This window comes from Colossoma macropomum, unplaced genomic scaffold (assembly GCF_904425465.1).
Source record: "Colossoma macropomum unplaced genomic scaffold, Colossoma_macropomum, whole genome shotgun sequence".
Taxonomy (NCBI): domain Eukaryota; kingdom Metazoa; phylum Chordata; class Actinopteri; order Characiformes; family Serrasalmidae; genus Colossoma; species Colossoma macropomum.
This window is the reverse complement of record NW_023494810.1, coordinates 11,864,833-12,119,441: the sequence shown is the minus strand read 5'-3', so window position 1 is coordinate 12,119,441 and position 254,609 is coordinate 11,864,833. Positions and strand designations below refer to the sequence as shown.

Sequence of the window (254,609 nt, the reverse complement as noted above, 5' to 3'; positions counted from 1 at the left end):
TAAATAATTATTATTTTTCTTATCTGAATTAATTATTTATTATCTGTAATTTCAAATGATCTCATAATTATTTTAGAATATAACAGTCGGTATATTATGAATCCAGAAACATCATCCTCCACAGAGGAAAAATATTACCTTTTATTCTCTCACATGAAGGCAATCCTGTATGCATGACAGTTTAACTGCAGGATTAAGACTCAGCTGCTATGAGAGTGAGGAGTGTGGCCGCATATTCGACCCTTGCCTTTTAAGGGGTTAAGACAGGGGTGGTGAACTTCAGTGCTGGAGGCCCGGATTCCAGCAGAGTTTGGTTATTTTCCTGCTAAAAACGCTCCTGATCAGCAGTTAGTTAGCAGGCTTTGTGTGTATGTTAGAGCAGGAAGGTGACTAGTCTGTGCTGGACTCTGGCTTCCTCACTCCTGGAGAGCTATTTTGAGTCGAGCGCCCTCTGCTGGTCACCAGACCTGTTAGAAAAATCTTCTTCATGCATCTTGCTGAATGTTTTTGCTGCAGGTACATATAAAACACGTCATTCTGTTAAGATGCCACTACTCTACAGTTTCAGAGTTGTAGATGTTAGATGTGTCCACGATGGTGAACAGAGCTGTAGATGATTGAGAATGAAGTTCTAATAAAAAATAACACCCACACTGTTAGAAATAAAGATTGTGTACAGGTACATTTTTCATTCATCAAGCTACAAACAATTTACGAAACAATAAAATAAAAAGCCTGGAGACGAGACGGGGGGTGTGGAGTCAATACAACTTATGGTACAGTTATTTTCCCTGAATAAAGGTACTGAGATGTACACTTGAGGGTTCCACCCCAGTGACAGTTTACTACCTTTATTTCTGAGAGTGCAGAATGCCTCATATTTGAAATTCAGTGATCAAACCAGGCAGATATCTTATCAAGAAGTTACTATGAATGGATCATTACAGTGTATTTATTTTTATAATTTAATAAATTCTTGGTGTTCCCAAAAAATGTAAATATTGAACAATGTTATATTACTCCCTGATGTCCAGCTTAAAATATTACAATCTCCACTCCACAGTTATTAGCGAATAAAATTAACAACAATTATTAATATGCCAAATTATTCCAAATGTGTGAATTTTTATTTTTCTGCATCATTTGAACACAGAGGCTGTCCTTTACATTGTGTGACAACTTCATGATGATTCAACCAATAGAAATGCTCCAAAACTATATAACTTGAGTTATATTATAAGATAAAAACATTTTTGTCCTCTCCTGTAAAGTTACTATTTTGGAGATACATGTGTGTCTCTGGACAGCGACATTATGGTTCTGACTGAAAAACAATGTATATGGTGCCAGAGAGTGTTGGCAATGTTCATATAATAATAATAATAATAATACCCAACATCCAAGGACGCTGTACAAAGAATATTAAAATAAAGACAAAAACACAAAAAAGACAATGATAAAAGAACATTAAAAACACAGAAATAAATTATTTGGTAGAGCTAACTCACAGTTCACACAAAAGCTTTACATGTGTGCGTCTGGTTATGCCAGGGGTCACATCCCAAATGTTAAGAAGAGCCATTTTGTCCTTTTAACAAAAATCAAACCAAGCTGGGAGCCTCAACATTTTATGTTCATTTTACAGTCTTGGCTGTAAATATGTCTCAGTACGTGCTAATGCTTTTCTCGTATCTCTGGCAGGAAACTTTCCCAAAAGTGGAAGTTCCTTGTAAAATGTCTCTCAATGTTCTATTTTTTACGAGGCTGAAGTCACTTCTCATTCACCAGCTTCTTGTTCAAATTTTCCTATTCCAGCTTAAATGGTGCCTGAGGCGTCAAACATGGAGTATTAGCACTCTGTTTCAAACTAGTTCCTCATTCATTGTTCTGTTTTTGGATATTAGGGAAGGAAGTTTACATCATTCTCTCCAAACCCACTGTTTATGTTGATAATTATGAGCTGTGACCTTTAGTGGTGCTGCGTCAATATTTTTACTAAAGAATAGTGACTGTTGCTGTCAACTATGTAGGTTTGATTTTAATACTGTGGGAGCTACCATTTTTGCCCTGTCCTGAAGTTTGATTACACCTGCTTAACCAACTTTTCTTCTGTCTCCTCTTTGCACTAGATGTTGAACATGGCTGTGAGGATCTAATTGAGCATTTGTGAGGTCAGGTACTGATGTAGGATGGTCAGTTCTGCATCACTGCAGCTCATCCCAACGGTATTAGATGGAGCTCCATCACTCCAGAGAACAAAGTTCCACTGCTCCACAGCCCAATGCCTCTCAAAATAGATGGTTCCTCAAGGGTTTTTTAGTAAAGACAGCAGGAAACTTTTCTAAAGAACCCATGAACCACGAAGTATAGAACCATAAACATTCAAAGGACCATTGCATGCTTAAATGGTTCTTTGCATGGTGAAATCATTCTTCAGTTTGATGGAAACTCTTTTTTAAGAGTGTAGTTATCACTGATGGACAATTGCATGTATATAAGAGAGCACAGTTGTGTGATTTCTCTGCTCTTAGTGACTTGTTCCCACCTCTGATGTTTTATGTGACTAAGTTGCACGAGGATGTTCACCCTGACCTACATTTAATAAATCACTTTTGGCACAGATATTAGGGCAAATTTAGCTTGAACAAATACTGACTCAGCGGAAGTCAGCGCACAGTAAACTAACAGATGACTAACCATAGCATCCTGGTATTCTTCAGCGTAACAGGTCAGCAGTGAGCAAATTGTGGTCATCCTACACTCCCCACCCCATTACTGTCACTCAACATCTTTGTTCAGTAAAAGCATTAATCTTGACCCACTGTAAGCTGAGGTCTCATGTGCATTTATATTGCAAATTATCAACTTTACTATTGTGAACAGTTTGCAGCCATTAGTTCAGCCATTTTCTCAAAACATGATGTTGCAACATGCATATGTCTATTAAAGGATTTTGCTGAGTTTGTACTGTGGGCCAGTTCCACAGACTGGTGGAAAAAACAGCTGTGTGATCTCAGTCTGTCCTTAAGACTTGCCATTGTTTTCACAAGTTACAGACACTTGTTTCTGGTCATCTTCGTCTCTTCCACCTACAGCTGTTCCTGGCATAACTGACGTTTCCAAGGAATTGGTTCTTCTCATAACATGTCCAAAATTAGAGCTTCAGTTTGGATATCTGATCTTCATTTTGTTTGACTTCTCAAAAGTCTTCACCAACACCAAAGTTCAATGGCGTTAATATTTTTGTTGTCACTTTTGTGTTGTCCAGCTTTCGCATCTATAAAGATCTTGTGCAAGCTTTCTAAGTTTGTATTAAACATGGCCCTGCACCTGTTAAAACCACACACTGTTATAAGGTCTATTAGCACGACTTCAATACAGAGAAATTATAGCATAACATACAAAATGTGCCATAACTTTTGCACAGGATACATTTTTGGTTTTATTTGTCAAATTTAGTAAATAAACAGCAGTTGTGCACTAAATTGTGTTCTCTGTATAGGAGGTGTTCACTTATTTTCACTTAAAAAATCCACAAAACGTTTTTGACTGTGGTCACTAGATACTTTTAGGTGCGCACCAGATACTATGTGGTGAGCACTAGATATTATGTGGTGAGCACTAGATACTTTAGGTGTGCACCAGATACTATGTGGTGAGCACTATTATGTGTGCACCAGATACTATGTGGTGAGCACTACAGACTTTTAGGTGCACACCAGGTACTATGTGGTAAGCACCAGATGCTATCAGGTGAGCACCAGATACTATCAGGTGAGCACCAGATACTATTAGGTGAGCACCAGATACTATTAGGTGTGCACCAATACTAATGTACTGAGCACCTAAACTATTAGATAAACATACAATACACATAGTATCTGGTATTGGGTGCTTACCACATTTGTTTTACAAAAAACTTTTGGCCTACATTAAAAAAAAACACACTGAGAAGACATGTGTAGGTTCACTGGTGGTTTTGGATATTAAATAAAATGGCTATATTTGTGTTTTGTAGACTGGTTCCTATAACATATGAATTTGTTTAACAGACTGACCCAATCATAGCATCATGGTGAAGACCACCTGGAAGACTTGGTAGACACCAAAACTGCCCCATTCAGATAAACAGCACTTAAAGCTTTCATCTTTGAGAGAGAGGAGAAAATCAAGCTGCTTCAGATCTGAAAACATCCACAGGTGTTTCTGTCCATCCTTCCACACAACTCAGCGCTGTGGGTCTGAAAGGATGTGTAGCTGTCAAGAAGCCTCACTGAGAAAAGGAGACAGACACATCAAACAAAGAAGCTGAACAATGGACTGACCACCCCAGAGTCCAGACCTCAACATCACTGAATGTGTTTGGATTACTTCAGGAAATGATCAACCAACTTTTAAGACTGAACTGTGGAGGTGAAAAATAACCCTGCAGACTTCTTTTATGAACGGAAACCTGCCTTCCTGTTACTGTTCTAGCGATACTTTTCATCATTGTGTCAGAGTAGTGAATGATGAATGACCTGTGTATGATCACATGCTCATAAGTACTGATCAGCAAAGTGGTTAAGGGAGAGGATAAATCATGCGTCTGTTTCTGCACAACAGAAATAACTTCCTTTGTGGTTTAAAATGACTGTTTTCCTGTAACAACAAAAGTTAATCCTCCTGGTGTGAGTCAGGAATGTGGACTGGTTTATGGTGTGACTGCATGGTTTATAAGTCTCTCTCACGTTTGCCAGTATATTAATGTCCATCAATCAGGCAAATAAAATCAAACAAACAAACAAAAGTATTAGTATTTCAGTACACAGTCCTCAGAGCCAACCAGACGGTCCATAGTTTTGGTCTATTGCAGCCGACAACTGACTTTTTGCTCAAATGTTCTTTGTATACGTCACTGATTTTACATTTAAAGGGGAATTTTTATTAATTTCTCCCTCTGAAAGTTCTTTTATTACATAAAATGTAAATGAATATACAGAGCCCCTGAAGGGACGTGGTGTATTGTTTTTAGGTAAAAATCAGGTAAGCACCAGATAATATGTGGTGAGCACTAGAGACTATAAGGTGTGCACTAGATACTATGCGGTGAGCACCAGATACTATGTGGTAAGCACTAGATTTAGGCGCACACTAGATACTATCAGGTGAGCACTAGTGACAATTAGGTGCGCACCAGATACTATGTGGTCAGCACTAGAGACTATTAGGTGACACCAGATATTCTGTGGTAAGCATTAGATTTAGGTGCACCATATACTATGTAGTGAGCACCAGCTACTAGGTGGTGAGCACTAGAGACTATAAGGTGCACACTAGATACTATGTGGTGAGCACTAGATACTATGTGGTCAGCACTAGTGACCATTAGGTGCGCACCATATACTATGCGGTAAGCACTAGATTTAGGCGCAAACCAGATACTATCAGGGGTGCACTAGTGACAATTAGGTGCGTGCCAGATACTATGTGGTGAGTACCAGATGCTATGTGGTCAGCACTACAGACTATTAGGTGCACAATAGATATTCTGTGGTAAGCACTAGATTTAAGTGCACCAACTACTATGTGATTAGCACCAGATACTATGCTGTCAGCACTAGTGACAATTAGGTGCGCACCAAATACTGTGTCGTGCGCACCAGATACTATCAGGTGAGCACCAGATACTATAATGTGTGCGCCAATACTATGTAGTGAGCACCCAATTCTATTAGATGCGCACTAGATGCACATAGTATCTGGTTTGCACCACATAGTATCTGGTGCGCACATGATAGTGTTGGGTGCTTACCATACAGCATCTGGTGCTCACCTCACAGTATCTGGTGCGCACCTGGTAGCACTTGATACCTAAAATAAAATACACTACACCCCTTCAGGGGCTCCATATGAATATGATGCCTGATGCATTGTTTTAAATTTGATTTATGAAAAGCTTTTGGCCAAATAGCAAAATAGCCCCCAAAGAAAAACTAATAACTTTGCAGGATATTACCACTATTTTACAATCAACATCAATCCATATACAAACTCAGAAGACATGTAGGTTCACATGGTGGTTTTGGGTAGTAAATAAAATGGCTGTATTTGGTGACCTCTGGTTCCTATCACCACCACTGTCAGCAAGTTTCTGTACAATGAACCATTTCACATCACACCACTTGTAATGACTGTTTACGTCTCAACCACAGCATTATGCAGGAATAATTGAAAAATCATTGGAATTCTCCTTTAGGGACAATACCTCGCAACCCACACACCACTGTATGGGAATATTTTAGTTGATGTATGTGTAATTACATGTATTCATTCCATGTTCCTCTGCTAGTAAGGCACCCAAATTTCCCCTTGGGGATCAACAAAGTAAATCTATATATGTACATATATCTGTCTATGTGGGCCATCTGATGAGGCCCGAGTACTGGGCTGAGAAACACTGGTGCAACAGAAATGTCCTTTGCTTCATCCAGTGGGAAAATCAACACAAAATCAATGATCAAGCAACATAAGTACGAACATTCATCATTCTTTTTCAGTGTATTCATTCAAAGTGGATGAAAATTATATTATATACAGAAAAACATGCAAAAGCTGACCTACTTAGCTTAAATGGAACACCATTCCATATTTGTGAATAGCAGCTTAGCTTTTTTATGGTGGCACATCACTTACCAGGTGGATCCAGTTCTGGCTAGGCCATGGTCGCGCTGCGGGTTCTCTTCATGCCTGTGCGTAGACAGAGGTTTAAAAGAATAGCACAAGTCACATATGGAACCCATTTACCAATGCTGCTTGGGTAATTTAGTTTGTTGAAATATGGGCTTTTTGTTTTAAACAAGTCGTAAGAAGGTGCCCGATTTGCCGTTTCCCTGTCCAAGGCTGAAGGCTGGCTCTGGACTTCATGGAAATTAAAGCTTTGAAGACCAACTCAAACAAGTCCTTTTATACCTGAAGTCTTCCCTGGGCTGAAAGGGGAATTCCACCAATCTTTCAAAATGTCTGCATAACTTTATTGATAAGAGGAAAACAAAGTCTTACAGTGTGGCTCCAGTCTAGATAAGGTTACAGAATCAGAACTGTTCACAGTGGTGGTGATAGGAACCAAACGTCCACCTCTAAAAGCTCCCTCACAGAAAGTTATTACATGAAATGGTTACGACTACACAGCCTCACGACTCTGACAGTGTTTTACGGTAGTTTTGCTGTATTTTCTTTTATAAAACTCATTAATGCATGGCATTCTATGGCAAAGAACTACAGAATCACCACTATATTACTATTATCAATATTACATTTATATAATGGAGAGTTCTGGTCCTAAAATCTGACTGGCCCTGATTGATACACATTCAAAGCAGTTTTAATTCTTTAGTTACATGATCAACTTACAACAATTGATGTTATTCTGCTCACATGGACCACCAGGAGTACTTTTAGATAAAGGAAAGACCCTTGTTTGTTTACACTGAAGGGCTGACCGTTTGTTTTTTTAACAGCTAAGTTAGGCTAAAGTCAGCAGGCTAAACAGGGCTAAAAGATTGCTAACAGGCTAAACTGCTCATACTCAGGCACTGAATTTAAGGATTTACTGAAGGATTTTCTGTAAAACTGAAGAATAAACATGCTTTAAATGTTCATGTTTTAGTTAGATCTGCCTTAAGTTGTATCCCAGAGTGGGAAAACCGATGTGTGGCCTTGTTAGCTTGATGCTAACACAACGCAGGAAATCACTTAGAGTGAAAATTAGCATTATCTTTGAGGTGGTAATTTAATTTAGTGAGCAAAAACTACTTAAAAGGGCAAATGTTTCTGCTATATACACAGCTATATTATAATATTTTCATTATAATGTGATAAAAATGTAAAAGGTTAATGAAATGACTGCCAACTGACATTTCTAGTTAGCTAGTTTCTCCTTTAGCAGTCTATTAATTGGAAACGCTAACATTTTCTAAATGAATGATATCTCATTGTACTCACAATTATTACATATTAAAATAAAATTACATCTCAAATAACTTAAAGGGGAACTCCACCAATTTTTCCAAAATTCTAGCTACATACTTGAAGTTTTGAAATGTAAACAAAGGTTTTGGATAGTAAATAAAATAGCTGTGTTGTAGACATGGTGACCGCTGGTTCCTGTCACCACCGTGTAAAGAAATCTGAACGATTTCACACCAAACCACGCTAAATCACTCTGTTTACACCTCAGAGACTGACGTTTGGTGGAATTACCTTTTAAGACACTTTGAAATTGGTGGAATCTTCCTTTACTGTGTGTGGACATTCGGACCTGGTGAAGGTCTGACCTTTCCACACTTCACCCAGTCATAACACGAGGACTCAAACCCCAATAAATCTTCCTCAGGTTGGTTTGGCCGTGAAACGCTGCCTCGTCAGGGCAGTCAGGACAGTCAGGTCACCGCTCTGCCAGGTAAACATCAGCCTCACTGGGTTTGAGGGCTGCCTGGAAGTCTTTCTGCTGCAGTTTGGGTGCCAAGCTAGGAAAGAAAAACGAGCCATTTGCGTAAAGCAGTGGCGTAATCAGCGCTGAATGGTCGGGGACAGCAGCTATAACTTGGTGAGCAGCGGGATGTGCTGGGTTTTCAGTAATGACAGCAGCCCAGCTTCTGCGAAGCCTTCCAGAAGAGGAGTTCAGAAGGTAAGGCGGAGGCTGTGGGGAGTTTCTTTTAATGCCGAGCAGCTGTTCGAGTCCCGGGCTGGTCTGCTTGCTCATCGGAAATGCATCATTTCGCCTCAGCATGAGCGCAGATGACTCACTCCATTCCTTAACTTATAAAGCTCATGCATGGACAAGCTGAAGTTGGGGCTGCACGGCGTTAGATCTCCAGTGAATCCAAGAGCAGAAACCCCAAACCTTAGAAGTTAATCAACTTTAACGTAAACAGAAAACAAGATGGAAAACCTGTTGCAGCTGTCAGTCTTCCTGGCTGCTGCACTGTTCGCAGCGTCCACCACCGTAATGGACAGAAGAAATCAGTTCACAGAAGCAGTGGTAAGAACCAGGACGCCTTGTGTTTATCCTTATCATGCGTATGCTTTTCTGAGCAGATCTTGGATATCCTCAGTACTTATAATCACTTCTTATTGCATGTTTGATTACAAAGAGCATAATTAGTCCTGTTTAACTGGATTAGATTCATAGTTTTCGATGATATTTCTTAAAAAATTTTGCACTATTTTGTTTGTTCTACTCGTAAAAAAGATGGTTCTTCAAAACAATTGTTCTGTATAGCACCATGAACACTCAGTTAAACATTTGCATGCTTAAATGGTTCTCTGCATGCTGATATGGTTCTTCAGATTGATGGAGAATGTGTTGTATATGATTCTACTTAGCATCAAAAAAAGTGTTTTGTTGTTATGTGAACATATTGTAGCAATAGCAGAACCCTTTTTGTGCTATGTAGAACCATTTTTTTTTTAAAAAAGAACAAAACATGATCAGAAACACCCTAAAGAACCATTTCTCCATGCAGAGAACCATTTAAGCATGCATATGATTCTCTGAGTGTTCATCGTTCTTTTGTAGAACCATTGTCTTTCCTAAAGAATCCTTGAAGAACCATTTTTTTAAGAGTGTAACTTATCAGATGTCAGAAAAAAAATCATAAATAACTTCTTGAAGCATCATGATTACTATTATTATTACATTGTGCCATGTTGCCCACCTCTATTTTGGTGGTCTGTACTGTATGCAAAGTGAATCCCTCTGCTTTGTCCTTACTGAATGCAGACCTACCTGAGGCAGTTTGGATACCTCGACACTCCACTGGATGTAGAGGCCCAAGGACAGTGGAGCGATGAGGAAATACAAGAAGCCATCAGGTAAATAATGCACCTGTCCACAAAGTCAGTGAACGTTACCAAGATTTTTTTTGCTGATTTTTCAAGATTTCTGCATAATTAAATGGTTGAGGTGTAAACAAAGTCAGTGAGAGTGGTTTGATGTGAAATGCCTTAGGTTAGAGCTGGGGTGACCAAATCTCTCCTGGTCCTGGAGATCTACCACCCTGGAGAGTCCAGACCCAACACACCTGGCTGTACTATTTAGATGCCCCTGAAGGCCTTCGTTGTCTGGATCAGGTGTGCTAGATTTGGGTCAGAGCTAAACTCTGCAGGGTGGTGGATCTTCAGGACCAGGACTGAGCACCCCTGGTTTAGAGAAACATCTTCACAGTGGTGGTGATAGGAACCAGACGTCTTCCTACAAAAGCTCCCTCACAGGACGTTATTACATAAAATGGTTATGAATAGTTTTATGACAATAGCGCTAAAATAGTCCAAAGAAAACAAATTGTCCACTATTTTATCATTGTGGTGGGTTTGGATAGTAAGTAAAATGTGTGTTGTTGACATCACAACCCCTGGTTCTTATCTCCACCAGAGTCAGTAAGTTTATCTAGAATGACACATTTCACATTAAATCAGTTCTGAATGGCTGTTTACATCTCAATCACATCTCAGTTTTTCAGTGGAATTCCCCTTTTAGTCTCTTTCACCAAAATCTTCTTTGTTTTTTTCTTAAATGTGTTCTTGAGAAAGGCCCTAGGACCTTTCTTCAGTGCTCTTGAGTGTGTGTAGATTCTGTTCTTACCTAAAAACAAATCCCAAATACACTGGTGAATGTCAGAATCTTCGTAAAACTGCGTAATTGGGTTTTAAGAAGACATTCCTTCTTAAGAACGGTTGGTGAATGAGGCCCAGGAATGGAGGAATGAAGTTTTTTACTATCTGAATCTATACATATCTGAATGTTTGTGTAACTTCTTTCATGTTCCTGTTAGTCTCTTTCAGAAAGTGTCAGGCTTGCCAATCACTGGAAAAATCGATGAAGCCACTATTATGCAAATGAGGCAGCCACGCTGTGGTGTGGAGGACCCTTTCAACCAGAAGACTATGAGATACAGGAGGTTTGGTGGTAAGTAACATATCTCTCATACTTCTCATTTGTCAGCTCATTTTCCTGCTGGGCAGCTGTGGTATTTTTTAACAGAGAGTTTTCTTCATGCTGCAAGTCTGTACATGAGCTAGTGAAGGTCCTCTAATCTTGGCAGTGCATGCAGAACAGCTCTGGAGGGGTGGTTTGTAGCCTGTGTTCTTCATTCCAGGAAAATGACTCATCCTGGACCCTGCGCGTGGGACCGTTTTACTGTTTACTTTTACATTTTCAAGAGGTAGAATTTGTCCTGCAGAAACTGTTGACTGGAAAACTGAAATAATACTTATTATATGTAATAATATGTATGTTTCGGGCTCAAAAGCAGTTGCAACGCAGATTTGTGACTCTGTTCTTCCTTTGTTTTGCAGGAGTTTGGAGAAAGAGAAGCCTCACTTATCGTATCTATAACTACACCCCAGATATGGGGAAGGCTGCTACTCAGAGGGCCATCCGATCTGCCTTCAAGTACTGGAGTGACGTCGCTCCCTTAAGCTTCAAGGAGGTCGACTACGGCCGTCCAGACATTAGAATCTCCTTCCATGATAGGAAGGGATGTCCCTCACCTTTTGATGGGCCAGGTGAGTCAGAGACTATAAAGTTTTATGCAAAATTTGGGGTCAAATTTACACGTTTTGTTGATTTTCTAAGTGAAAATAAATGAACACATCCTTTACAGAGAGCACACTTCTGCACTTTGTAATGCACAGCTCCTTTTGTACAGAATTTTTGCATACTGGGGAAAAAATAAACCAAAAGTTATGGCACATTTTATATTTTAAGTTTTATTTTTTGCAATATGTTAAAATCAGCAAATGAATAGAAACTGTGCGATGAAATTTTTAAGTTTATTTAATAAACAGGATGTGTTCACATAGAAAATCACTGAAACATGTAGTTTGGGTATTCAAATCTTTGCATATGAGTGTATATACTAGGTGTGGGCAAGACTCTTCAAAATATTTTCTCATATGTGTGTATATATATATATACATATATATATATATATATATATATATATATATATATATATATATATATATATATATTTATTCAGTGCTTCACATGCTGTGTGTCACTATTTAATCAGAGACAGTTTTGCTCTCTTAGACTCCGAAAATTGTCAGGATTGAGGTTCATGTATCATCATATTGCACATCCCTCTTAAACGCTACTATTCAAATGATGGGAATCAATGTTTTAAATAATATAAAACCAAACACATTCATAAAATGATTCTAATATCCTCGTCCTGTTCAACTTCACAACTTTAAAATAATTAGAAGGACAGTAAAAGAGAGAGTTAAAGTGAAGAGTGTCCAGACTGAAGCTACGGCTACAGATGATTTTAACAAGACTGAGAAAGCTGTACAGTGATCGAGGAATGATGAGAATTCAGTTTTTAGTAAAATAAATATGCAGAATGCAACGCATTGCTAAAATGGAGATCAAAGATAAGTTAACAAAAATGTATGTGAACAGATTACAGTGGGGTTTTTATTAATTTTATTCACTTCTTGTTCTCAGAATTTTTGAAATATTGAAAAAAAAAGTAAACAAGAAAACCTTTTGGTGAATAGTTTATATATAATACCTAAATCTACATTGTATGAGTTGCAATAAGAATAACAGGTAAAAAACCTGTTTTAGATGTTTAGATGCTTTAGAGATGATGTACAGAGAATATTATTGTATATCTCTATAAAATTAGTTTGTTTTACAGTCACTCACCAGGGCTTTAGAGAAGTTGACCTATATTATTTAAGCGCTGGTCTATATTATTTCAGATGCAGTAGGAAGGTTTTGGAGTTAATTCGAAAGCTTGAAAGTTTTTACTTTAAAACCAATGTTCCTTAAACTATGAGCTCAGATCCTAAGGTACTGCCAGTGGGTAACCTCAGAAGAACCTCTACTGGAACGCCAGGGATAACACAGCAAAGACGTTTTACGGAAGGCTAGTCTTAAATTATCTGTCTTGAATCACTTGTTTTAAAGCCTTTGACCACAACTGTCGCAACTACAGGCCAACGAGGCAGTGGTCACCAACCCTGGACATCTACTGTTGTACTTACAACACTTCATAGCCTTTTTAAATGTGTGAGTTGTTTACAAACCTCAGAAAAAAAAACAAGCATCATAATCCATATTGTGTATCATAAAAATGACTGCAAATATCGTGATGTTATATATTTGCTTTTTCACCCACTCATAATTGGAACTGCACTCTGGTCTCCAAGTGGAGAGTTTTGCTGAGAGATGTGTCTAGAACTCAGCTAGAACGCAGCTGTAGCTAAAGCTTAAAGTAGAGCGAAGTAAATCTGCGCTCTCGTTTATATTGTTTAGCCTATACTAGCACATTATCACAGACTGACACATACTGGACATTAAATGTTGCGGCTCCCAAGGTGGTTTGACTTTGTTGAAAGGCAAAATGGCTCTTCTGAACATTTGGGTTGTGACTCCTGACCTAACCTGGCTTTTAACGCAGAGGGAGCCGGTCGGATTTCTCGCTCATTCAGTAGTGTTTTTGTTATGTGCCGCCACAGACTGTCCGGGCGCTGCACTTACCCTCTTCCAGATCCGCCTTTTGCATTCTGTCAACATTACATTATAAATTAAATATTTAGAAAATCGATTTTTGACATTTATGAATCGATTCAGAATCGCTCACGTCCGCATCGCGATGCATCTAAGAATCGAGTTTTTCCCGCACCCCTATTGTGGATATTGTCTATTGTTAAAGAACACTGGCCAAGTGCTTATTAAAATGAGGGCATTATTAGTGCTACATAATTGGACTAATCCAGTACAGTATGTGAAGCATTGAATAAAACTTATTGGGCCTCATTCACCAACCGATCATTAGAAGAAATGTCTTCTTAAAACCAACTTATGCAGTTTTTACGAAGATTCTGACATTCACCAATATTTTCTTATTAGGGATTTGTTCTTAGGTAAGGACATAATCTACACACACTCAAGAGCACAAAGGTGTGAACAGTTCTGTGGTTTAAAAATGCCATGAATCTGACGTAGACTTTTTCTTAGGATCTTTCTCAAGAACAAATTTAAGAACAAACTTAGGAAAAATATCGGTGAATGAGGCCCAGAGTTTTCATGGCTGTTTTTAAACATGGCATTATGAGTCCTTTGTGTCTATGTGTAAAAATATTGCAATGCGAAGTGTAAACAGTCATTCAGAGTGGTTTGGTGTGATATGGTTGATTGTAGAGACTGATTTCTTTACAGTGGTGGTGATAGGAACCAGGGGTCGCCATGACTACAACACAAATACAGACATTTTATTTACTATCCAAAAATATGGAACTGATGATAGAGAAATAGTTATAAATCTGAAAACAAAAGTTTTCTTTGGGGACTATTTTGCCTTGTAACACCCTTCAAGTACCTCTCCACCGTGAATGGATTAAAATAAATTAATTACATTACATTTTAGACCAAAGTCTTACTAGAAAACTATCATAAAACAATGTCTGAGGCATCAGGCAGTGTATTCATAACCATTTCATGCAATAACTTTCTGTGAGGGAGCTTTTAGAGGTGGACGTCTGGTTCCTATCACCACCACTGTAAACAATTCTGACTCAGTAAGTTTCTCTAGAACGGAGCATTTCACACCAAACCACTCTGAATGGCTCTGTTTACATCTCAAATGTTTAATCATGTAGAATGTCATGTAGAGTTTCCCTTTAAGTTACTGTGATTTTACCACAGCTAAAGTGGGTTTAAGGGGTTCTAAGAACAGCAACAGTATAATATATGATAAATAAATTTATTATATTATATCCGCATAAATAACTTCTATTTTGCAATGTGTAATGTGTGTATATCACCCACCCTTAACTTTGTGCTAAGTGCTTTGAAGTGGAGGCTAACACTGTAACTGAATTATTTCTTTAACAAAAAAATGTTTGATAACTAATTGAGGTTACAAGTGACACATTACACATGCTAGTTTTAGGCTGGAATGCCTCTTTAAGTTATCATGTTTGGCTGCTTTATTAAAACCCCAGCCATGCTAATCTACCAGCCAGTGCAGTTATTAATCCATGTTTCTTAACCTGCTGAATCCCGTCCTGTCCGTAGGTCATGTACTTGCTCATGCTGAAGCACCTCCTTCAGGGATCGTCCACTTCGATGAGGATGAGTTCTGGACGGAGGGCAAGTACTACGGCTCCAACCTGCGCATTGTCGCTGCTCACGAGATAGGCCACGCCCTCGGCCTCGGCCACTCCCAGTACAAAAGCGCTCTTATGGCTGCACACTACACCGGCTATCAAGCCAACTTCAGACTGCACCCTGATGACATCAGAGGCATCCAGGCTTTATATGGTAATTATACAAAATAATCTAGTCTTTAATGGTGAAAAGGGAACCAAGGGCTGGATTCACGAAAGAAAATCTGCTTAAATGTGTTTTTGGTGATACTTTATTTTGATGGTCCTTTTTAGATGAAACAAACACTCAACAGACTCTCAGTAACATGTCAAAAATATGTGAGGGTTAGGATCAGGTTTTGGTTTGAGGTTAAGGTTAGGGTTAGGATTAGGGCCAGCGTTAGGATTAGGTTTTGGGTTGAGGTTAAGGTTAGGATTCGGATTACAATATTAACATTACATCTACTTAATGTAAGTAATGTATCAACAGAACATCTTCAAGATATTTACTTCAATGTATTCAGATGCTTCACTACTGCTACTTCACTGCTATGTTGTTAATGTGTTACTGATAATCTGTTCAGAGTTTATTAATCATCTACAAAGGACCGCTCCAAATAAAGTGTTACCCAGTTTTTTCTTAATCCATTCTTAAGAAAAAAGTTATGAAAAATTGTTATTCTTCAAATAATGTCTCAAGAATTCTTTTTCTTCGTCTTAAGTATTTTCTTAAGAAAATTTCTAAGAATAAGTGAAAACGTGTTCTTAAAAGTTTTCTTAACCTTACAATGGCCTCACACTTGTCTTAGGCTGTAAGAGCTGATGAGGTGAGAATCTAAATTTATCTGCTCCTTCTGCCCATCCTCATCTCTTGCTTTCCACCGTCACTCCACAATTATCGTATTTTTGAAGGAGGTTTTTTTTCTGTTGGCTGTTTTTTCCATCATCACCTCTAGTTCTTGTTTGCTAAAATTTTTAAAGACTTGGTTTGATGTTTTTTCTCCATTTTGCTCCTCTGAGCGGATTAAACTAAATAATGGAAATAACAGTTAAAACAAATCCAAAATATATGAAAGGGTAAAATGCAACAGAGCCTACATGAGAAAATAATAAAGATTTCCTATGAAAATCTGAAGGAAATGATTAAGATTATCTTATAAGAACATTTGAGAACTTCTGAAGTTTTTCTTTCCGAACTGGGCCTCACTCACCAACCGTGCTTAAGAAGAAATTTTTTCTCACTTATGCAGTTTTCACGAAGACTCTAACATTCACCAATGTTTTCTTATTTGGGATTTGTTCTTAGGTAAGAACAGAATCTACACACACTCGAGCACAAAGGTGCGAACAGTTTTATGTGGTTTAAGAACACGTCATGAATCTGACGCAGACTTTTTCTTAGGACCTTTCTCAAGAACACATTTAAGAACAAACTTAGGAAGATATTGGAGAGTGAGGTCCAATGTTCTGAACTTCTTACTGTTTGTCCTAAGAACCTTCACAAGTTTTTTTTTGAGAAAGCTTTTGTGAATCTGGCCCCTGTAGTTTTTTTAATGACATGTCTTTAGTTGACTCATTTGAAGTGATTGAAGCATGTCATTAGCATAAGTTTAGGGGCATAATTGTTTATGATGTGAAACCATTTTTTTATGAAATACTCTAAATGACTAGGCATATCAAATTAGCACGAGATGAACGGAAGTAAAATATATTGTGTGATACTAGAAATTACAGATGTAATTTTCAGATATCATTTTCAGGTACCAGAACAGTGTTTTATGTTGTATACAATATAAAACGAATAGCACTGTAAATACATTGGATCCTTAGATTACATCATAATCCCAACAGTTTGAAGACATTTCTTCTGAAATGAAGGGTATTAATAGTGAGTTTGCCCCTTTTTGCTGCAGTAACAGCCTCTGCTCTTCTGGGAAGGCTTTACACTAGATGTTGGAACATCGCTGTGAGGATTTGATTGAGCATTAGTGAGGTCAGGTACTGATGTTGGTTGGATGGTCAGTTCTGGATCATCCCAAAGGTATTGGATGGAGCTCAATCACTCCAGAGAACGTAGTTCCACTGCTCCACAGCCCAATGCTGGGGGGGTTATACCCCTCTAGCCCACATTAGGCATTGGTCATGGTCACCTTAGGCTCATGTGTGGCTTCTCCAGAGTGTCCCAGACTATTAGCAGTGCTTTTCTATGGCTGTGTGCGCACCTCAAAGTGTCTGAATTGACTAACTAGAACGAGTGTCTGGATACTTTTGGATACATTTTTATTGTGCATACCACTTATTCCACCACTCTTTTCCATTCAGGTAAAAGAATCTCAAGCACAACCACAGATGAAAATATTTATACCACGTACCCCACAACCATATCACCTTTTCCGAGAGGAGAGGTTCTAGATCCATGTGATGCCAAACTTGACGCCATAATGCTGGGTAAGAGAGAGAAAAACCGCAGCTCTCCGAAACAGGATTATGCCATGAGGTTTATTTGTACTAGAATCACCATAAAACATTGTTTTGATTCATAACAGGTCCTTGGCGCAAGACCTTCGCTTTCAGCGGGGACTATGTGTGGACAATAACAGATATGGGCCATAACCCTCCCATGAAGATCAGCCAGCTGTGGAAGGGGCTGCCAGGGAACCTCAATGCAGCTGTGCACTCTCAGAGAACCAACAAGACCTACTTTTTTAAAGGTTTTTTTAAAACCTTTTTCATACAAATAGGATAGAAATTTATCATAATATCATAATAATTATAATGATTAAAGAGCGCATTCTGATTCCTGAGTGAATAAAGAATAAAATTAATAAAGGCTTAATAATTGTTTATTTAGTCATTTTCACGTCTCCACTAAATATAACGTTTGATAGTTTGTTGGACAATTTGTCTGAATTTAATCACAGGGCAGGAAATAGGATGGAGCGTCATAGTTTTAACGAGACAGGATGTGATCTTTGTGCTATGATGCTTTTGGAAAATGTATCAAAGCTGCGTTCAAACGGCTGCATTCTGCATCACATGATTTTATTTGGCTGTTTAATGACTAACAAACGGTTCATTGTGAGTCATTTTGTTTCTGGGTATTCAGCTTAAAACACAGAGTAATGACTCTTAGATTCGTCATCATAGAAGACGTGAATGCGGTAACTCTTACTAGATACACTTTCCAGCTTTGCTTACTATGACCAGTGTACTTAGAGTGACCAAACAGAATGAATGTAAGTCACTGCTGTTACTCTGCAGTCTGACTGCAGTCAAATTTCTTCAGCAGAAATATTTGTGTGACTAGAGGAATAAACACAACTGATAGCAAACAGCAGCACTCGTATACAAACCAAGGCATTCCATCTATGCTAAATGAATATGCCTGGATGCAATGCAGTTTCATATATATATGTACAGTTATATGCAAAACTCTGGGCACCCCAGTGAAAATACATTAGCACATCCTCAAAAATGGCAACTTATTTACACTTAGAAAACAAATTAAAATTTGACTATATATATGTATACATATAAATACGTGTGTGTGTGTATATATATATATATATATATATACGTGTGTGTGTGTATATATATATATATATATATATATACGTGTGTGTGTGTATATTGGGCTAATTCTGCAGTTGGAAAACCGTTAACAGTTTAGAATGTGCTTCTGTCGTTTTTATTGCTGTTTGGATTTTCATAATGCCATTGATTATAAGATAAAATAATTGGTTAAAATTTTCATGATTAATTGTCAATAATTAGTTGGCAATTTGCATGAATTTCTATTGGTTGGCCTTTTTTAAAACCTCAGTTACGTGATTAATCATGAAAGTAGTTTATACAGTTATCAGAATTATGGATAGTGAGGGCCTCTCTGTAACAGTGGATAGTGAGGGCCCCTCTGTAACAGTGGATAGTGAGGGCCCCTCTATATAAACACCTTCAAAAACTTTGTGTTCTTTATCCTTTATGCTTCTCTCCAGGTGACAAAGTATGGCGGTTTACAAATTTCCTGCTCGACTACAGATACCCTAAAGAGCTGAGGAGGATCCCTGCCAACATTGATGCAGCCTTGTATTACGAGAAGAACAAGAAAATCTTCTTTTTTAAGGTACTGCACAGCCACGTGGACAGCTGCCCAAGTTCCACCAGCTTTTTCCATATTTGTACACCGCAGCTGTAACTCAGGACCACAAGGAGGCAGTCACGCTACATCTATACACACACACTGACTTCTAGGCAGCCCCTAATTATGAACTACATCCAGTGTGATTATTTTGAGTCAGAGCGGTTGCTAGTGTGATATTTTATTGCCCTCCTTTTTTCACACATGAACTTTCCATCTTACACAGCACTAGGAGTGTATCAGCATACATTACAGTGACCGTTCAGCAAATTAAATTCTCCCCTTACAAGTAATACAGTCAACCATCCAAGATATGCTTTTTCAGTTTTGCACTGGGGCTGAAGCTAATATGGCTAACAAATAATGGAAGCTTATATACACCAATTAACATTGTGATAACTGTGCAGTGATGTGCAAATCTTTGGGCCCCCCTGGTTAAATTACATGTTTTGTTGAAAAGTGAAAATAAGTCAACACATCCTCTAAAGAGAACACATTTTAATGCAGAATTACTGTTTACTTACTGATTTTAACATACTGCATAACAATAAAACATGCAGAAAATGCCATTTGAGTGTGCTCTCTGCAGAGGATGTATTTATGACTTATTTTCACTTAGGAAATGAACAAAACATGCAGTTTTAGGGGTATTTAAACTTTTGAACATGCCTTAATTATCACATTTGCCTCAAACTGTGCCGAGTTGTTCAGTAGATTAAAAACTAGAGATGTGATGATTCACAAAATTCATAATTTGGCTTGATATTAGAATCAGAATCAGGCTTTATTGGCCAAGTATGTTTGTACATAGAAGGAATTTGTCTTCAGTTACGCAGTAGCTCACGGTAACACAGTAACTAAGGCTGGTACTGTGGTCTCTCAAGTTCATAAATTTTTCAATACAACCAAAAATACAGAGTGCCTGAAAATCTGCCTTAGGTTATTGGCAGTGTTTACATTTTCATTTATTAGAGTATTCAACATTACAAAAACTAGCCACAAGCTAATATACCCAGATAGCAAGCATTTATCGGTCTGCTAGCTTGATAAGGTCGGCACCCCCACTGACTGTTTGCCACTGCTGGTCCACCCTCGGACCACCCAGATTACTGTCCTGCATACAAGCTGTAACTAGGTTTTAATCTCCTTAAACTGATTTTAAATGTACAGAGCCTTTTATTTTGGAAAATAAACTAAGACAAATATTACAAACAACTGAGAGGAAAAAAATAAATTATTAGGTCTAATATGAAATGGTATATAACTAAAGAAATGATGTATAACTAAAGAAAGAAGAAAAGGAAAAATGAGTAAATTGCACTGTGAGTGGAAAATGAGCAATGATAAGTGGAATTTTGTCTAATACTCTGCTTAAACACCGGTGGGCCGCCCAGAAAATGCTGAGCATAATGCCACTGGACCGCCAGCTTTGCCGTCAGCAGGCTGACGGTGGTCCACTATCCTCTTGCTATCACAGGTATTAGCTTTTCCTCCCTGCTCTCGGTTTTAAGGTAAAAAGGAAGCAGTATTTTCAGTGATGCAAGGGTCTGGGCTCATTATGGGCTGTTTTTTTCTTTTTTTATATTTCATTCAGTACAATCAGTATTAAGCCGAGTATTACAAACTACTAGAGGGCAGCAGGCCACTGTTGGCCCACTGACGGCAAATCTGACGACCCACTGGAGTTTTGCTCAGCGTTCTCTGGGCGGCCCACCAGTGGTTAAGAAGAGTATTTGACAAAATGCTGCTTTTCAGCGCTCATTTTTCACTCACTGTCCAGTTTACTTATTTTTCCTTCATTTCTTTTGTTCTCCTTTGTAAGTTAGTTTAGTAAATCATTTTAATCAAGCACAGTGTCAGCAACAACATTTTCAACAAAATCGTTTATATTAGGCCTAGTCTTAGTTTTTTCTCTCAATTGTTTTAATAATTGTCTTAGTTTATTTTCCAAAATAAAAGTCTATGTGCATTTAAAATCTGTTTGAGGAGATTAAAAAGTAGTTAGAGCTTGAACACAAGACAATAATCTGGGTGGTCCGAAAGTAGACCAGCAGTAGCATACAGTCAGCAGGGTGCCAACCTTATCAAGCCAGCGCACCAATATATGGGACTTTTATTAGCTCCAGTAGGCCTATGTGGAATGTGTTATTCAATATCTGTGTGTACTGCATTGAGAGGCTTATATTGAACAAGACAATATCATATGTTGTATTTCTACAGTCCTACTAAAAACCTGTCTGCCATCTTGAATTGTGTCCATTTATATAATTGGTGAGGTTTAAGCTTTCATTGCTTGTTAGCATCAGCCTTGTAGCTCCAGTGCAGAACTAGAGATGCAAACTTCAGACTCCAAACATGCCTTGGCTGATGGACTGCATTGGTTCGATGAGTGAAAACTGTGTACATTTTTGGAGAAGTCTGAGTTTCCTGCCTCTCTTCTTTCTACAGGGTTCAGGTTATTGGCAGTGGGACGAAATAGCTTACAATGACCTCAGCATCTATCCCAAGCCCATTTCCCGCCTTTTCACTGGCATCCCATCCAATCCTGACGCAGCTCTCACGTGGGCCAACGGAAAGATCTACTTCTTCAAGGGTGACAAGTACTGGCGCATGAGTAACCAGCTGATTGCTGAACCCGGATACCCCCTCAGCAAGCGTGAGCGCTGGATGAGATGCAACCAGTGAACCACTAGAGGGCAGCAAAGACCTTGTGAGAACACTATGCTTCAGAATGGGGTGTCCGCAATACTGTCACTGTACAACAAGACTTTTGGGTTTTAGAAACACAAGCTACGTGATTATAGCTGTTTTGGGCTGAGAACGGTTAACACTCGGGTTCCTCTCATGCAGGCCTGAAGGACTCCTTTACTCAGCTCTTGAAGTCTCAGTTCAGTCGTGTTATTACATGGGTGCTCATTTCAGGGAACGGACTTCAAACATACTGTCGGTGCACTGAGAAAGAGTTGAATACACTTGAGTACATTTGCCACGTGTATTATAGTGTTTTTCTGTAGCAAAAAGTGCCTTGAGCTTTTCATGGGTAAACGCTCAGGCCGTTCTCAGGCAAGATGGGGGATTTTTATATATATATTTGTTTTATTTCAGTTCACATCACTCAGGCCTGTTGTTTGATTTAGTTTTGCTCAGAAATTTTCACCAAGTACTTTTACAAAAAGCAAATGAAACAAGTTTTATAAAGAAAAAAGTAATCATGTCATGTTTTTTGGCCCTGAGCCAAAGTACCAAAGACTGTATGCGGGCAAGAGATTTTGTTATTGGAGTGAAACGCTCTGCTTCTTTCAATGTAGCTTCATCGTTTCTGTATGATTCTCTAAGCTTTATAAGGCAAATCTGCATCTTATAATTATTAGCATTCCAGATTAGATTTGATACGTCTGATGTTCAGTTATGTTAACTAATAAATTTTAAACATACAAGCACAAAAGAAACCTTGGCATGTTTTTTTCTAGCATTTTCATCATCATTAAATGACTAATTTGGTGAAAATACTGTATATTGCAAGTATTGCAAATTGCATGTTTTATGCAATGTATTTTCTATGTGAAAATAAGTTAACATCCTCTACAGAGAACACTAAAATACTAAAACTTTTTCTGCAAATTTTAGTGCATAATTTCTATTTATGTGCTGAGTTTAACATATTGATAAAAATAAGACAAAATATAAAACGTGCAGTAACTTTTGCACAAGCTCCTTTTTATGTTTTGTTTTTTCCTCTTACCATGTTTAATTCAGCTAATAAATAGAATTTGTGCTTTAAAATGTGCATAAAAAATGGACAAAACTACAGTTTTTAGCTATCGCTGCTGTCAGAAAAAAACCTTGTATCTCCAAAATGACAAAAACTACTTTAATTTTTGATGCAAGTCAATGGAACCAGACTTTTTTCCCCCCAAGTACAGGGTGATTCAAAAAAGATTCATCTGATTTCAAAGCGGCATATTTTTACAACCGTGAGGCACCTAGGAACCAATCACATACCAACTGAAAGACGGGGTCATCGAGTTTCTGACTGTCACTGGAAGATGGCTCCCTTCAGTCTGAGGGGAGATGGAGACCCCTGAGCAGAAAGCGTTTTCTCCACTTCAAGAAGAGTGAATCAGTCATAACTGTGCAACGTGACTTTTGTTGGCAGTGAACCTCCAACAGCTCAGAGCGTTCGTCGTTGGTTCCACAACACTGGATGATCTCTGAAATCGCATTGAAAGAGCCGTGAGTACAGAGACCCCCGACATGCTCAATCGAGTATGGGACGAATTTGACTATGGTGTTGATGTTGTCCACACAGCTGGAGGAGGTTCATACTGAGCACTTAAAAAATTACATAATAAACTTTATGCTCATTTAAACCATTTACAACTTACTGCATTGTTCTGTAATGATTTACAAGTGAAATAAATAATTTTGAAATGAATCTTTTTGAATCACCCTGTATTTTTGGGCTGTTTCTGTTGGTCTGTTCATTGTGAAATTTACACACAATATAAAGGGCGACAAACATTTTCAAATTATGCAAAAAACTGAAAAACTGATAAAAATGGAGATAGGAGGTTTTATTCTGACTGCAGGGATGTGCAGCATACTAAATCTGCTAAGTCTGTTAGACATTATTGAGCACCTCCACATGCGCTTTAGACTACATTAGCCACGTAGCTTCAGTGCAAAACTAAAGCACATTTCACACAGCAAACACGATCAAAAACGTGGTGTACGAGGATAAAACTGTGCAGATTGGGTTTATTGCCAAACTACTCAACACAAGGAGTTCTTATATATAATGACACTGTATTGATTTAAGCCTTTTCTTCTTCAAGCTAAACACACCCAGCGCCTCACACAGGCTCCAGACAGAGTATGATGTCACTCCAACAGCTAATGAGAAACAGCTATCATAAATAAATGCATGATGTCAAATTAGGTGCAAGCCATGTGTTTAGGGATCATTTCACTCAACTGTGTGAACAGAGTAGCTTCATACTATAAGATGGCTGTGATGTAATACGGCGGGTGTGGTTTTCAGACACAGGCCTTCGAAAAAAAAAACACATTTTAGGAAAGTATGTATTTCTTTGTCAGGGAAAGTGGATAGCTCTTTGTGGGGCCCACAATTAACTCTAAGCTGCAATTTCATGCTTTTGTCCACCCAGTTTATACGCTGGCAGGTTGGAGGGCCAGTCCCACAAAATATAAAAATATAGGGACACTCCAAAGTGAAAAATGTAACCATCACTACTTCTGCTGTAAACATGCGTACTCGCCTCCTAGGTAGACTCAGGAGGTTCTCTGGTTTAAAGATGAGGAAAACCCCCTTTTGATGATGCGTCTTGAAGGTGGGTGGAAATTCTGAAAAACTACACCTGTTTTTTATTGGGTTTTTGGGGGTGGGGTGCTAATGCACAAAGAAGCTTGACAGCTAATGTTCCTGCTAGCAAGCTGGAAATCACAAGTGTAGTTAGGAGCCGCTACATCAATGAATTTCTAATTCTTGGAAATGGTTCACATTATTTGCGCAATGCATGCTGGGTCGTGTAGTGAAAGAACACTGATGGATGAAAAACACAAAAATGATACAAACATTTTAAAACTGATGACAGAATTACATAACATGGCATAACATGAAATGCTACACTCTTAAAATGATGGTCCTTCAAGGCTTTTTTAGAAAAGAAAAGTGGTTCTATATAGAACCATGAACATTTAAAGAACCCTTTGCATGATTAAATGGTTCCTTGCATCCAGAAAGATTGATGGAGAATGTGTTGTAGATGGTACCATAACGAACCTTTTTAAAAAGAATGTAACTGCTGCACCATTTAAGGTGGAACAGGAAAATTCAAACAAGAATCTGGTGAATGCGAAACTGACATCAGCTTCATGACTTTATAGCGTTCAACAGTTTCTTGTTGCAGATTAAACGTATCAGGAAACCAGCTGGAGTGATTATAAACACAAATAAGTCCATTTGTCTCCAAATTATCGATGTTCGTCTTAAATCTTTCTCTTTGCCCTTTTCGCTACTAGCTAGGCAAGACTGTTATCTGTGACACTATGGTGACCAGGAGTCTGTGCACCAACCTTCAGGGTTAAAGGGTGAATTAGCAGTTATACATTAACTTCAGTGTTTAAGACCATTTATTGTTAAAACTGTGTTAAACGATCAGCAGAGCTTCATTTTACTGCAAAGGAGGATTATTTTATTTTTTACCTGAAAATCTAATTCTGCTGTGGAGCCACAACAGAGCTGTAAAAGAGCCACATTTTGCCGACCCCTAATCTAGACTATAGTTTTGTTTTAAAAATTGACAGAGAATCTTATTTTGGCCAAAAAAAAAATAAGTGTATACTTTATAAAATCATATAATATCAGTGCAAGTGAATCAGCACCTTGAGACAAGTTGATGTAGTTGTACCCCCTACTGACTGAATATATTTGCTGTCAGTCAAACAGGATGTGAATACAGCCACGACAGTCTAGTTTGAACAAATGAACCAACACCGCAGTAATACTGGTTTATAGACTTCATAAGTTTTTATAAACATATTTATAGAAACTCAGATTCATGTCATTGTCTTAAGAAAGCAACAATAAGAGCATTGAGTGTGATTTACTTGGTAACAGTGACTGAAATGACAGATGGTAAAAGAAAAGTAATAAGGCACTGAGAGAACACAGTCTTACACAATGAGTTTTTGCGTCTCATGTAGCAGAACCAAAATGGAAACTACAAAATTCTCAATTTCACCACAAGGCACTGATTAATAGAATTTTAAGTGCACTCAAAAGTCTGCTTCAGTCTGTATAGGCTCACTAACTTCCAGCAATCTCAAGGTATTTTAGTTTACAGAACGCTTAGTGTGCAGCTGAGCACTGAAAAGGCACTGCTATAGTGTAGAAGAATGAAAATGAGTATTAGAAAAACATACGAGCAAATAAAATTACACACAACTACACGTAAAAAGACAGTCCTGTATTAGAAAGAGAAAATCTAACTGCTCTCAGTCTCAGCATCCTTATAAAATCATAAAACTATTCACACGGATCCGACTGTAGAAACAACACAGACGCCAGTAACTCAATTATACACAATTATACAATTCATCCTTTAAAAAATGAATTTTTTTGTAAAAAAACAAAAAAAAACAAAAAAAAACTCACTCACACATACACATGCACATCTTCACACTGTTCTGCTGAAGTTTGAAGCTGCAGAGCAGTAACAGCAAATAACCTCATCCCAGATCTACTGCTGAGAACTGAGAAGACACTTCTACTAATCAACACTTCAGATCAGCTGTTCATGCAGAATATGAGAGATGGACACCTCTAGTGTCAACATCGGTCACTTTTCACTTATTCACACATGCCTTCACATCACATTATGCTTAAGACCTTGTAAGCTACATGAAAAAAAAAGTTAAAGGGGAATTCCACTGATTTTCTGCATAATGAAATAGTTAAGATGTAAACCGAGAGTTCAGGGTGGTTTGGTGTGAAACGCTCTGTTCTAGAGAAACTTACTGAGTCAGAATAGTTCACAGTGGTGGTGATAGGAACCAGACGTCCACCTCTAAAAGCTCCCTCACAGAAAGTTACTAAATTAAATGGTTATAAATACAGGTGTCTGATGTCTGAGACACTGTTTTATGAAAGTTTTCATAATTTTGGTCTGAACACATCCATGGTGGAGAGGTACATGCAGGGTGTTGTGAGGCAAAATACTCCCGAAAGAAAACATACATTCCATATAAAAGCTCAGTAGACATGTATTCACACTGATGGTTTTGGATAGTAAATAAAATGTCTATATTTGCACTGTAAACATTCCCATCACCACCACTGTAGAGAAATCTGACTCTACAATCTCACACGAAACCACTCTGAATGACTTTGTTCACTTCTCAAGCATTAAATAACACAGAAATTTCAAAAAGTTCGTTGACTTCCCCTTTCAGAAGTCATAACAGCTATATTAAACCTAAGCAGACAGTATGTACTGGCTGGGTGAAGGTGGCAAACTTAAAATTTGGATTAGATTGATGGTAAAAGTAAGGAAGTTCTAAAATAGGGGCTGAGCAATAGAACAATAAATACTGTTAAATTGGTTTGTTGACAAATGAAGAGCAAAACTAATGTTATAAACAGGCCTAACACATATCTGTGCACAGTTTGATCTGCCGTCAAGTCCTAGTGTTTTCAAATTCCCACAATATAGACTAAACGTGTATCCTGATAAATGTCACTAAGGTCAGAATCTTTTATTGACCCTCAGTGTACCATGCTACTGTGCACTCTCCTCAGGCTGTTAGTGCTGTGGTCTCTTGATGGAACTCAGGAGCGAGCTGGTGGCGTGGTGGCTGTGAGCGGTACTGTGGAGCCAGTCTCATAGTCAAAGTCAACCACGGTGTGGTTGGTGGTGCTCAGGCTGCTCAGAGATGTGCCTGTTCCCATCTGACGGTCCCGAAGACTCTGCAGGTAGCTCTTGTTTTTAGCAGAGAAAGAGGGAGAAAATGAAAGTGAATTAGCCTTGAGACAGTAATGAAAACTGGTTTCTCTCTGAAAGCAGAATTGCAGAGGTGGGAACATGTCACTAAGTTGCAGGTAACAAGGAAGTTTTAAGTCTTCATACTCAAATCCCAAGTCCCAAGTCTCGATTCAAGTCCCGAGTCAGTGAAGACGAGTCTCAAGTCGAGTCCCTAGTCAACAGTCCTAATCTTCGAGTCATAAACAAGTCAGTCTGCATTCTTCAGCTAATTTAAGGCCGTAACTCTGGATAATAGTAACAATACTATAGCCTTCTAATGACAGCACATTAGCAGTGTATGGCTGTATTAACAGAGTACTATTCAACTTAATAAAAAAAAAAAAAAGTTATATTTAAAGATAATTTTTGATGGGCGCGCATGTTTAAAATAAAAACTAGTTCAGCCAACTAAAAAGAACAGCTAGGTCAAATTGAATTTAGACAACAATGGAAACCAAAATGATCGAGCTGAACAAACTTTACAGAGAATACAGCAAAATGATGAAGGTATGAGGCTGAAGTTGACTTTTTATTCACCAGCTTCTTATTTGAATTTCTCGTTCCACCTTAAATGGTGCAGCAGTTATGTTCCAGCACCTCACTGCTGCACCATTTAAGGGGAAATGGCAAATTCCAATGTGAATCTGGTGAATAAAAAGTCAATTTCAGCTCTGTGGTGAATGTTGAGCTTGTTTTATCTGCAGAAGCTGTTAAAATCGTTCAAATAGACAGAGCTGTGTTTCTTTTGTTTTGCTGCCATGAGGAAGCAGTGAGCTGGGCGCATTGATGCTGTTGACACTTCACTTGTTTCCAGCTTATGGAGGCGAACTTGAGCTCTAACGCTTCTCTCATCTTCTGAAATAAAAAACGGCGAGCATAAACACAGTAACAGACATCTGACGACGCTGCTGTTTATTCAATTTACGGCAGGAAACAAATTCATTCACATGAACAGCAACTGACTCTGCAGAGTCTGCAGTCAGACTCTCCATGTTTCTTCCACTTTGAGTCTCTTTCTGAGTCTTAAAGCTGAAGTCCGAGTCAGAGTCACTGGTGTTGAAGTCAAAGTCGAGTCACAGGTCTTTCCTGATTTTCTCGAGTCGAGTCTCAAGTCATCAAATTCGTGACTCGAGTCGGACTCGAGTCAAGTCATGTGACTCGAGTCCACAACTCTGTAGAATTGTTCTAGTGCTTCATATGGCTAATTTAATTTCCATTTCTTCTCCTTCACATCCAACTGGGATCTAACAACATAATCATCACTGCAAAAGTCAGACACCAAATTTATTTACTTGCCAGTCCAAATAGCTGGTAAGAGCACATTCATTCATTTTTCAGTGAGAAAAAACAAACAAACATATATTTAACAGAAAATTACACAAAACTAAACCTCAACAACTAAATTGTTCTGCATTTATTGTCTTGACTCTGCTACCTTTATTCCAGCTTCCATTCTTTTCAGGAGACTCACTTTCAGTTTCTCAAAGAAATCTGCAGACACACCTCCAAAGTTTAGTCTCAGAAGTTGGTTTAGCATTTCCTACTTCTAACCATCCAAGCAATCCCAAACACAAATGTAGACGGCTGAAGCATAAGTGGAGCTTGATTTTCTCCTCTCTCTCAAAGATGAAAGCTTTAAGTGCTGTTTATCTGATGGGGGCAGTTTTGGTGTCTACCAGGTCTTCCAGGTGATTGTTAGGAGTCCAGTTTTCTCTAATTTTTTTGAACTAGAGTTTTGGAAACGTGTTTTTTCACTTATTTTCTTTTGACTTCTTTTGACTCTACCTTGGACAAGTGGATTATCTTACATCTAACCTCCTCAGAAGTATCTCCTGTGAAATGAACAACTTGTTTTGACTGTAAATGTAACAAAAGAAATGTGGTCTCTGGCACAGTACTGTGTAATATATGTGTAAAGCCAGGGTTGGAGTGAAAATTTGGTCTTAAGTTCTGAATGCCTTGTGTGGTCTATGAAGACTTCTCTTCTACCGCTAAACATATACCTGCATGGGAACATCTGAGAAGACAATTCACCATTAGGTTCTTATGAAACTAACTGGTGCTAGAAGATCTCCAGCGTAGCGTTTTACGGGAGTTGGTTTGCGACGATATGTTCCCTCCTGACCGCCAGACAGCTGGAGCTTTTTAGCGTCCTTCTGTCTTATTTTCATGAGTTGGACTCTCTTCTGCCTTCTGCTGATGATAACTAAAACAAAGAGAATGGCAGACAATTAATAATAGTGGAAAAGTAGAGGTAACAGCAAAATAATGTAAGAAATGAAACGATGGATCAGAAACGGGAACGTTAGGTGATTATAATAATACTCAATGAAATAAGCTCATTATTTGGCCAAAATAAAATTCCTGGTGTGTGTAAAGTTAAAAAATGCTTAGTGCATTGTTTTTATTGTTTATATACCACTACTAAATATTTTTCCAGTCACATTTGTGGATTGAGTTTCTTTTCATTACTGAATGGTAAAAAATGGAATCAAACTGAATTGAATTGTGGTGAAATTTGAGAATTTGAGACCAAATCTTATACTAAAGAATCATAATCGAACCAAATCACAGTCAGAAATTTAAACAGCTGGTAGTAATTAAAACAAAATGGTAATAACAAATATGATATCAATCAAATCAAATAATAAAAAAAAATTACTGGTCTTTTATTAGAATGTATAAAGATTATAAAATGAAGTGAGTTTGTTTCGTTTACCTTCTGTGTGTGAGAATCCTTCAGCCGTGAGCTTCCACTGCACTAGCACACCCATGATGCTGAGCGTAGGGCCAGATGCCCAGGATGACCCAGCTGTACCAGCAGAGGGGTTTGGGGGTGGGAACCAGACGCAGGCATTCATACATGTGACTGACCAGGGCCAGCATCTCCACAAAGTAATCGGCACACACTGTCATGATGGCCGCACCAAACACTGCTGTGGAGAGCACGGTGAAGAGCTTCTGCCACTGAAGGGTTAAGACAGCACAGAGCATGCCTGCGCCAAGAAGAGCACCCAGGGGAACCTGTGGCAGATAACACAGGGTAAACACTTAACACCGATTACTTAATTCAAAATAATTACTCAATATAAAAAAAACAAGAACTTAATTTTACACTATCAGTGTAATGGCTTCATGATTGGTTTACAATTTGAATAATAAACAGGGTCATTATAAGGCCAGGTTTATCAGCACACAAGTTGCTTTATGTGTTCATCACTGAAAGGGAGGAAGGTTTGTAATTCCAAATTTTATGTTTAGGAAGTAAAATTAAAAGGTTTTCTGCTACAAATCGCACATATATGAAGGACAACTTTAAAAAGTAGAAGCTTTTGTTGAACTAGGTCTACGCTAAACAGTCCGGCAGACGGCTATAACATTCAGTTGGGCTTTATAAAAGGATTCATTGTAAGTACAACACACACAAAGTAAAGACTGTATGTTACAAGCTTCAAATATTTCACGTCCATGTTTAAGCAGACCTGACTTGAGTAGTATTAAATCTTGTGTGGAAAGTCAGTATAAACCACAGTTAGCTTAGCAATGACATAGAAATTCACATAGAATGGCACATGAGAATTAGCATTATCATACAGGTGGTACTCCAGGTACTTATACAGTGAAGATTTCTGCAGTAAGTTCATAAAATGACAAGCTTGAAGCAGCATTAAAGTTCACTGTGGCATTTATTTGCACTGAATTGTTTTCAAATGTTATCTATTCAACTTTTTCAGTAAATCTGTATTTCGTTTTTTGAAATATTTATAAAGGCAAAGGCTCTGCACGGTATGATACAGTGAGGTTAGGATCATTTTGAGTGTATGGCCTAAAAAACAGATTTCTTGATTAATTATCAAAATAATCCTTAGATTACAAACAAATTACTAACATAACTGATAGTGAAAGCCCAACATATAACCATTCAAATATCTAATTAAACCACAACGACTCCTTTTAAAGAAGCAAGTATATCTCAGCCCTCTGTGAAAGTCGCTGGCGGTCATAAGTCTAGAAAGCTTTACAAAGTAATTTCTAATCTTATAAAGAATGTCTGTTAGGCCATAATCTCTCCAGGCAGGAAATGGTCTGCTAATGTGATCTGACTATGTAACCTGACAGATCTCCCTGATTGGCAGTGAGGACTGAGCCAATCCTGCCCACCCAATAAGAGCTCTGCCTGCTCTTGTGCTGAAGCAGCACTGCAATTCCAACTTAAGCTCTATCAAAAGAACCTGACAGACAGTCAAGCAGTCAAAAATCACTGGTTTTATTTAAGAACAGGGTGCACAGTGATATTGGAACAATAACGGTATGAGCAGACATTTGTTAAAAAATGATCAGCATCAGTTATTGATCCATAGTTCAAACTGATATCTGATGTATTAACTGTACTGTGGAACTGCAGATTGTTTAAGTGACGCTGAGTTACTAAATCTCTTCATTTTTTTCATTTTCCTGCATTTGTGACCCTCTAAAAAAATCAATGTTATATTTCTCTGTAATACTAGATGCAGATATCTACATAAAAATATCAGTCATGAGCATCGCCCCACTGTTCCCATATCAGTGCATCACTAGTTACAGCTGACAAACATTTTTGGCCAAAAATGGTCAAAAAACACTTTCAGTTTTTTTGCCAGAACAATAAAAATGCACAGAAGTTTCGTTTGAAACTGTTACCAACTTTTGAAAAAAGTAAAAATGTCACTTTATAAATAATTAAAATTAACGGCTAACACTGGACCATTTCGTGTACTCTCCAGCACTGGTCATCACTGATGAGGTAGAAATTCATGTAGGCCTTGGTGTAACATCACGCTGGAACGAGTGACTCACTCTTAGGGTGTTTTCACACTTGGGCCGTTTCAGAGTCTGAAGGGGACTCAGACCGCTGAGTCATGGTTTTCTGGGCATATGTGAACACACCAAACGAACTCAGACCCCTCTAAACACCCCCAAAACGAAGCTCTCAAGGTGGTCTCAGTTCGGTTCGCTTGTAGTTCTTTTTGTGGTTCGATTGATTTGTGCGTTGTGAAAACGGTCCCAGTCCGCTTTTGCTTTGCTTTATGGTGAAGACCTCAAGGTTTACTGTACACACAGCCACAGTCTGCAGCACTTCAGCAGATAAAACAGACCACCAAGGGTCATTTATAAGGTTCTACTCAGGATAAAGCCTGTCGGTGATCTGTGACAAGACAGCAGCCCTGACATATTAAAGCGATAAGATGCATAATTTTACTATGTTAAAGCTCATGCAGGGCACACAACTCTTAGCTTTAAGCTGCTTTCACACTGAACACTGAATGAATGAAAATTCACTGCTGCTCTTTCAAATACACTATTTCATTGCAGTCGTAGATTTTTACCGGGTGGACCTCAGTGAGGAGCACAGCTGAAAACAGAACCTAACGGCAGACCCGCAGGGCCATCCAATTTTGTGTGATGTATTCCGGCCAATTGTTTCAGCGTGGCCAATAGGAGAGCAGCAGGCGTGTCTAGAAGCTCCTCTCACCACTTGGAAGGTGAGATTTATCACATAACGCTGCCCACTTCGCGAGCACTGCGTTCACTGTGAGTGGTGTGAAAGGGGTCCGCGTTCTAATGGTGTAGTGGTCTGAGATCTCAAAGGACCAGAAAGAAAAGTCCTCTTTAATTACATTGTGAACGCAAAAAGAACTGAGGTCATTTGCAGTTGGTTCCTTTTCGGGTTCACTTTAACAGAACTCAGTTCAGTTCATTTAAAAAGAACCATCTATTCTGTGCTTCACTAGTTGAGTCATTTTCTGACCTACCTAAACTAAACTCCTATTTACAAACACACCAGAACAACAATAACTAGTCATATGATACTCAGACTATCTCTATTTTTTACTCTACACAGCATATTAAACTTTGTATTAAAATTCTGTAGCATGCTTCAAAAAGTGTACTGCTTACGTACCCAAACAGTGCCAGGCGTGTAAAATTGGTGAGTGACCAACAAGCCAGCGAGAGCGAGCAGGAGGCCCAGAAGGAGGCCAGTCATAAAGAGACCAACGCTGCGGACCAGCATGGTGACAAGGCCACAGAGCAGCCCGATGCCCAGACCAATCCCTGCACTGGCCTCCACGCTCAGCTGCGTGTCCAACACTCGCTCTTTATGACACAGCAAGAAGATAATGACGGAACCGAACATCAGGCCCGAGAGGAACATGACAGCTTTGAAGCAGCGGTATCCTGGAACAGAGATAAAATAAGACACAAACTACAGCAAACCACCACAATTTCACATTTAAAATATAGTTCATAGTGTTCATTTAAAATTGCTATGAATATGGGGTTTTGTTTTCAAAATGCTAACATTAACTTAGCTGGAATGAATGGGAGCGATTTAGGTCAAAGAGCCTTTCCTAAAATAACCACCACTGAAGTCCTTCAGTGAGGCAGGAGGCCCAAAACACAGTGACCACACAATTAAAACAGAGATCCAAGGATGAAATTTCTATGTTAAATATATAAAAGGTACAACAGCATCAGGACAAAACACTGTTTACAAGTTTGACCACTGATCAATACTGTTTAATTAACCAGTGGTGCTGACGCAGGCCCCCAGCATTTGCCTTCCAAAGCATGCCACCGGAGGCGGCTCTGTCACGAGAAGACCACCTGAGAAAAACCCTCCATTCACTTCCATTCAATTAGGGGAGTCTTTAGTTCATAAGTAAATGCACCTCTGAGACGCTTAAGATTACCATATTTTTCCCATGAGGGAACGAAGCTCGCTTTTCTTTGCATTCACCCTTCGCTGCCATTTTCTTATGCGTTTCACTCTGACGTCATTTGTAAACTAATAAAACCATTTTTTTTTTGCATGAATGTTTCAGATCATTTTCTGCATGGCAAGGGTTTAAATATTCAAGTGAACTGAGTTTGGCGTAAGTTACATTCTCTCTACACACCACGCCCCCCACCACCAACATGAACTCGCCCAATGTCGTCCCAATGTCGCAATGTACTTGCCCTGGACATCCGGGCAATAGTTATTGTTGAACCCTGCTCTGAGATCAGCAAAACAGTGATGTGTGCATTTTTTCTTGAAAACGAAAGTTTTATTGAGTATATAATACGTATATTAAAGAATATATCACTGCCGTCTTAATTTTTTTTTCCATGACTTCACAATGAACACCTCATGATGAATAGACCACCAGAAAGGGACTAAAATTATTTAAAATCTCACAACATTAGTGCACATCCTCCTATAAAGATACCATTTTGCATAATATTCTAAACGTGTGAACAAAAATAATACTTAAGTTCATTAAACTCCACTGCAAAAAAGGAGAGATTTTCAATGAATGTTGCATAAAGTGCTCAGTCAGCAGAGCTAACTAAGCAGTTTACTTTATTATTAGAAAATCTCTCCTGTTAATCTCTACTTACCAAAAAAGCAGTAGATAATTCCAAAGAGGCAGCACATGGAGCAGATGACAGCAGGGATGACCTCATACTTCCTCTCAATCTCCAACTGACAGTCCACCTCCCCCAAGGCCTGTCGCTCCCTCGTCTGAGCCCAGCCCAGCCATCTCCGCCATTCGGACAGGGAAGTGGACGTTCCGTGATGAAGGTGGAGTATTATCCTGACTTCATTGGGGCTGAACAATCACCTAAAGGCAAAGAAGAAACTCAATCAGCTTGTGTCAGACTTTCAGAACACTTGAAAAAGCGCTCCACACACATGGTCCCACTATAACGTGCTGTTTCACAATAAAAGCGCTCTTGGAAGCACGCCACGGCCGGGCTTAATTAAAGCCTATAGGGATAAAACAACTAAAAGCAGTATGTGGCCACACCCAGCCCTCCACTGCCGCCTCCTCACCCCGCAAAATAAGGCTTCAAAGAAGACAAGAAATCTGTCAGCCAACTGTTATTTTTTTTTCCTGGTTCCCAGGTGACTGTGGTACAACCTGTAGTCCTGCGCTCCACACACTGTACGTAAGTGCAGGGATTATGCGCTTAAAGTGATTGGTTTGGTTTAGTAAATATAAAAATTACGCATTTTTCACTGCAGCATTAATGAAGAGAACTACACCGCATGTAATCCATACAGCTAATCTTACAAATATGTGGATTTCTACTACATTCACTACTGTTGCCCTTACAAGGTTTTCTGCTGAGCTTCAGAGTGTGAGGACATTAGCTTAAAGTCCGAGAATTCCCAGCGTTTCTGCCATGTTCAGTGATTCTAAAAACACTTCTCCATAAAAAAATTGTCCTTAAAGGGGCCACATCATGGATAAAACACTAATTTGCCTTATTTTTAAAATAAGGGTTTGTTGTAATATGTAAACACTATTAGATAGATAGATAGATAGATAGATAGATAGATAGATAGACGGAAATCTCAAAACGTTGACTCCTCCCATCCATATTTGGAAACTAAGACGCAAAAACAGCCCATTTTAAATTTATTGTGGTTCTGATGTCACAACCATGAACATATTCACGTACACTATAAGTCAAATGTTTGGACAAACTTTACTGCACTTGTACAGAAAGGAAGAGAGAGACAGAGAGAAGATAGCTAAAACTAAATAAGTAAACTTCACAACCATATGTGTCTTTGCTGATCAGCTATATTTAAACGAATGAATAAATAAACAAACAAACAAATAAATAAATAAATAAGATGAATTTGTCTCACCTTCTTTGTTGTTAAGAAAATGCATGTAATACATATTCTGTTTGTTGGGCTTGTAATAAAATAACTAGAAAATGATCACAGTCAGCGCAAATCATTGTTGTTAGCTTATATAATCACGATCAGGCGGTTATGTAATGATCGAGACAGGTCTTATTGTAGTGGATAAAAGGTTGGAAAATGATCATGTAAAAATGCACGACGACTGTTTTTGGTACATGAAACCAAACAAATGAGGACTTCAGAGGAAAAACAAAACACAAGAAAATGTAGACTACATGCCGTTTAATGGCATAATGTGCTTACTGAACGAAATCGTGCCATCAGATAAGACAGCTCTTCCCAGTGAAACTCCAGCAGATCTTAAACTGGCCAAACAAGATCAAGTTGCAAGTAAACATTGCTAGGCAGTGGATTACAGGAGTGTATGTGTGTGTGTGTGGCGGGGTGTTAAAGAATAGGCCCAGCTTGTCTGTTTGGAAGGGGTGGTGCAGCGTTAGAGACTGGGATGGCCTTTCTCTCTCCATAGAGTCCGATGATCTCACCCCCGTCACGATCCGATTACACTAAACTCACGTTTTCAGCACAGAAGAAAAACAGCCGACGGCTGGCCTTAATCCACCTTTTCTTCTCCTGTTCCCTCTTTCATTGGCTCTTCTTTTCCTTTTGCTCTGTCTCAATTTGTGTTCCGTATAGGTTTGAGGACCAGAGTGGAAAGACAATTATTCTTCTTTTTTCCACAGACGAAGGGAAGTTCTTGCATGCCTGAGTCACTTTCTCTGGGCAATGGTCAAACCTCTTCTGACTCCTTCACTACCAAAGACACGAGCAAGCTCGTAGTGAGTGACCAAGGCCGTCTCAAAGTTCTTGAGGCTCTACACTCTTGAAATAAAGGTGTCAAAAAGGGTTATTTAGCGAAAAGAACCACTTTGAGTTCCATAAATAACCTTTAAATGAATGGATCTTTGAAGAACCAGGTGTGTAAAAGAGATTTTAAGTTTAGAAAGTTTAAAGAACCATATAACATAAAAGGCTCTACATTAATTTAAGTTTTTTTCCCCCTAGAACCGTTTATTCAGTCCTAGAACCCATCCAGGAACTAGTGGAGTAACGGTTCTGAACCAAAACTGAAATCCACGGTTTGACAGCCTGTGGTTCTGCTGAAGCTTTCCCCTACCTCTGACTGCTCTAGCAATAACAAAGAGAATCGGGTGATTCACTGTGTTAAATGTGCACCCATTTCAACCTGCAGAGAATGAGGGATTCCAATTAAATGTGCATGAGCTACAGTTTTAATTTCCAAGCACATCTTCATTTCAGAGCACAAATGGAGCCAAAGTTGCACAAAGAAACAAAGGCAGAATTTGTGAAGAGCTGGACATCTCAAGAGAGCTGATATTTATAAAGGAAAACTTAAAAAACAAGTGGCTGTTACGATTTATTTCACTCGATTTTTACATTTAATTTGCTTGCTGTTCACGTTACACTCACTGACGGATACATTTGCTCTACATTTTAGTGTTTACCTTGTTTATTCCAGTTGTTGTTTTGTTCTTCTTGCTGATGTTTACATTATTTTACTTATTTAGTTTTTACACTTTGTTGTGCAACCACTCTGTGAAAGAACTTTAAAAAGTTACTTATTTATTTTACATTAAACTAAACTTATGTGTAATAAAAAAATGCTGAAAAGTGACACGAACTACCCTTTTCCCAGAAACTGCGGACCGTACCAAACCATGAAGGGTGAATGGGTGCCTCTACCAGAAACTTTTATTTTTAAAGAATGCATGCTGGGCAGGGGCAGATCCAAGGGGTGGCAATTTATAATGTTTGGATCTCCAGATCAAACCACATTAGATGCCCAAGTAAACCTATTCCTGAAAGTTATCAGTGGATTATGCTTCCGGGACGTCCCTTCATTGTTAATTAGGTGATACTTAACACGTAAATCCCACCGCTTAAACTCTCAGTCTTATTACATACTAAGGCTTATTATTGAGTAAGTACAGGATGTTGTTTCATGCGTGCGTCCCGTTCACTCATGCTCACATTTGTGACCGCCAGACTCTGCTGGAGTAAATATGGCATTGTACCCTCTGGGCTATGGCTTGCTACGGGACCAGTCCTCGAGACTGCGGCGTCATTCGATGCAGCTGGCTGAGAGAGGTGGCACTGCAGGCAGTGTGAGAGGAAACAGAGGTGTGGCATGCAGGCTGCTGTCCAAACGCTGCTCTCTAAATATTACTTATAACGCATAAACCAGCATATCGACCACTACTACCATCCAGTGCTAACAGTATGCATCCACCTTTCAACGTCACCTTTCTGCATCTTATTCATTTCAGTGGAGACTGTATTATGATTTGCGATGTGGTGAAATCTGATTTGCCACACGATAAAGGTATGTAGGTTACTTGCTAGTGAGAGCGAGTGAGCCAACTTTCCAACTTGTGTGGATGACTGATGCATTCTGAAAAGTATAAAAGCATAACAAGCATAGGCCTAAATATAGTGCAATGCAATGCACATGCACTCATGTCCAAGTTTGCTCTCTCCCTCTTTCCCTGCCTTTTAAACAGGCTCAGTGTGGCAGGCGAGCGTGTGAGTGTGTGTGAGTGGAGGAGAATGAAGCTATTATGAGCTGATACAAAAGCTTCCATCTCTGGCTGTGACCGTGTCTGCTTGGTAAGCGCGAGGCATACCGAGAGAGTGAGAGAGAGGAGAACGAGTCTGATTGGCTGCATGCGCAGAGCCCGAAAAGCAGTCCCGCCGCCTCACATCTCTCCCATTCCCTGATTCGCTAAAATAAATGACTGACTTGTATTTGAAAGACGTACGTTTCTCCAAACAGGCTGATTCTGCCGCAGTGACAGCAACTCTGCTGTCTGGAAACCGAGGCTTGTTCACTGCAAGAACAGAGAATATTTTCTTAGCTGGATGACACTGGATTTTCTTCTTGCGTGAATTTGTAGCCATAAAATGTACATTACACACTACTATTTAAAAGTTTGTCAATATTAATAATGTTTTTTTTATACATGGTAATAACATATGTATAAAATGTAGTAGTGGATGGCATGGCCAAAAATTAATATCACAGTATAATTAAAATTTTTGACAGTTTCAGATGCTTAAGTAAACCTATTTTTGCAGTTTAACACTGGCTTATTATACTGGAACGTCCCTTAATTTTCTAACGAAAACAATTTTAACGACTGAGTAAACCTGAAATATTTGTATTTTGCAAAACAGTAAAAAACTTAATAGTGTTGCACCGATACTGATACAGTATTGGTGCCGATACTGGCACTTGAACGCAGTATCGGTGATGGGGATACCGATATCTGTGACTGACACCACAAAGCAATTTCTGACGATAGTTTTTGGTGTTAAGAACTAATGGAGCTGCTTACCTGAATGGCTAAACTGCTGAGTGCTCACTTACAAGCCGTGTTCCAGAGCCTAGGCTGCAGTTGAGGTAGGCTGCATTTCTCAGTTTTCTCTTGCAACTGCAAGAGGCGCAACCTTTCTGGTGACATCACCATGTAGCCTCATTAGGACTGTTTTTATTTGTGTGACCAATAGGCTACTAAGGAGTCTTCATAGGACAGTCCTACCGAGGACCCACACTACCTTGACTGCAGCCTAGACTTTGGAACACAGCTACAGCCTGAGTTATGGTTATTGACAGAGTGGAAGGAACCCCCAGACTCTCAGCGTAATGATAGCGTTTTGCCTCGATTCAGCCTTTAGCATAGCAGCCCACTAGCCGCGCCTATGCATCCACTAGCCCCGCCTCTGGTGCGCCTCCATCGGTCAACTGTATCGCTCAGCAGTGGCATCTCGCAGCCTATCACTTGAACCAAGCCAGAAAAAACACTTAGACGCAGAACATACATTTTACCAAAATTAAATATCTTAAAAATGTAATTGTATAAATATCAGGACTTATAGGTGAGTTGGGTTAGTACTGGTACTCTGCATTGGACGATACTAAAGGATCAGGTATTGGTATCGGTGCATCTTTAGAACAATACATTTAAAAACCTATGATGATTGGTTGCTTTCTAACACTCGCTCTATGGGCCACACAAAATGGTACTGTTTCAGGTCTTAATTTCTACAAGGCTGAAATTCCTGTACCACCTTAAATGGAGCAGCAGTTATGTTATGGGACCTCTACAGCTTCCTGAATGTAACTGCTGCAGCATTTTAGGCGGAATGGGAATTTTATATAAGGCAACATCAGCTTTGTCTAATTCCTCATGTGTCTCATACTCTCACCCCGTACACCCACCCCTTCGACCATCAAACCACTGCAGGAATTTGGGAAATATTTCAGTTACACAGCTATCAGCACCAGCTGGTCCACGGCTTGTTTTGTATACAAGGCTCTGATGCCACGGCCTTGTCTGATGCAGGTTCTCAGGCGTTATGAGAAGAGTGGCGATCGCTCTGGTGTCCATGTTAGGTTAAGGCTGAATACTGATTGATTTTATCAGAAATTCATTTTTATGTTATATGGCTTTCTCTGTCATCTTCATCGTTCATCACTCATCATTCTGAGAATTATGCACTTGTTTGCAGCCAAATGGGTTTTATATTAGAAAAAAAAACAAAAACACTGATTCCAAACTGTGGCAAACTGCGATCCAAAATGTGTTATATTTGACAAAATTGGCCAACTGTGATGACTTTCACAGATTGCTGTAGTGCATAAAGAGCAGTAATTGTATTGATCCATAATCAGCTAAATGAAGACACCAGAATTATCACTTTAGGTTAATTAAAATGAGCTTTGCAGTCATACGTCAGACATCTGTGTTGTATTCTTTAAAGGGGAAGATAAGCTGAACTGATAAACTGGACTAATGGGGTGCTAGTCTCAGGTGTCTAATGGGGTCACATTAGGGTCAGTATGTTCAGACTATAGATGAGGTCTTGATTTAAACCTTATGAAGCCCACAGAGACAACAGAAAAGCTCTGTGCCATGACCATCACACAATACTTGATATAATTAAAACTGAACAGAATAAACAATATGAAGAAAGACTTGATGAAATTTCTACCATTTACAACACAAAACCAAAGACTTCTGTTAAACTTTAAAACCTCCTCATTCATTTACATATTGCCTGCTGTTGGAACAAAACCTCATATCTCCATTTTTTGTTGTTTTTCAGTTTTTGACATATTCAAAAATACCTGTTGCCTTTTACATTGTGTGTAAATTTCATGACGAATGGACCAAAAGAAATGGCCCAAAATAACTTGGAGAAACGTCTGGTTCCATTGACTTACACTAAAAGTGAAGTATGTTTTTTCCCTTACCATTTTAGAGATGCGAGGTTGTGATCCGACAACACCGATATAGTCTTCACTTACATTAGAGCGTCACTACAAGCTCTTCCTGCATTACTTTTATTCAAAAACTTATTAATATAGATGATGAAAAATGAGTGAAATTTGAAACAAAATAAAACAGGAATTCTAGGAAGCTCCACCTCAACTACAAAAATTATTAATATTTTTTAATATTATTAATATTCCATTAATATTAACATTCTAATATTCATTTTCCATATATTATATTTTATTAGTTTGTTCTGTTTATTTGGGGATTAAGAAATACAGAAATGATATATGATAGCAATTCACAGTAGAGGAACGACAGTCTTATCGGTCATTAAAGCACTAAAACTACTGGGGTTTAGTTATATTTTGACCATATAAATGATATCGGCTGACATTTTTGGTTATCTGAACTTTTAGGCTCTTTAAAACAGTCACAGAATCACAGCCCGTTATTGATGCCCATGGAACCAACAGAATGATCCACAAGCCCTAAACAGAGCCAGAAGACACACAAGTCAAAACATAATGATTCAGCTGCTCCAAACAGGCCAACCGAGTCCAAAGGATGCCAAAAAAGGAGAACAATAAAACTGACACAGTGCTTTGAAGCACAGACAGAAACAGCCTGGAGCTCTAGAGAGACCAGATTTCAGTAATTGCAGGTTAGTCGTAGTGAGATACAGTACATGTATGTGTTTATATGTGTGTGTGGTTGGAGGGGGTTAGTCTATCAGAGTGAATCATACTGAGCATGAGAATCAAGCGAGAAAGAGAAAAAAGGACAGAGAGGGAGAACAAAAGGGTGTTTGTCACCAAACCATCTTGAGTGGCAAACTAGCCAATGACCCCAACGACCCCTGACCAAAACAGAGATCTGCTGTGGCCCCAAGCGCAAGTTGAAGAGAAATGATTAATAATGATTGACCAGAAATGGCCATTTAATGAAAGGCAAGTCGTTCATTCAGATAAACAAAGTTTAGACTAAGCTGCTATTAAGGGTGGACGATACGGCAAAACATAACATCACAATTAGGGGTGTCACAATTCACAAAATTCATTATTTGATATGATACAGCGGCGTTTTGATTTAATACGTTTTAGTACATTAAAGCATTTGACATTAAAAGTACAATATTTGAAATCAAAGTTGTGCCTCATAATGTCCCAATCTGATCTCGAACCCCTAACCCAATCTCTAGCCACAAGCTAACACAGTCATATGCGAAAGTGTTCCCATCCCTGGTCAAATTACATGCTTTGTTGATTTTTTTAAGTGAAAGGTAAACACATCATCTACAGATAACCCAGATAAATAAGGCATTTTAGCACACAATTTCCATTAATTTGCTGAGCAAATAAAACATAAAATATAAAATGTGTATAAACTTTCGCACAGGCCACATTTTATATTATTATTTTTTTCAGCAAATAATCAGTAATTGTGTATTAAAGTGTGCAGAAGTGTGTTCTCTGTAGAGAATGTGGAATTTGTCCAGGCACAGCAAAACCTTTGCATACAACTGTATGTTAGCTCCAAGCTAACATACAAAACAACACACGATAAAACACACCATACATTGTACGAATACATTTCAAAAGGCTAGATTTGAATGCATTTTCACAATACATAATATATATAGCAGAAACGTTTACAAAAATGTTGCTCTAAAATGTGCCAAAAAAGTAATGCCATATTTGAAACATTCATGAAAAACTACACGCATAGTGTTTTTTCCTTAATTCGATGTTTGAAAAATAAACTGTTTAAGAAACAGTTGTTTGTTGTGTTAATCTCTTTGCACTGTAATGAGCTCACAGAGACAAACTCCTGAGTTGGTATGGCAATAAATACTGAACACATCAAACAACTGTTGAACATAAATTTATAAATTACACTGGTGTCAGAATGGGCTGATATTTAATTTCTACTTCTTATTATGCAGTCTATGCAGTTACCATACAATGGCTATTGTTTACAGGCTCTCTATGATTGGTCTAAATCTTTATGATCCCTGCAGAAAATATACTGTGATGCAAATTATCACTATCACTAGTTATGAAATATTGTCATACTGACCACCCTGAGCGGCAATCCTATGTTCAGAAAGGACTGGACACGGCTGCCGTAATACTGCTTTTGGAAAAACTGACTAGAACAGGAAAATGCTGGGAATTCTGAAAAATTAGGGAACATTTCCTTTAACCTTCGCTGACCCTCAATCAGGAGGGGCAGTGTGATTTCTGACCCCTGATTCCTCTCTCCTTAATGGGATAAGTGAGCTGGGCAGGAAGCAGACCTGCTCTGGCTGACCTGTACGTCAGGGCCAGGAAGCAAAACAGGAAGAAGACGACAGGGGTGGGAATACGTCACACTTACTGAAAGGATTCACACTTTTTCTGACGAGTGCTGACACATCCATGATACTTTTCTGCTGTTCACATATTGCTCAGTAGTTTATAGAAAAACGTTTGATTAAAGGGCCCATTTCCTTCATTTCTCGGGTATTTTATTCTTCAAGACGTTCACTGTATGACTTTTGTATGGTTTTATTTATCAAATCAGTCTCAATTCATTTTCACATGACCATTTCCAGCCTCTCTTTGTCCCTTATGCTGCATTTACATGGTGTCATTGCCACTGTCACTTTAACAACAATATCCGTTTTGCCATTGACCGCCAACATACAAACTGCAATTAGAATTAAACAGTCTGTTTCTGTTACTGAGCTTTTAAGATGAATGTATGAAAATGACCTCTGGTCTGATTGGCTGCAGGCTAGAAGCAGTGTGGGCTGAAATAGTCTTTATAACTGTAGGCCGAACAGAAGAAAATGAAGAGTTTGATTGCAAAATGCTGTTGTACACACACGTGTAACATTTTTAGATATTACAAGAACGAACAAGAATAACAGTTGATGTATAATACATAGTTTTATTTTTCTAATTAAAAGTGATATAATCTAAAATACATTTTGGAACAAAACCCTTCATAATTTAAGTGTGTTTTTTGTTGACACAAAAATGATTCATTCAAAATGAGCAGATTTTGCTGCTTCGTTTTTCACATAAGAACTGCAGTGACTGGTATGTTTTAAAATATTTATTATTTACATACTAAGGGTGTAACAATTTCAATAAAGTATTAAAAAAAAAGAAGTTCCAACTGTTATCACTGTGTCTTTCACTGTCACTGTCAATGATCAAAACTAGGCATCAAGGTCCATCCTATCAGAGTAAAGTGGGTGGTGAGGGGCAGGGCTTATGCTATGGACACACCTACCTTCAAATGACTGGACTGAAAAACTGCAACGCTCAAAAACCGACTCAAATCCTGACCTTAGAAACTTACTTGATACATATTCTATCAAACTCTTTCCACTAAGAAGCAAAGAAATTGTTGATTTCAGTGATATGATGTAGCTGCAGTTGCTTAAATGTTTTAGGCTACCAATAAATCCAAGTTAAACTAGTTTGGAGTGCTCATTCTGCATGTCTGCATCCAAAATCGTTCCCAATCTGCACTGACCACCCATAACCAACCTGTACTCTGACAGTGTGCTGGTTAGTGTAAATCACTACAATACATTTTTATCTAACCACTTGTGCAGCACATCGCCACATAATCAGACTTAACTACATGTTTATAAATGTCCTTGAAGTAATGGCCTTGGTGTCTTAAGAGGTTCCAAGTGAACTAGAGGCATCCATCACAGCGCCCTCTGGAGCACTTCTATTTGTAGCGCTGATTACAGGCTACTGGAAGCGCTGAATCGCCTCCATTGTTCGCGGAGTGAATGGGGGAAAACCTGCCGAGGCCTTGGCAGGAACTCTAACGGCCTCTTTGCCTCTCGTTCACAAACTCGCACAGAGCTCGGGCCATAACTAGAGAGCCTCCCTCCTTTCAAAAACAAGACAGAGCGAGAGAAAGAGAGAAACTGGGGCACTTGGAAACAAGTAAAGAAGAAGGCATTCATGGAGAGCAGTCGCCGAAATAAATCACTGGTGTTCTGCCATCGGCTAATCCACAGATAACCTGCAGTTTGTTCTCAAAATTAAAGGAACAGTTTGGTGAAAAATCAAATTTGCATAGTTTTTTCCACTTGGCTCAAACGCAGCCAGAAGATGCTTGGCGTCTGACGTTTGTGTCTTTAGTTTTTACTAGAGCTACGAGGCTAAAGTCGCTAACATTTAATGGAACATCAATTAGCATCGTGCCAAGTGCAAGGCCGAAAAGCAGCTGCGTTAGCTGGGGGACGCGTGCAGGTACAGTGTGATCAGTTAAACCGCCTGTTAAGATTTAAAAGGGACGTAAAATGTGACAGTTTTACTAATAATTAAGATGCAAGTCAATTAATTTGATTTGCATTTCCTAATATAAAAATGGAATAATATTTGTAAGGAATGAGTTACGGAATTCAAATGAAGTAAAATGTGAAAGCAAGAAAGCAAGAAAGGAATAAAGAAAAAGAAAGGAAGGAAGGACATAAGAAAAGAGACAAAAAAGGAAGGACAGAAGGAATGAAGCAAGAAAGGACAGAAGAAAAAGAATAAAAAAGAATAAAAAAAAGAACAGAAGAAGAAGAAAGGAAAGAAGAAAAAGAAAAAAGTAATGAAAAGAAAAGAAAAAGTAGGAGGAAAAGAATGGAAGAAGGAAAAAGAAAGGAAGGAAGAAAAGAAGGAAAGAATCAAGGAAAAGGCAACAAAAAAGGAAGGACAGATATAAGGAAGAAAGGAACAAAGAAAAGAAAAAGCAAGGAAAGACGGAGAGAAAGAAAGAAAAAAAAACAGTAAACAGGAAGGAAGAAAAAAGAAAAACAAGAAAGAAAAAGATCGGAAGGAAGAAAGGATCCAAGAAAAAGAAACAAAAGAGAGAAAAAAAGAAAATGAGAGAAAGAAAAAAAGGAAGGAAAGACGAAGAAGAGCAGAGTGCAGCAGAAGCACTTTAAACAAGCTCAGCCAATTAGCTTCAAGGGTGTTATGACATCAGCAGCAGCAGCTGGGATTCACACTGTCTCGATTCCACCACACAAGTCTACAGGAAACTAACAGCTTTTAACTAAAATATATAGTTAGTATGAAAGTTATAAAAATGAAGCCTGAGTAGACCGATAAATCAACATGATCAGTTATTAATCTGTGTTACTGTGCTCTGCTAAAGCCTGAGTTAGAGCTGGGCGATATGGCCAAAAACGTTATCACGATAAACAAAATCATATCGTTCGATATCGATACATATCGCGATAAATGTCAAATCATTATTTCTTTCACGTTTTAAGGCTGATTTTACTCCTGGGTGGTTAACTGTGGTTTTAAACTATCACTTATGGTCCGATCATGACAAACACTCGGCAAACAGTGGAACATTTCACTAATCTGTCTTGGCACAGTGGGAGAAAGTTTCTGAGCTGTTTTTATCAGCTGGAAAAGCACAGCTGCAATTTTTGTAATAGTCATGATTTAAGAAAGAAAACAGATTATTTTTAGCTGTCTGGTTTCGAGCGCTCGGCTATCCCGTTACAAATGCTAAACAAGTGGCCAACAACAGCGCTAAACTCTTTAGTTTCTCAACATCGTCGACTCGGTTCGGTAGGTCACTGCTGTCACTCCTACCACATCCATGTCAGAGCAGATCACAGTATTCAGACACCAGCTGGCGACGACTGGGTTTCTCTATGCTACCGTAGTAGTTTAAGGGGTGAACCGCAGTATATCTGACGCTCGCTGTGTAAAAGCATTATCTGCAGTGTGAATCTCTCGCACCAGTCACAGAGTCCTCCTTTTAGGTATGTTTAAACTAAAAGCGGTGATTTTGTGTCTTGTTTGATCTACCGTATCATCAATTCACCGTGTTTTGCCGGAGCGCTGCTTCAAGTTAGCCAGCAGCTAAAAACAGCTAGCCTGGAAAGACAGCGCTCTCCCACTCTCCAATGCCTCACAGCTTCCTCAGTTTACTGTCGAACATGAACCACTTCTTTCTTTCACTTTCGTTGCTCGAGAATGCACTAATACTAAAATATGACGGTTTGGCGCTGTAACACGGCGCTGTAGACGTGATTTAACACTGCTAAAATTGTTAGGATGCATGGAAAGAGGTGAGTTCGCTGTAGGTCAGTACAGTTACACCACTGACCTCGTCACTCACACTCGGTCCCAGGAGAACAGATCGCCGGTCGCTCCGCTCAAACAGGGACTGTATAACTCCGCGTTTCAGCCGTCGCTAAAGTATATTTGGCGACCCTTTTTTACTCGTGGCCCCCTCCCTCTCTAATCAAGTCGAAAAATTCGGAAGTGCGCCCTCTCCTGGCGACAGCAGAGTAGTGTCGCTTTCCTTGCAGTAGAAAGCGCCACCAGGGCTTTCGCTAAAACGTGCAAGTGTGAGAGAGGTGTATTATATCGAACATTTATCGAACCTGTCTTATCGTTCTATCGAGGAAAAGTTATATCGCGATACTTATCGTTATCGTTTTATCGCCCAGCCCTAGCCTGAGTAGACTGATAAATCAATGTGATCAGTTATTGATCTCAGTGTTACTGAGCTCTGCTAAAGACTGAGTAGACTGATAATGTAAGCATCAGTTATTAATCTCAGGGCTCTGAGCTCTTTTGAGGGATGATTAAACTAATAATCTCCTCAGCAGTGGACATGATTGTGAGAGACAAGCTTAGCATCTGTTTTGTAGAGGACTCCTGCTCAGGGGATTGTGGGAGCAGCACTGTACTGAAGAAGGCGGTGAGAGAAAAAAGTTGGGAATTTCCTGAACTTCATTTCAATGATATGCAAATTTGTCATGAAAACATATTAGCAGAAGAATTACATGAAGAAAAGTGACAAGCAGTAACAGCAAGAAACAGCATGAAAAGAATCAAAGTGTCAGAAACCACTTCACTAAGTATCTTTAACATTACTTAACAGCTCCACACAGTTTAAGACAGAGTTTGTGATTTAGGTTAGCAGTTTTCACAAAGCTAATAGGTGAGACATTAGTTTTCATGACTTATCTACTAGCTACATTAGCATCACAGCACCAGTGTAAAACTAGAGAAACAAACCTCAGACACCAAATGTGTCTCGACTAATCGAATGCTTTTGGGATGAGGGGAAATTTGTTTGTTAAACTGTTCCGTTATTATCTTCTGAATCAGTGGTTCTCAAAGGTTTTGATAAAAATAAAAAGGCCTCACCCAACAGCCTCTCTCCTTTGTGAGCAGTAACCTGATCACTATCCACATATCATGAGCATAAATGGCAGGTTTATGGGAGGATGTTCTCATAACAAGGTCAGCAACTTGGGAAACTGTGGAACATTTGGGTGTAATCTTTCAAACCTCACTTAAATTCATTACATAAGCGGAGTCAAAGAGGCCAGCTGGCGCTCCAGGTCTCACTAGAAACCGCCCATCTGGAAGAACTGTGGTTTTAACAACAGATAAGATTGCAAAAAATATAATGGCAAAACAGTGAATGTGTATTATGTATATGGAAAGAAACTTTTACACATTCCTTTAGTCCTAACACTAAAAGATTTCTAACTTGCTGGTGTGAAGGGAAGCACAATGAGATAATATTAGATTTCTATTCTGTAAGTAAGTGCATTATGAAAATTATTTTCAATATTAAGTATCTGATTTTTCAGAGTTTCTGTTGAGTTTTATTACTATAACAATCTAATTTTCCCTTTTAAAGTACAACCATGATCATAACCCAACAATCAAGTCTTTTCATGCAAAACTAAAAACTCTGATAAACAGCTGAAGGCCACATTAGTGCCCACAACAGTGCCACAATAGTTTCTGATATTTCACAGAAATCAAGACTAAACTGCCCATTAACACCATCAATTCATGTCTAAGGGGAAGGCATTGAACCAAAAACCAGTATCAGTACTGGGCTGACATCAGCATAAATACTGGATTGGATATCAGAGGGGAAAGAAGGAACAAATTAGATTCTGTGACAAATCCAGACAGAATTGCTTATAACACAACATAACACAAAGGAAGACAAAGTAGGTCATGTGACAACAGCAGCTGCATATATAATAATGTCAATATAAAACAATCAATACATAAAAATATGCAAGGTTTCAGAGTTGGCAGATGTGAAAAAAATATAAATATAAATGGGTTAGAACTTGACCGATTGACAAGAGAAAGATTTTGGAGTACTACACAGACTGGGCCTAGGCCTGGACTAAGAATTTCCAATGGTGATTTGCCAGTGACAATGTAATACAGTTTAAGACTAGGCTTCATCTGTGTCCAGGAAAACCATCCATGAGGTTCTAAATGAAAATGTAATGTGTAAAAAGTATGTTTTTGTTGGGAATGTGATTGAGTAACAGTAAAAATATTTCAACATTGCTCCAGTTCAGTACAAATCTTTTAAAATAACATATTAACAAAGTTATTACAAACAATTACTCAGAATATAACAATAAAACAATGTATCATGGAATCTCAGCATATCACAGAGTATCGTTGTATCATGATCAGCATATTTGCTTGTAGCTAGAGCGACTGGGACTTTCAAATATTTCAAATATTGTACTTTTAGAAATGCTGAATGGTCTGATAAAATGAAAATGGAAAAAATACATATAAACACTCTCAGCCACTCTTTATGTTTGCTGTATCAAAATTGTTATAGAATCAAATGATGAATTTTGTGAATCGTTACAGCTCTAACAATTACTTAAGTTACTTCCCCTGAGTGCCAGCACACACTCAAAAAAGATGGATCTTCAAGGGTTGTTTAGTAAAGACAATGGGTCTATACAGAACCATGAACACTCAAAGAACCATTTGCATGCCTAAATTGTTCTTTAGATTGAGAGAGAACAGGTTGTGTATTTTTTAAAAATAGTTCTATACAGAACCATACACAACACATACTCTATCAACCTAATGAACCATTTCACCATGTAAAGAACCATTTAAGCATGTAAATGGTTCTTTGAGTGTTCATGGTTCTATATAGAACCACTTTCTAAAGAACCCTTGAAGAACCATCTTTTTTTAAAGAGTGTAGCAGACAAAGTGGAACTGTACTTCTTCACATACTCAGAAAGGCCTCTTGACGGCCCTGAACTATCAGTATTTTCTGTACAACTTGACAAATGCAAAGGATTATTCAAAATTCAGTAAATAAAGGACATCAAATCTCATCCTGACCTTTTAAACAGGCGCATCACACATAGGAATCACTGTCCCCGTTCTCTGTAAAGCTGGAATAGCTCTTCCACGCCTGCCTTTCAGCCAAACAATAGAGGCCTTTCTACTAGGAGATTGTGGAGAGCTCCTTACAGCAAAAAGGGAGGAAAAAACATGTGTGACACAATAAATGGCATTTGTTCTTTAGTCACATGTTCAAGCACACACTCCTCAGCACAGAGTTATGTGCATTTACAATTTATGCACTTTTACCCATAGTCTAAACGCTTCAGGCAGACAGTAACCAGTATTTTATTATGGTGAAAGTTTTCAAATATTTCAATGTGGTGAAAGAAACGAGTTGCTGCATTTACAGACCACTCTTAACGGGTCAGCAGTGTCCAGATACAGCAGTACACTTTCATCCAAGCAATGGCCGTTCACATATGCCAATAATAAATATAAAATCAATGCAGTCGGTCGAAATGGAGAGGAACTGAAGGCTCTGAGGAGAAGAAACCATCCACTACCTTACAGTCATATGCAAAAGTTTGAGCTCCCCTGGTTAAATTACAAGGTTTGTTGATTTACTAAGTGATTATAAGTTAACACGTCCTCTACAGAGAGCACACTTACATCTGAACATTTTCTACACGTTTTATTGCACAATTTCTATTAATATGCACAAAATATAATGTGCTGTAGCTTTTGCACAGGCCACATTTTATGTTTTATTTTTTTCAATATGTTAAATTCAGCAAATAAACAGTATTTGTGTATTAAATGTGCTGTTGTGTGTTCTCTGTAGAGGATGTGTTCACTTAATTTTCACACAGAACATCAACAAAACATTAATTTGACCAGGGGCACCCAAACTTTTGCTTACAGCTGTATATCAGCCTATATATATATTCAGTAGCTCTCAGCAATAAAACAATAGTGTTAATTAAGGATGCACCACTCAAAAAACTTGGCCAAAGGACCATTTTTGACCATTTTCGGACTGCACCTTTCCAGAAAGATAAAAAGACTGAAATTATTGAAAAAAAAAAACAGATTAAATAGGCCTTCAGCAAAGCATCTAAGACTGTATCTGTAATTCTTATGGTTAAAACTTCAGTACAGATGGTGCTGTGCATCCTTTACTCGCTAAATGGAAAGAAGTCTATCCGTTCACTCACTACAGCACAGCACAGTTAGCAGAGTGAGCTAGTGTTAGTGTCAGAACGAGAGGAGCTTCAAATGTACACTCTTAAAAAGGGGGTTCTTCAAGGGTTCTTTAGTAAAGAAAATGGTTCTTTATAGGTCCATGAACACTCAAAGAGTCCTTTTCATGATTAAACAGTTCTTTGCATCCTGAAAGCGTTCTTCAGATTGCTGGAGAATGTGCTATAGATGGTCCTATATAGAACTTTTTTTAAAAAGGGTTCTATATAGCACCCAAAGAGTTCTTGTATTGTTACAAGCTTGACATCGACACAATAGAACAACCTTTTGGGCGCTAGAACCATGTAAAGCACATTCTACATCAATCTAGAGAACACTTCCATGATGCAAAGAACCCTATAATTGTGCAAAGGGTTCTTTGAGTGTTCACGGTTCTATATAGAACCATTTTCTTTACTAAGGAACCCTTAAAGAACCATCTTTTTTAAGAGTGTAGCCTTTTTTCCCCACAATACATGCATTTTGCTTTCTTCAGTGTTCAAAATAATTGTGGGAAATATATCATTTATACAGATATACCAGTTATGGTACATTAACAGGTGTCAATCTAGGTTACTTCCAGGCCACAGCCTTGAGTTTAGCGTTCTGCCTCATGAAACCCACCTGATTCAGCTAATCAGCTAATTAGTAAGGCCTTCATGAGCTGAACTCAGATTTTCAGCTTCAGCGTTTTTGACAGATAGCACCAGCTTGGTTACCTGTGTAATTTGCTTCAGGTTGTTTTAAAAGAACAAATAGTATGTTTCCTTTGTTTTCTGTCTGCTTACCCTCTACAATACTTTCTATGGCTTTCTTTTGTTGTCATTTTAAGAGGCTGTTCCAAAGATGCTATTTCAGGTTTGTAAGATGTTCTTTTACTACAGGATAGCAGCACTCAGCACTTGTACGTTCATTAATATATTAAAATATTATTCTGCAACAGGAAATTCATATCATAATTACTGAGAACTACTTTAGTTATCTGAAAAAATATATCATGATTAGATTTTTGGACAGCCCTACTGAACTTCCAAACACAATATATAAACATATATATGAACAAAATATGAATATTTCATGTTATTCTGTATTTATCAAGCTATAAGTCTATGTATATGCAAAAGGGCACAGAGTCCTCCTCTTCTTCCAAAACCACACGAGACACATGTTGGCAATCACTCATACCCACCCACATACAAACACATACTTTCTATAGTCTCTGATCTATATACAGCAAATACAGAATCAAGTCTGTCATTTGAACTAAATATACAGTAGACTGTGGCATTTCTCCTCGGGAATCCCTCCTAACTCCCAGCAGCAACACCCTGTCTAACTTCTGCATCTCCATAAATAATGAAACTTCTGCTATCACTCCCTTTCAAACCCCTTTAAGCCCTAAAGTGAGGCATTATACACAGTATATACACACTTCAATTAAATTTCTATTAAAATTGTACATAATCCTCAGCTTTATAGGACAAGACTGTCTATAGCTAAGACCGAATTAAACCACTGAAAGCTTTAGACTACGTCACTATAAAATTAAATTTGCAGAACTCACACTGACATCCAACGCATTCATGTTAAAAGGTAAATACACTGAATTATAATAAATAGCAATGAACTAATACAGGAATTCACTGTTGTCGGAACAAAACCTCTCCAAAATGGTAACTTTACAGGAGAAGGAAAAAACTTACATTACTTTTAATGTAAGTCAATGGAACCAGACTCTGAGTTGTTTCTTTTAGGCCATTCTTCATGAAATTTACACACAATGTAAAGGGTAACAGGTATTTTCAAATTGCATCAAAAACTGAAAAACATCAAAAATGGAGATATGAGGTTTTGTTCCGACAACAGCAAATTGTAAGCCGACATCCAATATTTTGTGTGTTGGGGTGGTGGGATTGGAAGGTGGGGGCAATCATTAGGTAGGTGGGTGGGTGGGCTTAGGGTTGGAGAGGTAATTTCAAAATCTCATGTCATCTAATTACTTCTTTGGGTATTCAAATAAGACATCGAATAAGCAATGGAGTAACACTGGAAATCCCATAGAGGTGCTAGTGGAAATTAGCATTATTGTAACAATAGAAATCTGATGAACAAAGGTTTCTTTGAAAATGTTATGGTTTAGGTTGTGGAAATGACCACAGGAAAAAAAGGGCCTTGCTTTGCACCAATGACATCAGTGTGTTTTGTTTATTTATAATTATATAAATTATCTTCTTGTTGTGAACTGTGAACAATGGAAACCATATACTGTTAAAATGGCCATCATTATACTTGGGAGGGGCTACGAATGGGGAAACACTGAATTACAATATAATTGTGCATCCCTGCCAATAATTTCTCAGACGATACTCTGAGGACATCAGCGATGACAGAAGAAATTCTTAAAGTGAGAACTGAGAAATCCCAAAATGTCTAGTGAGGTAGTGGTGGGTGATTTAAAGTGCAGTATAATAGTTGACCACAGCTATAAGCACTAGTAGTATTTAAAAAGCTAGGCTGTAATTTTGTTGCAATATTATATTACAAGTAATGTGATGCACGAAGCAAAACAAAGCAAGTGATTGAGTTGTTTTGAAGTCCTAGACTAAAAAGGATGAACCCCCACTGACACAGTGCTGGCTTCCTGGACATGGATTAAGCCTATTGTTGGACAACTGTAATGTCAGTGGTGACTCACCACTAAAAATCCTTATTAGTAAAGATTTAGGATTAGGTTTTGGTCAGGGAAACTAGCCCATACAGGATAAGTGTAATGTGTAAGCTTAACTGGCACGACATTTCAAAGGTCCAGTTTTTCGGTCAGATTATGACCGCTTGAGAAATGAAGTCATTGTCAACAGGAATCCTGCATTCAAAACCAGAAAAACTAGACCCTAGTAAGCTTTACAAAGTACCTTCACCAAGATTTGCACAATATCAAAGACTGGTGCTACACTGTATGTCCAAAAGTTTGTAGACACCAGTGTTTCTTCTGAAATAAAGGGTATAAACAGTGAATTTGTCCTCCTTTGCTGCAGTAACAGCCTCCACTCTTTTGGGAAGGCTTTACACTAGATGTTGGCACATTGCTGTGAGGATTTGATTGAGCATTAGTGAGGTTAGGTACTGATGTTGGACGATCAGTTCTGAGTCACTCCACAGCCCAGTGCTCAGAGACTTTATAACCCTCTAGCCCACGCTTGGCACTGATCAAGGTGACCTTAGGCACATGTGCAGCTGCTCCAGGGCTCCATTCTATTGGTCAATGCTCTCTTAAAGTGATTATACAAGCTATGTGTGCAACATAACCCTTGTGTCGGCAATGGTCTCTGCTGAATTCACTAATTATATGGGCTGCCTGGATACTTTTGGACATTTTTGTCCTCCTCTGGAAGCTGAAGAGTTCATTATACATGAACATATTAATGATTAATCAAAAGCATTCCACTATGACACAAAACATGCTCTAAACAGGCCTTGATCCCCTGAAATAATATTCAGCAAGCTGGACGTGACAATACTGTACCAAGTGGTAGCCCTTTTGCACAGAGGCTGCCTTGTTTCATTGAGAGGCACCAGCTAGAGGGGGCTTCAAAGATTCCTCTTAACTATAAGACCACTTACCCCAAGAGTTAAGTGTGAGAAAGACAGTAAAATAACTCCTTCTGTGGCGTTTTCAGGGCCCAGGCCCAAGGGTATATATGTGAACACTGTTAACTGTGGAGTAAAGTGCACATTTAGACACTTTTGATCTGAGACAGAACTTTAAGAACTACCATTTACCACCAGTCTGTGCAGCTGCTGACTTCAATCCAAGCAATCCCACCCATCCCAGTACAAAAAATGCCCTGAAACTGCAATTTGAATGTGGTATTAATCTTAAGTTACATGCTTAAGCTGTAAATTTTAATTTTGTAACTGTAAAAAACAGTTCACTTAAGATGTTTTATGCAAATGACTACAGGCCTTGTTTTCATAAGCTCTGTGTTATTAAGGTACATTTACTTAAAACTTAAAAAAAAGTGAATGATAATAATTAATTATTATTTACATTGTAAGTCTTTTCAAATCACGATTTCGATATAAAAGCGATTAATTGTTCAGCACCACCTGCTACACACCAAGGAATGAGAATCATAAAACACATCAGCCATTGAAAATCAACAGAGAACTTTCAAGTGCCAAATGTAAATATGAACTTTGGGATGATATGATTCAGCTAACATGTTCTCTGTGGATGCACAATGATTCACACTGCTTATTGCACTCCAGCGACCAGCTGCACCAGTTCATACGTAGGCCAGCTGTAACGTAAGTGTTCACAAAGTTCAGGTTTATGTGTTACTAAATTAACACAAGTTGCATCATGAACTAGTTTTAACACTGAGCTTAGTGGTTACTAAATATTTAATCCTCCTCCTAGTCAGGTGTAAGTTTTGGGGAAAACATCAGAAACCACACAGAAAACACAAAAAAATAAAAACATGGCTTTTTTGTTTACTAAACTAAAAATTCTAAACATTCTATTATGCTGTGATTTGGCTTACAGCTGTATCACTGAACACAGCCTGCCCCCAAGAATCCACTCCTGTAGCACGTCTAATATTTAAAATTCTTTTTAAAATTTATTACCTCCTAGACTTGGGCAATATGGAAAAAGTATATAACTTTGCGATACTTCAAGAAATTTGTACGATATATGATATGCCAAGATATTTATTTTTTCAGACATCTGATCAGCAGTAGTGCTGCATTATTAAAAATACTATCAAAGACTGAACACAGCAATTTGTATTCAAAAACTGTAATGTATTGCACTAAATCAAGTTAAAAGGGACTAATTTTGCTCTCTTTATAATGAAACAGGCAACTGGACTGTGTTCTACAAGTACTGACGATATGCATGATGTGTTCAGAAAAGCATATCGTATTATATTGTGATAGAATTTCTCACAACAACAATACATAGTATCATATTGCCCAGCCTTACCTCCACCTTCAAGACTCATCATCAGAAGGGTTTCCAAGTCTTTAAACCAGGAAATCTCACTCTACATTCTCAGCAAAAAGATGGTAAACCCTCTAGGGTACATCTCAGTACCTTTAGTCAGTGAACATAACTGTAACATAATGTAATTCATTAAAATTATATTTTCTAAGTTGTACTGACTCCACACTCCGTCTCATCTCCAGGCTTTTTATTTTATTGTTCTGTTTTAAAATATTTGGTTATGAAAAGACACAAATATGTGCTTTTCACCTGTAAAAACCTATTTAAGGTACACAATAGACCTTAAAACCACTGTTGAACCTTTGAGGGAACATCTACCTTGTTTGTACCTTGATGAATGAAAAATGTACCAGTACAGAACCTTCATTTCTAACAGTGTAGAAACTACCTCAGCAGCGCTCTGGGACATGAGTAGGTGAGTTTACAACAGTACAATTTTTCATTTTGGCTGGAGCGAGCCTTTAACTAAGACCACTGGAAAATAAAATTAAAATCCAAAATGTAAATATAAAATCATATTAACCAATACTCTGTATATTATCAGAATTTTAGCCTCTTAAAATTGGTATCAGTCCGGCCCTGGTGAAAATAAATGGTATATTTCTCTGCAGTGCTAACCTACGTGGATCTAGGGCCGGTTTCTAAGTTTTCTAAATGTGCGTATCAGCACACTACCGGCATCAGCAGATCTGTACCTGAAGACAACTGGACGTCGGTGCTTCACTCATGTTTTCATTCTGAGCTCAAAAACCACTGAACCTGTCCATGTAATCTAAACTCTACTGGCCAAGTGTAAACAGCTCAAGCTTGATTCTGCTCTAGTGGAAAGACCAAAAACCATGGCGGAATTCAGATTCAATGCAGGTCAATTTGACTCACGAAGGGTGCAAAGGTTATTACCCATTTGGACACCAGAGTCTGTTACTTTATGATTAATTGGCTCTCGTGAAAAGCTAGTAGACTACATCAACAGCCAAAGGACCACGCAACCAACATCTGCTTCTGACTAAGAGTTCTGGGCTAATTTCCCTGCTCCCTCTCTCTCTCTCTCTCTCTCTCGTGCGCTCTCTCTCTCTGAGGAAAAGGAAGGACTGTGTCTGTATTTTCCTAGGGTACTTCAGTCAGCACCATCTGGTCCAAGCCAACAGGGAGAGATGAAGGTGTCGGTTAAAGGGGGGGTGGATGGAGGGGGGTGGGGGTTGTAACCGGAGATGCAATGTGACTTTACCACAAGACCCCAAATTATCTTTGCACCCATGAAGCAAGACACCCCCCACCACCACCACCACTGAAAACAACCAGAAACAGAACCATGAAGTCATAGAGCTTGAAAGAGCAGAGCTTTAAACAATGTGTGAGGAAAGTCTGGGTGCCATTCTGAGGAAAGGCCTGCATAACTTGCAAGAACTTTAGTTAGTAATCACATTTTAGCTCACTGATAAAGGTAACAGCAATCTGATGAGGAACAACTGAGAAACAATTGCACGAGACAGTACACAATATATGATATGAATCATGATGCTTCCTTTTTGGGGGGGTTAGTAAGTTGCAAAAACTTTGAAAACAATGATTTTTATCCAGTGTTTCACAAACTGCACTGTGCTAAAACCATATATTTATGACGAAACGTGCAGTTGTTCCATCTGCATTCGTTAAAGGGCCCATATATCATGGAAAAACAACGTTTCCTCGCTTTATTTTAAATAAAAAAGTGATGTACTGCATAAACATGGTTTCAAAGTAGTCTATACAGTCCATATATAAAAAAATAAGTAGAAAAAACAACAGTAAGTTAACTGTTTTTGTGATGTCACAACGACCAATACATTATCTGCTTATTCATGCTGAAGTTATAGGTTAAGTTGTGTTTCAGCTCGGACTGCTAAAGGATAAAGAGAGGCTTGTGTGACTTTTACATAAAATGCATACATTTACACAAGTATCATAATCAGTCCTAGGGGTGGGTGATCTGGCAAAAACATAATACATTTTCACAGTACATGATATACATCACTATATTTAGTTTTTCTGAGATTTAATAAGTTAAAACAGAGAGAACCTGTAGTGCCACACATATAAATATTGTAATAATAATAATAAACTTACAGCTACAATGATTTTTATTCATTGTTTTACAAACTGCTGATTTTAATCCACTTAAACAGGCCTAATTATGTTCACTTTGTAATGAAACATGTATTAGTCAGAGCTCTTTATGTACCGATAACCACAATATGCTCAGAAAAACAATCAAATCATGATAATGATAAAATATCATATTGCCCAACAATTATCAATCCTTAGAAGAATAATAAAAACAAAAAATGTAAGATTATAGGCCCTTTACGTACTGACGATATGCTCAGAAAAGGTATCGTGACGGAAATTTATCGCGATAACGACAGAATATCGTCGTATCGCTCACCCCTAGCTTAACGTTCGACCGTTAAATTTGAAATAACGTAACCTTTGGCAGAAAAGTTAGATGTTTTTCGTTGATAACTGAGAAAATGTGTGTTTTGTGGGCAAAATATTCGCCCAAATCATGTCAGACTGTTCGCTAGAGCCTACATTTTGTACATGTAAAGCATTTCAAAGACAAGGCTGAAGTTGGCTTGCTATTCGCCAGCGTCTTGTTCGAATTTTCCCGTTCCACCTTAAATAGGCGCCAAGATGTAACTGCTGCACCATTTAAGGTGGAACGGGAAAATTCGAACAAGAAGCTGGCGAATAAGAAGCTGACAAGATGCTAACGACCCGGTTAGAGCTCAAACTTACCGACCGACTGTCAGTGACGTGGATGTTCCTGATATTCCTGTGTCCCTGCGGTGAGTTAATGGATAAAGCAGAGAGCAAAGCGTCGAAAAACAGAAACAAACGCTTGGAAATCCGTTAGGTGAGTACGAGGCCACGTTGAACGACTTGGAAAGTTAACATCTGCTCGCATTTGTTTGGACTTCTGCTTTTGAAGGAAAACAAGGCGAGCAGAAACCCTGGTAACCCAGCCGCCTCGGCCGTGTTCCAATTCTACAGCTTGAGCGCTCCTCAGCTCTCCGCTGAGGGCTTCCCCGGCCAGCTACTCACGTCTGGAAAAAGTTAGACTGATTGAGAGACCAAAAGGAAACGGCTTTTCTCCCTCCTCACTCCATAACCCCCTCCCCCAAATCTCTCCCTCCCTCCTTCCCTCCCTATTGTCTCAAGTGAATAGCACGGTTAAAGGGGAACTCCACCGGTTTTCCAAACTGTCTCTATAATAGAGTGGTTAAGATGTAAACAAAGTCATTCGCAGTGGTTTGGTGTGAAACACTCTGTACTAGAGAAACTAGTACTAGAGTCAGAATTGTTCACAGTGGTGGTGATAGGAACCAGACGTCCACCTCTAAAAGCTCCCTCACATGAAGTTATTACATGAAATGGTTGTGAATACACTGCCTGATGACTGAGACGCTGTTTTAGGATAGTTTAATGGCACAATCAGGGTGGAGGAGTGCATGCAGGCAAAATAGTTCCCAAAGAAAACTTATTTCTTCAGATTTTCCACTATTTTACAGTCATGGACCGTATATATAAAAGCTTATAAGACACATGTAGGTTCACTGGTGGTTTTGGATAGTAAATAAAATGGCCTAGAAGGCAGCCATGTCCGAATTGAATGCTTGTGTCTGCAGAGGATGTAGATGTATCCTTCGCTGCCTTACATGTTCCACAATCCTTTGTGTCAGCGTTGATGTGCTTTGAAAAAAATAGCAGAAAACACCAGCACTGACACCGTGGAGGAGAGAGAGACGGGTTTGTGTACAAATACAATTTATTTTATTTAGGTTATAAAAAGCTCAGTGTGCTAGCCTTCTTAAAAGACTTTTATTTCTAGGTAGAAGATGCTAACCGCTAACAGCTAGCAGTGGGCTGTCAGTATCAGAGGCGGTTTATGAGGAGTCTGGCCTCTTTCTGTTTCTCTGGGTTATATCAAAAACATGACTGCAAAAACGCCAGAGGGCGCGCACAAGCGAGTCCTCAATGAACGCAGGTGAATGGAGTTGAACAGCTAAAAACGAAAAGTTAAAATAGTTTCTAATCACTAACCCAGAACTTTCCTTCAATTTTAGAAAGTAGAAGAATGTATTTCACTAAAAAAGCAAAGACAACTGATCTGTACGTTTCCTTTTTTCTACAGCGAACGGGTTTTGGGCAGCAGGACGCTAACATGACTGCTACTGATTGCTGATTGGTTAGCGAGCAGAGCAGCTCGTTGGCTGTTTGCGCTCATTGACGTTGTGGATGTAAATGAGGCGCCATTTTAAACTCCTATAACTCGAGTTTAAAAGCTTCCTAAAAATATAACAGTGGTGTTAAAATGTTTTATGCTGTTCAGTGTTCAGGAAATGATTGTATTCTTTTACATTAAAAATGTTTAAGCAGTTATAAACTGTGATTTTGCTCAAATGCTCCATCTTAACCCATTCATTTTGGACTCGCTCAGGAGCGCCCTCTAGTGTTTGAGAAACCCGGAAGACATTACAGAGTGGTAATTCTCTCTACAAGTTCTCTGGTCAGTATCTTGGCAACATCGTGACATGACATATTGCTGCCTTTGAAGTGCGCCTCAAACGCGATTCGGTTGCAGATCCCTTCATCACAATGCTGCCTTCTAAGGTACTGATTTATGAGACAGCCGCCTTCAGTTTCAGACAGTCTATGGCTGTGTCTGAAATAGGGCTAAAAGATTAATTGTTTTCATATTGAAAGAGTGCAGTTTTCAAATCGCAAGAGCTGCAGTTTCTGTTTTGGCAGACATCATCAACAATGCAGTCTTCAGTAAATAGCCTGGCGCACTCAGCGTTCATACCTAAAAGTGGATTATCTGGTCTACTTCTATTTCAGAGAAAATAAGTGTGTTTAAATCTCAATTGCAATATCAGTCAGAAAAATCACAATTAAATATTTTCCCCAAATCGTTCAGCCCTAGTCTGAAATGTCATACAGTATTCTGAGGCAGCCAGTCGTGCCAGAATCCAATGTTTATATAAACGCTGCCTGCAAATGTTTCTCTGTTCAGCTATTTTCCAAAGGCAGCATAGATGTATCCTCTGCCGCCTTACATATCCCATAATCCTCTGTGTCCACACAGATGCGGTTGGGGGAAAAAATGCAGAAAACACCGGCACTGACACAGTGGACAACACTGCCTTCTGAGGCACCAACTTGTGAGACAGCGCAGGCCAGAAGGGATCGAGACAGCCACCCTCAGTTTCTCACACAGCCTATAGGTGCATTCCAATCCCCTTTGTAGTTCCCTGCGAAGTGTACTACACATGTTATTCTGACATTTTAAGGGTGATTCCAAACCACAGATAGTGAAAAACTTCTGTTGGAAGGGAAATTCAAACTGCACAGGGAGTAGTGAGCAACAGTTTATCACTTCACAGGAAGCAGCAGGAAAGTTTACCCATCAGCCTTTGCATGTGTTTGATTATGACGCTTAGGACGATCCAAATGAAGGTATTTATCAACTGCAGTCCCCTTGACAGACATGTTCTATTCCAAGTGTTATGGAACTATAACAGTACTGCTTCGGGACCCTGCGGGATGAAGCGCAGATATACAGTGCACTATACAGTGAATAGGGCAGTTTTGGACACAGCTAAGCTGTAGGTAAATAAATGTGGGCATCATGTTTATAGTGTTTATGCGTCAAAATCTGCTGTCACACAGTATAGAGCAAACCGGTATGATGTAGTGTCTGAAATCGTTTACTACCATCACCAATTCTGTTCCCTATAATAGTGTTCAATACAGTGATCCAGATTTTCACATGTAGGGTAGTTATTAGGGGACCACTTCGGACAGCTCTACTTTCCCCACCATGCTGTCTGTGTACGTTATATGTACAGTTTTTCAATTTGTTTATATCAGGGGTCGGCAACATGTGGCTCTTTTACTACTCTGTTGCGGCTCCACAGCAGAAGATTTTCAGGTAAAAATAAAATAATCCTCCTTTACAGTAAAATAAAGCTCTGCTGATCGTTCAAACATCTTTAACAATAAAGGGTCTTCAACTCTGCAGTTAATGCATATCTGGTAATTCACCATTAAACCTGAAGGTTGGCGCGTAGGCTGCTGGTCACCATAGCAACACAGACAACAATCTCGCCAAGCTAGTAGCTAACAAAAAGGCAAAGAAAGATTTCAGATGATGATCAATAATTTGGAGACGAATGGACTTATTTGCATTTATAATCACTCCAGCTGGTTTCCTGATACGGTTAATCTGCAACAAGAAACTGTCAAACACTAAAAAGTCCCAAGGCTGAAGTCAACTTCTCATTCGCCAGCTTCTTGTTCGAATTTTCAGATAAGGGAGCTGTAGGGTGATGCTGATACATAAACATTTATGAAAAGTAAACTGATCTAAATGCTCTGCTCCTCTAAACACGTAATGAAATGTCAGTCAAATCTAATCATCTGATACTGATCATTTTTTCTAAGCAAATATCTGCTGATACTGATATAATTCTGACATCACTGCATCCCTAAAACTAACTTTTGTAAACTAAAAACATGATAAAGTGATCATATTTGGGAGTGGCAAATTCAGTTAAAAGATGTCTTACTACTCTTAATAAAAATGTTTTTTGAAGCACGCTAGGAGTGTTCTGTAAAAAAAAAAATCCTAAAAACAACAGTGATGTTAGAGGTGCTGAAGCAAAATAAGGGAGAAACATCTGATAAAGATCTGTTAAGAGTCCCAATACAGTTGCAGGATGCAGGATGAGAAGGGGAAACGCTTTAATTTAGCAAAGAGAAATGTCCAAAATGATCTTCCAAACAAAGACAAGCTGTGAACAAGGAGGAACAGTAGTGGGTTGGTAGGTAGGTTTGTTTGTTTATTTGTTTATTTATTTATTAATTTATTGAGAAAGCAAAAAAAAAAGTGGGTTCAAAAAAGTGTCATTTTGACAGGCAGGCCTGCTGATTCACAAAAGCTTCAGAAAGCTGTGTCTTCAAAAAAGACACACAAAAAAAAACCCAGCTGGTTTGAAGTTTCATCTCCACGTAGCAACAGCCTAAACAACCCAGTGACAGTAACCCACACCAGCTCCCTGGCGGAGAATGGCCTCACAGAGCCCCCACAGACAGAGACTTTCCTTCTCCAGAGCTTCACACGGCCACTCTCGGATGCTCAGAGACTGCAGTCGTGGGCTGAATGCTGACCGGATGTATGAGAGCTAGAAAGAAGTGGTTAACAGGCTCCAGATGTGGAAACCCAGCCCAGCCCACCACAGCTGTGGAGACTGTGGGAGACCCCTGGCTTTGATTGTAAAGTGGGTTTTTTTTTTGTCTTCTTCAAATCTTCTCTCTCTCTGCCTACATGGTGCTTTGCCTCTTTGACAGTACACACTTAAAGGGCCCATATCCTACATTTTTCTTGTATTTCATTTTTTCCTTGAGGGCCACGTATAACATCTGTGTACATTTATGTACCATTTCCAGCCTCTTTTCATACCTTTCAATTAAACAGACACTTTGTTACTGTACCTTTAAGACTAATAAATGTAAATGAGCTGTGTTCTGATTGGCTGACCTCTATTGTGCCTCATTCAAAAAGCAGTCCAGGCTGTCCACTACCTATAACTTTATTGTGTGTGGGCATGGCTAAAATGCTGCAAGCTGTACAGGTAGATACACGTATGTGTGTTGATTATCACAAAAACAGTAAATTCTATATATATATATATATATATATATACACACTCTATGGACTGGAGAGTGAATGGTATGTTTGAGACTTTGTGTTTACATAGTTCATCAAATTGTTTTATTCTAAAAAAGTGAAGAAAATTTGATTTTCCATAAAATGGCAAAAAATCAAGGTCCTTAAATGGTTCTATGTCTAGGACAGGGGTCGGCAACACGCGACTCTTTTATTGCCCTGTTGCGGCTCCACAGCAGAATTAGATTTTTAGGTAAAACTAAAATAATCCTCTATTGCAGTAAAATAAAGCTCTGCTGATTGTGCAGACTGCTGGTCATTATAGCAACACAGACAACAGTCTCACCTAGCTAGTACCTAACGAAATGGCAAAGAGAAAGATTTAAGATGAGCATCAATAATTTGGAGATGAATGGATTTCTTTGCATTTATAATCACTCCAGCTGGTTTCCTGATACGTTTAATCTGCAACGAGAAACTGTCAAACACTAAAACGTCACAAAGCTGAAGTCAGCTTCTTGTTCGCCAGCTTCTTGTTCAAATTCTCACGTTCCACCTTAAATGGTGCAGCAGTTACATTCTGGTGCCTGAGCTCCATTTAAGGTGGAACAGGAAAATTCGAACAAGAAGCTGGCGAATGAGAAGCTGACCACAGCCTCGTATCGAATGTTGAAAGACAAGAAACTGTTTCACTTTTGTGGAAAAGTTTCCTGTCGGAGATGCAAGGAAAGCGGCTATAGCTGAGCTAAAGCTTAAAGCAGAGCAAAGTAAGTCTGTGTTTTTGTTTTATTAAATTTGTTAGTCTGTACCAGTATATTAGCACATACTGAGACATATTTACTGCTAAGATGGTAAAATGGATATAAAATGTTGTGGCTCCCAAGGTGGTTTGATTTTTGTTTGAAGGACAAAACGGCTCTTCTTAACATTTGGGTTGCCGACCTCTGGCCTAGAAAAACCTTTATTTGGTATACAACATTTGCATGATGTGGAGATTTTTCACAAAAGCTACTTGACACACACTTCAACAAAACTAGTTCTATAAAAACATCCACTGAAGATTCTTATTTTTTGGCAGCATAAAGTTATTAAACTTTTTAGGAGCTTGAGGAGGAACCAACACTTAAAAACCCATCCAGGGTGCTCTGGATTATAATACAACTTTAACACGTTTACAAATCAGATTAACATTTAGGAGATTACCTAGCTGATGATCTGGATCAGGGTTGTCTCTTTGTAGCTCTGTTTTAAGAACATGCCTGGACTTGTTCTCAACTTTTCCACTAACCATATTTACATAGTGTTTATCCCTCATCCTCTTCATTTGGTTTTAGCTTTAGAGACCTCAGGTCAAACTTATGTTGAACATATGCAAATAACTACACCAAGAAAAACAGGAGAAACCGTTGTTCAAAAGTTCAGAATCATCTGTCATACAGTTGTATGACTGTATGACAGTTTCAATACCCCAGCCAAATAACGTTTTGTAGATTTAAGTAAAAATAAGTGAACACATCCTCTACAGGGAATAAACTGGCATTTTCTGCAAATTTCAGTGAGCAATTTCTTTTTATTTGCATTAGAGAAAAAATATAAAATGTGCCTTATTTTTATCAAGTTAAGTGTCCACTTATTTTCACTGGGCACCCAAACTTTTGCATATGGTTATATTTACAATGTTACTTCATATTCAATAATCATTCATACACTCTGGCTTTAAATATTATATATATTTCTGCAGACAAGATGCTTTTTAAAATGATGAGATATATTATTTAAAATGATGAAATATATCATTAGATTTTTTTCTGCCTTGTTCATAGAATGTAATCCTCAGTGCTGTGCAGCTTGAATGAATGTAATTTCCAAATACTGGTTTTACATCAAACTTTATTTAATGTATGCAGCCTTAAGCACAATCTCTTGCTGCAGTGAGGAAATACAGAATCTAAAAGCTAAACTAAATACAAAACATTTTCCCCATGCAGTAAGAAAAACTGACAGTTACTTGTCATAACAGTGACTGTATGCCTGAGGTAGCACAGGTAGAACATACATGTTGTGCAGCCATGACAAAGAGTAGAAAAAAGAAGCCTGACTTTAGCCAAAAATTTGGAGCGAATTGAGTAAATGCAGTTGTTAAACTTCAGTACACATGAAACATTTAAAGGGCCCATATCCTGAATTTTCATTGTTTTTTCATTTTAACTGGGGTCCACTTACAAACATTTTGCAGTTTTGTACCAAAAATGGTCATAATCCATTTTAACATGACCATTTTCTAACCTCTCATTTTCCCATATATTTGAAAAGGCTGTTTTGTAACTATGCCTTTATGACCGATATATGTAAATGAGCTCCTTCTGATTGGCAGCGGCTCATTAACAATGCAGCCTGAGGCTGAAACACTCCTACACAACTAAAATATGAATGGGCGGGGTAAACTGCTATGGGCTGAACAGGCATATATGTGTAAATGAGTTTGTTCTTGTGACATCACAAAAACAAATTCAAAATGAGCTGTTTTTGTAACACAGTTTCCATATTTAGACTGGGTAGTAAATGGTATGTTATGAATCTTTACCAATGTTTATATATTCCTTCAAACTCCTTTATTTAAAAGAAGAAGAAAAAAAAAAAAAAAAAACAAACAAAAAAAAACCCAAAAAAACCCCCAAAAAAACAAAAAAAAACCAAAAAAAACAAAAAAAACAAAGGTGAGGTGAAATTTAGTTTTCCATGATATGGCCCCTTTGACAAAGCCCAGGATAGCCTTCGAATCAAAAGTTTTTTCAGTATTCATCACAATTTTTACAAATTTTGGAATGGATCATAACCAGAATGTGTAAGTGACCTTAGCATGAGGTAAAACTTTTTTCTTTCTTTCTTCTTTTTTTCCCCTCCAAGCCATAGAAAGGAAACCAATGCTTAACACTAATCTTTCACTCAGTTTTCCTTTAGCCAGAACACCTGAAGGATGGCCGATAGCTTTAAACATTTAAACAGGCACTGAGAGTGATTTTGTTGTTTTCTAGCGAAGCAAGAACAAACTTGTATTTGGTTTCTTTGGACCGCAACACCACTTCTAAGGAGTGCACCTTATCTGTGTGAAGATTACTCAGCTGTTCACAGGTCTCAAGGCCAGGCCAAGCTTTTATTCTATTTCAGCTCACAAAACAACTGACCTACACATTCAGCGTGGCGGTGCTGTATGCGGAGAAGTTTCAAGAGTTGGAATGTGTATATTATATATATATATATATATATATATATATATATATATATATATATATATATATATATATATATATATATATATATATATGACTACCCGAGCTTACGAGACCTGGCCCGAATGGAGTCGCCTGTAGGAACACCCTAATAATTCCTATTTCAGTGCATTAGTCTTCTTCATCCTCGTCGTCACTCAGCACCCGCTGACGTCTGCGCTTAGCAGGGGCTGAACGAGCCTCCTCATCTGAGCCATCGCCGTGCTCTGTGTCCGTATTTATTTTGGAAGGAGAGTCGTCATCTGTGACAGAACAATAAAAACAGCAACAATAACTACATGACAAGAGATGAGTATGAATTCATTTGTCCTAATTACTAGATTCATCAATACATAAAAAATGAGTGTAATACAGAAAGCTGGGAATCAAATCTCAAAAAGAACGGATTTTCTGATTCCAGGCATTTAGGAATCTGAGGTTGACTTCAAAGCTCGAGATGTCACACAGATGTTCACGTTTTCTCACAACCATGCACACACAGTGAGATGGGGCAGCTCCTTTCTTCCTGCTGCTGTTAGACAGTACAACCAGCACTGCTCCCAGTAGAACCCCCCCACCCCCAGAAACTGTGAATTCATCACCATAGCTGTACGCAAATTTAATCAATACTCCATGTGCAATACATGTAAAATATCACAAGTTTAATTTTTTTTTTGCTTTTTCTATTTTCATTTCTATTATAATGTTTATATTGTTAATTCATCACTATTCCCATGTGCCGTATAATTAATACTCCATGTGCAATTCGGGTAAAATATTCCTACAGTGTAAAGGTTTTTTTGCTGTTTTATTTATAATGTTTATATTGTTAATTTTGTGAATAGAGTTTATGTGAAGGATAGAGTTTCTCTTCTCAGATCTTTTTATCTTTAGTATTATATACTGTCTATACAGTAATAAGTAACAAACTGTAACCTTATTAAGTAATTAATAAGGTTAATCACTCTGTTAATTCTATTCTTGTTACTTCTTTTCTTGAGTGCTTTGCGATCCTTTTACTGCTGAAGTACTGTGAATTTCCCCGTTGTGGGACTAATAAAGGATTATCTTATCTTAGATATTCTGAAAAATGCATTCTTCCACAATGCACACACATCAATAGCAGGTTGCTCTGGATGAAGTCAAAAGCGGTGTACCCACACCACCTACCCACCCCAGGGAGTTGACAGAGGAGAATCAGGTACAACATGGCCCTTGTTTGTCAGCCAAGTTAATTTTGGTAACGTTAACTCTCCAAATTTACTTGCTAAGGCCAATTACAATCAATATAGAACTCTATTTCTGCCAAATGTTCTTCTCTGTGTCTATTTTTCGGAACCAAGATTGTTTGGAATCGACTCGCATCATTTCTCATCAACTGGAATTGGAATCAGAGTCGACGCCAAAAAAGCAAAGTTTAACTTCATGCAAATTAGGAGCATTGTGGCGATTACCGAGTGGAATTGAGATCTGCAGACACTTGCCAGTAAAGTACAGCGTACTGCCATGGCATTTGTTTACCAGCAGTGAAACCATGGCAATCAAAGGTCAGTTTGAGTTCAGAAATGCCCACAGGCGATGAGTACCCAGCGAAGAGAGAAGCAAAAAGTTGCTGCTTGCTCAGAGTTGCTGAAGAGCTGTGAGGTGTTTGCAAATATTTCTAAATATTTAAACACTGAATTAAAGCCGGTCAGTAATGGCATGTTCTGTGCTTTTGGTAGTCGCTGTGTCAGACTAACTGGCATGAAAATACTAGGAGTCGCAGCAGAGATAACTGTAAACATGCAAATGGATTTTCCATTCGAAGAGGGAAACTATGCAAGGCTGTTTCTTTGGTAAACTATACTTTCATTCAGGCATTCGTGGCTGTGAAACAAAAAAAGGTCATATGTTGAATCATCAGGATACCATTAGGATAAAACTTTATCCAAGTGCAAATTAAACAAATATATTTAGAGCTATCTGTGCAAAGATCTTGTGATGGTCACTTTTTCATTTTGCCACAATTATTTAACCAAATAAACAAACAAATAAATAAATAAAAAATTAAATAAAAAAAGATTTCACATGGAAAGTTCTCCATTCGTTCCTTAAAGAATCCTGAAGTCTGTTCGTTTGCTTTGCATCCATAAATAACACAAAGAACAGGCAAAATAAAGTAGATTCACAATTTCTAGTTTTGAGAATTTATAACAAGTGAGACGTGTTAAATTTTGAAAATGTTATGCTGTACCTCTCTCATCATCGCTGTCCAACACGCGACTCCTCTTCACTGAGGTCTTACTGCCAACACCAGCACCAGCACTGGAACACAAAGCAGTGTTTAAATAGAACCAATGTACACAAATCACAGCCTGTATTATAGCAGCAATTCATGAAATCTTAAAAAGACATTAAATTAGTTAAAGGGGTATTCCAACCTAAAACTAGCATTTAATGTTGAATTCACAATTTGTTTTTCATCCATCAAAGTTCTCTTACTACAATACCCAGCATGCATTATGCAAATAAGTCATAAAACCATACTGTGGCCCCTGATGCACTCTTAAAAACTTTTTTTTATGGCTTTGCATGATTTAAGGGTTCTTTTTTTATTAAAGGGAACCATCTACAGCACATTCTCCATCTGAAGAACGCCTTCACAATACTTTATAACACTTTAATGATGCAAAGGGTTCTTTGAGTGTACACGGTTCAGTTTAGAACCATTTTCTTTACTAAAGAACCCCATGACCCATCATTTTTAAGGGGGAAGAGGTTTCCTAGCAGCTTTCTGCATTCCTTCTCCATTTGACAGCTACCAGGGAATAAAAATATTCAAACCGCCTGCCCTCAAGCAGTTGTAATTTTCCAAAAAATTAACCAAAACATCTTGCTCTTGAGACTATTGTGGCACATCTATAGGAGGTGAGCAATCAAGTTCACAACAGATGAAGCAATTAAATATTTAATTTTTAAATGGAGCAACTCTAAGAAAGAAGAGCTACTGAAAACCCTGACGTGTTTTTTTTTTCTTCTTTTTTTAAACCTACTGCACTTTTAACCATGGCAGAAACCAGAATGGCAAAGGTTTAATGCACGAGTAAGCTTAATCTGAATGCAGAATGAAACATATTCCTTAATGATTTCAGTCCTGTTGGCCAAAATCAGAAATCCCAGAGAAGTTCAGCAAAATGACCACTCTAGGTATCTATATGAGAGAAGTGCCTACACTTTGCATTAACATGTAAGTGCAGATTAAATCCATAAACCAACTGTACTGTTTAGCGACGAATAAAATAAACAGTAACAAACAATAACAAAACATGAGCAAACTACCTAAAAATAAAAATGTTATGCACAACAGAAAGAACTTCATTGAGGTTTGCTACAAAGAAACATGAGTGCTATTACTCTAATAAAACTTTTGCTTATTGCTGAAGCAATATAATAGATTTTAAGCTAAATATGAGAAGTACTCATTCAAAATCCAAATAACCTTTCAAAAAAGATTTCGAAGTGTGATCATATCCTCTTAGGTTAGAAAAGCTGGACTGTCCTTCACTTCAATATTAGGAAAACATGTCTCATGAACACTAACCTTTGTGCTTCGCTCTCAAAACTTGCCTCCTCAACTGAAGGATCTTCTAAAATCAGAGAGGAATACTCCATAAATGAATGTGTACTATAATTCAAATTACCTAATAAATCATGATTTCATGGTTGTAAATCACACAAATAATAATAAAGGCTCACTTTTTGTATCTGCGGATGAGCGTTTCCTCTGGCGAGCCAGCAGCAGAGCTCTTATGGCCTGGGCTCTGAGCTCCTGGCCATCAGAGCCTTCTTCGTGCTGCTCCGCTTCGAGGTTCACTGGTACCCCTGTTTCACTCTCTCCTTCCCCTCCAACCTCACTCTCTTCTGGTGGGTTCAAAGATGATGCCATGGTCCGTAGCTGATATATGCTCATTGTGGCGGGAATCCTCCAGAAGGACTCCTGTTGAGGACAAAAGCATTAATTATTATTATTTTTAAAAAATTTTTTTACTTGATTTTTCTCCCCAATTTAGTCGTCTCCAATTCCACCCGCTGGTTAGGACTCCCCCAATCACACGATGCTATCAACGCTAGGAGGGTGAAGGCTAACACAGGCTTCCTCCGAGACCTGTGAAGCCAACCACCGCTTCTTTTCGAACTGCCGCTCACGCAACGTCATTGGACAGCCGAACGCGCTCGGAGGAAAGCGCCAACCGCCAGATCTGTTACGTCAGCTAACAGACGCCTGCGCTGACTAGCATCGCGCTGAGTGATGGGGGGGGGGAAAGGAGGGGCCATCCTACCCACCCAGAGAGAGCGAGGTCAGTTGTGCTCTCTTGGACTCCCGGCTATGGATGGCTGTAGCATCACCAGGGATCGAACTCGCGATCTCCTGATGAGAGGGTCAACGCTTAGAAGGTTGCGCCACTCGGAAGCCCCATTAATATTTTAATAATGATATGAAAATGGCTTAAATGTTTATTCAAAAATGGGCTTTTAAACGTTTAAAATCCTAACAGATTTTGAAAATGGGCAGCATCACACACTTGATGTCAGACGTTTACAGAATTTTCTGCAGTGTCAAAGAACAGTTAAAAGTCTGACAGCAAAATTTAAAGAAAATGAGGAAACACCTTTTTACAGCGAGCTCAAACACATTCTAGGTGACGAGCCCAGCTGTCAGTCAATGAAGCTTCATGATAGCTCCTGTGATACTGACGAAGATGATACTAAACCTCCAGGTGTGGACTGGCATTCATTGGCAGTCATGATTGGTTACCTCTGGATGCATAGATTTTTCGCGCATGCAGGTCAGTTTAGAAGTGTGATTTGTTCCGACTGTCATATATAGGTCACATCTGAGGATATTGTGAACAGCCAAACAAAAAGAAATCAGATTTGGGCCACTTTTACCTGCTGTGTGAACACAGCCATAATGTGAACTGAGGACGAATATGAGGTTGAGAAACGCACATAGAGCTGGAAAAATATTTTACTACAAAATGGCAGCTGAACTTAAATTGTAAAGAGGGTAACTCTTTGTCTGTCTCACAACCAGCTCCTCTATCACCACATTCTGCTGTTCATGTGGTGTTCACGCACGTTAAGGCTGTTGTGTCACTGACCGCCTCACACTACAGGAGTCATGAATGTTTTGAGTTGTAAAAATCAAACGTTTGAAAATATCAACAGTTATCAAGGTTAAAATTAGGCAAAAAAAAATTAATAAATAAAAAAAATCATGCATGTTCAGCTTAAGATTTTAAACGTCACAGATACACCCTGTCCAAAAGCGCACACAATTTAGCTACTATAAGGTGCACACATTACTGACACAGGTGTCCAGTTGTGCACACTTTTATAATCTCCACAAAACCCAAACACACCACACTTGACCAACAGAACTTGACGCTCTGGAGCAGTCGTCCATGAGCCCGAGTTCACCAAGTCCAATGCCAAGTGTGAGCTAGAAGAATATAAAGCCCCCCCCAGCACTGGGCTGTTGAGCAGTGGAACTGTGCTTCTCTGGAGTGATGAAGCTCCATCCAATACTGACCATCCAATATCAGCACCCGACCTCACTAATGCTCAATCAAGTCCTCACAGCAATGTTCCAACATCTAGTGTAAAGCCTTCCCAGAAGAGTAAAGGCTGTTACGGCAGCAAAGGGGGACAAACTCACTATTAATAGCCTTTTATTCGGAAGAAGCTCCCAGTCATATAATGCCTTTTATATAATTTTCAGTGGTGGCAAAAATGCTGGTGGACATGCTTGATTACAGAGTACTAGAGATTATTTAATTAAAGGACAATTATGCAAATTATATAAATTATACAGAATTATGTAAATAAAGGACTCAAGAAAAGCCTCCTGAGTAACCTGTTCGTCTGCTGGTGGTCGGATGCCAATTTTGCGGAGAAGCCTTTGGAAGCTTTTGTTCTCCATGGCATCCTCATTGTCCTCCGTCAGAGGAACCAGTGGCAGAGGATGAGAGACACCTAAAAAAATAAAATAAATAAAAATAGTAATAATATAAATAATAATAATAATAATAATAATAGTGATGATACACAATGACATACATATACATATATATATATATATATATATATATATATATATATATATATATATATATATATATATATACACACACACATATACACACACACACACACACACAAAAAGAGCTTTAGGTGTGTGTCTCAAGACACACTTACCATCTTCTTCACGATCATCTGCTGCTCTGTTCAGGCAATTCTGCAGCCACAAGACTGGTCCAGACAAGCCTGTTAACAGACAGTGAGAACCCCTGGAGGGTGAATAAATGCAATAAAAACCAAACCTGATAAACTTCCTTTCTCCCATTACCGACACCTACCTTCTCGCCTCAAGTCCTGAACCACGGCTCCAACACTGACATTCCTTTCTGCAGCGCTTTCTCGTCTTCTGCCTTTCTTGCCCTGAACAGGTCTCACCACCTCTTCCCTCTCTTCTTCATAATCATCTTCCTCTAAGTCATCATCCTCTTCTTCGTCCCTGTCCATGGCATCCTCTTCTGGTGCTTGACTCACATTGGCAAAAAAATCCTCCTCAGACTGTCATAAATCAGTGAATACGAGAGAAAAGAGTGTGAAAAATGAGAAACTAATGATCTGAACAGAGAGTACTCAAATTATTTCGGTTGGATTTTCCATTGTACCATTCCGGTGCTTTTCCCAGGAGCATTGCGCCGTCGTTTCTTGTAGAGCTCCCTGCGCTCAGACACCAGGCCCAAGCTGAGGATCTTGTCTACAACGCGTGCCTTTGAGCGTTTAGCAGTCAACCGCTTTAGAATGTTTCCAAGGACATCTAAGGGGAAAAAGTAGAGGTCAAATACATTGTGTGGTAAACAAGAGCCCCATTTTGTAAGCTGCTGCATCTAATAAACACAATACTAATTTACTCTTCCCTATAGCTTGTGATTTTTCTATTACATGTTTACAACTACTTGTTGATTGATAAAATTAATTAAAATACATTTTAGGCAAAAACAACTAATGTAAAACAATATCTCGGACATCAAGCAGTATATCCATAACCATTTCATGCAACAACCCTTTCAGACGTCTGGTTCCTATCACCACCACTGTGAACAATTCTGACTCTAAGTTTCTCTAGAACAATGCTTTTCACACCAAACCACTCTGAATGACTTTGTTTACATCTCAACCATTAAACTGTAGAAATTTTTAAAAATTGGTGGAGTTCCCCTTTAAGTAAGAGGCTGGGCAGCTTATTGGATACAGGTTGAAATCTCTGCAGGAAAGTAGTTCTATAGGACCAGGGTTGGAGACCACCGCTGTAAAGTGGTCTCCAGTGGTCTGCTTGCTTGTCCATACATTTGAATTATTTGCAATTTTGTTTAAATATTTATTTTATTTCTCTGCCTAGTTGCAATGGACAATTAGTCTGCTAATAAATGTGAGTTAATTCTGCTCTCTCATCATGGGGTGGAAAAACTTGCCATCAGAGTCCTTGTACTCTTCAAAGAGCATCTGTAGCTCCTGTTCCTGATCTTCAGTCCACAGCACAATGCGGGTGCCTTTCCTTTATTAAGGAAGAAAAAGACAAGGATGAATCAATGATAAAATTTTAGTAATAATCCTGAGAAAAACACTAAAAGAAAAAAAAGGGAAAGGGATAACAAACAGTGACCATTAGTACACTTTTTAATGTAAAGGAAAACACCGAACAAATATCAGTGTGTTTACATGCACTCAATAATCCGATCATAATCAGATTTCCGCAGTTATCTGATTATTCAGATGGTCAGGTAAAAAGCATACTCTGATTTTTTAGATCGGAGTAAGGTCTAGAAATCTGACTTAGAAATCTGATAAAGAGAGCTGGATTTTAGCTCAGTAATCAGATTTCTCAGTGCATGTAAACTCTTCCTCTGATTTCTTTCGGATTTCTCAGTCTGCGCATGTGCAGAAACAGACTGCAGTACCAGAAATAGGCAAGCAGTGTAGAACGACGCTGAGACCAACAACATTCTTGATGAAATAAAGGATTTAAATATCCATCTTCTAGATGATGCAAATTCATAGTTTTAGGTAAACTATAGCCATTTTTTTTAAAAAGCCACAGTATTAAGTTTGAGTTGGAGTTTTACGTTACATTTATGTCACATCTTTTCTGTGAGTTTATTGGCTGGCTGTAAAGAAATCTGATTACTGCCTTGCCCATGCAGACCTGGAGCTTCCCATTATCTGATTACTCAAATGCATGTCAACGTTTTGATCACATTATTGACAAAATCTGATTTTCTGCAGTTATTAGACTATTAAGTGCATGTAAACTCACTGAATTGATCTTTTTTTTTTTCATATGTGGCAATAATGGTTATAGACACGGCACCTTTTTTGCTGACTGGTAGAAAAGGCTAACCACTAAACTGTAGCTTGACTTGGCAAACAAACATCCTTTTTCCCTTGTTCAAAACAGGACTACTGTAAACTAAACTATTTTTGGTTGAAGGTACCTCTCACAAGGCAGAGCAATTTCTGTCCTGTTGGGTGACATTTAACTAGCCTAATGCTATTCTATGTGGTATTAACAGGAAGTTATTTTGTTCGTATTCGTTTGATTCTAACCTTAACGCTGATGTTCTGATCCAGGTTATTTGAAGCAATTTGAAGAAATTACACAGACACTTTATCCCATACAAACCAGTCAGGCACATCCCTTACATGTTACAAAAAAAAATCCAGCTCTAATAGGGCTAAGTGTTTAAATCCAAAACAGGACTTGACGTAAACTTACTTCTCTTTCTTTAGGTCCTTCACACTGTCCACCAAACCCATAGACACCATCTGGGTCACGACCTGACGTCTTGTGCGGTTAGTGTTTGTTAGAAGAGGGAGCAGCGTCTCGACAATGTCAGGAACTAAAAGATAAAAGACAGAGACAAAACATTAATGCCTGATCAATCCAATTTCAGTCATAATACTCATGTATAAGTTTAAGAGACTCACCTTCAGAGTCCTTGTGTTCTTCATACAACTGACGAAGCTCCTCTTCCTCCTCAGGAGTCCATGTCACTTTTTTCTTAGCATCCTCACTGATATGAGGTACAATACAGGCAGATATATATCAATATTAAATGAGTGTATGTGTATATATACACACGGGGCATGGTATATATATATATATATGCGCCATGCCCCGTCATTGGAATACATATGACAACCAATCCTGAATCTTTTAAAACGTAAAATACTGAATCAGCATGAAGGTTTCAGAATTGGTCAAATGGATAAAACCACACAACAGATTAACTCTTACACGCACCCTTCTTTTCTGTAGCCCTCCGTCATCTCTCTCACAGCACCGACATTCTTCCAGAAAAGCAGCTCAACAAAGGCTTTGTTGTTCCGGGCAGCAAGGGCAAAGAATCGGTTCAGAACGTACTTGGAAAAGGTAACCAGCTCCTGACAAGAAAACCAAAATGGAGAAGGAAGAGATGGCACTTCATTACCAGGACAAATTTTGAAAGATATCCTAAAAGTACAAAATTTCTTGAAGTGGAAATACATGACATGTCCAAAAGTATCCAGACAGTCCCTCTAATTAGTGAATGTACCCAACGCTGACGACCATTTATTTACACACATGCAGCTTGTATAATCTTCATAGAAAAGCAGTGACCAAAAGAATGGGACTCTAGAGCAGTTACAAATAAGCCCACATTAAGTTAACATGTCGAATGCCAAGAATCCTCCCAGCACTGGGCTGTGGAGCAGTGGAACTACGGAACTACGTTCCTGATCTCACTAACGCTCAATCAAATCCTCACAGCAATGTTCCAACATCTAGTGCAAAGCCTTCCCAGATAGGTAGATGCTCTTACTGCAGCAAAGGGGGACAAACTCACTATTAATACCCTTCATTTCAGAAAGAAACACTGGATGAGCAGGTGTCTACAAACTTTTGGACATACAGTGTAGTGTATGAGTGCATTGTTTGTTAAACCACCTTATAGGCAGCAGCAGCAGGGTCAGTCAGGATCTTATTGAAGAGGTAGAAGACTGAGAGCTGGAAGAGCAGGGCGTCCATCTTCAGGTCCACGGCCACGCGATGGAGCATGCGCACTATACAGTGGTTTGTGTGTGGTGTGTTTGAGGCGTATGAGCGCAGCAGGAGCAAGTACGGACGAATGATGTTCGGGTTTGCAAATCTGGTGACCAAAATGTCAATTACAGCTGCTATAAATAATAAATACTGACTGAAGAGTTTGTAAACACAATGCTTCCTAAAGAAATGGCCTTGAGTGGATATAAGAGTAGGACTGTGTCCTTAGTTGGGATGATCCTGGTTATTCAAATAAAAAGATGTCCAAACACATGTTTACTAATAATAATTTAGTTAAATAAGGCCTGCATAGTTTATACACAAAGGAAAAATCTTTCACATTTATGAGCAACAAGATACAAGCCACTGATAATGTGTCTCATAATGAGAGAAATGTCAATGACTTTTGTGAGCAATCTTTCGCTGGATTTTTTTTTATTTATAACAATGTATAAAATTCTTCATTGGGATATTCAAATACTACTCATTTAAAAATGCAAATACTCAAATAGCAACAGCAGTAGAAATGACCATTCTTTGCCCTTTGTGGGTTTTGTAGTGTGGCTCAAACACAATCTGCCACACTACAAAACCCCAACAATCTCAAAGAAAAGCAAGCACATTTTCTATTAAAACAATTATTTGCTTGAGATTTGCAGGATACAAGCTACAGATTTAAGTACAGTTAGAGGAAAAGGCTGATCAACTTACGTTTTATCAATTCTTTAAGTGGAAAATAAGTTATCAAATCTTCTAAAGGAAACACAAATATAGCAGCATAATTTTTTTACAAGCAACATTGTTTTTTTTCCCCAATATGTTATACAGAACAAGTAAATAGTAATTAAATTGTGCAGAAGTGTGTTCTCTGTAGAGGATGTGTAAACTTATCGTCACTCAGAATATCAACAAACATGGGCCAGGTTGCCCAAACTTTGCATCCAACTGTAAATGTAAATATTTCTTGGCATTTCTGGCTGAATGCTATGCTTAGGTCCTCTATACAAAATACAAGTAGCTTTTAGGATCCTGTTATATTAATGCCTCATGTAGCTCATAGAGAAAACCTTATCTACAAATATAAACATTTATAAATAAATAAAATTTTCTGATCAGCTTATTCCAAAACATTACCATACAACATTATACTTCTCAGAAATTTGTTGGATCATAAAATGTCACTATTGCATGCATGTATGTACCTGAACTGCATTTATATACGGACCTTTTAATGAAGTCCAAGAAGTTGAACTCTGTTTCAGACACGCGCACAGACTCCAACTCTTCCTCCTCTTCTAGGTCTTCTACTTCCTCATCTTCATCCATAGCAGCCTCTGTGTGAGCAGGTCCTGAATAAACAAAGGAAAGGTTTATACAACAGCTACCACGATCGATGTGGTATTTTTTGAAAAATCTGTTTAATCAGCCTTTTAATATACTAATAACAAACGTTAGTTACATTTTTAGTCAGTTCACAGATCATTACATTCAAAATCTGCATACTGTTCTATACAAATTCCCAAGAACTTTATTCAGTCCATTTCCTGCACTTGCTAATTTGAAGTATTTGTAAGTCCTGCTGTGCAGAGATGACACAGTCTTGAATGACTAGCTTACTGGGAAGCTCAGCCAAAAGAATCTGCTTCAGAAGCTCCAGCTCCTCTTCAGGCTGCACCTCAGCAGAACCAAACACATCTCCCTCTGGCCACACCTCGCTGTAAATGACACAGGGAATTAAAAAAAAGTTATTAGAGGGAAAAAGCAAAACAAGAAATAGATAGCATAAGCTTCAGTCATGAAGAAAGAGCTGCCATGCACGCTGCCTGTCAAAATTTGAAGACAACTTGTCTTTAGACATTTAAAGTTTCTGTTACTTTTCAATCAAGTAAAATAAATAAAAAAAAATGAAAATGTTTCATTAACCTAACTAATGCTAATCCTTTAGGTATATTTAGCTTCAACACTTAACACTCAACACTCTTAGCTTCAACAGCTTCATGATCATCAAAATGTCTTCCTTGTTATGAAGAGCAGGTTTTGCCTTATTAAATACTGATTTAATGGTTTTCTTTTTCAAACTTCTCCTAGAAGCACATATTGAAACGATTTTGGTCAAAACACTTGAATGTTTTGGGTGCTGACATCATAACGTGCATAAATATCACATCACTTGTCTTTAAAGTACTTTGAGCTGCCACCAGCATCAAAAGTGCCATATCAGGGGTCGCAACTAAAATGCTATATATGACCCCTGTGCTATATAAATAAAGATTATTATTATTATTATTATTATTATTATTATCAAATAATGTGTGTCCTTTGGATTTACTCCTAAAGGTTAGGCTTTTATAAACTTCAGACACAACTTCAGTTTCTTCAGATTGGACCTAAACAGCTTTATTTACTTTCTTACAAACCAATGTGGAAAACATGCACATTTGAATAAAAAAAGCAGGTTGAAAAGACATTTTTCCACAATTTCTTTGAGAGGCAGTGTACGTAAATGTAGTACTACCATGCTGATATAACGAAAAGTGAAAGCCCTTGAAGAGAAACAGCTGGTTAAATGATGTGCTTTGGATCATAACATACAATTTCAGGCTCCCAAAGAAACTGTTCAAAATACTATTTATCTCCATAGTAAGTGTGCTTTTGCCAGTAAAACACTAACATTAGAATACAAATGAACGTGAATACAGAAATATGTAACAAGATTCCATCAGTAGCACCTGATTTCATTTAATGAGGGACTAATTAAATAAACTAGTTAGACAGTTAACTTCCTCAATAACAGCTTTGGAAACGGTTAAGCAATCAAGTCCTGTTTATTTCTTTATTTATTCTAATGTTACCATTTTTAAACAAATTAACGCTTACTGCACAGATAAACGTCTATACAGATAATTCTTCTGAGACTTTTGCACAGGACTTTTCAAAGACTGGCGGTGTTTTACCGTGCGGCCCGGAGCAAGCCGAGCGCCTCTGGCCCAGTGCGGGCGAACAGAGCGTCCTGAATACGGATCATGGCTTCGGTCCGCTGCTCTGTAACAGGAATTTCAGAAGCTGCATCGAACGGCACAACACCCTCCGTCAGAGCCTTCGATAACTGCAAGCATAAATATGTAGAGTTCACGACAGAACATCTTCCATGTTCTTACATCGAAGCATGATTTTTAATAAAATGTCACTCAAAGTCAGTCACTCAGCCACTCATTAAATAGAGTATAGGCCAAACACAGTTATACACATTTGAAGAAAAGCCACTGAGTCACTCACAATAGAATCTTTAACCGAAAGGACTAACCTCAAATCCAGATGTCCAGAGTTCTTTAGACACGACTGTCCACGTCTCCTCCAGCGCTTCAGGTGTATTCTCTGTCTGAGAACTGGACTTCTTCTTCTGCTTCTTCCGTTTTACTTTCTTTTTCTAAAGGCAGAGGAACACGGAATACACGTTTCAGTAAACGCGATACTAATGACTACATTCTGTGTTTGCTGCAAAAGTATCATGAAGTATTAATAATAATACACTTACATCTATTCTTAACCTACAAACTAATACATTTTCAACTGTTAAATAGTACCACAGTTTTCCAATATTTAGCACAGTGCTGAAACTGTGAACAATCTTTAACTATACATATTTAAACCTGTATATTTCATTGACAATGTACATACCATTTAATGCTCATATATGTTTTAATACAACTGTACATGGTGATATGCATTATGTATTTGTTTTTTTATGCTGACATTAATAACAAAGAAGGCTTATACAGCTTGTACTTGTACTAAAAATTCTCCTGAGTGGGTACATGATTCTTATTCTCATCTTATCGCATAATCATGACCTCTACATAACCGTGACTTTTTGATCTCAAACAAACACATAGATTAAATAAGCAGAATCAATTTTAATAATGTGAATACGACTCTATACAGGCACAGTTTACTGATAATTACTGACTTAAGCATCTGTTGTAGGTCTCCATTTTCATTTGCAAATGCTGCAGATATGGTATATATGCAGTGGTATAGGCACATGTGATAATCCTGGGCATTTAGAAGAAAATGTTTAAGAACTTACTGGAGTTTAAAAAATACTTTTTCAAATTAAAATGGTAAAACTGTCCTGTTTTGGCATTTGTAGTGGGATACAGTAGCAAGTTTCTGAAACAGACAAGGCAAATTTACTATTTGATACAGTTTTATCCAAAATGTTCAGTTGGAGGAAAAACATGGAATTGATATCCAAAATGTTCAGTTAAATGACTGACATGAACAAAAGAAATGTCCAGCTAAACTGTCCACACCCTCACTGCAGAATTTATTATTCTCATTAACGATGCTCGAGTCTTCTCATGAATTTACCACTGAAACCCACCCCTCGCTCACCTGCACCAGGAGGTTGTTGCGGCCCTTGCAGAAGCGCTCAAGCATCCTTAAGAACAGATGGGTGGACTCCACCAGGTCTTGCAGAAACGAGCGGGGTTGCATTTTCTCATCAAACTTCCGCAGGAGAGTGAGGAAAATCTCTCTGTACTCCATCAGGTAGAATATATTACCTACAAACACACAAACAGTGAACAGAAAGAGATATGAGGGAAAAAAAAAGTCTCATTTATCACCAGTAAAAACAAAAGCATGTCATGTTAATTTTATATGTCCGTGTGGGCGCAGTATCAAGTCGTTTCTTGACATCAAATCAAATTGAAAAGACATCAAAAGACTCAAGCTTGTCGATAAAAAACGGAAAGGAAATTTAACTGTAATTCGCTGGGTAAAAGTGTATTTTCAGCTTTGTAACTATGCAATTTCATGATTACATCTAAAGAGTAGGGCAAATATATACTCTACTTGTCGAGTATGTGTAGTAGCAGGATGCATCAAACTTTAAAGCAGGGTGTATGAGCACAAAAAGCTTTCCACCGGTCAATGCAGCTCCTCACTTGAGCATGTAAAAGTAGTTTCTTACTCTTGATAACACTGGCGCTCTGGCGAATGTTCTCATCCTTCGACCGATCCATTTCATTTACAGTCAGCAGAAGCTCCTGATAGGCCTTCAAAGCCAAATGCATCCTAGATGATTCGAAAAGCAGATTTTAATTATTAATTAATTGATTAAGGACTTAATCTGTTCTCCTCTAATCGCACATTAAAAGCACAGAAGACCAGCAGTGCAGTGTTCAGACTGACCTGCGAGACCATGACGTAGCCTCCTTTTTGTCGGTGAGCATCATTTCGTAGTAGTTGGTGATGTTCTTCTCTATGAAATGGAAGGTGCGGACTGACAAGGTTTCTGAGACCAGCTCTGGCTTGCAGCCGTTGCCGCGGTTAAAGGCCATGAAGAAGCTCAGAGCCCACAGGTAGTAGGTCTCATCATGCTGTTGTGCATGCTCACGGATAAGTGACTCCTGAAAAGGGAAAAAAGATGACAAACCAGAAAAAGTTAAAACATCTAAGGTCAGATCTGTACTTTTATTCATGTTTGTAACAGAGGTGGGTGATAACAAAATATAATATCACGATACTTTAAGAAATCTTTGGCATGCATGACATCACATTTAGTTTTTATGGGTTTTTTTGATAAGTTGTAATGGACAAAATACTTTCAAAAACTACTGCACTTTATTCAATCTTTCTCCTTGACTGCAAATTAAGCAGGACTAATTATGCGCTCTTTGTAATCATGCAGTTGGTCAGTGTTTTAGAAGTACTGATGATATCTATACTATGCTCAGAAAATCAGTGACATTTGTGAAGCATCATGCTAATGACAAATATCATCATATTGCCCAATCCTAGTTTACGGTATGTCATATATGTCATACCGTCTCAGATACCACATAAGCAAGTCTGCTTGAGATCAACTCAACAACTTGATATAGTTTAAGGTCCATGCATCAAACACAAGGCCCGCGGACCAGATCAGGCCCACAACGCAATCCTATCCAGCCTCTGTCTCTCCACCCCCAACAACAATCTATGGGAAAGTGGTTACACCTCACTTCTACACACTTCTCACACCAGTTATATCACCAAACACACTAGCTGAAGAAAGGATGCCAGGAATTTAGTTCAAGCAAATAAGCAGGTTTAAAAGACTGAGTTCCTGGGCTCATTTAAATTTTAAATATATTCATGGTTTACTAAAAGAGGAAAACTTCAGACAGCTAACATGTTATTGCAGATGTTATTGCAATATGGCTTTATGAAATATGAAAAGATAGGTATGTTGGTTTCTGCTGCACAACCATTACGCATTGGAGAACAGTACTTTTAGAGCCACAGAGGCATTTATAAAAACAAAGAGTTCTGAAGAGATGCTCTTTTGGTTCCTCTGCGTTTCACTGGCTTCATCTAAGATCAGAAAGTAGTAAAATTAAACAGTTCAGTGCTTAAATTATGGTGCTCCCATCTAGAAATATTGGTTTTGACATTTAATTTGCATGCTTCTAATGATCCAATCTCGAAGGGCCTAACGTTAAATATAAAGTCTATTACAAGATTGCTTACATTTGATTTGTTACACAAACCACAAAAGATGCTTAAGTAACACAAACTTTAGAAAGATATCTAAAATGCATAAAGTATGATATGGGGAAAATATCCAACTGCGAATAATCTAAAGAATTCTGTGACTGCGACTATTTTCCACTAAGATCAAGGCCTGTTATTTCGTCCAAGAGGACCAGCTCTTTTTCTGTCTGAGGGCCTCCAGTTCATCCGTTTAATTTGCCCACTTAGAACTTAACAAATTGCACTTTCCATGGAATGCCCTCACTAATGACTGTTAGTGTGATTTTCATATTCATTCAATTACATGAGTAAAAGCACAAATTGGCTTGAAACAGTGATGTAATGCTGCCCCACCTTTACGAGGTACATGAGTCGATTGTAGCAGTTATCGAGAAAGTCCGCGCAAAACTCTCGCAGGAACAGACGCACGTTTAGGACAGAGCGGCGCTGACTCTTAGCGTCCCGGGCCACCTGCTTCCGTTTGGGCACTCGTCTGGTAGCCTTTCCAGCATCATGAGAATAGTTCTTAAACTGAAAAGAATGAAAACCAACCTATAGTTAATAGTACATAATATTTCTTTACTAACTTACTAAAAGCAGTAATATCCCATTTATAATTAAAACTTGTCATTTGTTTAAATAAAAATAAGTCAATACCCTGCAATACATGCAATATAGACAAGAATGGCTACACCAACTTAGGCTGTATAACTTGATGTTGCTTTGAAACAGTCAAAAACGAGTATTAATTCACTCACATTGTGGAGTCCTTGGTGAAAAATCAAATCTTTCTCGCTGATGGATTTCAATCCCTGGACTACATATGATCCTCTGAACCGAGAGTGCCTGTTCCAGAAAGAGACAAAATGAGTACTAACTCATCTGCAGAGAAGAAAGCTGAGTGCACTCTGCTCCCCCTTGTGGCAAAATAAAATAGCAGAACAATCAAAGATGCTATGAAGTGTAACTTTCCCCTATCATCAGAAAACATTTGATCACTTCAGAGAAAGGCTTTCAGCACTATTTTTTCTGTCCCGATCCCATTCCAAAAATTATAATTTTATAGTGTTTTTAATATGGACTTTGGATGCGATTGCCCTGGACCAGCTGATTGTGTACCTAGTTCCTCTCTGCATGGTGCGGCTATGTTTCTCTGCCAGCTCTTTCTGTCTGAGGGCCTCCAGTTCATTAGTGTCCTTCTGTTTCTCCTGCGCAGAGCGTGCCTGTCCTGCACTCACCAGCAGTTCTGGAGTCTGTAGGAGACAAAGGGACAAAATGTAACTAGTAGAGTACATCTACATATATACATACAAAAAAAACATACATTTTATAAATATAGCAAAAAGAAAAATTACAAGAATTCCCTCTCCCCCCTTCCGTCCAAATGTGTTAGGTGTCTTCCAATAAGCAGCTGCATTTTTAAGCTTAGTACTCAAGTTGCAAAACTTCACGCTTAAACCATTACGTACTTGGCTTAAACTGCAGACAACAGTACAGACAAAATTCAGGGCTTGAGATGGCTGCCACTTGGCTTTTGTAGCTTAGCTTTGTGGTGTACTTTTGTCCTTGTTTAAAGGGCCCATATCACAGAAAACAGCATTTTCCTCAAGTAAAAGTCTGATGCACATAAACAGTTTAAGTTTCAAAATGTTCTGTTCATTCCCCCGTCCATATAGTCCACCCTTGGAAAAGCAAGCTCACTTTGAATTCATTGTTTTTTGACATCTCAAAAAACAACCCATTAACATATATTTAGCCCTGTGTGTTCAGACTGAAGTTACAAGGAAATTTTTACCCTGCACTGCTATTTAAATGAGGCACAATACATGACAGCCAATCAGATCTGAGATCACTTACACACAGTAACAAAAACAGACTGTTTAGTTCTAAGGGATTAAAAGACGTGCTCATGTAAAAATAAATGGCTGTTTTTGGTAAATAAACCTACATAAATATCAGAAGGGGACCTCAGAGGAAAAAAATAAGCAAAGGAGATCTTCAGGAAAAGGGTTGAAGTACACAGACCTGCTCTCTGAACATAAGTGAGATGACCTCCAAAACATGCATGCTCCATTGCTGTTCACTCTGGGCGCTGGCCAGGAATTTCAGCAGGTCGTCCATTCCACTCATGTGGATGGCCCACAACAGCTTGTCGTGCACACTGGCATCATCGTCCACGTTCTTCAGGGGGCATAAAAAAGGTGTGCGGAGAAATAAACAATTTTTTAATTGAATAGCACAGAAAAGCTGTGGCGTTCATATTGTTGCAGCTATTGTGCAGGCTTGTAGTCAATATAACTAGTGAAATCAAGCCAGTTTAGGCAAGACACACAATGCTCACACAGGAACCAGACATCTGAAGAGCTGAATGCCTCTAAAAGCTCCCTCACACAAAGCTATTACATGAAACTGTTATAAATACACTGCCTGATGCCCAAGACATTGTCAGAGCTAATGTAAAAACAAAGGTGTTAAATCCATTTATCGCAGAGAGGTAGAAAAGAAAACACTTATTTTTTTCAAGGTTAACCACAATTTGTTTTTCCACCAGAACATGTAGGTCCACTGGTGGTTTTGGATAGTAAATAAAATGACTATATTTGTGTTGTAAACCTGGTGACCCCTGGTTCCCATCACCACCACTGTAAAGACAAGTCAGTAAGTTTCTCTACAATGAACCACTTCCCATCAAACCACTTTGAATGACTGTATGTCTTAATTACAGCATTATGCAAAAAAAGTCAACTGAATTCTGAAAACTAGATATGGTTGATCAAGTCAATTAACCTTTTCCTCATAGGGGTCAGCAGGGACATGCAACACGTTCCTGACCAGCAGCAGTATCCTCTCAATCAGCAGGTTATCCTCCTCCTGCCTCTGCTCCCAGTCCTGAGAGAAAGAGAAAGAGTGAGGGAGGGAGAGAGAGAGGACGATACATAAACAGGGAATTACACAGAACAAAAGAGAATTACAGTGCATTTGTTAGCTCTACATATCGATGCTGTCGGAACAAAACCTCGTATCTCTCACACTTTTAAATCTGAATGCAAGTTAATGGAACTAGATAGAAGTCATTTTGGAGCTTTTCTACAGCTCCATTTATAATAAATTTTAGCATGTTATAAAGGGCAGCTGGCAGTTTCAAATTCAGTATGAAGTTATAAGGTTTTGTTCTGACAGTAGCGATGTTGCACTTACGGCTTGTATGGGCAGACTGCAGGGGTGCTATTCAGTATCTATTTTATTAATGTGTCTGACACCAAATGTTTAAAATGTCAGCTGCTTTTAATTTAGAAAATGTCATTTCAGACAAATTAAAACTTTTCCATACCCTGCTATACTGCACTAAACCTGCTGAGAACCAGCTTGCAAGTAATCAGGCATGGACTATGTACTTGTTTTGGCTCAGTACTCCTTTGCATCAGATCTGGTATAATGGAGTTAAAACAATAAGCATTTGAGGTAAATGCAGTCATGTTCCTCAGTCTAGTATCAGCAGCAAGGGCTTGATTTTTAAACAGCTGCTACGTCGGTACACTAGTTGGCAACGTGCATCTTTGCTCACTAGGCGGTGAGAAGAAGTCTAGCCATTCACTCACAACAGCTCAAACCAGCAAGACAGTTTTGAAATTAAGAAGAGTGAAAAAGGCAGCGAGTTTGAGAAAAACATCCCAGAACTGGGCGGAGACTGCAGCAAAAAAAAGTCTTCTACAATGTGGAACTGATTCAGCTTTCTTAAATCAGAAATACCGTAAGTATGAAATACTTAAAGCTGAACATTAGGTAATGTATGAAGAGATTATTAACAATTATTGGATTAATTATCCGTATCAAATATTATGATAAAATATGAGAATACGATTTTTGGCCATACTGCTCCACCCTCGGTCAAAGGACACAATGAAGGCATTGTCATGTCTAGTCGCTGAACCACTCATGAAAGCATGTGAGGCAAATTAATCAGCAATAATCAATCTCTGCAGCAGGCATTACATATGCAGTCTAATGAAACAAAAACTCTACTAAAACTCTACCTGTAACTGTGCACATAAGTAATAAAACAAATCTTTTTAAATTCTGCCAAATGCATTTAAACACATTTTCCGGCACTCACCAGTTGCAGAAGGTTGTACAGAGTCTCACTCAACACAGTGAAGACTTTCTCATTGGCAAACGCCTAAAAGAAGAAAAAAATCTGTTATTTCTCTGCTAATTCATCCGATGTATTTCAGATGCTCTTTCCTGAGGCTGCACAGTGCATACCTCTTTATAACCTTGCAGATAGGACACAACTTGAAGAAAATGATGGCGGAAGGCAGGGTCATCTGGGATTTTCCCAAAGCAGAGAAGCGCTGGCTGCGTCAGGTTGACCATAAGCCTGTAAAACATTTGAGTGAAATTTTTAAATACTTTTGGATTAAAAAAGGAACATACTCTTTTTACAAATTTTTAAATAAAATCTTTCTTTAAGGACTGCTTTAGTTTCGAAAAATGGTCCAACAAGCTGCATCAAATGGCCTTACTTGTGTGGCCTTTTATGAACATAAGCCTTTAGAGTATGTAAAATGTGCCAAAATAAAGCTAATAAAGCAGACGGTTCTGTAGTTCTGGTTCTGTTTGGTTGTCCTATGTTCGCAGCAGCTGAAAAATACTTAACTCACATACACAATCACATTTATTAGCTTAATTCTGTATTAATTTGCCAACTTACAGAAAACACTTTTACTGCATGGTAACCATTACCTACTGTTAAAAACACTGCATTGTGAAAGAACTGATTATTGCAATCACTTAATATTACATTAGAATGATTTATTGAACATTGATGCATCACTTTGTATTTTGCTGCCACTTTTAGACCATTCATTTTTCAAAATCTCTAGACAATTCGATCACTGAGCGGTTTGATGAGAAATGGTTCGTTCTAGACAAACATGCGCACAGACCTGATGCAGGCATCAAAAAGTGATTTGTCCTGTCCATGCTGAGTTATGATGGGTAAGAGATCATTCTGAAGAATCTGTGCAGCTCCCAGCTGTTGTCTGATGTCCCTTGAGTCATCTTCATGCCTCAGGTAGCGAATCAAGTCCTTTACACTCTCTAAATGCAAAGAATTAGCAATTAAACACACAAAAGTTTAAATAAGAGAACTTTGACCTGGGCATTAATGCACACCAGGTACGTTTTCCTGGACTGTTTTCGTACCATGTAAACGTAAAGTAAGTTTCATACTTTTGATTCACATTTGTGCCTCTTTCAACAACAGTCTCTGTAGCACAGGGACAGTAGGAGCTCACATTTCGTGTTTATGACTTGTTTGAGTCTTTGTGGCTGAATAAGCTGTAGTTTAAGTCCTCTAAAGCAAAACATTGTGCAGTTTTACAAATATTGTTCTTGATGACTTGAACTGTACATTTGAATAGACCGTTGTGCATGGACAAAGCCTACAGTCTATAGATTTGCACCATACAACAATCCTCGGTCTGACTGACCTGCTACATGGAACGCAGCCTCTACATAGATCTCTGTCTGCTGGACAATTATCAATAAAGCTGTTTTATTCAAAATAACACATTGCACACCTGAGCAAACATTGGCTGTGTTTACATGCAAAGATTCCTGCCAATCTGATTCTGATTTCAGATTAAGACTGAGGTGTTTATTTGCTCACTCTACTCAACAATCTGATGAAAATCTCAGTTTACATGCTCACTACAAGTAACTTGTGTAGACATTAGCATGACAGTGAGCTTCACTTGAGTCCCATCAGAGTGAGATGAGCAGCAGTGAGCAGTGCTTGTGTTTTTAATTACTTTAAAATGATGTCAGACTCAGGAAAACGTACTTCACATGTACTTATTAAAGAGGAAGACGTCATGTTCTGAGACACATAAGCTGGACGCCCGTCCCACCGCCGTCTTCTAAAGCTCAAAGCACAAACTTTGCCTCCTCTGCAGACCAGTTTCTGCTCCCGCCATGTTGGGCATTATAAATTTATAAACATACTTAAACTTTCTGATTGAGAATGTAATCAGATACAGGTGTTTATATGGTTATTATTCTTCTATTTACTGGATCATTTACAGGATTACCCACCTCGTTCAATCGGACAAAAGTTGTATTCCGAATGGCCTCAATCGGACTAGTCTATTCCAGTTGAGTTGTTTACATAGACATGTTTTACTTGAATTGAGTTGTTAGTCAGATTATTAACAGATTATTAGGCTGCATGTAAAAGTGGCTGGTGGGAAACTGAACTACAGCAGCTTTGCTAAAACCAGGCGGTATATACGGTAGGACATTACCGTCTCTCAGCATATATTATAAATACAGTAACAGTGTTTACCTTTAATGTTTATATCTCACAATTCTATTCAGTCAAACAGAGTGAAGTTGACATTTACAAACTTTGGCACCACAAATGTCAACTTTTTTGCCTCCAACTAGAGTGAATGGCACGGCAGTGTACACTTCGCTTACGTCTCGTGGTATCAGCTGGTATCGGTACATTTTTATGAGTACAATGAGTGAGTGAATAATCACAGTATCAACCCGAAACCAGTATCATTATCCATGCGTCCCTAAATAATAATGTCACATCTTGACAAAATATAATCAAAAATCTGACTCACCAAGACAGTCTGGTTCTTTGTGGTATGTTTCACCCTCCAAATAGCCCAGGGCACTGCAAGTGGCCAACAACTCACAGTTCATCATGTATAAGTCCATACAGTGCTGTGCTTCCTCTGGGTACAATATGGTCTCAGTCTGCAAGACAGGGCAAAGGAAGAGATCAAAATACATAACATTTAAATCCAAAAGAAACAACATTTAAGTTGCTCTCATGAGTTGTGGCATTAACTAACATACATACTGATCTACAGAGTGTCTGACCGGAAAATCCTCACCCTGTAACTCTAAAAACCGTAAAAGCAAACCAAGCAGAAGCAGTGAGGAAGGGTTATGCAACTGTGTCACTTACCCATAATGCGTCTAGTTAACCTACTTTCACTGGAGGGAGGGTGAAAGCTAAAGCCTGTCCATACAACACATTAACCATAACATGTAAACATAAGAACAGATGTACGATTACGCCGCAGTGGAGTTCTGTGGGGAGTTTGACATTTTTAACACCGGCAATTTAAGTTATTTCTGTAATTTAGTGACTGTAAACACTGTAAAACTCACAGGAGCTGGAAAATGGAAAAGGGGAAATTCCAATGCTCCAACAAGTCTGCATAATTCAATCTTTAGGATGTAAACAAAGACATTTAAGCCCAATTCCATTTCACCCCTTGCCCCTACCACTGAGCCTTACCCCTCCGTTTTGCGCGATCACATCTAGGGTTAGAGTTTTTGTTGAGGGAGTAGGTGCAAAGTGTTAGGGCTACACGGCTCTCCAAACTGAGGTTTTTCAGAGGCACACTCCAAACAGTGTTATGAAAAGAAAAGGAAAACTGGATGGCTGCACAAGCGACCAAAGAAACCCACAAATCTGAGTTTTTTCCCTGTTAAAACTTACAATAACCATTGTATTACCTTAGCTTTAATGTCGTTTCAATGTATCATGGTCCTTTTCCTCATAACAAACATAAGAAATCCTTAGTAATATGCTGATGTTTCAATAGCTAGCTAGTTAAATTTCCAGCTCCACCTTAAATGGCACAGCAGTTACATTTTTTTTTGAGGTTTACATAAAAGTTAAATAGCAGAAACTGGGGTTGAAAGATTCATCGTTTTTATATCAAAATTTTTGCAATTGTTAAATTGCAAGAGTTGCTTTTATTATTATAGCCTACATTATCAACAATGTTGGCAAGTTTAAAGTGGGAAATTTTAACCTATTAACTAAGTTTGTGAACTACCTGTAGTGTATTCAGACCAATCAGAAGCAACAAAACGTCCATGCGCTGTGACATCACAACCACAGCTAACTGGCAGTCTGATGTACTACACTCAGCACGAAAGCCTCAAGCCTGAAATATTGTCCATACAGGCGTTCTTGGCCAATAAAAACATTCAGGTCTCTATGAGAGGGCAATAGTGCAAAAATATAATATCGAGATACCTCAAGAAATTTTCAGGATATACGATATGTCACGATATTTATTTTTTCAGACATCTGATCAGTTTGAACACAGAAAAAAAGAAGCAGTAGTGCTACATTAAAAAAAAAAAAACTATCAAAAACTGTGAGCACAATGATTTTTATTTAATATTTGGCACACTTTGTTGCACTAAATCCAGATAAACGGGACTAATTTTGCTCTCTTTAAAATGAAATGGAAAATATAACTTACACGACATGCTCAGAAAAGTGTAGCTGCTGTATTGTATACATAATTTACTACAACGAGGATATCTACTGTCATATTGCCCAACTTTAACTTATAGAAAGTACTAGGAAGTTAAATTGCAGAAAAAACATCTGTCAGATGAATCGGAATTAGATAAATTTTACCAAATCGTTCAGCCCCAGCAGGAACCTAGGTTCTCTCACCAGAAGCTAGACTGCTAACTTAACCTAGTCTTGCCAGCAAAGATGCCATTAGCTAACTTACACTGGTCAGCCTTGTGTCAGACATGAAACTATTAATTTCCAGAGTCATCACCTAAAGCACACTAACAAACCTAAAGCTATAAAAACTGTAGCGTTAAGTTATCTAACTAGCTAACTAAGTTACTGTAGCTCCTGACTCACTCAGCTTAACTTAGCTAACGCTAGTTTAGTGTCGTTAAAGTTAGGTTAACTTAGCTGTTAGCTAAACAACGTCAAACTTACCAGAGACGAGAGACAGTAAAGCGAGAAGAAATGTAAGACCAGTAACCTTCTCGACCTGAAACGTGTTACCGAGCCATCACTACAGATCTAAACTGAATTATTAATGGTTTTTAACCACACTGTTCGTCCATTGCTGCAAACAGCTTTGCCCTGCAGGCTCATCTCCCGCGCAAATCATACATTCGCACTGGCGAACGAATCGGCTCTTTTGAAATGATTCTTTTCAACAAATCGGCCGAACCGATTCACAAGTCCAACTGAATCTAACTTGTTTGCAGCATCCAATGCTTATGCCTCTGTTCTACACACTTAAAAGCTTTAAAAATGGCAATAATTAATTCAGTTTAAAACATATTTTATTCACTACATTTTCTCTGCAGAGAGCTTACAGATTCTGAAGTTTTAGCTATATTCTGGGAGAGATGAGAATAAAGTCGATTTCACTTGTTAATCAATGAATCATTGAGTCGAGCGATCAAACCAACAGACAGTCAGGACGAATCGGCTCTGTGAACTGAATCAACCTTCACGTCACTGACGCAAGCGCCGGTTTCCTTAAAGGGACCGATACGCACGTTTTGCTGTAATATGAACGGAAAACGTAGAAAAGAAAAAGTCTTTTCAGCCTACTTCGCTTCTATTCAGCACTGAGGGGTCTAATTTTCGACATTTACTGCTGCAGTTCAACAAAGGGATTTTCAGCGGAGCAGCGCCTTGTTTACTATCAAACATTTTATTTTCGCCCTGATGTGTCTGTGTAACCCGGTATGTCTTAAATTCGCCCGTTTATGAACGAAAAGTACGATGAAAACTCAAACATGTATCGAAGGGAATGTGTTATCTCTATTGTTTCGCAAGAACTCTACTTTTCCGTTCCACCTTAAACAGCGCTCAGTGCGCAGCGCCTGTGCGTGCGCCTGAATGGAACTGCCATAGCATTTAAGGTGGAACTGACAGTTCGAATTAGAAGCCCACTCCAGCGTCCTACTGTACTTTTTTTTTGACATATTACACGTTTCCCACAGTGATGTTATGACTCATCATTAACATCGCAGAATTTTCACTGATAGCAAATAAGACACTAAAAAACCCACAGATGTTCTCATTTACTTTCACAGTGAACTAATAACATGACACCTACCTTTAGAGATGTAGTCGTGCGTTATTTAATACCCTCAGTTTGCTTGAACGTCCCTTTACAGGAGTGATTTATACAGCTGAGTGAATAATACTAAAGAGAGAATAACACTACAGGCACAAAGTCTCGCCGCGATTCACACCATTCCAGCTGGCTGTATGGACTCAGAGTGGAAAAGTAAATTAAGCATGAATATATAGACTATATACAGTCCGTTTGTTTTCAGTTAAGTTTATTAAAATCATACAAATCTCACAAAACACAGTGATATACAATTTGAAAAAGCTAATAGTGTTTTATTAAAGTGGCCACCCCTCTTAAAGTGATAGTGGTTTAATCCAGTCACATTCAAGTCTGCGTGACAGCCGCGGCCTGTTCTGAGCTCAGTTACCTAAACCATAATGTCCTTAACTCTGCCAGCACAATACACTGTGCAGTGCTTCTGTTATTTAAAGTATACCTAAATTAAGATCATTTCTTCAGTAATAAATAAAAAAATAGTTTCTTATGATTTGAATCCACCACACCCTTTGATGCACTTGGGTCAAAAGTGACCTGACTGAGTTTTTATTTCCTATATCTTTGCAATAAATTCATTCTTTCATTCTTCTTTTTTTACTTTATGAAGAAAAATACTTTTTGTATTACTAAAAGTTTACAAACTTGGGTCAAAAATGACCTATATATGCAAGTGTGATGAAAAATAAATAAATAAATAAAGATATGCCATAATAATAATTTTGTTAAAATAATTATTTTAGCAGTGATTTAACCAAACAATAAGACATTCATTTGAAATATGTTTGTTTGTTACTTTGCAATAGGCTCCAGCTCCCCCCCGTGACCCAGAAGGGGAAGCGGCTTAGAAGATGTGTGTGTGTGTGTGTGTTTGTGTTTGTGTGTGTTTGTGTGTGTGTGTGTGTGTGTGTTTGTGTGTGTGTGTGTTACTTTGCCACATATCACTGATAATCTATACCACTGATACTGAACTGTAGTGTAACAGTAGTGAACTGTGTTGAATGTAACCGAATAAAAGAAAATAAAACTGATGAAATAATAAACTCCCATCTCAGTGCTTACATGCCTCACAAATGACAACTACATGTTTCTGCTCCTGCACACAGGCCTGGTGAACTGGGAACACCAGTGCATGACTTTTCTGTCTTTGGCAGCTGCGCAGATCTCACACCTCTTCCTCTTCACTAAGCCTTCCTGTCGGGATCTTTCCTGTGCCTGAGTGGTGGCTGTGTATGGTTTGATTTTTGTTCATAAAGTAAGACATGAAGAATGAAAATAATGACCTGTAGTAGCCAAAACAGGATTAAACAAACACAGGTAATATAAACTGATAAAATAAACTGATAAATATAATATAGTGAAGAAACACTCAGTCATGCATGAAATAACATAAGAAATTAATATGGGTCATTTTTGACTCATGTTGTGCATTAGAAGGGCTTTGCATAGGTTGTGCATCAAAGGGTTAAATCTGTGAATATGAAGTTTATCATCAGCATAGTGAAAAAAAATTACAAGCAAAATGGTACAATATTAGAATCATATCGGTATCGGCAGATAATTTTTTATGCTATATATCAGCATCAGATCGACGTTTGACTGATATTTTAAGCCAATATACTCTTATTGCTCTGGATAAGAGCGTCTGCTAAATGCTGTAAATGTAAATATTTGATCATATAAAATATTTTTTTTCTTTTCAGTTTTGTAACAATAATAGATCAACTTTGTTCCACAGTCATATTGTTACACGACCTCATTTTTTTTCATATTGGAGTTTTTTCTTAAAGACATTCAATGGAAGAAGATCTGGCTAATGTTTAACTGATACCTAATTACTAATAAAGCTATTAAAGTGTCATATAAGCTTATACATACCACTTCTGTCGGAACAAAACCTCATATCTCCATTTATGTTGTTTTTCAGTTTTTGACATACTTTGAAAATGCCTGTTGCCCTTTACATTGTGTGTAAATTTCATGATGAATGGACCAAAAGAAATGACCCAAAATGACTTGGAAAGATGTCGGGTTCCATTGACTTACATAAAAGTAAAGTAGTTTTTTCCTTTTCTTGTTATCAACAAGGTTTTCTTCCAACAACAGCGATATATAATCTACCCAGTTAAAATTACTTAGCATGATACTGAAACACCTTGTTCATTCTGTAGCAGCTGCCCAGAGACATTCACTTGGTCTGGCATTGTCAATACTCACACTCGAAAGGTCAAGTGTTTTTGTTTGTTTGTTTGTTGTTGTTGTTTTTTTTTTTATTTTGTCCAGCATTGATAATTTGCTGTTTTTTCCATCCTTGCAAGCATAACATATAACATGTCCACAGTGTTACACAAAATAGTTTGAGGAAGCAATTTTTTTCTAGATTCATAGAAAAATCTTGTTTTATTGTTGAAAAACTGATATTAGAAGATATAACTTTAAAACAGGCAGCGTGACAGTCAGTTTTTTTCTCCATAGATTTAAGCAATATGCACTTAAAACTATGGAGAAAAATCCTGTGATATCTTAAAATTTCTAACTCTTTTATGTAATATAAAAGCTAAGTATTTTCCTCAGCTGACACTGTATAGCTGTATAGAACCCGGTCCAGTGTCCAGTGTGGGTCACAGTTAAAAGTTCATTTGTAATGCACCATAAAAACGGTGTACAATTACACATGCATTAAATACATCAGACATGCATTAACAGCTCAGCAACCCAAAGTGTGTGTGCTGATGGCTATTTTGGAAGCAATTCAGCTGTTAAGCACATTAAGTATTTCTGTGTGGGTGTATTTAGCCTTCTATTTGTGTACAAGTGCCCCAGCTGCCCTGAGCCAAACCTTTATATAAACCAACTCTACTCGGTCTGAGAAGTTCAACTACATTTTTTAGCAACCCTGACAATTCTTAGACACAAAATACCTTATCAGTGATATATAATCTCACTGATATTTTACATGGTAAGTGTTCAAGTCATCAACACACAATAGCACATAGACAATCAGTCTGAATTCACTGTTTGTACTACTTGAAATATATATTTATCATTTAAAGGGGAATTCCACCATTTTTTTACATTTCTGATTAAGTTAAAGTTGTAGACAGGGTCACTCAGAGTGGTTTGGTGTGAAATGCTCTGTTCTAGAGTCCGAATTTTTCACAGTGGTGGTGATAGGAACCAGACGTTGACCTCTATAAGCATGTAGGGATACATGTAGGGTGCTGTGAGGCAAAATAGTCCCCCAAAAAAACTTTACCATCAGCAGTATTCCATTTAAAACTCAGCAGACACATGTAGGTTCACTGGTGGTTTTGGATAGTGAATAAAATGTCTATATCTGTGTTGTAGTCATGGTGACCCCTGGTTCCTATCACCACCACTGTAAAGAAATCGAGTCTGAATTTTGAAGATGTTTTGAAGAAACAACTGCATTCATGAGTTTAAACAAATAATCGAACATTTCATTTTGTGACTAGCAAAACAATCATAACACTACTGAAACTCAAAATTACCAAATGTTTCAGTAGTGACAGTTTCATTTTAGTTCATTTTGAGCAGAACTAAAAAAAATGCTAGCCAGTATATTACCAGCAAAACAGCTTTGAACATCTGTACATACATACAATCATAATATTTTTATTAAAACACAAAAAAGTTCACTTAATTGCAGAAGAGGTGTTTCAGAAGTGACAATTTGTAATGTTCCACACAGATTGTAAGACTTTGGCACACATTTCTTCAAAACAGTGGGATCTAACTGCTCACCATGTGGTCATGAGGGACAGGGATGCAGCCTCACTTCCTGCTCTAAACTGCAGGGGTGTTTTTTCACAAGTGTGCGGTTAGGGTTTGAGACGGACACCTCCCAATAGAAAGTACCCTAAAAATGATGATTCTTTTTTGGTATTTAGCTTATTACTATCTCTATTAATGCCTTTGATTTAAATAGATCAGAACATAATCATTGTAAACATCTAAAATCTGAATACTTCTTTGTTTGTTTATATATATTTACTTTTTACAGCTCATCTTGAATTAATTGCGTTTGTGATGTCACAAAAAAACACATCATTTACATATATCAGCCTGTTAAGCCTACAGCAGTTTAGCTCCACCCACTCACACTCGCCAATCAGAATAGAGCTCATTTACATATATCAGCCTTAAAGGCCCAGTAACAAAAACAGCCTGGTTAATTCTAAGGGGCCCTTTAATGTTTTACACTCAATACTTTCTCAGTTATTGTGGAATCATCGACCGCTCAGTTCATTATTGCTATTTTTTTAAAGCTTTCCTACTAATTAGTTGAGAACTATGAAGCTGTAGAGGTGTACTATTATATCAGATAATAAACTGGTTTTATATTATCAAAAGCAGTGATTTCAAACCTGTGACCTGCAGAGAATCTTTGTTGTTACATAAAGCAAGTGTTGGTCATCCAAATGTGCAGAGCCTTTTTCTGCCACTTGAGGGCACTAAAGTCTTTTTTCTCCATTAAACACTGTGGCAGCCGTCCAAACACATCATGAAATCACGTTGTGGGTAATTGTTTGAGGGAGGTTGTTTTTGTGGTAGTCATTTTTGCAAATGAGCGTGAGTAATTACAGAAAATGTTTTCATATTGCCAATCTCAGAATTTTAAAGACTCTAACGCCATCTGATTACCACAGCATGATAAAGGGAAACAGTCAGAGTGAAGAAGGTTCTTAGATGCTGTCATTAAATCTGACAATTACAGTGGATGAATTAAAACACGTTTGAATCTGAATCATCAGAATATGTATAAACACGCTAATTTTGTCATTCTGGTAAAAATGTGAGCCTTGTGAGGAAAAGCAGAAACATGAGGAACATTAGCTAGCTGTGTGTTAACACACTGAAGGGGAATTCCATCAATTTTCCAAAATGTCTGCATAATTCAGTGGTTGAGTTGTAAACAAAGTCATTCAGAGTGGTTTGATGTGAAATGGTTCATTGTAGAACCATTTCAAGTGGATTATCTTCTATAATCGCCTCAGAAAGGTGGCCTAATTAGATAACCAACTAGCACATTATGCTAGCACTGTTAGCTGGCTATGCTAGCATAGTATATTCAGTATGTTCAATAATAAAAAGTGAATTTGTGAATATATATGTATAAAATGATACACATTGCAGTGCTCTATACTCTTAAAAAATGATGGTTCCTCAAAGGTTCTACAGTAAAGAATATTTTAAACATTTAAAATAGTGTGTGCTGCATTTTCTAAAGAATGATTTGCATGCTTAAAGAGTTCCTTGTGTGGTGAAAAGGTTCTTCAGATTGATGGAGAATGTGTTGTATATGGTTCTATATAGCAGCAAAAAGGGTGTTACAATTGTTACAATGTCATGCTTGTAACAGTAGCAGAACCCTTCTTGGTGCTACACAAAACGCTTCCATAAGAACCATATACAACACATTCTCCACCAATCTGAAGAACACTTTCATGATGCAAAGAACCATTTAAGCATGCATATGGCTCTTTGGATGTTCATGGTTCTATATAGAACACTGTGTTTATTAAAGAATCCTTGAAGAACCATCTTTTTTAAAAGTGTACAATGCATTAAAGCCTTAAAAATGAAGAAATGGTAGATGTGTCCAGCATGAAGAACAGAGCTGTAAATGCCTTCATAATGACTGAGGAATCTGTGTAACACTGAGAATGAAGTGAGAATAAAATCAATATCCAGTGTCTCTTATCTGAAACGCTGTGATCAAACCTCCAGACAGAAAACGTATCAAGAAATGACTATAAAAATAATTACACTGTATTATTGATCATTTAATAACTTTTTGGTGCTCCAGAGAAACTTTTAAGAAACAAAAATCTTAAAAAATATCCTGGTGTTGAACTAGTACTTCAGTCTGCAGTGTATAAATCATTACTGAATTAGATAATTATTAAACAAGTGATTCCCAAACGTCTGAGCAGTACACGCTCACAAAAGATGGTTCTTCAAGGGTTCTTTAGTAAGGAAAATGGTTCTATATAGCACCATGAACACTCAAAGAACCCTTTGCATGAGGAACATTTTTGAAAAGGATTGTATATAGCATCAAAAAGGGTTCTTCTACTGTTACAAGCTTGACATTGTAACTGCAGCAGAACCCTTATTGGTGCTGTATAGAACCCTTTTCAAAAAGGTGCTATATACACACCTCTTCAAGAGTTCTTTAGTAAAAAAAGGGTTTTATATAGCACCATGAACACTCAAAGAACTCTTTGCATGGTTAATAGGTTCCTTGCGTGGTGAAAGCGTTCTTCGTATTAATGGAGAATGTGCTGTATATAGTTCTTTATAGCACATTTTTGAAAAGGGTTCTATATAGCACCAAAAAGGGTTCTTCTATTGTTATAAGCTTGACATAGTGGCTACAGCAGAACCCTTTTTGGTGCTATATAGAACCCTTTTCAAAAAGATGCTATATGCACACTTAAGAAAGAGTTCTTTGGTAAAGAAAATGATTCTAAACAGAACCATGAATACTCAAAGAACCCTTTCGAATGAGTCAAGGGCTCTTTTAATCATGAAACATTCTTCAGATTAATGGAGAATGTTTTTTATATGGTTCTATAAAAAACCTTTTTGAAAAGGGCTCTATATAGCTCCAAAAAGGGTTCTTCAATTGTTACAAGCTCTTATCGTAACAATGGTAGAACACTTTTCAAAAAGATTCTATTAAGATTCTATCTACAGCACTACCACATCCATCAATCTGAAGAACCATAATCAAGGCGTACATATTTACACTGAGACTCATTTTTAAGAGTGTAACTATCTATAGCGTATTCACCATCAATTTAAAGCACCTTTTCACAATGCAAAGAATCCTTGAATCATGCAAAGGGTTCATTGAGTGTTTATGAGTTTAGAGAGTTTGAACTAATTTCATATTTTGTTTTTTCATATTATTTCATTTGATCTTGTTCCGTTTCTGAGACGCCAAGAGCTGAAATAATAACCACAATGACTTTAATATCCCACTTGACATTTGAAGAAAGATCATTCTGGTCCATAACAAAGCAGGATGATAACACTAATGTGCCTGTGACTGACATGGATCTGCCTAATGGCTGTGATTTCTTATTTTCTCAGATGCCTTGTTGTTCTCTGGGCCGTTGATAGCTCAGCCGTTCGGGTTCGAGAGTAGTGGGGCATGCAGGAGAGCAGAAAAGCTGCGTGATAGTGAGACTCCTACGAGCAGAATCTAAACCCTGGCTGTCTTTATCACCTCCACAACGCGAGTGAGATTCGCTCACACTTTAGAGGCTGTTGCCATGGTGATATAGCCTCTGCTTATTCCAGCTTTATTCCCTGTTTAAAGTATCCTCCGTTAGTGGAGCTTTCAACTGCAGTCACACCTCACATCGCCTGCGGTCAAAAAATGCATTTGAAACTGGCGCTGAAACAGAATCACAGGTTATGTGTCACATATTATGCTACTAAGCAGAAGCCAGATATGTACAAATGCTGTAATTGAATTGCATTATATTACACTAAGTCAATGAATGCACTGGCAGTTTGTTTTGTTTATATCAGCCTCTGGCTTGCATTAATGTTCTCAGGTCGTGGAGAAATGAACCATGTCTTCATGAATCGAGCTCTTATGTAAGATGGATTGGGGAATATGCATTTCACTTGATTAATGAAACATCTTTTTATAATCCTGCAAGCATGCAGCTAGCACTGGACAAGTTCAACTTCATGATATTTTCTGATATTTTCTGAATGTCTCACAGTATCAGATGATATTTCAGTTAGCAATAATAAGGTAAAACAGACATTAGACCACTTTCCATCCTCTCTTTATTCCTTAATAAGTCATTCAATTCATCAGGCTGTATCTGTTACTGCATCTTTAAGACTGATATATGTAAATGAGCCCTGTTCTGATTGGCTGGGCCTCATCCAGACAGCTGCTATGGTGAAACACTCCTTATAATTTCAGTGTGAATTTGAGGAGCTACACTGCTGCAGGAGGAATAGGCTTATGTATGTAGAGATGGTTTTTGTGACATCACAAAAACAGTGAATTCAATATGAGCTGGGTTTGCAGCTTAGCATCCATTTATGGACTGAGGAATTAAACTTTAACAGTGTTTATGTGTTGCATTGAACTCCTATTTAAAAAAAAAATCAGTTTTTCCTGATATTGGCCCTTTAAAGTAACACTCCAGCCAAAATGAAAAATGTAGTCATTACTGCATCTGTTGTAGACATGCTAATTTGCATCCTACAGCTGGGCAACAGTAGCCTCTAGAGAGAGATTTTCAAGTTTAAAGGCTAGGAAATCCCCCCTTCTGATGACACATCTTGAAGGTGGGCAGAACTTTTGCAAAGCTCCTGTGGTTATACTGTACACTACAATACAGAGAATAGATTACAAACAACAAAAATGCCATGTCAGATAAGGTGGACAACCATTTAAAAGCTAAGGTTAATAACCTGTCCAATATCTTAACTCTTTTTTTACAAAGTGTTTAAAAATTTGTCCCTATTTGAGCTGAAACAAGACGGAACCACTGTTTTCCACTTCTGTGTATTCCCCCCCCCATGATGTTTGTGTGGTTTGTGTGGCCCCAAAAACATTGTCATGATTAATTTCTACTATCTTCAAACCTCTCTTTATTTATTATATTCTCTTTTAACTGTTTTTGTTACTGTGCCTTTAAGACTGGCATATGTAAATGAGCTCTGCTCTGATTGGCTGTCCTGCATCGTGCCTCTTTCAAAAAGCAGTCCAGGCTAAAACACTCCTTACAACTTTATGAATCTTCAGCCTAGACAAATGTTGGTTAGTGTTCATACACACGCGCGATCTGAGCCGCTTGTCTTCCTGGTTGCAGGGGTGCTGGAGCCTATCCCAGTGGTCATTGGGCGTTTGGCAGGAAACACTCTGGACAGGTCGCTCGCCCATCACAGGGCAGACACACAGATATATATACATTTACACACACACTCACACACTCAGGGGCAATTTAATCTCCAATTGGCCTGACTGCATATCTTTGGACTGTGGGAGGGAACTTTCAGACTCCACACAAAAAGGACCCTGGTTGCCCAGCTGGGGAATCAAACCCAGGCCTGTCTCGCTGTGAGGCAACAGCGCTACTCGCATATATACGTTGTATATATAGGTTGCTAGCACTGTGAAGACATTCATCTCAAAAAACTAGAAATATTAACACTATCTGGCTAGTTAGCTACCAATTATGCATATCGTCACTGTCATGCAACAACCTTGTCTCTCCATTTTTGTTGTTTTTTAGTGTTTTGAATAACCTGAAAAGTCCAGTTCACCTTTAAAATGTTTTAAAATTTTGTGAATGAGCCAATAGAAATGGTCCAAACTCACAAGAAATTCTTGTTACATTGACTTCCATTACACTCCTTCTCCTGTTAAGTTAAAAAAAGGGTTCTTCAATTGTTAACAGCTTGTTTTGTAACAATTGTAGAACTCTTTCTGGTGCTATATAGAACCGTTTTTACAAAGGTTCTATATAGACCTTTTTTCTCCATCAATCTGAAGAGCCATTTCATGTTGCAAAAAACCCTTTAATCATGCAAAGAGTTCTTTGAGTGTTCATGGTTCTATATAGAACCATTTCCTTTAGTATTTCCATTATATTTAGGCTTTAAGTTTAATTTCATAATAAAGCTTTTAATGAACCACCTGAATCTAAATGCTTTAGTTCTTGGATATATAATATCAACTTAGTATTTACTTTCTTAAAATAATGACATACTTTGTAAAAATGTTGACTTACTTCCTTGAAATACTGACACATCTCATAATAATGCCTTATTTTTTCAAATTATTGAGGTAGTATCAAACTAAAGCCCTATTTACTTGACATATTAACTTAATATTTTGAAACAATGAAAGTTTGTTAAAATTAAAAAAAAATCTTGATATACTACCACCCAGCGGAATGGGCTTTCACAGATTACATTGTCTGTAAATTAGGGGAACAAAACCATCTTCCCTACTTTTGAGATTCTGGATGGGATCCCTGGCAGGAAATCATTTTTAATTCTCTTAAGTGCAGTCTGCTGACCTCTTATTCCTGTCATTGTGCACAGTCCACCAACTTATTCTCAGTGAATGGCTGTCTGCCATGGGCCGGTGTCCTGGAAATGCAGACTGCAGCCAGGTTTAAGTGTGTAATCTTCTGGGCGAAGGCCAGAGCAGATCTGGAGCTTACTTCACATCACTGGCTTAAAAAATTAAGCAGGTGTGAGAATTAGGGGTTTGTGCCCATTAGGATATACCTTACTTCTTAGCTGAGAAGTAGCAGCCAGGCCCAGAAGACCACAAGTGAGTTCTGTCCACCCATTACAACAAAAGGGCACTATTTGTTTAAAGAATATGACATTAGATGACAACATACTTTGGTAACATCTTGTGGTGTCACTTGCACTATGACCTCAAGTGATTGTGGCCCTGTTTCAATGCTTTTTTAAACCCACTGTAACTCAACTGGACATGTGTCCAACCAGAGAAATTATAAAGGGGGGTGACAATAAACAGAAAACTCATAACTCGTTCCCACCATTCAATAAAAGCAGCTAACTGACACTGTAAAAGCCCTCCCTTGTTCTCTTTTTGTCCACTGTTTGAGCCAAATTCTACAATCTCTATGCGATTTTACCAGTGATTTCAAATATATTTTTGAAACATTAATGTTGCTGTTAGTTTCAGCTTTATGTGTCTTTCTTCTCATTTGAAGACATGTTCTTGTATGAGTGGAAATAACTACCCAGGTGCATTGCTAAGATGGCTGGTGAGTGGACAGGCTTTCCTATAAGGTCTTTGGTCACACCACAAGTGGCCACTTGCAGCACAAGAGGAGTAGGGAACAGCAGTGGAGCGGATTTTTTTAAGCAAGATGCACTCACCCTAAGCAGATTAGCCTCAACATGCTATTTGGCTAGCCATGCAAACTTTGCAATGCAACACATTTTTTTTGGACAAGTTTGAACAGAAGATACATCAATTTTGGGAATAACTGCTTTGTCTGGCTATAAACTGATGTAGTGCTCTTCTTTTTTGTAGTTAGCTGTGTAGCCTTTAGCATGCTACCTAGCAAGCTAGCAAAGTGATGACGTTGTAGCAGCAGTCCAGTATAAGCAAAGGAGTAGTTTGTAACCTAAAGGCCAAAAAATTCAAATGTTATGGTTTTCAAATATTAAGTGTTTTAAAGTAGTTTGCTGCTATAGCTTATGAACAGCTTTGTTGGCCATTATTTTGGGTTTGAGAAGGAAATGAAACTGTGATCGGGACGAGTTCTGTTGCTGAAGTCGACATTTGTGTTCACTCAATCCCTCACCCCTCAAACACACTTCACTTTCGCTAATGAAGTAACGGAACGGCCCTTAAGATGGTATTGGGGATTCCTCTGAGGGGAAATGACGAGGTCAAGTGGACGATAAAATGGGGCACTCTGAAGCAGCAGCACATGATCCTAAGGTCACCAAGCCCAATACCAAGCGTGGGCTAGAGGGGTATAAAGCCCCCCAGCATTGGGCTGTGGAGCAGTGGAACTGTGTTATCTGGAGTGATGAAGCTCTATCCAATACCTTTAGGATGAGTTGGAGTGATCCAGAACTGACCATCCAACATCAGTACGTGACCTCACTAATGCTCAATCAAATCCTCACAGCAATGTTCAACATCTAGTGTAAAGCCTTCCCAGAAGAGTAGAGGCTGTTACTGCAGCAAAGGAGACAAACTCTCTATTAATACCCTTTATTTTAGAAGCAACTCTGGTGTCTATGAACTACTAGACGTATATTATGTCATATACTGCAACGAACCCTTCAGTTTAAAACTAAAGAAGATAAAGACCAGATGATCTGCTGGAGTCAGATTAATAACCAGAGCTTGTAGACTTTGCAAAGATGTGAAAAAAATCTATAAGCCTCAGTTAAGCTACTGATACTGCAGAGCTTTTGGTTACAACATGTTTCTGTATGATTATCAGGCAGCATAATCTACAGACAAATCTTGTAGCCCTGCAGCAGCGTTCTTTATAGACTTTTATTATATAAAAGCTTGTAAAATGAGATAAAATGAAAATATGCATCTTTTTTTTAATGAAACCTTCGAGTTAATCAGATGGTAAAATTTGCAAGTGTGCAAAAGTTTCCAAATATAAGTACTGTTAAATTATCTGTTGCATCTACTCTATGTTCAGTCCCATTAGCAGCACACACTGAAATACAATACATACAATATTTACATAATTTGTACATAACTAAAATATATATAAAATATTGACATAGTTATTTGATAGTAAATTCATATGGCTCACATTTATCAACATTTCATTGATTTTCCCCCCAAATTAGTCCTTTATACACAAAATTACAGATTCATCTGAGTGTCCCAAATCATAATGCAACACAAAAACAGATTATAAAGAGCACAGATAAACTTTGAGTCAATTAAAAACTTAAACACTGTTTTCAATTTCAGAGCAAGTAAGTGATGATATCATTTACAACAAAGCAACTGGCAATAAAAATTGAAATTACTCAGTAAAATTAAACTATTTGAAATGCTTAAATTTAAAACTATGAATCAAGTATGTAAAACATTATAAAAGCATTATTACATAGTGTGTCATGCATGGTGCCTTATAATGTATAGGACAAGCCATTATAACTCTAAAGCTGGAAATTCTTTATAAAGACAGGTTTTTATATGTTCATAAGATCATTGTAATACAGCTTTTATAATGCACAATAATCCACTTCTTTGAAAAAATATCTAAAATAAATTAATAAATATGTAAATACATTTTTACTGAACCACCATTGAATTTTGAACACCCAAATTAATTTGTATGTGCTCTACATAATTTTTTTTGCTCTACAGAATTTTGTATCACCACATCAGCATTACACTGATGAAGATATTGAAGTACACTGACGTGGATAATTCACTCACCTCCTCAGAGGACGCGTCCTTTATCAAGTTTTGACTTGAGTTCTCTTCGAATTCAATCATCAGATTCATCTGCTCGGGGAAGGGACCTAAATCACAACCCCGCGCTACAGAATGTTTTTCTGCACGCTGTGTGCAATTACATATTTCCACCAGAGAGGTCTCTAAATCCCAGAAACATACATAGTGTAAGACATACAGTACATCTATGGAAGGGATGTCCAAACTTTTTTCAAAGAGGGCCAGATTGTAACGTCAAAATATCATTCACAAATAATTCAATATATTAAGTTTTCAAAATATCAGTGCATAGAATAAAATCTTTTTCTGTGTTACTGTGTTTCCTATCACTGTAATACTATTTTTGGATTGCACAGAGAGTCATTCTATGGAAACGTCCATTGCGTCCCTAGCGTTTACAGATATATCACGCTTGAAAAACATGTTAGGGTTATAATTTATTTATGTTTTTTGATAAAACATATAAAACGATAAGTTATTTTACCACTTACACCTTTTTGAGCCATCAATTTAGCAATATTGGTTTTTAAATCAATTATCTAGAATTCCAAACACCACAGAAGTGCTTGTCCTCACAGTCATGTGTGAAGGATGAGGCCATATTTTGAAGTTTTTCTGCAATTTTAACTGCAGTAATCTATACATGACTATGAAATATATGAATTAAATGTCATAAAGAAAACAAATGCCAAATAAATATTATAAAGTATATAATGAAAGTTGTTGTCCCCAGGAGTCGTGTCACTGGTGTTGCTGTGTAACAAAAAGTCTCTTATTTTGAAATAAAAATCACACTGATGACATCAATTGACTTCCTTTTACCAATTTTCTGAGGATCTATGAAGAAAAGCACATGGTAGGTCCACTGTGCCTTTCAGTGATCAGAAATTTTTTGTCATTTAGCTCATGATTTCATATGAAGCTTTTAGTTGAAGTCACTGGTGTGACCTACTGTATTCTGAGGTAATTGTGAAAATAAAATACAAATGGATTAAATTACACATTTTAGTGGATATTCCATGACTGACAACATGTGGTTTGATGCTCTGTAGCAGCCATTTTGTAAAATGCATTTCCATTAAAAATGTCTCTGGTGTTACCGTTCTTATGTGCATTTGCTTTGGCTGTTGATGAAAAATATCAAAATTTCCAGCTCCCCAAATTTGGCAGTTCTCTGTGTTAATTGTGTGTGTTATGGCTGTAATCTGGTTAAAAGTCATTCATTAAACGAAGCTGCGGGTCTAGTCAGAGAAAAAAGTCTCTTTAGCTAACTTTAACGCAGTGCTGCGCATTACACTGTAATTTTACAGCACTGCTGCCACCATCAGGTGAAAGGAAAAACTGCCACGTTCTGGCTGGCGGGAAACTTGAGACAGAAAACAGAAGCCACAGGCCTCCCTGGTCTACAGTATCCTTGTAAACATTCTTGTTGTGTGCTATTGCTATTATGCCTTATAACGTGTTACACATGTAACCATAAATGTTCATAAGCAGCTATGAGGTCATGCAGTGCAACATAAGGTGTATATAAGATGTAGTAAATGCAGTGGTGGACAGTAACAAAGAAAATGTAATTCGTTACTGTACTTAAGTAGTTTTTTTGTGTATCTGTACTTTACTGAGGTATTTCCATTTTGGGCGACTTTTTACTTTCACTCCACTACATTTCAAAGTCAAATATCTTACTTTTTACTCCACCACATTATGCAAAATCTGTCATTCCTTTTAGCTTATGTATGCATAAAAACGTAACACGTCAAAACGAAAAAAGCGTAAAGCAAGCACACCAATCAGGGTACAGCGCGCACTTAGTTTTGAGCTTGTTTTGACCCGCTGGACATACTGTCCCAATACAAGCATATGGTCCTACGTCGGCGCAGCAGCGTAAAATTTTGGGAGTGTCTATTCAACATAAACGATGAACTAACCTAACTTTGTGTAAACAGACCACAATACAGAAATATGTACACATATGCAGTTGTGACTGACGTGTCTTTTTTCTGAATTTATACAAACACTTTCATTTTATAGTAAATTTTACTTCAACTTAAACTTGTAACTAAGTTGCAAATAAATATTAAACTGAAACTTTGCTTGTTCACAAAAAGTTATTTCAGAGCCACTTGGTTCTACCTAATGAAAATTGTTTGCCTTCAGTGTTTTTTGCTTATGATCACTTTAACAGACATCAGTGTCAGACTAATTAATGACATTCTATTAAAAGTTTGGTTTACCAAGAGTGACACTGGAGTATTTTCACCTAAAATGAGTTAATGAATCAAAAGTCTTGTTACAAAAATGGTAATAGAATATTAGAGTCATAATTAATCTGTTAGCACTTTAGCTTTCGATACTTAAGTACATTTGAAGGCAAATACTTTTGTACTTTTACCTGAGTGGAGGTCTAAAGGGAGGAACTTCTACTTTTACTGCAGTAATATTTTTTCCTTGGGTATCTCTACTTTAACCCAAGTACATGATTTGTGTACTTCGTCCACCACTGAGTAAATGTGTTTGACGAGTTTGTCTCCAAAATGCATTTGGAAATACAAAAAATTCAATTTAACACAATAAAAAATCTCCAACAATGGCATTTAATACATCTTTGAATCCAATTTTTATACGTATAATGTGATTTGTATGAAGTTTTCTTATTGTGAATCGTTGCACTGGACTAATTTGTCACCAGTTCTGAATTTTTCCAACAAGTTCGCTATGAGTCTTATGATAATATCACATCATATTTCATAGGAATCACAGCTATGCCTTGAATTTCAATTAACTAGTTAACACTGCCCTGTGGGCACTGAAATTGATTAGGAATCCCATCACCATAATTCATTCTGAATTTCTAAATGGAACTATTTGCAGATGTGATGAGGTACAAGATGTACAGCGACTTATCGGTAGACATTCCTTGTCACGTGTCAATATAGTGTCGCCAACTAGAGCAAAGCAGTACTTTAATGTGAAACATTAACACTTAAAAATCCTTTCTGGCCTACAGCTACATGCAATTTCATCATCCACAGCGACGGAAGAAACAGTGATCTCTTCACAGTATATCAAACCAAAACACGGCGATTAGCAGCTGCTGAGACATTGATGAGTGTCTGTGTATATCTCACTATGCTGTTGTGCTATTTTTGCTCTGCTATAAAAAATTTAGAGCAGGATGAGCTTAGCTTGTCAGCATGGCTACAGCTGTGACTCACAACGGGCCTTCCCCCTGACTGAACACACACCTCCAGCGTCACCGCTGATGCAGAGGCATCGTGATGTTATGTTTGGCATGCTTTTTCAAGTCAACAACACGCGTCTTTACCCCCAGACGGTCTGTACAACAACAGCCCTTTGATACAGAACAGCCCGGTCACAGTTCTCCCAGGAAAGCATCTTAAAGTTGTGGTTGGGCAAAAATCTAATTTAGAGCTCCCCCATCTTGATCCTGCTGTTTGCAATTAGCCAAGACATGTTCAGTATCTGAATCGCTTCTTTAGTTTTGTGCTGGAGCTACGAAGCTAATGTAGTTAATGGGCAGTGATGTCTTACAGGCCTTCATAGAAGTCTTCTTTTCTGGGAATGCATGTCTTGATTTTTTTTTATAGAACAGAAATTGAATAGAATCATCAGTCTAGTTGTATTTAAACTTTGCAGGTATTGTAATATTTCATTATTAAGTTTTGGTTGGAAACAAAAGGGTTCAAATCTTGAAACGACTAACATAAAAGATTTCTTTTTCCTCTGTGGTATCCAGGTAGATGCAGCCAAGCGAGCTCTCCAATTAGGTTAGGATATCAGGAGCTGAACTGAAGGCCTTACAATGTTAGATTAACCACTAACAAAAGGAAGTGAAAGAAAACCAATCTTGTTTAGGTGGGACCAGCTTCATGAGATGAAACATTAATCTAGGCCAGGGGTCAGAAACCCAAATGATAAGAAGAGCCATTTTGTCCTTTTAACAAAAATCAAACTACCTTTCGAGCCACAATATTTTATGTCCATTTTATCATCTTGGCTGTAAATATGTCTCAGTATGTGTTGATATACTAGTGTAGGCTACAAATACAATGTAAATGAAAACACAGACTTACTTTGATCTGCTTTAGGCTTTAGCTCAGCTTTAGCTGCTTTTCTTGCATCTCCAGCAGGAAACATTTCCTCAAAAGTAAAATAATTTCTTGTAAAATGTCTCTCAACTTTTGATTTTTTATGAGGCTGAAGTCAGCTGCTCATTCAACTTCTTGTTTGAATTTTTCCGTTCCACCTAAAATGGTGCAGCAGTTACATTCTGGCACCTCAGGCACCATTTAAGGAGGAATGGGAAAATTCAAACAACAAGCTGGCAAATGAGAAGCTGACTTCAGCTTTGTCAAAAATTGCACGTTGAGAAACATTTTACGCTGAACTATTTTACTTTTGAGGAAAAGTTTCCGGCTGGAGATGCGAGAAAGGCAGCTATAGCTGAACTAAAGCTTAAAGCAGAGCAAAGTAAGTCTGCGTATATATATATATATTTTAGCCCATACTAGTAGATTTGCACATATTGAGTCATATTTACAGCCAAGATGGTCAAATGTTACTTCAATAAAATGGACATAAAATGTTGTGGCTCCCAATGTAGTTTGATTTTTGGTGAAAGGACAAAATGACTTTTCTCCACATTTGGGTTGCCGAGCCCTGGCCTAGATTGACATTTTTCCTCACAAGATTAGTCCCATTGTAAATCAAAATGTTATTAGTTGATTCCATTGACAGTTCCTAATTATGCTAGTGGTCAATCTGACAAGTTAGGCCTTCTGTTCAGCTCCTGAAGTCCTAACCAAGGAGAGCTGGCTCTGTTGTATCTACCAAGATACCACAGGAGAAGAAAAATTCTGCATGGATTTATCTTTAAACCTTTCCAACCAAAACTTAACAATGAAATAAGACTGTTAGCACAACACCTGCAGAGTTTAAATACAACAAGCCTGCCATTTCCCTCATATCCTCTCAAATAATATTAATTAGAAACCACATGAGTTATTTCACACTGAATTACTCAACCTTGTTTCTCTTTTCTTTGTTTAGCTTGTGTCGAGTAGAGATGACACAACGTCGGCCTTTCAGAATCACTAATCAGCTGTTACGCTGAGGGAGCCACAGTTATTTCAGCACTCAGAGATCAATGACATGGAGATGAATCAGAGGCAAGGAGCAGCCAGAACGTGGAGAGACCCCGAGAGAACCTGGGCAGACGCATGCCTCCACCATCTGCAGGCCCATTAATCCTGCACTGAGCCGTCCTTGTGTCTCAGCGTGGCCGGACCTGGCTTTGGAGGTCACCCTGAAGACTTAAAGGAGGTGGGGTGGTGGGGAATGCCGCTGTAGATGAGCGTAGCCCCCCACCCCAGACCTTATATGTATGTTCACTGGAAACCCCTATTGCCAACTGCAGTACGACACAGCCACGTAGGTCGTGATGTAGGAGAGCGAGAGCGTGAGGGGGAGGGGTAGAGTGAGTATGTTTGTGCGTGAGTGGGAGAGAGAGGGGGAGAGAGAGAGAGGAGGCTGAGGCAGAGTATGAGCATCTCTGCTTGGCTTTCAAGCTGTCAGAGCACAGGCGGACGGAGAGAGAGAGAGAGAGAGAGAGAGAGAGAGAGAGAGTGAGGAGGAGAGAACGAGAAGCAGCACCAACAGCAGCACACCCAAAGCACAGGTTCTGACGAGCAGGGATTTTAAGGAAAACAAACACTGAGCTGCAAATCTCTTCAACCTGCAAGGTTTAACCTTCACCACCTGCAGCCATGAACTTCCTCCGACGACGCCTCTCCGACAGCAGCTTCATCGCCAACCTCCCCAACGGCTACATGACGGACCTCCAGAGGCCCGACCCACCTCCACCTCCTCCCCCCAGCGCTGCCTCCCAAGCTTCTGCCTCTGGACCAGCTCCGGCCCAAGGTGCTGCCACTGCTGCCAGGTCGCCCACCGCTGCCTCTCCAGCTCCAGAGCGCCGGCCCCAGCCCGCCCAGTCCACCAGCTCAGGCTTCTTCAGCTCCATCACCAACGTGGTCAAGCAGACAGCCGCGTCTGCAGGACTGGTGGAGCAGAGTCCGGCGCCGGTTGCCAAGAAGTTCAAGGTGCTCCTGGTCATCGATGAGCCACAGCATGAATGGTTAGTCAGTTGTGACAATGGTTTTGGAGTTGCTTTGGGCTTGCTTGCAAGATGGTCCTGGCTGATATCAGAGACCACCTTGACCTCTGAGATATTTGGGTATATTAATGCATGTTGGAGCAATCCCTTTGCATGCCTGACCTCAAATACGAGAACATACTTTCCATTTTCATGCCTAATGACAGCGTCAGAGCTGGCTGTGGCACATCTTCAAATAAGACCCTGTGTACTGAGCCTTTTGCGAGCATAAACATGCACGTGATGCGCCGTGTGCATGTGCTTCTCTTACTCATGCATATGCATTTGAGGGAGGGTCACACAAAAAATGAGTGGAGATATTGCATGTACGGTCAGTTACATATTCCGCTCCATTTGCTAATTTTTGAGCAACATACAGCTGGTTTTGTGTTATTTTTCCCACCTTTTAAAACCAGACGTAAATTTGCGCCAGCATCCTAAAATATATGTTGCTGAGGATTTTGCTTCTACATAGCAGCAGATCCAGCAGTTCAGACTGATTTATACTTTTGTGTCTGCACATCTGCGAATGTCATGTGCAGACATTCGCATAGGTGTATGACAGCATCTCCGCATATAACATGAACATGTACAGCAGGGGGCAGTGTCCAAGAGTGTCCAGTGACCAAGAGAGTACACTGTTAGAAATGAAGGTTCTATGCTGGTACATTTTTCATTCATAAAGGTACAAACAATGTAAATGTTCCTTCAGAGGTACAACAGTGGTTTTGAGGTCCAATTTTGCACCTTAAATAAGTTTTTCCCAGTGGCACATATTTCATTACTTTTCATAACCTAATGAAGCATTAAAAGCCTGGAGACGAGACGGGGGGTGTGGAGTCAATATAAGTTAGAAAACATAATTTCAATGGATTATGGTACAGTTATGTTCCCTCACTGAAGGTACTGGGTACCCCCCAGTGACAGTTTCATACATTTTTCTGAGAGTGTACAGAAAATAAAGAGGAAAGCCTGTGAGAATGAACCCTCATTACAATGCTTGTAACATTGCATCTTTTCTGTCAGCCGATCCTCAAACTGCTTCCATTTTGATTTTGCGCTAGTTCTGGTTCATGTCAGGTCTTGTTTGGGTCTTGTTCCTCCACAAACGGTGCTGTAGAGCCAATCAGTGTTCACTTGACACAAAGCTCCACAGATTTGCATGACGCATTGTTAAGATTTTAGAGGCGTGCATGTCATGGCGCCTGTGAGCCGAACCTGTGTTTTATGGAGGCCAGCTCTTGACATCCCATATAAATAAAACATTTTGTGTGGCCACAACTTAGTAATGTGTGGGAACAAAATAATTAAGTCGTGGCCATAATTAAGCTTTGACCACAGCTTAATAAAGCATGATCTCAGTCCCATGCCTTAGTTTGTCATGGCCATGACTTAATTATTTCGTTTCCACACCTTACTAAATCGTGGCCACACCGTATTGACACGTGGGAACGAGATCTTAATGTATGACCACGACTTAGTAAGGTGTGGGAATGAGAAAATTAAGCTTTGACTACAGCTTAATAAAGCATGATCTTGTTCCCACGCTTTAATAAGTCACGACTTAATTATCTCATTCCCATGCCTTACTAAGTCATGGCCACGCCATATTAACACGTGGGAAAGAGATTCGTGGCCATGACTTACTGAGGCTTTTGAATGAGAATAATTAAGACTTGAGCACAGCTTAACAAAGCATGATCTCGTTCCCACGCTTTAATAAGTCGTGGCTACAACTTAATTATCTTGTTCCCACACCTTAATAAGTTGTGGCCACGACTTAATTATCTCATTCCCACGGCTTACTAAGTTGTGGCCATGCCACGACTTAGTAAGGCATGGGAACAAGATAATTAAGTCATGGTGATCACTTAGTAAGGTGTGGAAATGAGATCCTGATGCATCGCCACAAGTTAGTAAGACATGGGTATTAGCAAATTAAGCCTTGACCACAACTAAATAAAGCATGATCTCATTCCTACACCTTACTAAGTCATGGCCATGTCATATTAACAGGTGGGAACAAGGTCCTCATGCATGGCCACGACTTAGTAAGACATGGGAACAAGATAATTAAGTCATGGTGATCACTTAGTAAGGCATGGAAATGAGATCCTGATGCATCGCCACAAGTTAGTAAGACATGGGAATGAGCAAATTAAGCCTTGACCACAACTAAATAAAGCATGATCTCGTTCCTGCACCTTACTAAGTCGTGGGCACAACTCAATTATCTTGTTCCCATGCCTTGGTAAGTCCGGCTAAGACTTAGTAAGGCATCAAAATTAGATAATTAATTTGTGACCATGACTTATTAAGACATGGGAATGAGATAATTAAGTAGTGGCCACCACTTATTAAGGTGTGGGAATGAGATCATGCTTTATTAAGTTGCGCTTAAGGCTTAATTATCTCATTCCAAAGCCTTACAAGTCATGGCCGTGCATAGGGACCTCGTTCCCCTGTGTTTATACGCCGTGGCCATGACTTAGTAATTAAGTCCTGGCATTGTTATTTACTTACAAGCGATGTCACCAGCAGGGCTCTGTAGTGTCACCCACAGTTATGTGCAAATTCCTGAAGATGACTTAACACGAGTCTCGCTCTATACAGTGGAAAGATCTGAACCTTCCTTATCTCGGTAGGGTGGTTTTGACAGCCCTCTGTCAGCTGTACGTGGCTGTAGCCATAACAGTTCAGAGATGCTGGACAGTGGTCAGTTTAATGCAGGCTGAAGTTGCTATCCCCCTTTGCCATCACTCCAACACCTGGGAACGTCACCACAGCAAACGGTTTTGTTAGGACATAAGACCTTGACATGACTTTCATTCCTGCTGCACCATCATGTATTTGAAAAATTATTATCTATTATCATAAAAAGTGTAAAAATGTTTTGTGATATTTAGGCATTTCTTCAAATTTCTGGCCTCATTGTCTAGTATTTTGGGGCATTTTTGAAAATTAGCAAAAAAAGAGGTGGATGGAAAATCCACAGTTGTTTCTAAGGAGTCTGCACAGTGTGCTTTGTGGTTTTAAATGGTGCGTTTAGGGTGAAAAAACGTCAACTTTTCCACTGTCCACAACAACAAAGCACCATACGATATCTAGCTGACCAGTCTGGATTGATTTAGAAATGTTTATTGCTCCTCTTGGTCTTTCGTGGTCTCAGATCTCTCTCTCACATTTACCTGCATGGCAAACAAATGTGTTATCTCGCCCTGTTATGAAGTGCACCTTGCTGCTTTTTAAGCATGAGACTAGACCTTTAAAGAGGCGTCATCTGAGTGCTCCCATACACTAAAAGAACTACATTTCTTGACCGAATACTTGTTTATGTTGATTATTATAAAAAACAACTCTAATTATTTTCTGAAAAAAAATTGTATTTTATCGTATTTCATGTTGGCTGCCGTTTTATAAAAGCAATAAGCCACTTGAGGCTGACCGTTACTGCAATTTTATCACAGGGAAGAGGATTTTAGGCGCTCCCCTTCACGTTGGGCCTAAGAACACCCTTCCCTGTGATAAAATCACAGTAATGCATGGCCTCTCGTGGCTTATTGCTTTAGTGTATTTTGCGCTGGGTCTGCACTCACACCTACCTGTTAATGAGTGCATGCAGGTACCTTTTCCGTTACTTTTTCCTAACTTATGCAGGGTGGTTTTTCCATCTGCTTGAAGGTCCTCGCCTGCAAATTAGCTCTGAGAGGGCTGCAATGAATAGGAAGCCTCACAGCAGGAGTTGCTGAACACAAATGAGATACCATCATTGTCAAATGGATGCTCCAATCTGAATCTCTGACACTATCCCTGAAATGTTGAAAGGTTAAACTGCAGGCTGATAGCTTCTGAAAAGGTCTGAGGAGAGATTCAGACTTATTTCCAGGTCTCCATCAATCTCAGCAGGCCAGGATTGGCCTTAGAAAAGCGGATAATTGATCAGATGGTCCTGGTTACCATGCTGTAATTAAACTACAGCTCTGTGACGACGTTGCCTTGCGACAACAAAGCACCGTTGATGAGGGTCATCTGATGAATGGTCCAGTCTGAAGGCTTGGCATTATAATAATGGGGATGACTCATTAATGCAAAACTTTACATAACAATAAACCAAGAGCCAAGACCGGGCTAGAGACATTACACCTGACTGTGCATCCATGAATATTTTAGTACCGTCCTTCTGAGGGGAGCCAGTCCTCTTTCTATCTAAGGAAACAGAGCCAATTGTGTTTTTCTGTAATGCGATCGATTTTTCCTTTCTTTTTTGGGGGTGGGGGGGTGTGGGGGATGGCAGAGCTTTCAGCGTGATTGATCGAGGTTAGCTGGTGCTTTTTCTTAACGTAATCTCCACTGTAATCATTGGAAGATCCATTTTTATGGCCTGTTATTGTTCCACTCAGGAAATCCAAGCTCACATTAGCATATTTTACGTTCAAGAAGAATTCCAGCAGCTTTATTTAGTTGTTAAGATGTAAACAGTCATTCAGAGAGGTGAATGTTCATTGATAGTTCATTGTAGAGTTCTTTACAGTGGTGGTGATAGGAACCAAGGGAGCAGAAATATAGTCATTTTATTTACAATCCAAAATGACCAATGAACCCACACGTGTCTGCTGAGTTTTAATAAGTAATGTTGATGGAAAAATATTGGTAACTATTTTTCTTTGGGTACTATTTTGCCTTCTAACATCTTGGAACCAGGGGTCACCATGTCACAGCAAGAATATAGCCATTTTATTTACTATCCAAAAACACCAGTGAACCTACATGTGTCTTGTGAGCTCTTATATGTTATGCTGATGATGGTAAAATAGTGGAAAATCTTAAAAATTAAGTTTTCTTCTGAGACTATTTTGCCTTATACCTCCCTGAATGTACCTCTCCACCAGGAATGGATTCTAAAAAATACATTTTGGGTAATAATTTTCTGTGAGGGAGCTTTTAGAAGTGGGCGTCTGGTTCCTATCACCACTATTGTGAACAATTCTGACTCTGTAAGTTTCTTACAACAAAGTACTTCACGTCAAACCTGACTTTTACATCTTAAACATTTAACTATGCAGAAATTTTGGAAAATTTGTGGAGTTCCCCTTCAGCATACAGAAAGAGGATTTGAAGGTTTCTTCAACAGGTGCAGCACGTAATGTATATTCTCAGAGGAGAATGTGTCTGGGGGATGTTACTTGCAAGGGAGCTTGGAGCGTAGAGCTGCCTCATTGTGCCAGGAATCTAGAACGTGTGTCTTCCTGGAAAATGATAGCCACATCAACATTCGTCACTCCTCCCTTTTTACTCAGCTCCCTGGCTGAGCTCCAGGCTTCACTTTCCTCACAGCCCCATAAACATACATTTATGCTCGCGCATCTCATCTTATTGTCCCTGGAGACGGCCGTGTTTAAACCCCTGTCTTGGCGCGGTGGTTACCAGGCGATGCTCTCTGATTAGGCTTTGATTTACTTTGACAGTTTGGAGGCCATGCTCCTCTGAATCATTTGGATAGCGCCAATAGGACAATTACATAACTCTGCCTGTGCAAACTGACATGTCCTCTCCCTGGACGAAGGTGTCTTCAGCTTTGTCTGCCTCAAGACTGCATTTATTCTCCAAGCTAATAATGCTACTTTTTGCCCCCTTATCAGAAGGAAGACATCTCAGCCCTCTGAGGCTCTTACATAATGAATACACAGTGGTTTGAACAGGTCAAGAAAGAAGGCCATGTTTGTCTAAATATTAGCCTTATGCAACCCTCCTGACTGTCAAGGAAGACTGAATTCTTTAGGTGGGCTTTAGGAAGTGTTATAGGTGAGGATCGGAGATGAAGAACCTTGGCTGATTTTTAAGTCGCTGCCCTTGAGAACCTTCTCTACGGACATCGGAACAGAGCTCTAAGTCCCAATCATGTGATCAAGTGATGAAAAGGGATGTGGTGATTCAGCACACTCAGCCTGCAGGCTGCATCTGTGCCGAGCGTGTGCTGCGTGGGTGGGCGAAGTGCACACGCACTCATGCGTGCGCGTGTAAGTGTATGTACTGAGCTTGTGCACGAGTACATATAAATATATATATATATATATATATATATATATATATATTACACTCATTGTCCATTTTATCAGCTCCACTTACCATATAGGAGCACTTTGTAGTTCTACAGTTACAGACTGTAGTCCATCTGTTTCTCTGCATACTTTGTTACCCTGTTCTTCAAAGAGCAGGTTTTTTTGAGTGGTGGTTTATTCTCAGCACTGCAGTGACACTGACATGGTGGTGGTGTGTTAGTGTGTGTTGCGCTGGTGGATCAGACACAGCAGTGCTGCTGGAGTTTTTAAATATTGTGTCCACTCACTGTCCACTCTATTGGACACTCCTACCTCGTCTGTCCACCTTGTAGATGTAAACTCAGAAACAATAGCTCATCTGCTGCTGCACAGTATGTGCTGGTCATCCTCTAGTCCTTCATCAGTGGTCACAGGATGCTGCCCACAGGATGCTGTTGGCTGGATGTTCTTGGTTCTTAGTCCAGCAGCGTCACTGAGGTGTTTAAAAACTCCAGCGGCACTGCGCATACAGGCAAATGCTCTTTTATTTTGAACAGGCACTTCAACAGAGGAAGAAATGCCCAGCCCAGCACTATCCCAACACAAAACATGGGGAAAAGGTAACACGGGAGGACATATATGACATACGAGGAGGACAGACAAACTTGACACCATGCAACCTTTCCTTCCTAAGAGCCACTTTGCTTGGCTGAGGAGCATAGGGGGTGTGGCCATGCAAAGTGGCTCAGATGCCAGATGATACTGGTGATATCGTGTGATTGGGGTAGTCCTAACTAGTGGGTGGAACTGGATGTCTATATTGTGGGGAAAATTGGGGTGGGGGGGGGGTATATTGCAGTGTCAGCATGGAGGGGTTATATCAAACTGGGGACCTTCCCGAGCCAAAGTGCTGCAGAGATTTGCGTTTACCTTGCATTTACCTCGATGTGCTAAATTAAGCTTGTAAACATTAATTGTGGATTAAAATGTGCAGAAGTGTGTCCTCTGTTGAGGATTCGTTTTCACTTCGAAAATGAACAACATGTCATTTACAGTAATAAATACGTTATTATAGTCAAGTCAAGCCAAGTCAAAGTTTATTTATATAGCGCTTTTTACAACAGGTGTTGTCACAAAGCAGCTTTACAGAAAAATCCGGGTCCGAGCCCCCATGAGCGTCGCTAATGGCGACAGTGGCAAGAAAGCACTCCCTAAGAGCAAGAGGAAGAAACCTTGAGAGGACCCTAGACTCAAAAGGGGAACCCATCCTCCTCTGGTCGACACCGGATAGCAAACAGCAGTAGTATAAAATATTATAATACAAAATGGGGAAAAACAGGCGGAACAATGGTTAATTAGATTAGTTTTAGTTTATGCAGCAGCAGCATGTTGCTGCATATTACAGTAATATGCAGCAAAAATATGTTATATATAACCTGCAGATTACTTTATTTCATTTAAAAATTAAATAAACTCACTGTAGAAGACATTCAAGCATAGCTATTAGTCATAAGCTATCTGAAAGAGGTTTTGATTAGCTGATTCCTCATATTCCACCAAACTCTAGAACCTTCTCGAAGTTTGTACTAGTGCAGTGCTGCTGCGACAATTCAAAATATAGCTGTCTGCTGTTTTAATCATGGACACAGATTGCACAGTATAGCAAAATAATAAGTATTGCTCTGTTTCTAACCTGAAACCACTGGCATAGACACAAAATAGACAGAGAGCATATTTGTTGTGCTATTTGTTACAGCGTCTGGTGTTTAATGGGCTTAATGCAGAAGGAAGGCAGTAACTAACATTACTGCTAGAAAGCTGAATGTCGTGTCTGTGTTTATTCAGCTCTACAGTGGCTAAGCTAACAGTTGGGATTTCTTCACTGCAGTGGGGGAATTATCAAGGGTTGGATGACTTTTGTGCAATGCATGCTGGGTATCGTAGTGAAAAAACATTGATGAACGATGAGACTGATGGATGCAATTCTGCGCTACAGATTATTACATAACATGAGAAATATCATATTAAATGCTAGTTTTAGGCTGGAATGCCTCTCTGTGTATTTCGCTTGGCTAGACTGTATATGTTGACACCGTCACAATGGTCTGTCTTTATTTGCATTTCATGCTGTTTAGAAAGGGAGCAGGTGGGGAGTCGGAGCCTGTACCCATCAACACTTCCAATATAATGAGTAACTCTATGATGTCCAACTTCTGGCCTTGTTTTTTTTCCAATAATGCCCGAGCACAATCAGCAGATGCCTCATCTCTCAAGCTTTATTCTGCTAAAGGTCAACCACAAAGAAAAAACTTCCAACAGGCTCACCGCCAAACAGAGCAACTGCATTTCTTGGCCCATCTCTACAGCAGCGTCCATCTTAGCCTCAGTTAAAAAAAGATACCTAATTAGTTTTCACCTGAAATGAGTGTACAGGAATGTAATTTCATTAAATTAGCCTGGTGTGGCATTCCCTCTCAGTCTCGGACAATACAGCTCATTAACATTTTTATCACAACTTTCTTTCATGATTATGATGAATGTGATTCAGCTTGTTATTAAAAAAATCTAATTAAATTGTAAAGTCTCGCTGAAGGCTGAGTTCTGAATTCTGCTGTTACTGAGTGTGCCTGAATCGAATAACTCGGGCCTCATCAAATAGTGAAATTAGTCCCATCAGTAATGACAAAACTTCAAGACAATATTGATTGGTTTTTCCATTAGTAAGATTGTCTTGCTTTGACTGTGGGCCTTTGTAATACTTAAATTAGCGCACTGCTCGTGACTGGAATCCCACTCATCTACGAAGGTTACTTACTGCAACAAAAAGTGCTGAGCACAGCACCATCACTCAACTACATGTACAAAGTGGGGTGTAGCACCTTCACTTAACCTGCGTTATGGTAATATCTGAATCGTAAGAGGGTCTCAGAAACCCCAGTGCTGTGAGTGTGATAATAATAATAATAATAATAATAATAATAATTATAGTTTTCAAATGAATATTTTTTGATTCACATTTTTGTTTACCTTTGTTTGATCTAGTCGAAGCCTAGAAAATGAATGAAGCAGAGTAGGTTTGTGCATTTTAGAACCATGAAATCTATAAATGACCATAAAACATTATATGATTAGACTAAATAGTGAAATAATTAATGATTTACATGTTATATAGGCCATACATATAATATATATATATATATATATATATATATATATATATTTTGCTAAAAGACTGTGTGTATGTGTAGTTCAACCCTATTTTCACAGTAGCCGTAAAATATATAGTCCACCTGTGCTTTCATACACTTTCAACTGCATGTATGTCTTTTCAATAACGCTAATATAACATTACCATGGAACTAGTTTTTCATCTTCATATATGAGCGAGCACGTCAGCGTTTCTAAAAGTGCTGTTATTGTGTTTAAATGTTGTTTCTTTATTGTGTCAGGTGTACAGGATTGATATGAAGAGAGAGGTGTAAATAGTTTTCACAGCAGGGGGTCTCAGCCCTCCCCATTCACCCCTCACTGCTCACTAGCAGCTCAACACATCCTGATAAAATTATGTTCGAAAGGGGATCTACAGGACTCCAAATATAGCAATACAGTTAACCTCTTTATTAGGTCCACTTATACTCTTGTGGAATACTATAAAATTTTAGGCATTAAATGGATCACTTATGCTTTAAGGCTAGATGTTACATGGTTGCAAAGTGTTGAACTGTTTTTTCTGACCTTCTGATCAACATTCTGATAAACTAATGAAGTATGTTACATGAACACATTTGCTGGAAAAACTGTTTGATATAACACATTTCATTCCATCTGATGCATTTGAATCATGCAAATTCAAATCAGTGTATATTTCAAAACATGCTATACGGCTTATTATTTAACACCATTATTAGATTCTGATGTGTAGAATGGTAAACGCTGGCATGAAACACCTATTAGAGGAGGCAAATGAATCAGTTTCCAGATGAGAAACATGGAGAAAATGGATCTGCTGCTTGTAACACAACACAGATATCAACAGATCAGATAACATGCTAATGTTAGCAAACACAATTAGCCTTGTAGTCTGTGAAACTGTATCTGAGAAATCTCTGTGCAGTGAAATTTAATTGCATCTCGTTTTTTCATCTATAACCTTGTCGCAAAGACAGTTGCTAATACTCCAACCAGCTGACACTTTTCCAGCTCTTAGAGGACACAAAATAGAGGAAAAGTTTGATTTATGCATAAACTACACATATTTACCATCTCTGAATATAACATGAGGGCAACATTGACTCAACCTAATGAATTCGCCTCTAAGGGTAACTTTGAAGTGCCGATGTTTGATGTGGCATCGCTTGACGTAGCATGTAAAAAAACTTTAGAGAAAATCCTGAAAGCTGAGCTGGCCTGCGTCTGTTACAGGATTAATGCCTCTATCACTTGCGGTCTGTGTTATACTTTGTCATTGTGTATTCTCATCACTGCAGCCACCGAGGATACCTCTGTGTGTCTGTGTCCACTACTGCAATGACTCTGTCACCTCTGAAGAATGACCTGCCATAAAAGCCGTATTGATTGCTCTGTTTGAGAGTGGAAAGGAAGGACAAGCGCCGCTAATGTATTACTAGTCATGTAAATCTTCCTTAGATCAAATACACACAAACTTTTATAGTCTATATGATTGTGATGCGATTAACCCATAGAGGTCATAATTATGATAGATGAAAACAAAAACCTGCTGTAATTTGAAATGAATTATTTCCCTCATAGCTCATTGAAATGAGCAGAGAAGTTGTGTGGAAAGTGTGGATTCTAAATATTTACATTCAAAGTAACTCTGACCACAAACCCTCACCCAATGAGAGAACAGATTTTTGTACTATATTTAGCTTATTATGTTCTTGTTCTCCTTTTTAACTGCATTTTCAAAGCACTTTCTTACTTAGTATGGCTATAAAATAAACCAAACTAAAGCTTCAGTAAGTACCTAAATTCAAGCCTGTAATATTAATTATGGAGCTGTTTAGGCTGTTGGCTATCTTTTAGCCTGTTAGCTAGCTGACCAGCCTAGTTCTAGTTAAGAACATAAGTCGCCAGTCCCCCTATAAACAAAACATGGGTTCTTACTTCATCAATATACTCGGTGGTCCATAACAGAACAAGGGTTTTTTTGTCGTGCTGTGGTAATAGATGTCATGAGGCGGTCATAGGTGTGGGTATATCATGGATTTTACAACTGCTTCAAATGTGGCTCAGCCAATAAGATTTTAGGACTGGAACTATCTGTTTTATAATTCATAGTAAATCATACTGTTGAGTTCTAGTGTTTGTTAGCCAAGTTAACATTGCCACTCTAGTTCGAAACTAAAGAAGCAAAATCTGGACTCCAGGCATGTCTTGGCCAATTGACTTCATCTAGGGTACAATTAGGTTATTATCTATGAGGGGCTGAATAAAGATTTACGCAATGGTACCCATAGCGATTGCTACACTGTCCCTCCTGTAGTTAGGTCACTGCTTTGGGCAGCCCTGATATAGACTTCTAAATGTCTAACCCAAATGTTAAGAAGAGCCCTTTTGTCCTTTCAACAAAAATCAAACCACCTTGGAAGCCACAACATTTCATGTCCATTTTACCATCTTGGCTGTAAATATGTCTCAGTATGTGCTGATGTACTAGAATAGACTAAAAAATGTAATATAAACAAAAACGCAGACTTACTTTGCTCTGCTTTAAGCTTTAGCTCAGCCACTTTTCGTGCATCTTCAGCAGGAAACTTTTCCTCAAAAGTAGAATAGTTTCTTGTAAAACGTCTCTCAACATTCGACTTTTTCAGAGACTGACGACAGCTTCTCATTCGCCAGCTTCTTATGTGAATATTCTCGTTCCACCTTAAATGGTGCCTGAGGGGCCAGAATGTAACCGCTGCACCATTTAAGGTGGAACGGGAAAATTCAAACAAGAAGCTGGCGAATGAGAAACTGACTTCAGCTTTGTGACTTTTTAATGTTTGAGTTTCTCGTTGCAGATTAAGCTTAAATGTAAAGAGTAAACCAGCTGAGTGTTTATAATTGCAAACAAGTCCATTCCTAAGTCCATCAAATAGGTCTTCAAATTATCAATGTTCATCTTAAATCTTTCTCTTTCCCTTTTCGCTACTAGCTAGGCAAGACTGTTGTCTGTGTTGCTATAGTGAACAGGAGTCTGCACATCAGTCTTCAGGGTTAAGGGGTGATTTAGCAGTTATACATTAACTCCAGCAATTAAGACCATTTACTGTTAAAACTGTGTTAGAACGATCAGCAGAGCTTTATTTTACTGCAAAGGATGATTATTTTATTTTAACCTAGAAATCTAATTCTGCTGTGGAGCCCCAAAAGGGCAGTAAAAGAGCCACATGTGGCTCCGGAGACGCTGAACCCTGGTCTAAGGTGTTGCCAGGTTTTTGCTATGCTATTCCAGGTGGTTGCTAGGGTGTTGCTAGCAATGGCTATACTATCTCAGATGGTTGCTAAGGTGTTGCTAGGCCATTGCTATGGTATTCCAGGTGATTGCTAAGGTGAGAGAAGCGTTGCTAGGCTGTTGCAATTGTAGCCAAGGTGGTTGCTGAGGTGTTGCTAGGCCATTGCTACAGTATGTGATGGTGTTGCTAGGCTGTTGCAATTGTAGCCAAGGTGGTTGCTGAGGTGTTGCTAGGCCATTGCTACAGTATGTGATGGTGTTGCTAAGGTGTTGGTGTTGGTTGGCCATTGGTATGCTATTCCAGATGGTTGCTAAAACATAACTACAGCCCTGTTTGATCAGCCCTGATATAGACTTCTAAATGATTTTTACTGTCTTTCAGAGAAAAGGACCTACTGAGGCTTCTTCGTATGCTGAGCTGAGGATAGATCGATGTTTATTTGAGTTATTGTTTGTTTTGATGCTGATGGAAATACTAGCACTCTATGAAGGTGCCATGTAGAGCACAATCTTAACAAATGAAGGCTAATCTCGTTAGCTTTTTGTCTTTATTTATGAACGTAGTTGTCTAATGAGATTGAAACCCCTATTGACCTCAGTGTAAGGCCGCTGAAGTCAGCTTTTGCCTTATAAAGAGAGTCTCACCCTTCTTAGATGGTCTAATTAGGGCCCAGTTAGGTCTTGTCAATAATACTAAGCTTATTAACTGCACGTTCATTGATTATCATCAGAGGCAGTGGGGCTGTGACATTCTGCAGCCTGTGTTTATACCCATAGAAGCCCTTTGGCTGGTTTAATGAGACGTAATTGCGGCAAACCGAGCCAGTTCAAAGGACATGTTTGACCCCTTGCACCTCTTCGAATTCACTCCTGCTCTGTTTTAATGGGTCCTTGTAGTAGCAGCACAATGACTCAAGCAAACCACATACACTTTCTCTCCACTGCAGGTGTTTTATGAAAAGAAGTGGCCTAATACATTGCAGAAATTTGTCCATACAGCAGGAGGTCTGACTTTTATATTAAAGCACGGTGAGCTGTATTACCGTTAGATTAAATTTCTAACAAAACAGAAAAAGATGCCCAGCCTTGTCATGAAAAATGGGCTGCAGGAGCTATGTTTGACAGAATCTTGAATGTCTGTTGACCAAATCCTCAGTGAAAAATGAAGCTTGTCCCTGCTTCAACAACAACACAAACTCTTGTCATGATGAAGTTTCATGATAACATTTAATTTTTTCCCCCAGAAGTCCACTTATTATGTTTGTTTATGGGTTGAATCGTGAGTTAATATACTTAAAACGGTCATAATTATTTTGTCATCACCATTGTCCTACCACTTTTTATTGTTTACTTTAAAACAGGCTATGCTTTAAACACGATACACCTGATATGTAAATAACCTCTGTTCCAATTGGCTGCCCTCATTTAAAAAGCAGTCATACTTCTTATAACGTCAGTGTGAATAGGTGGGGCTAAACTGCTGTAGGCAAATACATGTAAATATATGTGTTTGTAAGTAAAGGAGGAAATATTTCATAAAGTTGGCTTGAAAAACATGTTCAAACTGGTTTTTTTTTGTGTTTCCTTAGCAACCACTTGGGATACCAGAACAGCATCCTAACAACAGCTTAGCAACCACCTGGGACAACATAAAAATGCCATAGCCACACTTTAACAATCACCTGGGAGAACACAGCAATAGCTTAGCAACACTTTAGCAATCACCTGGGATAACCATAGCAACAGCCTAGCAACACCTTATTAACCACTTGAGATAACCATAGCAACAGCCTAGCAGCACCTTAGCAACAACTTGAGATAACATAGCAATGGCCAACCAGCACCTTAGCAACTGCCTGGGATAACACAACAAGAGCCTAGCCACACCTTAGCATCCACCTGGAATGACATAGCAACAGCCTAGCAACACCTTATCAACAACCTGAGATAACATAGTAATGGCCTAGCAACACCTTATTAACGAACTTTCTCCTTCTAGTTATGATTTATTATTTTTTATGATGGTGCATAGTTTGGTTTGCTGAAAGAAGCATCTCCATTCACATTTTTCATTTCTTGATACTGAAACAAAAGGACAAAACTCTAATCTGTTGATTCAGAATGTGAATTGAATGTAAATGTAACAAATTTCATGATTATGTAATTCATTATGTAATTATATAATCACATCTAAATAATATAGCAAAAGGTAATAACTCTAGACCACAAAGGGTTAAGCCATAATAATTCTATGTACAATGTAATTATGCAGTTTCACATATAGAATAATGCATTGTAAATCCAATGTATCATAAATTGACAACATCTTTTAAGGGTTGACCACATTCCACATCATAACCAGTCTGCTCTCAAGGTACAGTGTCTCTGAATCGAGCTCAGCCTGTGGGCAGCAGCGAGCCTTTAGCGGCCGTTTGGCCACTCCTCCTATGGCCTGCTTTGATGGCACGGCCTGTCATCATCGCTTCACTTCACCACCAGCCCCCACTCGCTCTCGCTGCGACCCTGGGCTCTGTTCCAGCACACTTCTCCATCACCACTCACGATTCAGCTGTGGGTTCACCTCCATGCTGAAAGAGCTGTTATGTTTGTGTGAATGCTGCAGGTTTTCCGCATATGAGATCAGGTTACTCTACTAAAACACGTGCTGCATTTTCAGTTGGTAGTGAAAGGGATCATCAAGGCTGCACTGTTTATGCTTTCAAGGACTCATATTCTACATTTTGCTTGTATTTTTTTTCTTTTAGTCGATTTTGTAGTTTTTGTGTGGTTTTATGCACCAAAAACAGCCCCTTAGAATTAAACAGGCTCATTTTGTTACTGTCCCTTTAAGACTGATACATGTAAATGAGCTACGCTCTGATTGGCTGGCTTGTATATTTGTATTGCTACATTAAAAAGCAGTCCGGCCTGAACTGTGAAAGAAAATTTGGAACTGCGTGGATGGTTTGTAGGAGTGTTCATAGTTGTGACATCACAACCATGATGATTCAAAATAGGCTATTTTTGTGACTTAGTTTCCATATATGGATTGTATGGACTGAGGAGTGAACTATACATTTTGTGACATCAACCATTCTACTTTTTTTAACTCAACCATGTTTACTTTTTATTTATTAAGCAAGAAATATGGTTTTCCACGATATGGGCCCTTCATGGTTATGACACCACAACCATGATGATTCAGAGCTGGCTGTTAATGTGATTTCCTTATTTGGGTTGTATGGACTGAGGAGTGAACTGGACATTTTGGAATTTCAACCACGTTCACTTTTTTATGTTCAACCATGTTTACTTTTCATTAATTAATCAAGAAATATGGTTTTCCACGATATGAGCCCTTTAAGAAAACGGAACTCATGCTCATCGTGTTATTTATCATGACATGTAGATGCAAACTGCAACAAAATATGAATATTATTCCTCAATGTACCATGCTTAACTCATTCCTGAAATGGTTTGTCATTGTAGGTCAGTATCAGCCACATTTCAATAACAATTCTCATTATTCCCTATAAAACACAGTCAGTTGAATGAAGAGTAATGACCTGTTTCAGTCCTTGTGCCCTGGTAGCATTTAGATTTTGAACTCTCAGGTCACACTGTAGTAAATTAGCTTAATAACAAGTAGACTTAAAGCTTATTGATTTTTGGTGACCAGGTCTCCAGAGGGATGAGTTAATCTGAGATATGGTTCGTTGTGCAGATTGTGTTTAGTAATGATTTTCTATTGTGTGCGTAGTGGCCAGACTGGGCCACAGAGCGGTGCTTGCATTTTGGGGAAAACATGCTGATCGTGTTGGTGTGCTGACCGCTGAAGAGAAAAGAACACATGGCATCTCTTTGAAACACAGGTTTTCCTATGAAACTACCGAGCACTGCCAGTTCTCGTTACAGACTCAGCCTGGGGAACGGCCAGGCCAAACAGGCCTCCCAGTGAGAATATAGCAGATATGTTTGCGTTTTGTTGAAGATTTCTAGGTAAAACCCTTAGAAGTCTAGAGGTATTACTGTGGATTTGAATTACACAATCACATAATTAACTAAAAGGGAAAACACTGGCTTACGCTGGGTTGACAAAGCCGGCTAATAACACTTAAAAAAGTAAAAACAGAGACAGACAACTGCTGATCTTTTTAAACTAAACTGGGTTTATTTAGTAATAAAGTTACCCAAGTAGTTGATGATAGCTAGTTGCTGTGTTATCCCAGATTGTTGCTAAGATGTTGCTATGCCACTTCTAGGTTATCACAAGTGAGTTGCTAAGGTGTTGCTAGGTGGTAGCTATGTTATCCCAGGTTGTTGCTAAGGTGTTTCTAATTTATCAGAAATGATTGCTAAGGTGTCGCTAGCTAGTTGCTACGTTATCCCAGGTTGTTGCTGTTGCTATGCCACTTCAAGGTTATTACAAGGGGCTGCTAAGGTGTTGCTAGCTGGTAGCTCTGTTATCCCAGGTTGTTGCTAAGGTGTTGCTAAGCCATTTCTAGGTTATTAGAAATGGTTGCAAAGGTGTTGGTAGCTAGTTGTCTATGTTATCCCAGGTTGCTGCTAAAGTGTTTCTGGGTCATCACAAGTGGTTGCTAAGGTGTTGCTAGCTAATTACTATGTCATCTCAAGTTGTTGCTATGCCACTTTCTAGGTCATCACAAATAATTGCTATGGTGTTGCTAGCTAGATACTATGTTATTCCAGGTTGTTGCTAAGGTGTTGCTATGCCTTTCCAGGTTATCACAAGTGGTTGCTAAGGTGTCGCTAGGTTGTAGCTATGTCATCTCAAGTTGTTACTATGCCATTTCTAGGTCATCACAAGTGGTTGCTAAGGTGTTGCTAGCTAGTTGCTATGTCATCTCTAGTTGTTGCTATGCCATTTCTAGGACATCACAAGTAGCTGCTATGGTGTTGCTAGCCAGATGCTATGTTATTCCAGGTTGTTGCTAAGGTGTTGCTATGCCATTTCTAGGTTATCACAAGTGGTTGCTAAGGTGTTGCTAGATGGTAGCTATGTTATCCCAGGTTGTTGCTAAGGTGTTGCTATACCATTTCTAGGTTATCACAAGTGGTTGCTAAGGTGTTGCTAGGTGGTAGCTATGTTATCCCAGGTTGTTGCTAAGGTGTTGCTATGCCATTTCTAGGTTATCACAAGTGGTTGCTAAGGTGTTGCTAGGCCATTGCTGTTCTATCCCGGGTGGTTGCCACGCTGTTGCTATGTTATCTCTGGTGGTTGCCAGTTGTCTGTGTGTGTGTTCACATCAAAAAACACTGAATGACTCTTAACAATTGAATTTTGCAGAAATTTAGAAGAAGCGGTGGAATTCCCCTTTGAATTAGATCACTACAAATGAATTACATAATTATGTAAATTATATTTACATTCAATTTACATTTTGTAGTGAGAGGTTTAAGTTAAGACTTTTGTTTCACTGTAAAGATGATAAAAATATGGTGAAAATGTAAAGCATTCTTGTCCTTCCTGAAAACAAAACTGTACACAGAACAATAACTTTTCATCAAATTCAAATCATAATAATATGATCTCTTTTCTACTCACTGGCACAAATGTGGAATAGATTGAAAGTGTAGCCTCTGTTTTTTTTACAGAATTTCTCTGCTTGTTTTAATGAGCTACAAAACATAGTGCTGGTGGCTTCTATGGGTTGACCACAGTCCTAGATAAGATCGCTTAAGGGTGATGCTGTATATTCACTGTGGTAGCACGGTGTGGTGCTGTGGCATAGTGTAAAAACAGAAATAGCAATATTAATATCAATCAAAATATACAGAACTTGAGAGAATTCAAGACATTGAGTTAAGGAGATTGCTATGGCAACATTGTCTTCTGATATATCCTTGGGCTAGAAACATTTGTAGCTGGAAACGCAGCAGAAATATGTGTGCATGTGTGCATGAGAGAGGACGTCTTTTCTCCTTTTGAATTTGGTATGTAAGCAATTCACTAGTGAAGTATTCAAATGAGAGTGAAAGCAGCCCACTTATTACTATCAGAGAGAAATGACATCAATTCAGCCCAATTCACCCTCACATTTACTGAAAATGGCTTGTGTGAATATTTACCTTTCACGCCTCGTTTTGTTTTCTTTAATGACAAATTCATGAATCATGTCTTTGAGGTTTTGTACCTGTGTAAAAACAGAGCGGCCCAGAATCACTCCATTTGGACTGTAAATAACATCAGTTTGTGCTGACAGGTAAGAATAGGCGGCATGGATTAGTATGTATTTCAACCAGAGAGAGAAAATCTTCTTTTTCCTTTCAAATTTGGTAAATACTCTTATAAAAAATGTTTTAATTTGATGTAAACAGTCATTGAGAGTGGTTTGGTGTGAAATGGTTCATTAGAGAGAAACTTACAAATGTCTTTACAGTGGCTGTGATGGGAAACAGGAATCACCATGACTACAACACATATATAGCCATTTTATTTACTACCAAAACCACCAGTGAACCTACACGTGTCTTATGAGTTTTTATGTGAAGTTGATAATAGTAAAATAGTGGTAAATAAGAAAAAAATAAAGTTTTATTTGGGAAAGGTATCCCTCCACCATGAATGGTTTGAAAAACTGGTGGAGTTCCCCAACTGAAAACAGTCAACTTAGGTCTCTGTATTTTAATTTTCACCTTAGCATTTATTAAAAATTACTTGTTTGAACCTTTTTTTTGCTTTTTAATTTTTTTGTTGGTGTTGACATATTAATTAGTCACGTCTTTGAAGCCCCTCATGCGTCTTAGTATTTCAGCAGTGAGCTACTTGAATGGGAGCTTCACTTATTGCTGGCTTGATAAATTACAGAAGTTTATGTACTTCAGTTTTCTCCTTATCGTTAATTGAATTGTTGTTTGAATATTTAGCCAGCTTTGTTCAATCCTTGTCCCTTTGTTTGTCTTTTTAATGAGAAATTAATGACTCATGTCTTTGAAGTCATGCCTGTGTCCAGAAACAGAGTGGTCCAGAATCAATACATTTGAATGAACGGTCCTGCGAGTGCCTGCCTGTAAATTACAGGACCTCAAGTGCAGGTAATTGCAAGCTGACAGTGCAGATTAGGAAACATGTATCAATATGTATTTCAACCTGCAGTGGCCTGACTGCTTGCAGTAGATAAGGCGAGCGTAGGTGTGCTGGTGTAGGTGCGCTTTAACCAGCCAGACACTGACGGCTCCCATCAATCTTCCAGCAGCCCCAAGCCTGGGAGGTCTGCTCACGCAAGGTGGATGACACATAAGCCACACACAAGGCATCGTGATGTTTTTCTGGCTGAGATCTGGCCCACTTTTGAGTCGTAAAACTTTTGAAAGTGCTCCTTCCTCCAGACACTTAATGAAACTCTCTGGGAATATACATGTCCAGAGAAACCTGAGGATACGGCCTTGTGATCTAAGCCTCTCTTTGACTGACACTTAAACGGCCCTTCTTTGCCCAAAGCACTTTGATAAGGCTTTGGAGAGTAAACACAAGGTTGTATATAGACTGCTGAGTCTATTGATTGAACTTTTTATGTCTTTCTCCACAAATGTAGAGTTTTCAGGCTGTAACTGGACCCTGGCCTGCAGTACTCGTGATGACAGACTTGGTGTTTGGCACCCTTGAAATTGCTGTTTGATTGAATGTGATTCACAATGAAATGCATTAGTTCAGCTTCATATTTTGATACATTTGTTTTATAGAACATGGTTTTTGTAGCATTACCTATCTAACATAGGAGTGCGATATTCCATATAGTACTTCGTCACTTTTTGCATTTCAGTAGTTATTGCCGAAACACCCAAAGTCATATGGGATATAATGATTGGTTGGACTCAAAATCTGCCTAGCAGTCAAATGCATTTTGATTGGTCATATTTGGGCCAATACTTTTAAAGAAATAAGAAAAAAACACCATCAGTGTCATCAGTTTGTCAGTATTCCATACACCAGCTTCCACGGAAGAAGCAGTTTTCCGTAGTGTTTTCCTGAATTTTATTTTACGTTTTATGAAACATATTTGCATAAAAATGGCCATTAACTGATTATACATTTTTAAAACATGAATTTATGTAAACAATACGTGCAGTAAATGAGGCTACCATGGGAAAAAAGCCTAGTGAAGTGAGGCAGTGGTGTGAAGCTTCGCAGTCTGCTAAGCTAACTTAGCTGACCGTGTATTAAACATACTGTGATTCATGATGATAATCTATCGTTTAATATTCATAAGGGGTGTTAAATATGATGGTTAAACGTGTTAAAATGGATTTTAACTGGCAGTGAAAGTTTTCCCCACCCCATTCACAGTTGCATCCCTGTGTTTCCCCACCTGTCGTTTTTAGGTTGTGCTGGGGGACGGTCACTATTTACAGAGATTTGATGTCCAAACTCAGCTTAGATGGTCCTGCCAACCATTTTGATGGAAACAAGGATATCGTCGCTGTCCAATGAAAAACATGTATCTCCATTTTTTGAGATTTTTACTTTTCTGCATCATTTGAGCTCAGCAGGTGTCCTTTACACTGTGAAAATTTCATGATGATTGGACCAATAGAAATGCTCCAAAATTCCTTAGAATAAAATATTTTTCCATTAACTTACATTGAAAGTAAAGAACGTTTTTACCCTCTCCTGTAAAGTTACTATTTTGGAGATACCTGTTTTTCTTTGGACAGCGACGATATATGACAATGTCTCAGATGTATTACTGATAAAAGACAAGAAAGTGGTTTTTATTATACAAAAAAGGAAAACGTGCAAGTGTGGAGTACTGAAGTGTACAGAATACTGTGCTCTTACGTTAGCTGTCTAGTCCTCTTACCTCAGTTTGGCTTCTTTTCTGTAGCTGAATGGGTAAAAAATTGTCTCTGGTCTCGATTTTGTGCTGAATGATGCAAGGATCGCTGTTTGATGTTTGATGGCTGAGGTAATGCTAGCTCGGTTGATTTTATTAGCTTTGAGATCAAAGGCTAGGCTAACTGATAACTTATGGAAGCCTTATAACTATGGTAACTTTCTTTAAATCACCCTTTCAATGTAGAGAATGGATTACTCAACTGAAAGAAATGATTGGTTAACCCCGCAGGGATTGCCAATAATTGTTTGATGCATTTGTGTAATGCATGTTGCATATTGTAGCAGCAAGACGCTGGTTTGGTTTAAAAATTTCACACTCAGTTTATTCCAATCATAATAAGTCTACTTACCCACCCACATTTTGCCCAAAATCTCTCATGGTTGTCCCTTGACATGAGAACAGAATGATTGTTTAGGGCACCAAAGAACTCTTTGCTCTAAAGAACCCTTTTCGAATAGTTTATTTAAGCCATTTGAATACCCAACCATGGCACATGGGAGAAACAGAATGAGAAAAGTAGGATTGTGCCAGTCTCTCGAGCCGTCAGGCCTAGTAGTTAAAACTGGCAGGAACATGAAATGGAAAAAAAAACCCTCAGATGTTTCTATGAAAAGAAACCCACCCTGAGGAACCAAGCATCAGACAGTGACAGTGCTTCTAAATTTAAACACAGACAACTGTGCCACTCCATGGACAACAAACACAATTAAGACATTTCGGGTTTCGTGCCTCCCAGATTCTGCCGAAGAAATAATTCAGTTGGTGCAGGAGCAGCTGCCGTCTTTGATTCCATATCTATCATGGGAGCTGTGAATCAGCGTAAGTTGACAGTTAGCTGTTAGTAATGCAAAGCATTATGACCGCTCACAAAAGAAGAGAACAACACTGGTTAGTGAATGGTTGGTTCTTGTAGTTAACGTGTTGGATGCAGGAGAAACGGGGAGATGTGAAGACCTGAGTGACTTTGACAAGGGCCACATCGTTATTACCAGAAGACTGGGTCAGAACCAGGGGCATCGCCTTGCCTTGCCTGGGCTTCTGGGGCTACAGCACTGAATATTTTTTAACCATCATAGAACCGTCACACGTTTCAGCTTCCCAGCTTGTGTGCACATCCATCTTATCATTCAAGGTTTCATTCAGGGGCTGTGACGTTACTAGAGAGACAAACAGAGCGAGAGTGAGCAGAGGAGTGCAGGAGTGTGCATGAGAGAGGACAAGTACATGAAAAATCACTCACTGGAAAACAAACCCAACCAGAGCCTGATGATATGAATGAAAAATCAGCCCGAAACACAATATTTTCTCGACCTGATTGGCCTAGGGATGGTAGCTGCTATGTTTATCAGATAACTGAAATAAAATGGTTTGTTTTGGTGTTTCAAAGCATCAGTAAAATATAAAAAATGGATAAATTGTTTCTCTGTTAGTAGACATTAGAAGAAATAGTTGATGTGGAGAGAAAATGTGAAGAGTTCCACAATAATGGCATTATTGAGGAAATGTCGCTGTTTCTTGGGAAGGCTCCCCCAATACTGGGGTAAAACTGGGCCAAACGACTGATCTTTACATGCCCAGCCAACATCCATCTCAGAAACAGTGAGGCTTATGTGGTGCTCCTGGTCAGCAATGGTTAGTATCTATCGACAGTGATCTGAGGAGGGACAGACCCCAAACTCCGGCAACAAAGGCTATCCCATCTGGTCCAAACCAACAGAAGGGCCACTGTGGCACAAGTACATTTTTAACGATGGTTACAAGAGGAATGTGTCACCACACAGTGCATCACTCCCTGCTGCATACGAGGCTGCATAGTAGTGAGGGGTATTTCAGCTCTTTCAGCTCTCATATGGCTCTTCATTCAGAAGCACTTACAGCATTTTTCATTTCATTTTCAGTACAACGTTGGTCTACCTGCTAATAAATCAACAAAGAAGGCTTCATGTTTGGTATAAAAAATCCAGATAACTGTAGATAAGTAGCTTCATCAGATGAATTTCGAGAGGCTGTGATCACAAGATGGCAGAAGAGCAAAGCGCAGGCAAATACATCAACCAGTAACCAACAAAGGCAGGTAAAACTCAAAGATCAGAAGAACTAACAAGACTCTTAGAAAGACGGTTAAGAAGTATCATAGCGCTGACTCATTCATGAATGATACATCACTACTGCATAGCAGCTGGTCAGAACTGTTTTTGTCAACAGCAGGAGGAGGAGGACCAACAGGTGGTCATAATGTTTTCGAAGTAGATAACCGCATAAAATACATACTTAGCTATGTGTGATCATTTTATCATTGGGTGCGTTTACATGCACTTAATAATCTGATCATAATCAGATTTCTGCAGTTATCTGATTATTTAAATGGTCATGTAAACAGCATACTCCAATTTCTTAGATCAGAGTAAGGTCTAGAAATCTGATTTAGAAATCTGATAAAGAGAGCTGGATTTTAGCTCAGTAATCAGTTTTTTCAGTCCATGTAAACTCTTACTCTGATTTCTTTCGCATTACTCAGCCTGCGCATGTGTGGAAATAGACCGCGGTACCAGAAATAAGCTAGCGACGTTGCCGCAAGATGGCAGCAAAACAACTGAACAGCTGAAACCAACTACATGCTTAATGAAATGAAAGATTTAAATTTCTTTATCTTCTAGATGGTGTATGTTCATATTTTCAGGTAAAGTGGTGCGATGTTTTAAAAAAAAAGCTGCAGCATGAAGTTTGAGCTTTACATAACGTTTACGTCACGTCGTCTTCTGTGAGCTTATTGGCTCGCTGCAAAGCAGAAATGCGATTACTTCCTGGTTCATGTAGACCCAGAGTTCATCCATTATTTGATTATTAAGTGCATGTAAACGCACTCATTGTCTTTGCTAACCTTTACAAATTTCAGTAATTTGCAGCCTCTTGAAATTAAAGTAAATAATAGTTAGCCTTAACTACTGCTAGCATAGCTTACCCCAATGACAGAATGGTCTGCTAGCTAGCAACTCCCAGCTTTGCTGTAATAAAGTCTAGTTAGGTTAGCCACCTAGTGCACAAACCACTAGGGCGACATTATGTCCTCTTATGTCTGCATTGAGTTCTATGTCTCCAAGTCTTTAAGGGAGCACTTGACACAGATACAAAATTCAGAAGGATGGAGAGGAAGTCAACCAGAAAAAAAAAGTGAATTCGTAGCTGGATAGTGTTGCAAACTATCTCACAGCAGCCCTTTATTGGGAGCTTTTTACTGCCTCTACATATGCAGCTGCAAATCTGGCATTATTTATTGAATGCACAGACATATCTCTTTGTGGAGGGCTTCTTTATTACAATCTATTTCACTGCTCAATGAATCAGCTAGCTAGTTTAGCTAGGGTACTTTGGTTCTCAAAGCTAAATACCAAGTGAGAGTGGCAGTGATGGTGACATCCAATCAAAGGCGATTACGTATGAGATTTTCTGGTTTGTTTTTCTGTTTACAGTTGTAACCTTATCAAAGAAGAGTCTTAAATCCACATAAAATCTTAAGAATCTAATTTTTTTTATAATTCCTGAAGGCCTTGGCTGATTCCTTTAGTCTCAAGGTCAGTTCTTGAGGGAAGGGCACCCTCGGAGCACAGGCTGGGAGGATGGGCTGCTGTTGCTGAGGGAGGCAGGAGGTCGGCATGCTGATGGGAAATGCAATGATATGGGACACGTGTTTTTCCCAGCCTGACCAAATGTCAGTCCGTGTTGGCTCCAGAGGGCATATGGTGGAGACAGTAGAGAGAGAAAGCATCAGAGTGAAAGAGAGTGCAGCAAGGTGCAGTGAAATGTAGAATGTAGATGAGGTATAAAAGTGTTCTTTTTGGACATAGCTTCTGATGTGCCTCGATGTGGTAAAATCTAGGTAAAATAATACCACTAACAGTGAACTGTGGAGCCCTTACAGTGACAGTTTTTAAAGAAACCCTGAACAGTTTTCAAAAAGAGGTGAAATGTGGGGTTAAAAGTGAACTTGCAAGTACGCAAGCGTGATGTTTATGCATGCATCATAAGCCAGAGGCCAGTTACTGTCGCCAGGCCAGATGTGATCTCATAACAAGAATGTCTGGGGAAAATCATTAGAAATTGTGGGCTAAATGTTGGTGAGAATGTAGATTTATTAGGAAGAGAACAAACGGAGTGTGAAATTTTTAAGCAATACAGTGGCTTGTGAAGGTGAACTCATTAACATTTTCAGATAGATGACAAGCGTATTGTTTGCTAATGCCTATAACAGAAGTTAGCATGGCTGAAAAGTCCCCCAAAAACTCAAATTAAGCATGTATATATGTGTTTGCATGCAGTGAACACATGCAGAAAAATAAACATTATCTATTGCAAGAGAAACAATTCCGTTATGTTAGTGATTTGCTAGCTAGCTAGTTTTGCAGTGCTGGTAAGAGAACTTGTAGAGAGGAGAATTACCACTCTGTAATGTCTTCTGGATTTCTCAAACACTAGAGGGCGCTCCCGAGCAAGTCCAAAATGAACAGGTTAAGATGGAGCATTTGAGCAAAATCATAGTTTATAAATGCTCAAACATTTATAATGTAAATGAATACATTCATTTCCTGAACACTGAATAGCATAAAACATTTTAACACTGCTGTTATGTATGTTGTAAGAGCTTTTAAACTCGAGTTATAGAAGTTTAAAATGGCACCTTATGTACATCCACGACATCTATGAGCGCGAACAGCCAACGAGCTGCTCCGTTCGCCAACCAATCAGCACTCAGTAGCAGTAATGCCAACGTCCCTCTGCCCAAAGCCCATTTGCTGTTGAAAAAAAGGCAACATACAGGTGTTTTCTTTCCTTTTTTAGTGAAATACATCCTTATACTTTCTAAAATTAAAGGAACATTCTTGATACATTAATCCTGCAGCTCATCTGTAATATTCTGATAACTTTAGTTTATTGATGAAAAAATCCTCCCTTTATATTTTACTATTTCTATACTTCCTACAAGTCTTCAATGATGTCATCTTAAGGAAGCCCACATTTAATTAATGCTCCTGACTTTACTAAGTTTAACTTAGCCATTCAACATAGTCTTAGCTAGCTAGTAAACCAACTAATATTAGCATACTGATGTCAAGCTCTGTTTGAATTCACTGCATACCCCTCTATACAGGGCAATACTTAGGTCAAAATGTATGACCTTTACACACACATAATGTGATATATATCTACTTTTTTATTAAATCATTTCGGAGTGTAGAGTACATTCTATAATTTCATTACCTATAAAGCACTACTGCTCCACCAGATGGTAGAAATCTAGCACTGTCCTCCTGTGAACTCCAGCAGCAACAAGCAAGTGAAGAACAGCTTTCAGACATTTTTGAGAGACCATAACGATGGCTTGTGTGAGCGGTACATCATGTAGCTTCCCTGCATCTGATTGTATTCTCTCACTGTCGGCAGCCATTTTGTTTTTTGTTTTTTTTTTCGGATTCTCCCCAGTTTAGTCGTCTCCAATTCCACCCGCTAGTTAGGACTCAATCACCCCAATCACACGATACTATCAACGCTAGGAGGGTGAAGGCTAACACAGGCTTCCTCCGAGACCTGTGAAGCGTCACCGCTTCTTTTCGAACTGCCGCTCACGCAACGTCATTGGACAGCTGAACGCGCGCGGAGGAAAGCGCCAACCGCCAGATCTGTTACGTCAGCTAACAGACGCCTGCACTGACTAGCATCGCGTTAAGTGATGGGGGGAGAAGAGGGGGCCATCATACCCACCCAGGGAGAGCGAGGCCAATTATGCTCAATTATGCGGATGGTTGAACTCGCGATCTCCTGATGACAGGGCCAACGCTTAGACGGTTGCGCCACTCGGGAGCCGTCGGCAGCCATTTTGTCACCTTTCAGCCCCTGACGGGTGATGGAGCTTCAGAGCTGTCTTGTCACGTTTGACGCTACTTTGATGCTACTTGATGCTACTTTGCTGCTCCTTGATGCTGCTCCATCCATACGGATAACAGAAAAATAACGTAGCTTGTTGTTATTACACGAGCCCAGTCACACTTAGCCTAACATCACACATGGCTTATAGGGGTATTCTGTGCTCTGTAGAAATGTATACTGACTTATCTAATAAATCATTTTAACATTTTATGATGTTTTTGCCGTCGGGTACCCTACACAACTTACATAGTCTGCGTATAGGAAGAACTAGAGGAATTTGGAGGTGTGTTTTAGAGGGATGTATGCCTGTTAGCTGCAGAAGGTCACCATGCCCAATGCCAAGCGTGGGCTAGAGCAGGCAGGTCAAACTGGGGACGTTCTGGGCCAAAGTACTGCAGAGATTTTAGTTTTCCCCCTAAGGTAACAATGTGAATTCAGTTTGTGAAGGCTTTGCTGATTAGCCAGTGAGCTGAATGAGGTGTGTTTAATTAGGCAGAGAGCTGAAGTCTGCAGTGTTTTGGCCTGTGAAGACTGGAGCCTGACACATGTTGACTAGAAGGGTATAAAGCCCCCCAGCATTGGGCTGTGGAACAGTGGAAATGTGTTCTCTGGAGTGATGGAGCTCCATCCAGTATTTGGAGCTTCACCTGGGATGAGTTGGAGTGATCCAGAACTGGCCATCCAACATCAGTACCTGACCTCACTAATACTCAACCAAATCCTCACAGCAATGTTCCAACACCTAGCCTTCCTAGAAGAGTAGAGGCTTTTATTGCAGGAAAGGAGGACAAACTCCCTATTAATACCCATCATTTCAGAAGAAACGCTGGTGTCTACAGAGTTTTGGACCTTTGCTGTGCATAATGAGCACTACAGTATATCCTCTCAATGATAGTCCCAATTCGGTCTAATGACATGTTTGTATCATTATGACCACCTCTTGTTTTGATTGCAGGAGAGGGAATTAGAGTAAATGTGAAGGGGGGGGTGAGTTGGGGGTGGTTATTTCTTTTGGCGCAGCTTTTAGTCACGACACAGGCGTAGCCTCCTGCCCCTCTTACTGGCAAATGCAGATTAGCTTGGCTAATGCGCCTTCTTGATTTAAGCGAATGCAGGGACGCTGTGTGAGGAATGAGACGTGTTCCTCTTCTCAGTAGGAATCTCTGTCTCTTTATTTCTTAAGCTAGTCTCTCGCTGATTGTTGTGCTCTGTCGTTGTGATATTCTCTCACGGCCAGCTGCATTTTCAGCCGGCATATTGAATAACAACATAACCTTGGGAGGGTGTAGCGTCTGAATGTGGAGCAGAGTCTGTGCTGCTTAATGAAGATTTGTTTTTGACGGCGTCTCTTTCTTTATGTACACTGTCCTTAGGGGAGTTCTCTCTGTTTGAAGTGTGAGCTATGCCTTTTCTCTGCCGAATAAAGTACGGCTGGCTCTGGGATTATTCTTATTTCTGTGTGTAGCATATTGGATAACTAGTAGCTGCCTTGTACCAACACTTACTGACTTTCTTTTACCATGTACTATATGAAAGGCAAAAGTGAGAGCGTTCTTTATTTAATTTCCAATCAAAATGGCCATTTAGTACAAGTTGGTATTTTTTGAGCCTCAGGAAAAGAGCAGAGGACATGTATTGTACAGAGGTCTCAACAACTTAATATAATATCATATTTTTCAATATTCAGTGTGTCACTCTTTACCTTTATTACAGCTTCCGTTCTTTTCAGAAGACTCACTTTCAGTTTCTCAAAGAAATCTGCAGACACACCTCCAAAGTTCAGTCTTAGAAGCTGGTTGCACTGAGAAATGAAAATTCTTTTGACTCTCATTTACAAAAATGGTTCCCCATTTTTTTTCCCTGATTTTCTCCCCAATTTAGATGTATCCAGTTCCACCCACTAGTTGGGACTCCCCCGATCACGCAATACCACCAGCGCTAGGAGGGCGAAGGCTAGCACAGGCTTCCTCCGAGATCTGTAAAGTGCCACTGCATCTTTTCTAACTGCCGCTAACACAACATCATTGGACAGCCGAACACGCTCGAAGGAGAACGCTAACCGCCAGTTCTGTTATATCAGCTGCTGAGTGATGGGGGAGACGGGGGTCCATCCTACCCACCGAGAGAGAGCGAGGCCAATTGTGCTCTCTTGGACTCCCAGCCACGAATGGCTGTAGCATCACCAGGGAGTCACGATCTCCTGATGATAGGGCCAACGCTAGATGGTTGTTCCCCCCACAAGCCCTTTGAAAATCTTTTTATGGGAAAAAAGTGCTTCTTCTGTGGCAATGCAACCCTTTTTGGTACCTTTATTTTTAGGAGTGTACATTACAGTGCAAAAGTTAGAGATGACTGTCTGTTTATTTAATTTCCAGTCAAATGGACATTAAGTACAATTTACTCATCTTTCAGTATAAGAAAAAAGGACACGCATATTTCACAGAAAATCACTGCATGGAATGTGTTTGGGTTTACTCGGATTGTGAGAAGCAGAAAAAGCGAAACCAACTTCTAAGACTGAACTTTGGAGGTGTGTCTGCAGTTTTCTTGGAGAAACTGAAAGTGAGTCTCCTGAAAAGAATGGAAGCTGATTATTTAGGTGTGATTCAGTAATACACTGAAAAAATACCCAAAAGTCTAACTGAGGTCGTATTTAGGCAGTAATGAAATATATTAACAATAAAACCAAATTATTTTTTTTCTAAACAGAAAGGATTTTGTTTTGGCCATAAAATGGGTGCATAATGATGGGTGAACATCATTAGATTCCAATTCTAACATTCTAAAATCGATGCAGTTGAATCACCGCCTTCAGATCCTGATGCATTAGTGCCTGTATTACACCCATATTAATTATAGTCTTACTAATGTGTTTGTTTTTCCGTTTTGAATCACTTCTTGGATGCATATCTCCATTCTCATTAGAACCTGTTACTACTACTACTCTTTTGTGCTTTCAGCCAAGCATGCACAATTAAGTCCGTCTACATTTTGGGAAGGATGCTATTTTGCCGTGAAGACAGTCACCAAACTTGGCTGATTCTGTGTGTCTAATTAGATGTGCTTTTTTGCTGCTAAAACTGGCCTGCCCTTGTCACGGAGGATTACCCACAGCCATAATGGACACTAACATCCTGCTAGAGGTCCGGTCAGATTAGGAGAGATTGAAATAAGGCAAAGCTGTGTGTTATAGAGATGCATCCCAAGCAAAATCCCTAAGGAAAGATGTGGTTCTGTAAGATGAAGGCTGTTTGGAGGAGTCTAGCCAATATGCCCATGGCACTTTAGCTAGACAAAACAAGGTAGCAGAGAACTAGCAGTGACAAATATGTTCATGAAGGTCTGTTCTGGATTAAGAAATATATGTGGATTTTGGATAAACAGGTAAATGTTCATCTTAGTAAAAAACACGGGATGGACCATAAATTGTGACATTGCTGGTAAGCTAATTAATAAATAGCCAAACCAAAATGGCTAATATATTTAATGAATCATCAACTTGTCTTGGTCAACAGAACTTATGGCTCTAGTTCTCTTTCTTCTCCCACCTGTTGCAGACAGCTGGTGCGTCATAATAACCATAATTCTTGATTTTATTGTCTTTTTTGTCGTGTTAGAAAGGCTGCAACTATTGAATGTTCTTGAACATTTGAATATTCTATAACAATAAGAAAAAAACCTTTATTTTAATAACTATGTAGAATTCTTTTTGTTGGCTTCAGGGCAAATTGCATGAAAATGATGATCCTGCCCAATCTGGCAACCCTGATCTGGCATCTTTTAACCAACATCTTTTTAACCATTGTTTTTTGGGTGAATTCATGTCAGTAAATGCAGGAGTGATGAATGTTTTTAAGACCTTCAAAATTATTCCAGAGCACATGGCAAACTCAGACATATTAGCTAATTCTGAACAGTTCTGGACAGCTAGCTAGCCGGCACGCTCTCATTTACTCTCAGTAATAAACACAACTGAGAGCCTGTTAGCTAGTTAGCCATCAACCCAGAGAATAAGGACATGTTTTTGGACTGTGTTCATAAAAGTGTTCAACATTTCAGTTATTCCAGTGGCTTTTCTGTCGACAAATATTGTAATTATTGAATTTATTGAATTGCAGCCCTGCGTGTTAGTTTAACTAATTTAACTTAGCATGTTTTATGCTAAGTTAGCATGAATAAGCTAGCATAAATTCTTATAGCATTAGCTTCCTAACTGGCTTATGTCACCTTAGCAAACTCTTTACCAAGTAATAATTCTAAAAATAGCAATCAACACATCAACATACAGCATTTCTGAGCACTTATTAATGTTACTAATTGTTGTTGGGCCTTATATGAAAGCATTGTTATTCATTGAACTACTAATTCATCACAACCTCACAGTAGTTAATCTTGCTGTGTTATGGATATAAATTGTGTGCAGCCTTCTTGAGCACTGCATTCAAGATTACTTGCATTTGAGGTTACTTGTATTAGCAATGCTAGCTAGAAAATTATCCATGAGCTGTTCTGCTAATTCCTACATTCATTTGACCTGAACTATTCTTTAATCACCTGCAGACTTCATTCTTGGCTTTTATTGATCCTCCTACACACCATGCATGTTCTCCTCACACTCGACTGAACACCAACCAGGAGGAACCTAATTAAGGATTTCAGTTTACCAGGGAGACCTCAGCAGAGTGTCAAGTGAGACAGCTTGTAATTAAATGCGTGTAGAAAACGATGCAGCGGACAGCATTGTCCAGCTTGGAGATGAGCGGTTGCAACTCCGAAGTGACACGGATGGCAGTGCCTGCCACAAATGTTTTATTCTGGCAGAGAGCATGAAAAAAAAGGAAGAGGCAGCCGGAGAGGAGATCTGAGTCATAAAAAGACGCATTACTAAATTCTCCTTTATGGCAGTACACAGCACCCATCTGTATCTCTGTCTGAGTGACGAATGGTGGAAAGGAGTTGACCTTTATGGATTAACCGCTTAACAGCAGCGTTGATTTCTTAACCCCTCCACCTACCCACCTACCCGCTTTCCTAATACAGAGGCTGTGTCCAAAACTAGATACTACCACACTGAACAGTATGTGAAAAACAGTACACCATCAACAGTAAGGCATTCATCAGTATAGTTAATACAGTATAGTAGAATGCAGTTTGGGACACTGAGACTCTTTTGGCATAAACATTTATTGGGTTTGTAATAAATTGTGGTCTTTGGTATATCAAACTGAGTTTGCACCATAATGCATAACCTTTAATATTGGATTACTGCCTAGTAATCAGGACTGGTTATTGGCAGCAGCTTAACAGTAGAATATGTACCGCAATACAAGTGTCAAAATACTGTGACTAGGGCTGCTTGATTATGGCAAAAAATCAAAATCACGATTATTTTGGTCAACATTAAGATCACTATTATCACATTATTTAACATGATTACTCATTGACTTTGGAAACATCATGCAATTATTAAACTTTTTAGCAATGGATTTCCTTAAACTTTAGATATAATTCAACTGAAAAAACTAGTAAAAATAAAAAAGATAAAATAAAATATAATATAATATATAAATATATACATTTAAACAAATAATCTACATAGAGAGATAGATCACTTTATTAATCCGCTTACAGCAGCACAAAGCACGCTATTATACAGACGCATAAATAGAAGAAATAAAGATATATAATATGCTAAAACAACCATTAAATATATTGTGCAGTATGAAAACAAATATTACGTAGTAAATAAATATTATGCAGGTGACAGTGCAGGTTGGGGTGGGTACGCACATTTAAAGTACACCGCTGTAAAATAAAGGGCTGCGCTGGATTTAAAATCCAAGGCAAAACAAGGCCATTAATACGAAATGGAATGTGGCACCATAATCATGTTATCTTGATTATCATGTTTTCATAATCGTTGGAAGCTAAAATCATAACTGAAAATAACATCTGATTAATCGGCCCAGCCCTAACTGTGTGTAAGATGCTCATTTGTAAAACCGTGAGCCCCTCTACAGCTGCCCATACTTAATGTTTTTTTCACTTAATATTTGCTGTTAGGAATCTGTTGTCTGTTTGTTCGTTCTAGTATGTGTACGGCTCTCTGACTAAAAACAAAGCCAGGCAGAGACAGACCCCTGGGGGAGCTTGAGCACCCTCCTTTTTGCCCTCAGACTAAACTGAAGTGGTTTGATGTGAATTTGAAACTGTTTTACCATCATCAACATTTCATATAAACACTCAGAAGACACGTGTAGGTTCACTGGTGGTTTTGGATAGTAAATAAAATGGCTATATTTGTGTTGTAGTCATGGTGATCCCCTGGTTCCTATCACCACCACTGTAAAGAAATCTGGGTCTGTACATTCCTCTACAGTGAATTGAATTATGCGGTAATTTTGAAATATTGGTGGAATTGCCCTTTAAATAGAGTTATAACTATGTACTATGTTGTGAGTATATATAACATAATATAAACATAACCACATAACTGACACTTTTTGTTATTAGTTATGACTGATGACTACTAACAGTTATGTAAAAGGTGTCTAATCTAATCTAGATTATTTGGTTTCATAATCCGTCAAGTGGTTTATATATGAATCATCTAAACACACAGCCTTAACCCCTTAACCTCCACCCTCCTCTTTCTTTCCCCCAGAACCATTAGTCATTAGTCATTGTGACAGAGCTATTATGCAGTTTATAGGCATGCTTAATAAATTAAAAATGAATAGACTGATTTATTAAGGCTGTCTGATCAAAAACATACTATTTAAAATTAACAATCCACAAAAATCTGCAATTGTAATCTGATTGCAGCTGTTTTCAATAATATCCTTCTCTGATTAAAGCTTTTAATGTTTGTAATCAGATTACATCATCTGGATTACATGTAGTCCAACACAACTCAACACTGTACTGATATTTTGAACACAGCACTACAAGTAACCATAGCTTAAACCTGAAATAATAACACTTTACAGCAAATAGTGTTTTTTTTGATAAATCAGATATCTTAAATTATAGTTCTTTTGGTAATAAACTTACTAAAACCTTTCCAAAGGGTTTTTAGCCCTGAGACACATTTGCATTATGTACAATATCACATAAACGCTCAAAAGCATCAGTTCTTCTGTAATATCCCTCAAAGGAACTGCTTGGGTGGGTGTTGAACAATAACCTCTTATATTGAGGTGAGAAGTTAACCGACGCTGCATAACTAACTAGGCCTCCGGATTTTTTTCCATTGAAACGCCTCTTATTAATACCCACTGCAGCAACAAATGTAAAACTCCTTAGTGTTGAGAAATACCCAGGGGCCGAATTGTTTCTGGCAGAAATGAAGCCTCAACTTCAACTTTGAAAATGTTTTTTTTTTTCTTGGCCGGTGATTTGCAGCTGAAGACAAAGGCTCTAATTGCTGCTTGCAGTGACCTCAGACTGCTTTGGGAGCTGAATGCAGCCTTTGGAACAGAAAAGATGTTCAGGTTGTAAAAGTAATGGAGCTCTTACATGTTTTCAAACGTACTGCAGCTGCTGGAGAAAGTAATGTGTGACTCTTGGTGCTTTTACTGCAGTAGCTGTTTGCTTCTCAGAGGTTGTTAAGAACTTCAACAAAAGTCTGGCTATAACACAGTTGGGGACCTGAGTCAGTGACGCCGACTCCACTCAAGACTCCAAATTTACCTGACGTACATGAACGAAACTAAGTAAATGGTCTTGTTGTGGTCAAACCTTCAGTCTGATGAGCAGAACGAAGTGTTAACAGTGAACATGGTGTTTAAAGGAAAGAGGTAACACAACTTGAAATAGTTGACGAGTAGTTTCAGTAGTAAATTCATTAGCTAGCGAAAGGCTATTGTAGTGACTATTATTGTTCATTTATTTCTGTGAAAAGTGAAGGGTACTTTACCTTAAAATAAAATGATTAAAATAAGCATTTAAACCATCAAAGACACATAAAATGTCTGTGCTCTCCTTTAATATGAGGAATTTGATCTGCCTCACTGACACTGAACCTCTCTATGAAATACAGTCATTAAAATGTTCTAGTAACCCCATGATTACAATGTTATTTGGTTAAGTCCCAAGCAATTTAATGTGAAAATAATTATTTTGCCAAAGTAATTTTTAACATGTGAAAACAGTCTTAAAACATTTAATTTAGTAGGTTGTATTACCAGAAGTGTTTTTTTGTTTACAAAGAAAAAAGTCCAAAGAAGAAATATATATATGCATGTATATACATACATGTTTACATACATACAGACATATATATGATGGAAAATCTCCGTTTACATGCACACTACAAGTAATCAAATCCAAAATTACACACGTGCGTAGAGTAACATTTAGCGTAGACGTTACCATGACAACCAGCATCACATGAGGCCAGTTAGAGTGAGATGAGCAGCAGTGAGCAGTGCTTGTGTTTTTAATTACTTTCAAATGATGTCAGAGTCAGGAAAACATACTTCACCTGTACTTATTAAAGAAGGGCGAGAGGAAGACGTCGTGTTCTGAGACACATAAGCTGGACGTCCGTCCCACCACCGTCTTTTAAAGATCAAAGCATAAACTTTGTCTCCTCTGCAGGCCAGTTTCTGCTCTGCCTTGTTGACGTTATAAACTTTCACTCTGACATGCGCAGAACGTATTTAAACTTTCCGATTGGGAATGTCATCAGATACAGGTGTTTACACGGCTATTATTCTTCTATTTAACGAATTATTTACAGGATTACCCACCCTGAATGGTCTTAATCAGACTAGTCTATTCCGATTGAGGTGTTTACATGGACGTATTTCGGCCCGATTGAGCTATTAGTCAGATTATTAATGGATTATTATGTAAATGTGGCTACTGATTTAAAAGGAATCTGATCTGTAACTCACTAAAACTTATGCCAGATTAGTTCCAAACACCACATTTACTGTGTGTAGCGCTTCAGTTCTGTCCTTCAGACTGAAGGTTTCTCTTTAATGAAAGGCTTGCTGTTTAAAGCCATGTCAAACCTGATTTTTAGTCTGGTTTACTTCAATGAAATGCAGTGTCTGCAGCTAATAACAACTGAAGTTTAGTGTAGCCTCTTTATTAGCTGGCATGAATCTACTGAACGTCTCTGGTCTGTACTCGTCTATATGAGAAGGGAAGTGTTCTAGCCTTGCCATTTCCCCTGATGAATGCAAGCCGTGCTGTCTGTGTGGCCTCTGACCTTGAACAGCACATAGCACAGCTGGAATCTGAATGTCTGCAGCAGGACACGCTTCCATAGTCTCAGGCAGTGCCTCCACCTGTGATGCCTCCAGGGCCAAAAACACAATACTGTGGCAACTAAATGAGTCATTGTTGGTTTTATAACTTTTGTTCGTTATTTATTTTCGTCCTTCTTCGCTGGAAGGCTGTCCATGAATGGCAGCATGGATTTCTGTCTCCCACTCACAACCACCAACTTGAACTTGTGTGAGTTATAAAATTATTTGTCAGTACTTTTCAAAAAAAGTCATTCTCAGTCCTTAATTCCTCAGTTTTATACTAATTTAACTGTTTGGGTGATTTAATGATTGGGGTGCCATTTAGCACTTATAAATTAATAAAATAAACTTTTTTTGTATTTTTCAACATTGAATTGAAAGAGGATTCAGGATTAAAAATTATTTAGCATCATAGCATCATACTGTATTATCTGTAGAGGCCTCTCCAGGTGTGAAACTCTAGATCCATGATTTGTGGGTCTGTTTATATCCAGAAATTTTGTAATGGACTGATTCTAATTCCAAAGTCAATTCCAAGAATCGATTTCACACAATGACCTCAGCTGTGTGAATGAAGAAAACTTACCCAGAAATACATTCCAAATGTATTTGTCAAATATATTTTTGCAATGTATGAAAATGGCCAAACAATGTATTTGTTAAGAATATTTTAAAATGCATTTATTTGTTTTTATATTTTTTTCAATTGTGTGTACCTTTTAACTAAGGATACAGATATAACTAAATATACATGAACTGAATAAACAGTACTGACTTTACTTTAACCATATATGTGCAGCAAGACACTCACACACAATGTATTTCAAATAAACAAGATATCAAATCATAACTGCATTTCACAGTCTATCAATACCAACAACACTTGCTTTTGTCATGTTAAAGGTTCAGTACTTATAATGAAGATACTGGAATACAAATTTGTTTCAAATGGTATCAAACAGTAAAGTACATTAGACAGGATTCTGGCTATTTTCATAGATTTTCAAATGTATTTGATAAATACATACATTTTTTGTGTGGTGCATTTCTATGTGTAATATTTCTCCATATGTTTTAAAATGCATGCATTTTAAAATATATTTGGTTAATACGGCAATACATCCCGAAATACATTTTAGTGTTTAGGATGTATCTTTGGCTGGGATTTCAATGAATTTAAAATGTATCAAATAATAATAAAAATGCATGTCCATATATGTTTTTTTCCATATGGGTAGTAAAAAACAACAAAAAGAATGGCAGAATCTGGAAATTTAGAGCGGTAACGCTAACCACGTTATTTGACTAATTTAGCGAACTCCTAATACCTGATTCTTAAAGGAATGGTTTGGTAAAAATCCAGTGTACACATGTTTCCTCTCATAGAAACTTACACCAGCTCCTAAACCACATCAAGTCTGCGTGACCTTAATGAAGAGCTGGATACGGGTTGAGAAGTCTTTGGGGATATATTTACTGAAAAGATTTGGGTGACTATTGACTTCTAGTGTTTGTTAGCAGCACTAGCCTCAGAGCTCTAGAGCTAAATTGAAGAAGCAAGATTTGGACACCAAACAAGCCTCGGCTGATTGACTAAATCTGGGGTAAGCAGAAAACTGTGTTTATTTGATTTTTTACATAACCATTCTTTTAAGGGTGTATGTTTTCTTGCAACAAAATGAGTGAGATAATAAATTCCAGGAATGTATGTGCAAGATGGATCTTATGCAGTGAGAAGCTAGTGGAAGTTCTTTGTTCCAACAGCTTTGGCCAGCATTCCGCAGTCCATGAGACCACACACTGCTGTTCCAGCCATTTCCCCTTTCGTCTGCTTTGAACTGCCTAATAGGCTGGCTTTTGCTTTCATTATATTAGCATAGGATTACGAAAGCTAGGCTTCAGAGCGGCTAATGCCACCCTATGCTGTTGTCACACTCCATGGATGCGCCACAGGAGGAGTTCTGTTTAAATAGGTCACGTCTTGCTGTTGCCACCCATCCAAGTAGGTTTTCACACTCCCCCTGCCAATTTCCATACACAATCCTGCCCTTCGGAGATGAACAAGGATGCTTCGTGCTGAGTGGGCTCCTAGCGCTGATTAAGGGCCAGGCAGCCCACCTTTAACCGATAGAGCAGAGAATGTCTTTTGCGCTGGAAAAACAGAGCATTACAGCAAGGGCAGAGTGTGTATAGAGGAACATCGTGATTGCCCTAGCACTGTGGGAAAATGTGAGACAGATGCCACTTAAAGCTGACCTAGAATCAGATTTTCCATCAACAGATTCAAATCTATGGTGCAGGTTCTTTGCATCGATGTATAGATGTGGACAATTTGACCAATTTGATCTTTCGTCCTAGCCAGTACTTCCAACTGAAGATAGTACCAGCTCAACGTTACTCACTGCCTCCCCTCTAGGTTATTAACACACATCAAATAAACAAAAGTTACTCACTGCCACCCCCTAAATGTGATATTAACAAACATCAAATAAACAAAAGTGCAGCCCTCTAAAGGCGTCATTAACAAACATCAAATAAACAAACGTCACTCACCACCGCCCTCTAAAGCTGATATTAACACCACTTTCACTGCCAAACCAGCCTTACTGGAAATTGTCCATAGACAGAGCTGACTGTAGGGGGTGTGTTTTATGTGCAGTATGAGCACCCACATCACAGTATGTCAATCGATTGTTTTCGTACAGTGTGAGCAGCTAAATGGTAGACTTTGCCTGTACACGATTGCCGCTTCAAAAAGTGTGAATCAGCAAATAACAAGATTCCTAAAATTGCAGTATATGCCTGGCTATACCAGTGAGTGTTGTTTGAACATATGATACTGCTAACTTTAGCTAGTAAACTTTTCTTGTTAGCTAGCTAGCCACTAGGCTGCACTTTAAAACAGTGCTTTCAATCTGAACAAATAACCCTTTATAAACAAAGTAAACACATCAGACATCAGAGACACACCCCTCGGAGACTTAAGCCACATCTCACTGTGTTTAACAGCTGGAGATTTTGTTCAAATCAAAGCCCAGCAGCTAGTCTAAATGCTAAGGATTTAGCTTTATCCAGCCACCAAAGGCTAAAGAAAGCTTGCCAAATTGCTGGGTTCACATTCTGGATATTAATGCCAAAGGAGCCACAGATGGAGCCTTTCTTTCCTTCATTTATTCTTCAGTGCCACAGGCCCAGTAAGGTGAACAGGTTTGCTAGCGAATATGTTTACAATCTGACAGGCCGCAGATTTCAATATGCTGTAATTCAATTAAACAGCGCACGTGTTTCCGCTCTACCCTCGTAATTGGCCTTTCTTACATGGGCTTTTATAGAGTAATTAAATTCTGCCCAAGTCTTTGCTTGTTGTTAGAGCTAATGCAGCTCTTACAATGACACAGTGGCCTCTGCTAATGCCTCAGGCCCGTCTGCTTCATGACGCATTTCTGCCAGCGCAGCCAGTGTCCTCGAGCTGATGACCAAGATGATTGCTCAGTTGATACATGAGCAAGTAAATCTCATGTTTTCAGCTAATGTAGGAAAGTGCATAGTGATAAAAGACAGACAAAGGTGAGTACAAACGAGCAGGTTCTCTTTGTCAGTTTGCCTTGACTTACAATATTAAAGCCTAAGCAGAGGAAAACAATATTAAACATGTAAATATTTGTGGCAGTATCAGTGACAGTGCTATTTTGGGAATGACGTAATGACCTTGTTATGATATCAGCACTCAAATGTCCCTTTTCACATTTCCGCATTGATGAGTAGAGCATGTATAGCTTACACAAGTGTTCGAGTTTGAAAGAAAATCAAACTTATCACTCAGTTTCAGTAGTTTGTCAGCTGACGATGAGCAGAGAAAAATGAGTTTGTGCAGTTAACAAAGGAATAAACTTTGTTATACGGAGTAAAAGAACTTCTCTGTCAGTGTTTCACCGCTGCTGACTAATGTTAACATGCAGTTTGTGCTTTAAAGTTGCTTCTACAGCCGCTTTCAGAGGAACAGTTTTCATTTTGTCCCTCAAAAGCTGTCGGTATCTGAGAGAGCGAGTGCTTGGTGGAGAGTAGATGTTCGTTCACTGGAGCCGGTGTTTGTGGAAAATGTTTAAAGTGACGCTACAGACCATGACGACCGGGCATGCCCCCTGCCAGCATGTGTCCATGTTTAGATTTTTGCCACCTTTATTGTTAGCAAGCTGTTTCAACATCTCCAGCTAACATGACTTAAATAGCATTTTGGTTATAGTTATTTTCACCTCCATCGATTTATCACTATATAGACATTAGCTGTTACTGTACTCTAATAGCTGTGAAAAAATAAATCATTTTGTTTTTTGAATCATCCATAAATAATTTATAACCTTTATTTAGTTTGGACTCACACATTATTGTTTTTATTATTTATTATTATCTTGGTAACTACGACAAAGATAAAGTGACCTTTCTGTGGTGAGCTGAAGTGATACGAATGCCTGTTAAGAACCGTCCATAAGGCAATAGCGGAACTTGTTTTACCCAGTATTTACTTCCGTTTCTTGTGAAAAGGGCCTGTTACCATGAGCAGTTCATGAACATTATATTTTATAAATCCAAGTCAAATGCTTAAAATTGATCTTAAGAACAAATTTAAATGAAAATCAAGTGTGTTTTATAAATGAGGCCCCTGATTCCCAAACCAGGGGTTGCAATGTCTATAGCATAAATATACATACATTTAATTCACTATCTAAAACCACCAGTGAACCTACACGTGTCTTCTGAGTGTTTATATGTAATGTTGATTATGGGAAAATCAATTAAAAAAATATATTTTTTTTGGGGACTGCTTTTAGAACACCCTGCATGCACCTCCACACCATGAACTATAGTAAAACAATGCCTCAGTTATGAGGAAACATTTGTCAAATATCTATTTGTAAGGGAGATTTTAGAGGTGGACGTCTGGTTCCTATCACCACCACTGTGAACTGTGACTCATTTCACACCAAACCACTCTGAATGACTCTGTTTACATCTCATCCCCTAAATTATGTAGACTTTTTTGTTTAAAAAAACAGCTTTGATTAAACTTTCAAGAGAAGACAGGGTGCCTGCAAGCTTTTGTCGGACAATTTATAGTGATATGTAGAGGATAAAAGACAACCTGTTCTCAGAGTGGAATAATAGAGTAATAAAAAAATGAACACGGTGTCCTAGAGGCCTGTAATCAGAGAGAACTTGAGATTCCATTTCGGAGGGACAAATTGTACATCAGACCGGCTGTTTAAAATCGATGGCTAAGTGCTGCAGGGCCGTCAGCTTATATGTCGAATCATTCCACACATTAGGATTTTACCTGCAAACTGCTGGTAAGATGCGCAAATTGACACGAAGCATAATGGCTAAATTGCCTGATTTGCAGCTTATATTGAGGGAGCTGAAACCTCATGGGTAGAGAATTAGAACCTACATCAGCAGTTTTACATAAATTAATTAATAAATTAATGCACTGACTTCATTTGACTAATCAAATTAGTATTCTTCTTGTTGGAATGTATTTGTAATGAGAGGATTCCCTCTGCCGCATTTGTCAGTCATTTCCAAGGAGCCGTAAAACCCATGTTGAGCAGTCTGCATCCAAATTTCTAATCAAATTAATTACTGCAGTTATGCGTGATTTGAAATAAAAAGGTTAAATTACACTCAGATTTTAAAGAGTCCTCTGCTGGCAGGTGAGAATCCCCATGTTAACCCTGCAGCATAACTGAAAGGCAGGTTTATGAACTGTGATCTGACTGAAATCTGTCAACCCTTAGATGTCACTGTTATTGGTGGCAGTACGAGAAGCATGTTGTAGTTTTATATGAGTGATTTCTCACTCGTAGCTCATTGAAAGACGTGTGTGGAGAGTGCAGATTTAATCCACATCACATGTGTGGTTGTAAGAATTTTATGAGGCTGTATGGCGCATGCTGTTTTGCATAATAACCAATGAAGGAATATCCTTCACATCTGTGCCAATCAGAATGCATAGTCAAACCTGTCGATATGGGACACATATGCATGCAATTTACAATGTCATTTAGCAACTACTTATAATTACAGTTGTATTTTTGATTATATTTGAATAGTTTAGCAAAACAAAAGTGACAATGCTGCATTCAGTGGGCTCAGTTTTTATCTGGAAAAAAAAGTTTCCCACCAGAAGCACTGAAGAACACACTTTGAAGTTGGATGGTAAAGTCAGGTTCTTTGAAATTTTCAAAAAGGCACAAACTGGCTGAGTTCTGATGTCAGTGCTAGTTTTATTGTGATGAAGGAAAGAATTGAACAGCCCAGGAAAGCAAGGCAATCGGTTAATAGATGGTAACGTATTCATGCATTTTCAACATGAGCAATTGATTATTATTTCTGCTATGTAAGGGTTGCATCACAAATTTTTACTGGTTGACAAGTTCAAAAAAAGTAGTCACCTAGTCGTCATTACCATATTAAAATAAATAAATAAATAATGTGAGTGTGCTATACGTCTGTGAAACATAGAATTGTGAGCAATTGCAAGTAATTTGCACTGATGACTGATTTTGCGTCACAGACTTCCGGAGTGAATACATTTTGTGTGCGAGATTTTTCAGCTATGGTGAACTTTGGTCAAATATAGCGTGCACATTCACATCTGTGACTAAATGCACTGCTGCTCTGGCTGTGTTGACCTCTAAAGGCGCTCATCATAAAGCAGGACCGAACCTCCAAAATGAAGGAAACAATGATTTTGGCAGTGTTTAAGCACAAAGTTTTAAAATATTTATTCTCCAGTAAATAAAACATGATAGAGATACTGCATGATACATAGTCAGTTGAGAGACTGTGCTATTCTCTTTACTTTCATGATTTAACTGTTTGTTTTAGACCAGGGGTGTCAAACTCATGCACTAAAAGGGCCATATTAAAAAATCTCAACAAGTCCATGGGCCAGCTGTGTTTTTATTTTTACTTCACATTTTGCCATGACCCCAACTGGCCATAGTTTGTTCAAAGTATGCCGAAACTACAACAGCAAAAACAGGCACTGAATACTTATATGATTCAAAAATAACTGTAAATAAAAACACATTTTTTAAATAAAACAATAGACTACCTAGCTTCAGATAATGGTTAAATGTATTTAAATGTCCCCAGTGTACAGGGAGATTCACTCGAAAGAGGCCCTGAATATTCTGTTGTAACTCCTTATAGGATGAAGCAATCTGAACCAATAAATACACTACATACCGTGACGTATGTGTAATCAATTGCATTACACACAATGCTTAAGTGATCTCCATTTTCTGCCAGACACATCAAGGGGTACAGGGTATGCACCTGGAAGTTGAAAACGGAGGTTAAATGTCGCAACGGCTGTCCGACGCCTACCTCATCGGTCCAACGCAGGGGCATCCTGGCTGGTCAAAGCTCCATGTACTGAGGAGCACATTTCATGTTGTTTGGTTTAGATTGCTTTGTCCTAACCAGAGTTATTACAGAATATTTGGGGCCTCTTTCAAGTGAATCTCCCAGTACAATAGGTTTTTAAAACTGCCCATTCGCATGCACTAGACATTGTCTCATAGATCATGGCACTGTCCCATAGATCGATGTTGAAACAGAAAGTTAACAGAAAATGAAAATAATTTTGCAGGCTGAATAGGATTATGCCATGGGCCTGACTTGGCCCGCGAGTCATGTGTTTCACACATGGGTTTTAGACGAGTCAGCCAGCTTGCTACCTGCTCTGTTACCTCCCTGACTAACAGCAGCAGTACACCCCACCAGTGCTAATCATGTCAGTTATCCACACTTGTTTTGCTTCAACAGTATACAACACTATACTCCTGTGAGCAAATACTTTAGTTCAGTTTTGTGTTGTCACTGTTTATGGCTAGCGAGCTACTGAGGATTTTTATCAAGTCTTTTTTGTGTGACTTCACCTTTAGACACTCCGTCCACAGACGTACGCAAACTGTCTGTAAACTGCACACTAAAATCACCACAGTGATAGAAATCTCATCTGGTACCACTCATACCAGCGAAACACACACCACCATCACATTAGTGTCACTGCAGTGCTGAGAATGACCCACCACCCAAATAATACCTGCTCTGTGGGGGTCCTGTGGGGGTCCTGACCATTGAAAAACAGGGTAACAAAGTATGGAGAGAAACAGATGGACTACAGTCTGTAACTGTAGAAACACAAAGTGCTCCTATATGGTCAGTGGAACTGATAAAATGGACAGTGAGTGTAAAAACAACGAGGTGTATTTAATGAAGCTGCTGGACGGTGTATGTGCATAATGTCTGAACAGCTTGTAAAAAACAACTGCCCAGTTTGCACTTTAAAGCAGCATAACACTTGAATTCTAAGGGTTAAGACATTGACTCTCCAGGACGTGTCACTAGCTTCAATGCAACACTTCTCAGCCTCAGCTGTGCTTCAGAAGCGTTTCCTCTGAGGAGCGTCTCTCCACAGGAGGGAAATGACTTCCCCCCAGCAACCAGAACAGCCTTTGCGCCGATATATCTAAAGTTCTCCTCTACTACCTCTTTTTCACAGGTCCTGAACTGCATAAGAAAGCGAGAAGGGAAAAGTGTAGCTGTTTTTCATCTATCAGGGCCTTATTGCTGCTCTGCTGAAAGGAAGATATTGCATAAAAGTGGTCTGAAATAAAGTTTCTCTGTGAGTTGCCTCAAAAAATGTCTGAAATATCTGACTGTAGACTACTGAAATGAGCACACTGATTTACCTGCTAGGCTTTGATAGTAAGGACATTACACAGAGAATGAGAATTTTGAGAAGAGTATGACTGAAAACCAATTGAAATTGTTCAGCATGAGCAAGTAGAAATAACACGAACAGATAAGAACATGGTGACCTTTGAGAGGAATGTTCTTATTACTGAGCAAAGGTTCATGCAGTAAAGCCTAGAACGTAGCAACTTTAGCACTAGTGATGAATCCAAATGCATGGCCTTCTTCTTATTTCGGCAGTTTGCTGTATAGTAACTGCACTAGTTTGGATGTGGCGCATTTCCGCTCACCATCCACAAACTTTCCTGGAAAACCACATTTTCAATTTATTCCACTGTGAACAGCTAACCTGCAAAATTTTGAACTGCCCATGGCTGTGATGTCATCACTGTTAGCGCATTTATGTATGAAAATAAATCAGCCTACAGCAGCGTAGCCTTACCCAGTTGTGTTGAAGTGACGTGGAGTTTTATTGAATTAGAAAAGTGGAATGATTAAACGTTGTTCTGCTCCTGGCTGTCAGAAAGCAAATGGATCACCGCAACCTTCATATGTTTCTGAGGATTTCAGTCTTAATGGGTTGCTCCATATGTCAGCTCAGACTGCTTTTTGAATGCCTCATGTCACTTCAGCCAGTCAGATCAGAGGTCATTTGCATATACTGGTCTTAAAGGCATAGTAACAAAAGTTTTCTAAGGGAAGTAGGATGAATAAAATCATATCATACCCACAGTTATTTCCGTCACATTAAAGGAGAAAAATGCATACTGATTTCTGATTCATGTTGACTTTAAGCCAATTCCCATTAGAAAGCAAAATGATCAGGTTTCAATCCTAATGTTTTATGATATGTCACAATATTTATTGTTTTTAGACATCTAATCAGTCGGAACTGGGAGAAAAGAACCAACAGTGCCACATTTTAAAAAATACTATCAAAAATAAATACATCGATTTTCATTCAGTACTTGGCAAACCGCACTGCACCAAATCCAGCTAAATGGGACCAATTCTGCCCTCCCCACAAAGAAACATGTAGTCGGTCAGTGTTTCACAAGCACCGATAACATCAACGCTACACCCAGAACATATAGAATATAGAATATTGTATTGTGACATAATTTCTCACGATAATGATATATATTGTCATATTGTCCAGCCCTTTTCTGAGCACATCTCAGACATCGCCAGCACATAAAAAGCACTGACCAACTGCATGCATCACCACAAAGAGAGCATCACCAGTCCCATCCAACCAGATCCAGTGCAGCATTAAGTCCACAGGGGGGTCCAAAGTTTCCAGAATTTGTCTGTTTGGTGATGAAGGTCAATCCTAATGGTCTTTTTTTTTGCAGGGCCTATACATTAAGTTCCTAATATGGCTATGATGCTCTTCCATTAGAGCAGAAGCAGCAACAAACAAAGAGCCTTATATTCTGTTCTACAGCTATGATGGCTCTAAGCGTATTTTTGCATCATAAAGGCTACACTAAAGGTGCTTGGCATCCCTCCAGGAAGCTCAGAACCATTAACTCACATCACTGCGAGTGCCACGCTGCTGCGGTTTGAAAATGATGCTGTCAAAGGAAGCATGACATATAAACTAACACTGTTAGCTTTAAGTCCCTATGGTTCTTCTCACTGTGTTGCCAGATTGAATCCTGTTTTTTTGCCATATTCATGCTACTGAGAAGCTGGAGAATATCTGTTCAGGAATACTAATGTGTCAAAGGCAGAGGCGTCCAAAGTCCAGCCTCGGGGCCAAATGCGGCTCGCGGATTGATTTCCACCTGCCCTCTGGCTGCTATGTTGCAATGGTTCCTTTCACTTGATGGTGGCAGCAGTGCTGTAAACCTACAGTTAATTTACAGTTAACCTGTGAATTAATTTACTGAATGACATTTAGTCATGACTACACACAAGCAGTGCAGCCGACATGTAGAAATAGATTATGAAAACCAGCGTGGACAATAAAAGTTAAGGAAAAAGAAGGCAATAAAAAAGAAGCAGCTTGTAATCATGCTAACAATGTTTTAAACAGAGCTGAAAGCTGCTCAGATAGTCAGGGCTCTTCTAATGCTCTCTGTCAACTGGTTCAATTTAAGAGCTGCATAGTAGCTAAATGCTGCTTTTCCATGTTTAGTCTTCACCTTTAGCAGGACTGATTGACCAGTTCCTAATGATCTGAGAGTTCTGCTCGGCTCATATCGCTGCAGCATATCAGATAAATACGCTGCTCCTGCATTATTAAGACATTTATGGACTTAAAGTCTATTCTATAAGAGACTGCTAAGGATTTAGGAAAGGGGGGGGTGATGTGTTCCCTTCTATTACTTCTAGTGAGACTCTAGCAGCTGCATTCTGAAGCATCTGAAGCTGTTTGATTGTCTTTTTGGGGTGTCCAGTTAGGAGACCATTACAGTAATCAATCCTGCTAGAAAGACAGCAGTGGATAAGTTTGTCCAGGTTTACTTTAGTCAGAAAATCTCTGATCTTGTTGATGTTTTTTAGGTGATAAAAAAGCTGATTTAGAAACTGCTTTGACATGGCTGCTAAATCTAAGATCAGAGTCCATTAGTGCACCAAAGTTACGTACTAGCTCTTTAGATTTTAGGGCTCTTGAGTCCAGATAGGCAGCTAGTCTGTGCCTCTTATTGCTATTCCCAAATAATACCTCTGTTTTATTTTTACTCAACTGCAGAAAGTTTTGTCCCATCCAGTTAGTGATGTGCTTAATGTCATTCAGTGTATAGTTAATATTACTTGTTCTATACCTTTGTGTTTTTCATATTTTGCATACCGTATATTTCAAACCATTTATGAGTAATATTTTGGCAAAGAATGACCAGCCCTTAGATATTTAGATAGGGTCCATGCTGGCCCCTAAAGTTTGGACACCCCTAGTCAAAGAGGAAAATGGAAATGTGAACTGAATGAATGCTTACCATGTTACCGTTTGATTTCATACTCTCTCGCTACTCTGAAAAGTAAGTGAGCTAACAGAGATAAATATAGCTCCTGCTCTCACTCTCTCTATCGGTATCCTTGGAAATGCATTCATAATGCATAAAAAGACCACGATAGTCACTGTGAAACATGACAAGCACCCAGAAAGAAGCCTTCTAAGATATTATGATGCCACGAGTGCTGCCATTTTAAGCTTAAACAGGAATGGAGCCTCAGCCCTGAGGTACAAATGAAGAATATGTTTTTTGGTATTCAGTATACAAGTAGAAATAAACAAACGAGGCACTAGAGAGCTGCTCGATCCATTAATCTGCATCCAGTGCTGCTGAATGACCACATTAGTCTGTATGTTCTCTCAGAATGTCTCCATCAAGAAAACAGCAGCAATGTGAAGCAATTGACATCGTTAAACAAAAACCTGTGTACTGCTTTGAAGGGGAATTCCACGAATCTTTTGAAAAATTCTGCATGTAAGATTGGTTTGATGAGAAATGTACTGTCACAGTGGTGGTGATAGGAACCAGACGTCTGAAGTGTTTTAATGCCTCTAAATGCTCCCTCACAAAAAAGTTACTACATGAAATGGTTATGAATATGATGTATTTGAAGGGGAATTCCACTAATATTTGTAAAAGTCTGCATAATTAAGTGGTTAAGACGTCATGTGAGAATGCTTTCTAGAGAAACTTACTGTATCACAGTAATGGTGATAGGAACCAGACGTCTGAAGTGTTTTAAAGCCTCTAAAAGCTCCCTCACAGAAAGATATCACATAAAATGGTTATGAATGTGCTGCCTGATGTCTGAGGTGTTGTTTTTTCAAGAAAGTTTTGGTCTAAAATGTATTTTTAAATATGGGGGCAGTCATGGGCTGGAAGTTAGGGAACCAGCCTTGTGACTGGAAGTTTGCCGGTTCGATCCCCTGGGCCAACAGATACGTGACTGAAATGCCCTTGAGAAAGGCACCTAATCCCCAACTGCTCCCTGGGCACCATGGATAGGGCTGCACAACGCTCCAGGCAAGTGTGCTCACTGCCCCCTAGTGTCTGTGTTCACTAGTGTGCATGTGGTGGTTCACTGCATGGATGGGTTCAAAATGCAGCAGTAAAATTTCCCCATTGTGGGACTAATATGAGTCACTTAACTTCACTATAAATGGTGTAGTGGTGCATGCAGGTGCAAAATATTCAGCAAAGAAAACCTAATTTTTTAGATTTATGACTATTTTACCATCATCAACAATACATATAAAAGCTCAGAAGACGTGTAGGTTCACTGGTGGTTTTGGATAGTAAATAAAATGGCTATATTTGTGTTGCAATCATGCCGACCCCTGGTTCTCATCACCACCACTGTAAAGAAATCAGCAAGTGTCTGTATAGTGAACCATTTCACATCAAACTACACTAAATGTTTACATTAGAATTACTGAATTATGCAGCAATTTTGAAAAATTGGTAGAATCCCCCCCTTTAACCCTTTAAATGGCCGGGGTTCACTGGCGGGCCCAAAGTTTTGTTACACACTTCTAGAACGTAATAATATCTCAGCCAGTTTGCACTGAATCCCTGAATAATAAGCTTTAGTATGTAATAAGCCTGGGATTTTAAAGGGTTAAAGTGGTCCTACCAGTATTGTACTCTGAAATAATGATTTGCATTGATGAAAAGTTATTGCTGTGCATGCAATGTTGTTTTCCTGATAGAACAAGATCATTTTTTTAATGTTTTGTTATTTTGACATCAAAATAAATGGAAAAAAGTCAAAAGTGAGTCACAGTTGATACAGAATCTAACCCAAATGTAAATGTAATTTGTTACGTAAAGAAAAATGTACTTTATTATATGATCATGTGATTATATTTAACTACTATAGCAAAACAGCCATAACTCTAGGCTTCTAAGAGTTAAGTCAGCTGTGTCCCTGTTGGCCTCTTTCAGCTCAATGCTAGTTTGATCATTTTCTGACAGGACAAACATGCTTTTTTTCTTTACTCCACTCAATGCTGCTCTTTCGCAATGCAGACCCAGTCACATGGCATTTAGGGTTCATTAGCACTCTGGTCACGAGCGCTGGCCGTGTGGTGAGCGGCAATTGAGCACATGCATCAGGTGCTCCAGAGAGAGCTCGACAGATAATTGGACTCAGGCAAACCTCTCTCCTCTCTCATACAGTGCCGTATGCTCGCTCTCAGGCCTTCCGAAGCTTGTGTTTGACAGCCATCAGAACTGTCAAACGGCATATGCTGGAAAATATGTCACACAGTACACACGCCAGCTTTGAATTAAAGGAGTAGTTCAGCAAAAAATCAATTTATGCAATTTTCCCCTAAATGTAGACACTCAGCCAAGACATGTCTGATGCCTGCAGTTTGTTTCTTTAGTTTTACACTGGAGCTATGAGGCTAATAAGGCTAATGGGACCTTACATAAACTAATTAGCATTATGCAAACTGCTTATATCACCCCAGATTTGCCGCGGACTGTGTCAAACTGTTAAGTAATGTCAAAGAGACTTGCTTCTGTGGTTTCTGACACTGTAAGGCACATGCTGTTTTCTTGTTATATTTTCAGATTTGATCTGATTTTGAGAATATGATTTGATTTTTAATTTGATATTTAACGTGTTGTAATGAACTCTAATTATATTCTACACAAATTTTGTCTCTGTGCCGCCCTCCAGCAAAATCACAACCCTGTGGAGTGGATGTGTTAAGTAATGCAGACATCAACAAAACATGTAATGCACCCTAAAAATTAAGAGTTCAAAATAGGACTCTCAAAGCTACAGGCACCACACGTGATCTTCTTTGTAGCGTGTTGGAAGCCGAAGGAGACAGGAAGGCAGGATGCAAGCGCAAGCTAGCACTTCTTTTGTTGTCCTTGGAGAAAGCAGGAAAAAAAAACAGAAACAAAAGAAAAACAAAAACGAAGAAAGCCTAAAACACAACAGACCAAACTGAGGGGAATAAATAGACAAAGAACACATGAGAAACTCCTGGGGCTAACGAAGGGGCAGGGCTACAGACAACACACAGGTGGGACAGATGACTGTGGCAGAGACAGACCAAAACAACAAAAGCACATTACAGACATATACAAGAGCACATGGGACAAGAAACACAAAGGAAGATAAGCCAAGGCAGTTACAGTTACATTACTATTGTCACTGTAATATATTAGACCCGAAGCCAATCATAAAAATACGCATAATGACAAGTATATAAATTCAGTCACTTTACATGAAGCATGAAAAGATATGTCTTAATGCGTTGTTGCACTGTAAGTAAGTATTCCATTACAGATAAGAAGAATTTATAAGTTGTCATAAGGAATTAATAAGACGGCTCAGCGTGTGTTTTTGAGTTTTGTCAGTTATAATTGACTATGTAATCTGCCACTGACAGCGTTATGAATACTAACGCATCATGTTAACAATAAACATAACTATAGGGTGCAATGCATTGTTATAAATATTTATAGCCGTGTTTATAATGCCTTTAGAATTTTTACAGGCTTGACATTGTAACAACAGAACCCTTTTTGGTACTATATAGAACCCTCTTTTGCACATTCTCAACTTGAATAACCATTTAGCAATGCAAAGAACCCTTCAATCATGCAAATGGTTTTTTGAGTGTTCATGGCTCTATATGGAACCATTTTTTTTTACTAAAGACCCCTTGAAGCACCATCTTTTTTAAGTGTGTTTGTGAGGACAGCATAAAGCCAGCTTGAGCTTATTGTTTATTGACGCTTTTCTGTGAAGCTTCCTATGTGCTATAGCTGCGCTCTGTACCATCTGCTACATGGAGCTTCTCGTCCAGTATGCTGCTGCTGTGGCCTTTTTGTTTTCTTCTTTAGAGTAAACAGATTGGAACCTCTAACCAAAACATACGACACAGGCTCTAGACTGACATCTTGTGGAGACATTGTGGTTTTTAAGTATGAGAACATATAATGTTAGCTAGAGCTGAACTGCATATAAAAACTCAAATTTACAGTTCGGTTTTCTACACTTTCATGACTATTTGAAAAATCAAAAATTGTGTGTAAAGAAACTGAGGAAGTAAGCACTCGTACAATGACAGCTAGAGTTCAACACTCTCTCTTTGCCTGTAAGCTCTTTTCCTCCCCAGAAAAACCTCTACCACCTCTTTCATTATGCATCTACCACCAGTGTGATTGAGCGGTCTTCACACTTGGGAAAAAAGAAATGTCTAAATCAGACCTGTTTGATCAGATCTCCACTAAGAAGAAGGATTATGATGACTTTGGCTCTGTATTAGTCTTACTGGAGCCATGACAAGTGAGGCATTGATTTTTCCCTCTCTTCTTACTGGACTCACTCTTTGTGGGCACTCATTAGCCTGTCGTTGGGCTTCTACTTTCTCCGCTGTTATTTCAAAAAGGACAGAAAAAGTGCAAGTTTTTGATGATGAGAATATCAGAACTGGACAGTTTGGGTTTTGCGATGGCAAGACCATCTGTTTTTTATTCATAGTTTGTGCAGAAATGCTTGCGCTCACTTGATCAACCTGCCATTTGTAAAAATATAAACAAACAGCATCTTTAAAGCGTAAACATGTTTCTCTAACTTTTATGAATTTGTGAAGAGCCATAACAGACATTTCAAAGGCTGCTTAAAAACATTGTTTGTTTTTATAAATATCTTGAATATTTATGCATTTATAAAGTCATACATTTCAGAGGCTGCGTTAGAAACAGTATTTAATAGCTGCAGTAGATTTATTTTTGCTTTCACAGGCTATGTACCTAAACAAGGATTAATCACAATCTGAGTAAGTAAACCTGGATTAATCACAGGATAGGTACCTAAACCAGGATAAATCACAGCCTGAGTATCTAAACCTGGATTAATCAAAGTCTGAGTATGTAAACCTGGACTAATCACAGGCTAGGTACCTAAACCTGGATAAATCACAGTCTGAGCATCTAAACTAGAATTATTTACAGCCTGAGTATGTGAACCTGGATTAATCACAGTCTAAGTATCTAAACCTGGATTAATCACAGTCTGAGCATGTAAACCTGGATTAATCACAGGATAGGTACCTAAACCTGGATTAATCAGACTCTGAGCATCTAAACCTGGATTAATCACCATCTGAGTATGTAAACCTGGATTAATCACAGGCTAGGTACCTAAACCTGGATTAATCAGAGTCTGAGTATCTAAATCTGGATTAATCAAAGTCTGAGTATCTAAATCTGGATAAATCACAGCCTGAGTGTCTAAACCTGGATTAATCACAGTCTGAGTATCTAAACTTGGATTAATTACAGTCTGAGTATCTAAACCTGGATTAATCACAGTCCAAGTATCTAAACTTGGATTAATCACAGTCTGAGTATCTAAACTTGGATTAATCACAGTCTGAGTATGTAAACCTGGATTAATCACAGGATAAGTACCTAAACCCGGATTAATCAGACTCTGAGCATCTAAACCTGGATTAATCACCATCTGAGTATCTAAATCCGGATTAATCAAAGTCTGAGTATCTAAATCTGGATAAATCACAGCCTGAGTGTCTAAACCTGGATTAATCAAAGTCTGAGCATCTAAACTTGGATTAATTAGAGTCTGAGTATCTAAGCCTGGATTAATCACAGTCTAAGTATCTAAATCTAGATTAATCACAGCCTGAGTATCTTAACCTGGATCAATCACAGTCTGAATATCTGAACCTGGATTAGTTATAATCTGATCATCTAAACCTGATTAATTACAAAATGAGTATCCAAACTTGGATTAATCACAGGTTGAGTATCTACACTGGGATCAGTCACAGTCTGAGTGTTTTAATCTGGATTAATTACAGCCTAAATATCTAAATCTGGATAAATCACAGTTTGAGTATCTTAACCTAATTAATCACAGTCTGAGTAAACCTGGATTAGTAGAGAATGTTGTTAACTGCTGTTGAAAGCGAGTCAACTGTTTTTGTGAAGCTGAAAATCTAAGAAGATGAAGATGAAAATCTGTTTCATTAGACAGACCTCAGATGTGCTACTCTTGTTGTCTAATTACAAAACAAATAAACATCACAATAAACAAAATATACCTTTATTTTTAAGCTTTTACTCTATTTTTTCTTTCATATCTGTCTTTCAGCTCCAGATGTGTACATTCTTTTTTGAGAGATCATTAACTAGTTGCTTTTTCCTGCTCTTCCTCAAGCATCTTAGACAACATAACGGTACAATAATAACCGAGAAGTTCTTAGGGGGGAGCCCTGGTGGCCACGGGACCCTAAGCATCCGCTTATGTCACTTATTAGTTAGAGCCAACCCTGCCAGCATTTCAGGTATGATGAGCAATGTTTTTGCCAGGTGGACCTTCAGGAGCATCCTAGAAAAAAAGCAGTTTATGAAAGATGAACAAATGTTTACTATATATTTACATACAAATATACTTTCTGGGTATCTATAATCTCCACCTCCAGTTTTCTCCTCATGGCTTTGTTCCTTTAAAAAGGGGCATAAACACCACATTTGGGCAACATAATGATCCACACAAAGTAGCCGTCTCTCCCCAGTATACTGCCAGATGTTTCTCCTAGAGCATAGATGCAATTTATTGTCTCACCCACACGTTCCCGCTGCTCATTTGTATCCAGACACGACTGTGAATGCATCTGTTGAATCCATGGATCACAGGCGGTGATACCGGTTAGATTCTGACTTTATCTTGTGCTGCAGCGACTCAGAAGCGAGCATGAAATTGCGACAATCACTCCAAAATCCTCAGGAAAAAATCTGAGTAAAAAAAAACTTGTTCAGGCCTAAGCCCCGAAGCAAATCGATCAAATGGGATGCACTTTGTTGTTGCCAATTCAATTTCTCAAGCTTTGCAATATGCTGTACAAAAAGCTTCAGATTTAAATTGTTTTGTGTGCAGACTGAGGCCAACTTCTCACAAGGACATTTTGATATCTGTCAAAAAACGTCCCTGTTACCATTAATTGCAGTGAGAACAATTTATTGACAGACTAATGGATGGAAGCACAACTTCTGATATATACTGTGGCATGCATCAGGAGAAAGTTATCACTGTGGTCAGCACATGTTTTAAACTGTACAATCCAGATCTTTAGCATTTCCTTTATAGATCCACTTCTTTATTATTTGCTTAATACGATCCAGATCTTTACAGCTTGCTTTACACAATCCAAATCTTTATAACTTGCTTTGTACAATCCAGATTTTTATAATTTGCTTTATATTATCCAGGTCTTCATAACTTGTTTTGTACAATACAGATCTTCTCAACTTTCTTTATATCATCAAGATCTTTATAACTTGCTTTATTTGAGCCAGATCTTTATAACTTGCTTTATATGATTCAGATTTTTATGATTTGCTTTATACAATCCAGATTTTTATGATTTGCTTTATACAATCCAGATTTTTATAATGCTTTATACAATTGAGTTTTTTAAAGCTTGCTTTATATGATCCAGCACTTTATAACTTGCTTTATTTGAATCAGATCTTTGTAACTTGCTTTTATACAATCCAGATCTTTATAATTTGCCATATATGATTGAGATCTTTATAAATTACTTTATACAATTTAGATCTTTATAACATGCTTTACATGATTGAGTTTTTTAAAGCTTGCTTTATATGATTCATATTTTCATAACTTGCTTTATACAGTTGAGATTTTCATAATTTGCTTCATATGATCTAGATCTTTATAACATGCTTTATACAATCCAGATTTTTATAATTTGCTTTGTATGATCCGGATCTGTATAACTTGCTTCATACAATTCAGATTTTTCTAATTTGCTTTATACAATCCAGATTTTTATAATTTGCCTTTTACAATCCAGATCTTTATAAGCTTTGACTGTATCTTTAGCTAAATGCTGTAATTTTGTTTCTGAATCTAACTATAAACATGTTGCATTGTTATCTTGCTGGCTATAACAAACCAGTAACATGTATCAGTGCGTTTTTTTGACCGATACTGAAATGTCCTTGTCATCGACCTAAGAGATGAATATTAAAAAACAATCCATTCGATAACGTTTGTGAATAAATCCATTGTTTGGTGTTAGATATGTATCTATGAGTGTGAGCGCCACCATGAAATAGAAATCCACTGCCACTACTAATCTGATGCTGCCAACCCTCCTTTGAATAAACCAGCATATGTTAACATTTATATGATGCTTCTCCCACTTTCAGCATTCAAGGGATTGCCTGATGTTTTATGACGTGCTTGTCTATGCATGACCGCTTCCTTTACTCGCTGCTAGTTCTTTCCAAAGGAATAATCTCGAGTTTTTCAATGAGGCACTGAGCTGAGGACGTAAATTGCAGAGAGAGCTTGACAGCATCTTCTGGAAAGCGACCAAATGGTAATGGAGCAGAAAAGAAAACCCTGTCATACAAGCTTTTCTGCTTTTTTACCTGCTTTTTTTAGGCGAGGCATTGAAGGCTGCTAGGAACTGTAATCAGTTCATTAAAAATGTTCTAGACAGGATTGGGAAGGTTAATTTTAAAATGTATTGCGATTATCTGATGAAAAAACTGTAATCAACTACAAAACCTACAGTGCTAGAGCCAGAAGCATCACCACTGTCCAAAAAAAATAGCTTTACTGGAGAAAAAAAAATCTTAAAGTTAATTTACCAACATTTTATTCCAAGCAATTTTCAAACAATGTGAAGAGCAGCTGTTGTGCTCACATGTTGGAAAAATAATGGCAATAAATAACGCAACAATATTCCGGTTTTATTCCTAAGCTTTTGGATAAAAGTCATATAGATACACTACCATTCAAAAATGTATAATCACTTGTAATATTAATAATCGTTATTTTGCTATTACCTTTATAGTTAAATCATTTGAATTAGTTTGGGAACAACATGGTAAATGACTTTGTTAAAAAAAAAAACATTGTTAATGTTATTAAATAAAAACTGTAATCAATTATTTATAGAAATTTCTTGTAATGACATTTTTTTTGAATACCTGCTTGATCAGTGAGATTCGGTCACTGCTTTTTGAATATGAGCTGTTCATTTAGTCTGGATACTACACAGCATTTTTCTGTTATTATAAAATCATCTACAGCTCCGTTCATCATCATTTTAAAATTTTTATAGCTTCCTTTAAAAAATAATTTTAAAGAGAGATTCAAAAACTGAGAACAGAATGCAATGATGAGCAAATCATTTAAATCCTATATGTAAAATAAACTCAAATAGTCCAAAGATAACACATCAAATTAAAATGAGAAATTTTATTGTTTTCATGACTTTTTCTTTTAACAACACTCTGTAAACTGAAAAGCCCAATTGCTGTAGTTCTGAAATGTTATCCTATTCTTGCTTGACATAGGATTTCAGCTGCTCAACAGTTTGGGGTCTCCTTTGTCGTATTTTTTGTTTCATTATGCACTAAATGTTTTCAGTGGGTGACAAGTCTGGACCGCAGACAGGCCAGTTTAGCACCTGCACTCTTTTACTACGGAGCCATGTTGTTGAAATATGTGCAGCAAGCCAGAAGGTCATTCTCCTCTTTAGCCTGGAGGACGCAGCGTCCATGATTTCCAAAAAGAATTTCATTCGTCAGACCAGAGGACACTTTTCCACTTCACCCCAGTCCATCTTAAATGAGCTCAGGCCCAGAGAAGGCGGCAGTGTTTCTGGATCCTGTTTAAATGTGGTTTCTTCTTTGCAAGGAAATGTTTAAGTACCAGTATTACAACAAGTGAAATCAGTATGACTTTGGCTTGATTTCCATAGTAGTACCGTTGTACTGCCTCCCTCAAAATAAACCTGGTTAGTCTTTAATATCACTGCCATTTTTTGTTTTTTGACATCAGTTGAAACCTCCTGTTGCCCTTTAGATTGTGTGTAAATTTTATGAATGGACCAAAAGTCATGGCCCAAAATTACTTGGAAAAAAGACTTACATTGAAAGTAGAGTGTGTTTTTTCCTTCTCCAGTAGTTATCATTTTGGAAATACAAGGTTTTGTTCCTACAGCAGCTAAATGTTATTGTAAACTAACAAAGAAAAGTAATTTGTGTTAAAGTACACAAAAAGTATGTGGACACCCAAACATCCCATCTATAAGTGCTTATGAACATCTCATTCCAAAACCAGGTTCATTAATATGGAGTTGGTTCCCCTTTTGCTACTATAGCAACCTCCACTTCAGATTCAGCTGTCAGACTGCCAGATGGTAAAGTGTGGCTCATCCCTCCAGAGAACACGTTTGCACTGCTTGAGAATCCAATGGCAACGTGCTTTATGCCACTCCAGCACACACTCTGCATTATGTGTGGTGATCTTAGGCATGTGTGCAGCTGTGCCATGGAGGCCCAATCCCTGAAGCTTCTGATGAAGAGTTCTTGTATCGATCTTGCTTCCAGAGTTAATTTGGAGCTCAGTGTTGCAACCCGAGGACAGGCAATTTTATATGCTGCATTTAGCACTTAGTGGTCCCATTCTGTGAGCTTGCGTGGCCCATTACTTTGCGGCTGATTTCTCTTAGATGTTTCCACTGCAGCATAACAGCACTTATGGTTGTCCAGGGCAGCTCTAGCAGGGTGAAACAGTAATTTGATGAAGTCACTGTGCTATAAATATATTTAAGCTAATTGAATTAACTTGTAATTAAGTTTTTTTCCTTACATATACAGTAGATATATAACCAGAGACATACACGTGAGTAAACATCTATGTACAGAAATGAGAGCATTGCTTGACTCAATCAGAGAACTGTAGTTTCATTTGAATTCAGACATTATTTTAGAGGTTGGCTGGTTCGCAGGGCAGTTCCTGCGTCAGCAAGTTTAGGAATGGACAATAACGGCATCTGTCAGCAGAAAAATGCATGTCTTTCAAGTCACGATCGTCAAACTAGGTGTCACGACTCACAGATTACAGATTTGAATCAGCATTCACAGACATTATCCGCATCACTAAATGAGTCAATGAAGTCACCTTCAGATAGTGAAATATTATGAAATGTCCTATAGTTGGTCACTTTGCAGTATCACAGCGAAGTGCTCAAAGTGAGAACCAAACAGGAGGCCTGAAGGAGTCCATCAAGCTTTAAAAGTAGTGGTTCTATACAGAACAATGAGCACTCAAAGGACCATTTGCATGCTTAAGGGTTCTTTGCATCATGAAAAGATTCTTCAGATTGATGGAGAATGCTGTATATGGTCCCATATAGAACGTTTTTGTAAGGAACAGAATACAATGCTGTGCAAATAACTTAATCCTATATTTAATTAAAAATAGTCCAAAGACAATGTATCAAATGTTGAAAGTGAGAAATTTTATTGTTTTTTTGAAAAATATATGCCCATTTTGAACTTGATGTCAGCAACATATTTCAAAAGCTTGGACAGGGGATGTTTACCTCTGTGTTGTGTCACTTTTTCTCTTAACAACACTCTGTTTGGGAACTGAGGAGACCAATTTTTTTAATCATTCTTGCTTGACAGAATTTCAGCTGCCCAACAGTTCAGGGTCTCCTTTGTCATATTTTTCATTTCAAAACGTTTTCAATGGGTGACAGGTCTAGACTGCAGGCAGCACCCAGACACTTTTACTAGACCATGCTGTTGTAACACATGCAGAATGTGGTTTGACATTGTCTTGCTGAAATAATTAAGGCCTTCTCTAAAAAAAGACATTGTCTGGATGGCAGCATATGCTGAGATGCACCAAAACGTATCTGTTGTTCAGTGTTAATGGTGCCTTCACAGATGTGCAAGTCACCCATGCCATGTGCACTAATGCACCCCTATATCATCACAAATGCTGGCTTTTGACCTTTATGCTGATAACAAGCCAGACGGTCCCTCTCCTCTTTGGCCCTGAGGATGCAGCATCCGTGATTTCAAAAAAGAATTTCAAATTTTGATTTGTCGGACCACAGGGCACATTTCCACTTCTCCTCAGTCCATCTTAAATGAGATCAGGCCCAGAGAAGGTGCCGGCGACTCTGGATCTTGTTTATATATGATTTCTTCTTTCCTTGGAAGAGTTTTAACTTGCATTTATGGATGCAGCAATGTTTTCACAGACAGTTGTTTTCAGAAGTGTTTCTGAGCCCATGCAGTGATTTCTACTACAGAATCATGTCTATTTTTAATGCAGTGCCGCCTGAGGGCTCGAAGATCACAGCCAGCCAATATTGGTTTTAGGTGTTCTTGCTTGCATATGGAGATTTCTCCAAATTCTCTGAATCTTTTAATGATATTATGTACTGTAGATGATGGAACCCCCAAGTTCTTTGCTATTTTACATTTAGAAATGTTATTCTTGAATTGTTGCACTATTTGGCTGCACAGTATTTCAGAGTGGTGAATCCCTCACCATGTTTACTTCTGAAAGACTCAGCCTCTCTGAGATGCTCTTTTTATACCCAATCATGTTGCTGACTTGTTGCCAATTAACCTAATTAGTTGTGAGATGCTCCACTAGGTGTTTTTTTTTAGTGTTACACAACTTTACCAGTCTTTTGGTGCTCCTGTCCCAACTTTTTTGAAACATGTTGCTGGCATCAAATTCAAAATGGGCATAAACAACAAAACAACAATAAAATTGTTTCAACACTTTAAATATTGTCTTTTTACTAATTTCGATTAAATATAGGGTTCAAATGATTTGCACGTTATTGCATTCTGTTTTTATTCACATTTTATACAGTATCCCAACTTTTTTGAAAAAAGTTGCAGATTAATTGTCACAGTGGTTGTCCAACATATAAGCAGAATATTGTTATGAGAAACAATATTAACTGCCACCACATGTAACGGACTACGATGTCATGCAATAGAATACAATTCCTAATAGGCAAACTCCTCCTGCACCAAATTACACATCTTTGTATGCCAGCAAACTCCACACACTTTACCTGTACTGAGAGATTTGGCCTCGTAATTCTGAGAGGAGACTGTACTGTGACAGATACAGGAAGAGCGTCTTATGATCTTTGTGAAACAGGAACTCACTGACTACTGAAGTGCAATGAGAAAGATCAAATAGACTTCCTGTCAAAGCGGGATCTTAGAAGGAAGGACTTAGAGGTATCTGTCTGCTCTTGAATGTTCAAATCCTTATGGAATAAAACAGCTCACAGCAGTTTCTCTGATTTTGTGAAGTGAACAGGCAGGTGGAGGTATTCCCAAACCAAAGAGAGAACATTTAGAACCATTTATGGTGTGATTTGACATTCCACTTAATTGGCCACCATTGTGGTCTTATTGTATGTTCACTGATACACATTGCATATGTATTGAAAAAACATACGTGACACTTAGAAATTTGACTTTTTTCCTTTTTTGCAGTAAAATAAAGCTTTGCTGATCGTTCTAACACAGTTTTAACAAACGCTGGAGTTAATGTAGAACTGCTAATTCACACTTTAGCCCACATAGAGTGCTGGTCACCATAGCAATGCAGATAACAATGTTGCCTAGCTAGTAGCTAACGAAAAGGCAAAGAGAAATATTTTAGGGCGAATATTGATAATTTGGAGACGAATGGACTTATTTGCATTTATAATCACTCCAGCTGGTTTCCTGATATGTTTAATCTGCAGCAAGAAACTGTCAAACAAGTGGTGAAGCTGAAGTCAGATTCTCGTTCGCCAGCTTCTCATTTGAATTTTCCGGTTCCACCTTAAATGGTGCAGCAGTTACATTCTTGTGCTTCAGGCACCATTTAAGGTGGAACTGGGAAAATTCGAACAAGAACCTGGCGAATGAGAAACTGCCTCATAAAAAGTCAAACGTTGAGAGACATTTTACAAGAATATTCTACTCTTTTGGAAACGTTTCCTGTCAGAGATGTGAGAAAAGCAGCTACAGCTGAGCTAAAGCCTAAAGCAGAGCAAAGTCTTTGTTTTTGTTTATGTTTTTTAGCCTATACTAGCACATTAGCACATACTGAGACATTTTTACAGTCAAGATGGTAAAATAGACATAAAATGTTGTGGCTTCCAATGTAGTTTGATTTTTGTTGAAAGGACAAAATGCTCTTCCTAACATTTGGGTTGCGACCCCTGGCCATGGCGAAAAGGTCATTTTCTTTTTCAGAATTTGAAATACCAAAAAAAAATTAACATTAAATGTATATCGAAGGTAGGGGGTGCCTTTGAAACACTGCAACTGCTTAAAAGCAGATGGATGAGGGTGGGCTGTGTCAAATCTGTGGCTGCGCTAGCAGTCAGGATTTCTTCATTGCAGAGGAGGGGATTCCCAGTGGTTGCTTGGTGTATTTGCATAAGGCATAATGGATATTGTAGTGACAAAACGTTGATGGAAAATACAAAAAGAATACAAACTTGTGAATTCTGACAAAGGCTGAGGGAGGCAGTGCTGCTCCAGAAAGTGTTATGTAACTTGACAAATAACATATTAAATATTAATTTTAGGGCCTTTAATCAGATGAACTGCTGCTATTAATGACCGTATTACTAGTAGATCAACTACTAGTAGGTGAGGTTAGACCTTTTTGCAAAATAGCTACTATTTATTTATCTAAGTAAGTGAAAACATCTTAACTCTAACCAGTATATCTAAAATTTCTCATTGTGAGGCTTTTGCAAGAATATTATAAGATTATTTAATCTATTTCTGTATATTTATACTTGTTTCAAGTAATTTTATCTAGTAAAAGTATTGTAGTCCATTGGCCAATCATTTGTTTTTTGAGAAATAATGGAGATAATTTCAATAAATAATATTTGAAACAATTATAAATTATCTGCTAATGGAATAAGACACCTTCACTAGATAAATGGCTTAATACATGTATTATGTATGTAATATGTATAAATATGCATAAATGTCAAGAAATAGGTGAAATAATCTGATAATATCCTTACAGCAGTCTTGCAATGTGAAATATTAGGTATGTTGGCTAGATTTCAGATGTTTTCACTTGCTTATATATCTTTTTTTTTTGCAGTTTAATGACCTTGAACTGACCATGTGAATGCTCCATTTGAGCATTCGTTTATTTTCACTCAGAAATCATCACCTGTTCAATCTTTTAAATGCCACGTTACTGTTACCACAGCATGCTAGACAAAACGTGGGGTTCCAACAGTGACCCTCATTTTCAATGCAGCTAAGCATTTACAGCGTAAAGTGACTGAAAAAGAAATTAAAACGAGATTCAAACAGGTTAAACTAAAATGAACGGAACTACATGAACAAATTAACAGTAAAATGTCGGTGGACATGGTTGGAATTTATGTGCGGGATATGTACAGGTTATATACATTGATAGCAGGGCCATTTCTTAACACCTGGGGACCCTGAGTGACATTTTACTTGAGCCCCCACCGAATTCAGTCACATTGTTATGTATGCAAAATTTAAAAAAACACTTTAATTCAGTTTTTATACAGAGATAAAAAAATATAATAAAAAAATCATTCTAAGGGAAATTTGATAAAGCAATATTTATCTAGATGCAGTTATACACGATAGATTCAGTAATACAATCAGTAAGTTGAAATTAAAACCAAAAAAGTACATATACAAATAAAACAATGCATTTATCCTACATCTATCCCTCCACCATTAATGCACTTTTACAAAGACGTTTTAGGCCAAAACCTTCTCAGAACTTTTGTAAAACAATGTCTCAGGCATCAGACAGTGAATTCATAACCGACAACTGACTATAATACAGGATTAGGGTTTAATGTAATAACTTGTGTGAGGGAGCTTTTAGAGGTGGACGACTGGTTCCTATCACCACTGCTGTTAACAATTCTGACTGTTTCTCTAGAACACAGCATTTCACACCAAACCACTCTGAATGACTTTCTTTACATGTTAACCATATCATTATTCAGAAACTTTGAAAAATCAGTGAAATTCCCCTTTAAAATATAGAGTTATTGATGTTTTAGAAGCAGAGTCATGATGTCTTATATGAAGGAACAGTCCTGATCGATAGGACAGTGAAAGTTCCTTGGTTTTGGTGTCATAAAAGCAGGTAGCCTAGGTTACCAAGTGAAAGAGAAAATATCGTTTGTGAGATAAGGCCAAAGATCCCAGCTGATATCCACAGATTGCTGTGTCATTTCTCATGCTGGGCAGTTAAACACTGAATACACTTTGAGCATTTCTCATAATTTGAGGTAAATTGCTGCTAACACACACACACACACACACTTCCAAAAGCCTGAGGAAGTAATTCATGAGTGAAAAGAGCTGCTAGCGAGACTAGCGAGCACCACACAGTCAGACCATTTCATAGTGTGAAGTGAATGAAGGCCTAGTGCTGAAGAAAATATATTAAACTGAGTCAAGTTGACAAAAGTTAGTCACTCTTATATCCATCAAGGCCTGTAGCAGGGTCATAGCAACGTCTAGCCATGTCCAGACATTTGTTTAAGGCTATGCAGGGCAGAAACACAACAGGACCCACACAGACCCAGTACTGATAAAGCTTATAAGTCCTTAAACAAGCCAAACAAGTCATTTTCAACAAAAAACCTAACCATTTTTTATTGAAGTACCGTTTTACCATCTTGGCTGTAAATATGTTTCAATAGGTGCTAATGTCCTAGAATAGGCTGAAAGACTTACTTTGCTCTGCTTTAAGCTTTAGCTCAGCTATAGCAGCTTTTCTCACATCTCTGGCAGGAAACTTTTCCTCAAAAGGTAAAATAGTTTCTTGTAAAATGTCTCCAACGTTTTACGAAGCTCAGCTTGTCAATCGCCAGCTTCTTCGTTGAATTTTTCTGTTCCACCTTAAATGATGCCTGAGGCACCAGAATGTAGCTAACTATGTAGCTAACTGTTTCACCATTAAAGGTGGAATGTGAAAAACCTCGCAACTTTTTAGTGTTTGGCAGTTTCTCGTTGCAGATTAAACATATCAAGAAAACAGTTAATGTGATTATAAATGCATTATCAATGTTCGTCTTAAGTCTTTCTCTTTGCTTTTTCATTAGCTACTAACTAGGCAAGACTGTTGTCTAAGTTGCTATGGTGACCAGCAGTCTGCATGCCAAGCTTCAGGGTTAAAGGGTGAATTAGCAGTTCTACATTAACTGTTTAAAACCATTTGTTGTTAAAACTGTGTTGAACGGCCAGCAGAGCTTTATTTTACTGCAAAGGAGGATCATTTTATTTTTACCTAACTATCTAATTCTGCCGTGGAGCCGCACCAGGACAGTAAAAGAGTCACATATTGCTGACCCCCGGCCTAAACTGAGCACACTACACTACACTAGATTATAATTTATTTGCAGTGTAAAATGTGCTGGATGTATGTGTGCTGAGTCTAGATCATGTAGGTAAATTACAGCAGTTCTGCTGAATCTACAGTGCTGTAAAGAAAGTAGTCACTCAGCACGGCAGCGTTTTCTTACTTCCAGCAAGTCGGAGATTGTTTTTCTCAGGTTTCTCACGCCTGTCTCCTCTGTAGACCTAATGAACCTGAGGTGTTTTCATGACGTTGCCCAACTCGCTGTGCTTTGCTTCTGAGAGACAGGCTGAGGGCAGCAGGGTCTGAGCTGAAAGCTTCACTGGGCAGCAGAGTTGCCTTTCAGCGTCAGTGCTGACTGCACTGGAAACACAGGATTAGATTATTGCTGCCCGGCATCGCAGCGTGATATTGAACTTTCTTCATCAGACTGTTTGTCGGGGGCCGATGTGTGTGCAGCAGAGGCAGTGAGATTGATCCTGAGTAATAAGGACCAACAACTTCAAACTCAGTGTTTATTACTGATGGATGGGGGGGGGCATCTGTATCAGTCTGTCTGTCTGCCGTCTGCCAAGTGGTTTGTTTGTGTGTCTGTAGTCCACATAGATTAGCTGCTGTATCCTCCTCTACAGCTGGCTGAGTCCTAATGAAGCAGATTGGTTGATTATGTAACTCCCTGATGGGCTCATATAGGTGCTCTATACATGAACAGGACATTTTATCTGTGTTACACAATCTCAGTGAATTGCAGGACTATTTGCTTAGTATTTCAGTAAATTTATCAGAAAATAATGTGATATTTGCTGAAGTATGGACATAAAAAATGTGGAGGAGACTGGGACAGAAACATTTAGTTTTTTTGCTAAAAACAAGTTAAAACATTTGAGCATGAGAAATATACTTTGTGTGCAAACAGCCGACACATTTCTGCTAAAAATGCAATGCAAACTTTGTTTCCAGCACTTAGCATGCAGGAACTTTTCAGTTTTTCAGCGGCAGGAGTGCAAATGCAATTTTATGAATCAACACAATTAATTCAGCACAATTCTTTGCTGTTTGAACATAAATGTTTATTCATATATTCATCGAAATAAATAGAAAAAGTCAAATTTTGAATTCATATGGGAGAAAATGGAGTTTGCTCATTTTTTACCCTGGGAGGCTGAGTTTAACACTGTTAAAACTACCTCCACCATGTGGAGGCTGTACTTTAGACTGGTTAGCTCTTACTGTGAGTTGTTTGTATGATTAAAGATAGAGATTAAAATAATACAGGAGTGATCTTTTGACATATATGCATTCAAAGCACTTATGATGAAAATAATGGTGTAAAAACATCATCTGGGCAAATCTGGAGAAATATCGGTCTGATTTCTTCAAAAAAAAAAATAGCAGATGGCATTTCTATGGGAATATAAAAAGATGACCAGAAGAATTCACAAAAAACTGCAAAACAAAGGAAAGTATGTGTTACATGTTTGTCTTATTAGCTTCAAATGCTGTCGTAAGTAGCATTCAATCCCGTGTAAATAAGTGAAATTCCACCTTAGTTAGCTTGGTGCTAACGTTGCATACTTTTGCCTGTAGATACGCTAGCAAAAATTAGCATTATTCTAAGGATAGAAATTGTATAAAACAAAGGCTTAGAAAAGAGCATTATATTATGAAAGATGACATTGTGCTCTTCAGAAAACAAAAAAAAATACATTTGATTCTGATGCACATCTGAAAGAAAAAGACGTTTAAAAATTGGCTAAAATCAAGGCAAATCTATGGAGAACACTTACTTCCACAGAGTATATGGTTTATTTAGCTTGCCTCCCAGCATGATCAAAACCAGCATCCAAAACACAACATATGCTGGTTTTGCTGTTGACCAGCTAAACTGGTCTATGCCCTTTTTTTTTAGTAGGGGTCCCTCTTCAGTAGCCGTTATCAGACTTTATCATAATGCTGTTTAAAATGTGCCCAGTGTGGTTTTGAATGAGTAAACCAGCTTTGCTTTCCCTGATAGAAAAACCAGCAGAGAGCAGCATGGCTGGTCCAGCATATGCTGTGTTTCGGATGCTGGTATGATGCCATGTTGGGTGACCAGCTAAACCAGCACCAGACCAGCATAAACCAGCTTAGACCAGTAAGGAATTCATTCACCACTGTATCTTAATAACCATTTGTCACTTGGTTTTCTAACATCCAAACCGCCAACCTAAGAAATGAGAAATTCTGGAAAAGAGGATGGTGTTAATACTGCCAGCAGGCTTAATTTAATTAGTCTGTTCAAGTCACAGGTGCCTTTTGCCTTTGTGCAGCCAAGAATGAAATCTGGCTAATTGTTGCACCACCTTAGTGTTGGACACTGAACATCTTGCTTGAGCTGCATATGAAACATTGAGGCAGTTCTAGCAGCGAAGCTTAGTCTGCAAGTGAGCAGCAAGTTTTCATTTCTTAAGCCATGATTAGAGTTTCACTCTAATTAGTGCGCTTCAGGGTAGGAATAACTCGAAATAGCTTTTTCCAGTGTACAATATGGTGTTTTTGTAAAATTATATTAGTGAATATTAGTTCAAGCACTTGTTCAAGACCACATATCTGCACAGTAATACACAAGACTGTCACAAGCACTGTCACGTTCTAGCACAAGGTTTTCATAATTCTCTTTTCTCAATGCTGTTCTATGCAGTACCATTGGGATATGCTAACGCTTGAGCTAACACTGTTCAGAGCTAACTGTCTCCTGAGGTGACTGTGTGTTTGGGGGAATCTGTTCATCTTTTAATTTCTTCCTCATCCTCACTGCTTTCTCTTCTGTACCACAGTGTGGCTAAACTGGCAGGCAGTTTCAACTCCTGGATAAACTTCGACTTTCTTTGTTTGTCTTTGATATCAGTTAGCATAGCTTTATGTACCTAGCTAATATTAGCACTTATTGACCATGTATGTGTGCAGTGAGACATTCACACAAAATGTATTTCAAAGATACTGGCATACAAATTAGTTTCAAAAGGCTTTGTTTACAAACAGTGAAGTGCATTAGACAAGAATGTCGTAGCTTTTTATAGCTAATGTTAAAGCCTCTGCCTGGAGGCTCACTAGGACACCATACATGTTTCCTTCTTATGACTACGCAACTGAATTAACGCATGTGAATCTTTAACAAACCTACATTGCTAATGTAGCATGCTAACAAAGCAGTGGTGACCTACATGGCTTTGTTAGCAGTGCTAGCCTATTTTATTAATGTTAGCACCACAGATATACATACCTGGATGCCACGTTGGGTCCAGTCAGGCACGTCAACAGCTCCGCCATTTTAGGGCAGTCAACATCGCTGCTGGACTGCATTTAGTACCGTCACAGAGCGGTAATTTAAGTAAGATACTGTCCAAAATTACACTATTTCAAGAATATTACACTCAGAAAGTGGGATAGGATTATATAACGGAGGGAGCGCAGCGATCCACGCTCTTGTTTGGGTGATGTGTATTGTTTGTGTGATGTTTATGTGTAAATATGGCTAAACGTTAGTGAAGCACAGAGAACCTGTTTTTGTGATTGTTTTTCCTTTGGTTTTATGTTAATCTTATTTCATTTAATAGTCTATTCAGGAGATCCTAACTTCATGTAGTAGTTATTTATTTACAATGATGGTTGATGCTTTGTAGCTCGGTAAGTTATACCGTTAGCACCTTCTTACACGAAACTGAAGATATCTTATTTGCCAGATTCTTGTTCGAATTTTCCCGTTCCACCTTAAATGGTGCAGCTCCAGGCACCAGAAATTACTGCTGCAACATTTAAGGTGGAACGGGAAGACTCGAACAAGAAGCTGACGAATAGGAAGTTGCGTTCTGCTTCGTCCTTCTTACTGTGTTTTGGGAGTTATTTTATTTTTATATGTGTTAAGATTAGAAGTGATTCACACACTGATGGATTTGCTGATTATGTTTCTACCCGCGCTAAACTTTTTTTAAAGTCAGGTGCAGACTGGTCTGCTGGTCCGGACGGCTAATTAGCACCATCAGTTTTTAAAGATATAAAAGCTACTGAGAGCAGTCCGTACAACCTAGATTGATTAATCTATGTCTGAGGATTATAACAAAATAAATTTGGTGAAAATCGGTTGAGTATTTAGGAAGTTGTGGCTGATTTAATCCTGAGACTCATCATCTCTCAATACAAGTGAATTTGTTCATAAGCCGATCTTGACCGCTCCAACATGGCGGACGCGCAGACATATCGCCTCAGATAGAGAACAACAGGCAACTCGGCATCTGGGTATGTATATCTGTGGTTAGCACTGTCAACTATACATTAAGGCTACTGTAACTAACTAGGCACTGTTTTCAAGCTAATGAGTGAGCCTCAAGGTTTTTCCTTCCTTTGATAAAGTAACTGAATTCACATAATGGATCTTTGTTAATTGCTTAAAAACTAAATTTAATGGCCAATCATGTTGCAGACACCAGAATGCCTGCTTGTATGTACGTGCAGGCTCCTGGACTAGAGTAACCTTTCATAACTAAACTCATTCAGACAACCTGCACTGTACAGACTGGTGTTTTCCTGCACCTGGGGCACATCATTAGCTCATGATCAAGTCCTTCTTGAACTGTTAGAGCAGCAAGATGAAACAGTGTAGTGCAGATGTGGCCTCCTTAGCTGGACCTGTTCTAGTAGAAAGGAGGGGTGAGCAATATGGCTAAAACATTATTATACATAAAGACATTTTCATTATACATGATATGAATGGTGCTATTTAGTTTGACTGAGGTTTTATAAGCTGGAATACAATGCATTAGTAGACGTATGTTTAAAAAATTACATTGTTTTTATTCAAAGTTTCATACATGCACAAAAGAAAATATATTTCCATGTATTTTCCAAAATTACATATATCATATATTACATATATTTAATCTATATATGTGCAAATATGTCAACATATTGATATGTCTGAAAATAATGGCATGTTTAAATGTAAAAAAATGGCACAATGAAATATATTTGTTGATACATTTGTATACTTTACATATTGCACATATATTGTGTGTATATTCTTAATATGCGCACAATATATATATATATATATATATATATATATATATATATATATATATTTATTTATTTTGTGCGCATATTAAGAATATACTCCTTCTGTATGGATTCACATATGCAGCACTCAATCCAGTTAGGCAGGACTATTTATCTATCTCTTTTAATGAAACATGCAGCTGGCCAGTGTTTTTTAAATACTCATGGTATCCACAATATGCTCTTAAAATGTATTGTGGCGTAATTGATCGTAATAATGATCTTATTGCCATATCGCCTGCCCCAATGGAAAGTTATACATTGTTTGATTTTATAGCTTTAGTATGTGTTCATATTTCAGTGTTTTTTTTTCTTTTTGTTTTCCCAGGATGGAGTCTGTTTCATTCAAATAGCCTGAACATCTTAATGTATGTCTTTTAAGGCCTATGGGAGTAGTTACCGGCCCCCTATGTCAGGTCCTTTACTCATGGAGATGTTTCAACAGGTTTCCATCAGATGGCAGCATTGCACATCCAGACGTTGGCCTTGGCCTTGCACCTGTTATTAGACAGCTGCAAATGTCCATTCACGTCTCAAAGGGGGCTTGTTTTCAGGCAGCACACCGATTATCAACACATCTCCAGTCTCTAAAGAGCGTGACATGAATCTCCCCCATGCTTGTGGTGTAATATAGGCTGGTTTTATCATGCAGTGTGATCTTATGTGAGTTTTCCTTCTTGCCCTCTCTAATGCTTTGTTTTTCTGTTGTTATTGCTCGTCCTTGTTTTTCTGAACTGATAATACCTCGCTGTGTTCCCTCAGCAGGGCAAGTCGACTCATATTCTCCCTGCATCGCATCTGACTTTAGCTGCAAAAATGATACAAAGGCAGAGAGACACGCACAGCAACAAGCACTGCAATTTCAGTTCTAGTTACATGAGCAGCCCATTGTGAAAGCAACAGCAGGACATTATTCAGCAGCAGTCAAAATACAATTAGCTCATTCAAATATTAATACTTGTTTAATGTATTTTATTGTTGCAGTTTGAACTACACACCCAAAAATGATGGTTCTTCAAGGGTTTTTTAGTAACAAAAATGGTTCTATATGGAGCCATGAATACTCAAAGAACCCTCTGCATGATTAAAGGGTACTTTGTCTCCAAGTCAGTTAAAAGCCAAAAATACATTTTCAACTCTTACTTTGAATGAGTTCAGTTAAGTCATCTATATATATATTATATGCGTTTAGTTTACCTTTTTTTTTTGGTTAGAACAAGCATATACACTCTCAGAAAGGTGTGAAACTATCACTGGGGCAGTACCCCTCTTGTCACTGGGGTGGTACCCTCAAGGGTACATCTCAGTACTTTTAGTCAGGGAACATAATTGTACCATAATCCATTAAAATGATATTTTCTAAGTTGTATTGACTCCACCCCCCGTCTCGTCTCCAGGCTTTTTATTTTATTGATCTGTTTTAAAACATTAGGTTATGAAAAACTTTTAGGTAAGCAACTGGACCTTAAAACCACTGTTGTACCTTTGAGGGAATGTTTACAATGTTTGTACCTTGATGGACGAAAAATGTACCTGCACAGCACCTTTTTTTCCTAACAGTGCAGTCGGGACTGAGACAACACTTTTAACATGATTGTTTGTCTTTTTCTTGCCAGGGCCAAGCTGTTCCGTGGCAAGAAGGTCCAAGGAGAGTACGACATCCGAGTGGAGCAGGTATGTTGTTTAACCAGAGCCAGTTGAAGGGGATTCTGGCCACTTCTCATTTCTCTCATTATATAATGCTACAAGTCTTAAATGAATGGGGGTGAAGAGGGCTTTTTGTGTTCTGAGTGCTGATTGGTAAGCATTGCTGCTATTGAGTGCTGATTGGTTAGTATTACTGCAGTTGAGTGCTGATTGGTTGGCATTAGTGCTGCTGAGGGCTGATTGGTTAGCATTGCTACTTTTGACTATTGTGAGCCGATTAGCAAGTCCTATAACTGGAATTCGGAGGCACTCATAGCAGTGTTGAAATATTCTATGTTGTTCTTAAAAATGATTGCATTATATATATATATATATATATATATAAAGCATTTACAAACTATGGTTTTGCACAAAAGCTCTATACTGACCCATTCTTTTTGGACTTGTTTGGGAGCCTCCCTCAGCGTTTGACAAACGCAGAAAGCATTACTGAGTTGCAGTTCTCCTCACTACACGTTCTCTATCAGAATTGACAGTCAGGAGTGAACGACTAAACAAGATGGCGCTCTTTATCGGGTCTTTGGTTGGGTTTAGAATCAGGAATCTCACTTTAGCTTTATTATCTCTATAGCAGATGCAGTGATGTGCTCGCTTAAAGCATTTTGCCACTCCAGTTTCTGTGCGACACTAAATTTTGCTGCAGCAGCAGAATGAAAAGTCAAATTGAGTTAATAAGCAGGGCAGAGATTGCCTTTGTGAATTATCAAGTGGGTGACGTGCTGAATTATAATAGCGGCCGTGGCAAATTTCATTCTCTCCCGGCTGTAGAGATGTGTAATTTGGCCTGCGAGAACCGCAGAACCCTCATGGGTCTGTTTAACACCAGTCTGCGTACTCATAGAGGTGATGACTCACGGGTTTCTGTGTGTGTACTAGCGTAGGCCCTGATGTCTACAGAGCGTGTTGAGTTCCCTCTGAGGTGCACAGTCATATAGGGCAGCTCTAACCTACAGCTCCTCTAAAATCAGAGTAATGTGCTTACACAGAACTGCATGTTTCATCTCAGGTACAAGGCCTTACAGCGATAGTTCAGCAACAAATCAAAACCCAACTTCACCCAAATAGTCAGACAGACAAAATTAGTACATGATTATAGATAACAGTGTCATACAGTATCAGAAACCACATAAGCAAGTCTATTAGAGATTACATAAAGGGCCACTATCATGGATAAAACAAAGCTTCCTCACTTTTTGATTTTGATATAGTATTTTAAACTTTGTAAAAAAAAAAAGTTACATCCAGTCCCCAGTCTACAAAAGCTTTGGGAACTGAACCTTTTTTTACGTACTGTGAAAAACAAAATTGTTTAATTAATGATGAAAAGAGATGGTCTAAAATTATTAAAGGACAATATCCCGTTCCAGGCCGTTTGGAATTGTGTTTGTGATGTCACAAAAACCAGCATATTTACATATCTCCAACCATTCAGTAATTTAGCTCCACCCATTCACACCGATGTTGCAAGGAGTGTTTTAAGGCCTATTTGGACTTGATTAGTTTTCCATGGGGATGTGGGGAAATGACTTCTGTAACGTTTATGAGCGATTCACAGAGATGACAGAGATGGAGCAGCTACTCGATTTATGTGCTGCCTTCACTCCAGAAAAGAGCAGAAAATATGTTAAAACATTTAATTTACCGTTAATTCGTTTGCACTAACCATTTACCTTTCTGTGTGCGTATGCCTACTTAGCATCGCCATTAGTTTGGGAACAATGGGGCTTCATATTCGCCAGCTTCTTGTTCAAATTTCCTCGTTCCACCTTAAACGGTGGACTTCAAACTCAACTTCAGCTTCGTCAGAGAACACAAGTAAACACTTCTTCGAGTGTCTCCATACTTAAATAACTCCCTTTCCACAGAATATGTTTTTCCGACATGTCAATTCGCACAGGATTAAAAGAACCTGGGTTTTTTTTATGCCTCATTTTATAGAAGGTAAAAGGCGCCAGAATCTTCACTGATGCGGGAGTGCGCAGTTAGTAAAAATGACTGACATGGCACATTCGGACGGGACTAAAATCAATGGCGGTGATAATTACATTACTCCTCATGTAAAACTAATCCCGTCCAAATAGGGCTTTAGCCTGCTTTCTGAATGAGATGCAATACAGGACAACCAATAAGAACAGAGATCAATTACATGTATCAGTCTTAAAGCCAGAGTAACAAAAAACTGGCTGGTTAATTCTTAGGAAATTTCTATTGTTTCTGGTATTGAAAACCACACAAACAGCATAGTGTACCTAATATAATATACATATATGGGCAGTGTAATGATGTAGAGTTTAGAGAGCTCCTCCATAGGCCCAGTAAAAAAAACAGAAGAAGAAGCAAAGCACCACATTTGATTTCTTGCCAAACTATCACTTTGGCAGTGCGGTGCAGTGCAGAATATCACCGCTGTCAAACCTAGTGGTAAGTGTCAAATCTTTGTCGTGGTGTGCTCAGTCTTTCTGTACCAATGCTACTCATCTCATTGTGGTGTTACTGATGTTGACTGGAACTGAGCCATCATTTACATCCTTTCGTGGCATTATTCATATGGGGAGCGACACAAGGGATTTCTGATGTAAAGTGAAACTTTCATACTGAATCACGTTTAATAATATGAATGCAGATCAAAGCATAAGATTCTAGAAGATTCAGACAGCACAGTTTTGTGGTGGTTAGAATACAGTCACAGATGACTGTGTTGCATTTTCCAACTCTAGCTTTTTACTGGAACCCACTGGATCTACCGGCACTCATTTCAGTTATAGGTAAGCCATACGAAGATATGTTATCATTATCGTGATAAATTCCATCAAAGTATGATTGTCCAAGAATATTGTGGGATTTAATCCAGTTTATCAATTAATATAATCCAATCATTCACTTTGTTCTTCCCCCATGATGCTTTGAGTGACTTATAGATAAAAGCTTAAGCCGGCATTATTTTAAATGCTAATAACATCCTAACATAATAGAAATGTGGGAATGAATGAAAATGTAAATAACCATTATTGTTCGGATGCTTGTGTGTCGAAGTTTTAATCGTTCTTTCAACAGAAACCAGAACCTGAGAGAAATGCTTTTAATAGAGGATTGTATTAGCTAAGAATTACTGACGCTAATAAAGTCATTTCATTTTAACTTTTCCATTTTGTTCGCACTTTATTTTTTTGATATGTACATATGTTAATGTAAGCTATACCTTAAATACACACCATCGCATTGATGGTTTAAATAAAAAAGTGACAAAAAATTTTGAGCTGACATTAAAATCAAATTGGGCGCCAAGCTAACCCCACTAGCTTGGAGCTAGATTGGATTTTGATTACTTATGGCTTATAAAGTTGTTTGGCCAGAGTAAATGGCATTTTAAGCTCATAACAGACATGCAAGTGACATATTCTTTACTTTGTATGTCTTAGTTTTTCAGTAACCCCTTTTGTGGAGGCTTGAACTTGAAGTCTGTCTTTTATTATTGGTGCCTTAGCTTGTTAGCCACTTAGCCTTCCGTTCAGCTTTTCAGCCTACGCTAGTACAGGCAGAATACATTCAGTGAGTGTAAGCCAGTTAAAAAGAGCCTGTTAGCAGCAACCAGTGGTGTTCAATCTGGCTGCATTTTATGGGCATGGATTCCTTAACAGATTTCTGCTCGTCACATTTCTTGTTTTTGCCACACTTTCAGCTTCACTCAGCTGTAGTGCATGCTGTCCCAGAATGGTTTAGAGACATTTTAATGGACCGTAAATTGATAAATTAAACAGTAAGCCCACTTTCTTTGACTTTACAATAGTAATAAGTGTCCCAAATATCTCAAAGTAGCAGATAGCTAATCAGCTAACAAGCTAACGCTCAGTCTTCACAGGAGTAACTGAAAAACTGAGACATACCAAGTAAAGAATGTTACTTGGAAACCTGTTCTAAGCTTTAAATGTCCGTATTTAAACCCGAGCTGACCGCAAAACCCAATACAGTAACCCTGCTAGCTTGGCTCTAACATACCATGGACCATAACATTTGAGGACCATTGTTGTAGTGGTTGAAAATGAAAAAACGTAAGCGAGTCTATACATTTACATTAGACGTTGCTATGTAATGCCATTACTTTTTAGTTTTCTGCCTGTTCCCGACACTCAGTGTATGAAAAAATGAAGTGAAAAAGTTGAAAAGAAATAACTTTATTAGCGTGAGTTAATCGGTGTAGGCTATAAATAGGGACTTCTGACTAAAGCATTTCTCTTGAGCAGGTTAGCGTTTCTGTTGACAGATCGCTTACAGACATGGCCACCCAAGCATTCATGGGCCCGACAATGAAGATGATTCATATTTTTAGGTATTCATATATATGTTAGGATGTTATTAGCATTTAACGTATTGTCTGTTTATGCCATTGACAGAAGAGCTGCTGCCCACAAGTCACTCAAAGCATCATGGGGTGCAGGAATAAGGTGGATAGTAACTTTATGAACTGCATTGTAACAAGTAGTTGATTGGTTAGCTGACCATTATGATGTCATCTTATTTTAATTTAATGAGTTTTAAACAGGCATTTTTAAAATATACATTAGCTACTATTGTTCTAGTGGTGCATTTTGTTCACTTAAACTTAAAAATCATGATACATATCCTGTATCATGTATTGTGAACGTGTCTTTTCATCCAGCTTATTGTTCAGTGCTTCCAACTAGATTGATCTCATACTCTATATAGACAAAAGTATTGGAACACCTCCTAATTATTGCGTTCAAGTGTTTCAGTCACACCCATTGCTAACAGGTGGATATAAAGCACATACCCTTGCAGTCTCAATATACAAACACTGGCAGTGAAATGAGTCGTACTGATGAGCTCAGTGACTTTAAACAGAGCACTGTCATAGATTGTCATGGGGGGCAGGTGTAGAGCACCCACCACTGGACTCTGGAGCAGTGGAAACGCATTCTGTGGAATGATGAATCACACTTCTCTATCTGGCAGTCTGATGGACGAGTCTGGGTTTGGCGAATGCCAGGAGAACGATACCTGCCTGACTGCATTGTGCCAAATGTAAAGTTTGGTGGAGGAGGGATAATGTTATGGGGTTGTTTTTCAGGGGTTGGTCAGGCTCCTTACTGAAGGGAAGTTGGTCAGGCTCCTTAGTTTCAGTGAAGGGAAATCTTAATGTTTCAGCATACCAAGACATTTTGGAGAACTGTACGCTTCCAACTTTGTGGAAACAGTTTGGGGAACAACCTTTTCTCTTCCAGCATGACTGAGCCCCAGTGCACAAAGCAAGGTCTATAAAGGCATGGCTGGGTAAGTTTGGTGTGGAAGAACTTAACCGGCCCTCACAGAGCCCTGACCTCAACCCCATCAAACACCTTTGGGATGAACTAGAACAGAGCTTGTGAGCCAGGCCCTCTCGTCCAACATCAGTGTCTAACCTCACAAATGCTCTTCTGGATAAATGGGCAAAAATTCCAAAATCTTGTAGAAAGCTTGCCAGAAGAGTGGAAGCTGTTACAGCTGCAAACGGGGGACCAACTCCATATTAATGCCTATAAATTTTAAATGGGATGCCATAAAAGCTCCTGTAGTGTGATGTGTAGGTGTCCCAATACTTTTGTCCATATAGTCTATCATGGCCTGTACCTGGACTAAAACAACTGTCTAAACCACTTCCCAAGTCATTGATTGTAATTATAAAGTTGTGTGGTTAAAGTAAATGCCAGGTTATGCAGATGTCGCCCCCCTTCCCCCAGGCAAGACCACTCCACAATGATCGAGCATCCGCTGCCACTATCGACCGCCTGAGACATCATAATTATCTCAAACCACACAGACAGGACAGACTCGTTCAGTTACAGCACAAATTATATGTCTGTGCTTCACTGTGTCTTCCGCAGCGGAGCGCTGGAAAATAGCACGGGCTAATGAAACACGCTGAAAGAAGAGTCAGACCACTGCTCACTCCCACAGTAACACACCCCTCAAAATGTTCTGTAACTGTTACCCAAGCTTCTATTAAAAGTGACTAAACCCCAGTCACCATGTTTTGCAAACTTTTATGGGGAAAAGCTGATATATCAAACATGTGGTTGATGGAATTACATGTTGTGGGCTGTGAGTAATAACAAGCTCATAAATGTAGCTGTGGATGGTCCTGTGGCGTGCCCAGTCTGTGCATGTGGTGAAAATGACCATTGAGATTGAAATGATATGAGTGCTCAAGTGGTGGACAGTATCTTTGTCTTTAACCCCATAAATTCCCAGGCTTGCTACATCGTAAGGCCTCCTATTCCTATTACATGGAGAACAATGCAAGCCATTCTTACAGAGGAATTCCACTGATTTATCAAGATGTCTGCATAATTAAATGGCTAAGATGTAAACAAAGTCATTCAGAGTGGTTTGGTGTGAAATGCTCTGCTCTAGAGAAACCTACAAAGTTAGAATTGTTCACAGTGGTGGTGATAGGAACCAGACGTCCACCTCTAAAAGCTACATCTCAAAATTCACTGGTAAAAGAAAAGATGCATGCAGGGTGCTGTGGCAAAGTAGTCATGGAAGAAAATTGTTTTTTAAAGAATTATTAGTATTTTGTCAACATTAATTTTACATATAAACTCTCAGAAGACACATGTAGGTTCACTTATGTTTTTGGAGAGTAAATAAAATGGCTACATTTGTGATGTTGACATTTCGACCCATTTTGACTACTCATGACTAGTCAGTTACTGGGCCTGTGTTGACCCGTGACACTGAGTGTTGCTGGTGTGAGTGGGTGTATGACATAAGAATATGCTTATAATTTGCTTTGAAGTACTGAATGTACTAATTGTCTGTGTTTACTATATTTCAGGCTGAATTCTCTGAAATCAACCTCGTGTCACACGCCAATGGAACCTGCAGTGTGGACATGCAGGTGATCAGGAATGGGACCAAAGTCGTCCGGTAGGTTACACTGAAGCCAACATTACAGCAGAGAAACACTGTCTTAAACTTAATTTAGGTCAGTGGTTTTCAAACTGTGGTACATGTACAACTGGTGGTCCGCAAAACACCCAGAGATATTGTAACATGGATATTTGTTGATAGTTAAACAGGTTCGAGTAGAATGTGCTTTTAGTCATGTTCACATCTTTTCCATAGCAACATCTGTACATTTGACAGCAATCAAACAAATACTTAAGATTTATTTTGAAGATTCATTTTTGTATCATAATAGGGACTTGTTTTCATCATAACTGTTTTTGATTACTGAGTTGTGTATGTGTAAAAGGGGTTGCACAACTTAAGTTTTTTTTAAGTCAACAGTTATGTGATGAAAGTTAAATTGATGTCGACTAATCACTGATGACGTCATTAATAATAGGAGAAGGGAATGGTCTGCAACAAGCGCCTTTAAAAATCCAACTTTACGGACCCCAGAATCTTGCAAATTTGTATCCAACTTAGCTGCACCGTATGTGGCCTTGCCAAGACGCTCACCTGTGGCGGAGGTCGTGAGAGCCAGAGAAGTTTACCTTGATTTAGGAATCTTATCTTATCTCAAGAAATCTTAACTTACTGGATCGAAGTCGACAATCAACTGTCATGCCTGTTACCTAGCAACCGACCATCCACGCACAGCTACAACATAAACATGTAATCAAAGCAATCAAGCTAGTTAGCCAGGCAGCACACATTCAGCTCTGTCTCCTCATTATTCACCACCATCACTGTGATATTTTATCATCAACATTAACACACGAAGGTAATAAGAGAGGACGATGGAGATCTGAGATTTTTAAAACACTGTTAGAAAAAGAACCTCATAAGTCAGAGCACAGTTTTCAATGTAGATAAATGTAGTGTCATTATCTTAGTTATAGTAAACTACACTGCATAAAATGATACATGGCTGGTTAAAATAGAAGTTAAGACTCCTCTAGGGTCTGTCTTGAAATTAGGACAGAATTTAAGAAATTTTGTCTAGTTAGGATGTTTTTTTTTGTAATATTGTTCTCTTATCTGGAGTTAATGGATAGGATTGTGAACTTAAGCACTGTTGTTCTGTAATGGCTTCTGTCCGAAATTCAGGCCTAACTTAAGAAGTTTCTGTAGTATGACTCACGGAACCCAAAATCACCAGGCTCCTCACCTGTTGTCTTTTCTGAGGTGGTCATGTTGTCAGTGTCATCATCACATGATCAGAAACTAGTTAAAGTGTCATAAAGCAGTAAAGTCAACTAGATCTGTGCGACCCCTAATGTATAAAAAATCACTTGTATATTATTTTAATCTCCTCTTGGTGGCTGTAATATAGCACCATTTTGAAGCATATAAACAGCTCACAGGGAGAGCTAGCCAGGCTAAAGTGCAGCCTCCACATGGGGGGGGTAGTTTAACACAGTGTTACAACTAAGCCTACCTAAATAAACCATGAATGAACTCAATATCCACCCATAACAAATTAAAGCTGTTAATTTTTTGGAAATTTTTTTCATAGATTCATTACAAAAACATGATGTAGGTGTCATGTAAATAAAGTATATTTCAGATTTATGGTGCTGATATTTGCTGTACTAGGCTGTGGTTAAAAATACATTTGCTATGATGGCTGCAGCATCTTTGGACTTATGATACTTATCTAGATGCATGCACTGTAATTTCATGTGTTTTTTGTTCATATAAAACAAGGTGGGAACCTACAGCATCTAAAGTGGGCTGTTAGAATAAAGTGTTGCTCACTTTTTGTAGGATGGCAGTAATGAGAAAAAAAAAAGAAGCTGAATCATTTCGTGCATTATATATTCTGAAGGAGTCAGACCCATCTGGCTTATATGAGATGCTGGTCATGCACATTTTCCGCAGGTAAAAATAGAGCCCTATTGACCATTTCAAGAGTCATGAGTAGCCCCTTCAATCATTAGCAATCACCAGTTCGACCTTGTGGTTGTCCATATATGCAAAGACAAAGTGATTTTCTGTCCCTCGGCCCTCTGGAAGAAGATCATCCAGTGTCCTGGAACATACTTGCACAGAGAGCACGAAAAGTGCAGGAACCTGAAATCGCATTAAACCACTGCAAATCAGCCAGGCTTTGATAGCAGTGTGTTGTGAACATGCAGTCTGAAAGGAGCCTGTTAAAGGGAAACTCCACCAATTTTTCAAAAATTCTACATAATTAAATGGTTAAGATGTAAACAGAGTCATTCAGAGTGGTTTGGTGTGAAATGCTCTGTTCTCCAGAAACTTACCGAGTCAGAATCGTTCATAGTGGTGGTGATAGGAACCAGACGTCCACCTCTAAAAGCTCCCTCCCAGAAAGTTAGTACAGGAAATGGTTATGAATACAATGCCTGATGTCTGAGACACTGATTTATGATAGTTTTGTGCTAAAGTTTTGGCTTAAAATGTATTTGAATCCATTTATTTTAAATCATTCATGGTGGAGGGGTACATGCAGGGGGATGTGAGGCAAAATTGTCCCCAAAGAAAGCTTATTTTTTTAGATTTATGAGTATTTTACCATCATCAATATTGCAGTGTTTACAGCTGCTCAGGAGAGAAGGGTCTGTCTTCAGGCTGCAGGACAGGGGCGGAATGTGTAGGGGCGGAGCCGCTCTGGCGGTTGACCAGTCAGAGCAGAGTGGGTGAGCTGACCATTCGTAGCACACTGGGCTCATTGTGAGGCGGGGCTTAAAGACACAGGAGAGTGAATAGAGATGTACGGTATGAGAAAAATAATGTGTTTATGGAGCATTGCTGAAAATCTATTCTAGTAGACTAGGAGAAAAATTATAAACATTGAAAATGAGCATAATAAATCTGCTTTAACAGGGCTAGGAATCCCTGGGGTTGTGTATATGTGTGTGTGAGCAGAGAGAGAAGAAACGTGAGCTGAATGTACTATGTGGCTGTGGCCGACAACAGCTGGTTAATAAAGCACCACTACTTGTGTGAAAGCAGTGTCTCTTTTAACAGCGGTGAGAGCTACAGTGTATTTAAGTTTTAATGTGCTGTTTTTTTTTTCTGTATATAATTTGCTATGTTGGCCGTAGCCTCTTTTCAGTGACACTGATCTTGATGCATATACTGCATTTTTAACCCCTTAGGAATCCAGGCTTATTACATAGTAAGGCTTATTATTCATTAACTACTGCTTTTCTTAGGTTATAGAGGTCCCATGGCTTGGTAAAGGGGTTAAATATTTATGTTGGAGAGCTTGTCTGGTGCACACAAAATAGAGCTATATTGAATTAATTGTGTTTTGTACCAATTTGCCAAACTAGCATCTCAATCTGTTACAGTCAATCTCACCTCTGAGGTAAATTCTTCATAAACGGCAAAAGCTGAAAAGTTTACATTTTCATTTGGAGCCGATGTGTAAGTTGCTTGCATAAAAAAAATTTTTGCTCCAATACTTTTAAAATTGTGCTAAGCCGCCCAGCTCTCCCCACCTTTATCTGTGAGAAAGTGGTCTGACAGGATCCAAAAAAACAGGCCGAAACTTTTACACGGTGCATTACGCAAATATGTAAGGGAGGATTTTCCCACAACCTGTGCAGGCATGTGTGCCATGTGGGCGTACACGTGTCCACGTGTGTGCGGGTGTGTGTGCAGAATCTCGCACGTCTTTTGTCATGCCCCTGAGTGTCAGAGTACCAAGGACTATGAATGGAAGTGCTGGGTCATCTTGTGGTCACATCTCTCAAAAAAAAAAACTCAGCCCTGCACTGTACATGAGTTAACTCCCTCAGCTGCAGACTCATTATACAGCTATGAATGTTAAGATGTAACATTTATGAAAAAGCGAAGTTTTATTACACACATCTGTAACCTAAGAACAGCTCAACCAGTTTGCACTGAAGTCCCTGTAGTTACTGAATTATAAGCCTTATAAAAGGCCTGGGATGTTAAGGGGTTAACTGAGTTGAATTGTGGACCCAATTGGGCACTTTCAGTCAAAATGGTTAAGGTTCTATATACTGTATTGTGCAAAATTTCCTGTCCATTGGCCATTAGCCCCTTTAACAAGCCATGTATATATAAAAGTATATATATATAATATATAAACATATATACATGTATATATAAAAGTATATCTTTATACTTTTATTGTTTATTCTATTTAAATATTGTTTGTATATTTCCTGCTGCTCTGTCTTCTGTGCTGCTGTAACACCGCAAATTTCCCCGTTGTGGGATTAATAAAGGATTATCTTATCTTATCTTCATTACACACTTCTATAATTTAGGAATAGCTCCATGAATTTGCATTGAAGCCCCTGTAGTTACTGAATAATAATAATATGAAATAAACCCAGAATGTTTGAAAGATGAATGTTTGACACTCTGAAAGATGGTTCCTCAAGGGTTCTTTAGTAAATAACTCTTAAAGAGCCACCTTTTTTATTGTACAAAGTTGCAAAAGCAGAAAAAAATATATTTAACAGAAGATTACAGAGAATCAGCTAAATATTGTATCAACTATCCATCCAATTTCTTTTCAAAAGCATCTGCAGGAATATTTTTCCAAACTTCCACAGTTCAGTCTTAGAAGTTGTTTGATCATTTTCTGAAGTAATCCAAACACATTCAGTGATGTTGAGGTCTGGACTCTGGGGTGGTCAGTCCATTGTTCAGCTTCTTTGTTTGATGTGTCTGTCTCCTTTTCTCAGTGAGGTTCTTCTTGACAGCTACACATCCTTTCAGACCCACAGCGCTGAGTTGTCTTCTCACAGTGGAAGGATGGACAGAAACACCTTTGGATGTTTTCAGTTCTGAAGCAGCTTGATTTTCTCCTCTCTCTCAAGATGAAAGCTTTAAGTGCTGTTTGTCTCATGGGGGCAGTTTTGGTATCTACCAGGTCTTCCAGGTGGTTGTTAGGAGGCACATTTTCTCTGTAGCTTTTAATCAGTTTTTGGGAACTGACAATCTTTCTTTAGAGTCAAAGTTGAGCAAATTAGACAAATACGGTTGTAACACAAAATAAAGCAGTTAATCGTTAAAATATTTTTGATGGTTTAAAAGCCATAATATAAACACATTTTGTTATTGACGGACGCTCAGGAACTCGCACTGCGTGCACACATACAAAAATAAACGCACAGTCGTCGTAGTGTTCTCCTCTCTTAGGCTTCCTATTAAGCTTCATTGAAATTCTGCGCGCGCAGAGACTTGGTGTTAATCAAACTGGGGCTAGTGTTTACTCTCACTCATCCACTCGCACAAAAGAAGAACCAACAGGAGCCATCTCATATCACCATCACTCTCTCACTGACCTGAGAAGACTTCCCTCGCTCTTTCTTTCTTTCTTTTTCTCACTCACTTTCTCTCTGCTCTCTCTGACACTCACTTAATCTCTCTCTCTCTCTCGCTCTCTCTCTCTCGCTCTCAGTGCCTTTTCATTTGCCCCTTTTCTCTCTCTCCGACTCCATGTCCCTCTTTTCTCCCTCTCCTCCTTTCTTCTGAATCAGTCTTGCGTCTTATATGGAGAAAATTTGCCCATTATGTGAAATGCTCCTCGACAATACGCTGAAAAAATAAAGGCCTTGAGGTGCAGCAGACGGCCTGCAGAACTTTAAATGTCAGAATCGTTTTTGGAGGCACCTTAATGCCACTATACCGGGCCTGTATGCCACATTTAGGAAATGTATGTAGCCCTGTTTAAAAGTGGAGATGCAGTGGATTCTAGACATTTTTATAGGCATGTGCTGTAAATATGTAGGTCTACATTAATATTCATGACTGTTCAGATCCTGTGATGAGAGTTATGAATGTATGACACTTGAATCATTTGGAATCCGTTGCTCTAAAGCTTTGCACAAACGTTAACCCTCTGATGTCTAGTTTCTGCACTGGTTTTGCTACGTTTACATGTAATTACATAATTGCAAACATAGTTACATAATAAATTACATTTAGATTTACATTTACATTAGGGCCTGACCAATATAAAACATTAGAACAGTGATGAGAAACAGTGCTATACTGACTGACATGATTGCCAGTTAGCAATAACGTTTGTCAAATATGATTCTCAGTTCTCAATTTTAAAAAATTTTAAAGTAAAATAAACTGCAGAACTCACAAAGTCCTACATAATGTGTATAGTATAGATTTCCACCATTCTTAGTATTTTTTGGTTTCTGTTAATTAGTAAAGTTTAGTAAATTAATCAGTAAATTCAAGTTGGCACTGAATTTAAGATGGCAGTGTATTTAAGATATCATTAAATTTAAAGTGGCAGTGTATTTAAGAAATCAGTCAATTTGAGCTGGAAGTGAATTTAAGGTGGCACTAAATTTAAGGTATCAGTAAATTTAGGGTGGCAGTGAATCTAAGGTGGCAATGTATTTAAGATATCAGTAAATGTAGGGCGGCATTGAATTTCAGGTGGCAGTGGATTTAAGGACGCAGTGTAAGGTAGCACTTAGCAACACATTACCATCGACCTTGGATTCCATAGCAACTGCCTAGCAACACTTTAGCAACCATCAACAGATCTTCTGCCATTAATTAATTAAAGTAATTAGCTGGCTTTTTCAAGCCAACTTAAAGTTTCTAGTTAGTATTTTGATTACTTTTCCGCTTTTTTGTTTGGTTGTTCATCACAACATAAAACAAGGCTTAAATACTAATATTTTATGGGTTGGAAATATTGATAAATCCATGGACATAATTTTGGTAGTATGAGTTTATTAGCCAAATGATATATCATATTTTGGGGGTAGATGATATTTACCGTATTTAGTTGTGTCCAGTTCCTCCTGCCAGCTAGAACTCCCGCTATCACATGATGCTACCAAGCTGGGAGGGTAAAGGCTAGAATGTGCTTCCTCCAAGGCATTTGAAGATCTACCACATCTTTTCAACCTGTCACTAAGGCAACCTCAATGAACATCTCAAATAGCTAACTGCTAATTCTGTTGTGTTAGCTAGCAGACGCTCACGCTGGTTAGGATCCCATCACAATGCTTAGTTGGTTGTGCTTCTTAGGAGACACTGTCAATCACAAACACTGTCCTACTTAAAGTTTAGAATCTGCACTTTCCACAGAATTTCTCTCTCGTTTCAGGGAGCTGTAAGTGAGAAACAATGTATATAAAATTAGGTAAGTGATTTCTCTGGGTTTCTCTAAAAACATGTCTCAGATATAATGCCAAACAGTACTGTTGTGTCTCCTGTAGGTCCTTCAAGCCTGACTTCGTGTTGGTCCGACAGCACGCGTTCAGCATGGCCCAGAACGAGGACTTCCGCAATATGATCATTGGATTGCAATACGCTGGAATTCCTAGCGTGAATTCGCTGGAGTCTATTTACAACCTCTGTGACAAGCCATGGGCGGTGAGTTCCCTCCCTGTGCTGATGCTGTTTGGATGGAAAAAGTCTCTGAAACCTCTCCACCCTTTGTTAAATTCAAATTAAAAGACTATAAAAGCTGTTTCCTCCCTATGTGACTGTTTAGCCCTGTTTTATGGAGATAATAACTTAGCTATCTAGAGAACTACTAAGTTGGCAAGCTATAGCTAGCTATGACATTACTAGTGGGTACTTCAAAAAAACCTCTTCAAACTTGAAAAGTAGGCTGTGATTGAAATTAGCTTGGCAATATTACTAAATTGTTTGCTCTTTTTTCTTCATAAGTGACAAATTGGTCTCCAAAATGGTGACTTTACAGGAGAAGGGAAGCGTTCTTACCTTTTGATGGAATTGAATGCAAGACTTAAATGGAGATTTTGGCCTAACAGTGACATTATACTCAATTTTTGTAAAATAACCTAGATTTTTATTTTGAAATACAGAATCTGTTTTTTTCATTTTCAGATATTTTCACCACACCATACATAATTAGCGCTAAATTTTATACAATCACTCAATTTCAACAAAATGTCAGAACTTCTTTTTGTTAGTTATTAGGTAAAAGACTGTAAACACTGAAAGAAGCTATCTACATCTGTCCAGATGGTCAAAGGCCAAAGCTGAAGGTTTGGCCAGTAGCAACATTTTGGCCAGCTGATTTATTGATCTGAGAAAAGCCAGTTAATTGAGATTAGTAGACTGCTTTGGAGACTTTTCCAATCAATATCTGCTTAGGGTAAATCATTATTTGGGTCCTGCTGACTTTCAGTCATATTGGCTGATTCGATTAGGCATTTAAGAAGCTGCTGTTGGCTTTGTATGTTTTAAATGTTCCCAGTATGTTCCACTAAAATGTGTTTTTGTTTCCTCAGTTTGCTCAACTGATAAGCACCTATAAGAAGCTGGGACCTGAGAAGTTCCCCCTTATTGAGCAAACGTTCTACCCAAACTACAGGGACATGGTAAGAAATACCAACTCAGTGTCATTTATTAAAAATAATAACTTCTGTATAGTGGGAATGCCTATTCTAAACAAGTGATGATGATGATGATGAAGCTAAAGATGTCATTTTAGAGCAGAAATCAGACATTCTTTTCATGAGATCATGAGATGTCATCATTTTTTGGTACAGTAAAATAGAAAACTATGCATAGCCAAAAAATACAAATTCATATAGAAATACTGGTAACACTTTACTTAATAATACATGCATGGTACAGTATACGTGTGGGGCTTGATGTACAGTGAACACGTCATTGTAGCAGGAGGTGGTAAAACTCTTTAGCAACAGTGCTATAGGATATTATAGAGGGGTTTTGTATAGAAATAGCAAAAATGATACCATGGCAAGTAAAATCATCTCATATCTAATGAACATATCTAATATTTATCATTTTCAGATTACTATATATATAAGATTATTTAACCTTTTAGACATTTTTGCTTGTTTTAAGCAATTTAAGTAATATTAGTGAAATAATTTCACTATATTAGCAGATAATTTTGCTTATTTAAAAGAAAATTATCTACAAATACAATGAGAAGTTTTAGAACAAGCAAAAAAGGTCCTCAAATATATTAAAAAATGTTACAGTAAACTTACAGCAATCTCAAAATGATATATGCACTATATTCACTAGATATAAAATGATTTTACTCGCCAAGATATAATTTTTTGCAGTGATGTTGTTTTACATTATAGTTTTAATGTTAAGTAAAGTGTTACCAGAACACTTTTTTATGTATGTGTAATAATTAGCAACAGAAACTTCAAACGCAGATCTCTATCAGATATGTTAAAGCAGAAACAAAGCATTAGCTTTTTGGCACAAGAAAAATCTTACATTGGCTTAACAGTATACAATACTTTACCAAAAACTTAGCTACAAAGATTCAGATATACGAATACTGCATTTCTACTGCAAAAATGTAGATAACATGAATATAGACTTTAAACACACCATAACATAGCTTTGCAAACAGATACTATTGGGCTAACTAACTGGGTGGGTATTTAGAAGCATTCACAAAAGTATTCTCTGTTGGGGTGGTCAGAAACTTTTACAGTGTATCAATGGCAGGTGACTGAAAACTTGCAAAATGGAGTGGAATTACCATACAAATATATACATTCTCACAGGACAGAAAACTGAAAGAAGATCCCAAAACATTATAAATATGCATATATCTGACACATGATTTAAAAAAAAAAAGATTTCTGGCATAAGAAAAGTTGGTAACACTTGACCATGGGGCAGTGTTTATAAGGCTACATGAGCTAGCCATGACAACTGTCATAAATCTACGTAAGCATTTATAAAGGTTTATTCCAACAGGCAGGTGACAGTTTTTTCTGACACTGGGTTGTGTTATGAAACTTTTTTGGGGTGAAATGCCATTTTAATATCATAGAGCAACTGACTTTGTAGCATAGTGTATGCTATATGGCCAAAAGTATGTGGACAGACCATCAGGAGTTCAGGTGTTTTAGCTACACCCATTGCCAACAGGTGTATAACTCTTCGTACTGAAGAGTTCAGTGACTTTAAACATAGCACTGTTATAGGATGTCACCTCTGCCACAAGTCAGGTTGTGAAACTTCTGTCCTGCTAGATCTGCCCCTGTCAACTGTAAGTGCTATTACTGTGAAATGGGAGCATCTAGGAGTAACAACAGCTCAGCAATGAAGCAGTAGACCTCGCAAACTCACAGAGTGGGGCTGCCAAGTGCTGAAGCACATAGTAACTATCCTCTTTTGCACTGTAGAGTTCCGAACTGCTTCTGGAAGTACAAGAACTGTGAGCTTCATGAAATGAGTTTCCATGCTGCACACAAGTCTAAGATCGCTATGCACAAACGTTGGAGTGGTGTAAAGCAAATTCCATATTAGGTCAGATAGCTTTGGAATGTGTCCAATAAACTTACATAGGTATGATTTTTAAGTGTCCACAAACTTTTGGCCACATAGTGTATATCACAGTGATATAATGCATTCACTTTACCTAACGGCCACAGAAAATACTTTTGTTAAACCAGACTGACTTGGCAAGCTATATTATCAGCTATATTAAATCACTGTGACATAACCTGAGCTACAATGTCTATGACATTTCACCCCAGATAGTGTCATGACCTAGACGTGTCAACTTGACATCAGTTGCCAGGTCAGCAAATGCAACCTATATGAGAAATGACGCCTATGAGAATAAGTGTTCATGTAGGTTTATGTCAGTTGTCATGCAGGACTTATGTAGCTGTGTAGCCTTGTGAGCACTGCCATACAGCAAATATTACCAAAATTGATTGTAGAAATAAATCAAATGAAGTTATTTGAAGTTGACTAGAAGGCATAACCATGCTGTTTTCCCTAAAAACATTCCTGCCTCAGCTGGGATAGGTACCCACAGACGCTCCCATCCAACACTGAATTTCAAACAAGTAAGAAGTGAAAGTGAATTACAAGCACTCTGAAACGGTTCACTCAGTGGTGAACTACGCAGCAAGCATACAGTATCAGTCTTACATTCATTCGAGTGGCCCAGCTGGGCCGTAACACACCTTACTAAGAGATGCACTGACAGCAGAGTTCTACAGACCAATAGAAAACCAAGGGCATCGCCCTCACCGACATTGCCTAAAATTTTTTTGTGAGCTGTGTTTCCCCCCCAGAAGCATTGAGTCCTCAGGGGTCAGACGCGTCCATGAAATCGTTGTCAGGAGAACCGCTCCCCCTGTACCAGCTGCACGAGCCGTCGCTGCGTTTGATGCAGGCGTACTGGCGGGCCTGTTCTCTGCTCCGCTTGTAGTCCAGAAGCCAGTCCGTCCATAGGCACTCATTTACAGAGGCGGTACAGCAGGGGGCCGTGTAACAGGTGGAAATCTGGAGAAAGTATAAAGTTAAATTAGATGTCTGTAAAATAAGCTACTGTATTGGAAATTGATACAAATAACTTTCTGTGGACCTTCATCAGAGGTCAGTAGTAAATAAAAACCAAAAAACTGTCAGAACAAAACCTTGCATCTCCATTTCTACCAATTTTTTTTCACATTTTTCACATAATTAGAAGACGCCAGCTGCCGTTTACACTATGTAAACCTTATATGATGAATGGACCAATAGAAATGGCCTAAATTGACTTAGGATAATGTCTTGTTCCATTAATTTTCCATGAAAATGACTTTTTTCCTTCTCTTCTAAAGTTTTTTTCAGGATATAACATTAACACTGTTAATGTTAACACTGTTATTCCAACAGTGATGACATCATCACTGTTACAAGAAAATGTATCTCTCAAATTGTAACTTTTACACATTTTACATATGTCACCATAATAACTTTATTAGTAATAGTAATATTTTATTGATAATAAGTAATTTGGAGCATTTCAGTTGGTCCATTAATAAATGGTAGTTGTTTTTAAATGTTGCAAAAAGAATACAAAATGAGAAGAAATGTAGTTATACTGCTAATACATGACAGTGACTATATATATATATATATATATATATATATATATATATATATATATATATATATTACAGTATATTTCAAAACTATATAACCATTACATTTTTCTTTTACAGTTACATAAATGCCTCAGGAAAAAGTCTGAACGTACTGTGCAGTCGCAGCCCATTTGGTATCTGTAGTTGAGGTTCTTTTTCTGAGCCAGTGAGAGGTTGTCCCACGGCTCAATGAAGTCACACAGACCAATCGAGACTTTCCCTTCACTCCACATGTTTCCTGTGACACAAACAAACAGAAAACAATACATAAATGCATAGTGCATTGCAGACTGGCTGCTTTCTTTTGATGCTGGGAGTTAAAACCCCCCTAAACTATTATTGTGTTCTGTGAGCATCTGACATATGGATGTTTCTGATGAGTTTTGTATGGGTGTCTGGATCAATCAAGGATTACTTTCTGTGGATCAATGAAATTCACATGATCCAACAAACATAAATACAAGAAAAATGCAAACCAGTCTTAAATTACAGAACTTATCAGTGTTCAACTGTAAGGCGTATCACAATTGCTTTACAGAGCAATACAATTTAAACACAGTCTGGGTTATATACAGTATGGGTGCAGCCTTTGGCCTAAAACATTAACCCCACCTGAAAGCAAATATTGAACCTTGTTGCTTGCGTCCAGCTTAACGCCACACAAAGAGGAAAAGACTGGAGTGTAGACGTACTGAATGTCCTTCACTTTGTCAAAACCTTTGAACATCTGAAAGCATAAAGGGGGGAAAAGAGAGAAAGATTGCAGTTACTGTACTGTTTTTTCAGCTGAACTGTGGTCTTTGAACAAAGAAAATTAGAGGTGATACCAGTCCAGTACCAGGTATTGGTATCAAGACAATGTCAGCAGAGTGTACTGGATCGGATATCAGAATGGATCTTGTAACAAATCTACTCACTGTGATGTTGTAAGCTGTAGTTCTTTCTGTGGGGTAGTCGAGTAACTGAATAGTTTCAACATGATAGCGTATTTATAGATGCTTCAATGAAATGCTTCAATTAAAAAACAGTTCATTTTGAAGCTTAGGGCTTTAACCTCTTTCCACTATTGGCCAATTCGTTGGCAGACTGGAAAAACAAAAACATCCCCCTAACTCTGTGATCAGATGAGCTACACTCTTTAAAATGGTTCCTCGAGGGTTCTTTAGTAAATAAAATGGTTCTGTGTAGAAAAATGAACTCTGGGTTCTTTGTATAATGAAAGATTGATGGGGAATGTGCTGTGGATGGTTCTATATAGCACCAAAAAGGGTTCTTCTATTGTAACAAGCTTGATATCATAACAATAGAAGAACCCTTTTTGGTGCTATACAGAACCCTTTTCAAAAAGGTTTTATGTAGAACCATCTATAGCATATTCTCCATCAATCTGAAGAACGTTTCATGACTCAAAAACCTTTTCATGCAAAAGGTTCTTTGAATGTTCATGGTTCCAGGCAGAACCATTTTCTTTACTAAAGAACATTGAAGAACCAATTTTTTATAAGTGTGTTGTCTCTCTGTGTGTGAAATGTTGTGATTCAGTGTTGAGCTGCTAGTGAGCAGTGAGGGGCGAAAGGGAAGGGGTCAGACCCCCTTCTGTGAAAACTATTCACACCTCTCCACAATGATGGCAAGATCAAACACACATCTGCAGCTTTTTTCATATCAAACAGTCAAAAATTAGATCAGTTGTAAATTAGGCTGATGATACATCGCTTCTAAGATAAATTGAGCCACTGAAGTGTTTTGGGCTTTAACTGTCTGGGGTCCACCTCAATATTTCTATATCTGTGTCTTATATCTTTGTGATGACACAGCGCAGAAATACGGTTCATACATTTCCAGAATCTATAACGTCACATCCGGAGTTATCAGCCTATGAAGAGGGGCTGAGATACACGTCATCTGCCTCTCACCGTGTGGAACTGGTGGATTCATGTGTCCATGTACATTTCGTGTGAAACTGACCTATGGACACATAGGATATCACTAAGGACTGACCCATCATGCCAGAAACCCCTCATTCTTCATTCAGTCCACATCGGAGTCTCATGAGAAATGGCTTGCAGAGAGTTAACAGCTGCTGAAGCTGCTGCAGTGGTTTTGGAAAGTAGTGATGAAGATAACAGAGCATTTTGATATGAAACATATAAGTATCATATTATATAAAGAGTCTTTCAAGAAGATTTTAAAGGGAATTTTAGAAGATATGCAAAATCAGAGGGTTAATGCATGTAAAGAAGGGAGCCACCTTATTCACTTATTGGTAAGGCATTCACTTCTCAGCATGCTTGCCACGAGGGACAAAGAGCCATTTCATTTACATTAAAAGGCACTGATTCTTAGTAGCTTGCTTGGATTTTTGTTCCATTTGTTTTATCACTCAAGCTCAAAGTGTAGCCTGAAGTCCTCACTTGAAGCTGCAGATATGGTGAAAGCCAAGAATCCAACACGCTGAACAAATCTGTTCTATAATTTATAGACTTCACACTAATATCGAATGAAGCCCTAGGCGCTCCCTGTTTTCTTCACTTAATGTAACGGCTCCAGCAGAGACAAGAACCATTTTTCAATCTTCTGCAATCCCGACACAAGAGGACATGAGGGTAACAGTAGGCAGTAATGAATACAGCTCAATTAGGTTTCTTGATATGCAAAACATGTACAGTACTGTGCAACTGTGAGAGGACAGCCCTTCATTTATTTCATTTCCACTTAAAATGGCCATTACATACAAGTTATTCAGAGATATGTTGGGGAGATTAAATAGAAGATAATCCACTTGCATAAACAAGGAGAAAGTCAAAAAAAAGGAAAAACACAGAACTTTCAAAATGCTTAAAAGCTGCAGAGAAAATAAGGCTCCTATCAACCACCTTCAAGACCTGAAAGACACCAAAACTGCCCCATTCAGATAAACAGCACTTAAAACTTTCATCTTTGAGAGAGAGGAGAAAATCAAGCTGCTTCAGATCTGAAAACATCCACAGGTGTTTCTGTCCATCCTTCCACTGTGAGAAGACAACTCAGCACTATGGGTCTGAAAGGATGTGTAGCTGTCAAGAAGCCTTACTGAGAAAAGGAGACAGACACATCAAACAAAGAAGCTGAACAATGGACTGACCACCCCAGAGTCCAGACCTCAACATCACTGAATGTGTTTGGATTACTTCAGAAAATGATCAACCAACTTCTAAGACTGAACTTTGGACGTGTGAACAAACATCCCTACACATGGGCGATTTATGGGAGGGGGGGTGGTTGGTGTTAAGGGGGTATTCGCTCCGGTCCAGCTAATCAGCGTTCTGAAGAGGTTAGACATATTTCAACTTACTCGCCGCAGACATCAGAACGAGATCCAATTCATGGCATTAAAAACTGTGTGAACTTTATTGAGAAAGCCTAGTCGCACTGAACAACGTTCTCAGCTCTAGAACACACACTGAAGTGGACCTGGCATTTAATTGTCGTCGCTGTGGACTTCCCAAAGAGGACACGAGTGCAGAGCTGTCCCTCTTCAACACTATGCCATCAGAAGAAATTGGCTTCGGTTAACAAGTAACACTGTTTGAAGCGTCAGATTTGGGCGATAGCCTAGTAAACTTCAGTAACCTCTTTAAATTGACCGTGCCAGTGAGCAGCGCATCACGCGAAAGGAACCTTTCTTGTTTATGTCAACTGAAAACTTACATGAGAAACTTGAAAATTATGATATTATATTTAGTGGTGGCGTCTGACTTTTGCACAGTACTGTCTATATTCCCCACTACAGTTCACAAGGACTACTCACCTTGATTATCTTGATCTCATACTGAATCATCTTCTGGTAGGGTGAAGAACTGTTGCTTGGAGATATGATCTTCTCTCCAGATATCTTAGCCCGGATCACTAAACAGAAGGGGTCAGTTATAATGATGTGGTGTAGAAAGCACTGGAATCTAAATGTTCTTTACAGACATTGCTGCAGATTACATGTTCCCTATACTGCACCATCTGGTACTGAGGAGACCATCATCCATCAACCTGTAGGTGATAAGGTCTTCCTTTAAGCAGCAATCAGAGTATTTCACAAAGTCTTTGTCAGCTTTAACAGATTTCCCTGGTGTAGAATTGAACAAGCAGATGCATTAATGCACACAATGCCCTCCATAAATATTGGGACCTCTGGTGAACATGAGCAAAACAGGCTAAAAAAATATTTTTTATTGCTGGTCTTTTGATCTTTCATTCAAAATGTTAGTGCAATGATTAAAAAAACATTCTTATCTAAAAATGATATTGGAACCTCTTCATTTAATGCTTTATTCGAAGGTTATTTACAGCCTGTTTTGCTCATGTTTAATAGGTGCAGGGTCAGGCAGAATACTTTAAAAAGATGTGATGATTAAATACTGAATACACTGTCCTAAATACATGCAGTAACATATTCCATTTCAGTACATAAAAAGTAACATATCCAGAATACACTTAGAACATGTATTGATAAGGCACTTATCAATACGTCAATCAATACTACTCAGGCTTTAGCCGAGCTCAGTAACACTGAGATTAATAACTGATCATATTGATTTATTGGTCTACTCAGGCTTTAGCAGAGCTCAGTAACACTGAGATTAATAACCGATCACATTGATTTATCAGTCTACTCAGGCTTTAGCAGAGCTCAGTAACACTGAGACTAATAACTGACCACATTGATTTATCAGTCTACTCATTTTTTTTTATTTAGTGGGCAAGCATTCTAAAAGTATTCTCCTAAAAAATTAACTGTATTCTAAATACTGCCTTTACAAAATGTAACTTGGACTGAATATGTGTTCCGAATACATATTACTGGACTTGTATTCTGATACATTCCAACCCTAACCAGGGATGCCAGTATCTGTAGAGTGCACTGCATATTATCTTTATATTTTCACTTTACTTTAAACAGAGGCTTAAAAGTTTTAGCCCTCTGAGATTAACCTGATTTATAAATGCTGGAACTCAGGCTCCCTGCTTTTTGGCAGGAGGACAGCTGAGATGCTGGGATGCTGCTCTGGCAGCTGATTACGTGGGAGAGGTGTTATAGGGATGTTCTGTACAAATGCTGAAGGAATTTGTCTGTCATTACAAGCTCATTTTTGCCATTCCATGCCTCGCTGTTTTCGAACAAAAGGGCGGAATGCTAAAGCCAGCTGGGTGGACTACCCTCTGTGAGGCCTGTGGCTCCCTTCCAGCTCATGGACCAACTTTCACACCCTTAGAAAGGGAGAGGCAAAGTCTTTTATAACAGCCCAGCTGGACATTTAACAAAGCATACATCCAAGGCCTACTTCTGGGCTTCAGGGAGGAGAGTTAGCTTTAAGGGAAATACAACGAGATGCTGGAGATTCGTCAACATATGAGTTGAAATGAGCAGTTGCTGTGGGAACAAAACCATAGAGATTTTCCAGAAAGGTAATATTCTTAAACTTTTAATGTTAGTTAACAAGATTGAGTCTGAGTCATTTTGGACCATTTTTGTTGGCCCATTCATCTGCATTCTTCAAATTTTGACACTGTAGCTGGAATTTTTCATTACTTTCAATTATATTTTTCAAATTTTCCAAAAAGCATGACAAAAATGGAGAAGTTCTGTTCTTAAAGTGACTATAGAAGAATATAAATGCTGTCACTATCAATTATGTTAATAACACAGCAAAATATCTATTATTTCGGTAATTATTTGAGTAATCAGTTTTAAAAATGGCCAGACAATTAAACTAGACCGAACCACAGCCTTTTTTAAAAATCTAAACGTCATTTAAAAATATATAGAAAAAAGAAAAAAATTATTAACACTGTGTGTGTGTATATATATATTTGTGTGTATATATACATATTTGTGTGTATACATACATATTTGTGTGTATACATATGTATTAAAATAAGTACTAATAATTATAATAATAACTGGGAACAAACCAAATCTACAAATTTTGCTTATTTGCTGAGTTCAACATACTTAGAAGAAAATAAAAAATAAAATATAAGATGTACCATAACTTTTAACGTTTTATTTTTCCCCAATATGTTAAATTCTGCCAACAAACAGTATCTGTGCATTAAAATGTGCAGAAGTGCGTTCTCTGTAGAGGATGTGTTCACTTATTTTCACTTAGAAAAGAAACAAAACATGTCATTTGACCAGGCGCACCCAAACTTCTGCATGCGACTGTACATGTTCATTCACTGACTAGGATTTAAAAAAAAAAATCTAAATATATTCCACAGCTAATTTGTTGTGAACAAATTCACATGGCTGTTCCATTAGGCCTCATCTTGCCATTAGCTAAGACCAGATGGGTGGACATTAGGTTCTAGATTCTAATGGGAAATGGGTGGGCCATAATGGCTAGACCATACGCTCTCGCATGGAAAGACTGGCAGTAAAAGCCAAACTGGCAAAGCGCTTTAATATACCAATGTCCATATTTCAGTGTGTCTGAATACAGCCTAGTAGCCAGTGTCCAATTTGGTCCCATTTATAGTGCTAACAAGCGTCTGTGCTCCCATGCTGTGGTTGAATTGAAGGGCCAATTCGGTAATTGTCACTTGGCATCTCAATTACTATTGTAGTAGACAAAATTAAACTATAAAGAGAGCTTTATCATTTTACTGCTTTAAGTGCTTGTAATAATAGCAGTTTTTTAAAGGCCCCTGATCTTATCAGAAGAGCTTGTGAACCATTGACTAGGAGTACATATACAGTACAATTACTCACCTATTTAAATAGTAATATGGAATACAGGAAATACATTGATTTGTCCCATATGACCATAGCTTTGTGGACATTCCAGGTTGGGTCAATACAAAAACTACAAAACCACAGTCCTAAAAGTTCAGTAACAGTTCACTGAAGGGCATCATTCATAAACCACACGACACCTACATAAGCCTTTCAAAACAACTGATATAAACCTGTATAAACATTTATAAAGGTTAATTCCAACAAGAGCCACTTGCTGAGCCGAAAAGGCATCGGAATTGACTAAAGCAGCCTTTACGACAATTGACACTTGTTAGAATAAGACTTTATAAATGTTTATGTACGTTTATGTCAGCTGTCATGAAAGGCTTATGCCTGTGTCACGAATGCTGCGCTTCAGTAAAGTGTTACTAAAAGGTGCCACAAAGGGTTCACTGTTAATTGCTGACAGGATTTTACAATATTATACACCATTTTTCACTCTGAAATACTGTATTTATCATTTTATTGTGAAATCAACAGATATTTTCTGTAATAACAGCACATTACTGTAAGAATGACTTTAAGCTGTGTTACACAACATCATGGAATAACACACTGAAAAAACACTTTCATAAAATATTTTTAGTCATTTCTATGCCCATTATAAGCAAAGGTAAACTATCTGAAAAATATGTATTTGCATTTAAAAATAAAGTTGATAAATGTTAAATTTATCTTTTACTATATTTGAATTCTCTTTACAAAATACCTCATTTTCATATGCAAATTTACAGCAAATTTCTGGCTACAGAGTTGTATTACTTTTATAGTTGTGTAAAAATACAGGAGTTTACTGTATTTTAATTACAGTGTGCAGCAAAATAACAGCTACATCACAGTAATCTTGTGGTGCAGGTGGGTGTGGAGTCACAGTATACAGCTGGTATTTTACAGTTATTTACCATTAATATGGTTCAGTAAATTACAGTGAAAGTAATGCAGCTAGTAACCAGTAGTTTAATGTAATAATAAAGTTTAATTTTTAATAGTGTTCTTTAAGCAACACCTAAACAGAACCACTTTTGATTCCCTAATAGACCATGTTTGAAAAACAGATTTGTTCGTGTTAAAAACCTTCACACAATGCAAAGCCTCTTCCTAGAACATTTACATTATGTGGAAGTTCTTTAAACCTTAAAAAGGCTCTCCACATTTACAGAAATAGAACTATTCACTGAAAGGTTCTTTAGGGGATCAAAATTATTATTTTTTAAGGCAAATTTCTGAAGAAGGTCATAAACTACAGTGAATATCTTGCAGTACTGTGAAACAGTCAGAGACCACTCCTCCTTACCCTGCATTCACACCGGCAATGATGCGATGCGACAAGTCGGCCGGAGGTCATTTATTAATTCATTTTTAATAAGAGTGGGCAATTTCTGGCGACAGGAGGCAGCGTGAACGTTACGGAAGTCAGTGACGCGACAAAGTTGACCAGATTCTAAAACTATTTAGAAAAACTAACTTTATCCAAATGATGAGCGAAACAATGTGGCGACTACCAATAGGAATTGAGCATTGAGCAGCGTAGCACATGCTTTATCTCCGCCACTGTGATTGGTTCCTAGATAATTGTTCCTACTAGAGATGGATAATGGCAGTGGTGCTTTCGCCGCAAATATACAGTAATCACAAAGACCAAATACTGTTTTCCTCACATACTGACTGCACAGACACAGGGAATAATTAAAAATAAGCACATAAGTGAACGGAGGGTCATTTATTTTATTTCCAGTCAAAATGACCATTTAGTATAAGTTATAGATTGTTTTTTTCAGTGTTTAGTGAGTTCACTCTGCCTTTTAGATCTTGCAGTCTTTTCAGGAGACTCGCTTTCAGCTTTTTACAGGATAAAGGTTTGCATTTTCTGTTGATGTTGAGGTCTGGACTCTGGGGTGGTCAGTCCATTGTTCAGCTTCTTTGTTTGATGTTTATGTCTCCTTTTCTCAGTGAGGGCTTCTAAACAGCTACACATCCTTTCAGACCCATAGTGCTGCAGTGGCTGATGGGGGGCAGTTTTGGTGTCTACCAGGTCTTCCAGGTGGTTGTTAGGAGCCCTTTTTCTCTGTAGCTTTTAAACATTTTTTAAACTCCAGTTTTGGAAAGTCCTGTTCTTTTCCACCTATTTTCTTATGACTTTCTCCTTGTTTATGCAAGTGGATCATCTTATGTCTGATCTTTTCTGAAACATCTCCTAACAAATAAATAACTTGTACTTAACGGTCGTATTTCAGTAAATGAAGGGTGGTATCGGACTTTTGTGCAATACTGTTTGCGTTTTCCTTTCTGTTAAAAATGAACAAATTAAAAACTAAAAGTTTAACCTTCTTCTACTCCAAACTGAAGGCAGTTTTTCTGTCCTCTCTGCTCGTTGTGTTTGTGAGGACACAGATTGTGAACTGGCCTGTTTCTTTTGGCAGATGGAGAGACAGAGAGTTCAAGCAGCGAAGTCTGACATTGTTTTCAAACACAGTTCATCTCAACTTTCTCCAAAAGGCTCCAGCACAGCCTGGAACTTTACTGTGTCTTTGCATATTACCACAAGACCAAAACTTGTGGTTTGAAGATGAAGTATTAAATCCCGAATGCTGCAAAAGTGCAGATTTTTTGGTTTAAACTAAATTTATTCTGACCCTAGATTTCTAAACCACTGCACCACACAGTAAGCAGAAGTGTCAACACTGTCATGCACTGCGATAAAAAGATATCTAAGAAAGAGAAAACATCTAAAATCTAGTCAACATATCTAATACTTCTCATTTATGAGATTGCTGTAAGAATATTAACTCACTTTTTTACTTGTTTATGTAATTTTATCTAGTGAAAATGGAGTATTTGCACTGCAAAAATGGTAAAATTCTCTTAAATCTAATCAATAAACCTAATATTTCTCCTGTTGAGAATGTTGTAAACTTAATTTAAGATTATTTAACTTATTTCCAAACTTTTTTACTTGTTGTAAGTGATTTTATTAAGTAAATTTATCTCACTTTATTGGCAGATAATGTTGCTTGTTTTTAAAAATGGGCTTGAAACCAGCCAAATTATCTGTCAGTATAGTGGGATCATTTTTCTTGATAAAATTACTTAAAACAGGTCTAGAAATAAGCACACAACCATTTCAAAATAAGAAATATTAGATAGGTCAACTAGAATTAAGATCATTTTACTTGACAAGATACTATTTTTGCAGTGTGATACAAGTAAAATGATCTGCCAATGGAATCAGATATGTTTAATAAAGAAATGGACTGAAAATGTAAAAAAATGTACAGAAATAATCTACATAATCATATGATATTCTTACAGCAATCTCACAACATGAAATACTAGGTATATTGACCACATTTAAGATGTTTTTGCTTGCTTAGAATCCATTCTTGCAGTGTGCAGACATCATTGAATCGTTAGGCCAGTAAATCTCTTGCTTTATTGGCTCATTGAGTTCTAATGTTATCAAATCATAGATTATAGACTCTATATTTAGTTGTCATATAAGCATTTTAAGCACCATATTCTGCATTTTCTGTCGGTTTCAGTTGAAAATTAATAAATGTGGCAGCTGTATGTTTCAATAATAGAACAGATAGTACGGATGAATGTTAGTCTTTCTGAAGGTGCAACACCATCAGATGCTCTCAGACACTCATGGATGTACAATTCTATAACAATTTATAATATAGAACCGATGTGGAGGTTCTTCAAACTTTGTAAAGTTTCACTTTGCAGTCGCACATCTTGTTTTCCATAAGGGTTCTTTAAATAAACATCCATTAGGAACAAAAAGTGGATCTTCTACACTTTTGAAAAAAAGGTTCTTCAAAGGTTCTTTAGTAAGGCCAGTGGTTATATACAAAAGTGTGACAACTCAAAGGACCATTTGAATGCTTAAGTGGTTCTCAGCATGGTCAAATGGTTCTTCTCCATCATTGAGAACTTGTTGTATTTGGTTGTTTAATGAACCAGTTGAACATCCTATTTAAAAATACAAATCATAGAAGCTTATTTCTGTAAAACAATGTGTTCAGAGCTACACCCAGTGCATTAATAGAGACAGTAATAAACAATATATACAAAATGATCATTTTAGGGTACTTTCTATTGGGAAATGTCTGTCCCTCCCAACCCCTAAATTTACACTACTAAAAATAATACTTCTTTTATTTTTGCATTTTTTCAGTGTTATTTTTGAAAAGAGCCTTTTGATTTCCTTAATTTTTAAATAAAAAACTTCATTCCAAAAATGCTGTCCCATTTTTTCATATCACTACCGAAACACTGAGTTTTAGGCTGTGGGTGGGGCCTTATTTTAGCCATGCCCCTTCATTTTAGAGCACGAAGTGAGACTGCATCCCTGTCCCTCATGGCCACATGAGATCCCATTGTTTTGAAGTAAAAGCGTCCCAAAGTCTGAAAGTCAGTGTGGAACATTAAGAATTGTCACTACCGAAACACATATTATTAATGTTTTAATGAAAAATATGATTTTCAAAGCTGTGTTTGCTGGTCATGTACTGGCTAGTGTTTTTGAGTTCTGCTTGAGTTCTGTTTTTTTGTTGTCACTGCTGAAACAGTCACTACTGAAACATTTGGTAAAGTGTTGGCAGTGTTGTGATCATTTTGTTAATGACAAAGTGGAATGTTCAATTATTTATTTTAATGGAATAAACATAATGAAGGTATAGGGTCACTCAAAGCGAAAGGATGTTAGTTTAAAGTCCAAGTCTGTTATAAGTCTGAAATATGTGTTCAGCTCTGACTTTGAACCAGTTCAGTAAAGTGATCCGTATAGAACCTCTTCATGCTAAGAATGGCTCCAAAGAACATTTGTTAGTAGTGCTCATAAACACATAACTGTGTACTGCATTGTGCATCTGCAGTAATTCTGTGTGCACCAGTAATTGGGATTAAAAATGATTAATTAACTAGTTTAGATTGATTCAGATGAGCTTTGTTTTGGTGGGTAATCTTCAAGGACCTATAGCCTACATTTATCTTATAATACATTATTTCCCCCTGAGGTCCACTTATAGGCCTATGTTTATTTAGGATTATGTGGGTTTACGGTCGTAATGACCGCTTTCCAACCTCTCTTTAGTCCTTAGAATTAAATCAGGGGTGTCCACTCATATCCGCAAAGGGCCAGAGTGGCTGCATGTTTTTATTCCAAACAAGCAGGAGCACATCTGATTCTAAAAAAACATGCAGCCACTCTGGAACTTTGCAGATATGAGTGGACACCCCTGGAGCAGGAGCACATTTGATTCTACCTGATTTATCAGTTAATCTCAGTCTTAAACAATAGATCAGATGTGCTCCTGCATTAATAGAACAAAAAAAACCTGCAGCCACACCGGCCCTTTGCAGGTAAATTAAACTGTAAATTAAAATCGTCAATACTATACTATATACTATACTACTAGACTACTATATGTGCTTTGATGAGCTTTGCTCTGATTGGCTGCACGTTCACAAAGCAGTCCGGGATGAAACACTACTTATAACTTCAGCGTGAATGGGTGGAGCTAAACTGCTATAGGCTGTAAAGACAGATATATGTGAATGTTTTTGTGACATAAAAAAAAAACAGTACATTCAAAACAGGCTGTGTTTGCGGCTTATATGAATCGTTCTACCGAAATGGTTCAAAGTCAGAGCTGAAAACACATTTCGGGCATTTCACTGACTTTGAAGTCCTTTGGCTTTGAGTGACCCTATACCTTAACTATGTTTATTTTATTAAAACAAACAAATTAAAACAAACAAATGAACATTCCATTTTGTCACCAAAATAATCAACACTACCGAAACTTTTCCAAATGTTTGAGCAATGACTGTTTCGGTAGTGACAATTTTAGCTCATTTTGACCCGAAATTAAAAAATGCACACCTGTACATGACTAACAAACACAGCTTTAAACAGTCACACATGCATAAATTCTTAACATTTTTCATTAAAACACAGTAACATTTCCTTAAATGTAGAAAATATGTGTTTCGGTAGTGACAGTTCTTAATGTTCCACACTGATGTTCAGACACTTACTACAAAGCAATGGTATCTAGCTGCTCACCGTGTGGCCATGCAGTCTCACTTCCTGCTCTAAAATGCAGGGGCTTAAATAGGGATCCGCCCACAGACTAAAACCTTGTATTTCAGTAATGACAATTCTTATTTTTCTGCACTGATTTTCAGACTTTGGAACACTTTTGCTTTAAAACAGTGGGATCTAACTGCTCACCATGTGGCCAGGGATGCAAGTCTCACTTCCTGCTCTAAAATGTGGGGGAGTGGCTTAAATAAGGCTCTGCCTACAGACTAAAACTTTGTGTTTTGACATGAACATAAAATCTTTGGGTAGCATTTTTTGTTTGGTTTTTAGCTTCACTCGAAGGAAATCAAAAAGATCTTTTTTATTTAAAAAGAGAAAAAAATGAATGCATTGCGTTGAAATATGTCATAACATAATCCTTATAAAGATCTAAGGTTTGAATACTTCCTTGTTATTTTGTATTTTTTTTCTCTGGGACCACAGTTTAATTCATTAGAGTGGTCAACATAGACTGAGGGGTAATTGTTATGTTTTAAAACTTGGTAAACTTAATAGTGTTTACATACAATCAAATGTTCTGAGTCAAAGTTTTTACTAAAAAAAAGCAAGGAAAATTAAGGTTTGGAGGAAAACTGTTAGGAGAACAATTCCCGAGAGAATTATTGGAAAATTTCAGGTTTATCAATGAAGCTTGAGCTTTTCAATTGAGACTGAAAATGCAGTCATTCAAGTCATGAGATTGTAAGTAGAGTCATTCAACTAGTACTGAAAAGTGATTAGATTGAGATTCCAGTGTTAAATTCATTCAGTTGAGACTAAAATGACAGCAGTATTCATTTTGAATTGTGTCCTTGTACATAAACACACCATTCAACCGCAGACCCAGCCAACCTGTTATTATCACCTCCACTAATCCACTCCAGTGTGGCACGTACCTATTTCAGACTGGCAGAAGTGCTCTTGCGGATGTGCGGGTTGGCAGGTACATCCCTCAGCCCCCCGATCCATCACGCCCAAGGCCAGGAGGATCACCAGCCGCAGCCCCACACAGTCACCCAGCGGGACACCCATGCTCACTCTCGCTCGGCCCGTCGCTTCCTGTGAGCGTCTCAAACAAAGTAGATGTCCAGGGGCGAGGATAAACAACAGGGCAGACTAAAACTGGCACTGGACGAGAAAGAAAAAAAACTCTCTCTCTTTCCCTGGCCTTGACTGTGACACTTTTATCCAACGCCCCACAGCTCTCTGTCCTTCTCTCTCTCTCTCTCTCTCTCTCTCTCTCTCTCTCTCTCTCTCTTTAGAGCTGTAAAAAAGCGAGGGAAAGAGAAGCTCTTATGTAGCACTCATCTTTGACTGCAAAGGAGGACCGCCCCTAAAAGCCCGAAAGGATCGCCCCTCCTACAGAGTGGCCACTAGTTATGTGAGAGCTGAGGTTTACATGAGGAAAAAATCAGAAAAGAACATAATATGATATAACAATTTGATATATTACATATAATAAACAGGGCACAATGCTGTTACTTGCATTATGCATTATAACTACACTCTTAAAAAATAATGGTGACATAAAGGATTCTTTGGGACCATAGAAGAACCACTGTTAACCTTCCAGTGATTCTAAAGGTTCTAAAGAATGGTGTGTGTGAAGAACCTTCTTATGTTTAAAGATCTTCCACGTCAGTATTTATCTACTGATATAAGGTGGTTATTTAATCTATTTTTTCCACAGCAGCCATGAAATGCAATCTAGGCTGTTCAGTTTTTTTCATCAATAATGTTGATGAAATATACTGACTGTCCACTTCATTAAGTCCACCTCCTTGTTTATGCACTTATTGTCCATTTTATCAGCTCCACTGACCATATATGATCACTTTGTAGTTCTACAGTTACAGACTGTAGTGCATTTCTTTCTCTGGTCAGGACCCTCACAGGGATCCCCACAGAGCAGGTATTATTTTGGTGGTGGATCGTTCTCTGCAGAGAACGCAGTGCAGTGACACTGACATGGTGGTGGCGTGTTAGTGTGTGTTGCGCTGGTACGAGTGGATCAAACACAGCATATACATATACATACAATGTTTTTTGTTTGTTTTAATTTAAAATATCTAAGTAAATTTCCAGTGGAAAGGTCACTAGTTGGCCTGCAGAAAAAGGCTGTTGTCCTCTAAATGTTGTTCTTGCAACATCTTGCTTTGACTAGTACACAGCCAAGCATTTACAATGATGAATGTCTCCTGAATGTTGTAAGCGAAACATAATTTCAGCCCAGATAGTGGACTTGTTTGTAACATTCATTATGTTCCCAGTACATCCGCCTAACATTTTGTGCCTGACGTTATTCAGTGGACCGAAATAGAACATCTGCTGATGTTAAGACCCTTGTTCACTGGGAGGGAATCAAAATAAAGTTACTGCTATAACTGTTTAATTACTACGTTGGATGGGTCTCTTCACAATTACAGTCACACAACAAACAAGGCTGCGAGCAAAAACCTGCTAACAGTGTGCAGTTATGCTAAATGGCTGAGCAGAGCTAGTAATATTACTAGTAATATGACCTTTAATTTGTTTTATTTACTACGACAGAACAGCCCAAGAACTTCTCATGTGTTTTGCAGTAATTCCTTATGAGACTGAGTTTATTATCCGGTCCACAACTACAGTTTACTTAAGTGATTCATTAACCCTGCCTATCATTAATTTAGATGTTGCATGTCTCAAAGTCATTTGCTGTTCTCCTCCCTCTGTTGATAGATTTGATCATAAACCACACTGTATGAGTGCATACAAAATCCATCCAGTCCCTCTTTTTGAATATTTGATGTCTTTGCCCTGGAGATCCACTGTAAGTGCTTTGATATGGCTGTGCAGTTGTGAAAAAAATCTGCTTTGGTTTCATAAATCACTCAAATCTCTTTTGTATTTATTTGAAACAGAGTTCTTAAACAGAATTACGGTGCTGATAATATCGAAGAATTAAGAATGCAAGAAAGTCTGTTCAGTAGTTCCTGGTTCTTGTGAAATGGGATCACTGACCAGTGCTAATATTTACATACCATAAACATTAGCGTCAATCCAGGGCATGGACGACTAAAGCCAAACAGTAGACCTCTATTATACTGTCTGTAGATTTATTACGCCTTTAAGTCTTCATAAACACAGTGTTTTCATCTAGATATATCTGCTTCCTGGTCGTGTTGTCACCTTCAACTGAGTTAAACACTGATACAGGAGTTTGAAAGAGTTCAACCCACAATGTAATCAGTGTATATTAACATCACAATATATATTAATAGCCAAAACAGTCTAAAAGTATCTCGACACCCTTTTAAATAGTTAATTTTGCTGTATCCATTGCTGACACACTCACAGCTTGTATCATCTCCATAGAAAAGCACTGACGAATAAAATGGGATGTTCTGAAGAACCTACATGTGAGCCTAAGGTCACCATGCTCAATGCCAAATGTGGGCTAGAGGGGTATAAAGCCCCCAAGCATTGGGCTGGGGAGCAGTGGAATGCTCTTGTGGCTGTATGCAATCAGATCTTTATAGCAGTGTTCTTTAATCTAATGTAAAGCCTTCCCAGAGGAGTAGATGGGGTACAAAGCACAACCCACGTTACAGCAGAGCCAGTTTATGAGGAGCCTGGCCTCTTCATATTTCCACCATTAGGTCAAAAACAGGACTGCAAACAGGGAAAAACAGGGAGAGCGAGTCCTCAATGAATGGGGGTGAATGGAGCTAAATGGCTAAAAATGAACAGTCAAAATAGTTTAGAATCACTTGCCTAGAACTTTCCTTTAATTTTAGGAAGTAGAAGGATGTATTTCACTAAAAAAGCAAAGAAAACTCACCTGTATGTTTCCTTTGTTCTACAGCAAACGGGTTTTGGGCAGTACAACGCTCACATTACTGCTACTGAGTGCTGATTGGTTGGTGAGCGCAGCAGCTTATTGGCTGTTCTCGCTCACTGACGTCATGAACATACATCAGACACAGTAATAAACTCCTATAACTCGAGTTTAAAAGCTCTTAAAAATATAACAGCGGTTTTAAAATGTGTCCAGGAAATGAATGTATTCCTTTATATAAAAAATGTAGTATTTATAAACAATGACTTTACTCAGTTGCTCCATCTTAACCCATTTGTTTTGGACTCGCTCAGGAGCGCCCTCTAGCATTTGAGAAACCCAAAAGACATTACAGGGAGGTAATTCTCCTCTCTACAAGTTCTCTTGTTACAGTTATAAAATGTTCTTACACATTTTCACCAGAGAGGTCTCCAATTCCCCAAAACATACATAGTGCAGCTTTAAGGAAAAGTAAAGAAGTTTAATTCATAAAGATAACTTTCAAAGGGTTTGAATACTTTTGCAAGGGCTGACATTGAGCTAAACTGAGAATTTTAAAAAGTATACAAATTGTCTGGGAATGCAGCAAATGAAACAAACCACCTTCCTATTGAAAACAGGCAAGGTTGAAAGCAGTTTTTCTTCTGATGTGTTTTGCAGATTTCCATGCCTACATTCCCAGTGGTGGTGAAGATCGGACATGCTCACTCCGGAATGGGGAAGGTAGGTCACGAATTCTGAAGTAGAAAGTTTTACCTCTGATTTTGTTGCATATAGTACAGTAATAGCATATTTATAATTAGTAATTTATCATGTTGCTTTTTTTTACTTTAAAAGATTGACATAACAGCTCAAAAACGCAGAGTAATTGTGATGTTTTTCTCATAACAGGTTAAAATTGACAATCACAGTGACTTCCAAGACATTGCCAGTGTGGTTGCCATCACTCAGACTTACACCACTACAGAACCTTTCATTGATGCAAAGTACGATATCAGGGTCCAGAAGATCGGTACCGACTACAAAGCTTATATGTAAGTGCATACAAGAGTGACCAGTATGGTCTCTGAACACTTCTACAAACCTAACAGATAAAAGTCATTTTCATTCAAAGGGCTCTTTGAGTATAATGGTTCTATATAGAACCCATTTTCTCTACTAATGAACACTTAAAGAGCCACCTTTCTAAAGAGTGTATTGTAAAACAGTGTCTCAGGTATCAGGCAGTGTATTTATGACCATTTCATGTAAAACTCTTTGTGAGGGAGCTTTTAGATGTGGACGTCTGGTTCCTATCACCACCACTGTGAACAATTCTGACTTTGTAAGTTTCTCTAGAACAGAGCGTTTCACACCAAACCACTCTGAATGACCCTGCTTACATCATAACAAAAAAAAATTTATATTTATTTATAAAGCACCAGACAAGTAATGTAAAAACCATCCAGTTGCTGGTTCATTTACAACATTGTAACAATAAAATAAATGTTTTAAAGTCGTAGTTCATAGAAAAATAAAATGTACACAGTGTTCCTCAAATACAGTCGATCAGCTAAGACATGTTTGGTGTCTGAAGTTTGCTTGTTTAGTTTTGCACTTGAGCTACAAGACTAATGTAGCTAACAAGTAATGGAAGCTTATATCTCACCAATTAGCATTGTGCTAACCGCATGCCCAAATCATCACACTCTCTCCAGCTGCTAATCTCACTGAACAATTACTGTAAAGCACTGAGACATCAGACCTCAAACGACAGAGACATTTATTGCTTTCAGTGTTTCATAATTTTGATGTTTTTTGTTTGTTTGTTTGTTTTTGTTTGTTCACAGGAGAACATCCATTTCTGGCAACTGGAAGTCAAACACCGGTTCTGCAATGCTGGAGCAAGTAGCCATGACTGAAAAGTGAGTGCTCGTGTTCAGACACGTGGCCTGAAGTTACACGCGGCTGTAGTGGTTTACAGTTTTATCTGAGAAACATCTGGCATAGATATAAACTTCCTCCCGGCTGGGGAATAATGGCGTACCTGATTCAGAAATAATGATTGTTTGATTGAGTTTAATTGGGCACAGCATGTGTAAAATTCAGTGCTTTGAAGGAATTGCATAAAACACACCTGGACTTTGTGAATAAACATTTCGCTGCACACATGTACGAAAGTTCTATTATCAACAGAGTCAGACACGATAAATGTTAGAACATGTGTGTGTGTGTGTGTGTGTGTGTGTGTCTCAACTGTGCTCAGTTGTATGCAAAAGTTTGGGCAACCCTGGCCAAATCACATATTTTGTTGATATATTTCATTAAAAAGATGAAACACAACCACTGCACTATTTTTTACATTTCTGCAAATGTTACTTTATATTTGATTAACTTAAATAAATAAGCATTTTTATTATGTGCAAACATTGGAACACCCTTCTAGTATAGTCTAGTAAAATTGGCCCTAATTAACTTGTTAGGGCTCATTAGGCAGGTCAAGAATCATCATCGGGAAGTGTCAGCTGATCACAATTCCAGAGCGCAGTAAATTCTCTGGCTCTTCAATCCTTGTGCTGACCACTCAACAGCCGGAGCCTACTCTAAGGAGAACAGTTTAGCTGACACAGTAATGGTGGTTCACTGTTCTACTGTGACCAAACAAAGATTTCATGGAAGTCATCACATGGAGTCAATTTCTAAAGTGTGCAAAACAACATCTAGATAAAGACATTTTGCAAACGAGTGCTCTGGACTGATTACATAAAAATACAACTCTTTGGTCTCAATCACCAAAGGTATATTTTAAGACAAAGGAGCAGCATTTGATGAAAGGAACACCTTGTCAGCTGTTAAGCATGAGGATGGATCGATTATGCTTTGAGGTTTTGGGGCAGGCAGTGGGACAGGAACATTTTTACATGTGTAGATGGAGGGATTCCACTAAATTTCAGCAAATTTTTTAAGCAAATATGACAGTCAGTCAAGAAATTGAGGCTGAGGCTGGCTTCTACAACAGGACAATGATCCAAAACAAATCTTAAAGTCCACCATGAACTACTTCAAGAAATGCAAGCTGAAGGTTTTGGAATGGCCCTCACAGTTGCACATGCCATTTTTTCTATGTTTCAAGTACATGGGCACTGACATTTGCAGAAAAAAATCCATGTTTGTGAATAGTTTATTGCAAAGGTTGTGTTTACCTCTGTTTGCTTCAGAAATGAACAGAATATTTGGCCAGGAGTGCCCAAACTATATGTGCTGCCACTCGTAAATGATCAAAAAAAGGTTGTAGATAAATTTGAGCATAAATAAATGAAAGAGGACAAAGAAATGATATAAAGAAATGATAGAGGACATACAAGCTTGCAGTAACATTTACTAGCCTAGCCTAGTTTAACATTAAAAGAGAGCACAATTTCCTTCAGCGTATTCTTTCATTCCTGTACATTTTTGCTGTGTAATTCACTGTGGAATTTTTGGTGGTAAATGATGGGAAGATAAATCTAAAATAAACCAAACTTTAGCTGCATTTAAGCTAAAAGTTTTTTAAAAAGTGCAGTAAAAAGCAGTCAAACTGCAGCAGTCTGTAGGTGCTTTATTATCCATATGAAGAACTGCAGGATTTTATTTAGCTAACATTTACATGGAGTTAATGTGAATATTTTACAGAGATTTTAATTTTAAAGACAGAATCTTTGGTATATGTGCATTATTTACATTATTCATCTTTAGGCAGTATAATGCAGGGTGTCAGAAATCTGTTTTGTCATTGCTAGCGTATCATAACCCTTCTAAATATAAGAAAATGCATCTTTAATTTGGAAAAAATACAGCAAAAAATACACCTCAATGGTCACTGAGGTTGAGGTCAGGGTTCAGTTCGGTGCAGGTGTTGTAGTATTGAGCTACTGTGAGACAGAAGTTGGTGAAAATACCTCCCAAATGGAAGAATACAAATCTGTGTGTGTGTGTGCACATTACAATATGTGGCCTAACTCACCTTAGAATCCTTCCACCTTGTAATGTCAGTGCTCTTACCTCAAAAGGTCATTGGGCACTTTAGGGCATAACAGTTTTACAAGTAGCCAAATCCCACGCTGGAATTCAGAGGGATTAATTACTGTCTAGTCATATGGCCTTTAGAAATTATATTTCATATTTGCTTTTAGACCTACTGAGGTATTTTGATATAAACTGAGTGTGTTCTACAGTTTCTCATTAGGCTGAATGAATAACTCACTCTAAATGTAGTTATTGTGACATAAACTGAGTCTGTTCTACAGTTTCTCATTAGGTTGAATGAATAACCGGCTCTAAATGTAGGTATTATGATATAAACTGAGACTGTTCTATAGTTTCTCATTAGGCTGAATGAATAACTCACTCTAAATGTAGTTATTGTGACATAAACTGAGTCTGTTCTACAGTTTCTCACTAGGCTGAATGAATAACTCACTCTAAATGTAGTTATTGTGACATAAACTGAGTCTGTTCTACAGTTTCTCATTAGGTTGAATGAATAACCGGCTCTAAATGTAGGTATTATGATATAAACTGAGACTGTTCTATAGTTTCTCATTAGGTTGAATGAATAACTGGCTATAAATGTAGGCATTGTGATATAAACTGAGTCCGTTCTACAGTTTCTCATCGGGTTGAATGAATAACTGGCTCTAAATGTAGGTACTGTGATATAAACTGAGTCTGTTTTTCAGTCTGTTCTAGGTTAAATCTGTTTTTTGCCAGTGTTCTGTGAATTCTGCTCACTCTAGTGTCTTCTTCTTCTTTTCTCTATAGGTACAAGCTGTGGGTTGATGCCTGCTCTGAGATTTTCGGAGGGCTGGATATCTGTGCAGTCAAAGCCATACATGGAAAGGATGGGAAAGACTACATCACTGAGGTGAGGCTGACTCCAGCGGCATGATCACATCAAGTTTAATTCAGAAGGTGTTAACAGGCGCCAACAGTTTTTACACTGTTGCAGCACAGCAATAATGTCTTGAATAACATTTCCGTTTATTATTCCAACTTCATGCCATGCTTCCTTGAATAATGTAAAGAATAACAATGAAGTGAATTTCAAGCATATGTTGATGAATAGTTCAGCTGTTTAATAGGCCTCCACAAGACAAATGGAAATCTCAGAAGCTAGACAGGATGCTGCTAGAATATAAAACATTAATGCTTATTGCAAACATTTATCTGCAGGCAGCCATGCCTGGATGTCATTTGTAGAGTTTATTTAAGGCTGAAGCATGATCTCAATCCTCCTCAATTAGAATACAAGAGAACATGCGTAACGATTGTGGTTTTGTATTTTGGTGGGGCAGAACAAGAGGCGTTCACCACAGTGATTGTGCATGATTATTGCCAGTCTGCAGACATAGGGGGCGTATTTTTATGATGGTTTGTGGGGAAACAAATCATAAAACCTTATAATAAACATTTTGCACGTTTAGGGGGATTTCTGGCCTGTTTAAAACACAGACAGTTGTCTGGATACTGCCATATGATCATTTTCTAACAGAGAAAAAAAACACTGGTGATGTAACCCTTACTGAGTGCCCTCCTATTACCAGTGATGGACGAAGTACACAAATCATGTGCTTGAGTTAGAGTAGAGATACCCAAAGTAAAATATTACTCCAGTAAAAGTAGAAGTCCTCCCTTTAGACCTCCACTCAGGTAAAAGTACAAAAGTATTTGCCTTCAAATGTACTTAAGTATCGAAAGCTAAAGTACTAACCGATTAATTATGACTCTAATGTTCTATTACCATTTTTGTAACAAGACTTTTGATTCATTAACTCATTTTAGGTGAAAATACTCCAGTGACACTCTTGGTAAACCAAACTTTTAATAGAATGTCATTAATTAGTCTGACACTGATGTCTATTAAAATTATCATAAGCACAAAACACTGAAGGCAAACAATTTCCATTAGGTAGAACCAAGTGGCAAAGTTTCAGTTTAAGATTTATTTGCAACTTTTATTTGCAGTTACAAGGTTAAGTTTAATAATAATAATAATGCTTTAAACACAGGTTCAGGCATATGTGTACATATTTCTATATTGTGGTCTATTTACACAAAGTTAGGTTAGAGTCAGGAGTTTTCTCCATCATTTATGTTGGCACAGACACTCCCAAAATTTTACGCTGCTGCACTGTTGTTGAACCGTATGCTTGCAGTGGGACGGTATGTACAACAGGTCAAAACAAGCTCAAAACAAAGCGCGTGATGTACGCTGATTGGTGTTCTTGCCTCACACTTCTTTCATTTTGACATGTTAGGTTTTTATACACACATAAGCCAAATGGAACGACAGATTTCGCATAATGTAGTGGAGTAAAAAGTAAGATATTTGACTTTGAAATGTAGTGGAGTGAAAGTAAAAAGTCACCCAAAATGGAAATACCTCAGTAAAGTACAGAAACACACATTGTCAAGGTCTACTTTTGCCATTAAAGGGAAACTACACAGATTTTGCAAAATTACTTAACTATTTAATGGTTAAGATGTGAACAAAATCATTCAGAGTGGTTTGGTGTGAAATGCACCTTTCTAGAGAAACTTACGGTGTCAGCATTGTTTACAATTATAGTACTAGGAACCAGACGTCCAAAGCATTTAATGGCTCAAAAAGCTACATCCTGCTAAGGTATTACACAAAATTCCTGGCCTACTTTAAACTATCTGTTGTAATCTAAAACCTAACAGTGTTATTTGCACAGTGGCTAACAACAGCTAATTTATTTCACTCACAAGTGTTTCTCACCTTGATTCCAGTTTCTGTGGTGGAAAATACAACAGAGGGAACAGTAGTTTTCTTTAGCAGCTGCATTTGAAGAAATAAGCTTTGCATTTTTTCACTGGTCTTGAGCAAGTTAGTCTTCGCTGGTAAAGTTGTTGGACTTCGGTATTTGTGTGTAGTTTCAAAACAGTTAGCTGCAACTTCAGGATTTCTGGTACTTGTAACAGCAACAGAAGAAAATGCACAATCCTGTATTTTCTCCATTTATTTGTGCATCCTGGTACAGCGCAGTTCACCACCACTCTGAACAACTAACCAGGGAGGTGCAACTCTGATCTATCGTAGCTCCTCTGATGAGTAACGAGTTTTGTTGATACCGTGCAACGCAACACCGCCAACCCAAACAACATGAAATGTGTGCAGGACAGAGAGGTACATGCATGGCATTGAAAGGAAAAAATAGTACCCAAAGAAAACCTATTTTTCAAATTTAGCACCATTTTCTATTTAGCTCATTTCACAGCAAACCACTCTGAATGATTTTGTTTACATCTAAACCATTAAATGATTAAATAATTTTGTAAAATTGGTTCCCCTTTAATGTCACAAAATCACATATAATTCTTTGTTAATATCAGCATGGAGGGAGTACGAAAATCTGTCCCTTCAAGATTTTGTGGCTTCTTCTATCATCTCTCACCTGTAGTTTTGGGGAAGTAAGAAACAATGCATTACTCATTACTTCTCTCAAACAATAAATGAGACTACATATTAATTCCTGGAAAAAGCTTCACGACTCATTACTTCTGTGTTACTCATTGAAACCCACACAAATCTGTACCAACTGGAAAGTACAGTACTTTCAGTATCTAATTTAGAAAGAAGAAGCCAATCACAGGTCAGTCCCTGTCCATGCCTTTACTCTGAATACAGCCAGCTATGCTGATTAAAATGGTGTACAGCTGAGGCTGTTTGAAAACCATGAAACTAGCCAGTTAGACGGTCCAGAAACAGCAACTGTTCCTAACAGCAAGTGAGCATTCAGCTGGAGCTCGAAATAGCTGGAGATGTCAGCTACAAACAGGGAGCGTGTCTTATCCTAAATGAAAATCTATTTTTATGATAAGTATGTTCTAGTAACACATTTTACAATGAAAATTACAACAGAAAGAAAAAATGCTGGTATTCCTACCTGAATGACCTGAATCTTGCTATCTATGGGGAAAGTTCATGAACAAGCTTTGACAAGTTGAACAAGTTGACAAAGCCAGCTAGTAGTGCTTGAACAGTTAAAGCAGTTGTAGATACCTGTTGATTGATTATGATGACTTAATTGGGTTTATATATTCCAGGCAGTTGACATGGGGTTACTATGGAATTCCAGCTTGTTGTTAGGGCATTTGCTGGGCACTTGTCCGGTGGGTGCTTGGTCATTGCTGTGGTATTGATAGGTAGTTGCTAAGGTGTTGATAAGTGGTTGCTAAGGTATCCCAAGTGGATGCTAAGGTGTTGCTGGGCCATTGCTATGGTATCCCAGGTGATTGCTAAGGTGCGGCTAGGCTGTTGCTATGTTATCCCAGATGCTTGCTAACATGTTGATAAGCGGTTGTTATGTTATGCCAAGTGGTTGCTAAGGTGTTGCTAGGCCATTGCTATAGTATCCCAGGTGGTAGCAAAGGTGTTGCTAGGCCATTGCTATAGTATCTGAGGTGGCTGCTAAAGTGTTGCTAGGTCATTGCTATAGTATCCCATGTGGTTGCTAAAGTGTTGCTAGGTTCTTGCTTTGTTATTCCAGGTGGTTGTTAAGGTGTTGCTAGGTTCTTGCTTTGTTATTCCAGGTGGTTGTTAAGGTGTTGCTAGGCCATTGCTATGGTATCCTAGGTGGCTGCTAAAGTGTTGCTAAGCTATTTCTGTAACCCTAGTTGGTTGCTAAGGTGTTGCTATGCTGCTGCTGTGTTATTCCATGTTGTTGCTAAGGCATTGCTAGGCCATTTCAATGGTTTCCCAGGTGGTTGCTAAGGTGTTGCTAGGCCATTGCTATGGCATCCCAGGTGGCTGCTGAAGTGTTGCTAGGCTGTCGCTGTGTTATTCCAGGTGGAATTGAGGAGTTGCTAGGCCACTGCAGTGGTTTCCCAGGTGTTTGCTAAGGTGTTGTTTGGCCATTGCTATGGAATTCCAAGTGGTTGTTAGTATGTGTGTATCTATTTGTGCTATTAGGATTGTACATTTGTATTTAATCTAATCATAATTTAGTCTATGAGGGTCAGTGTGAAAGGTGCCCATAGTGATATCATTTGTGGCAGTTGGAGTTACATTTCCAGAACATTCCGTCATTCTTTTTCTATGGGAAAAAATGTAATGAATGTTGTAGGAAAGCATTAAAGTGGTTGTTACTCAAGAGCTGTTGAAGGAGTGGTTGCTAGGCTATTACTATAGTATTCCAGATGGCTGCTAAAGTGTTGGTAGGCTGTTGCTGTTACCCTAGGTGGTTGCTAGGCCGAGGTTCTGTTTTCTTCAACATGGGGTTCTTTATACATTATTTTCATATTAGGGTGATTTGTCTTCTTGCTGCGTTTCCATGCTCACGCAGCAGAGCTCGTACTGAAGTTGCACGATAAGTTAACACAGGCAGCAAAGACACGTATAAATTATGTGGAAGTACTGGCACAGATAATCTATATAGAGAAAAAATACATGATATGAAATTAATACTGCTAAGTTGTTACTAGGCCATTGCTATGACATCGCAAGTAGTTGCTAAAGTGGTGCTAGTCCTATCACTATGGTCACCAACACCGGTCACCAGAAAAATGTGACTTGGCATTTGCTTTTCCTGAACATTTGCAACAGAATGTAAGCACATGAACCAGCTCTTGTTAAAAGCATCTCACACATGTGTATAGTAATTTCATGTAAAATACATCTCAAAACATTTGCATTATTGTTTTTCATTATTGTTTTTAAAGCTAATTTTTAGACTCATGCTGCTTCACGACCACAGTTTCTAATGCTTTGCATTTTATCTTGGCTTGTAATTTCAAGCATGCAGCCCCCCAGAGGCCACAGAAGGGAAGAGTTTTGTAGGTCACAAAAACATTTAACAGTAAAACAACATATGGGAGTAATTTGTTGGGAAGCATCACATGGAAATCAATTCTTAGACTTGTTTTCTTCTCACTTTCATCACCTCGGCACAAACGTGACACTTCAGCGAGGTGTGTGAGAGTGACGCGGCACTGATTTGTGAGAAAACACTTACACAGTTTCACCTGTGCTGTTGTTGACGTCACGATGATTCTGGTTCACATTCAACACATTGAAATATGAACCGAGACTAGAATGGAAATCAGTGTGCAAAAGTTTTGGTGCCCCCGTCAAATGACTTTCTGTTGCTTTTCTAAGTGAATATAAGATAACACATCTAAACACGTCTCCACATTTTAATACATAATTATGGTGTTTTTCCACTGGTTACAGCACAGTGCGCTTACAAAGCGTACCCAAAACTTTCTGCATCCTGGCCAAGTACCTGTGTCTGTTTCCCATCTTTTTAGCATATAATTTCTCATGCATTAACAGTAACCACAAACAACAGAGTTCTGCTCTTTTTTTAAATAACAATCATCTGTTTTTGTATGTTATTCAGGCAGAAACAATAAATAAAGTGGAATTTAGGGTCAGGATCTTACGCTTCAGGGCTTTCACAGACTCCAGGGACACTGCGTAAAGATGCTGCACAGCTCGGCACACTCAGTACTCCGGCAGGAAGGGTGACCAATTGCTGTGTGGGTACTCAGTACGGTTCACTTATCAGTGGAAATGACAACAACATGCGCGATAACTGAGTTGTAGCTGCACTGTACTGCGCATAACATCTTTACCGTTTATTTGCTGAATTTAATATACTGGGAAAAATAAACATTTTGTATACAAGTGTATATGAAATGTGTTAATAAATTATTTTATATGAAAATAATGGCTACAACAATGTTACTGACCCATTTACAGATACAATTTGAAAAACAAAATGAATCCAATGTAGAAAGTGCCATATCCTGATCCGCTCTGGCATAAATTAAAGGGGAATTTCACGTTTTTTTTCAAAATTCCTGCAAAATTCAGTGGCTGAGCTGTAAACAAAGTTATTCAAAGGGGTTGGATGTGAAATGGTTCATTGTAAAGAAGCTTACTTTCTTTGCAGTGGTAGTGACAGGAACCAGTGGGCACAATATCTATAATACAAATATAGCCATTTTATCAATTATTCATTCATTTTATATGGAATGTTAAAGATTGTAAAATTGTGATAAATCTGAAAAAGTTTTCTTTGGGGACTGTTTTGCTTGAATCGCTCTGCCATGAATAGATTTAAAAATATATATATTTTAGGCCAAAACCTCCTCAAAACTATCATAAGACAAAGTCGTAGGCAACTCGCAATGTATTTATAATTATTTCATGTAATAACTTTCTGTGAGGGAGCTTTTAGAGGCATCAAACTCTTTAGATGTCTTATTTCAACTCTGACTCAACACGTTTCTCTAGAACTAAACCATTCTGAATGACAGAAATGTTCAAAAATAAGTAGAATTCCCTCTTAAGCCCTGATTCCAACCCCCAAGTACATAATATCCAGATAACAGGCCAGAGTTTTTAGTGTCATGAGGCAGTGGGAAAAGGAAACCAAAGCCTTACTAAATGTTTGGTCAAAAGATGTCAAACCCTGTTTGGAGCCATAACCATACTGACCTCCTACTTCTCATCCCAAAAAAACTACAATTATTGCATGGTTAGTCTCAGTAATCCTGCCCCTCTTAGGCTAGATGAGAGTGGGTTGGACTGTGGTGTGGTGAAAGAGATGGCAATTAGATTTCCATCATGAAGGGAAGTGGCTGTGAATTTCTTCTGTCTCTCCATTCCTTCTGGGGTACCGCAGTGACAAAGCAGCCAAATGCCACAGTCGCGCCATCACAGTCGTGCAGACAGACGGTCAACTGTCTCTTCCAGAAGATATAGAGCTGCTGTCTTCTTATAATAACGTTGCAGCCAGCTCGGCTCATTCATCTTCGGACGGGTTATCTCAGTGAAAGCCTTCCTCCCGTATTCCACAGAAACGTTTTGCTATGGAGATGATTGCCATGGCAATGTACAGCTTCATCATGAGCAGCCTCGCTGAGACAGCAAGGCTGGTCCAGGTTTCCATGGCAACTGTTTTTGATGTTTTGCGCTACTCGCTGCAGCCGTCCACTCTGGAATATGTCCAGTAGTCCAGTAGTAGTGATTGAACACAGCTAAATATGTACTGTTTTATATAATAGGATGGCCTTAGTATGATTTATATTGTCTGTCAGTTGTATTTTGTATGTATATATATATATATATATGTGTGTGTGTGTGTATGTGTGTGTGTGTGTGTGTGTGTGTGTGTGTGTGTGTGTGTGTATTTCAATTTGGAAAAAAAAATAAATGGGTATAGTGAATTATTAACATCATGATTATATCAGATTACATCACACTAGTCAAAATTGAGCCCTGGTTTTTGGTACCAACACTCAAACAGTGATGAACAGCGGTTAATGGATGCTCTAGGCTTTTGGGCCCTAAGCAGGACTTTTTTTGGAGGGGGGCATTTGGCTAACTGATGTAGTGTAAAATTAGAGGTTGTCTAATTTATATACTTGTATAGCTGCCTTTGTGAATTGCTGATGACTGAATGATCGTTTAATCACAGCCTGAGTATCTAAACCCAGATTAATTACGGTCTGAGTAGCTACCTGGATTAATCACAGTTTGAGTATCTAAACCTAGATTAATCACAGTCTGAGTATCTAAACTTGGATTAATCACAGTCTAGGTACCTAAACCTGGATTAATCTCAGCCTGAGTATCTAAACCTGAATTAATCACAGTCTGAGTTTCTAAACTAGGATTAGTCACAGTCTGAGTATATAAACCTGGATTAATCACGGCTTGAGTATCTAAACTTGGATTAATCATATTTTGAGTATGTAAATCTTGATTAATTACATCATGAGTATCTAAATCTGAATTAATCGCAGCCTAAATATCTAAATCTGGATTAATCTCAGCCTGAGCATCTAAACCTGGAATAATCACAGTCTGAGTATCTAAACCTGGATTAATCACAGTCTGAGTATCTAAATTGGATTTATCACAGCCTGGGTTTCTAAATCTGGATTTATCACAGTTTGGGTATCTAAATCTGAATAAATCCCAGCCCAAGTATCTTAATCTGGATTAATTACAGCCTAAGTATCTAAATCTGGATTAATCTCAGCCTAAGTATCTAAACCTGAACCATAAAAAAGTAAAGTGTATCTTTATCTTCTCTTTTTCTTTTCTGTTGTTTTGCTTCTGTTGTCTCCGTTTTTTTGCTGTTGCTTTTTTCCCCTCACTCAAGCACATTAGACAACATAATGCTACAGTATTAACCCAGAAGTTGTTGGGGGAGCCGGTGGTGAATTTATACAGGAACATCTACATCTGTAAATGTACCAAACCCTCAAGTGTGGAAAAGCCTTTAATCTCATCAAGTAAATATTGCAGTTTCTTGTGTTTCACTTGATTTCAACATGGATGTGATTGAAAAAAGAAAATAGCACATCAAATTTAGTTGTTTGCTTTTACAAATCAGCCTACAGAGACGAGAGGCTCCATTCATCAGATGCTCACTGCTTCTAATTAACCTTCATTCACAAGGGAAAGCTCTGCACACTGTGAATTAATTCATTTACTTCTGACATCGATGCTGTAGTGTAGAGGTCTGCACTCCTGCGGATTCCTGTGGGACCTGCAGGACCCCCCACAGTGTATCTTGTGGCGTGGGACTCATTTTCAGTGTTGCGTGCGGGAGTGGGAAACCCAGCCCACTGCAGGCAGGAGAGAGCCAAAGCACACATGAAGAGAAATCCTGCTAAATAATGAATAGCCTAAACAAAGTAGAACGATCGCTAAATCATATACATAAACAATATAAAATGATAACAGTAAAACAAATAAAATGAATGAAGTATGAAGTAATTCCAAAGAGTTGTGAAGCAACCGATCATGTGAATAACACATAAATTCTAATTTACAGAGATGGTGAAGCCTTCCGTCTGACGACCACAGCTGCCCAGCAAAACACCAAAAATAACCGTTCTGTGGTTTAATTCCTGCTTTGTGTTTACTGGGAATAAATGGCGTTTGATGAAGTTACTTCACAGAGAACCTGATAACCATAACTGCCGTCTTGTTACAGGAAAGGATAATGTATTTGTGAATAGACTGTGTCAGATATTGGATGTCAGTTCACCTTGACTGAGCGGGCAGGGAGCGGGACAAAAACGTTTCAGTTGCAGGCAGTAACGGGACAAATGATTCTGATTTTCTGCAGGAGCGGCATGAGATCTTGCGGAAGTGGGTGGAAGTGGGACTGAAAAAACAGTCCTGCGCAGTCCTCTACTACAGTGGAGATAATTGATATAATGCAGATTTATTTATGTGCTGCCCTTTTGGTTTTATTTACCCCTGCTGTTAGATTATTCAGTGCTTTGAGTTAAATACAGCACCATTTTAAACAAGCAAGCCAGACAAGAAACAAGCCCAAGTACGGTACTGTAGATTTTGTCTGCTGTGAAAAACTGAGGATGTTACAGCCTTCAAAGCTCTCGAAGCCCAGAGGAGGCCTGGAGTTGCTTATCTTGCTTATGTAACACACTCTGACAATGAGAGAGGCTCTCCACATGACCAAGAGCATTTTTGGATGTCCTGCCCTCAGCAGCTCTAAGCTTTGACCTTCTCCAAATGATGTGGGCTATGAAAAGCTGACAGTTCCAGCAAGATCTATATAGTGATTAAAGAGGATTTAGAGTTTAGCATTCAGTAGATTTACATCCTCATTTTCAGTTATGTGGACAACGGAGAGCAGATCCTAGATCTCTTGATATATGCTTAAATATGGCTATCAAATTTGGAGCTTTAAGGCTTGACACTTTAATTTTCTCTCAGTAAACTCAGGGTTTTTTTGGTCAAAAAAAGGCTGGAATTTCTACAGCTGTTTTTTTCCAGTGCTAGCACAATATGAATAGAGTTCACTAATGAGTTCACCTTTTTAAAAAGGTGACAAAATGTGTAATTAGTGAACTCATGCAGTGAAGAACATTGCGAGCATGCACACCTGTAATCACTGTGCCATGAATGGATCAAATAAAGTACCAAAATTGATAATCCACTTGAGTAAAGCAGGGGGTTTACAAAACTGAAGTCCAAAAATGATTAAAAGCTACAGAGAAAACAGGACTTCAAACAGCCGGGCAAGACCTGGTAGACCACCAAAGCTGTCCCCATAAGGTTAACAGCACTTAAAGCTTTAGATAACTCGTTTTGGCAGTGTATCCCTGGAGATGCAGGCACAAATACTTCATTGTATTGTCCTAAACAACCAGAAGAAGATATAAACAAAGTAGCATTAGAAACTCTGCTTGTTCCTGAGGACCAGGCCTGAGAAACCAGGGACCGGGCTGTGAAATTCAACAATTAATGGTCTAAGACGTCTTTGGGCAGGTCCGGACATGGGACAATAACACCCGTGTCCACTAAAAGCTGACCCCTTCTTCTGCTGGAATTTATGAGGGCTCTCATGTGTAAGCAGGGGAGCAGTCCACTGTAAGCAGAGACGTAAATAAGGGAGAGATTTAGTGATGAGCTGGTTGTTCTAGTTTATGTCGTTCTGTTGACCCGTTGTTGATCTCAAATCATCCAATAAACTGTGGACTTTGCATAGGCAGATGTCACCATTACTTGGCCGACAGCAATTCTTTAATGCAGACAATGCCAGGATGTCAAAGTGGTGTGCGCCAAGAATTTAAGCGTACCAGGAAGCTGTTGCAGGACATAGAATTTGTCTTGTGATTTGTGATTTGTCTTGTGATTTGGTCCAGGGTCTGGAGGTTGGTGGTATGATGAGGGCAGTCTATTCATGTCGTCTGCTGTAGTGTTCTTGGAACTGAGTCTCTATGAAATGGTGAAATGAAGGAGTATATAAATAGGACCTACATGGATGGCAAGGACTTATTCTCGCCACATTTTTCTGATTGTGAAGGTTAGTATAGATATAGGGTTTGCCCTACAGATTTTTTGAAGTTGGTAGCTTTGTAATGAAAGTCAAGTCGACTTTAAAAATCTGTGATGAAGCCAAACTCCACAGGTCAGTAAAGCGTAGTGATGCAATCCAACAATCCTTAGATTGCATTGTTAGCCTTCAGATACAGACTCTAAAATCACCAGGCTCTTTATCTTCGCTGTGTCCCAATTCAGGGTCTGCATCCTTCGAAGGACATGGTCTACGAAGGCATGTCTTCCGAAGGCTGCGTAGACCCACGAAGGCCGAACTGAAATCAGATGGTCTGCTCTATGACGGATTTCCTGTTTGCGTCACAGCACCTCTGTTCCTGCCCTTACGGTTGCATCAAGAAACACCGCTCTTGATTTTATTTTTTTTTATTTTTTCATTTATTAGAGCTGGAGATGCTTCTCTCTGTCTGCTCCTTGCCCCTAAAACAAAACAAAACATTAGCATAAGTTTTGCTTCAGACCACATTGGCTTTTTTTTTAAATTGTATTGTTAGCTGTTTGCCTTCGTCGGCACACAGTGAACCTCAGGATATGTTGACTGGCGAAGGATCCACTCATTGCCATGGAAAAGAAGGACACATTTCTTAGCCACATATGAAGGAGCGTTCGAAATGGGACAGCATAGTCGCGCCACTGTGATGCAATCAGCCGTCAAATGCAGGCCTGAATTGGGATGCAGCTGTTGAGGCATCCATGTCAAGTGTAAGGTGTCATCGCTGAGCAGTAAAGTCAACAAGTCTGCGCAACACCTAGCACAGACTAACCTGGACAGATGGATGGACAACCACCTTCTAGCCAGTGACACTCCCCAAGGCCTGAATTAATTGCAAGTAATAGTAAGGTACCTATTCCTTTTCCTCAGCTTCAACTGACTAGGAAAGTCCCTGTGGATAGCCTTTATGTAGCTCAGTAAAGGGGCCAACTATGGAGCTAAAACTGTTCATGAAGTTCTGGTAGAAATGATCAAAGAACCTTTGTAGCTCCCAAATGGCTGTGGTACTCCTCAGGTTTGCAGAGTAGACCGTTGATATATGCAACAATAAACCAGTAGTGCATGTTACAGATGATATAATTGGCTAAGAATTGGAACACAGAAGGGGCATTGCCCAATCCGTATGGCATGACTCATAGTATCTGTGTACACAACAAATGTATTGTTGTTGCTTCTTAATTTGTTGATGTTGTTTTTGCAGTTGAAGCTGTTGTTGGGCCACTATATCTTCAGGTTGGGTTGCTGCTGCCAGCTGTGGTTGTTGTCTCTGGACTGTGTGTATGTTATTTTTTGCCGCGGTTTCCTGTAACATATCACATGCTGCTGATGATGTGGCCACAAATGCTTGAAAGTTTATTTATATAGCATATTTCATAAGCAGCATAATAATGGGCAATTCGTAAGCAGCATAATACTAAATAATAAAAACACAAAAAGGAAATTCAAGAAAAAGAAATAAACAAAGCAGTGATGAGAACTATGCTTGGCATTTGGGGAAGATACATAAAATAGTATATTATGTTCTTTGTCTGTAGGTGGTGGGTTCCTCCATGCAGCTGATTGGAGAGCACCAAGCAGAAGACAGGCAGCTGATAGCTGAGGTTGTCTTGGCCAAGATGAACCTAGTGGCCACCCGCACACCTGCTCGCTCTCCACAGAGACCTCCAACTACTGTCCAGCAACCACAGGTAACATTACTTTCCAGTAGGCTATGTAGCCTCCATATACCAGTTTGAACAAAAGTTCTTGAATAATTTCAGTCAGTACAGTTTATCATTTGCCCTGTGTTTTACATCTCGAGTCAAATGGTTTGCCTCCAGAGTGTATCTGCATCCAGAATCACTTAAGCATGTTAATGGATTTCCTGTCTTGAGTGATTTCAAGTTATATCCATTACTCTATGCACCAGGCGCCACCTGGTGTACAGTCAGAATGAAACTACATTTATCCTGAAGTAAATAAATCCTGAAGTAGGAGGGAACAGCACAAGCTGACACGTTCTGCTTTTATAGTAATCTTTATATAGAACCATCTATAGCTTCTGCATCTTTCATGATGCAAAGAATCCTTTTACCATGCAAAGGATTCTTTGAGTGTTCATGGTTCTATATAGGACCATTTTATTTACCAAAGAACCCTTAAAGCACCGTCTTTTTTAAGAGTGTAGTTATAACATTTGCTAAGTTCAGCAAAAAGTCTAGTTAGTTGGTTAACAAAATGAATTCAGTGTAATTCTGTTAGGTCTAAACCAAACAAGCTTTCTAGACTACATACATAAAATTATGCAATACTTCAGAACGTACTTAGGCTTGTGAGAAAATTACATTTATAATGCTTTTATTTGCTCAGGCAAACACTAATTATAGAATAAATGCAAATTATATGAATACAATAAGTAGTGATTTCATGTATGTTAATTTCCAAACCTCTCCTCGAGGAATTCCAGTGTAACCTGTGGTTATTATTCAGTGCCTAGTTTGGCTACTCAGTTTAATTAAACTAAACCAAGTGTGCTGGTGATGCTGTGTGAGGGCATTGCAAGGAGTGCTGAGATATCTAGAACCAAACCTGTGTTCTCACAATATGAACTATGTTTTTGAAATTATTGGTCCTTTTTTTGTATTTACATTTATTTATATTTAATCTAACAGCAAATAGTGCTGTTACTTCCAAAAACACATTGACTGCTGAGATAAATGGTACTAACTGTAACGCTGAGTTGAGAAATTTGCAGTCCAGAGTCAGTCCAAAGTAGTTATAATTTTTGGCATTGTTATCCTGAGATAACAAGTTGATTATCTTGTTATCTCGAGGTAACAAAAGTTGTTATCCTGAGACAATGAGTGAATTATCTTATGATCTTAAGATAACAAAGTTAGAGAGCCCTGGTGTTTAAAAATAATGCGAGGCCACGACTTAGTAAGGCATGGGAATGAGATGATTAAGTTGTGGCCATGACTTGGTAAGGCGTGGGAATGAGATCACAGCTTAATAAGTCGTGGCCATGCATTAGGATCTCATTCCCATGCTTTACTAAGTCATGGCCATGCATTATTTTTATTTATACAGGCTTTCACTAGCGGGGCTCCATACAAAGTTGTTGTCTTGAGATAAAAAGTTGTCTTGTTATCTCAAGATAACAAAAGTTATCTTGAAATAACAAGTTAGTTATCTTCTTATCTCGAGATAACAAAGTAGTTATCTTGAGATAACAAATTAATTAACATATTATATTGTGTATTGTGTGTGTGTATCTGTGCATGTGTGTGTCTCCACAGAGCTCGACTTTAAAGGAAGGCCTGCCTGACCCCAACAGGGCTCCACCACAGCGCGCCCCTCCTCAAGGTTGTTTGCAGTACATACTCGACTGTAATGGAGTTGCTGTAGGAGCAAAACAGGTCCAGGCAAAATGATTTCATCCACAGAAAAGGCCAGACAGAGGTTTCAGCCGCAGTGAGAAAAAAACCTTATGATTTTAGCCATTCAGTAGTGACTGGGTTCTGGATTGTGCTCTTTAGCAGTCGCTCAGTTGGCCTTGACTGTGTCTTGTCCCTATGCAGTGTTTAAGTGCACTGTCCACATTTTTTATTTGCTTTTCACGGCTTCCTTAGTTGTCTTGTAACCTGTGCTTTTTTGAGGCTACCGTTGCCAGTTTACTGAAAAACAAACCGCTAATTGTGCCTATGCAAGGTCCAGTGCTGCTCTGTCCCGTGTGGTACTCGTTTGGTACTGTTTAGTGTATTTTCATATATGTCTGGTGACTTACAGTTGAGTAGTTTGTTGCTTTTATATGTGTGAATACTTTTATCTACATGTGCAGTGGTGTGTTAAAGACGGAGACCACCTTTCAATTATGTAATTTCCAGTCAAAAGTATGAATTATTCATTTTTCAGGAGATATTTCTAAGGAGATTAGATAAAAGATAGTCCACTTGTATAAGGGACGAGGAACTCAAAGGAAAATAAGTGAAGTTCCAAAACTCCAGAAATTGATCAAATTAAAGACAATAAGAAAACAGTACTAAGTACTGTGAAAAAACAGAAGTTTCCAAAACTGTCTAAAACAAGAAACCTAACAACCACCTGAAAGACCTCCTAACAACCACCTAGAAGACCTGGTATACACCAAAACTGTCCCCATCAGATAAACAGCACTTAAAGCTTTCATCTTTGAGAGAGAGGAGAAAATCAAGCTGCTTCAGATCTGAAAACATCCACAGGTGTTTCAGTCCATCCTTCCACTGTGAGAAGACGACTCAGCGCTGTGGGTCTGAAAGGATGTGTAGCTGTCAAGAAGCCTTATTTAGAAAAGGAGACAGACACATCAAACAAAGAAGCTGAACAATGGACTGACCACCCCAGAGTCCAAACCTACATCAGAAAATGATCAACCAACTTCCAAGACTGAACTTTGGAGGTGTGTCTGCAGATTTCTTTGAGAAACTGAAAGTGAGTCTCCTGAGAAGAAGCTGGAATAAAGGTAGAGTGGAATACTGAAAACAGTAACTACTGAAAAAAAACAATATCATATTTTTTAGTGTGAGACTTTTGTGTAATTTTCTGTTAAATATTTGTTTTCTGCTTTTTTCCTGACACTGATAAATTAATAACTTGTATTTAATGGCTGTTTTCACTGGAAATTAATTAAACAAAAGGGTGGTCTCTGACTTACACTGTACTGCATATGGGAATGTTTGTTCTGGTATGTTGTGGTGGTTTTTTTTAAGCAGGTGTATTATATGTAGCTTTTGCATGAGTGATGAGCAGATATTGGGAATTGTATCCAATAATGTGTTTTCCTATGGAATGTACGTGAAACAGTTTAGTGTCATGTTTTAAAGTGCAGCCTGCACTTTTAGTATTGAGATTTTTAGAGAATGTTGTTTTGTGGGGATCTGATTTGAAGGGTGAGAAGAGGTGCTAGTATTGACTCTTGTGAGGCAGCGTTGAGGAGATTAGCATTTGTTTTTAAGGTGGCCTTGAAGATTTTTTTATGACTGAAGGCTTTTGGGGATTTGATTTGTTTGTTTTGCTACAATAAGTAAAGAAAACCTTACAGAAAAGCCTCTTTAAATCCATAACATCCATCTGTTCTCTTTTTGGTTATCAGAGACACCATCGGTTTCAAAAAATGAGTCCAATTTGACCAAAGCATTTTAAAGGAATAGTTTGGTGAAAAATCAAACACAGTTTTGCACATAGTTTTCTGCTTACCCTAGATGTAGTCCATCAGCCAAGACATGTTTGGTGTCCACATCTTGCTTCTTTAGAACTAGAGCTACGAAGCTAATGTAGCTAACACACTAGAAGCCAATAGTCACCCAAATTATTTTCTGTAAATACATCTGCAAAACTTCTCTGAACCTGCTTAAACCACATCAAGCTCTTCATTAACGTTGTGAACAAAACTTGCAAATGTGTCGATATAGTAAACAAAACCTTGTAATGCTGCAGGCAACCACTTAGGACAATGTGTTTTGACAAATTACAACTCCTCTTCCCATTCATACACGTCACACAGCCAATTTCTGTTGCTTCTTTTTGTAAACATATGCCGTCAGTTAGAAATTTCACAATAAGCAGTTGTTTATAAATAGAAACAACAAAGACTGCTGACTTTAGAACTAGTGTTAGCTACATTAGCGCCAGCGCTACACTGCAAAAATAGTATCTTGTCAAGTGACATGATCTTAAATGTAGTCTGTAAATATGTATTATTTCCTATTTTGAGATGGTTGTGCACTGATTATAAGGTTATTTAGCTTTTTTCTAGACATTATTCCTTGTTTTAGGTTTTATTAAGTAAAACTTCTATCATTATACTGGCAGATAATCTTGCTGGTTTCAAGCACATTTATCAAAACAAGCAACATTATCTGCTAATATAGAGACATAAATGTACTAAGTAAAATCACTCACAACAAGTAAAAATGTCTAAAAATAAGTTAAATAATCTAAAGTTAAACTTCCACCAATCTCAACAGGAGAAATATTAGATTTATTGTCTATATTTAAGATTATTTTACTTGACAAGATGCCATTTTTTGCTCTGTAAACCAGAGAAGCAAAATGTTGACACCAAACATATCTTCACTGGCTGTTTGTGTCAATTAGATTTAAAGCACATGATCATTACATTCCAGGCAAATAGTCAATAAAGTTTATATTTAGATTTCATGCATGGTTGCTGTAGTTTGAATAACCCTTGTGAATCTCCTCTACATTTTTAAGCAATATCAAAGTTTTTGATGGACTTTTTGAGTACAAAACTTTGGAGTTTTCAATAATGAATTTCAATAATCACTGTTAATGACTGTCAGTAATGACTGTTTAAAATGTGCTGTTGTGGGTTTGATTCTCAGGCAGCCTAATATGTGAAGTGTTTCTGTGATGCAGTTTATTTATACTGTTGATTTTTTTTAAGTGACACCATTTTTCAACAGTTTTATGTGAAAACGTTTAGTGGGATGACTCAGTGGCATTAAATTGGCCTTGATGTTACATAATAATACAGACAGTAAAAAAAACATCCTTCACACTTCTGATAACACATGTACATGTTTCACATCAAGACTAAACACTTGCAAGAAAAGTCCATAACGAAGAGACCTTTCTTTGGTGGAAACTCTGATTTTCTGGTTTATACTTTTTTGTGTACTTTAAATGCTATAAAAAGCTACAAACTATGGTGTGAAAAATGTGTATTAAAATTTGCAGGAGAGATGTGATTCTCCTGCAGTTTATTTGTACGTTGCATGTTTAGAAGCGATAAATGTTACTTCTGAGGACAATTTGCATGATGTTTTACCAAAGAGTGGAGAGATAAATCAAGGAATAAGGTTTTGGTTTGAATGTTGTTTATGAATTTACTTTTCAGAGCTCTGAAAACAATGTCAGCCTGTGTTCCATCTTCTGGGAATTTAATACTGATGCTTTGTGGTCCAATGGAATGATCATTATCTTACTTAAAGCTGCATTTAACCCCCTATTGCATGCATTATGAGAGCAATATTCGAAAAACTGATTCAGATTTCTTGCAGAAAATGGATCTGATTGGTCAAATCAAAAACATAATAGTAAAAAATAATAATGTGTGCAGGGTCCATTTTTGGGGTATGTTGCCTTGAGGCAACATTGTGTGACAATGGAAAAAAAATTATGTAGAGCACATACAAGATATTAGAAACTTTTTGTATCTAAATGTTTGAAACGAAACTGAATGACTGGCCAACTTGCTGATCTTTAAATGCTATAAATGCTAACAAAAGAGATAAATTCTATCACAGAAAGTTGCCATGATGAAACACTGTGAAATAATAGTTTGGTTTCTAGCACACCAAACAGTTATTTTAAACCATAAATAAGAGTTGAAGCTGTGCTAAAATATGAAAATAAATAAAATCAAGTTATTTTTAAGTAATCATAATTGGCTTTCAATTTTTAACAAAACTGGTTACAGTAGTAAAACTACTGCTATGCAACAGAACTGACTGGGTTACTGGTCACTAATACTGCATACACATTAATATTAAATATGTTAGATTTCTAAAAAAAATAATTAAAAATAGAAATGGTTCTAAATAAAAACTGTACAATAACTGCAATCCTCTCAAGAGGATACATAAATGACCCTTCACACTACTTCCTAAATCCACTGTCGCATAATGTTGCCTCTAGGCAACATACATATTTCCATAGTTTCTCATCATATAAATATTAATTATATGATACTCAATGTAAAAAATTAACTTTACACTCCAACAGTGCATTTCTGAGTAAAAATTGTCCTTTGCTGAAACGTCAGCCACAAGCTGCACCGTACAAAAACAAGGCTTAAAAATGCCGACCAGGAGAAAAAGTGACCAAGTACAAGCTTTGTTTTGTTTATTTAAACTCTTCCCTTCATTACTAACCATTTCATTGTCATTAAATATGTATCATATCATTTAAAAGTTAGGAAAAGTAGTTTATTGCCCTGAGGCAACATCATGCAATAGCAGGTTAAAAACGAAAAAGAACTCACTTTTCAATATCGTTGCTGCTACTGTCTCTTTAAATCCAGTACTTGGGTTGAATGTTTGGACACAGAATTTTGATGGCTCTCTGGTACAGATCTATATAGTTTTTCCCCCCTCATGTCCAAAGTAATAAAGCTCCCCTTTGCAAGACCTGTATATTCTGTGTTACTGTATCGTATTTTGTTTCCATTATTTCAAGTTTCAAGTTGGTACCACTTTATTTGAAGGCTACCTACATAGAGTCTTCATAACACATGCATAAGTATTGAAAAAAGTAAGACTTCTACATTTATGAAGAACTTATGCCACTTATGTTTTATGAAGGAAATGACATTGTGTTGATGTAAGGGGCTCTAAATGAAGTGATGGACGTTTGTTCTGATTGTAAGAAGCAACGTTCCTAAGAAATGGAACTTACGAGGCAGAGGCCTCGTTGATAAGGCCATTTATCAGTTCTATATAGGCATATTCCTACTTGAGTTATAGTACAAAAGTACAAATATCCAGTACTTTTACTTTTGACATTGACATTTAAGTACCTTTAAATGCAAGTCATTTTATACCTGTGTACTCAAGTAGAAACACAGACAGTGAATGAACTTCTCCAGTTACTGGAGTAATATTTTGCCAAGGGTCTTTCTACTTTTATGTTTTATATGGAAATATGTATGTTAAACGTGGGCAAATATGTATGAAAATTATAAGTTTGAGGGCATCAGAATCTGTCATAGAAATGATATACAGTGTTCTTAGCTAGGCCTCTGCCCTATAAGTTCCATTAATTGAGATAATTCTTTATAACAATGTTATAAATAGAATAAATGCTCATCACTTCAATGAAAGGGCAATGCAATGTCATGTCAAAATATCTTTTGGAATCTTGCAATAACTGGCACAAATTGTTCATAAATATTCAAGCACTGCTTTATAAGGCATTATTCAATACCTATGAATGTGTCTCTATGTAGGTACCCTTCAGTGTTCTTCTACCTCTTCAGACATGCATTATGTTTGGGTGTTGTGAACTTCTTACTAATATAAAACCCTTTGATTCTCATCATGGACACATGTCATGAGAAAGAAGTGTAACGTTAACCACATTGGTGACACTTTACAGAAGGGCAGCGTTCGTAAGGCTTCACAACACTTACATAAGCCTTTCATGACAGCTGATATAAACCTAAATAGACATTTATAAAGGCCTATTCCAATAAGTGCTAAAACTAAGGTTAAGACATCAACATTGACAAAAGCAATAAGCTGGAATAAGTGTTAATGTGTTTATGTAGGTTTATGTCAGCTGTTATGAAAGGCTTGCATGTAGCCTTACAAATTGCTGCCCTTCAGTTTTATCCACATTATTATAGTGACAAATACTGTTGAGTAAGATTTTATGTACTTATGTACATAATTGATTCAGTTTTCATCAGCAGGCCCACGTTGTATAAGACATCAATTCACTTTATGTTAATTATGCATGACTTCCTATATTAATTTAAACCATATTTGGTGAATTTATAACATTAATTTTTCTCATTTATGTTTAAAACCAGATCAAGATCATGGGACAATCAAAAAAGTCCGTATTTTTCCACACATTGAGATGTAGCATGTGTTTTCTTTGCCTGTGTGCTATTGTTTTGCATGCACGGTGATCTCGTTCAGTAATCCTGAAACTTTTCTTGACATCCTCTCCTTTGATTCTATCTCAAGTCCTACCTTCCCTTCTGATTTCATTTCAACCTCTTGGTGGAATCAATCAGAGATCTGCCCACTGGTTTGTTTGTCATAATGAGATGGTAACCTTTCACGTTTACTTTGGCCAGACTTGGGGGGGCACCTTCTTTGTTACATGTCTGATTAGAACATCAAAAGCAACTGGTGCTGGATTTAAAATGTTCTTCTTAGCATTGAAATGCAGTGTTGTAATGTGATGAGTCTCTTTTGTACTAAACCTAGGGGCCCCAGTGAAAGCCCAAGAGTCCCAAGCTAAGAGTCAAGAAGCTCCATCTGAGCCAGCCCCTAGCGCTCCTGCCCCGGAACCTGTGCCAAAGGCAGCTCCCGCCCCAACTCCTCCACCCACCACACAGCAGCCCAAGCCCCAAGGTCAGGCAACACCTGCACCAGCTCCGGGGAAGCCGACGGAACTGCCCCCTAAACCCCAGCCTCCAAAGCCACTTCCCCCAAAGCCTGTGCCTCCAGTGCGGCGAAACTCCAAGCCTCAGATCCAACCAAAGCCCCAGACCCCACCTCCAGCCAAGGCCCACCCTAAGGTCCAGTCTGATGCCGCAGATCAGGGTCAAGCCCAGACAGATTCGGCCCCCACACAGGTACAGTCCCCGGCCAAAGCCCCTGCTAAGCCCCAGTCTCCTACCAAGGCTCAGTCCCCAGCTAAACCCCAGGTCCAACCCAAGCCTGTGCCTAAAGAGCAACCCCAGGTCGAGGCTCCAGCTCAGAGAGCGGCTCCGTCTGAAGCAGCGCCCTCAGCTCCGGCTCCATCTGCTGCCCCTGCCCAGGCTCCTGTAGAGGAACAGCCTGCACCTCAGCAGAAGTCTTCACACCCTTTCTTGAAGTAAGGTTTCCTTCATGCACTGCTTTGGGATCTTTTGTGCCATTTAATGGGCCCATGCCATAGAATTCTTCTCACTAACTAAACTATGTACTACAGTATGGTGCGCATGTGCTACTGCTATTTTGGATTTCATTTCATTTTCATTTCAATTTAATAGGTTCTCTTTCAGGCATCAGCTTCATCCTCTCGGGGAAGGGGTCTCAAGCACAACCCATGCTACAAAATGTTCTTCCGCATGTTGCACGCAGTTACTCCTTTCCACCAGAGAGGTCACCAAATCCCCAAATCCTACATAGTGCAGCTTTGAATAAAAGAGTTTGGTGTAGAATCGAAACATTGTTAAAGTTTTAAAGCATACCATTAAAAAATCAAACTGTTTTTTTGCAGCCAAGTTTCTATATATGGGCTGTAAGTTTCTGCAGCCCATAAATGCATACTAAACTACAAAAACAGCCTGGTTTTAAGTCGTTCTTTTTGTGATGTCACCAAAGCCAACACATTAGCATACAGCAGTGAAAATGCTTCTATTTTGCATCCCCTTCTAATTTAATACAAACTTTTTGTATCAGCATAACAATTTGAGTGAATGGTAGATTTGTTTCAATTCGTCTGAACACCAACTTCAGTGGAGGAGATTAGAGTCCTAAACAATCTGACCTTTTATACGAAGGCCTTAACATAGTCAGTGTCACAGATTTGCTTAAATTGGAATAATGACCTAGAAAACAATCTTAAATATTTCTTTTTCATTTTACTTGCCACAACTTTTCTTTATTTTTTTTTTCAAAATTCTAAATGTTGTTGATTACTTAGAGATGTGGTCTCGGACTTTTGGATCTAGCTTTATGTCAACATGTTTAGCACTCACACTGTAGCTATAAGGAGTGTTTCAGCTTGGACTCCTTCTCAATTGTCCAATAACCATCTTCTGTTTTAATTTCACTGACTGATCTGGTGAAATCAGGTTTTTGAAAGTATGTCATTCGACGTGATTGCGTGGTGCATTATCTGTGTTTTGTTTGACTTGCTTCACAAAAGTTGAGACGCTTGCAACAGTTGCGGCTGAGTTTCAAGTGAGTTGCAGGACACTTTACATCAAGCAACTCGAAACAATTTAGTTCCAAGAAGGTTTCAAGCAACTAAAGTTACATAAAAGTTTCACCGTGTAAAGTTAGCCTTAAAGATACAGTTTAATAATAAGGGATAATGATGGAAAATGTTCATGTAAAAATAAATTTATGTTTTTTTGTCACATAAAACCATGCAAACAACATAAATAGACATCAGGGAAAAAAATAAGCAAGAACTCAAGAAAAACATTGGACACAGTATTTGATGAGACTGTGCAAGAGTCCAGTGGTTTGCGTCTCATCTTTCTCACGTTTATACCTCTTTTCCAGTAAATCCCAGTCGCTGACCAATGCCTTCAATGCCTTCGGCGAGACCTTCCGCTCCAGCAACGAGGACGAAGCCAAGGCGGAGACCATCCGAAACTTGCGGAAGTCTTTCGCCAGTCTCTTCTCTGACTAACGACCCGTTTGTGGTTCTGTGGTCGGCCATGGACTTGATTTGACGAAAGTGTGTCCTGGTCTGAGGTTAACTCTATGTAGCTGTATACATTGTACCCTCCTCCCAACTCTGCTGTAAATGTCTGAATGTCAATAAGCAAGTGGAGAGTGACGTACAGTGATTGTTCCCGGCAAGGTGTTGGTGTTTACATTGTGTGATTTGCACTGGTCTGAAACATTGCCATCTGGAAGAGGAAGAGGAGGAGGAAGAGGAGGAGGAGGAGGAGGCACAGGAGGAGGAGGAGGTCATTCGCATTCAGATGCATGGTTCAGAGGAAACGGCAATCGAGAGAAAAAGAGCCTGACGTGTGCTGAGATCGTCCATTACCCCTTGATGTTGTAGCCTTATTGTGGAAGTGTTTAATTTACCCAAAGACAAATATCTGTGAGTAGGTGACCCTCGTCCGTGTATATCTAGTTGATCTGTTGTAATTATTAGCTGACGAGACATTAGTTCTACATTACCTCGACGAGACCTTTATACAAGCACTTTCCTCTCCAAGATTCCTACAGTATGCAGTGCTTGGACTGGTCAGTTTCAATGCAGTAGTGGCGTTTCTGTGGAATGCCTGGTGTTCCGTGGTGTGGCTTGAGTCCGGCACATATCGACATGTCGAGTTATTCATGAGTGCCACGTAGTATCCTTGCATATTGTATTGTACTGTATGTTCTGCATCTCAGGAGTTTAAGTTGTAATTCATTTCTTTCTGGCGTCATGTTGTTCACGTTGCTGTTCTCTTCTGTTCACAGTAGTACTGCTTTGCATGACCCGGTGACAGGTGTTTTTTCTGTACAGGTGTCAATAAATATGTGGCACTTCATTCCACTGATTTACTGGTGACCTAGATGTGGTTGTTGCTTAATGTGTGTCCAGTAGTTCTTCATGTATCAGACGGTGTTGTGCAAAAGTCTTCAAAGAAAATGAACTGGTTTTCCAGGCAGCAGGCAAAAAAAAATAAACATTAGGAAAAATATAAATGAACCAAAATTCAGGAAGCTCAGTACACAGTTACCAATATTTAATTATAATAAAATAAAAAGGTTTGATGTAGTATATAAACATTGCTAAAGTTTAAAACAGTATACAGTTCGTTCCATATATAGAAACTGAGCTGCAAAAACAGCCCATTTTGTATTCAAGGTTTCTGTGATGTCACAAAAACCAACACATCTACATGTATCCACTTATTCATCCTACAGCAGCTAGCCCCGCCCACTCACACAAAAGTTATAAATTTTCTGTTCTGACTGCTTTTGAATGAGGCACAATATTCGAATGAGGCAGCCAATCAGAACAGAGCATATTTACATGTGCCAATCTTAAAGGAGCAGTAACAAAACAGCTTGTCTAATTCTAAGGTATAAAGAGAGGACAGAAAATAGAAAACCACACAAACATATGTGTGTGTGGATATATAAATATACATATATATATATATATATATATATATATATATATATGCATATGTGTGTGTGTATATATATATATATATACATATATGTGTATGTGTGTGTAAAACACAAATATAGCCATTTTATTATCACCAGTGAACCTACATGTGTCTTTTGAGTTATAATATAAAATGTTTACATCAGTAAAATAGTAGTAAACTCTTTATCCTCACAATGCTCTGTATCTTACCAAGAATGGCTTTAAAAACGAATACGTTTTATTTTAAAAACATATGTATTAGGCCAAAACCTTCTCAAAGCTAGCTTAAAACAGTGTCGGGTTCCTATCACCACTCTGAACAATTCTGGCATTATTATGTTTCTTTAGCACAGAGCATTTCACACCAAACCACTCTGAATTACTCTGTTTACATCTTTGCTTCATTATGCATAAAGTTTGAAAAATAAGTGGAATTCCCCTTTAACAACATCCATGCAATGACTATAGTGCAGTGTACAAAATCTTACTGCATTCTTCTAACATAACTTTTAATTACTTCATATTTTTTACTTCAATATTTTTTACATAACTTTTCATCTTGTTACATTTTACTGTATTTTTTTGCATGTATCTTGTTTTGATAGTAAAATAACACTTTCTGCCAGGATAAATAGTTTCAAACATGTTCTTGACTGCCTGAGACTTTTGCACAGTACTATATATGTAAAACTTTCTTATGTGAAAGCATGTTTTGTTGCTTATTAGGTTTCTGTTTATCTACAGTAGATTAAGTGGCGATTATTAGGAGTTAGGACTTAAATTGAGATTATTAGCACACTAAAAGATTTGTTCTTAAAAAAAGTATTTTTATTTATTCAGCTAATGATCTGGGTGTGAAATGTTTCTCACAGGCAGTTAATTAACATTCTCAAGTGATACAGGATGTGAAGCAGGACAATCTGCAGTATTAATGTGCATTACCAGCAGGGGGCACTGTGTGATTTATGTAGATATAACAGATATTTAAAAAGCATGCAAAACAACTGTACTTCTTTCAGCTCACTAAGAAGGCAGTATTTAAGATTCTCTTTATTATGTGTCAAACTCTGTGCAAGTAATTCTATTAATACATGTGTTTGCATTATGATTGTCTGCATATACTAATATAAATAGTAATAAAAGCACCACAAACATCCGCTATTCTGAATAACAGATGCAGGTTAGTTATAAAGGTGAATATTTGTGGGGAAAAAAAAGTTAAACGACTTGGCCATGACTGCATATTTTGGCAAATAAAGACTTCTCAAGAGACTAAAGCTGTAAGTGTGACTCTGAGAAAGCAGTGTCTGAAAATACAGTCGGCAATGCGCCTGCTTTTAAGTGTGAGAAATGTCATTTAAGTGTGCTATTGCTATTCTTTTTTCCCCCTTGTGCTGGTCTTCACCTCAAAGATACCACAAAGTGGCATAAATCTACTTCTCAGAAGCTAAAAACCTCTCACGGGTAAGAGGAAAAAAATAAGCACGCACAAAAAGACAAAAACGAAGATGTGTGCTATACTGATGCATGTTCTCCTGTAGTCACTTCTGACACAGTACTGTGCAAAAGTCAGAGGGCTCCCTTCACTTGTTTAGTTTACAATTAAAAAAGTTATTCATTTTTCAGCACTATAAAAAAAGCAGAAAACAAAAAAAGCCCCAGCTTTTATTCCAACTTCCATTCTTTTCAGGAGACTCACTTTTAGATTTTCAAAGAAATCTGCAGACACACCTCCAAAGTTCTGTCCTAGAAGTTGGTTGCACGATCCGAGCAATTCTAAACACACTCTAGGGTGGTCAGTTCATTGTTCTGAGAATGCCAGCAGCTTCTTTGTTCGATTTGCATATTTTAGTTTTTTTTTAAATTTCCTTTTCTCAGTAACATACAGTCATTAGCAAAAGTTTGTGCACTCCTGGTCAAATGACATGTTTTGTTGATTTGTGAATAGTGAAAACAAGTTAACACATTCTCTACATGAAAATAAACACAAAAACATTTTAGTGAACAACATCTATTTATTTACTGAGTTTAACACATTGGAAAAAATATATATATTAAAAAATTAAATTAAAAAGTTCAATAAAAAAAATTCACCCATCCTCTACAGAGAACACACTTCTGCACATTTTAATACACTATTAATATTTACATGCTGAGTTTAACAAATTGGATTTTTTTTTAAATGTAACCTGTACAAAGGTTTTTATTATTATTTTCCAAAATATTAAACAAAGCAAATAAATAGAACTTGTGCAGTAAAATATCTGACATATTAGTGTGTTGGAAATTGAAATGGACTGGGGATGTTCAAACTTAATTTAATTTAATTTTATAATTCTTCTCATGAATTTATATCAATTTATGGTGAGCGCCAAACTGTATAATGAACATGAGTAGATTATCAATTACCGATGAGTGTTTCTCATAAACATCTCATTTTTTTTTAAATATTCAAAGATGCATTATATAAACAACTTTTCTTAGAGTCTCTATCATCATTCACAGCTACTTGCTGGTACGGAAACACCAAACATCAGTTGTGCATGAGGGACCACCTACCTTACAGGAGCACACAATGCACTACAGTGAGCTGCAGTACGCCTACATTAGAAACTAATCATAGTCAAAAGTTAAAGGGGAATTCCACCGATTTTTCAAAATTTCTGCACAGTTCAATTATTGCGATAAACAGTCATTCAGAGTGGTTTGATGTGAAATGGTTCATTGTAGAGAAACTTACTGACTCAGATTTCTTTACAGTGGTGGTGATAGGAACCAGGCACAAAGGCACAAATATAGCCATTTTAGTTACAAAGCAAAAGCACCAGCATGCTTTTATGTTGTAATGTTGATGTAATGTTGATGAAGGTTAAATGGTAAAAATTCTGAAAAATCTGAACAAATCTGTTTTCTTGCGTGTGTTTTAAATAGTACCTTTTAGACTAAAACTTTTTCAAAACTATCATAACTATCAGTTTCATTATCATTTTGTGTAATAACTTTCTGTGAGGGAATCTTGAGAGGTTTCAGACGTCTGGTTCCTATCATCACCGCTGTGAACAGTTCTGACTGGGTGAGTTTCTGTAGAACGTAGCATTTCACACCAAACCACTCTGAATGACTGTTTACATGTCAATGATTGAATTATCCACAAACTTTGAAAAATCTGTGAAATTCCCCATTAATTTCTGTCTCAATCTGTCTCTGTTATAAACAGCCTGTTTCTGATCAGAAGATCATAATTTGTCTGAGCAAGGATTTTTTTCTTATCTTTCTTATCTTACTACATTTAGATATTATATAATATTATTTTATATTATAGCATTATATTGTACACTACATATATGTATTCACTCTATGTGCATTTACAGGCATT

General features: G+C 38.3%; 5 protein-coding genes across 7 annotated transcripts; 2 read left to right on the top strand and 3 right to left on the bottom strand.

The window, feature by feature from the left end:
- The first annotated feature begins 8,766 nt into the window (after positions 1-8,766).
- Positions 8,767-22,850, top strand: mmp19 (matrix metallopeptidase 19). The gene is made up of 9 exons (XM_036559498.1): positions 8,767-9,022; positions 9,764-9,855; positions 10,815-10,948; positions 11,338-11,547; positions 15,074-15,319; positions 17,467-17,592; positions 17,691-17,855; positions 19,140-19,267; positions 21,731-22,850. The coding sequence occupies exons 1-9, from the start codon at positions 8,924-8,926 to the stop codon at positions 21,965-21,967; spliced, it is 1,437 nt and encodes a 478-aa protein (XP_036415391.1). The 5' UTR covers positions 8,767-8,923; the 3' UTR covers positions 21,968-22,850.
- Positions 22,851-27,124: 4,274 nt separating this feature from the next.
- On the bottom strand, positions 27,125-51,137 carry LOC118799880 (transmembrane protein 198-like). The gene is given in 8 exon segments (XM_036559959.1): positions 27,125-27,782; positions 29,883-30,031; positions 30,545-30,614; positions 30,616-30,849; positions 33,767-34,041; positions 35,248-35,353; positions 35,355-35,471; positions 51,036-51,137. Coding segments are annotated over 7 exon segments (1,029 nt in total). The 5' UTR covers positions 35,400-35,471; positions 51,036-51,137; the 3' UTR covers positions 27,125-27,632.
- A 17,122-nt stretch (positions 51,138-68,259) lies between these two features.
- Positions 68,260-94,923, bottom strand: timeless (timeless circadian clock). Of its 3 annotated transcripts, none has more exons than XM_036559883.1 (30): positions 94,783-94,923; positions 91,492-91,627; positions 89,806-89,959; positions 89,123-89,237; positions 88,974-89,036; positions 87,647-87,748; positions 86,885-87,040; positions 85,979-86,112; positions 85,618-85,705; positions 85,214-85,390; positions 83,537-83,754; positions 83,316-83,419; positions 82,736-82,905; positions 81,645-81,767; positions 81,295-81,446; positions 79,958-80,055; positions 79,566-79,689; positions 78,245-78,446; positions 77,561-77,700; positions 77,245-77,330; positions 77,033-77,156; positions 75,732-75,814; positions 74,928-75,076; positions 74,607-74,823; positions 74,446-74,514; positions 74,105-74,223; positions 71,944-72,184; positions 71,789-71,834; positions 70,442-70,512; positions 68,260-68,471 (listed from the first exon to the last, which is right to left on the bottom strand). In XM_036559883.1, exons 2-30 carry the CDS (start codon positions 91,586-91,588, stop codon positions 68,341-68,343), a joined length of 3,753 nt encoding a protein of 1,250 aa, XP_036415776.1. In that variant the 5' UTR covers positions 91,589-91,627; positions 94,783-94,923; the 3' UTR covers positions 68,260-68,340. The 3 variants fall into 3 exon arrangements, with proteins under 3 accessions (XP_036415776.1, XP_036415778.1, XP_036415777.1); XM_036559885.1 differs by having other exon boundaries at positions 71,789-71,831; XM_036559884.1 differs by lacking the exon at positions 94,783-94,923 and adding an exon at positions 93,642-93,816.
- Positions 94,924-113,333: 18,410 nt separating this feature from the next.
- syn2b (synapsin IIb) lies at positions 113,334-250,642 on the top strand. The gene is made up of 13 exons (XM_036559342.1): positions 113,334-113,948; positions 186,180-186,237; positions 193,106-193,197; positions 200,421-200,577; positions 201,465-201,554; positions 222,441-222,503; positions 222,672-222,814; positions 223,610-223,684; positions 226,560-226,662; positions 239,179-239,331; positions 240,922-240,988; positions 247,621-248,233; positions 249,634-250,642. The coding sequence occupies exons 1-13, from the start codon at positions 113,581-113,583 to the stop codon at positions 249,761-249,763; spliced, it is 2,112 nt and encodes a 703-aa protein (XP_036415235.1). The 5' UTR covers positions 113,334-113,580; the 3' UTR covers positions 249,764-250,642.
- On the bottom strand, positions 201,563-219,273 carry LOC118799457 (metalloproteinase inhibitor 4-like). The gene is made up of 5 exons (XM_036559343.1): positions 218,860-219,273; positions 208,891-208,988; positions 205,713-205,827; positions 205,214-205,338; positions 201,563-204,474 (listed from the first exon to the last, which is right to left on the bottom strand). The coding sequence occupies exons 1-5, from the start codon at positions 218,993-218,995 to the stop codon at positions 204,277-204,279; spliced, it is 672 nt and encodes a 223-aa protein (XP_036415236.1). The 5' UTR covers positions 218,996-219,273; the 3' UTR covers positions 201,563-204,276.
- Positions 250,643-254,609: the final 3,967 nt, after the last annotated feature.

What these genes read in the sequence shown, in the direction of transcription:
- mmp19 (XM_036559498.1), top strand. Translation starts at nt 8,924, where the DNA reads ATGGAAAACCTGTTGCAGCTGTCAGTCTTCCTGGCTGCTGCACTGTTC. An exon ending in AGGCATCCAGGCTTTATATG is followed by an intron (nt 15,320 to 17,466) that starts GTAATTATACAA and finishes TTTTCCATTCAG; the next exon opens with GTAAAAGAATCTCAAGCACA. An exon ending in CAAGACCTACTTTTTTAAAG is followed by an intron (nt 17,856 to 19,139) that starts GTTTTTTTAAAA and finishes GCTTCTCTCCAG; the next exon opens with GTGACAAAGTATGGCGGTTT.
- timeless (XM_036559883.1), bottom strand. Translation starts at nt 91,588, where the DNA reads ATGGACTTATACATGATGAACTGTGAGTTGTTGGCCACTTGCAGTGCC. An exon ending in CTTTTTGATGCCTGCATCAG is followed by an intron (nt 89,238 to 89,805) that starts GTCTGTGCGCAT and finishes AATGTTTTACAG; the next exon opens with GCTTATGGTCAACCTGACGC. An exon ending in GAGGGCTACAGAAAAGAAGG is followed by an intron (nt 77,331 to 77,560) that starts GTGCGTGTAAGA and finishes ACCTCATATCAG; the next exon opens with TGAGGATGCTAAGAAAAAAG.
- syn2b (XM_036559342.1), top strand. Translation starts at nt 113,581, where the DNA reads ATGAACTTCCTCCGACGACGCCTCTCCGACAGCAGCTTCATCGCCAAC. An exon ending in ACCCAAACTACAGGGACATG is followed by an intron (nt 201,555 to 222,440) that starts GTAAGAAATACC and finishes TGTGTTTTGCAG; the next exon opens with ATTTCCATGCCTACATTCCC. An exon ending in ACCGACTACAAAGCTTATAT is followed by an intron (nt 222,815 to 223,609) that starts GTAAGTGCATAC and finishes GTTTGTTCACAG; the next exon opens with GAGAACATCCATTTCTGGCA.
- LOC118799457 (XM_036559343.1), bottom strand. Translation starts at nt 218,995, where the DNA reads ATGGGTGTCCCGCTGGGTGACTGTGTGGGGCTGCGGCTGGTGATCCTC. An exon ending in GGTTCAATATTTGCTTTCAG is followed by an intron (nt 205,339 to 205,712) that starts GTGGGGTTAATG and finishes TTTGTGTCACAG; the next exon opens with GAAACATGTGGAGTGAAGGG. An exon ending in AAATGGGCTGCGACTGCACA is followed by an intron (nt 204,475 to 205,213) that starts GTACGTTCAGAC and finishes TACTTTCTCCAG; the next exon opens with ATTTCCACCTGTTACACGGC.